This window comes from Sciurus vulgaris (assembly GCF_902686455.1).
Source record: "Sciurus vulgaris genome assembly, chromosome: 15".
Taxonomy (NCBI): Eukaryota; Metazoa; Chordata; class Mammalia; order Rodentia; family Sciuridae; genus Sciurus; species Sciurus vulgaris.
Window position 1 is genome coordinate 12,791,631 of NC_136476.1, and position 265,828 is coordinate 13,057,458.

The window sequence follows — 265,828 nt, forward strand, 5'->3', positions numbered from 1 at the left end:
TCATCCTTAGCTGTCACCACTTGTACTTATTCATTTCTACTAAAATTCAGTTGAGGGTATTTGAAGACCTTGAACCAGCTTCTCTGGGTATCCTTTCTCAAGGCACCCACAGAGAGAAAAACGAGTCACAGACAGAAGAAACTCCTGCAAACGGAGCTGCTCGCTTCCTGAGCTACCCACTTCCTTCTTCAAATATTTCCTTCTCTTCACCAAACTGTTTTTCTTTTTTTCAAGTTAGCATTGAAGTCATCTTGCAAATACAATTCTGGGTCTAGGGCCAGGAATCTAGGCAAATTCCAATGGTCATGTCATTTTTAACATCATCACTGTAGTGATATAAAATTAGGTTCACAAAAGCAGAATCATGTTAGTGCTGCCAAAGGTTCCCTGCAGTAAAGTGATTCAGCAAAAGATCTGAAGCATTATGAGCTAGACCCACACCAAGAGAAAACAAATATCAAAGAGAATGCATGCAAAAAATGTCATGGCTCCTGACTACTCCATATGAAAAACTATGGCATCTATTATAAGGAAATCATTTTTCTTAAACTCTCAAACCTTGAGTCCTCCATAATGAGTTACTAGGTTTCTTCACTTTCATTATAATCTTGGATATAAAACTGAACATCTCATAATTATTAGAATTATATTAGTAAGTATGCATCTTCTTAATGATTATTTTCTTGACTGATCATAGCAGATACAGAAAGCTAAATAAAAATGTGGCTATCATGATTCTCCTGTGTTTATAAATACAAACATAAATTTAACCTATTCTTATCTGACTATAAAAATCTTTATCAGCAATGGTGATACCACAAAAAAAAAAAAAACAGACAAAAGGAATAAAGTATCTTAAAATGTTTATTTTTGTCAGAATAGCTGACAATTTTCTATTAAGTATTTTTTTTTTGGTATATTATTATAATAAGCATCCCCCCATTGAAAAAGATCTATTCAAAATATCTCAATCCTTGAGGTAAAGAACTAAAAAAAAAAAAAAACCTGATTTAAAAAAATCCTTAAATGCCTTTAGCTTGATAAATAGAAATAATCTCTTCTTGTTCTACTCTGGTGAACATAAATGTATTTTATACAGCAAAGTATCCGGTCACTTATTGGCAAACCAAAGGTGAAAACTATTCATTTGCACGTTCTACTCAATCACAGTGCAACACCACGTGTTCATGTGTACTTTTTTTTTTTTTTTTTTTTTTTTTTACAGTTACCAATACTCTTCTGGCAACAACAAGGTTTTGGAATGGCAAAAGGAAAAGAAGTTTTAGATCTCAAAGCTCCAGAAGGGGATTAATCCGAGTCTTCATCATCAAGATAGTCCTCAGCGTTGCTTAATGTTCGAACTGCATCTAAAAGGAATGGGTAGGAAAAGCAAACAGATTACAAATTGCTCAGATTTTCTTTCTTCCTTTCAAAGGTCCTGTCAGCTCAACAAATAGTACTCTTCCCTATGACCCTGGGTTTGTATGTTCCCTGAGATCTTTTCCTACTTGTCAGTCTATTAAGTATCTGCTACTACAGAAGCAGACAAGTATATTTGTCTGCGCGTGCTTAGACACTGCACTGAGTGGTCTGTTTCTAACAGAGCCACATGCACCGTGACTAACTTGGAACAGCCACTCTACTCTGACAGCAGTGCTCCTAACATCCTCTCTCCCAGTGACAGGTGCGCACGTGGCTTCGGGAAGGCCACAGCCCAATCCCTTACCTGAAGGCAAGGTCACTGGGTAGAAAGATAACTCATGAAAGGCGGTGAGGGGGAAGGAAAGAGAACAAAAACAGAGAAGCTTCAGATTCATTTTAGAAAACACTGAAAATAAAGTATCAGAAACAAAAGGCAGAAATGAAACAAAACATTTTAAAATAAAAACAGCTGGACCCTGCCAAATGTTAAATCAACTTAAGCAGAGCTCAGAAGGAAGATAGTTGATCTGTTACAGTCACCTACTCAACCATCTACTCAAATTCTTGTAGCAGCAGATTATCCTACCATTTTGCAGGGAAAAAAATGGAATACAAATACAGGCAGATTGCTGGAACTCAATTAATGGAGAACATGGTGTGTAGCTCACAGTTTCTAACTACTGTATCAACAAAGCATGTTGGAGATACTACTGATTCCAAGTCTGGGGCAGGAAATAAAAGATATGGACCTAGAACCCTTGTCATGTCATACAACAAGGATCCTATCAAAGAAAGCATCATTTGAAAAGCATTCAGGATGGAACCTAAATTAGAGACCTCTGCTAGCCAAAAATGGACTATCAATAAAGCTACTAATTAGAATGGACGAAAAGCACACTGAATATTTCAACATACCACAAAGAGAATCATTTGAGTCCCTTGGGGAAATGACAGAGAACCAGTTTCTTATTTTGAAAAATCTTAAAGTACAAAAACCAAGCATTTATCTTGCCCTTGTAACATGAACTGTTTCTCTGGGTAACAAAACAGCTGATGAGGCAAAAGTATTTTTTATAGAGTATTCCAGCTAGGAACTGAGAGAGGAGGGACTGAAAGAGAATACCACTATTTTGCAGGCATTAATGGAATAACAGACTGTGACACTGCTCATCAGTGGATACTAAGATCCCAGGAAGAAGGCCAGATATTATGTGCCTCCGATGGATAAGTAGGATATTTTATATAACAAGTTCTTTTTACCACTCTTTAAAAAAAGCAGGTGACATATAGACGGATAATTCCTAAATCAAAACAAACCTCTAGTTTTAATACAAGTTGGCAAAACATAAAGGACAGAAGAACATGACAACACCATGGGAAGGCAATCTACTTTGTCCCAACTGGGAAATTCAAGTTAGTTGGCTCAGTTTCTTCAATAAATAAATTGCAAGGTTAGAAAGTAGGGAAAGGACATATTGATATAAAAAATAAGCTGGGCATGGTGGTGTCTACCTGCAATCCCAGCTAGTTGGCTGAGGGAGGAAGTTAGCAAGTTGAAGGCTGGTCTTGGAAACTCAGTAAGAGCCTGTCTCAAAATAGAAAAGGCTGGGATGAGGCTCAGTGATAGTACTTGCCTAGCATGTGCGAGGCCCTGGGTTCAGTCCTCAGCACCACAAAGGATAATTAATTAAGAGACTACTAACCACAAACTGACCTCATGTAGACCCTGACTTAAACCATAACAAATAAATAAATAAGTAAACAGAATAAATACATGTGTGATAAAAATGGCAAATTTGACCAAGGACAAAGTATTTGATACTAAGGAATGATTGTTAACTTTTTAGGTATGCTAACAATGTTGTAGTTTTTTGTAAAGTTATCTTCATCTTTCCAGGTTCATAAAAATGATTATTGAGAAAAAGTAAAAAGAGAAGGAGGTAGTGTTCCAATGGGGACAGACACCGATTTATCTTGCACAAGGGCAAGTGTCTCTGACTTGGTGCCACTGGAACTCTCTAGGTTGACTATGTTCTTCTCCACGCTCCTAAAGAGGAGATCTGGAGAACTGGGAGGAACATGCTTTGTTTTTCCCAGCACACACCCAGAAACTTCAGGTCTTCCTGTGGATTTAGTTTTAAATGTAACTTTTTAAGTAAAGCTAAAAAAGCTCTTTCTCCTACTCCCTATTACAATTCTACATTTTGCCCACTGGAGATATGCTGCATCTTTCAAAGCTTCTGCTCTTTAGTTTAATCTTGTTTTTCCTATTAAAAGGAGAAGGATGACATGCCTTAAAGTAAATTCCAACTGAAAGGAAATTAAGACAGGTATAAGTGGACATATATATTCCTTCTCCTTCCCTCGTTTCATGGACTGCTCTGAGGCAGTTTTCTCTGGACACTTCTCGCAAACCAAGTTCTTAATGATGAGCTGTATCTCTCCACCACCCACCTTGACATGTGACCAGCATGGTAATATATCTCCATGTAGCGTTCCCATCCTCCCTTCCCTCTCTTCCAATTTTCCTCAATCCCGCTGCCCTGGGTTTACACATCCCAAGTCAAACATCAGCACTTAAGACAAGCAAACAGTAAATAAATGGTGGAAGGATGAACACAGTCATATAGATTAATCTCATACACATACATGGAAGTGAAAGATGTTAGGCACAAAAATGTACCTACTCTTTGATTCCATTTCTATCAAGTTCACAAACTGATGAAACTAATCTGTGGGGAAGAAGCAGAGGATACTGAAGGAGGCTTGTAGGTGTGAGAAATGTTCTCTAGCTTGACTTGAGTTCTGGTGAATAGGTATAAGCATGATAAAAAAAATTCATTCAGCTAGGCAATGAGGTTCATATACTTTAGTGTAAATTTTATCTCAATTTTTTAAAACTGGGGGAAAAATTAAAATGCTCAACTCTTAAGTATGGCCCTGACCTTCATATCCATATCTCAAAGTTACCATTCATGGAAATGGCAATGTGAATTATTTTGTCCTTAGAAAAAATAAGATGTGCTATTTAAAGTGGACAATAATATCAGAATATATCATTGTTAGCTTAGAGTTCATGCTGGTAATAAACTATACTGTCAAATGTTCCAACACTCAGGAACCAACTGGGATCATAATATAAATTAAAACTTGTTTTTTAACTGGGTTATTGGAGAAATGGAGTAAGAAAGAAAACTAGAAAAAAGTAATATGAAAACCAAAATATAAAAATTCATTTCTTGGCCCTGTCTGCCAGGTTCCAAGCTTAACTCATTAATGAATCAATATAAATTTAGAAAGACAGACTAAAGACACAGAGGAAGGAATACACACACCCCAGACCTATTCTACAAAGCTGCAGAAAAGTGACAGGCAGGGGGTACATTTGCCACCTGCTTCTGCTGCTTATTCATGGGCTTCTGAGTGTGGTTCTCTGGGGTCTGAGGTTTGGTACTTTTCTTCCTATCACAATCAAGCTCACAGTACATAGGAGACTGATAAGCTTCAGCTCATATGATACCTTATTCTTTAGTGAGGACATTTTGAAGGTACCCACCTAGCAACAGGAAGTCAGTGGCAGAGAAAGGAAGGTAGACCATAACCCTTCTTCCTAGCCGGGCGGCAAAAAGTAGGAGGTCAACCTCAAGCAAAAGCATCTCTTCACAATAAGATATAGCTGGGCAGCATTGGCTCTGCTGGTAACTATTTTCCCATTCCCTTTATTGAACTCATATCCAGAAATGAATCATTATTTTAAAGACAGACTTGCTCTGCCTGTGAGTTTTCTTGGCTAAAATAAGGAATCCCAGACTGATGAATGTGTTACACTCCATCTGAAGGGAAAAAGTAAAATAAAAATCTGGGACAAAGACATACCTGGAAGAAAGGACAAAAGGGACAATAGATTCATAAGGAGGGCTATGATGGGAATTTGGTAATCGGTATGGAGGATAATTCTGGGGAGCTCCCTTAGCAAACCATGAAGAAAAGGGGGACAATTTACTATTTTTAATTGAACAGAAAAGGAAACCAAAGAACAGTTGTTATTTTGTTGCTTCTGCTACAACTGGAATACGGGACAGAATAACATTTGCAGCTTCTCATAAAGCCAGGGATATATGAGGGAGAAAAACAGTTTTCCAAGAGTTCAAAAAATAATGAGAATTTGATTAAATTGATAAAAACAAAAAATTGACTAGTATTCCACAGGTTAAGAACTGTGGAAAGAATAATATCATCAAGCTAGCATGGAAACAAATGTCCTTTGCCTCCACTGTGGAAATTTCTTTTCTCAAGTCTTCTTGCTGATTCTCTACCAACACAGATTAGTTAAGCTTTAGGCTCTAAAGTAATACCAAAAAGGTCTGGAATGATGAGCACCAATGCAAAAGACTTGCAAAAAGTGAGTCTTCCATCATACTAGTTTTGTTCTAGCAAATGGTGAAAGAAGTGTCAACTGCTGGCTTATACTTTAATGGTATGAAAGTGTCAAACATCAGACAATAGAATAAGGCTTGAGATGTAAGAAGAAAGGGGTTTAATAATCCCTTTATCCAAACATTTTTCTACCTTTCTCTTTTTTTCTCTCTAGGTTTGCATGGGCCAAGCGGCTGATGACAAACTGGAGAGGGAAAAGAGGAGGTAGACAGGAGGTCAGGTCAAGACACATCCTCTCAGAACAAAACCAGGGGACACATTCATTAGACTACATACTGAGCAGGTCAAATAAGCAGCCAGTTTGAACAGTGACCACAAATGACTCAAGTGTGTCTTAATACCTTTCTTTCAAAACAATCACGCAAGCTTCCCTTTATTTCCTTCAACTTTATTCTTCCGTATCAGTAGTTATTTTTCTTAAGAATGTATATCTTAGCTCTTGTTTTAGAAAACTACCCACAGTACTATGAATAAATTCCAAAATGTTTAGCAAAGTCTAGAAAAATTTCAACAACACTTTATTGATACCCTCATTTAGGCTAGAAACAAAATATAATCAGTGAGCTGTTGAATTTGAGTAATTTTTAGCCATAACCACTCATGAGAACATATCTGAAATGAGAAAACAGACCATGGTTCTCTGGAAAGGACTGTCACAGAAAGTAAGGTGATAAGAAATTGATTGTAAGGAACAAAAGAAACACACACACACACACATACACAATAGTGAAAGATCCATATCTTCGAATTTCTGTTTCCTCACAGGTATTCTACTTCAGAGGTTCTGATTTAGAGCAAGGATACATACTCAAATTTCAAGATCATCTAAAGAGTTTATCAAGAAAAAAAATCTTTTTCCCAGTCATGAGCTGGTAAATCTTAGTCAAGAAGGCACCAGAGGAGAAAGAAGGATTTAAAACAAATACCTGTTCCCTGCTTCTTTTTCAGGAGAGATGCACAGGCAGCATTAGTAGCCATGTCCAAGGCTAGTTTCTTCTCATTGTTTCTTAAGTCTGTTCTAGCACCTTCCCGGCACAAGAAAAGGAAATTAGGTGTCTTTAAAGATGATACACCACAACGAACCACGTTTGGCAAAACTAACTAGAGAACAGTGCTGGCCCAGAATTAAACTGCGCAAAACAGTGAGTGTGGCATCTTGAACCTGTGATGTGTATGCTCCATCAAAACACAGCCTTTCCCTTCCTTCCAGTCTATGAGATTGCTTGTGGAACTTTCTGTGAGTTTACCCTCCCCTTGGTAAATCCTAAATCATCACCTAGAACCCAGTGGTTACATGTGCCTCCGCAGGACTCTGGGGAGCTTAAATTCAATACCCCTTTCCCTCTTGTTCTGCTCAAAAGGGTCTTTTAAAACAACCATTTGGGTTGAACTTGAAGGGATTAATATTTTTATATCTGTATATATACTCCCATGTAAATTAATAGAACGGCAACACACCAAAAAAAAAAAAAAAAAAAAAAACAGAGGCGATTCATTGTTTCCCAATTCATTGTTACAGTGAGCCCTTTTCTACCCACTTTGTCTCTGTGCTAAAAATTACATCAGAATTCATGAATACATTTACATTGTTAATGACTGAAAAAATACAGAAGTACACTCAACAAATAAGTCCCATTTTATTCCCCATCTTCGACCCTCTCCAGAGGTAACCATTCTTACAAGTGAGGCTGAGTTCTTGTCTTCCTTATGTATATCCAGGCATTCACAGACATATGTGAACATGTATACAAAATTATACTGCATATATTTGCTTGTAATTTCATGTTTTTAACTTAATATATAAATGGTGCTCTTTTCTTAGCAGCATGCATATAACTGACTCTATTTAAGTGTTTATAAATATTCCATTTTGTGTGTGATCCAAAATTTATTTAATTTTTGCTTTAATGATAGGTACCTAAGCTGTTCCTAACTCTGATTATCACAAATATTACAATGAATATCCTTAAGCAACACATTTGTTCACACAACCTAAAGGACAGTTTCCTAGAAGGGGTGCTGAAATGTAAAGATAGGTACATTTTTAATTCTGTCAGCTACTGCCAGGTGACCTTCCAAGAAGTTTCTATCAATTCATACTTTCTAACACAGTGTTTTTACCAATTTGCAAAACAGTCTTCTGAGCAGATCTGCATCTATCCACAGCTCAGGTTGTATGGAAATCCTCACCCCTTCAGGTCAAATTTCCTGAGGGCTAACAGTTCTATGACAAATATATTAAATTATACTTTAGAACTCATACACATGATTTCTATCAGGACAGGAAATATTCAGAAACAGGGATTCTACAGAAGAAATACAATCATTTCCTGAGTTCCCCTGGACGAGCACTAATATAAATACAAGGTGATTCACAGAGTTGATTTTAAATTTTCTAAGAAACACATTTGCAAAAAGTGAAATTATTTTTGGTAACGTATTTTATTTAACCTATTAAACATCTAAAGGATTATCATTTCAACATATAATCCATATAAAAGTAATTGTAATACTGTACTTTTTTTCACTAAATCTTAAAAATGGGATGTGCATTTTATACTTATAGCACATCTCAATTCAGGCAGCTTCATTTCAAGGGCTCAGGTGCACACAGGGCTAGTGTCTTCTGTTGGCACAACCTTCAGAGGAGCACAGTAGTGGTCCTAATGCTGTCTGACTGTCATGGTTTGGATATAAGCTCTTCCAAAAGCTTCTGTGTTAATACAAGGATATTCGGAGGTGAAATGATTGGATTGTGAGACGTGTAACCTAATCAGTCCATTCTAGTTTGAATGGGCTAGAGGTAGCTGTAGGCAGGTGTAGCATGACTGTGGGAGGTAGGTCACTGGAGGTGTGCCCTGGAAGGGTTTATCTTCCCTGCAGCTACTTCGCCTGTCCTCTGCCTCCTGGCCACCATGAATGGAGCAGCATTCCTCCACCAGACCCTTCTGCCATATGTTCTCCCTCGCCTTGGACCCAAAGCAATGGAGTCATGAACTAAACCTCTGAAACTGTGAGCCAAAATAAATTTTTCTTCTCTAAGTTGTTCTTGTCAGGTATTTTGGTCACAGCACCAAAAGCTGACTAACGCTCTTACCCAAATCAAAACCATTTATATATACATAAATGCTCAAGGATCCCCAGTGATGATGGTTATATATGACTTGTGGCTTGGGGGCTCATCTACATTTATAGCCTCTGGACCAAGCTGTGGTACGGGGTATTACATGTGGCCCCTGTAAAAGTTAATTAATATGTATGGGACAGCTCTATGGACGAATGGTCAGCCCATAATTTAACTGTTCCTTCTGAACTGTATAAAAACAAGAGATCAAGGTATCCCTCATTCTTGTACATCTAACACCTGCTCAGCTCAAAGCAAGGCACAGCAGCCATGGCATTCTTCCTTATCAATCAAGACTTTCCTGTGAGAACAGGGGCTTTAGCAACTTTACCTGTGTACATTTCTCAGACAAGATCTCCCCCATATATATGTGAACAGACCTCTTTCTTCTAAGACCCTATAATTCTGCAGATATGCACAGTAAGTTCTTCCCAAAGATAATACCCATAATTTTAAAGCTTTTAATTTATAATAAAAGGTTTCAATTTAGAATTAAAGCAACATAAATAACCCCAATAATTTCATCTCATCATAACAACTCTGTGGTATACACAGAGTAGAGGTTAAAATTACAGTTTTAAAATAAGGAGATAATTATTCTTTCTACTATTTCAAATAGTATAATTTCATGTGACCTATTTTTCTGGGTAAGCAAAGACCAGATAAATTCAGCGCAAATATTACCTTTTGCCAGAAGCAGCTGAACAATGTCTGCATAACCCTTCCAGGCAGCAGCGTGCAAAGCTGTGTCTCCCAACTTGTTCTATGGGGACAGGAAGGGAAAGTGGCATTTTAAAATGAGAAGGTGCAATGAATGCAGACATCAAGTTTCTCTAATTAAATCTACAATGAGAACAAATTATAGAACATACAAAATTCCAAAGAGGAGAGGAAAGGAGACTCCAGTAAAGAGAGATGAGTCATTTTGGGGAGAAGGAATGGGATGGAGAAGTAGAAGTGATGTAGCAGAACACAAGCTGAAACTCAGATGCCCACAGAGGGGGGTCGCAGGAGGGAGCAAGGAATTTACCCACAGGAGGGAGCAAGAATTTGGAATTAGGGATTCCTAGAGTCACTGGGGTAAGAATGGGGCATAGGAGTGAAAACAGAGGTACTGGTTGAGATAAGAAGTAATCAGAACCCAAAGACCCCCTTGCTGCCAGACCAAGTAAAGATGTTAGAATAACCCTATTGAGAAATTAATCAGACAACATTCAAGCTTGTGGACATAGGTGGCAACAAGACCAGGAACCAAGAGCTAAGTGTTAAGTGATAAACCTACAAACTAAATAGTAAGACGCCTCTCTAAGCTATTTTTACCTACCCCACTCCCCTAATGTGTGCAGTTAAATGAATACACCCAGGCAGGAGACTGTAGGATACTCCCCTGGGGAAGCAGTACAGCCCCACATGGAGAGAAGGAGGGAGTATATTTATAGTAGTGCCTGGGTGTTGCTCAGCAGCAAAACAGTTAGGACCTTACCACTTCACCCTACAAAGAAGCCCCCAGCTAGCCAGAGATGGGTCCTACCAATCTCTGTACTAGAGAACAGAACCTCCAAAACTGAGGGCCACTATGTATCTTTTCTTTTTATAAGTTGATGATTGCAGATATCTGTTGAAGGATCAGAAAGCTGACTATTGGAAGTTTCTTAGGTCATCTGGGGACACTACTCTTCAAAGCGACTATGGGAATCACAGTCTCCCTCTGCCTTCCTGTATAACAATATGATCTCTTACTATCACATACACTTCACCACTGTGATGCCAACCTCTCTAAGATCTTCAATAGAGCCATGCTGATGTGAGTGCCAAGCCCTTAAGCCTCCAGAACTGTTAGCCTCATAAGTCTCATTTTTTACAAAGTAGCCTGCCTTGGATATTTCCTTCTAATAATGGAAAACTCACTAATTCTGAAATCAAAATGGCATTCTCAAAAGCAACCCCGGAAACAAGAATATCATGGAGCCACCATCTTCAAAATTCTGAGGGAAACTATTTTCAACCTAGAATTGTGATCAGTCAAATAATCAATCCTAAGCTTCTCTTTCTCAGGAATCTTCTTGAAGATGATCTCCAACGAAGGAAGACACAGGATCCATAAAAGTGACAACAGGGCAGAAAGGGGAAGGCAATTCCCAGGAAGATGGCAAAAAGTAGCAGAGATGGAACTTCTCAGATTGGAACATGAAGGTGAAGAGCTATAAGAAGGATGAGTCCAAGGAGATTAAAAAAAAAAGTTCACAGATTATCTTATACAGACTATCAAGAGAGTATAAAACAGTGTAGCAGTCCTAGTGAAATAAAGAAAAAGCCAAATAATAGTCAATAATTAAGTACAGAAACAAAATGTTATACAGGCAGTGAACATTCCTTAGTGGTAATAATGTAAACATTATACAAAGAAAGAAAGGTTGGATGCTGGAATACTGGAAGATGGGAACTGGGGCAGCTGACAAGCTTAAACCTTTGTTAATCACATAGGAAGAAAAACTACACATGAAGGTGATATACGACCACGCGGCTCCATCAGTCTATTCCTGAGTAACACAAAGGTACACACAGGAAGAAAGAGCTAAAAGCTGAAAGTAATGCACAAAGAGGAGAGAGGTAGGTATTTTGGGCTCTATACAACTTAAATATTAATACAGTAATAACCGTGTTTAAAAACTATGTACTAAGGGCCAGGGCCAGGGGTGTGGTCAGTGGTAAAGGGCTTGCCCAGTATGCTTGCAGCCCTGGCTTCAAATCCCAGAACTGCAAAATGAACAATCAAAAGCAAAATCTATGTGCTTATAGTATTTTGAGTAAAATATTTTATGTGCCCTTAAGTTGCACTGTGCCAAAGAGAATAAAGGCAGGTGTGTTAAACATTTCCTCCTACTGAGCAATCTCACCTGTTGGTTCAGTTCAATATTTGGCTGAGTAAATAGCACTTCCACTATATCTGAAATTCAAATAGAAGAGATATTTCTTTAAGAATGGAAAGTAAAAGTCTAATAAAACCAAGCATAATAATATCTAAAGAGAGGATTCTTTAGCAGAATCTTCAAGAAAATTCTTATGATAAATTTCTCAAGATTTATGTAAAGAAAAAGCTTAAGAGTCTAAAAGAAGTAGAAATATTTTAGGGAAAAACAGTTTTTCAACAATTTTGGTTTTTGCATTTTCATATGATAGCTATTATAGGAATAGTTTCACACTTGCCATGATACTTAGTATTCCTATAACTAACATATAATTAGCTAAAATAAGAGTCACAGATTTTCCTTTGGTTATGCCCTTTAATTTGTCAGGCTCTTTGTTTCCCATTGGAGGGTTTATTTTTTTGGTATTGTATTGTAGACAGAGGTAGACAGTGGTAGATATTCTGACCAGAATGAAATACACCCAGAACTTCAACGTGTCATCTTACTGATTATAACCAAGTATCCATCAAATCATACCCTTAAGCAACACTGTCTCCCTTCTCAATCTACCAGTGTGCATTAAATTTAAAATGCAAAAAGCGAAGCTAGAGGAGACAGTTCCGCTCTTGTCTTCTGTAAGATTAAAAAGTGGGTTTGTTTTTATATTACTGTTATTTTCTGGTGACATTTCTAAGCCTGTGAGAGGAAAAGAAGTTTCCAGTCTTTCAAATGAGAGGTCTGTGAAGTGGGGCTGAACCACTGTTGCACAGGGTTTCCAGGAACAAGGCTTTTGACTAATATTCTAAAAGATTTGCAAAAAGCAGCCAACATTTTTCTTTTTTGTTTTTTTCCATTTTTGTAAATCTGGCTCCCTTAGGTGAAACACAGAGATTTATTTATAATAACAAAATGTATTACCTTTATGGCCACCATGACAAGCCCAGTATAAGGCAGTACTTCCAGCCTTGTCTAAGCCGTTAACACCCACTCGGTTGTCCAAACACTCTCTCAACCAGCTTAAGTTGCCTGAAAGAATTTTACACTTATAAAAACACAAGAAAAGGGTTTTTCTTCTTTGGTGTGCTTTTAAATCAATTCCATCCTTTATAAATTCCCACTTGCAATGGACTAATCAACAAGTCTTCAATTAAGACCTGTCCACTAATGCATTTACTATGGTATTTTGATTCCCAGTTTGTTAATGGAAAGCACTAACATCAATTTTTAATGGTAGGTTGATGGAAAGTTACCTAAATAGCTCTACTTGAAGTATTTCTACTCTGTTAAAAAAAATCATATATGTGTGTATAACTATATATTTTTTTCTTTCCTTTGCAAAATTCTGGACCTTAGAAGAAAAAAGTTAAACCTAGGTGCAAACAGAAACTATTCATACATTAAAAATGCATTTTAGGCTAGGCACAGTGGTACATGCCTGTGATTCCAGCTGCTCTGGAGGCTGAGGCAGAAGAATCTCAAGTTGAAAGCCAGCCTCAGCAATTTAGTGAGGCCCTAGACAACTTAGCAAGACCCTGTCTCAAAATAAAAAATACAAAGGTCTGGGGATGCAACTTGGTGGTTAAGCACCCTGGGTTCAATTCCCTGGTATTCTCCCCACTTTAAAAAAAAAAAATGCGTTTTAGTTCTTGCAAGAGAAGAAACACTAACCTACTCAAAGTTACTGCTCTTATATGCTTAAATATAAGTATTAATTTAAAATGGTCAGTCTAATACCCTAAGTATCTAATTTACCAAGAATTTTTTAAAATATCAGGTTAGTAGTTTTAAACCAATAATTTCCTTTTGCACATTCAGATTTCAAAAATATCTATAGCAAAACAAAATTGAGCTTGCTGAGGCTTTACCAAAATGCCCTATTATCTACAGCAGGGTCTTTCAACATCATCGCTACTGCCTTTTGGGACTAGGGAATTCTTTGTTGTAGTAGCACCTTTAGCAAAATTCTCAACCTCTATGCTCAAGAAAAATGCCCATAGCATCCCTCCAGTCATAACAGTACAATGTCTCCAAATATTGCCAAATGTCCCCGGGGTTTACAGGGAAGAACTACCTAGTTGAGAATCACTGATGTGCAGGAGAAAGCCCAATCCGAGGCCCATCACTGTTTGGCCATGGTTCTTCCCCAGACTAATTCCTGTTGCTCACTTCCTCCCTTTCCAAACCCTCTCACATCAATATTCTCTAAAATGTTCTACCCTAAGAATGTCTCCACATGCCTGCCCTCCAGGTACTCACTCCGGCAACTACATCCTGTTTAATTTAAACACATTTCTATTGCTGTGCTTATCACACTGTATTTTAATGGACAGCCACACATCTCGCTCCTCTGCCTGACTCTGAGCCTCAGAAGCCAGAGGCCCGTCATTCCATGTGCCTATGACATGGAGCATAGAGAAGGTAAAACACTCAAAAGTGTTTGTTGGTTAACATTTTAAAATTAAAGTCACACTTACCCATCTAGGGTGACAGAAGTCAGCCCAGAGAAGGTCTCTGGGGGAGGCAGGGATTTAACTGGGAAGGTATATAAGGGAACAAGCTGGAATGGTAGAAATGTTCTAGATCTTCATTTGGATGTTCATCCATGGTGTATTTTAAAACTCATCAAGCTGTGTAATTAAAATCCATGTATTTTACTGTACTGCACCCTTCAATCAAAAAGAATCACACCTACCTCTTTTTGCAGCTTCATGCAGTGGATTGTCAATGGATTCTGCCTGCTCAGCCACTAGATTGAAAATAAAAAGTGCAAGTCCAATGTTGAGAGTGCCCCAGTGATTCACTGAAGCTGCTTATGCCCCACAGTCCCCTGGCTTTACGAGTGCCTGAGCCTCAGACAATACAGCTTCCCTTACTTTTATGTGGATAAAAAAAAACACCAGAAAATCAAATTGATAGTGCCTGCTTTAAAAGAAGCTGAATTATGTGTTAAATGAAACCAAGCCAAGCAATAAGGCAATAGCATAGCAATTAACTGGAAATATAAATGAAAGCAAACTGATTCCTGACCCAAATACCACTTTACTCAAATATTTCACAAATAAACTTAGTCAAAAAATGCAAAAGAAAGCATCTGATGTTAATTTTTTTTATTCTGTAAAACACCCTACTTTGAAGATACCTGAAAATAATTCTAATTCCCTGTGTGTGTGTGTGTGTGTGTGTGTGTGCAGGTAGGAGAGGGTGGGGAAAATAATTCACTTCCTGTGTTCAGAAAGGACAATCAACAGACCTGCTTGCCTCTAGGAAGGAGTGTTCACTGTGGTCCTAGAATGAGCAGCAGTACCCAAAAGAAGACTGTGACTTAAGGGCAACGTCAGGACCACTTCTGCCATTAATAGGCTGTAACAGGACACTGTTTTGGCTATGGGGATCCCAAGCAGCAGAAAGATATTTTTCACCGTCAGTGTCTATGGTCAAGGTTCGAAATGGAGTGCACAGTAAAGGTATATCTGGCATTTCAAAGGCTTAGAGGAGAATAAAAATTTTTTAAGTGTTTTTTTAGGACAAAGAAGAGTATCACCCTTAGGCCAGGGTATACGGGGCCCCTATTCAGGGCCTCACGACCTCAGAGTTTTGAAGGACCTCCCTGGACATTTTCTAAGTCCCTCTCTAGTACCTACAACTGGTGCCAAATGCCAGTTCTCAGGATTCACATCATGCTAAAGTCTAAAGAGATCTTAGAAGTGATCTGAATCCAATCATTTCATCATTAGATGAAGAAACTTAATCCCAAAGGTAGCAGTTAGGTGTCTGAACTGAGGTACCCTGTTATTGAGAAGTGGAAGGCAAAGGATCAAAACCCAGGATCCTCGTTTACCAATCCTGTGCTCTTTTGACTTTGCTGATTTCCACTGAAGTGTTTCTGTCTGTTTTGTCCCTCTTCCAACTAGAGGCAGCTTCATGACAGCAGCCATGTCTCAGTGTTTGAGGTCCCCATACTGCCATGATGAGCATCTAGTGAACATCACTGCCCCAAACAGGAATTAACAAGTGTGTGTTGGGGGAGTGTTCTTCATAACAAACAAAAGGGCTAGTCCAAGAAACAACTGGGAGATTCAGTTTAACAGCATGAAAAGAATTACATTAAGAGCTGAACAAAGTAAAACCATGAGTTTCCTTGGAAACCTTGTTTTTTTCAAGAATGCTAAAATATGTTCTCTTAAGCCAAAGAGTCAGGCCCAAGCACATCTGGTATTCATGGCCATTTTATTAATAGGAGGCTCAGAGAGTGGAAAATGTCCTACTCTAGCAAAGACTCCACTCAATTCTTAGTTATACTACCCTGAACACACCTGATCTCTTCTGAATTCTCAGCCCAGCTGTAAGCAGAAATGTCCCTAGAACCAGATAATTAAGAAGGAACACAGTATAGCTGAAGTAAAGCCACCTGGGCAACACTTACCATAGTTGCTTGGAATTAGCCCAGTCCTGCCTTTGCAGGTTCCTTTCCACCAGTTGGTATCACTCTGGTGAAAGAAGAGTTAAATTAAGTGGCACTAAATCCTGTCTGCATTTAGTCACTTTTTTGGGGGATGGGGAGGGGGGTAATCAGGTATTGAACCCAGGGGTACTTAACCATTGAGCCTAGCCCCTTTTTTATTTTTTATTTTGAGACAGGGTCTTGTTAAGTTGCTGAGGCTCGCTTTGCACTTGGGATCCTCCTGCCTCAGACTCCCCAGTGGCTGGGATTACAGGTGTATGCCACCATGCCTGGCTACATTTAATCCCATTTGACTCACAGGGTGCACCAGGACCACAAAATGTACATCAGCCCTGACCACGCTGATCAAGTTCCCTCACACCCTAGCTATGGGATTCTATTTCCCTTACTATTAAATTACAAGCATACAAGCATTCTCCCATAACCAATCAAATACACATCATCGCACTCTTTCAACAATCAATCAAATTAGAGACAATATGAAAAACCAGGGGGGGAATTAAATTAAACTAGCTACAGAATTTTTTTGTTCAATTTTGTCTTATCTTTGATATATTTATGTTTTTTCTAAAGATCTCTTTATTTTACTTTCATTTTTGGAGTAACTGTGTGTTGGTGGTTCTGGAAATCAAACCCAAAGCCTCATATATCCTAGGCAAGGACACCACCACTGAGTTACATGCCTAGCCTTTGGGCAACTTTTATTACAGAAAAAAATGCAAACTTATACAAAAGTAGAAAGAAGAATATAATAAACCATTTCCCAACTGCATGAATCATTTCTTCTTGGCCAATACTGCTTCACATATGTCCCTCATTCCCAATCTCCCTCCCCTCTGGGGTTATTTCAAGGCATCATATTATTTCACAGGTAAATATTTCAATATTTAAAATACTTGAAGTTGGTAAGAACTTCTTTGAAAGATAAATAGCATTATCGCAGCTTTAAATTGTTTTCAATAATAGTTCCTTAATATAGCAAATATCTGGATCAATAATCTAATTTCCCAGTTGCTCCATAACTTGGGATCCCAAATAAAAACCATACAATGTAAGTTATTTGCCTCCTACAAATCCCTCCCATTCCTTTTTTTGCCCCTTGCAATATATTTATTGAAGAAATCAGTTTGTTCTGTAGAATCTCAGTTTGTAATTTGCCTGTTGTACACCTGTGTTATCATTAAACACACTCCTCTGTTCCCAGTATTGCCTATATACTAGTAATTAGTTCTAAAGCCTTAATTAGATTGAGCTTGAGTTTTTTTTTTTTTAGCAAGGTTATTTCATAAGTAGTATTGATTTCTTCTATCAGGAAACATAATATGTGGTCATCTCTGTTCCTGTAATGTTAGTTGCTATTGACGATCATACTCTAGATCCATTATTTCATAGGGGTTTCAAAATGGGGACATTTTATCATTCTTTTCATTTCAATAACTAGTGTTATCTCTTTAAAGAGAAACTTTCCCTCATCAGCTCTCAGGTTACCAAAAGACTCATAGAGAAAGAGTAAAATTAATGTTGATTCTTTCCCCATTTTATTCTAGTTGTCAAAATAAAAAGCTAGTTCCCTAGCAATCTCACACTGACCAGAGTATGTTTATTCTGAAGTACCACTAGGAACTCATAAATATAAGCATGGTCAGTGTGTTTCAATCCTTGGGAATTGTTGCCCAAAGTGATGCTCATACTCTCTTGTCTTGGGACAGTGGAAGCTTCTTCAAGTTAGTTCCTGAGTTCTTCTAATATGATCTTAGTAGTCTTTGGGAGCTTCTTGTTTTCTAATATCAAGGTATTCTGTGTTTACCTTAAGCCTTTATTGCCCCTGACTTGATATTAACCATTTCCAAAAGAAGCCTTGTTCCTTTTCATGGAAAATAACATATTATTGGCTTGTGCATATTTTCTAGGCCCTTTCAAGGAACAGAGCAAGGGCTATTTTTTGTTTGATTTTTTATAAAATAGAACATATTTTCAAATCAAATAAGGGCTGTTATTTCTACTTAACCTCACTGATCTTACCTCTGTGTATCCTCCTGCTCTGCTGCAAATCCTGGTGATCAACTTCACTGGCCTGATGACTTACTAGCTCTCGGTCACACACATGTAACAATCTCAGAATTAGCAACACAAACACTGCCCAAATTGATCATGGGTAAAAACAGTTCACTTTTTTAGTTTCCCTTTGGCAGGTCTTTCAGTTCTTTGTATATATTCTACCAGGAATGTTCAAACTGTTAAAGTCACTTGGAATATATCTTCCCTGTATGGTTATGGCAATTACCAGGGTATAATTAAGGTCATTGGATTCATTCTGCTTTTAGTTTTTAGGAATTACTTTTTACTACTTGATTTTATGACTCTTTAAAAGCTTACATCATTCCAAAGTCAAACCTTAAAAACAAAGTGTGGTTTTTTAAAAATCAATTTTCTATGTTCCCTCTATCCTATTTCCTTTCCTCCATACAGAGAAAACTAATTTTTAAACTTTATTTTATGACTCACCCTTTCACCTTTTAAATTGAGGAAAACAGAGGTATATGTATAGTCTCTTTCTTAGATAAATGAGGGCATATTATATGCATTTTATTACCTTATTGTTTTTCAACTATTGTTGAAATAATAATAGCAGTGTGATGTTTTGGATGTGAGGTATCCCCCAAAAGCTCACATATGAGACAATGCAGGAAGGTTCAGAAGAGAAATGACTGGGTTGTAAGAGTCTTAACCCAATCAGTGAATTAATCCCTGATGGGATTAATTGAGGTGGTAGGGTGTGGCTGGAGGAGATTAGAATTGGGGTGTGGCTTTGGGGTATATATTTTGTATCTGAAGAGTAGAGTTTCCCTCTCTCTCTCTCTCTGCTTTCTGATGAAGGGAGCCATTTCCCTCTGCCACATTCTTCCTCCATGATGTTCAGCCTCACCTCGAGCCCTGAAGAATGGAGTCAGCCTTCTATGGACTAGGACCTCTGAAACCATGAGTCCTCAAATAAACCTTTTCTCCTCTATAATTGAGCTGGTCAGATCATTAAGTCACAGCAGTGAAAAGCTGACTAGAACAAGCAGATAGAGATATTTTTCATTCCTTCATATGACTGCATAATATTCCATTTGTAGATATACCAAAGTCTGTTCAACTATTTTCCTAATGATGAACAGAAGGGCTACTTTCAATCTTATGCAACTATAAATCGTACCCAAATCAACATACTTATGCATATGTATTTTTGCTTACATACACAGTTAAATCATTTACAATGTTATGGCTATTTGCAACAGTGTTATGTTATATCTTTAGTACATAAGTAGAATTATAGAATGTTAGCTGGGCTTACCATGTCAGTGATGTAGATAATGTCGCCTTCCTCAAAATACAATTCATCTGGCTAAAAGAAAAACAGAGTTTGACTCCATAACATTTTTTATGAATTAGAATATAATAATTTCTTTAATTATATAATTCTAAATTCTAAAGCATCCTGATACACACTGTGCTTTTGTATACTTAAATCAATACAGAAACAATATTATACAATTTTATAAACTAACACATGAATAAAAAGCTGAATTTTTCCTGATAAATTTCAAAGATTTTATATATCTAACAAATAGGCATTCTTTACAAAGAGAGAGAGCGCTTATATTTTCCCACAACACATCAAAATGGAATATTAACAAAATGGCTTCCTTATAGAAATCCCAAAAGATAATATATTTTTTTCTTAAAAGGTTAAATGACTAGAATTAACACCATGAAAAATACCAACATCTGCTATTTGTTTATTTTGAGAAAAGCATCATCCTATCTCTCAGTTTCAGACAGAATGAACTTTCTATGTGTAAGAATAATTAATACATAACTCGACCATCAATAAGGCTAAAGAGCCAAAAGATAAGAAGCAGTTAGAGAGTCCAGAGGCATAGTAGCTCTTAAGGCTTAGCTAATTACATAGTCCACACGTGCTCTGGCCTGTGCCAACAAAACAACCTACAATATGTCTGAATAGAGCTTGCACTTTAATTAAACATCTTTTTCCCATCGTAGATTAAATCACGACTTTCTGAGTAAATAGGACACTGCTCGTTAAGAGTGAATTTCAGATACGGGGCGATGTTTACATTGGCAGGCTGAGTGAAAAATGTAGGGCACAACATTTCACATAGGATAAGATCACACCTATGCATGGAATATGCATAGAAAAATTTCCAGATTCTCTATCATGGGCATGTATTACTTTGATAATACTGGTGTGGAAAACATCTTTAAAAAGATTTTGCTACTTCTGATTATAGTTAGGATTCCATACAAATAAAAATTATACTAGTGAGACAAATTACTTCATCCATTCATTTTTCCATTTGTTTACCTCCCCTGAGTACCAGACTGAGGCAAGTAAATATGATTGCACTCACAAGATGTTTCATTTAAAAATTGATCCATATTATTATTGTAACTATTTGTCCCTGAATACAAATAAAGGCTATATCAACTACATCATCCTCTAACCAACCAAAACACACACTATGTAGTTGCAAGCTGCATTCAATTATAAAATATAAAAAATGATTAAGTGATACCCTCCCAAAATAGCCAGAGTCTTTTAAAAGGTAACTCCCAAAAGCATTTTCAGTATTGACACTTTGATTTACAGAGACTAGACTTACACATAGTACAAGCTATGCAAAATTAGTTAAGCCTACGAGACCTGATCACATGTGTTTCATTTTATTTGAAATAAATACTTAGGAGAGAAGAAATCAAAAAGTTTTAAGATTTTCTCTAATCTGTCTCTAATTTAATGATTGATGACTAATATTACTGCCAACACTCAATAAAAATGCAAAGTGAACAGGGAAACAAACTATTTTAGTGTTTGCCCCAAGCTGACTCACTCTCAAGAGGCCAAAAGAGGATGCCCTCATGCCACAGCACTCCAGCCAGACATGGTGGCCACCCTAGAAGAGTGTGGCTGCCCCTCACTGGCAATTTTAACACAACTTGACTATTTCTCCTTTGTGAGGCAGGGAGGAAAGGGATGGGAGAATGAAAAAAGTAGAATGATGTAAGAAAAAAAATACGATAAATGTGAACTGTAGCTTTCTTCCTGGGGTCACTCGGCATTCCTTGGAGTTCTGTAAGAGGTCAATACCTGAAGAGATCTTGCCCATCTTAGAACGGTTCTGGGCATTCTCATTCTGTACTTGCCCACTAATGTCTCACATCGAATCCTCCTCTTTCAGTGCTTTCAGAGAAAATAGGAGTTGCCTTTCCCTGCCATTGTAGCCTTTTTTTTTTTTTTTTTATTTTATTGAAAAGATCAAGACTGCCTAAGCTTTCACTTTTATTTTATTTTTGGAACCATGACTTGGACTCAGGGGCACTTAACCATTGGGTCATATCCCCAGCCCATTTTATTTTTTATTTTGAGACAGAGTCTTGCTAAGTTGCTTAGGACCTCGATAAGTTGCTGAGGCTGGCTTTGAACTTGAGATCTGCCTGCCTCAGCCTCACAAGCCACTGGGATTACAGGCATGTGCCATGTAATCCCAAATTACATTACCTGGCCAAATTTCCATTTTTAATGACCTCACTCACCCTTGAAACAAAAAAACATTACAAAAAGGTACCCAATAACTAAAAAATAAAAATAAAAAAGGTGTATGCACATATGTGCATAACACATGTACATACAAAAACCCTGTAATTAGTCTTTCCTATGGAAGGGAGAATGGGAAGTAACTACCTCCTGCATTCAGGGCTTTGTTTTTGGTGATAAAAATGTTCTGGAACTAGATAGAGGTGGTGGTTGAAGAACACTGTGACTGAACTAAACACCATTGAATTGTTCATTTAAGGTGGTTGATTTTATGTTATATGAATTTTACTTCAATTTTTTAAAAAGTAATAAAGTCAAAAACTCAATTGAGACTCTGTGTCTCTCTTAAGTAATTCTTGTCCATCGTGGCTTGATAAAGTGCATCACTTGGAGAATGCTGCTAAGTCCAGTCATTTCGATACTCTCAGTGCTGATTCAGTTTTTAAATTAATGGCTGCTGTCCAATAGTGGCGTCTGCCACAAGCCACCCATTAGGGCAGAATGGTTTCTCAACTGAGGCAACAACAGGCAGTCGATTTCTGTCAGGTAGAGAAAGCTCTTGCTTTTTGTTTCATCCTGAGAAATGACAGTGGAGAGTTTATTTTCTTTTATCAAGAGCTCCAAACTAATACCAGTTCTTGCAAAATATTTTCTTACAAAGAAACTAAGTAGCTTTTCCTGACCTGGCTCAGGAGGTGATCTACCAAAGTCTTCAGACTGCTGAGGGCAGTAGAGACAACAAGGTAATTTTGTGATTTTAAAATCAGATTTTACCTGCAATATTCCATTAGGAAACTATGAGCAAGACAACTGACGTAAACTGTTTGATGAGGTCCTACTTTTAAATTCCTGGCATTGAATTCATGGAACAGAAATAGGAAAAGAGGGACACAATGAAGTCAGCGCATTTCTATTTCCAGCATGTTCTTTGGTTTTTAACCACATTCCTCTTTCCTCTCTCCTTGAAAAACCACAAGGTATCAGAACAAGTAAGCTGCTGGACAAAGTGGGTAACACACTCACATTCCTGTTCCATGTATTCTTAGTAACATATGATTATGCATATATATACTATATGGAAAGTTTAGAAAAACTGTGATATACTTTTGAAATTGTTCAGATCTGACAACCTAAAGCCTCCAAAATTAATTTAAAAAAAAAGTTCTTTGTAAATGTTTTCATTTAATATTTTATAGCATTTATAATGTACCAGACACAGGTCTGGGCATTAACAAGTATTAACTAATTTAATTCTCACCAACAATACTATGACGTGTTGCTCTTCTTGTTGTTACAGATGAGAAGCTCGCCCAAGGGCACAAAGCAGGTACATGGGAGACCCTGACCTTGAACCTTGAATCAAAGCATCAGGTTGTGGGGTCTCTGTTCTTTACCATCCATACTTTCTCCCATACAGAAGCATCATGCAGCCATTACTGGCCATCACGGTGTCATGACCACGTTAAGACCGGTGGCCTCATAATATAAACTGTCATTAGTCACTTCCCACCCGCTAATAACATAGTACAACAAAAGCCATAGCAGCACCTTTTACTTGCAAAGCATACTTGACCTCATTTGTTCCTTGAAACAACCTCCAGGTAGGGCTAGATCAGGGGTGTAATCTCTATTTCACAACCAGACCCAGAGAAGTTAAAAGAATTTGCCACAAATCAGAGTGAGGAGCAGGGGGGCTCTGCATTATGTTTAGAGTTGAATTCTAGAGCTGCTTTGGGGAGGAGCTATAAACCTGCCCAGCAAACCTTTACTAACCCATGCTCCTCCAGCACACAAAGCTGTTCTGCCCCAATCTTGACACTGGTCTATCCAGTGTCGGCAGGTGTCTGGGTGATACTTTACTGGCTTAGGGAGAAGTAAGAACCAAATGGGACCGGGTGCTCCAGGACTACCCCACCTTTATGCAAGATACTTGAGAAGTGGGCTGGCAGAAGATCTGGGAGCCCAGTGGCCTCAGGTTCTACCTGTTCCGTGGGCACGCTGTCACTATCCCTTGGGGTGGAACAATCCCTAAAACCAGAACTCAGGCCTCCCCAGCATATTGCACATGTTGACAGAGGTCCCTAGGTATCCAGATCAGCTCTTTAGTCTTGTGTGGTCACAGTGACTTTAAGGAGGCCAGGTCACAGTTTGGGATGTGCCATGATATATCTGTCCCTGCAGTGAAGACAGCTGCTGGTCATGGGGCAGAAAGACCAAACTGAGTTTCCAGCATTGACCAAGAGAAATTCTCATTCCGAAACAAATGCAAATGAACCTAGTTCTCAGATGGTATTAAAGATTTAACAACAGGAAATGGCATGGACACCTAACCAGTCAGGAAGGCCTGTGGGTGCTGAGGGCTACCTGTTATACCATAGGTGACCCCTTCAATATAGGGATGGAGAGGAGAGGTTGAGGGGAGGACTGTGAGGGCAACAGGGCTTGGGTGGTCATTTGTGACAGACTAGGTCCTTGGTACCAGACATAGTAAAAAACTAATATTTATAGTAACACCTTAAATACAGAAATATTTTAAGAACCTTAATTCATTAGTGTGTATTTTCATCTGTGCATTCAAAACTAGCTAAGTTTTTTTGAAAGCTGTGGAGAAACTCCATTCTGGAGCATAATTGTAGGTAATACAATCAATGTATCACTAAATTAAAAAATGTTAAACATCTATTAATATAACAACCACTACCCCTTTAAATAGTAACAATTACTCCTTAATAAGTAACAGCTTCACATACAATCTCTCTTAATTCTTATTAAACCATATGCAATTATTATTATTCTCACTTTATAGATGCAAACATAGGGACAGAGAGGTTAGGTAATTTGCTTAAGGTCACACAGCTGGTAAGGAGGTAGAGCAAATCCTAAAGCCTAGTGTAGGCTCTAAACTCTTGTGTACTTTGGCTTCCCTGAACATTGTGGCATCAAGTAGGACTGAAATAGCAAGTGTAGAGAGAAGTTCAGAGGTAGAAGAGGCATCCCACTGCTAGCTGCAGGGGTCAAAAAAAGAGTTTATGGAAGAGGAAGTAGCTCCTGTGAGCTCAGAAGAGACAACACCATGGGACCAAAAAGGGTCCAGTCTTAGGATCTCTTCTTTTTCTTTCTTGCTTTTTTTGGTACTGGGATTTGAACCAGGGGTACTTAACCACTGAGCCATATCCCCAACCTTTTTTTTTTTTTTTTTTTTATGTTTTATTTTAATAGACAGGGTCTCACTGAGTTTCTTAGGACCTACAGATCCTCCTACCTCAGCCTCCCGAGCTGCTGGGATTACAGGCATGCGCCACCACACCTGGTAGACTTAGGTTCTACTGTGAGTCGAATCCTGCCTGGATGGTCTCCGAAAGGGAAGGAACAGTGCAAGCGGGGCTGGAAGGGGGCTGGACTACAGAGGACCACATCTTTAGTCAAATAAAGATACGAAGCCAGTGGAGGGATTACAGCCACATTTTAGTGCGGGAAGCCATCCATGAATGGTGTGAGAACCAGGCAAAGTTTGAGCCATTAGACAGGAAAACCTACTCACAGCTGGATATCCAGCTATTTGCCTGAGTCAAGAGGTAACCTGTTCGAGCTCACCGCTGAAGGTTCAAACACAAGCACCAGAGCTGGGAATGACCCACCGGAGTCAAATAGCTTGCTTACTCCCACCCCTATCCTGCTTTTTGCTCTAATAAGCTCCTACCTATCCCTTTTGATCTACACTGCTATAAATAAAGCAAGCAGGGGCTGCTTCTTTGTTAGAGCCGGACCCTTCTGGATGGGTCAACCAATTACATCCCTGCTTTGAAGATAATCTTGCCTTTTGTCTTATTTTCTGATATATAAATTTCAAAGCTTTTATTTCAGAGCCAGCCCAATCCTCCAACGTAAACCCTTCTTCTTGCCCACATGGGATGTGAGGGAGAACTGGCGCAGAACAGGGACCATTTGGGAGCAATTTGGAAATGGGAAGATTACAGGTGGGTGCTTAGCCTGCTCTCATGCAAACAGAGAACACACTCGCAGAGTACTTTATTGAGAGAGAGAAGAGGGAAGGAATCTTGCACATAGGGTGACCATAAACAGAGAATTCAAACTCTAAAAGAAAGAGATCTATCCAGCTGTACTTGATACCCTGCTCAAAAGTGGGCATTCAGTGGAAAGAGCACAACGTTTGCAGTTCTTGCAAGGGGTAACAAACTTGGTTGCTCTGGATCTAGCAGACTGATCAGCAAGCCTGCCTCCACCCGGGTCCTTTGCCAGGAGCAACCTAGCTGAATTAGATGCAGGAGTTTGAAATGCTGGGAGAGAGGATCCTAATCAGGAATTCAGGGAAAATCTCAAACCAAAAAAAGGGAAAATAATTGGAAAGTTTCATAATAAGGCCATTACCTATAAGATAAGCAAGTTGTAAAACTGACTTTTAGTATCTATACAGTATCTATAATTTTGTCACTTAGCCCATTATTAGAGACAAAATCAAATCATACATTTGGTAAAAACTAGAACTTCTTTTCCTGTAATGCCCTCTTCAGCTCACTAATATTGACTTTAAAAATTCTCACATGCCTAATAGGTAACTTTTACTAATTTTCCTGGCCAAATATAAATATTTATTAGGTCACTTCTTACTGTTTAAACACTTGAACAATGCTAGGCCATTGTCTATAATTTAAGGTTAATGATACTCCAGCTTATATCAACTTTTTCCTATAATTTTAAAAAATAAAAAGGGGGAAACAGAACCCTACATAAACCCACTAAATCTCACAAAATTTTTTTTAAGTTTTTTAAGTTGTGATATTAAAAGTCTCATCACTGCTGAGCAACAAACACATGGAGCAACAGAATAAACCAAATTCAATAAAACCATAGGATAGAGGTTATACTTTTATATCTCCAGAAAAACCAGCCTATCATCATGGAGACAACTGAAGGACCTGACACTTCAGACTGAATAAGAGGGAGGTAATAAGACTCCATCCACAGTGTTTAAAGCAATGTTGTCTTTGTTGAGCTGTCAGGTAAGTAAAGTCCATGGAGAGACTCACTGAACCATTTCCCAGATCCACCTTTAATGCAGCCAGCAATGTGGACTGGGGAATCTGTCTCAGTATTTACTATTGGAACTCACATGATGGGAGATTTTACAGATAGACATATTACATTTATTCATGCTACTGGATTTAATTATATTGGCTACAGTGGGAAGTTTAGCTATATGCTGGTCCCATGATAAATATGCTGGCTATTTAAAGATAACTTTTGAGGAAAAGACAGCATAGGGAGGACCTAGAACAGCCAATCATACTGGTCCTTGGAAGTTAAGATTATATGTCTGAACAGTTATTAAAATGGGATTTTCTCATAACACGTCAGTCATTTCCACGGAACATTCACCAATATCTTATTGCTCTAATCATTCTTCGATAGAATTTGGCACCTTTCCTAAATGGATGAAGTGTGCAAATGTCTTGCAGGTGCAACATAAAATCTGTAACACTGGTGGATATGTTTTGGATTGATCTTCAAAAATTGATAGAAGACGGTTACATCCAAATGTCACTTCCTCCAGAAGGTCCAAAGCCAGGAGGGTTGAACATGGCAGCACTGCCACTAATATACAATGGAATATTACTCCACCATGAAGAATGATAAAATTATGGCATTTGCAGGCAAATGGATGAAATTGGAGAATATCATGCTAAGTGAGATAAGCCAATCTCAAAAACTAAAGGACGAATGATCTCGCTGATAAGCGGATGAGGACATATAATGGGGGGGGGAGGGGTTAGCGTTAGGGTTAGGATTAGGTTTAGGGTTAGGGTTAAGGAGGGTGGTAAGAATGGAGGAAGGAAGGACTGTATAGAGGGAAAAGAGGGGTGGGCGGGGTGGGGGAGAAGGGAAAAAAATAACAGAATGAATCAAACAACATTACCCTATGTAAATTTATGATTACACAAATGTTATGCCTTGACTTCATGTACAAATAGAGAAACAACATGTGTCCCATTTGTTTACATTAAAAAAAAATAATAAAAAATAAAAAGAATTTGCAGGCAACCATGTTTAATTTGAATTTTTAATAACAGTAGAAGATCTAAAAAGCTAGGAAAATAGATACCTAGAACTATTTTCAGAGTATAAAAATAAGATTAGATATACAATCCTTCTGATTTTTTTGAAACTCCATGTGATTCAGACTACTTCCTATTATTTGGGTATTATTTTGCACTACTAGTAACCATGTAATGAAGACCAAGTCAGAGACCAGCAAACTGACTGATGATACACTAAAAAGATCAGTAATTTACATTTGGGCTTCTAGCAGTTATTTCTTATTCGATAATTTGGGTCCCATATAGTTTAATGTATTCTTTCAGGCTTCTGTTTCTACATTTGCTATATCAAGGGGCATAGTCAATTCTGTCAAGATGCTATGACCCTTGGAAGTTTTGTTGGTAATATCCTGACTTTCAAGGAAGATGATATTCAAAAAGATCTTTGGTGTTTAATTGTTGCCTCAGATTTTATCCATCTTACAGATGGCCCCATACTTAACTTTATAGGCAGGAATCACAAGGAGGGTTCCTGCTATGGACTTCGAGCCTATATTTCATCCTCTTATGCTTTAATTACTGGAAATGTTTAAGAGTAAGAAAAAAACAATATTATAAAAATCGTGTAATTTGTAAGAAATGAGCTTGTAACTAAGTTCATTTTCTTAATAATTTGGCTCAAACTACTTCCAAAGCCCTGTACAATTAGGTAAGTATTGATGAGAAGACTGATACTAAACGCCATGGAAGTCACTGTCAAAATATCGGTAATGAGCTTTCCACTCTCAAATTTAAACAAACGCTTTCAATGCCATGCTGACTATAAATATGTCTGTGTTACTACAGCCAAATATAATGTTTCCCAATGGAACTGGAAAAAGGTTAAAAATCATCTAATGGGTGTTTGGCATAGCAATAATAATAGCCTGGATCTTATGGAGTTACATCATCACATCCAGGATATTCAGAAAAACAGAATTGATCTCATGGACCCTGCATCTCTAGCTGATCAAATATTTCATGAATTGAATGACTTTAATCCTGAAAATATGTTGAAACAGTCTGCATGGTATATTATTGGAATGGTAAGTTCACTACTAATTCTTTTTTGTATCATGGTAATAAGTTGGCATAACCTCAGATACAGGATCCAGGAATTCGAAGTAGCTGCCCATCATTTGCATTTAAAAAATAGAAAAAGAGGGTATGTGAGAAGTTATCAATGAACATTGTGAGAAGTGGGCAAAGTTTCAGCCATTGGACAGGAAAACCTGGTCTCAGGAACTCACAGTCGGATATCCACTGTTGGAGGATGCCTGATTCAAATGGTAACCTGTTCCGGCTCACCACTCAAGGTTCAAGCACGAGCACCGGAGATGGGAATGACTCACTAGAGCAAAATGTCCTGCTTACCCCTACCCCTATCCTGATTTTTGCTCGAAGAAGCTTCTACCAATCCCTTTTGATCTGTACCATTATGAATAAGGCAAATACAGGCTGCTTCTTTGTTAGAGCCAGACCCTTCTCGATGGCTCAAACGGTCACACCCATCCCTGCTTTAAAGATATTCTTGCTTCTTATTTTCTGATATACAAATTTCATAGCTTTTATTTCACAGCCAGCCCATCCCTCTGACAGGATCCCTTTTCCCTGTCCCTGTGCGATGTGAGTAAGATTTTAGGAACATCAATCTAGCAAGAATGAAGATGGAATGGAGAAGCTGTAGTCTGTGTGCCAGAAGAGACACAGGTCAACATACTAGGTCAAGATGAACCAAAGAGGGAGGAGAGGTCAGTGAGAAGAGACAAAGATGATGTCAAGTAAGGACATGGGGAGGAGAGCAGGCCTTACTCTAGAGCCAAGGGCCACAAGAGAGAATGGTTCACTCATGGAGGGGCCCAAGGTAGCTGATGGCCATCCACCCTCCCCATGCTTATCCTCCTCAGGGTTCATGCAACCTGGGAACCAAGTGATAAGGGACAACCAGAGGCACGAAAAGACAGTCCTCTCTGTGAGCAGGAGTTAAAGAGAGCAACTTCTGGGCCTCATACTTCCATACCCAAAAAACTCTTATGTTGAAATCCTATCCCCCAGTATCTCAGAATATGATTATATTCAGAGATAAGGTCATTAAAGAGATCATTAAGTTAAAATGAGGTCTTTGGGGTCAGTTCCCATCCAACATGACTGGAGTTCTTATAAAAAAAAGGAGATGGAGACATAGTCATACACAGGGGAGGGGCCATGTGAAGACAGAAGGAGAAAATGGCCATCTACAAACCAAGGAGAAAGGCCTCCGAACAAATCAACCATGCTGGCACCTTGATTTTAGACTTCTGGACTTACTCTTGGAATTCTGAGAAAATAAATCTGTTGCTTAAGCTAGTCAGTCGCGATGCTCTGTGATGGCAGACTGAGCAAACTCAAACACTTTCTGTTCCTCACCCTCACCAATACGGAAACCTCTTGGTGAGAATAAAATGCCCACCCAACCCCTTTTTGTTTCAGAAACATTTTGTTTAGGAAGTCTTTTGAATATGCCTACTCCCCATGTCAGCTATAGGAAGTCTTTTGAATATACACACCCCATGTCAGCTACTCTGATTGCTATGACTTACTGGTGCCAACCAGGTGCTGGGCTGTGAATATTACTTCATGTCATGATCCCAAGAGCCCTGCACTGCAGAATGGCAAGTAGTATTCCCATTTTCAAACTGGTGGGGGAGGGGTTAAGTCAATTCACAAAGTGAGTAAACAACAGATTTGGGATTTGCAGGAAAGCTGTGGTCCTATAGCAGTGAATCAATGCCCACAGCCACTTACTTTGTGCAACTTTCTGAGGAGCCTGGTTCCAGGGACAGCCAGGTTGAGGGCAAAGCCAGATGAAGCTGGCAGCAAGCTAGTTGCCCAGAAAGAAGTCAATAGCATGTAAGAAAGAAGAATCATTGAGAGCAGATCTCCCTTTTTGTTTTCCTTCTCCTTTGCCTCCTAACTACCTGAATTCTGTGCTTCATTATTAATCACTGCCATATGAAAAGCTTCCAAAATCCAAGATGCCTTTCCGCTCCTCAGGTACAGGGCTTCTTCTACAACTTCACTATCTCATCACTCCCACACTCAGAACCTTCCAATTGCTTCCCAGACCAAAGTCAACTGAGAACCACAAAGCCCTACACTCCACCCTAGTTCTCATCTGAACACATACATACCACCCTCTCTCTCAGGCATTATTTTCCAGGCCACACATTCTTCTTTGCTGTTTTAGAATCCACCCAAGATGCTACTTGAACTTGCTGTTCCCTCTACTCCCTCCATTCCTTCAGGTCTCTGTTTTTTGGTCACCTTTATAGAAAGGTCATCCCTGGATACCCTAGTGAAAATGAGTCTCTTCCCTCCATGGCCCTCTCTGCCCCTTACCCTCCTTTCTCCATGGCACAGAGCCCCTGACAATTGAATTCATTTGTGTACCTATTGCCTGTCTCTACCTGCCAGGATGTAAGTCCTTTCTGTGGTGGCTGCACTATCTCCAAAGCCTAAATCAGTATCTGGTACATGACAGGGGCTCACTGAGCCATGAATGTATGAGTGAATTTATGCATGAATAACAGAAACTCTAACAATGGAGAATACATACAGCAGCGAAAAAACTGCTCTGGGAGTATAGCACTTCAGACTTGGAGAACCTGCAAATCAACCAAGGGACTTCAGCTTGCACACTGTGGAACAGCAATGGGGAGTGACCATTCATCCATTCCAAAGAGTCACTTATATCTATCACAGAGAAGGTAGACCAGGTAGGCCAAAGGAATGCCTAAATGCAATCACCTTAAGTTTTTTTTTTTTAAATCACTTAACACATATTTAATAAAAAAAGTTTATTTTATTACATTATCCCTTCCATGTAGCCTGATTATCCATTAAGAGAGAGTACATTTCTCTTTTCAAAGTTACTCTCTTTTCAAAGTTACATAACTGTTTCGCAATGTATTAAAACAACAATGACAAAAGGTAAAACAACAAAATATGTTAAAGAGTAAAATGTTAGTTTTAAATGCATGGATGAGAAAACACACTTAAAAAAAACAGCCTATTCTTACATCCTGGACAAAACTGAAAGGTTTGCATTTAATGGTAAAGAACAGTGAAGCTTCATAAATAGCTTAATTCAGTTCAACAAGGTGTTCATATCCTTAATATTTAGGTGTTCATAAGAAGAAATAGCTATGAGGAGTTAATTATTAGCAATGTAAATCACTTATAAAATACCTTGATTCATTTCCAAATTATCCTGAGTGGATTAGAACTGAAACGGTGCTTAAACTCATATTAAAATTTCCATCTAAGAAAGTTAAATTGTGTGGCAAGCATACTACTTGCAAATCAAAACACAAATTTCTATAGAGCTCTTTTAAAGATATACAGAACCATATGCTCCAGCACGCAGATGAACCCTGAGAACTAAACTACATAACCTCCACACAGATTACCAAGGACAAGATCATGGTTTTATTATTCCACCATCTTCTTTAGTTTGACTTCACTATCTATGCTGTAAGATTGGAGCCCAAGAAGATTGCCTTGTAAAATCAAATCCAGACTGCTTCATCTTCAATAGAACTCATCCATAGTTTGTGCCCTACAATTCTTTTGTTTTTGAAAGAAAAGATTTTCATTTTATTCTGAAATAGCTATAATTACTTACAATGGTATTAGTGTGCTCACTTAGGTTTTTATGTCAATTTTAAAGTTGAAAACTGAATACTTACAGTTCTGGGTTCAAAGGTGTACAGAGCTCTGAAGACTTTAACTTGCCCTAAAAAAGAGTAGAAAAGACAACATGTGAGATAAGCTCTTTCACTTCTAAATTTGCTCTAAGTCATAGTATCTATTATGTTCTTCAGAGTTCTCTAATAAAAAGCCCATGAGAGAAAGTTATTTCTAATTAAAATGCCTTTTCCACATAGAAAAGATTTTTTAAATATTTGTTAAATGAATGCAAGAATAAATGCCCATCTCTGGGGGGTGGCTTTTCTTCTTCCTACCAGCTGGAGCTACATGATTCCTGGTACTTAGTTTCTGGCCTACAGAGTCAGTCCTTCCAACCCTAAGATCTAAGTTTAGAAAGAAAAGTGAGCGAGTATCTTAACATAAAGAAACATTTAGTGGGAGCATCTACACTGGCTCAATATTCTTAAATCAACTGGTTAGGATTTTATATTTTCCAGAAGAAAAGAAAAGATCATGGAGAAAATAAAAGAACTGTTGAAGAAACCAGAAATTGCATCAAGTCCCAAAACAGAGAAGGTAAAATAATCAAGCAAAAAGGACTACTTGAGTGTTATCCTTGATCCTGCCAAATGCTGCCTCTCTTTAAATGACCATCTGCAACATTTCCACATCACTCCATATTCAAATCCTTTATTTGCTAGTCGATCTCATCTGAAGGCAAGAGCCCCTATTCATTTGTTATGGCTTGAATATGAGGTGTCCCTCAAAAGCTCCTGTTAATGCAGGAATATTCAAAGATGAAATGATGCCTTTGTGAGAGCTATAACCTAATCACCCATCCCAGTTTAATGGACTGACTGGGTAGAAACTGTAGGCAGGTGGGGTGTGCCTCAAGATGGGTCACTGAGTGTACCCTGGAAGGGTGGATGTTTCCTATGGCCCCTTCCCCACTCCTTCTCTCTCCACTTCCTGACCCCACCATGTGAACAGTTTTCTTCCACTGAGCCCTTCTACCATGATGTTCTGTCTGACCTTGGGCCCAGAGAAATAGTCAGGTATCTCTGAACTGAGACCTTCAAAAATATGTGCTCCAAATAATTTTTTCCTCCTTTTTTTCTTTTTGGGTACTTTGTCGCAACAATTCAAAATCTGACTAAAACATATTTGATTTCATAGCGTCTAGTTGGCACATAGTATAAATTTAACAAATTTGCTAGAAGAATACATGAGTACAAATTTAAACAGTATAGGATCTACAGACAATAAAACAGAAGGGGGGTTTCATGAAGTAAGAACATTTAGAAAATATATAAAAATAGAAGGTCTATTCATTTTGAGCACTGGCTGGAAGACCCTTTAAAAGATGACAGCTAAAACAGGACATCATTCAGGATAATGGCCTCTGAGATGGGATTCAGGAAGCCTATTTCACAAATTATTTACATTTTTATTTCACTTTTTTCATTCCTATTTGAATATGTTTTATAATATAACAGCATAATATAATACATATACAACTTAAAAATACATGTATATTTATTGGGAGTAAATATTCAAAAACCTTTGAATACTAAGCATTATAGCCAGGCATAGTGATAGGCACCTGTAATCCCACTGCACTGAGAGGCTGAGGCAGGAGGAGTGCAATTTCGAGGCCAGCCTCAACAACTTAGTGATGTCCTAAGCAACAAAGCCATACCCTGTCTCAAAACGAAAAGTAAATAAAGATAAAAATAATAAAAAGGAGTGGGGATGTGGCTTGGTGATTAAGCAACCCTGGGTTCAATCCCCAGTATCAAAAAACAAAAAAGAATCTAATCATTATGAAGACAAGAATTTATGTTACTTTATGAATGAGATATGCAAGTACCTACCACAGAGCCTAGAGCGTAAGAGAGACTTAACAATTACATGTGAAATAAATGAAAAATAGATGAATAATGGAACAAAAGGAAACATGCACTTACAAAAGTCTGAAAAACAGTAGTTTAGAACAGCACTGTCCAGTATAACTTCATACAATGATAGAAAAATTCTACATCATTGCTAGTCACCTATATGAAATGTGGCCCATGTGCTTGAGGAACTGACTTTTAATATTATTTAATTTCAATTAAAAATTGCCACACATGGCTAGTGGCTAGTATATTAAAGAATTCAGGTTTAGAACATGAATAAATGGAACATAACTTAAATGCCTATGAAAAGGGAACTATGGGCTGGGGTTGTAGCTCAGTGCTAGAGCGCTTGCCTGTCATGTGTAAGGCACTGCGTTTGCAGCACCAGATATAAATAAATAAAATAAAGGTCCATCAACAACTAAAAAAATATTTTTTAAAAAAAGAGGGAACTATGTAGATCAACTCTGATTCATTCACATGATAAAGTCACTAAAAAAGAATGCTGGCTGGGGTTGTGGCTCAGCGGTAGAGGGCTTGCCTGGCATGTGTGAGGCACTGGGTTCAATTCTCAGCACTGCATATAAATAAATAAAACAAAGGTTCATCAACAACTAAGAAAAAAATTTTTAAATAATAAAAAGTAAAAAAGAATATTGTACATTATTCATAAAAGCTGAGACATGGAGTTAATATAAGTGTCTATCAAAGGATGAAGGGATAAAGAAATTGTGGTATATCTGTACAAGAGAATGCTATTCAGCCTTCAAAAAGAAGGAGATCCTGCAATCTATGGCCAGGAATCAAGAGGAAGGAGGGAACTGGGGTCCCACAATCCCCTGCAGGGCATGCCTCAGTGACCTAAGGACCACCCACAAGGCCTTACCTCCTAAAGGTTCCACTATCTCCCAAAAGCACCACCCTGGGGACTAAGCCTTTAACACACACAGGCCTTGGGAAACATACCAGAATCAAACTGTAGCATATGTGGAATCCAAAAATGTTGAATTCATAGAAACAGAAAGTAAAATGGTAGTTAGCAGAGACTCAGGGGTGGGGGAATTGAGAGATGGTCAAAGAACACGAAACATCAGATAAGAAGAATAAGTTCAAGAGATCTACTGTACATCATGCTGACTGCAATTAACAACAACAGACAGTATACTTGAAATTTTCTAAAGGGAAGGTAAAGGCAGATCCAGTCTAATTGTGAAAAACTATAAAGAACCTGCTGTGTTTGTGAATGAGAATCTAGTTCTGAGCTAGCAAGGCTGTGTCTGTATTTCCTCATGATCTGAAATCTAAGAGGCGCTGAATGAATGAATAAATGATGCATACTCAACTCTAAAGAAGAATTTTCTTCTGTGGAAGAATTAAATCAGGTCAAAAAATGAAAAATAAAATTCTTTGGTGGCTATAGTCATACACTCTCTCTTAGGAGAGAAAGAACAAAAGTTCTCATTGTAAGCATGTATGTTATGCTATGTTCGTGTATAAACATACCACAGTGAATCCTGCTCATTATATAATGATAATGCACTAATTAAAATAATACTAATAGAAGGGAGATTAGCAGAATAGAGCAAATGGATTGGGGGAGGGAGGAGGAAGAAAAAGGAAAAGAACTGGGAAAGGAGATTGAGCAAATTACATTATGTACATGTATGAATATAGCATAAGGAATCCCACTGTTATGTGTAATTATAATGCACCAATAAATAAATTAAGGGTTGGGGTTGTGGCTCAGCGGTAGCGTGCTTGCCTAGCATGCATGAGGTCCTGGGTTTAATCCTCAGTACCATAAAAGTAAAATAAAGTTATTATGTCCACCTACAACTAAAATATATATATATATACACACACACATATATATATATATAATGTTTAAAAAATAAAAGATAAAAAAGAAAACCACTCAGAGTAGATTTTATGTGTTCTTATCACAAATACATGAAAAGTATGTGAGGTAATACATGTGTAAATTAGCTTGTCAAAGCATCATGTTGCACACCATAAATACATACAATTTTTACTTAACAACAACAACAAAAAAAGAATGCTACAGGTAGAGGACAGACATTGATATACAAGAGTCTACAAAATATTCACTGAAAGGCGGGTTTTAGAGAACAACATACCCAGGACCAACCTGTTTATGTTAATCACACACAAACCTTGGACACCGGCATCATTTGTGGAATGTCACATCCCACTGTACATTATTATTTACCTTCATTGCACTGTGCGTGTGTAACTTCTAATCCATGAACGCAGTGACAATACTTGGATTCAGGGCAGGTGGAGAAATCATTCTCTTTCCTCTAAGCATCTTAATATAGAAGAGCATCCCATATCCCTGTAACTTGGGGGTATCTACCAGAAAACACTTTCTGTGATTTGAATTCTAATGCTGTATCTCTCCTGTTCTACTAGGAGGAGGTTCATGGGCAGAAAAAACAAAAAAACCAAAAAAAATACTGAAATTCTTTTTTCTGTTTGTAGTCTGTTTTGTTTCTCCCCACACCCACACCCTGTTTGGAAAAAGGAAACATCACCCGGAAGGGGGAGCTGCCAGGAGAAATACTTTCTGCTGACTTGATTGTCTCTCTGAGAGGAGAGATTAGTTGTCTTGATTACTTCAGACTTTCCAAAGAGAAGTCACACAGGAAGCAGTACACTTGTGACCAAAATCAATAATGATAGGACTTTCTTGTTTCTGTGGGGAGACAGTAATAAGGAGAGGGGTGCTCATTTAGTAAATAGATCCAATGTCAAACTAATGGGCTTAGATAAAATTCAATAAAAACTAAGGAACCTGAAAGAAACACATGATATGTGACTAAGCTACTGATTTTTATGATTGTATATCTTGTAACCATCTTACTTAAAATGTTCACAACTGAAATGAAGTAGGAGATTAATTTGCATGTTGCTTTATTCTAAATATAAATGAATTCCTTGGGCTATTATACAAAGGAACATTCTATTTGTGTAACATTAGACTCTTGTAGATCCCTTTTAATCCATATATTATAAAAGTTCTAGCCCTTAATTTAAATAAAAAAGAAAACTGCTAAGAGTAGTTCTCATTCTCAGAACTGAGTCAACTGGAAATGAAAGAATGCATAGAAACAGCTGGAGGATATGAAAGAAATACATTTTAAAAAGACAAACAGATGACTTCCATGCTTACAGTTTAACACAGATGGATGTTCTCTCATGATGACAATAATTAATAATATTTAATACAATTAATTAATACTTCATTAATCAGTTTAATACTAAAACTGATCACTTTTACATCACATTTGATTAAACTCTGAGCAATATCCTCTAGGTTTACAGGTTCATAGAAAGTATTGAGGGGAAGAAATAACGGTGCTCTATGTTTGCATTTTACCTTCTTTGTAGATATAAAAAATATAAGAGTACGCCTATAATCTCAGTGGCTTGGGAGGCTGAAGCAGGGGGATCACAAGTTCAAAGACAGCACTAGCAAAATAGTAAGGCCCTAAGCAACTTAGCGAGACCCTGTCTCAAAATAAAATAAAAAGGGCTGGGGAGGTGGCTCAGTGGTTAAGTTCCTCTGGGTTTAATCCCAGGTACCAGGAAAAAAAAATAATATATATATACATAAATATAAATAAGAGTACATATCATAATAGATCACAAACAGTAGGCACTGATTAATTCCAAATTTATTTTAAAAAGGCAGATTCACAAACACAAAATAGTTGAGTTCTTATATAAGCAAAGAAGCTAAATTAGATGCCTTCCTATGATTCTCAGCTTCATCTTTTTCTTACTCAAGTCTAGTTACATGTACCAGAGAGAAAGTGAAGATGAGATGACTGGGAATGACCTGAAATTCACCTGAATGAAGAGGCCCAGGCTTCTGTCTGAAGCTTTGAGTGAATCTTGCATGAACCAGCTACATGGGGAACAGGACAGTATAAAGGAGCTGAGCAAGGCTGGTCTCCAGAAGGACTTAAACAAGAGAAGAAAAATTTCCATGTCAGCAACAGCAGCAGGCATCTGCTGGCTTCTCATTTTGCCAGCCTCACCCATCCCTTTTCTCTGCATCCCCACCCAGCCCCCACAGAGAAGGTGGACTCGCCCCCGGTCATCAGCCAAATACTATATTTTCCCTCTAGAGCAAGGTTGGCTTCTGACTCAAATAAATGCATTCCTGTTCAAGGCTGTAGAAGAAGGGAGAAAGTGGAGGGAGGGGATCTAGGATGGGGTCTTTTACAGGCAAGAGAAATTTCTGCTTCTGAGGGATATAGGAGAGCAAGCACCTAGAGGCCCTGAACAATGCTCAGATGACTTGGGGCTCATAAATATGAACGTAGAATTTCTAATCTATTTTATTCTCTGTTGGTGAAGGGGCAGAGAAAAAGCTTTGAGAGACAGCCACCAGGGCAGTGTTAAAAAGGGACTACTCACTGTAGGAGACTGACATGTGATAAAGAGCAAGAGGAATGACCATTTAGATGTCAGAGTGTCATTATCTATATCAGACTAATTCTCTGTTCTTTAAGAATGCCAATAAGCATAGGACATTTTAGAGGGGGCTTCATTTAAATTGGCGATGATAACCACTATGTACCTACTATGTGGCTAAAATAAAAGACACTGGACAAGAAAAAATAAACTGGGTTGCATCCAGATGACAGATTATTATTAGCACTAAAACTAAATGAGTTAAGAAGCCATGAGAGATTGTGTGGACTTCAATACATATTACTAAGTGAAAGGAATCAATCTGTAAAAGCTACCCACTGCATGATTTCAACTATGTACGTCTTGGAAAGGCAAAACTATGAGGACAGTAAAAAGATCAGTGGTTGCCAGGGGTTTGTGGGGAGAAAAGTACACACAGGTGGGACACAGAGGATTTTAGGGCAATGAAACTACTCTGCATGGTATAATAATGCTGGATACATGTCGTGTATTTATCTAAACCCCACAGAATGTCCAACATGAGTGACTCCTAAAGTGAACTATGAACTTTAGGGTAATAACAATCTGTCAATATCGGTCTATTGATTGTTAACCAATGTAACACTCTGGTGAGGGGAACTGACTATCAGGGAGATTACGCATGTTTAGGACAGCAAGATACATGGAAAATCTCTGTGCCTTCCACTCAGTTTTTTTGTGAACTTAAAACTGCCCTAAAAAATTGTCTAAATTTAAAAGTTTGGATTTTGGAGCATCAAGGATTTTGAATTTTCAGATTAGGGATGTTCAACCAAAAAGTCCATATAAATATTTCAAAATCTGAAAAGTTCTGAAATCTGAAACACTTTTGGTTCCAAGCATTTTGGCTCAGTGATACTCAGCTGTTGATTTATACATATTATATATAATCTTAATATATATGTATATATATACATTGTACATACATATATAATCTTAATATATGAATATATATTGTATATATACATATATATAATGTTAATAAAGATAGAGGAAAAACTAGAATTCTCAGACTTTTAGTGGGAATATAAACTAGCACAGCCCCTACAGCAAATTGTTTAGCAATGACATTAATTCATTTTTCACGTCTTTATTTTTTTTATTTTATTTTATTTTTTGGTACCAGGCATTGAACCCAGGAGCACTTAACCACTGAGCCTCATCCCCACTCCTTTTTATTTTTTATTTTGAGACAGTTCCTTAGACCCTCACTAGGGTACTGAGGCTGGCTTTGAACTGAGGATCTTCCTGCCTCAGTCACATGAGCCACTGGGATTAGAGGTATGTACCACTGCATCAGGCTGTTTTTCACAAGTCTCAACCTATCTTTGAGATCTAAGTTGCATTTTGGGGAAAAGAACACAACTAGAAAACCCTCCCCAGCATCTGTTACAGGACTAAAATACTGCGTACAAAAATAACCCCTCCCCACTGTCTCACTATTTTCACAGTGAGTTGCAACATTTTTAAAAACGCAGAGCATGACCCATGATCTGTAGACTGTGAAACTAATTTAGTAGCTTAAAAAAATTTTTTAAATAGGAGCAGAGCATACTATACTTAGTAAAAATAATTATGATTTTTTGAAATGTTGGGAATGGACAAAATAGATACTTATTTTAGAAAGGTATTAAAAATTATGGTGCCATGCTATGAAATGGGAAAATATTAAAAATTAATATTTGGAAAAGCTACATGTTATCTTCAAAGGATAAACTATTCAACATTAGAATAAAACTGAAACTTTATCCAAAAATTTAATTATAATTACTCTTAGTAGAAATTCCAGGGCTGGGGATATAGCTTAGTGGTAGAGCACTAAAAAGCATGAGGTCTTGGTACCTTAAATGAGACAAAAAAATAAAAAAGAAAAGAAAAAGAAAGAAGTTCCAGTAGATCCACCTTGAAAGTTTAATATAATAGGGCAAGAATCAAAATTCCTTGGCTCTATCAAATGCAGCATGATGGGACTTTTGCAAAAGTAACACATACTCTATCTAAATGAAGAGGTGGAAAAGCAGGACATCTTTGCAGCCACTCTGCAGCATAGCTATTGCCTGTGGCAACGCTGCCAGCAAATTAGTAAACCTTCCTTCCTGTGTAACAGAAATGGACTGAGGTCAAAGCATACCTCCTGCTCATCTCCTGATGATGCCACTTCACAGAAGATAATCCCACAAAAAATTCCATGGTTTCCCAAAGATTACTAGCAATCATGCTATTTCAACATTAAATCTGAATCTATACCTATAATTTTTACTCTTTTAATGATTTGAGGCTTAAAATTCACAGCCTTGCAATTATCATTATTACAATGGATGCTCTTCCAATACTCAATACACATTTATGCTTTCAATTGATTGAGAGGACTTCAAAAAATAAAGCACAAAATATAAACAAGAATATATAAAGTCCACCTTTGCAATAAGTTATGTTTAAAATACATGTTTTCAAAATTAATATAAAGATAATAATAAAATCAAAATGGCATGCCTTGTTTGCAATCCTGGAGGTACAACTGTGGTCAGGCATGAGGGTTAGCTCTGCAATCTATAATTCCTGCTTGAGAGAAATCTTGATGTGAGATTAAGATGAACTTCTGCATGTCTGTGTTTATACATGGGGTTATTTAGTAAGATATATTATCTTACTGGAGGTCAAAGTCAAAAACGTTTAGAAACTACTGCTTCAGATTATCTGACCAAAGTAGAGATCTGCTACAGGGCTCTGTGAAGAATAAGTAATCTCCCTCTATTTTGTGAATTTTAGACTCCAGCTGGTATATAAAAAACAATATTCTCCCATCTCCCCCAAAAGCAGATGGGTACAACCAAGTTTAGAGCTCTCAAGAAAGGAGATAATTATTTGATCAAAGGAGAATCATGACAAATATGAATGGATTATATACATATATTTTTCTCAGTTGTCTAAGAGAATGTAGGATGTATTACTCTTAATTTATACCCGATGGTATTACAAAAAAGTGTCAACACCTTAGAATGTTCTCAGGGTAAGTGAAAGTATTAATGTGATTTCGACCAAGCATATTTATTCTATTAAACATGCATGATGAAACAGGATGTTTTCTGCTCAAAAACGAAACAGAAGGAGTTCTATGTGATGGTATCCAAGAGTCAAGGCCGCCCTTTAGATTCCTAGGGTGAAAGGAAACAGCTGTGCTCTGTTGGACCAACACAGGCCTCCCCTGGGCTTTGTGGATTCCAAAGCCAGTAAATGAGGTGGTTAGCTCAGAAAAGGATTCTTGGCTCAGATTTCTGTGTGTGTCATTCCACAAAAGCCCACTGCTCTTGAAAATAAAAAAAAGAGACTATGATCCTTGGAAAGAAAAATCACAATGTGATTTGGAGCACAGTAATGTCCAAATGTTGCAGATGTAATGAATAAGTTTCTTCCCACATATTTATATTCTTGGATAAATTAAAGTAGATTAATTCAATTCTACTAGCATATCTAATAGAAAAAACAATGAACATGACATTATTATCCCTCCTTATTCCAGCACCACCTCTTCTTTGCCACCTCCCTATCCAATCCAAATAAGGAAAAGGGGGGAAAACACTCAAGAATTTGAAACGTGTCTTGATTTCAGCTGCAGGAATGACAGACTCCTTAAAAACAGTAGGCAGTGTGTTTTCTGACAAGAGGGTTCTGTTTATTAACAGTGAGCCTTTCTAATCCACTTTTTTTCATTTGCTTATGCTTTTTAGTGCCTTTCATCAAATTTGGTTGCTTTTACATCTCGAGGGACCATACCTGCTGGTTATTTTTATTTCTTCTTCTCCATATAAAATACAAGTCCCAAAGATTCAAAATTCCAAATGACAAACTCTTTGCCAGTCATGTCTTGACTGACTAAAAATTATAGAAAGGGAGTAATGGCTGCTAAAGACTACTCATCCCAAGATGAAGAGCTTCCAAGTCAGTTTAAAGAGAACTCAAGGAAGATAGAAAAACACAATTACAGTCATGGAAATTTAATAATAATAGTAAGAAGTCTACACTGGTCATTCCATCTTCTGCAAAAAAGTAAGATAACATGACAGCAATACCTGGTTTTATGTGACCCAAGAGAAGAAGAGTTTTACATTTTTAAACAGTAGAGGGGGAGGTGAAACGTAAAATGTTATGACGCATAAAAATGATCTCAAATTCATACTGCAGCGTCCATGAAACAAAGTTTGGCGCACAGCCGTTCATTTGCATATTGTCTGCGGCTGTTCCACATTATACAATGGCAGAGTCATAGTTGCAACAGAGACTGTGTGGTCCAAAAAGTCTAAAATATTTACTATCTGCCTTTTACAAAAATAAAAAAATAAAAAATTGTGAAACCCTATTCGATGGACTGCTTTCCTGTAAGTTACAAGTCAGACAAAGGGAGCACTATGGCACAACATGAGGAACCACAGCACCAAGCGTGCCTCCTGCTGACCCGAGACCAGCTGGGCCCCAGACTCCTCCTGCAGGAACTAAGAGTTGGGAGAAAAAGACTCTCTCTACCCGAGATCAGAGACAGGAAATTCTCTAACACTAAAATCTCACATCAAGAACTAAATGACCCTTCTACACTCAAATTCATGAGACACCAGGCTAAGAACTAACTTGCAGTAATATATTTAATCTTCAAACAATCCTGTGATGTGGATCCTTTATTAATCCTATTTTACAGCTATGGAAATGAGGCTAGAAAGGGTGAAAGGTAATTAGTCCAGGTCCCCACGACCAGGAAGTGGAAGTGAAGAGGCTGAACCTGAGGTGATGGAGTTAGGAGACTTCAAGTGAACCCCACTCAGGCCATGGCTCCCTGGCTCCAGAACCCACGCTCTGAACACTCTGAACATCCAGAGAGTTGCGGTTTTAATGATAACATGCTAGATTAAACACATTACTATATGTATAATATCAAATGCTATTCCAGACACATTGTATATGCCCACAAATGTTAGCTATTATTAATTACTATGCATTTTTTTTTCCTTTTGGGGATTGAACCCAGGGATGCTTTACCACTGAGCTATAACCTAGCCCATTTTTATTTTTTTATTTTGAGATAGGGTCTCCTTAAGTTGCCAAGGTTGGCCTCAAACTTACACCTTCCTGCCTCAGCCTCCTGAGTCATTGGGATTACGACATGTGCCACCACACTCAGCATTACTATGCATTTTTACTTTATTTGGGGCTTACTTCTTATGTCTTCATCCACTTCATCCTTGCAGACAGTATTATTGTAACTCTAATCCTGTATATTAGGGAATTTATCACTTAAAACATCCTGGCAGAGATATCTTAGTGCTTTTTATTAAGTAGACAAAGCATCGTACCTATCATTCTATCTCTTAATGGCCATTACAGAATTAAATATGAGATTAAATTAATCATTTTTAAACCTATGATCATGAATACAGAATTGTTCACAGAAAAAAAAAAACAGAACTATATGAATGTGTAAATGTATACATATGCTGGAACACAAGTTACAGTGGTAAAATTTTTTAAAAAGGTTTATCACATTCTTTAAAAATTAGCTTTTAGGGAATATACTGATGTTCCATTATTATGTAAAAAAAAATGGTTATAATATGTATAAAATCAGCCACATAAAACAAAAATAAGCATATGAGAAAAACTGCCACAAAATATTAACAGTTATGTTTGGGTGGTAGAATTATGAGTTAATTTATTTTCTTCTTTTCTTTCTAGATTGTCTACAATGAATAGGAATTTCATACACAACATAGAAAATGTGTTTCTCTTAATGCCCTAGTAAAGAACAACTCAGAAATTATCTGTATCTTATTTATCAGCAGAGTATTTTTTAATATAAGGTCTCCTTTGTTCTCTTTTTCTCCCTGACTTTGCATGAAAAAAAAAAAAAATGGTGAAAAGATAAGCAACTTCAATGCCAAGAACAAGCACAAACCTGAGAATGCGTGCTACTCCCTAGTGAATTATGGGCTACTGCAGGCTATGGCCGCAAGTGACACGTATTTTAATTTGAAAAGAGAACAGTAAGTACCTATGCAAAGAGGGGCAGGATAGAGCAGACCCACAATAAAGAGCAGTACGGAAGTCACAAGAGGGGGTGGAAGTCAGGAAGTGTGGTCCAGGAACAGCCAGTAGATGAACTTGCCTGAAGCCTGCGATGGAAAATAGTGATTAGGTTGGAGGCGTGAGCATATGACTCAAACTCTTTTTTTTTTTTTTCTTCTAACTTGAACTTTATCTTTTAGGTCTTTTTCAATATTATTTCCAGTGGCTGAGTATTGCATATCAACTCATAAATTAGAGAAGATATATATCATCAATTCTTCTTCTTTCCTAGAAGAGCATTAACTAAAATGACTGCATGCTTAAACCTATATATGTACTCTCAAACTTGTTTGAGACCCACAAGAAATATTAGTTCACATCAGGACCCAGGAAATACACCAAACATACACACACACATACACACACACTCATAAAACTAAAAAAGGCTTTCAAAATTATTTACCCTTACTTTGAGTGATTCATTCTGATATTTTTGTTCCCCTCCCACTTTGTCACCTCTCTACCCCACACCCCTTCTTCCTTTCTGGATGCTAGTGACTAATTAATTATACTGACTAAATGCTCTACAACTGGGTCACCATTCATCATTCGAAAATACACCAGGCCAGAGTATTTACTACATAAATGTGTATAACCAGTGTTTGTAAACTAAATAAAAAATTCTCAGAGATAACATTTCTGGTACTCTTAGCAATAATGAAATGTTCTCAGAATATATTTTAAATGACAGTCTTAGCCCTCTAGAAAGATACATTCTAACAAGGCAATATGATGTTAAAAATGTGCTCAATATTCACAGCAGAACCCCTTTCAAACCTGATATAGAAAAGGATATACAGAGTCTGTAAGAAAAAGGAAAATGAATCACTAGAAATACAGGACTAAGCTGAAGTTAGATGCTCAAAGTTTCCCCAACAGATACACAGAGGCCAAGTCTGTAGCTGAGAATATGTTACTATTTCTAGTTAATACTAGAACTCTGGTATAATAATACAAGAATCTGGACGTGCAAAGTAGTACAAATCACAAGAAGAAAAAGAGCAAAGAATCAACAACGCCTTTGAAAAATGAACTTTTGTCTGTTCAGAAAACAAAAGGATTCAATTTTTCCTATAATGTATAGCCAAAAGACTACAATAGTTTATATCTCAAATGACAACAAAACCAAAAAGAGGAAACCGAGTACTGAGAAACCCCCTTTAAGAAGTGCGCAAGATGTCCAAAATGTTTGCTTCTCCCAACACCATCCTCTCACTGACCCCACAGCCTTAATTCTGAAAACTGTTTCCCTAATCCTATGCCCTCTCAAGAAACAGCAGCACTACTTCAAATGTTTATGTAATGTTCCTAAGGCTACCTTCCTGTCATACAGTGGTGAGCTTGCCCTGGGGGCCTGGGACATGTCAGATATGATGCCTCCATTCCAGGGCCAGACCTGGCTGCAGGCTCAGCCCAGGAGCCAAGCAGCAAATGCCCCAGGTGGTGAGTTCCTCCTGCTCTGGACTGGCTGGTCTGCAAGGAGGGGCTAGATAGAACTCAGGAGCTTCTGGAAAGACCCAAAGAGTCCCGCAAAGGCCAGGGTAAAATCTTAACCCAAAATATCAATGTATTTTCCAAAACCAGCTCAGACTTGGGGAAAAGGAAGAGATGCCCAAGAATGGAGTCTTTTAGGAATTTCCCAGAGAATGACACAGCAAGATAAATGAAGAGCTTGGTTTTGTGGGATTGTGATTAAAACAGGGTAAATTACAGGAACATTATGGTAGGAATCCCCTTTTTCTCAAGGCATGAGATAAGGGGTTGCAATAACCCTGAGGGTCATAAACCAACCTTTAGTGCCTTACTTCTCAGCTACCCCAAGGCCACCCTTAACCCCCAGAACACACTTTGCTCACAGATTTTTTTTTTTTTTTTTTAAACACTCTTTTTCACTAATGGATGCTCAGATCATTTTTTCTTTTTAGGACCATGGGGACATGGGTGGAAGGAAGCAGTGGATGAAAACAATGGAATTTGCCCTTAAATTTCTAGGAATTACCCCAGTTCCCCCCAACCCCCGCCAAGTCTCAGATCCTGCAGTACAATTTGCTGTGTAAGATATGGATTGGATGACAGTGAAAATAACCTCTTTGTCCACAGGACAGAAGAGGAAAAGTCAGCATTTTCTGGGGCAGTGGCTTGCCATCAAAATGCAGTGGTCATCTAAATTGTAGGTTTTCAGAATAAGCATAGGAATTTGCTCTCCTTCTAAACTTACTTTCCTCATGCAGAAGTAAACTACCCTCTTGTCATCTGTACTGACAAACTGCAGTTCTACCTCTGGTTTTAAAGGTAATGAAAAATTAACTCTCAGGATCATTGCAATAATTTTTAACTACAAATAGAATAATTTATTCGAATTCTAAGTCAAAACAATAAAACATACTCCCATTACTATGGAGTCTATGTCTTCAAAATTGACATTGTATCAGAATTCCTAGAAATATGTAAATGTTGTTTTATTGGGGGGCAAAAGAAGTTTTTGGTTTCTCACGTGGAATCAACATAAATGGCAGAGCAATAGGTGGAAAAAGAATAATTCTCTTAAGGAAAGACTTGCCACTCCTTTTTCAAGAAAGTAGCACCAGGCTGGGGTAGTGGTTCAGTGGTAGAGTAGTACCCTGGCGTGCAATCCTCGGCACTACATAAAAATAAAATAAAGATATTGTATCCATCTAAGGCTAAAAACATTTAAAAAAAAAGAAGAAGAAAGAAAGAAAGAAAAGAAAGTAGTACCAAAAACACTCCTTCCTAGAATCAAATGTGAGAATTTCCAGGAAACAGGGTCTGAACTTAAATCCATGACTTAAAACTGTTACTTCCAATAGCAATAGGAAAAAACAAGATGGCAGATCTCAAGAAAGCAGGATTCTGAATGATGTTTTGCATAGAGAATTAATTTCTAAAAGCTAGCAGAAAACATATTTCTAGATCACGGGTCTACAGAGTTGATGTCATTGAGTACCAACTTTATACTTTTCAAACATAAAAGTCCTCACTGACTTATGGCCATTCATGAATGGCCATGTTTTATAATCCTCTCTTTGGAATCTATGCATATAGTACCTAACACATTCCTGCAAGGCCACCTCAAGGTTCTTTTTCCTTAGTCAGCTATAAAAGTAAAAAACGCTGCCTTATATAGTCAGAACATAAATGAAATTGGATCAGACTTAATCATTAAAACACTATGCCCCCCATTCAACCTTCATTCCTCATTTCCTGTCCCTGTTTGATTATCATTGAAATCTGGACTTATGAAAAGCTCTTGGAGTGTTTTATGTCTTCATATGTTTGTATTCACCTGGCACTAAACACTGGCAGTAACTGGGAGGTGGGTAGGGAAAAATGAAAAATGCCCCAGGTGTCTATAAGAGGAAGTACAGGTTGAAATTATTTAGAAATGTGAGAAACTGTTTGAAGTAGACTTCATTCAGATTTAGAATAAATGACGTGAGGCCCAGAATGGTCTAGGGACTTATCAAAGTCATCTAGCAAGGTGATTTGAAAACTAGGATCAGAACTTCATCCCAAAGCTAATGCTTATTTTTCCATTACTATAATCAGCCTCTCCTGCTCCAGTGCATAGCTGGAGCCTATAATATCCACCTTATTAGATAATCATTATGCTTAAAGTCCCATCAATAGAATCATTCATTTAAACAGAAAATTCCTTTTCAGAATCTTGTTTACAGCTTATATTTAATATGTTAGGGGAAGGGAACCATAATAAACGAATGACTAGTTTAAGACTGAAGGTGAATTTTGCCATCGGATAAGAAAGAATACATTTGTTTTTAGGACTCATGGAGTTTAGAGGAAAGGCAACCTAGTTCCAATTGATGTGAGAACATTGGGAGCTTCCTGGGCATGATACTCCATGGGCATGTGGTCCTGATGCCCTGGGGTGCCATCATCAAAGCTCAAACAACAACTGGCCTTGACACTCAGATCTGCCAAATACTGACCTGAAGACGGAAGGCAGCCCCTGCAGAAACAATTCAAGAATAGACAGAGACTCAGACCAACAAGATGACAGCACTTCAGAAAGGCACAGGTACTGTTAGCCAAAGTCCAAACAATCTGGGCTTGTGTCTAACAATAAAATAGAGACAAATGACAAGGATTAAAAGCATATGGAACAACAGGTGTCCAGGTGCCAGTCAACAAGTCGTACCAGAACAGGTGTCAAAGCACCAGAGATGTCAGGCATGGTGCATGAATGTTATCCCAGAAACCTGGGAAGCCAAGACAGGAAGATCACAAGTTCAAGGGTAACCTCAGCAATTTAGCAAGAACTTCAGCAACTTAGCAAGACTCTGCCTCAAAATAAAAAATTAAAAAGGACTGGGGAATGGACCCACCATTTTGACCCACTCCTCAGCCTATACCCAAAGGACTTAAAATGAGCATACTACAGAGATACAGCCACATCAATGTTCATAGCTGCTCAATTCACAAAAGCCAGACTGTGGAACCAACCTAGATGTCCTTCAATTGATAAATGGATAAAGAAACTGTGGTATATATATACAATGGAATATTACTCAGCTATAAAGAATAATAAAATTATGGCATTTGCAGGCAAATGGATGAAATTGGAGAATATCATGCTAAGTGAGATAAGCCAATCTCAAAAAACCAAAGGACGAATGATCTCGGTGATAAGCGGATCATGACACATAATGGGGGGTGGGAGGGAAGCAAGAATGGAGGAAGGAGGGACTGTACAGAGGGAAAAGAGGGGTGGGAGGGGTGGGGGGAGGAAAAAATAATAGAATGAATCAAACACCATTACCCTATGTAAATGTATGATTACGCAAAGGGTATGCTGTTACTCCATGTACAAACAGAAACAATATGTATCCCATTTGTTTAAAATAAAAACAAATTAAAATTTAAAAAAAAAAAGGATTGGGGGTGTGTGGGTCAGTGGTAAAGCACCCCTGGTTCAATCTCTAGTACCAAAAAACAAAACAAAACATCAGAGACCCCATTCCAAACAAGAACCAGAAAATGGGCAAAAGTCAGTTGTGAAGACCAGAGCTCCTAAGAAGCCAGTATCAAGGCCTAGGGACCCTACAGGTCCCCAGAGGAAATCTAGAGCTGCAAAACTTAAGAACACAATTGATTCTCAAAGTGGGAAGACATTAGGCAAAAGCCAGAAGCCCTATCAAATGGGAGGTTCCCAAAAAGAGGAAGTGAGTTGTCACCATAAGCAGCAACGCCTACTTCACATTCCAGCTTAAGTAGGTCCAGGTTCCGGAGAGTGCTGTCTTGGGTAATGTAGATTTAGAACCAAATTGCAGAGGAACAGAACAGGATTTATTCTCCATTGGAAAATAAGGCTGAAAACCATTTTAAGTTTGACACACACAATTCAGTGTACTAACTTTGAATTTCTGTTGCAAAATTTCAAAGCCAGTATTCTTGCCTGAAATATCTGAGAACACCTTCAATTCAGGTCTCCCAGGGCTACTGCCAGACAAAGCTATAATGACTCATCAGAACAACAGGCCCAAAAAAACAAAGAGCACATGCTAACCAGGAGAGCCCATAACCTCAGCCAGGAACATGCCAGAGATAGTCATAAGAGTCTGGTTTTCAAGTAAAGAAAACTGAAGCTCTAAAATCTTCCAAATATGGAGTCAGAGATACCTCTTAGGTGTGCTAACAGGTCTAAGCCAGCCACCTCACTCCACAGTCAGAAAGCTGGAACTTGGTAGCATTTTGCTCCAATAATGGGTTTAGTCAGGATAATTCCAGGAGTCACACAGCCATTCCAGAATAACCTCCAGGTTGAAGAAATTTCTTGTCTCAAAGGATTAAGATGATTTAAGTCCTGCATGGTAATAAGGGAATCTTGAAATGGAATCCATGAGTTTTCCAGAAGCCGGCAAATTCCTAGTATATAAGGTTATCAGAAAGACCTTTTCTATGGTGCCTTCAGCTCTTATAAGGGGCCTGCTAGTCCCTCTAGCATCAACATAAATGGTATTGGTTGCAGGATCTTCTTTACTCTGAATCTGAATTGCCCACCAGTTCCCTTGAAATCAGAAACATGAAGCAGAAAAAGATCCACATTAAGCGCATTCTTGGCTCCCAAGAATATACAACCAAAGTTGCTTATCAAATTCTAAGGGATGCTAAAGTTTTAAAATTCCATGTCAATCAAAATACACAAATATAAAACTCTTCAACTCCTGCCCCAAGAGTAAGATGAAGAATTTGCCTTGTGACTTTCAAAAGTTCCTATAGATGTTCAAACATAAAGTGGGACAAGACTAGCAAGAATAAAAAGGTGGCCACAGCGGTCGCACCAATAATTTGTTTAATGATTTGAGGCTGTTAACTCTCTTCAAACGAGGGCTGCAAATTAAACATCCACAGCTATTACCACGACAAACGGATATGCAGATGCATCCGCAAAGAGGACTGGCATGTACACACTTAAATTACTGCTTTCTGTGTGGAGCAAGATCATTACTCACGGTTTCCAGCGTTGGACTGAAATCACCATCAATATGGCAGCGATCAGCCATGGTCACTCTCCAAAGAAACTCCAAATACGGGGGCAGAATGACAGTGGCTAGGAGAACATTCAGCTGGATCTGACCCAAGTTGAATATTCCTAATCCTAAAATCCAAAATATTTCAAAATCTGAAATTTTTGAGCATCATCACACAAGTGGAATATTACACAAATGACCTCATGTGATGAGTCCTTGTCAAAATGCAAATGCATTAAAAATAGCCTAGCATGTATGAGGCACGGGGTTTGACCCTCAGTACCACATAAAAAATAAATAAAGGCATGCTGTCCATCTACAACTACAAGTTTTTTTTAAAGTATAAAAATTATCTTGAGGCAATGGGAATAAGGTATATATGAAACATAAGTGAATTTCTTATTTACACTTGTATCCCATCCCCAAGGTATCTCTTTATGTGTATGTAGATATTCCAATACCCTCTCCAAAATCCAGAAATCAAAGCACTTCCGGTACCAAGCATTTCAAATAAGGAATTGTCAACCTATAATATTTATGGATATGAGAAGAGTTTTATGGTTATAATGCCAACTTTTTGTTGAGCTATAATTAACATAACATGTATGTTTTGGTTGAAATCTAAGTATGCATTTGATATTTAAATACTCCATGTAAACACTGCCCCTAAACAAAATAAAGAATATTTTCATCTCCTTCTCTAAAAAAAGAAAAACAAAAAGGTTATAACCCACAAACTGTTATGTTTGATTAATGGCTTTCTCTTTAGTTCAGAAAAATAAATTCTCCAGTTTGCAGTTGTGTGTGTGCACGGAGTTTCCATGGTTTCTCAGAAAGAAGCTCAGCACTTATGCAGTCGAATGTGGATAAGAGAATATATTATTTCACTTCTACTTAAGTCAAGTGACTCTTCCCCCTCTGCTGCCCAGAAACTTACCCAGCATTCAAGACCTGCTTCAATGACCCCTCCCCAAACTTCCTGCCCTATGCTTCCCAGCCCTCTGGTCACAGTTGGATATCTCCAATCAAATGTGCTATAATTTTTCTGCTTAAAGCATGCTCATATAATATATGTCAAACTTTATATTTTTACATATATATATACTTTTACCTATGGATATTTTTAAGGTAAGCAATACTATTGTATTATGTGTGAAATCTGGGTTATGCCTATGGAAATGAGTATATATTAAAATTCTATGGATTTTTATGTGATTTATGAACTCAGATCCCCAAATACATAAGTACATTTGTGTAAAATGTTATGGTTTACACATAATAGAGGTTTCTCTGCAGTGTATTGTTAGGTATAGGGCTATGCAGAAAAACAGTTAGGGTTAGTTTAGGAATTGAATGTTTTTATCCATATATAGGAATAGAAATATGAACATATGTGTAAAACTATACATGTAAATGTTTAAGTGGATATAAATTTGCATATAGTTATTTTTCTTTTGAGATGGATGTTTACATCCATCTGTTTTAGTTATAGTTTATGATTCTGTAACTGACTATATATAAAATGTATGAGCAGTAATTTGGTTGCTATTAGGGTATATTCATATGTATGTGAATGTATATAAACATATATAGGAATGAATATGTGAAAATATATATGGATACTCAAACTAAAAAAAAAAATTAAAAATAAATAAAGCATGCTTATTTCTGTTAGGAAGGTAAACTGATATGATCAATTTGGAAATTTCTATGAGAATGCCAGTGCACACACCCTCTGACACAACAAATGCCTCTGAGGATTTTATCCTGCAGGTTTGCAGGCAAAACAAGGCTGTTGTAACACTGTAATAACAAGAGATCGGAAACAATCTAAATGCACTTTAATAGTGGTCTGGTTAAATAAGTACAATGGGATACCTTGTAGAACCAGGAAGTCCTACTGGTATTAAAATTTTTTCCAAATTCTTCTGTTTGATACAAAATCTTGACTTAATAGTTCACTTAACATTAGCCCACTAAAAGTTGTCTCTCTAGTCTTTTTTTTTGTTGTTGTTGTTGTTTAATATCTTCCCTTGTATAGTAACTGAGTGAGGGTAACTGTGGTGACAGTTCTTATTGAGCATCAGGTATACGGGGTATATCGGTGAATTTCACCACACTGGTCACATGGAAGTCAAGTCCTGAGGATGATCGAAACATAGAGGAATGGAATCACCACTATCTCTAGAAAAAGGAGTGCAGAGCAGAGGAACATAGCCTCAGGTCTTTGCTACTTTGTAGTAAAGCTACAAGAGCCCAGTCACAACAGTTTCTCCCCCGGCTTCTTCAAACCAATTTTTATTATGTATCAAAACTTGTTTATGTATCTGTCATTCATAAACAGTTTAGTAGCTGTGCAGTTCTAATGAAATGCAAGATTGGTCTACTCTCAAAAAGTGTACAGTCTAATCATCTTATACTGATCCCATTAAAGAACAGCTATGCAAAGCAACCACCAAAAATACAATTGCATATGGTAATAAAAGTGGTTCTCCAACCAGAGGGGGTCCAACCCACAGGTGTCTCTACCCAAAATGCATAGACTCAAGCAAAGTTTACGTTCTATTCCTGGGTAAAACCAATCACAAGTAGCTTTTAGACTGTATATGGTTTTCTTGACCTTACTAAGTATTGCTTCATTCAAAAAACTGGGAAAGTAGGACTCATCTCAGAGCAAAGTCAGTATAACTAAGGAAGAGAGACCATATGAAGTGCTTGGTGCAGTGCCTGAAACAGGGCCAAATAAATGGCAACTATTACTACTTTTGTCATCATCATCCAGGAATTTTGTCGATGCTTTTCTCACACTTTATTCTGCCATCAGGTATAAGTGGAGCATCTCATTTACAAAAGGACAATTCATGTGTATATTTCAAAGTCAACCCTATGCTCTCCCCTTTTATTAATTTACTCATCCAGGGGAAGGACACTACAAAAAAGTTGAGATTATTTTAGATGACGACATTCTCCTCTCAAAACTGCTATTTAAGTAATATATTGTAACATCTTTGATGTTTTTAATATGAAAAACAAAAGAACCCAGAATATTGACATTTGTTTCTTCTAAGTTTCATGAGTTTATTTCTACAAGACCCATGAAATATTTATGTTGCTTTACTTTCACAAACAAAATCAATAAGCCATTTGAAAGAAATGACCAGGATCAGACATCAGATTTCCAACTATAATGGATTGTTATAAAACCCGCCTAGAATAAGATGATTTGAAAGTCAAATGCCATTCAATATCTTTCACCTATCCATATATCAAGTTGGAGAATAAAGTCTTTCATATATGCTTTGTGGGAACAAAAGTCTTGTCTTCTTCACTCTGATAGCCCCCTAACTGAAGTTCAAGGCTCCTAGGGATAGCTGAAAACACCATAAATGCTCTGTGTGTAAAACTGAGTGGTTGTACTGGTTTGGAAGAAGGAAAGGAGGGTTCCATAAAGAATGGGCTGAAGACCATGACACTGCAACCCACCTCAGCAGACAGTTACATGGTAGCACATCTAAATCAGAGGGGAGAGTTTCAAAGACAAACCTGGAGTAACCAAAAGTGATTCTACCGGAAAAAAATAAATAAATAAAAAAGAAAGAAAGAAAGAAAGAAAAGAAAAAAGAGCAAGCAAGGCACCAGCAAGCTGTGAAAGAACTGCTATTTCAAGAAGAATATAGGCAATACATATTGAACAGACTCAGAACATATACCTACAACAAAACATTCAAAACTGAAGCTGAAACAGCATTCTGCAGATAATTGTTTTCATTTTCTTTCTTTCTTTTTTTTTTTTTTTTTTTTTTTTGTGGTACTGGGGATCAAACTCAGGGCCTTGTGCTTGCAAGGCAAGCACTCTACCAGCTGAGCTATCTCCCCAGCCCTCATTTTCTTTTTTTTAAATGAAATGGATTTGAAGAAGAAAAAGCAAAACTTAAGAGACTCTTCAACCAAATATAAACCATGATTATAACTAGATGATAGGGATGATTTTTATGTTTTAATTAACATATTTACTTATTGTTTATACCTTATTTGCCATTTTCTATGATAGAAAATACATTACTCTTACTTCTAATTACACAATTTTTTAACAAAATGAGTGAGATCAGTCATTCAATTGTAAATATGGGACAATCTGGCATAATATATATAGATATATATATGTCCCTCAATTGACTCAGCACCCTCATGGATGAGACCTTACCTTATTGTTCCTTGGAGCCCCAGTGTCTGATACAAGGCCTAAAATATAAGCTATATTTACTAAGAAACATTTAGCAAAAAAAAAATCTGGATATAGTCAAAACTACAAACAAGCTGACCTTTATATATCCTCAGGATAGTGCATAAGTGGCTGGACTCTTCTATCCACATCTACTGAGGACTTGCCTGGGCAGCCTCCTTCTGTGAATAGTCCCTTGCTTGGCACAGGCTGATATCTTGAAAAATACACTAACCCACATTATAGCTTAATGTATCCTGCTATTCAAATCTTCCAGGGAGTTCTTTGTCCCCTCCTCTAGGTCCTCTTTTATATGTTTATAGGGTTGAGCCAGCATCTTGCTCTAAAGGAACTTTAAGAAACACCACTGTGATGGTCCCTCTTATATTGCTCATAAAAATGACCAGTCAACTCCAACACTTTAAGAGAACCCATGGGGAAACTTTGTTTCAGATCTTGGTGCCATTAAAATAACTACTTCTCAGAGCAAGTAACACATTTTAATTTTATGAGCACTAGGGATCTTGTAATTGGTCTTTTAGCCCTCTGCTTGAAGAAGAGAACCAAATTTACAGCCTTCCTTCAGTAACTTTGTAGGTCCTTAAGACACATTTGTCTATAAGCTAACTTTTCATTTCCTCTTATTATTCTTCAATCCCTCTACATGACCTACATGACACCTCCCTCCCTCCCTTCCTCCCCCCCCCCCCTCTCTCTCCTTTCTCAGATACTTTATATTTTTAGAAGTCTTTCTGGGATGAACAATGGTACATAAAAAAAAAAAAAAGTTAAATATACCATCACCGATTCCAAGCTTGTTTCGAACACATTGACCCATGTAACTTACCTACAAGGTCAAGAAAGTAAATGCAGCACCATTCACCTTGCTCTATCAACCAAGGTGTGACTGTTATGTGCACTGTGACAAGAGAGTCTGAATGAAAACCAGAAACCCCTTCCTTCCACTAGCTCTAAAATCCACATGACCATTAATGATTGGTGCACTATTACAACTGTAAGCCAAATACTAAGGAGGCTGAGGCAAGAGAATCACAAGTTCAAGGATAGCCTCAACAACTCAGGGAGACCCTGTCTCAAAACAAAAACAAAGAAAAGAATGAACAAAAAAACTAAACTAAAAAAGGACATAGCTCAGTGGTAAAGTACCCCTGATTTCAGTCCCCAGTACCTTCACCCAAATTAACTAAACCAACAAATCAATTTCTATGTTAACCTTATTTATGTTTGGATCTCATTTATAAATTAGTGCAAAGTCGAAGTACTTCCAACACAAGTCATGTTTAACCATGTGTCTTCAAATTTATTGAGGAAAAGAAAAAAGTAATGATATCAGATAACAACAACAACCAAAAACAAAAACAAAAACAAAAACAAAAAACAAAAAACAAGTGGTTTCTGGAGTATATCCCCAATGGGTAGCACACTAAATGACACCCATGAATACACAAGTATGCATTTACACAACACAAGCACATTTTCAATCCAAGGTCCTCTAGAGGCAGCACAGAATCCAATATGTAGCAAGGGACGAACTGATTCTCAGGACAGTCTTTAAAATAAAGTACTTTATTCAGTTATCAAAGAACAACTCTGCTTTGTTGGATGCTTGAGGTCCTGATTTACATCTGAGTTTAGAAAGCTGCCACCTCATACATACGCACTTCAAATGCAAATTTTGCATCAGATTCCATATCTAATACAGTGCAGAGCCCAATTCTAGCCACACCTCCTCTTTGCTCAGGGCAAAGTCAATCTCAGCAACATCTTCACATCTAACCTGACAAAATCTAAGTAGTCAGTGAATGACTATTCCAATATGTGAGGATGTGCATTATTTTCAAATACAGCGACTTGATACTGCCACTATATGAACACAAAGAAAGAAAACTGGAAAATGATTAAAGTTGTAGTGCTTGACCAAAGTTCAAAAAAATGGAGAAAATATTAATCGCTGAAACTATCACTTGCAACAAAAGACACTTTCGAAATTTACATAAGTGGGTTAATTTTCAGCCTTTTCAATACCGAAGTTACACAAGATTAGAAAGAAAGAAAGAAAAAAAAAAAAAAAAAAAAAAAAAAAAACCCTGAGAATTCGTCGGAGTCGTTTCCCGTGAACGAAAGCGCCTAGGAGCTTATTACCTTAAATCATTAAGCACAGATCCCTTTAAATGCGCTTGTTTCTCCATAACACAGAAAACATTCCAAGGACAGAGTCAAAAACGAACAAGGGCTATGGGTCAAGAAAACTGCTTTGAGGAACTTCGCACTCACTCCTCTGCAAAGTCATTGGGGGAGCAGAGGCAAAGGACAAGCATTGCACGGTAAAGTGACATTTCCGAAAAGTAGCAGCCCAAATTACTCTATAGCAGCCTTGGTTCTTTCCTTCCAAAGTACGAGTATAGTTTTTTAAACTCTCTTCCCAAGACCCCGAGGTCAATTTCAAATACTTCTGAGAAAAGTCCCGAAGGAGGCTCGCACACTCAACCCCACCCTGCAAACAGCGCACTTCCCGTTCGTTCTGGCCGGTCAAGAACTCTAACTTGACAGTAACACACACTGAGAAAGAGGAAGTGGCTAAAGAGCATTTCAAGACATACTTATTTTTCAGACAGATCGATGGCTTTCTCTTCCCGGAAAACTTCAATGGGATGTTGCCATCACACACTCTGGGAAGTTGGGGCAAATGATAAATAAGGTTGCAAAACCGAGGACAACGCCTTTAAAATATATACTTATTTTAAAATCCTCGAAATCTTCTTGCTTTCAAGTGACTCCTCCCCTGTAGTGAATTCAACAAAGCTAGGAGCTTCCCTTCTGGTGGGTCCGATCTCGAAAGCGAGGTTCGGGGCCGGGTATGTACGTGGTCAGCCCTGCCAAGTGGCAGAGGAAGCGCAGGGCACTGTGGCAGCCAAGCACCAGGCGAGCGCCTCTCTTACCTGGTTTGACTGGTTTGGGAGGCGGCTTCGACATCTCGCTGCCTTGAGCGGCTAATCCTAAAGACCGCGCACGAAGAGCCAACCGATTGCCTGGTCAGCCGCACTCTGGACGCCCCAAAGTTTCTATCTGGTGTGCAGTCCTGCGCCTCCGAGGATCTGCGTCCACCCTTTGCTGCAAGAAGAGCGGACGCAGCCAGAGCAGCTCAGGAGAGTAGCTCAGTAGAGTGCCCGCCCCTCGGCCTCCGAAGCCTCCCGAGCGCGCGCCGAGCCGACGAGGAAGTGGCCACCGCCTCCCTGAGCGCTAATTGGCTCTTAGGCTGGCAGCTTCACCGCAGCAGGGGAGCGGGCGGCGCGCACAGCGGCGGAACTACCCAGAGCCATGCGAGGGCGTCGCAAGCACGAGCCAGGGTTGGCCTGGCTGCGCGCCCCCGGCGGGAAAAAGCCGGAGCCGAGCAGGGGCACGCGCGCGCTCGCCGGAGCCCCGCCCCGCCCCGCCCCGCCCCGCCCCAACGGAGGCAGGAGCGGGGCTTGGCGTTCAGCCGGGTAGGAAAGGAGCTTCGCGGTGGCGGTCCGCACCTGGTGCTTTGTAGCCCCTTTACGAGCTTGGTGAAAGTGTCTGTAGGCCTCTCGTTAGCGAGCGGCGGGTATCCGCGGGTTAATGACAGGCGCGCGCTTGGCCGTCTCTTCCACTTTGCTGGTGAGGACTGGAACTGGCGCCAGGTGAGTACGTTCCTGCGCTGGCCACGCCGCCCTGCGCCCTCTCGCTGGGCTGGGGGGAGTTTCCAGAGTGTTCCTGCGCTGCAGCCCAGAACCTGGCTGCGTCCTGTCGAGCCTCTTGCCCCTTAACTGGGCAGGATATGTACTCAAGATGCTGTAAGGCCTTTATGCCCCCTAGGAACCCTGAAAACGAGAGTGCTGCCTCCTAGAAACCGCGCATTTGTATGGAGAAGTCACCCAGGGACAGGATCAGGTCTTGACCCCCACGGGACCAGACAGTCATTCCTCTGCAATTGGAGTTGACAAACTTCAGCGTGTCTGCCGCCTATTTTTGTGTGGTTAGGATTTTTTGTTGTTGTTGTTTTTAATGGCTGAGAAAAAAATCGAAGACTACTACTATTTTGTGGCACGTGAAAATTATATGAAATTCACATTTCAGTGTTCATAAAGTTTTAGTAGAACATGGCCACGCTCATTTGCTAAGGTGTAGGCTGTGGTCGCTTTTTCATTATAAACACAGGGTTGATCAGCTGCCCGCAAAACCAAAAACATTTACTACCTGGCACTTAAAAAGAAAAGGTAAATCTGACCTAGCATATTGATTGAGTCTCATTGTCAACTAGGACTGGAGCATTCAAGGAAGGCAATGTGCATAAATTTAAAATAGTAAAATCAGTTTTATAAACCTATTGTATATTCGGGGAAAGAAAAATTGACTAGAAAATACGTTTAGCTAAAAACCTACATAAAATGAAGTTTCAAAATTCCTACTAGGAGTTGGTTAAAAAATATCTAAAACAGTTATTCTAACTGGGAAAGGGCATGGGTTACATTTTCAGAAGACAACCTTGGAAGAGTGTTTAAGGGAGCAAAGTTTAAGCAAGTAGGAAAAGACTGCCCTACTTCATGGAAGAATAGTCAAAATAAAGGAATGAGAAGTTCTAAAAACATTTCACTCTGGTTTAAATATCAGACTGTCCTTTAGATGCATTTGAAAAACACCTTTTTGTTTGCAGTCGTCATCTTAGGCCGGTTTCGTGTTACGGAATTAACCCTCTTCCTTACAGTATGTTGATTGCTCACATCCCCAGTGGAACCTTTCTGTAGTTTAGCATCCACAGTGCACCATGTTAGTGGGATGGACACAATGGTTCACACCTGTAATCTCAGCAACTCAATAGACTGAGACAGGAGAATCGAAATTTCTAGGCCAGCTTCAGCAATTTAATGAGTCCCTGTCTCAGAATAAAAAGTAGGGATGCCGCTCATCGATAAAGCACCCCCAGGTTCAATTTCCAGTACCAAAAAAATAAAATTCACCATATTTAGTAGTGAAATTGATTAAACATAAAAACATGCCAATTTTGAAAAAAAGCACGCAACATTTTACTTGGGGTAAAAAAATATAAAAAAATAAAAATGATACATTTGGATATTGCTCTTGCCATTTTAGTCTGTTCTCATGAAAATGCTCTCTGGTGTTAAAAAAGCTTTGCATACATTGGGGAAATGAACTACATGAGTATTCCACAAGACTGGAGATGGTAGATATTTCCTAGTGGTAGTATTCCCTGAATTGATGAAGCTGGAAAGTTCAAAAGGTTTCTCCAAAAGACATCATATGATCTGCAGTTCACAGTTGATCAAACTTGTGTTTGGTTTATTGAACTCTGCCACTGCAAATATTTGGAGCCTGGCAGCTCTTGATTGCAAACTTTTAAGTTTGATTTTTAAACAGCTTTTAAAGAGGGCAACAGACAGTAAAATAAACAGATGGTGATATGCAGGCAGATGATGGCCTGTCTGAACTTGGAGTTCAGTTGAAGCTGCCCTGTACCTCCAACCTGTTCTTGAAATAGACGGTATCACGGATTTCTGGACCCAGCCTTCACTATATCCCGGTAACTCAGAGCAGCCACCTGCCTTGTTTCTGCATTTTGAGTTTCCAACCCTTCCCACGTTGCTTCCTGCTTATTGCCAATGGGATACACCTGATATTTTAACCAAACACGTCCTTGAACAGGCCCAGTCTGCTAACTAAGGTAGAGCTGGAAGTCCCTGTTTTGATTAAAAACTAGCATTGACTGTAGGAGTTACCTTCCCTTCCTTCCTGAGAGATTTTATAGGTAAGTTCTTGACTTCCCTCACTCCTGACTGAATTGATAGTTTCCACACACCTAACCCCCTCAAGCATATTTCCAGTGCCATAAACCACACTTGCTTGTTATTTGCATGCCAGGTAATTGATGCAGTATCGTCATGTGTGTGCACAGATGTGGCAGTTATTATGGGGGACCAGAAGTCCTTTCCATTCAGTCTGCTCAGCAAATGTATGCTCCATCAATTATACATCAGAGCCTGACAGTTAAGCTAGCACACAAGCAAAATTCTTTCCATGTTCTTGTTAATAAAGTGCTTTGTAGCAGCTGGGGGTGATGGAAATAATGTTAACTGATTTAGTTTCATTTCTGACTTTTTTCCTTATTAGTTATAAGACCTTGGGTATGTCATTCCAGTTTGGGCCAGTTTCCACTTATTAGAAATGAAGGGAGGTAGGCAAAGTGATCTCTTTAAGATTGTACCTCAAGCTTGAGAATGTATGTTCTGACAAACTATCCAAAAATAAGGTGAAGACAAGGAAAGACAAAATGTTGTGATTTTTCTTTTTTACCAAGTAAGGACAACATAAGATAAAGGGCATTTACCACCCTTGTACTGACATCATAAGATAAAGGGCATTTACCACCAAAAAAAAAAAGTAAGCAAGAAACCATTTCAGCCAGCCACAAGTGGTACATACCTGTAATACCAGATATGCAGAAGTCAGAGACAGGAGGATTGCAAGTTCAAGGCCAGCCTCAGCAATTTAGCAAGACCCTGTCTCAAAATTAAAAAAAAAAAAAAAGGAAGGACTCAGTAGTTAAGTGCCCCAGGTTCAATCCCCAGTACCAAAAACAAAAGAGAAAAACAGGAACCATCTTAAGATAAAGAGCAACTTCTCCCTTCCCAAAAAATAAAAAATAACTGATAACTTTCCACTGACATATCAAAAGTAAGAATAGGGTATGCTAGGCACAGTGGTACATGCCTATAATCCCATTAACTCAGGAGGCTGAAACTGGATTGCAAGTTGCAGGCCAACCTGAGCAACTTAGACCCAGCTTCTAAAAATAAAAAAGCGCTGGGGAGGGGTTACCTCAGTGGTAGACCACCCTTTAGTTCAATTCCTAGTACTGAGGGGGGAAAAAATAGGGTAAAATAAAATTCAAAAGCAGAAACATTACAACATAAAAATATATTTTACAATAGCATTATATGTGATTTCCCCTTGATTCACATTGGCAATTTGGATGGAGGTGCATGTTCAACAGTGTGATTCCAGGTGAAACTCAAATTCTTCTCTCCCGTAGGCTGTAGTGAAAGTGGAACCTAACCTTAAGCAATTACACTCATTTAGAATATTTAGAATAGTTTGGATAAACTGAAGAAGCCAAGGAACCACTGCCCTCTCCCCACCAGGTTCTTCTTCACATCCCCACCCCAAGGGAGTCTAGACAAAGGTTAGAGGTAGGAGGGATCGGATCTGCTGGCAGCCTCCATCTACGCAGCCACTCATGCCTGGCTGCATAGCTTAGGTAACTGACCATCCTAAAGGAGCATACAGGAAGAGCAGCCCCAGTCAGGAATGACCTCTGGGAACCACAATTTTAAGGGTCCCTCCAGCCTTACTTCATCTTTTCACTTAAAGATGAAAATGATGTAATATGCAAGAATCCCTTTAATGAATTTTGGGGGACTGGAGAGGAAATGTCCTAGACCAGGGGTCAAGAAAACAGCCTGACCCTCTGCCTGAATGTTGCCAGTTTCACATAAGAGAAGGTAAGCTTTGAAATCCAGTTAAGGGACATGTTATTCCAGCAGAAAGGATTTGCTACTCTCAGTAGCAGACTTGAATTGCCCCATATACACAAAACGTATGCAATTAAGATTATATGTTGAATGTCATAAAAAGTTTGTGAAGATTTGTTTTTCCTCTTGTGATATAACTCCATATGTAATAACCCAGACTTGGCCTCTTGGCCTGCATAGCGTCAAATGTTTATCTGGCCCTTTTCAAAGAATTTGCCTAGCCAAGCCCTGGATCTAGGCTTTGGATGAAGAAATAGTGCCAGTAAAGCATATAAACTCATACTTGCCTCTAGCCAGCAGTGCCTTTCTTCCTTTTTTACAATGGGAGACAGAGAGGCTAGCCCAAGAAGGATCCTTTCCTCAGGGACATGGGTCATCCAGGTAACTGAATCCGCAGGTGAGAGGTGACCTGGCTAAGGAGAAGCTGAAAGTCTGCAGACTTCTCTGTGATCTGGCAACACTTCCATGATCTTGGAAACAGAGGGGTTCACATGTGTGTGCATGGCCATGGGGGTCCCGCAGTGCACTGGACACTAGTTGACAGACTCTGAGCAGGCAATAGCTGTTAGCATTTGGTAGTGACCTGCTAGCAGGAAAGCATTGCCACACCTTGTGGGTAATATGGGACTGGAGTAACAAACCATCACTATCATCCTCCCCTCTCAGCTGGTGCTAATTCAGGAGTCTCAACAAAATTCAGGAATATCAACAAAATGATATTCATTTCTTTTTTTAATTTTAGGAAATATTAGGAAGACGTGATTTTTCAAAACTAATTATGAGAACATTTGTCATTGGAATTGGTGGGTGAGTAACTTTGCTGCAAACAGCTGGTCACGATAGCCAGATGACCTAATGAAGTTTTCACATGGTTGTGATGGTGGAAGGAGAAGCAGTGGGAAATCCGGAGTCCTGGAGAAGAACAGGCCACAGCAGAGTGCTGCTACATCAATGCCAGCAAGAGATGGGAGCATTTCTCATAGAAAGAGAAGGGTCAGTCAACAGCGTTTACACAGTTTACTGTTTACTTTCTGGAGCTGTTACCAAAGGCAAGACTGGATTAGACACTACTGTGGTTCTGTCTTTATCTAGATTTATCCTACACTTGCTCCTCTGTTTGGATTTTGCTGCTACAAGTAGCTCCTTGTGACTTACATGTTGCTTTTTAGCCTGTCACTAGGGGAAAAAATGTAATGGGATAACATTGATTGGTTTAGACCAGCGGAACCCTGTTCTAGAGTTGAGAGTGGGGTCCATGCTACCAAACCAGACCTCAAAAGATGGCATGGATACTGGGGAAGCAAGTACACATGTCTACTAGAGGACCTACTCTGATTTTCTTTTTGCGTGTGTACACGATTTCCTTTCCATGTTCCAGCACGGTATCCTCTGCCCAGAAATGTGCCTATACCTGTGTGCCACATACACTAGTTACTACTGTTCCTTACTCTTAAGTAAAAAGCCTCCTTCCCATTGTCTCTTTCATGAGCACCATGACTTCATTTAGTGCTGCTGCTTGTGTGAAGCCTATGCCAGACTCAGCACTGGGACTTATGTCCCTGCCTTCCATCCTTCCTCCAAACCCACTACGTTATAGCTTTCCTGGGTACCTAACCACTTGCTGCCCTACGAAGTTGCTGTTCAATTAAAACTGCAAGAAATCATAGAAGTGCTAAAATCTAGGGACATCCATGAACCTCCTGAAAATGTTATGCATGCGTGGAAATGTTCATTTTTTGGAAAAAGGGTTTATTTTATGTATAGATGTACATATTTTGGTGTGGGAGATTGATCCCAAGGCTTGAAGCATAGCAAGCATACCCTCTACCACCAAGCTACATTCCCAGCCCATGGAAAAAGGGCTTATAACCTTCATCAGAGTCTCAGAGTTCCACAAAGATCCAGGTGTAGACTTTGTGTCTCATCTCCACTACTGACTAGTTACCTTGGGCAAATTTTCTTAGTATACATCTTTTCAATCCTTGGTTTCTGAAACTGGAATATGGGACCATTCATATCTACCTGTTGCATAATGAACTCTTTACTTGTTTGAGTGATTCTAGACACCCTTTTTAACTCTTCCCCAGCAACAGTCATGTTCTAATTACATTAAGTCCTCTTTTTACCTGGCATGTAAAAAATAAGCCAGGAGTTTTACATTTATTTGGGTATCATAAAGAAGGGAGTGCCACCAAATATTCACCTATTTTCTGTCCTCAAATCCTAGGGTGGAACATGTTCTGAGAACACTTTACCCCTTGAATGGTGGGGGGGCATGTGCATGTGAGCGAGATAGAGAGCCTGCTGAAGGAAAAGTGTTGAGTCCTAAGGTGTAACCTGACCAGGAGCCAAGTATGAATCCTAGGCTTGGGCTCACAGTGCTGGGAATTGAACCCAGGGCCTTGCAAGTGCTTTACCACTGAGCTCCTAGGTTCAGACTTTTTAATACCTTTTCTCCCTATCCTGTCTGCGACCTTCACCTCCTAGCCAGTCCACCTCTTCCAAACCTTGCACAAGAACAGATTATTTCTCACTGGCTCCAACTAAGTCATTGAGAAGGGATCTAATGACTGTTGGTTCAACTGCATGATCTTAACAAAAGGGATCTAAGTCTAGAAAGTGACACATACTCCAACCAGATTTCTTAGCCTTAATAAAGACACCCCTGTTTATTATGTTTATTATCTGTTTTAAACCAAAATTCGTTATATAAAATATGAACTTTCAGTATGTTTTACAGGTATTTTGTTAAAAAGGAAAAAGGTTGTAACAGTATTCTCTCAAGACATAATACCACCCCCCACACACACACTTTTCCTTATTTTCAATGAATTCCTACTCACCTATGCATTGTAAGGTTAAATGGAAAATCTTGTAAATCCATTTCTTCTACTTTGTACATATAAGGTAATCAGGTAATAACTGAATTATATACAACAAACAATTTTGATGAATAATAGTTCAGTTTCACTGTTTTAAAGATTATCAACATTGCAATATTGATCTCCTCTGGGATTAAGCACAGATTCTTTCAAATAGAAATACAGTCAGAGGCTTTGTGCTGTGGACATTTGGTGGCATGGTAAAATCCTGACCTCTTTTCAGAGCAGTGGTTTTAAATACACAAAATAAAAGGGAAAATGCAAAGGAAATTAGTTACATAGTTATAAAAACATTTCTAAATAAATTCGTGCCTTTGTGAAGTATACACTTCTTTGTTAACATAATTAATAACAATATCCATTGGTGAGTTTTAAAACTGCCATAAATTTAGAAATAATAATGAGCACCAATGATGATTGAAGATTACCCCAGCTACAGCACAGGATGACAATCTGTGCAATTTCTACTGGTGATAAAATCTCAGGTACTGTTAATAATACTCTGGCTTATTACTTATAATTATGGGTAATGCAAATTTTCTGTTAAAATTTAGTGAAAATAAAGGAATAATTTCTTTCCCATTCAGGTTCACAAAGACTTGAATTCTATCATAGATCCTCTGGAGGTACATAAGCCCCAGATTAAAAACCTCTGAAAAAGTGACTTGAGTAGAGAAGTGCCTCCTCTGTGCCATGCAGGGAAACAAGACACACAAAAGTCAGGTGCCAGTTCTTTTTGATGTCACAGTCCAGCCAGAAGGGCAAATAACTGACCCTATGTGATAAATGACTGTGGACCTCCCCATTATGTACTTGCACTAAAATGTGCCACTCATTTTTTCTGTGTTGCATATGAACCCCAGGAATGTTTTGCCATAAGCAAAAATGTATTTTGCTTCAACCCAACGTAATTTTCCAGTCATAGTACCTGGTTCACTTACTTGGTAGGTAGTTGCCTTTCTCATCCATCCTTCCAAACTTATTTCTTACCATTCAACCAAAAAAGCAGTACCTATGAAAGAAATCATTTTTGGATCAGTAAATATTTTTATGAAAAGTTCATATTAAAATGTTCGTGTTTTTAATGCATTCTTTCTTGATATTTTTTTTTCATTTGGTTCAGTGTGACAAATGGTGGGAAGACAACACTGGCAAAGAACTTGCAGAAACACCTCCCAAACTGCAGCATAATATCTCAGGATGACTTCTTTAAGGTATCTGTAAAACTGATAAAATTTATTTCGTACAAAAATGTTTAATGACACAGTTAATGGAATTACATCCAAACAACCTGTACTGAGCAGTGTGCCTTTGTACATAGGGCCGACTCAGTGCAGTAGTACATCTTATCCACTAGAGGGCACCATCTTTTGGTGCTGATCTTTGATCATCCAAAGCATTTATTAAAGGCGGTCTCTTCTGTATTCTGTAATTGTATCATTTCTTCCCTAAACACTGTGTTGATGGGTACTTTATTATTTTTCCAGCCAGAGTCTGAGATAGAGACAGATAAAAATGGATTTTTGCAGTATGATGGTAAGTAAATTAGCTTGTAAACCATGTGCTTATATTTATCTTCTTTTTCAAACCTTAAAACATGTTTAAATATATTGCTCTACAGTGAATCTGCATTTGTAGGTTTCTGATTTATGTCCAACTATTTAGTAAATCTTTTCCCCAGATTTATATTTAAAACTTAAAACGTTGAGATAATAGATTTTCCTTCTGAAGCTAGGGCAAGGCAGACTCACCGTCTCTCTACTTAACCCTGTCCTGCTTATACAAAACTAACTGTACTTGGCACCCCCAACTTCACCCCACCAGAATATCTCTCTTGGAGCAAACCCTAAGCTTTCATTTTTTTAGTTTTTCCTTCCTGGTGGCCTGAATACCAGGCAGCTTATTTTTTTCTTTTCACTACTCAAGAAGGCTTGGGAATATCTTTCATATGCACTAACCTCATTTCCCTTACCCAAGGCTAACCCTATTTTGTAACCAAATTATTAAAGTCCACCAGAAAATTTTATTTTCCCATAGAGAATATTATAATAGACTATGTTACATTTAATGGTCTTAAGAAATTTTATAATTAACAGGATTTTCATCAAGTACACATGCACACTGGCAAAGAATGAGCTCTCTTAAAAGGTCATAAAGTATGGTATTTTAACTTTGATAATCTTGGAGGGAAAATGTTACATTAGAGTTCATATAGACACATAATAGTTTCAAGAAAGACAAAATCCTTGACTTACTCTCTATTCTTGTGTCAAGTTGCAACCAGGATATTTTTTTCTTCTCTCATACAAAGCTAACTGAGAAAGATGATTACAAAGTAAGACTGAAACCATGAAAAACTGGGGTCAACAATTTTACAAGGAATTATCATTCCTCCATTTTAGTGAGTTCCTCCATTTTAGTAAGAAAAAAAAAAAAAAAAAAAACTAGTATCCCAGTAGAAAAATGGTGTAAGCATGTGAATAAATTGTTCATAGAAGCAGTAGGTTGTTTGATTAGTAAATGTATAGTAAAAAGTCAACTCCAAACTTATAAGAGAATTGCAAGATACTTTTATTCCCACTTACCAAGTAAACAAAGATCTTTAAAGCAGAGATAATTATCCGTTAATGGTATGGGCTCAGTAAGTTAAAAACATACTCATGTACTGTAGATGAAAGTATAAATTGATATAAGCTTTCTGGAAAAAAAATATTGAGCATGTGTCTCAAAAACCTTAAAATTCCTTGACCTCAAGTGTCCCACATCCAGGAGCCTATCTTAAGGAAAAACTTGAACTTTGCAGGTAATGTGCAAATTTAAGCCAAGTCAAAGTGATGTAGACACTTTTGTAAGCACTAAAAGAATGGTTTAAAGGTGTATAACTATTAAATTCACAGAGGAAATAATTTTTATAATATAGTTGATAAAAGAAATAAAAAGCATGAATTAAAAAAAGAATGAAGGAACAAATAGAAAATAACAGTAAGGTGATAGAGTTCAGCCCCCAAAATATCAGTAGCTACATTAGGTTAAATGAACTAAAGTACTCCAAAGATTGTCAGACTCGTTTTTTTGTTTGTTTGTTTGTTTGTTTTTGAGGGCAGGGGTGGCACTAGGGATTGAACCCAATGGTCCTAAACCACTGAGAGCAACATTCCCAGCCCTTTTAAATTGCTGAGGCTGGCTTTAACCCTCCTGCCTCAGCCTTTCAGGTTGCTGGGAGTATAAGTGTACACTACCATGCCCAGCTTGAATTTTTTCTTAAGCCAACTATAACTTCTTTAAAAGAGAGAGACATAAATATGAGAACATAGAAAAGTAGACAATAAAGGGGTAAGAAAAGATAATGTCTGTTGAAAGAAAACTGGCATAACTATACTAACTATAGTCAGAGCAGACAAAGTAAGCTTTAAGGCACAGTGTTCCTAGAGATAAAGAAGCATAAATGAGTCAATTCAACAGGAAAATAAAACAACCTAAAATTTGAAAGTACCAATAATATGACATTAAAACATACAAAGTAAAGACTGACAGAACTAAGAGGAGAAATAAACAAATCCATGATTATCATGGGAAATTTTAGTGCACAACTTCATTCATGTTTGATAGCATTAACAAAATACTATAGACAGGATGGCCTAAACAACAAATATGTATTGTCTCATGGTTCCAAAGACTGGAAGGGTGGACAGGGCTGGGGCCCTTGGAGGGCTGTGGGAAGAATCTGCATCAGGCTTCTTCTTAGCTTCTGCTTAGCATTCCCCAGCCTCTGTTGCCTCACCCCATCTCTGCCTTCATCTTCACAGGACATTGTCCCTGTGAGTGACTACGTGAAAATTCCCCATTTTCTAAAGACATCAGTCTTATTAGAGTAGGGGCCTGCCCTACTTCAGTGCTCCCTCACCTGACCTAATTAACATCTGCAGAAAACGTATTTCCAAATAGGATCACATTCCAAGTAGGGGGGCTAGGACATCAACATAAAAATTTGGGGCAGAGTTCAACCATAACACTTAGTATCTAATGGAATTAGACAAAAGTTGCTAGTGCTATAACAGAACTGAGCAAAGCAATTAACAAATGAGCAAATTGACATATATAGAGCACACACCCAACATCAATAGAACACAGGATTTGTGCAAGAGCACATGGAACATTAGCCCTAATATACTGTATGCAAGAGCATGGAGCAATTTCTAATCAATTTCAACAGGTCGAAGGAATACAGAGATACTCTAATACAGTGATTGATCAATAGTAAAAGGCTAAGGTGAAAATTCTCAAATTTTTAAAAATTAAGCAGTATTTTTTAATTTTTAAAACATTTTCTTATGGAAAATTTTAAACATATATAGAAGTGGGGAGAAAAGTATAATGAACTCTTATGAGTTCACCAGTCAGCTTTAAAAGTGATGAATCCTTGGCCAATTACATTTTCATCTACACACACACACCCATTTTCTCCTGTATTATTTTAAAACAAATCCCAAATATCATCACATTTTATCTGAAGCAGTACACGTACATGTCCCAGGGGTCACAAGGTAAATCACAATGAAACTGAAAATATTTTAACTGAATAATAACAAAAATATATCAAGGGCTGGGGCTGGAGCTCAGTGGTAGAGGGCTTGCCTAGCATGTGTGAGGCACTGGGTTCGATCCTCAGCACCACATAAAAATAAGTGAGTAAAGTAAAGGTCTATCAACAGCTAAAAAAATTTAAAAATTAAAAAAAAATATATACATATATATCAAAACTAGTAGGGCTTCTGGTTCTAGCCATGGTTAGCCCTGTTTCTCATTGGTCCTCCCTCTTAGAGCTAGAAACCCTGGACATAGTACAGCCAACAAGCAAAGGGAGACTGAAAGGTGAAAAGAAGACAGTGAACTGGGTAGGGTTTTAGGACTTAAGGAATGATGTGACTGTGAGTTCTTGGGGTCTCTTTCTGCCTCCCACATTCCCAGGATGAGGAACTGGAGAAATGTGCACCAGCCATCAGTAGGCACAGGGAGAAAAGCACCAAGAAACCTGTTCTACATAATCACAGGACCAGGAAAGAGTGGCCTAGCAGAATAGAAACCCTACTCCAGCCAAAAAAAAACATGTTTCTCTCACAGTGTCAGCAGAATCAAGTAGGAGCTAAACTTCTGGACCCACCCAGTACCAGCAGGACAGGGTGAGTTGGCGCCCACATCACCATAGAGGTGGGGTCAGCGGAGCTACCTAAGGAACCTGGCAGTAGAGGTGGACTGAGCCAGTGTGGGTTGGCACTCTGCCTTCCTCACCCAGGTAGCTCAGCCACTATCAGCAGGACCCAGTGTAAAGCCGAGCTTTTGTCCTTACCTGGAAGCCACAGAGCTGAACCAATTCTCTGCCCTCCCCCTTCCCAGGTCTTATCAGGACCCAGCAGCAGGCTGAGCATCCACCCCCCTTGGCCCTGCACATATTCCTCAGTGGGGCAACTGCCAGCAAAATAAAAGAAGATTAAGTAGAATCCATAGCCTCTCAACACCTAAAACTTTCAGGACACAACTGAAAATCACTGTCATATCAAGAACCAAGAAAATCTCAACTTGAATGAGGAAAAAAAACCAGTAAACATCAGGAGCATGATGACACGGATGTCAATGTGATAAGGGTTTAAAAGCAGCATTATAAATAGTTTTCAACAAACAATTGCACTTGCTTGAAACAAGTGAAAAATTAGAAAATCTCAGGAAAGAAATAAGGAGGTGTTAAAAAAAAAAAAGCAAATAAAAACTTTGGAACTAAAATAATATATTGACCAAAAATTTCAAATTCACTGGTTGATCTCAACACCAGAATGAGTAATGTAAAGAAAAGAATCAATAAACTTGAAGACAGAAGGATAGAAGTTACAATGAACAATAGGAAACAGAATGAGAAGAACAGAAATGTGGAGCGATAGCAGAAGATCTAACATATAATTGGAGTTTGAGGAAAAGTAGAGGAAGAGTGTGGTACTAAGAAAGAAATCAATTCCAGCAGCTCAGGAGGCTGAGGCAGGAGGATTGCAAGTCCAAAGTCAGTCTCAGCAACTTAGTGAGATCCTGTCTCAGAATTAAAAAAGGGATAGGGATGTGGCTCAGTGTAAGCACCCCTGGAATCAATCCCTGGTTCAAGGGGGAAAAAAAGAACTCTAAGAAGTAAGAGTAGAAAACTTCTCAAATTAGATATGAGACAAATCTACAGATTGAAGAGTTAAGAGTGATCTCCAAATAGGTGAAACAAAACTTATCAAGAAAAGCATAGGTCTGGGGTTGTGGCTTAGTAGTAGAGCACTTGATAGCATGTGTGAGGCACTGGGCTTGATTCTCAGCCCTTCATATAAATAAATAAAAATAAAGGTCCATCAACAACTAAAAATATATTAAAAAAAAAAAAAAAAAAGAAAGAAAAAAATAAAGGCCAGGTACAGTGACACAAGCCTGTAATCCCAGTGGCTTTGGGAGGCTGAGGCAGGAGGATTGCAGCCTCAGCAACTTAGCAAAACCCTTGGTAACTGAGTAAGACCCTGTCTATATAAAATAACAAAAAAGCATTCAGGATGTGGTTCAGTGGTTAAGCACCTCTGGGTTCAATCCCTAGTACCAAAAAAAAAAAAAAAAAAGAAAGAAAGAAAGAAAAAAAAAAAGAAACCAAAATACCAAAGGCAAAAATGATATTATAACTGAGAACACCCTTATGAAATAAACTGAAAAATTTTGATGAAGCTGACAGTTTTTATAGAGAAGTGTCACTTACTAAAAGTAACACCATTAAAGAGAAAAATCTCAATAGTCCTATGTCTATTTACTAAATTAATCAGTACTTTTAGAACTTTACACACACATAGACACACACACACACACACAAACTTATAAGCCCAGCCCAGTTAGTGTAATTCACTCAGTACTAAGGCTGAGAATTTGTATTTCTGATAAGTTTCCAGGGCTGATCTTAGTAATCACAATTGGATAACTGTTACAGGCTACTTTTCTAGAATCCCAGTTACAAGTTCAAAAAGTATGCATATTTTAGATTTTACAATAGTGTGTCCATGTCCATTATAATTTTTTTATCTATAAGAGCTTTATGCTTTATTGAAAAATTTTTATTAGCTCTTTGCCAAATACATTATATTTTCCACAGTGTGCCAAATACATTACAGATATTTTCCACTGTCATTTTTCTTTCATACTTCCAAAATTTTTAAATTTTTGTATAATCAAAAAAAAGTAAAAACCCCGTGCCAAGGTGCACAGCCATAATCCCAACAGCTCAGGAGTCTGAGGCAGGAGGATCACAGCCAGCCTCAGCAACTTAGTGAGACCCTGCCTCAAAATAAAGAATAACAAGGGCTGGAGATGTGGCTCAGTGGTTAAGCATACCAGGTTCAATCCCTGGTACAAAAAAAAAAAAAAAAAAGTAAAAGTAATAAAGCAAAGTTAGCCATAAGTTTATGTTAGTCAGAGCTGGAAGTAGAGATGTCAAGTTCATTGAACTTACTTTCTACTTTTACGTGTTTGGAATTTTCCACAGCAATAGTGTTTCAGGTGCACCAGTTTATCAATATTAGAGTTTCATTTGGTTATCTAAAGTATTTATCATTGGGTGTCTTGAAGGAGAAATAAAATGGTATTATTTTATACATTCACAAAGCCCCAGATAATACTCATCACAAAATGCCACATCACAAAGTTTTGTTTCATTGATTTCACATTTTTTTTTGTTTATCTGAAGTGCTTGAAGCACTTAACATGGAACAAATGATGTCAGCTATTTCCTGCTGGATGGAAAGTCCAGGACATTCTGTGGGATCAACAGATGGCAGAAGTGCTGAAGAAATTCCCATTTTAATCATCGAAGGTTTCCTTCTGTTTAATTATAAGTAAGCATCTCTACTTTAGTATTGACTCAGAGTGAATGGGGAAGATGACTTGTGAACTAAATAATTATGCTGTTATCTTAGGCCCCTTGACACTCTATGGAATAGAAGCTACTTTCTGACCATTCCCTATGAAGAATGCAAGAGGAGAAGGAGGTAAGTTAAAGACAAGATTTGGGGGAAGTGAAGAAAACAACATTTTTGAGCAATGCTCACTTTTCAAACAAGGGAGGCCTTAATTGTTACACAAAGTGGCCATCTGTGTGGAATAGTGTGCAGTACTTCTGTAAGGAAAGGGCCTTATGTCAACCTCTCTGGCTCGTTTCTCCTAAATCTTCAAATGAAGAAATCTCACATTGATTATGATTTTAGACTTGTGGGCCCATATTCTGCAACAACTACAAAGAACACCAGTTAGTTTAGAGCTTAATCCAACATGTCAGTATCTCTATTATTTACACTGGTAACTCATCTTTTAATTCTTTTGTAAAGCACTAGAGGGGAAAAAAGATAATGTTGAATGATCATCAGTGAATTACAAAGTTAATGTTTGTTTTGGAGAAATAAATATACTGTATCATCTTTCCTAACTGCCATTGAGCCTAAAATAAGTAGTCTCAAATCCTGTTAGACTTAATCTGTGAGCAGTTTTCCCATTAATCTTACCATTGCTATTTTACTTTATCAATTATGTTTCTATCAACATAAAGTTTCCTGATGTTTTGATAGTACAAGGGTCTATGAGCCTCCAGACCCCCCAGGGTACTTTGATGGCCACGTGTGGCCCATGTACCTAAAGCACAGACGAGAAATGGAGGACATCACATGGGAGGTTGGTAAGTGCCTTTTCTCCCTCCATTTAAGACTTTCTAGGTGTCATTTGCCTTAAAGTATAAGAATGAATTTGGGCATGGTGGCACATTTCTGTAATCCCAGGGACTCAAGAAGCTAAATCAGGAGGATCACAAGTTCAAAACCAGTCTTAGCTGCTTAGGTCCTAAGAAACTTAGTGAGACCCTGTCTCAAAATAAATTTAAAAAGGCTGGGGATGTTACTCAGTGTTTTAAGAATTCCTGGGTTCAATCCTGAATACCACCACACACACACACACACACACACACACACACACACAGAGTATAGAAAAGAAAGGACTGAGATCTGAGATGCATTTTTTTCATGTAGAAGATAATGAAGGGAGGAGCTGGGGTTGTGACTCAGTGATAGAGCGCTTACCTCGCATGTGTGAGATGCTGGGTTCAATTCTCAGCACCACATATAAATAATAAAATAAAGATCCATCAACCTCTTAAAAAAAAAAAAAAAAAAAAGAAGATGATCATGAAGGGACACCTTAACCCTCTGGGTTCCCCTCTTCCACACTGGTTCTGCTGGTTTGTTTCTCTTTGTGCCTCTTTTCAAAAGCTGGTAAACTTCTAGATGGACATTCCTCAGCCATCATTGACTGAATGCCTTGCATGTGCATGGCACTGGTCAGAGATAGCAGGTGAATAAGGCAGACCTGGTCCCTGTTCTCAGGCAGCTGACCTTCTGTCAGGGAGCAGCATTAAAGACTTTAGCAAGCTGCACAGCATGTCCTTTCCCCAGAGTAAGTGCTGCAATACCAAGCTCCAGGTGTCCATCCAAGACCCAGCACTCAGGGAAGAGTGCTTCAACGGAGTCCTCAAGAAAGCCATGTTCAAAACAAACTCATGAGTTTAACTGGACAAAAGGAGATAGGTTAGGATGGATAATCACCCCTGACAGTGGGTAGGGCACATGAAAAGGCCAGGGGGCAGGAAAGAATGAGCTGCACCTGAAAAAGAGCTGGTGTGTTTGTGGTAGAGAAAACCAAGGGAAAGAGTGGATGTGGTGAATCAGGCAGGGTCAGCCAATAAACCAGTTAAGGACTTCGGTCATTTTCCTAGAAGTGGGAAGCTGCTTCTTTCGGGATGTGATGGATACAAATTCTTTTGAGTAAAACCCTTCAGCTCTGTGGAGAATGGATTTAGAGGGTACAATATAGGACATAGGCACTAAATAGAGCTGGGTGACAAAGTAGATATGGAGCATGCAGGAAATTGAGGTATCAAAGATTTAGATGGAAAGCTGTATGATGTGGCATACACCTGTAATCCCAGCAACTCAGCAGGCTGAGGCAGGAGAATTGTAAGTTCAAAGCCAGCCTCAGTAACTTAGCAAGACCCTGTCTCAAAATAAAAAAATAAAAAGGACTAGTGATGTGGCTCAGTAATTAAGCAGCCCTGGGTTCAATCCCCAGTACCAAAAGAAAAAAAAAAAAAAAAGATTTTAAAGGGAGAGAAAGGCAGTAAGAGGACATCCCTGCCCATGGCCCATGCTGGAAGTGGTATAGCCAGAATCTCAGCAATGGACCCATTGGGAATGGACTCTGCTTTCTGCACAGCTCTGACAGAACTAGGGCCAACAGGCTTCTCACAATATGGACTCCTTTCAGGAACTATCAGGTATTGTTTCAGAAAACAAATAGAGCTAGTGTGGAAGAGATGGCATAAGGCGTTTGGATAAGGCAGGGGAATCAACTGACAGACTTTTCAGAATAAAGAAGACTCATCCATTAGTAAACCTGTTACTATTTGAACTGCCCTCTCTTCCCCTTCTCAGTTTACTTAGATGGAACAAAACCAGAAGAGGACCTTTTTTCACAAGTATATGAAGATATAACGAAACAACTTGAAAAACAAAAGTGTAAGTACAGGTCTATCAAAGTGGATGATGGAGGAGGGACAGCCAGAAAAATAGTTCCCAAGAATGGCATATAAAAATGCTAATGAGGATTGATTGTATTCATCCATAATCTTTGCTTGGAGGATAACTCAGAATCAGAAATCCAGTTTGGGTTTGGAGATATGGTTATTTTGTGCATTAGGTTATTTTTTTAAGGGTTAAAATATCTGCCCTTTGTTACATCTTCTAATGATATTGTTATTACTTACTTTAAAGTTTTAGTAAACCACTGTTCCAATAAGACTGAAATTATTCTTTGGGTCAAGTGAAATTAAAATGAAGATTATTTTAATATATCTAGAGCTCCCCTTTTTCTTTATTCCCTTAACTGTTTTCCTTAAAATATCTGTTTTACAAATGCCTCAAAAATAAACACAAGATTTTAAAAATCATTAAGTGTATTCTTCATGGTTTTCATATTAGCTCATTTGTAAGAGATGGAAATCCACCCTAAATCTGGCTTAAGTAAGAAAGTACAGAAGCAGCACTGACTTCAGACTTATCTGGATTAAGGAGCTCAAATGGTTGTCCTGAGGGCTCTGCTGCAATTCTTTGAGTTTATTTTGAAGTCAGGCCCTCTCCACTGTCAGATACATGATCTGTTGTCAGCATCCTTCTCCTAGGTCTAACAACCTAATGTGGAAACATAGCTTCTCTTTTTTTTCAAGATTGCCCCTGAGTGGATAAATTTTGGAACTGAGTATTGAGTACAGAAAGGTTTGTATCTTATTCTCACTACTTTTGTATATGTTCAAAATTTCTTATTTTTAGCCATTTTTGGTATTGTTTTATTTTTGTTTTTGTTTTTTGTCATGCTAGGATCAAACTCAGGGCCCCACAACTTAAACCCCAGCTCTACCACTGAGCTGTATTCCAATTCTTAAATTTTTTTTTTTTTTTAAGCAATTTTCCAGCTTTGGCTCAGCTGAAAAAGCCCAGGAAATATTTGATTGGTCCTGCTTGACTCACATGACTTGCTAAACCAATCACCATGGAGAGGGAGGTGGTGGCCTCTGGTCATGACTAGATCATATACCCATCTTAAAATTGAAGACCTAACCTAAGACCTCCTGTTTTAAAAAATTCCCAAAGGAAAGCAGGGCAGAAAGTAGAAAACAGATTTTAAAAACATGCCAAGAGGACAAAACTCTAGGTCTAGTTGCTGTTGTATTTGAACTACATGAATTTAAAGGATTCCTGTGGCTAACAGGCAAAAATGCAGTCATCAGCTGACCCAGAGAAGACAGTATGAATCAGTCCAGCAGAGAGGAATATTAGTTGGATTTTGGAGAGAAACAGCCACTTTAGTCCAAATGTTGTTGTCTCTTAATAAGAATTAGATTTCTTATGTCTTCAGTAAATTCCTTTCTGACCAGGGGACCGAGTCCAGTTGGGCGGCCCATTGGTTCTGAACACACCTCATTTCAAGATTAACACTTCCTATAGGCAGGGACCCCTTTGAAGAAGTTTTAGGGCCATTTTAGAATTTCTTATTGCAAGTAGAATTAATAATCTTGCCAGATATGCCTGTCTACCTCTGCTCTCTGTTACTAGGATGGACGGGAGGCCTCCCATTATGGAGCTCATGATGCAGACGGGTGGATGTAGAGAGAGTGGGGATGAAGGGAGGGTCCAGTCCTCATAAGTGTTGGCACCCAAGCTAGAGCCACTTGTATGGGAACTGTTAGCTACTTTCCTGACCCCACAGAGAGGCTTCCAGGGGTGACTGAGATGGTAAATACCTGTTTCTCTCTCTTCTCAGCAGTAGCCAGACTTCTTTCAGTGACTAAGTCACATGTGGAGTTTGGCTTCATGATGTGTTTACAGGTAAACGTGAAAGGAGCCCCAGTCACGGAGCTCGGGAAATTACATCCTGTTTCATTCCATATCCTGCCTTTGCCAAGTTGGCAAAGTTCTGAGAGGTTGCTGCAGGTCCACAGAAAGTACATTTCCGTGCGTGCAACTCCCTGCCTCTTTTTTTTTTTTTTTTTTTTTTTTTTTTGCCTGTAAGTAGGAAAGAAGTATTCCTCTCTGCCCCTGTAGCTATCTGGTTTATGTTCCAGATAGTAGATAAAAGTTGAAGGTGGGGAGGGGGGAAGAAAGAAAGAAACACTACAAGAGACATACATTGGAAGCAGATCAGTTTTTCCTGCCTCCAAAATTTATAGTTTTTCTGTTGCTTAAACAAGTTACCTTGTTATTTGCAGTGACCCATCACCTTTCCTAGCTCTCCTCCTGGCAGAGCTGGCCAGAAGGCATCCTCAGACATAGCCTGTTTTGCCCCTGACTCTAAGACTAGCCAGCAGGATGACCTCTCCAATGTCTCAAGTGAAAACTCTTCAGGTTTTCTCTCATAACATCTCAAAAACCTGTTCAGCTAATTTTTCATTCTGAGTGTATAAACCACAACTGTATTGAAGTAATAATAGTGAAAGAGAAAAAGGACTGAATTTATTAAGGGAATAATAAATAACACAGGAGAGGAAAACTGTGAAGTTGTACATTTGATTCAGTATTCAAAGTTACAAGTAAAATTTAATCATTACCTATATAGCAAAGCAGCCTAGTCACCAGAAATATTCAGGTTCCCTTTAAAAACGTGTATTTCATCTCATTATAAAATGATATAATAAAAACTTTAATATAAAAGCAAAAGGGAGGAAAAAATAACCTGTGTTCCCACAAATAATTTGTGTTAACCGTTTAATCCAGTGTTTTGGCTCTTCCCATTAGTCACTGTTTTACAAGATTTTGTGAGGATGGTGGTTAATCAACCATGCTTATTTCTGTGTTTCAGTTAGTGTTTAATATGTATGTAGCTTTATAGATTATTATATAGTGAAACTAAGTGTAAATTCCAATTGAGATTCAAGGTTGAGCTTTGCACTAAAGTGAAATCTGAAACTTGACATTGATATTTTGGTGTAGAAGGAAAATGTCATGTCTAGTACCAAATCAAAAAATAAGAAATTATGAAATTAAGATTTGATTTTCAAATATTTGTGTTTTTTCTATTGACATTTTTCTAATTGAATATAAATTATAATTTGTAGTTATCAAATTAATAGTACAATTACCTAGCATAATAGTCCAAATTCACATAGATTATTTAACCATTTGCCAATTGTTGGACACTTAATGTCATTGCAGGTGTTTCAGAGTGATAAATAACTGGCTGTAAAAATATCTGTATGTATTACTGGGTTGTTTTTTTGTTTGTTTTGATTTAGCTTTGGTTTCGTACAGGGGATTAAATCCAGGGGTGTTTGCTTAACCACTGAGCCACATTACCAACCCTTATGTTATATTTTGAGACAAGAGTCTCGCTAAGTTATCTAGGGCCTTGTTAAGTTGCTGAGACTGGCTTTGAACTTGTTATCCTCCTGCTTCAACCTCCCGAGTTGCTGGGATTACAGGTGTGCACCACGGCTCCCAGCAGAGTTTTCTTCTTTTTGAATGGTATCCCTGAGGTAAATTCTCAGAAGTGGCACTTGTTTCGTCAAAGGATATAATCATTTTTTTATATTAAAGGTGAATCATGACACTAAAACTGTGCGTTCTCCAACATAAACTGGGTAGTAAGAGTAGAGTAGGTTTGTCATTAAATTTCTAAGCCAAATCCAAGTGTTGAGATAGTCTTCCTTTATTTCAGGTGGTAATGATCCCTTCTTGCCCACATCAAGGATAACCCCAGAACAGGAATTACACAGTAGCCAGACACCCTCTATGATATTCTTCTAGTCCTCAAATTATTTCCTTCCCTGAAGTCAAGGATTTTCTATACCTACTGCAAAAGATATAGGGAGTCTGATTTTTATAGACAGGCTTACCATTTAATGGAATAATTTAAAAAATGGTGCTTTGACTCAACCTAGTTCTTTAAGGAGAAAGCATTTTTGGCTACAGAGTCCTTCTGTAGCTTTGGCTACAGAGTCCATCTTGGTTTTACTATTGTTAGTGTGAAGATTTAGTAAAATGAGAATTGGAATGCTCTGTTAATTTATTTTTCTACTTATTCTCAAGGTTTGCAAGTAACAGCATGAAGATGGAATGCGTGAATCATTCCTGAGTGATTTGGAAACAAAAAATACATTTTAACAACCATAACCAAGATTCAGTATGAACTGTGGTACACTAACGGCTATTTTTTGTGTGTTTTTAAATTTTTTAATGACATAGTTTTCTAAACATGGGGAACAGCAAACATCTATGCTCGTGGACTGGAATCTACTCTGATGACTTGCTTTCACAGCAGGAGGAGCACAGATAGAGCACAGCTCACAAACAGTAAGTCAGGCCCTCTCTGATAATGATTGTCAAACTTCTCTGACCAGAATCTAGAATAAAAATAAGGAGTACACCACAGTTCAATATATATGTAATCCATCATGTGTGTGTCTATTATGTATATGTGTAGTTGTGTGTGTGCTCACACACATCAGGTACTATGAAATATGAGCCTTACAAATTATGCACTGTGATTTTTTTCTATTTTTAATTTTTGTTAATATTGATTTTAACCCCTGGTTTGGAAAATGCTACTCTATACCATCCCATAGCAATGCTCACCACCTTCAAATAATACCATTACTAGGAGTAGCAGTCAAATTGACTACTTCAACAATTTACCATAGTACTGGAGTTTTTGTGTTTTATTGTAGTGAGGTTTTTTTGTTGTTTTTTTTTTTTTTTTTTTTTTTAACCCCATGAGTCCAATGCCATTATGTGACTTTCCACCATGTGTGAGACTTTGATACGAATGGTATTAAACACATGGTACTAATATAGTGGTATTCAACTTTGATTCAAATAAAGGAATTTGCCTTTGACTTTGTAGGACCATTGGTCCAAAAATCACAAAAGTCAGCAGTTATTTCAAATGTATGTAATTCAGGGCCTTTTCTTTGAAAAACACAGAATTGTGTGATGTCTTAATACCTCTTTCAATGCTGGAATTTAAATGATGTACTGATCAGTCTTTTGTTTATCAATAACAACCGCATTGCCCACAGTTGTATCAATCCTTATAAAATATATTGTTACACTGACTCGTTTGATCAACTCTCATTTATTTCAAACTAGGTTGCACTCCTAAAGACAGAAGGGCTCTTTCGAATTTCCCACACACTACAACAAATGCAGAACAAAATTTGTGCTCAAGTTACAGTTCATCCACTTAGTAGCTATATAAGTTTGTTAAGCTATTCAGTCTTGATTTTTTTTTTTTTTTTTTAAGATGAGAATATCAGCAGTACTTTGTATGGTTGTAAGGTAAGCTAAGGATTAAGTTTGAAATCCTTAATATGACACCAAGGCTTTCTCTGAGCTAACTTCTGATTATCTCTCTACCCTTATTTCCCAGAACTGGGCCATATCATCACCTGTTACTGCCCATTGGGAGGCTGGTAAGAGGATGTCAGGATACGTTCAGACCAGGAGTGGTGCATTCATTGCCTTGGAATGTTGTCACAGGACAAAATCAAGGGTTTTCTTTTTTTTTTTTTTTTTTTTAATAAGAAAAGAGGAAATAGGAAAGCTACCCAAGTGTCTGCCACAACTTTTTTCTGCATACCCTCCCTGGCCATGAATTTATAACTTTGGTTGTTGTGATTTTTATTTTATTTATTTATTTATTTTTGCGGTGCTGGGGATTGAACCTAGGGCCTTGTGCTTGCAAGGCATGCACTCTACCAACTGAGCTATATCCCCAGCCCTCTATTATTAAGATAATAGTTTTGTTGTTGTTTTTAGGATAAAAGCATATATGTGATTATTCCAACTTCATTTCTAAGAATTTCTGAAATGACCTCTTCTCCCCTCTACCCTACAGGGCCTGACCCTGCTGACGGAGAATCATTACATTTTACTTTTCTCCCTATTTGAGCTTGTGAAAATAATAGGCCAGAGAAGGTCTGTCTTGCAGGGAAGGATATTTAAAAATAGAAGCACTTTGGAAAGACATAGATACCTTCTTATTGCTGTTAGTGAGAAATAAATCAGGAATATGAAATAGAATTCTTGTGCTTCATTTCTGTATTTGCTGTTTCACATACAGCTACTCCTTATCAAAGAAGTTAATGGTGACATTGAATGTAGAAAAATACAGCCAAAATTTGACAAGGAACAAATCTGCTGAAGACTTCCCTATCTGTTCATAAAGAACTTCAATCCCTTTAGGATGAATTTACTGTGGGGAGGTTTTATTGTGCTTAGTATTAAACATAGGAAGAGATTAAAAGACACATAGATTATTATGATTAAAGTTGAGATTCAAGTGCACAGTCTGCCCACCAGTTTGCCATTTAAGGATAAGCTTGTGATACTACATGGAACTATAAAATTGGAGCAATATCAGCTGTTCCAGTGCCGTTTCTCGGTATGGAGACTGAAACTAGAGTGCTGACCTGTCCAACACTGTGCAGCTAGCTAGAGTAGGCTCAGGGCCAGGCCACAACTCCAACACCACACAGCCATGGACTGCTACGATACGTCATCTCCCATTCCTTCCCTTTTAAGAGAACAAATGAAGGAGCCCCAAAAGGCAAGAGATGAGTCAGGGAAAAATGAAATTTTCTGTTCTGGCTTTTTGGAGCTTAGGGACGCAAGCCAACTCATGAGGTTAACTGTGAGGAAGGAACACTGGGGAGCTGCTGCGAGCTCCAGGACACAGGCTGTGCTGACCTTAGTTTTGTGACTCTAGCTGTTCTATCAAGGCTCCATCACTGGTGGAGAGTTAGGAAAAAGTAAGGCTACAGAAAGAGGATTGGCATTACTCTTCCACATCTGTGTACACACACGAATAAAGGGGAATTGCAATAGCAGCTTTGGGGCCCTGATCAGGGTAGTATGACCAGCAAATAAGAGAACATAAAAAACAAAATATCTTGGGCTTAGGAGCAAAGTCTGAGGTTGGGGCCACAGGCCCCACATGTGGTCACAAAGGTTTCAAGAAGCCCCTGAAACAGCCCAAGAAGCAGACCTAGGAGATGGGTGAGGAAAGTAAGACTTCCAATCTGAAACAGAAGCAGAATGAACTCAAGGAGCTAAAAGCAAAGGTCACAGGGAAGAGCCCACTGACCACAGGTGAAATTAAGAAATCTGGCAAAAAACAAGCATTAGTGCCTGAGATGGGGAACATTGATTTCCATTTTAGCACCAGGATCCCTGCTATAACATCTTTTGCCCCCTAGAGCAAGAACGAAGTGTGTGTTGGAGTCTGTTGTAATGGAAGAATAAGCTTTTGTTAAAAGAAAGAAAAGATAGCAAGGCCAGTCATCGCAGTGCACACCTGTAATCCCAGTGACTCAGGAAGTTGAGGCATCCTGCCACAAATTCAAGGCCAGCCTCAGCACCCTACAGGGGCTCTAAGCAACTTAGACCCTGTCTCACAAATTAAAAGAGCTGGGGATTTGGCTCAGTGGCAAAGTGCCCCTCGGTTCAATCCCCAGTACCACCCCCAAAAGTCTTACCAAAGTAAACATATCTTATGTGTTCATGCCCAGAAGCATGTCATCAGTACAGGGGTATAGACAAAATATGCTGCATTTCCAAATGCTAGAGAAAATAGTTACCTTCTTAAGGATTAAAAATATAGATGCTGGGCACAGTGATGCACACCTCTAATCCCAGGTGAGATAGGAGAATGGCAAGTTCAAAGCCAGCCTCGGCAACTTAATGAGTCCCTAAGCAACTAAGCAGGAACCTATCTCAAAGCAAATAATTTTTTTTAAAAGGGGGCTGGGGATGTGGCTCTGGTTAAGAACACTTGAGTTCAATCCCCAGACGCAAAAAGAAAGAGATTAAAAATAGAGACTAAAACTTTTATGAAGAAAAAATCCCTGTTCATTCTTCTCCAAGCTTGTACAGCAAGTTCCTGGAACTTCATGCTTATAGCAGTGGTTCCCAAAGCTTAGTGTGTATCAAAATTACTTAGAAGGCTTGTTAAAACATAGATTGCACAAGGTATGGTGGCACATGGCTATAATCCAGCTGACAGATCTGGCTCCGTGAGAATGTTATAGGCCAGACTGTAAGGGAAATGACTAAACAGACTCCATTTTGCTCTGAGACTCCATGTTATGTAGGAAATAAGCTTCTTCCATGGGAACACCCCTCCTCTGTGCCCATCATCAGTTACTTGGTGTGACATGTTTAATAATATACGATGGCAACCCCTATGTAGTAAGAATTGCTCTCTTTTGATTCCTATTGCTCCTAAACAGTGTACCATGTGAATGGTGATTGTGTGGATGTTAGTAACCATTAGTTTGTACCTAGGTAAGGGTCATTGTGACCTACTTCTCTCTCTGTTGATGATCTCATAATGTTAGTTTGGAATTTCAAATCATAGCAACAGACACTTATGATTAATGTGATTTTTGGTATAAGAAACCCTGCAACCCTATGGTCAGGGCTGTTCTCCCAATAGCCATTTTTGGGGGCATTGTGTGAGACAGTCAGCCGACCGGTTTAATAAAGACTCTCAAATTTGGACTTCTCAGTGGCGATCAGTCTGTTAAGTTGCGTACCTTAACACTCAGGAGGCTGAGATAGGAGGATCACAAGTTCAGAGTCAGCCCTGGCAATTTAACATGGCCCTCAGCACTTTCACGAAATCCTGACTCGAAAATAAAAAGGGTTGGGGATGTGACTCAGTGGTTAAGCATACCTGGGTTCAATTCATAGCAACCCCCCCAAAAAAACATATTTTGGGAATCCCAAACCCCAGGGTTCCTGATTCAGTAGGTTTGGGATAATGTGTTAGAATTGGCATTTCTAGCACATTTCAGGTGATGTTGGTATTGATGGCTTAGGCACCACCTTTGAGAATTCCTGCTTTCTAGTGGACAAATGGCATCTTGCAGATCTAGAAGAGTTCACACTGGACTGTTATGTGGACACTAAAAGCCAAAAATTAGTTGTTATAGCCCCTAAAGTTAGGGCAAAATCATCTTTTATGTTAGTTGTTGATTTTATTGACTTTTAATTCCAAATCTTCCCTCATTCATGAAAATGTCTTTTTATTGTTGTTGTTTTTGTTTTTTGTGGTGTTGGGGATTGAACCCAGGGCCTTGTGCTTGCAAGGGAAGCACTCTACCAACTGAGCTAGCCCCAGCCCTCATTCATGAAAATGAATCTGGGCCCTGAAAATACTTTTCCTTTGCCAAGTGGCATGTTAAGCTTTGATGGTAGAGGGCACGGAAGACAGGCTTTTTGGTTCTTGCCAGTCACTTGTAGCAAGCATAACTTCTCCAGGTTTTAACTCCTAGGGTGTGTGGTAAGTCACAGCCCCCCACCCGCCAGACTAGCAACTGTAGTGGAGTGCCTCCTGAGAGACACCTCCCCTGAGCACTTTTCCATGGCACCCTAAGAGGGTAGATTTTCCCAAAATTCCAGATAATGGATTGCATACATTTTGCCAGCATGGCACCAGAGCTGCTTACCCACCATTTGGCAGGCCATGGCAGTGCCCTCTCCAATGAAGCCTGGCTCTCCTTATTGCAGAGCAAGGCAGGCAAAGGGGAAGATCCTGGGTGATCATTCTTCTTAGCCTTGGAGGATGAGGCAGTTTCTTTTATGCCTTCTATAGTTTTCTTTACTTCTTACTAGCCATGGCTTTGTTTATTTTTTTATTTATATAACAACTAATTGTTAAATCATTTATGTGTTTATATTTTATCCATTATACATATACTTACATAAGTATATTAAAAATGTTAGACATTTATTTATTTTATTATCTGCTCATTACTGAATTTATATAAATACAATTACTTATTTGAGTTTTTTAAATTGTATTTACTTTATACAAAGAATTCATATAATTCTAGGCAGGTGCAAGAGTGTACACATGTTAATCTCAGCACCTTGGATCACAAGGAGGATCACAAGCAGGAGGATCACAAGTTCAAGGCCAACCTGGGATACTTGGCCAGACATGTTTCAAGATAAAAATCAAAGAAGGGCTGGGGATGTAGGTCAGTGGTAGAGAGTCCTGGGTTCCATCCCCAGCATTGCAAATAGCAATAAGACTACAGTCCTGTGATTTCAGTTTACCATACCTTTTTGTACATGTGGGTTTCCTAAGGACATCTTGGATTCAGTTTCACGGAACTGTCTCTTAGCCAGAAAAAGAGTGTTGGCTTTTTGAGTCTAGCACTTCAGGCTAATTCTTAAACATGACTCACCTTTTTAAACACGATCTACCATCTGTTAGTCTGAAGGTTATACAGAAGAACTTCCTTAAAACCTCAAAGTGACCACGAAGACAACAGAAACATAATTTCCAACAGTGCTGCTGCTGTAATGTAAAAGAACATTAACATGGCTCAAAGTCCAGTGCTGGGATGATTTTATGGGAATGTGGACTTATACCTAGGGGCCTGCAAGTTTATAATGATAACCAGCCTTTATTAAACACCTACCTTATGATAGGGACTATATCTAAAGCTGCTAAGAAGTTTTTCTAAAATGTGGAAATAGGCAAAAGGGGGTTCTGTGTGTCCTTTTGGGGTTATATGAACACATTTCAGCCTTCTCACCCATGTTATCTAATACTCTAGGAGTCTGTACCTTTGTTTGACTTGGTATTTTCTCTAGATTAGAATATTGTAAATCTTACAAGGGTAGACGTTAACTTGTAGAAACTAACTGTAGACACCTCAGCACTACTGACATTTGAGGGTAGATTATTGTTGTGGGTGGCTGTCCTGTACATTCAAGAATATTTAGTACCATCCCTGTTCTCTAATCAATAGATGCCATTAGCACCCCCTCCAGTTGTGACAACTAAAAATGTCTTCAGACACTGCCAAATATCCATTGAAGACAAAAATCACCCTCATTTTAGAACTGCTGATGGCAATGCTAATTAAATTTACTTTGTAGAGATAAAAATTTTTCTATTAGAAAAAATAAGAGCCAATTTTATTACTCTATCTAGACATTAACCAGTTTTGTATCAAATTAATCTTATTCACTTTTTTCTTTGCAGCCACCACAAATACTTTACTATCTCCAGTTCTCTCTGAACCAGCCTGGCCATCTTGCCAGTTCCCTCATGAAATGTCAAAAGAATCTCTGATACATGCTTACTCTATATTTGTATGGGTTGTATTTTTAATGTTTTGAAAAGTAATTTTGACAAAACTCTACATTACCCTATTGAATCCTCATAACAACCGTATAATTATGAGACTTTGAGTGGTTAAGTGTCAGTGTCACATTGTTTACATATATTGGAACAGGTTTGGAACTCAAGTCCTCATAGTTCAAGTAGTAGCCACCATGCCATACTGTATTATGAGGCTAGTCCCAAACTCTGTGACCCACTTTATATACTATGAAGGACCTTCATAGTTCAAAATCCAAGAACCAACCATAGAAGCCCTCGAACTTTGGAATTTTCTATGCTCAGTTTATTCTAATATCACAGGTGCCATTTGGTGGGAAAATTGACATCTATATTGGCTAGTGTCCAGCATATCATTATCTTTCTTTTAGAAAATCACAAACAGCATGCAGAAGTCATGTTGTATCTTGCAGTTAGAAACCTAGATTCCATTCTGATTAAGGCATATTTGTGTAAGTTTTAAGAGTGATTAGAAAACTTGAGGCATTAGTAATAGAGAAGATATATTCAGGCTGAAAATCATTTTTCTCACTCAAATATATGTATATATATTTGAACACAATGTGCTTTGCTTCTTTCATGCCAACTTTCCTAACACATTCCTGAAAATTAGGTCAACCTTAACTATGACTTCACTTGACAACAAAGGAAAGTGAGGCAGCAAGATGTTACTTAAGGCCACTAGTCATCGTTTGAGCCAGACTTATTCGGTTTATTTCAGTATGAATTGTGGACAAAGGGGAATGAAGGGAAGGGAGGGGCATGGGAAAAGGAAAGACAGTGGAATGAACTGACATAGCTTTCCTATGTACGTATATGAATACACCACAGTGAATCTCACCACCGTGTACACCCACAACAAATTAATTTTAAGAAGCAATAATGGGGGCTGGGAAGATAGCTCAGTCGGTAGAATGCTTGCCTTAAGCACAAGGCCCTGGGTTCGATTCCCAGCACCACAAAAAAAAAAAAAAAAAAAAAGAAGCAATAATGGGTAAATGGCAGAAAGATCAATAGGGAAAGGGAATGGGAAGTGGGGAGAATGAAGGGGAAGGAGAGGTAACAAGGTCTGAATTAGACAAGATGTATTCCATACTTGTGTAATTGTGTCAGAATGGATTCTACTATCATGTATAACTTTAAAAAGAAGTTTTTAAATAAATAAATGGTGAGCATGATCCCTCAATCCAATATACTTTCTATTTTCTTTTTTCCTTTCTAATAGACTTGCAAGGAGGCACCAAAATAAATAAGTAAAAGGAAAGAAAATATACATTTAGGCTATAACAAATCTGGACCTGAACTTGAAGTGTCCTCTATCTTTTGGGGAGTCCTGTGTTGTTAGAAGAGGAAGAGTAAATCACCGAATGTGGTGGCACACTCCTACAACCCCAGCAACTCAGGAGGCTGAGGCAGGAGGATCACTATTTTGAGCCCAGCCTGGAGAACTTAGCAAGACCCTATATCAAAAAATAAAAAGGACTAGTAAAGCACGCCCCAGGTCCAATGCCCAGCTCCAAAAAAACAACATAAGTCAAGGATGGAGCCTGTGAAGGTGCAGAAGAAGCAGCAGTAATGATTGGTCATGATGAAAAGTGAAGCAGACAAGTAGGAAGTGCATGGTACTGTAAGAAACCCCAAGTTCTCATTCCACCCAGGATACTTAACCACAGGCATGTCATTTAATCTCCCCATGCCTAAAGAAGCTAAGCTTCTCAAAGAATTGGACTTATTCATTTCTACTTTATGGCATTTGATTAAAAGAGTTGATATACAGCATCCAGTCAAATGCGTGGCACCTGGTGGGTGTTCACTATTATTAGCTCCATCTTTCAATCCCAACCGTCTTGACTCCATCCTACAAAACTAAAACTGTTCTTAAGATCAAATAATGTGTTATGAAATCATCTGAGAAACTCTTAAAGGGCTCTGCAAATATTAAAGACATTGAAAGGTTATTAGACAGATCTAAGCCTGTCACCATAGTTAAAGGTGAGTCACCTATAACCCTTAGGGGTTTTTTAAATTATTATTTTTCCCTTCAAAGCTTCCCTGGATACTCATTTTAATTATTTTTACCTTATAAAAATGAGTGGATGTGGTAAACAGTATATTTTCTCTTTGACCTAGAACACTATAAAAGGATGGTCCTCAGCTGTTGCATTGGTGGATCATCCAACCTGTGAAAACCATCTGCAAGAACACCTTAATCCCAGCCATAAAATTGTATCAAGAAGCTCTTGGTTTCTTTTGTGGATTGTTCACTCTAGAGAAAATCGTCCAGCTTATCCTGAGAACACTCAAACTGTCCTGTGCAAAAAGCCATATAACAAAATAGTAGGCCACCTATTAGAAGCCAGCACCAGCTTGCCAGCCAAGAGCCTGAATCATTTTGGAGGTCCCAGTCAAGCCCTCTATGACTGGAGCACAGGTCACACCTTGGTTTCCCTTGGTTTTACATTCGTGAGAGACCTTGAGACAGAATCATCAGCTTAGTCACTCCCCAAATCCTGGTTCCCAGAAACTGCAAGATGCTTCCTATTTATTTATTTACTTATTTGCAATGCAGATTGAACCACTCTACACTGAATAGCATCCCCCAGCCCTTTATTTTATTTTATTTTGTTTAGTCTTGGCTAACTTGCTGAGGCTGACCTCAAATTTGCAACACTCCTGCCTCAGCCTCCTCAGTTGTTAGGATGATAGGTGTTCACCACCATGCTCAGCAAGATGACTGTGCTTTAATTGCCAAGGTTTGTGTAATTTGTTATACGGCATTGGGTAACTAATACATAGACCACTCCAAATTGTTGCTTCTCTGCCACTCCCATAGAAATTCCAAATGACATATCTACTGTATCAGAATCACTTGGGAGGGGTCATGGCCATCTGTATTGTTTAAAATTTCTACAGATGATTATGATATACAGTCCCCTTAAAAGCCTGTTTTATTTTGGAATGTAATTTACCATGTAATTATACTGTACTGACTTCAAATTAATTAAATATCCTTCCCTTCCAGGACTCATTAGGAGAGTTAGGACCAGCTCTTAGGGCAATGGAAGCTCAAGTAGTTTTTTCCAACAATTGAGAAATTCAAGAGATATTTTTCTCTCCTATCTCAAGAGACATAAGCAGGAAAGATTAATTTCACTACTTTGCTCTTGGAGTTCCATCTCGATTTCACCATTCTGGGTTAAGATCAGAGATGACTTACATGAAATAAGAAACAATTTGGAACTGCTCGCACCACAGTCTACTGCCAAACCACCCCCATTCCAACTAGGACATATTATTTCATGCACTCTTCAATGAATATTTTTTTCCAGTGTATATGAAAGTTTCCTTTTACCCAGAGAAAGCAAGGGTAATAAATGAGATGCTGGTCCTCACTATTAGGTAGTTCAAAGATACTGAATCTCCAAAGCCGAAACTTGGTAACAAGAGCAAAGGAAGGGGGCTGAGGATGTAGCTCAGTGTTAGAACACTTGCCTAGCATGAGCAAGGCCCTAAGTTCAATCCCCCACCCCACAAAAAGAGAGACAGAGACAGAAGAAAGAGTTAAACACCACGATGCATGTTTATAGTCCACCAACTCAGAAGCCTGAGGCAGGAGGATCTTGTTTGAGTTCAGCCTGGGCAACTCAGAGAGTCCCTACCTCAAAATAAAAAGGACTTGGGTGTAGCTCAGCGGTAGTGTCCCTGGGAGCAATCACCAAAAAAAAAAAAAAAAAAAAAAAAAAAAAAATCAAGTACCAAAAAAATGAAAAGTGTATGTGAATGGCTGAGCATCTTTTTCTCCATCTACCTCATACCTTCATAATTATCTTCATTTCCTCTCTCTTCACACCACGCATGGAAACTGCTCCCAAATCCCATTTACTTTGCCTCAGAAATCTCATATGCAGACTTTCACCCCTGTCCTTGCAACCTTTGTTCAGAAACCCCTGTTAATACCCCTAGTCATCTACCACAGCCTCTTCTTACCATGTGACTTCAGTGATGATCCTCTCTCCAGTTCAGTTTGCACATAGCTGACAGAGTTATCTTTACTAACTATAAATGCCTCATGTCACTCCCTTGATCAACACCATGCCGTTGCCCTTATGTATCTTCTACGCACACTGGGAAGAGCATGCCATTTCTGTACGGATGCTAAAAATGCACATCCTCGATCTCACCATGAGAAAACATCAGATAAACCCAAATTAGAGACATCCTATTAAACATAGTCAGTACTCTTCCAAAGGGTCAACTCACAAAAAAAAAAAAAAAAAAATTCAGATTGGGAAATTATCTCTGACTGGAGATGACTAAAGAGACATGACAGCTAAATGCAGTTCCAGATCCTGAGTTAGATTCCAAGGCAGCAGAAAGTCATTAGTGAGACAAATGGTGAAATGTAACAAAGTCTGTAGTTTAGCCCATGCTATTGTGTCAGTTTTGTAGTTTCAATCATTGTACTATGATTATACTAAAGATGGTGGCATTAAAGGATGGTAGGTAAAGAGTAGGGAAAACTGTGTGTTGCTCTTCCAATTTTCCTGAAGTCTGGAATTATTTTGAAAGGTGGCTGGAAAAAGGAAAAAGGAAAGTACATGCCATTGAGTGGAATTCTAATCAACTGTATAAACTTAGTGGAAAGAGAGGGCAGGAAGCAAGATGAGAGAGAAGTCAGAATTGTGCTTGCCAGGTACCATGGGGTGAGGTGTGAATTTATGAGACCTCCCATCAGCTCCCCGATACATATATATATCCTATGAGTATTCCTTGGTGCTAAATGATGTTTGACACTTTTGATATATAGTGCCTAAACACAAGCCAGTTACTTTTTTTAAAATTTATTTTTATTGTAAACAAATGGGGTACATCTTATTTCTTTGTTTGTACATGAAGTAGAGGCATACCATTTGTGTAATCATACATTTACATAGGGTAATGGTGTTTGATTCATTCTGTTATTTTTTTCCTCCCCCCCACCTCTCCCACCCCTCTTTTCCCTCTACAGAGTCCCTCCTTCCTCCATTCTTGCCGCCCTCCCACCCCCCTGGGGTCGCAAATTAGCCAGTTACTTTTATCTGGTACTCAGCTGGGGAAACTGATTTATCTGTTTCAGCACCAGAGAAAAAATTGTGCCGATTCATTGATGTAGCAGAGAAGGCTCCCAGTTTCCATCTGCCCCTTCTTCTTCAGCAATAAAAATCCTGGTTTTCAAATTGGAACATTATTACTCTGTTAATAGAAATTTCAGTGGTTATTTATTAGGGAAAAAAACTATAATGTAGCAATGAAAACCAGAGCTTGGGTGTCCATCACACAGAGCAGAATCAAATCCAGCTGTGCGATCTAAGGCATGTTATCTATCCTGAGGCTGAGTCACTGTCTGCAAAACAGAAATAATGATAAACTTACTTTCTAAAGTTGCTGCGGAGCTTAAATTTTTAACTCATGCAAATGCTTTACACTTAATGTGGTAATCTGGCATAGTATTCACAGTGATCCAATGCTAGGTATTATTATTTAAAGCTCTTGATAAAAAGTTTAAAATCTGTACCAGTGGAAAATCAGTGATAAGATGTTCAAGGACAACTGTTGGCTTATTTTAGTTTCTTAGCTCTTGCTCTAATTGCATGTTACATTTAATCCAGTAATCAGCAGAAATTTTGAGCTGGTGCTCAGCTTTCTTTTTTCATTTTAGACTTTGCTTCTTTGCTCATTCCCACATTCTAGATATTCTATGAATCAAATCATTCAATCTCTCCAGTTTCCTAAAGTGAGGAAAAATCCATCCTAATCTAGTATCCAGAGAAAGGAAGCTGGAAAGGAAAGATGAATCTCTTTGCCTGAGGGCTAATGTTAGTAATATTCCCATGTCTTCACTTATGTTTTTTTTAATTATTAAAAATCATAAATTTACATAGGGCAATGTTGTTTGATTCATTGTTATTTTTTCCCTTCCCCCCCACCCCTCCCACCCCTTTTCCCTCTATACCATCCTTCCTTCCTCCATTCTTACCACCCTCCTTATCCCTAACCCTAAACCTAACCCTAACCCTAACGCTAACCCCTCCCACCCCCCATTATATGTCATCATCCGCTTATCAGCAAGATCATTCGTCCTTTAGTTTTTTGAGATTGGCTTATCTCACTTAGCATGATATTCTCCAATTTCATCCATTTGCCTGCAAATGCCATAATTTTATCATTCTTCATGCCAGAGTAATATCCCATTGTATATATATATGCCACAATTTCTTTATCCATTCATCAACTGAAGGACATCTAGGTTGGTTCCACACTCTGGCTATGGTGAATTGAGCAGCTATGAACATTGATGTGGCTGTATCTCTGTAGTATGCTGATTTTAAGTCCTGTGAGTATAGGCCAAGGAGTGGGATAGCTGGGTCAAATGGTGGTTCCATTCCAAGCTTTCTGAGGAATCTCCATACTGCTTTCCAGAGTGGCTGCACTAATTTGCAACACCACCAGCAATGTATGAGTGTACCTTTTTCCCCACATCCTCGCCAACACCTATTGTTGCTTGTATTCTTGATAATCGCCATTCTAATTGGGGTGAGATGAAATCTTAGGGTAGTTTTGATTTGCATTTCTCTTATTACTAGAGATGTTGAACATTTTTTCATGTATCTGTTGATTGCTTGTACATCTTCTTCTGTGAAGTGTCCATTTCCTTAGCCCATTAGTTGATTGGATTATTTGTATTCTTGGTGTAGAGTTTTTTGAGTTCTATATAGATTCTGGAAATTAGCGCTCTATCTGAAGTATGAGTGGCAAAGATATTCTCCCACTCTGTAGGCTCTCTCTTCATATTACTGATAGTTTCCTTTGCTGAGAGAAAGCTTTTTATTTTGAATCTATCCCAGTTGTTGATTCTTGCTTTTATTTCTTGTGCTATGGGAGTCCTGTTAAGGAAGTCTGATCCTAAGCCAACAAGTTGAAGGTTTGGACCTACTTTTTCTTCTATAAGATGCAGGGTCTCTGGTCTGATTCCGAGGACCTTGATACATTTTGAGTTGAGTTTTGTGCAGGGTGAGAGATAGGGGTTTAATTTCATTCTGTTGTATATGGTTTTCCAGTTTTCCCAGCACCATTTGTTGAAGAGGCTATCTTTTCTCCATTGCATATTTTTGGAACCTTTGTCTAGTATGAGAAAATTGTATTTATTTGGGTTTGTGTCTATGTCCTCTATTCTGTACAATTGATCTACCTGTCTATTTTGGTACCAATAACATGCCGTTTTTGTTACTATTGCTTTGTAATAGAGTTGAAGATCTGGTATTGCGATACCCCCTGCTTCGCTCTTTCTACTGAGGATTGCTTTAGCTATTTTGGGTTTCTTATTCTTCCAGATGAATTTCATAATTGCTTGCTCTATTTCTGTAAGGTACATCATTGGGATTTTAATTGGAATTGCATTGAATCTGTATAGCACTTTTGGTAGTATGGCCATTTTGACAATATTAATTCTGCCTACCCAAGAACATGGGAGATCTTTCCATCGTCTAAGGTTTTCATTAATTTCTTTCTTTAGTGTTCTCTAGTTCTCATTGTAGAGGTCTTTCACCTCTTTTGTGAGATTGATTCCCAAGTATTTTATTTTTTTCGATGTTATTGTGAATGGGGTAGTTTTCCTAATTTCTCTTTCTGAAGATTCATCACTTATGTGTAAAAATGCACTGGATTTATGAGCATTGATCTTGTATCCTGCTACTTTACTGAATTCACTTATGAGTTCTAAGAGTTTTCTGGTGGAATTTCCTGGTTCCTCTAAATATATAATCATGTCATCAGCGAACAGGGATAGTTTAAGTTCTTCTTTTCCAATTCATATCCCTTTAATTTCTTTGGTTTGTCTAATTGCTGTGGCTAGAGTCTAAAGAACGATGTTGAATAGAAGTGGTGAAAGAGGGCATCCCTGCCTTGTTCCAGTTTTTAGGGGGAATGCTTTCAGTTTTTCACCATTTAGAATGATATTGGCCATGGGCTTAGTAGATGGCCTTTACAATGTTCAGGAATGTTCCCACTACCCCAATTGTTTCTAGTGTTTTGAGCATGAAGGGATGCTGCATTGTATCGAATGCTTTTTCTGCATCTATTGAAATAATCATGTGATTCTTAACTTTTAGTCTGTTGATATGGTGAATGACATTTATTGATTTCCGGATGTTGAACCAACCTTGCATCCCTGGGATAAAACCCACTTGATCATGGTGCACTATCTTTTTAATATATTTTTGTATGCGATTTGCTAAAATTTTGTTGAGAATTTTTGCGTTAATGTTCATTAAGGATATTGGTCTGAAATTTTCTTTCCTCGAAGTATGTCTGTCTGGTTTAGGTATCAGGGTGATATTGGCTTCATAGAATGAGTTTGGGAGGGTTCCCTCCTCTTCTATTTTATGGAATACTTTGAGAAGTATTGGAATGAGCTCTTCTTTAAAGGTTTTGTAGAACTCGGCTGAGAACCCATCTGGTCCCAGACTTTTCTTTGTTGGTAGGCTTTTGATGACCTCTTCTATTTCATTGCTTGAAATTGATTTATTTAAGTTGTGTATGTCCTCCTTGTTCAGTTTAGGTAATTCATATGTCTCTAGAAACTTGTTGATGTCTTCGAGGTTTTCTGTTTTGTTGGAGTATAGATTTTCAAAATAGCTTCTAATTATGTTTTGTATTTCACTCGTGTCTGTTGTGATATTTCCTTGTTCATTCCGAATTTTAGTAATTTGAGTTTTCTCCCTCTTTCTCTTTGTTAGTGTGGCTCAGGGTTTATCAATTTTGTTTATTTTTTCAAAGAACCAACTGTTTATTTTGTTAATTTTTCCAATTGTTTCTTTTGTTTCAGTTTCGTTGATTTTGGCTCTGATTTTAACTATTTCCTGTCTTCTACTACTTTTGGTGTTGGTCTGCTCTTCTTTTTCTAGGACTTTGAGCTATAGTGTTAAGTCGTTTATTTGTTGATTTTTACTTCTTTTTTTGAATGTACCCCATGAAATAAATCTTCCTCTAAGTACTGCTTTCATAGTGTCCCAGAGATTTTGATATGATGTGTCTTTGTTCTCATTTACTTCTAAGAATTTTTTAATTTCCCTCCTGATGTCTTCTGTTATCCATTCATCATATAATAGTGTATTATTTAATCTCCAGGTATTGGAGCAGTTTCTGTTTTTTATTCTGTCATTTATTTCTAATTTCAATCCATTATGATCTGATAAGAGTACAAGGTAGTATCTCTATCTTCTTGTATTTGCTAACAGTAGCTTTGTGGCATAAAACATGGTCTATTTTAGAGAAGGATCCATGTGCTGCTGAGAAGAAAGTGTATTAGTTCTTTGTTGGATGGTATATTCTCTATAAGTCGGTTAAGTCTAAATTGTTGATTGTGTTATTGAGGTCTATGGTTTCCTTATTCAATTTTTGTTTGGACGATCTATCCAGCGGTGAGAGAGGTGTGTTGAAATCGCCTAGTATTATTGTGTTGTGGTCTATTTGATTTCTGGAATTGAGAATGATTTGTTTGACGTACATGGATGAGCCAATGTTCGGGGCATAGATATTTATGATTGTTATGTCTTGCTGATTTATGCTTCCCTTAAGCAGTATGTATTGTCCTTCCTTATCCCTTCTGACTAGTTTTGGCTTGAAGTCCACATTATCTGAAATGAGGATGGATACTCCAGCTTTTTTGCAGTGTCCGTGTGCATGGTATGTTTTTTTCCCATCCTTTCACCTTTAGTCTATGGGTATCTCTTTCTATGAGATGAGTCTCTTGCAGGCAACATATTGTTGGATTTTTCTTTTTACTCCAATCTGCCAGTCTATGTCTTTTGATTGATGAGTTCAGGCCATTAACATTCAGTGTTATGATTGTGATATGATTTGTATTCCCAGTCATTTGACTCATTTTTGTTTTTTGACATGATTTGGTTTCTCCTTTATTTGGCTATTCCTTTAGGCTCGTTCCTCCCATTGCTGATTTGCATCATTGTTTTTCATCTCTTCCTCATGGAATATTTTGCTGAGAATGTTCTGTAATGCCGGCTTTCTTTTAGTAAAATCCTTTAGCTTTTGTTTATCATGGAAGGATCTTATTTCATCGTCAAATCTGAAAGTAAGTTTTGCTGGGTATAAGATTCTTGGTTGGCATCCATTTTCTTTCAGGGCTTGGTAAATGTTGTTCCAGGCCCTTCTAGCTTTTAGGGTCTGGATTGAAAAATCTGCTGATATTCTTATTCGTTTCCCCCTGAATGAAATTTGTTTCTTTTCTCTCGCGGCCTTTAAAATTCTGTCTTTATTTTGTATGTTAGGTATTTTCATAATAATGTGCCTTGGTGTGGGTCTGTTGTAATTTTGTGTATTTGGAGTCCTATAAGCCTCTTGTACTTGGTTTTCCATTTCATTCTTCAGATTTGGGAAATTTTCTGATATTATTTCATTGAATAGATTGTTCATTCCTTTGGTTTGTTTCTCTAAGCCTTCCTCAATCCCAATAATTCTTAAATTTGGCCTCTTCATGATATCCCATAATTCTTGTAGATTCTGTTCATGATTTCTTATAGTCTTTTCTGTTTGGTCAACTTTGTTTTAAGGATTAAATATTTTGTCTTCAACATCTGAGGTTCTGTCTTCCAGGTGTTCTATCCTATTGGTTATGCTTTCTATGGAGTTTTTAACTTGGTTTATTGTTTCCTTCATTTCAAGGATTTCTGTTTGTTTCTTTTTTTCAGTATCTCTAACTCTTTATTGAAATGATCTCTTGCTTCCCGTATTTCCTCTTTTAACTGTTGATTGGTGCGATCATTTAATGCCTGCATTTGCTCTTTCATCTCCTCCTTCAATGCCTGCATTTGCTCTTTCATCTCCTCATTTGCTTCCCTGATTGTTTTAATTATGTACATTCTGAACTCCCTTTCTGACATTTCTTCTGCTGTGCTGTCATTGGGTTTTATTGATATAGTATCTAGGTTTGTTTGGGACATTTTCTTCCCTTGTTTTCTCATATTGGTCAGAGGTCACTGGGACTCTGAGATATTGCAGATTTCCTCTACTGGCTTATAGTGTCCCTGTAGATTTCCAGTGTATCACCTCTCAGCCTTCAGTAGCCTGAAGTCTTGGAGTAACTTGAAAATGCAGTGCTTCCAAAGAAAGCTGCCCCTAGCCCACTACTGGTTCCAGGGAGAGAGACCTGGAGAGGTCTCTGGCTGCCCTGCCCTGGTCCCAGAGGCTGCTTGCGGGTTAGAGGTCTCCGCTGGCTTGGGGACTTGTGGCTGGCTCTGTGTAGAAAGGCTCACTGGGCGGTCTGCTATGAGAAGCTAGCCTAGAAAGGCGCTTCCCGCTGGAGGGAGCCGGGCTGCTTGGGGAAGTCCCTGGCTGCCCTGTCCCAGTCTCTGAAGCAACCTGTGGGCAGTCCGGATCTCGCCATGTGCTGGCTCAGGGACTTGGAACTGGTTCTGTGCAGAAAGGCTCTCACTGGGGGGCCTGCTCCGAGAAGCTGGAGAATGTGGCCTTGTGGGAGGAGCCCACTGCCGGAGTGCTCAGGGCTGCCTGGGGCAGACTCTAGCTGCCCTGCCTTACTCTAATAAGCCACCTGAATCTGGGCCTGCCACCCGGCAGAGACTGCTTCACTGGGTGGGGGAGACTCACCCCGAGGCTCTATTTTAGTCCGAGTCTCTCAATGCCTCCCCTTCTTGAATCCTGGGTTCTGGAGCGACTGGAGATGCAGTCACCGTGTAGTCCACCATCCTGGATCGCCCTGTGGAAAAAGCCTGCAGCTAGAGGGGGGCAGGGCCGCCTGGAGAGGTCTATGGCTGCCCTGCCCTCTGTTCTTTTTAATCTTGTCTTATTTTCTCTCTTCTGCTTATAAGGTTCTAATCACTAAGATCAGATAGCTGTACTTTTATTTTTTAACAACTGGAAATTAAAAATAAAAAATTTTAAAAGCTGCCTTAAAATAAAAACAGAACTTGAACAATGTTAAAATACATATTTCCAACCTGTGAGTGAAAAATATTATTTTAATATATAATTAATTGTATAATATATTAATTATTTAATATATAATTAATTGTTAATATGTAATTAACCATTTTAATATATAATTATTGCCAAATTGTGCTGGATTACATAGATTAAGCAGGAATTAAAGTATCAGCAAGTAAATTCCTAATTGGAACAATTGTAAAACATCATATTTCAATTGTTAAAAAAGCATCAAGTCACAAATCATGGCTGTTGAACTTCCTCATGCATATTTGAGCATTTGATAATTACATTTGGAATCACAGATGGTGGTAGAATTGGGACACCATAACTTTCAGTATTTAAAATCCCTGGAGTCTTCATCCAGTGTGTTAGAGACATGATAGATATCAAACAGGATAAGAGGACAGACTTGGGGGACAGGAAGCGCTGGGAGGAGAAACCACTATCTTCATAAATTTCCATGGTAATACTTTTGTAATTCGAGCTACAACATTTGGTATGCCTTTTCATTCTTCCCTTCATTCATCTCTTACATTTAAGTGTATCTTTCCTTTAAAAATATTATCTGGATTTCAACCTCAATCTTTCCCTTTATTATCACCATCTAGCACAAACCATTATCCTGCCATTTCAGGATTATTCAAACTATCTTCTCATCTGGGCTTCCTGATAACACTTTATCCCCTGGCTTTTATCTGATTCATTGTTTTATAATACTATATTCATCGAAGCACTGTAATGGTTCAGAGTCTAAAGTGAATCTCCATTGCTTAATGACTCATCTATACTCTTCTGTCTGAATTTTAAAGTTCCTAATAATTTTATACCACCTGAATTACTGAAATATGTTTTCTCCTATTTCTTCATATGAATCATCATCAGACTGAACTTGGCCTTCCTTTTCACCTTGCTCATGTTGTTATTCCCCCAGTATGCCAAAGATTGTCTGTTTACCTGTCCAGAATCAGTTCTACCTTTAGGTAATTGCCATAGTTTGTTTGTTTCCCGTACCAGGGATTCAATTTAGGGGTACTGTCCAATTGACCTACATCCCAGCCCTTTGCTAAAATTTTATTTTGAGACAGGGTATTTCTAAATTGCCTTGGCTGGCCTTGAACTCGTGACCTTCAGCCTGGTATTATGGGCGTGGACCCCGGGACCAGACAATTGCTATGGTTTGAATGTACCCTTCAAAACTCATGCTTAATTGCCAATATGAAGGTGGCATTAAGAGGCAGGACTTTGAGGCTGAGGCAGTAGGATCATGAGTTTGAGACCAGCTTGGGCAACATAGTAAGACCCTGTCTCAAAACAAAACTGAAAACAAAACAAGGCAGGGGTGGGAAGTGGTAAAAGCTTTAAGAAGTGATTAGGCTATGAGGGCTGTGTCCTCAAAAATGGATTAATGTCCTTATTGCAGGAGGGAACTAGTAACCAAAAGGAGTAGGATTCTGCTAAAAAGGGGTATGCAGTCCCCTTCTCTTCTTGTCTATGCTCATTTGCCCTTCACTACTTTCTGGCTCAGCATGAGAGCCCTGTTGAATGCTGGTGCCCTGCTATTGGGCTTCCATGCCTCCAGAGCCAGGAGCCAAATAAACTCAGTTCATAGACATCCATGTGGTTTACTCCATAGCCAGATCTAGGGTGGCCTGTGACCTAAACCTGGCCAGTCAGAGAATCACAAATCCTTGTTTATAGTCGTTGGTTCACATGACCCAAATTGCTCCAATCAGAACCCAGTCCAAAACGTCTGTTGGAACTTTTATAAAATAATACTGCCACCAAGCTGGATGTGGTGGTGCATGCCTATAATCCCAGCAATTTGGGAAGCTGAGGCAGGAGGGTTGCAAGTTCCAGGTCACTCTGAGCAATTTAGTGAGAGCCTCAGCTATTAGTGAAAAATTCTGTCTCAAAGTAATAAAAAATTAAAAGGTCTGGGAATGTAGCTCAGTGGTAAAGCACCCCTAGGTCCAATCCCCAGTACACCCCTCCCCCAAAACAATTCTTGGTAAATTCAAGAAATAGGAAGTGACAGATCCCTGATGATATCACTTGAGCCTCTGGATATACCTATGTCAGATCTTTCTGATAATAAGAAAAAATAAGTTCTTTTCCTTTTGTCTCAAACAATTAGAACGGATTTACAAAGTGTACTTTCACCTCTACTCCTACAAAGTTAAATTCATTCTCTGAGATCTAGCCCTCATGCCACTTTCAAACTGTTCTTCCCTTCCTTTAACTCCAGGAGACTTTACTTAATTGATACTGTTTTAACCTGACATCATCTCAATTGTATAAGATTGTCTAGTTTTGCTTTCCCAGCCTACCAAGTTTCTTGGAAGCTTGGATTGTTTATTGAGTTTCTCTTGAATTTTTCCTCCTTAGGATGCAGATCGACTAAAAATTCTTCAGTTAATTTTCTTTGGAAAATCAGTGATAAGAATCTCAAAAATAGCCAGGTGATGTGCAGCACACCTGTAATGCCAGGAGGCTAAGGTAAGAGGATCACAAGATCATGGCCAGTCTGGGAAACTGAGCAAGACCCCGTCTCAAAATAAGATAAAAAGAACTGGGGATGTATCTCTGTGGTAGAGCACTCCTGGGTTCAGTCCCCAGTACCCCCAAATCAATCTCAAAAATAAGTGAAAACTGTGCAAAGCAAATTGTTGCTAATCAGGACTCCACTATTTAGCGAATTCTTTGTCCATCTTCCTGATTTCCACCCTTCTCCTCCCCAGCACTGGGAATTGAAACCAAGGGTACTCTACCACTGAGGTACATCCTCAGCCCTTTTTATTTATTTATTTATTTTTTATTTTTAGACAGAGTTTTGCTAAGTTACTAAGGCTGGACTCAAATATGTGATCCTCCTGCTTCAGCCTCAAGAGTTTCTGGGATTTTAGGTGTGTACCACTACACCCAGCGTGCCTGCGTGCACACACACACACACACACACACACACACACACACACTCTGGAAATTGAACCCAGGGCCCGCAGCATGCTGGGCAAACATTCTAACACTGAGCTACTTCCCCAGCCCTCGTATTCCTGATTTTGAAGCAAGTATGTCAGAAAAGAAGGAAGGAATGATTTGATGAACCGTGGTATAAGGTATTCTTTGCATCACTTCCTGAAGATATCTGTTGGTGCCTTTGGAGGGGACCAATGACAACTCCCTGTTTTAAAGTGTAGGTTTTATTCTCATTCAGATATGGTAAGGTTAAGTGATCAGGAGATGAGTACCATGGTTTGTGACTCACAGTTGCCAAGAGAAGGGGCATGCCACACCATGCAGAACCACAAAAGGAAGCACGAGGGCCAGCCAGGAGGCAGAGGGAGTGGGAAGCATGGCATGAGTCCTTATCATGGTGTCCAGCAGAAAGCCAGAGAAGGCAAATTTAGGACTAGTTAGCTTTAATAATTTCATTTGTCTCTGAGGTATGAGGACATTTCTAAGTTTGTCTGTTTTCTGGCCTTGGGCTGATTAGCACAAGGGTATACTGACTTGGATTGTGAGTTCCATAAAGCAGGTGATTGGGGAACTTGGGTTCTGAATTGGTTAGCTTGCATATGAAAGGCACAGATTACTAAATCTAGGAGTTACTAAATCTAGGAACTAGCTAGCCCTGGGAGGGCAGTCTAGCCCTCGTCAGTGGGATCCCAGAACAAGGAATAAGAACCTACAGTTAATATACTCTCTTCTTTCCTTCCTGAACTCAGAACCAATTGAACAGTAAGACAGGAAGAGGAAGATGGTAGCCAAACTGTCCTCTCAATAAAGAATACATTGGAAGATATTTATATCTATATCTACATATTTCTATTTCTATATATTTTTGGCACTGGGGATTGAACCCAGGGGTGCTTTAACACTAAGTCACATCCCCAGTCCTCTTTATATTTTATTTTGAGATCAGGTCTTGCTAAACTGCTTAGGACCTCACTAGGTTGCTCAGGTTGGCCTCAAACATGTGATCCTCCTGCTTCAGCCTCCCAAGTGTCAGGGGTTACAGGCAAGTGCCACAAGAGCTGGTTCTATATTATACATTTGTTGTTTTATTTTGTTTTTGCCATGCTGGGTTAAACATGGGGCCTCCTGCTTATTAGGCAAGTGCTTTACCACTGAGCTTCACCTCCCAGACTCTCTGGCATATGGGAAATATCTTGTTTATGGCCCTTGGATGTGTACTTTTCTATTTCCATGGACTTTTATAGCTTTGGGGAAAGGGGCAATAGGCCCAAACTCTGAAGAACTATCATCTCAAAGATATATTAATAAAGAAGGATCTGGAAGTGGTCCCTGAGGCTTAGAAGAGCCTCAGAGTTATGTGGGGAAAAGGGAGAAAGTCATTTGCAGCATACATGTTTACTGTTTATCAGAGTCAGCAAATCTTATCTCAACAGCTACATCCAGTCAGTAATCTGTTTTTTTTTTTAATAAAGTTTTATTGAAACACAGTCACATCTATTTCTTCATCTGTTCCCCATGGTTGCTTGCATGCTGTAACAGCAGAGTTGAGTATCTGTGAGAGATTTCATAGCTTGTAAATCTGAAAATATTTATTATCAGTTCTCCAAATAAGTTTGCCAACCTTAGCTCTATATATCATTATCACATGTTTCTAAATTGTCAATACTGTGCCAGACACCATGCAAAGAACAGGGTTAGTTCATGCCCTAAACAAGTTCATGTTCTACTGGGGAGCAAGATATTTTAACAAAGCAGTGTAAGAAGCTCAGTAAAAGAAAGAGAGCTCTGAGTTTGTAGAGCAGCAAGGAGTGACTTTTCAAGGGGCAAGGAGTGAGGGGATAGGAGCTGAGTCACGGGATATGACTAGAAAGATGGCCTGTGATCCACTTGGGAAGGATGTTAAATGTTGTGTCAAGGAACTTACACTTTATCTAATAGGCAGTGGGATACCATTGAGGGATTTGAATCAAAAGAGTAACGGAATCATTTCATGATGGAGAAATAAATTATTTATTGAACAAAGAATCATCTGAAATCATTCACATGTCCTGTGGCACTGAAGGGAAGTGTGGAGACTGGTAGATAAATTAAGAAGGGTTGTAATAGGCCTGGTTTTGGTCTAGGTCAAGCACTATCACAAATAATTTTTAAGTTAGCCTATTGATCAGCAAGTAAAGTACACACTAGGATTGGCAGAGAGAACAGAGTACACTAAAGTAAGCTGAAGCCAAACGTTAATTATATACACACACACACACACACATTTATTTAGTAATGCTTGTGGTATGAGTATATATGTGAATATATATTAAATCAGAGGGAAGTCATTTCTTTCTTTTCTTTTGGTACTGAGAATTGAACTGAGGGACACTTTGCCACTGAGCTATATCCCCAGCTCTTTTTTAACTTTTATTTTGAGACAGTTTCTCACCAAGTTTCTTAGGGGCTCACTGAGTTGGTGAGGCTGACCTCAAACTTGTGATTCTCCTGCCTCAGTCACCTTAGTCATTGAGACTACAGGTGTACACCATCATACCAAGCAAGAGAATTCATTTCTTAAAGAGGATTTCCTTCCTTCCTTCCTTCCTTCCTCCCTCCCTCCCTCCCTCCCTCCCTTCCTTCCTTCCTTCCTTCCTTCCTCTGTTTAAACATGAAGATAAAGCTGAGGCTGAGACAGAAAGATGGCAGTTTCAAAGCCAGCCTCAGAAACTTAGTGAGGCCCTATGCAACTTAGTGAGACCCTGTCTCAAAATTAAAGGGGGAGGGATGTAGGTCAGTGGTAAAGTGCCCTTGGGTTTAATCCCTAGTACCAAAAAGAAAAGAAATAAAGGGATATCTCACTGTATTAAAAAAACTGAAGATAAATTTATTACAAGTGCCCTTCCTAGTGGCAAACTCCCCACCCAATACTACCCTATTGTTCACTTTTGGGATTCTGCCCCTCTTACTGGGGATTGACCCCAGGGATGATTTACCACTAAGTTATATCCCCAGTCCTGTTTTTATTTTGCTTTTATAGGTCCTTGCCCTAAAAATACTATGTTTTACCCATCTTTAACCTTAGAGGTAATTTTAAAAATAAAAATAATCTGTAAATGCTGGGTGAAGTGGCTCATACCTGTAATCCCAGGGGCTTGGGAGGCTGAGGCAAGAGGATCTTGAGTTCAAAGCCAGCCTCAGCAATGGCAAGGCACTAAGCAACTCAGTGAGACCCTGTCTCTAAATAAAATACAAAATAGGGCTAGGGGTGTGGCTCAGTGGTTGCTTACCCCTGAGTTCAATCCCAAGTTCCCCCATCAAAAAAAAAATCTTTAAATTAAGTGTAAGGAAGTTCAATCAAACAAAATATTCCCTATGATTACTGCTCTGATCCTCTTTTGGGAAGTAATAAATATATAATTCTTCCTAAAATGTTTTATTTGGGTGCATTTGCTTGGCTATTTCTTAGAGCGTGCGTGGGCATGAGTACTGGGTATCTTAGCCTATATTTCCAGGTAGGGAAGTGTGGAATGTCCCCCAACAGACACAAAAATAAAAATATTTAGAGCTTATCAGATATGAAAACATCTTTATAGTGACTCTTTTAGTACCCCTGAAAAGAAATACCTAGCAGTAGGTAACCCATGATTTATTTTGTAAACTTACTTCATGGTGGGGGCATGTGCTGGAGCACAGCTGCTAGGGACAAGATATGCTAGGGACAAGATATGTCCCCAGTAACCTACATCTTCCAGCAAGGCCCCACCTCTTATAGTTTCTACCACCTCCATTCAATTATAACCCACCAGTGGATTAATACAAACCCATCAATGGATTCACTCATTGATAAGATCAGAGTTCTCATGATCAATCACTTCCCATAAGTTCCACCTCCAAACATTGGGGATCAGACTTTCAACACATGGGCCTTTGGAGGGCATTTCATATCCAAATCATAATGATAGCTATGTAACTTCAATAGAGTCATGTAAATTCTCTAAATTACGGTGTTCTCATCTGTTCAAAAAAAAGAAAGATTATCCATACATGGTGTCACATGCATGTAATCCCAGAGGCTCAGGAGGCTGAGGCAGGAGGATTGTAAGTTCAAAGCCAGTCTCAGCAATTTAGCAAGGACCTAAGCAACTTAGTGATACTCTGTCTCAAAATAAAAGATATAAGGGGCTTAGGATGTGACTCAGTGGTTAAATGCCCCTGTTCAATCCCTGGTACAAAAAAAATTATTGTGAATATTAAGTTATATGCAATAACATATTACAATGCTCAGTGCTATAAACTTATAAATTCATTTATTCTTTCACAAAATGGTTCTAGAAAATCTTCACATGCCAGATGCTGCACTAGATGCAAGAGATATGTACATGAACAAAGAAGGCAGGCTTCCCACCCTCAAAGAACATACAGTTGAAGCAGATGTAGATGCTAGATGTAGTCTGTTAGAAGGTAATCCAATATAATATATGCTTACAAACTTTAAATGAGGTATCTAACTGGGGAATGTGAGGCTGATAAAAACATACTTAGGACTAATAGAAGAGTTGACTTACAAACATTTACTGATTATGAAACATCTTTGAGAACAGTAAGGCAGTACTTACCAACAGTAGTATGTTGGTATGACTAGGAAAACTAAGGGGTATTTTTGTTAACCACTTAATCTGAAGTGCACAAACAAGTTGAGGCTTCATGTTCACACATGAGTTTCTTTCTTTTTAATTCATCATGCTCATCACTTGTACTTGCTGGAAACATCAGCTTTGGAAATGGTTGCAGGAAACCATGCTGCATACCAAGGTCATTCAGGAAATAATAGACAAATTGAGAGCAGAAAAGAAGCAACTAAATATGGAAAACTGCAGATATAAATATTGTTAAAAGGATATTTTATGAAGAAAAAGACTGCTGAAATCAAACGATATTATCTGTGGAATTATCTTTGAGTCATAGACTATTAGGGCCAAAGAGCCCCATTGTTTATTTTCATAGATGAAGACAGTGAATCCAAGTTAAATGACTTGCTCAAGGTCATATACCTTGGCGTGCCATAGTCAACATCTTAAGTCAAATCTGTTTTTCTTGCTTCTATACTTCATTTTCCCTTGTATACTGGACACATTCAACCAATACAGAAGACAGTGTTAATTTGTGACACACTAATAGTCACTCTGGCAGTTACTGTGGATTAACTCACTGAATACACTTCCTTCAACTTTCTAGCTTGCTTTCCTCTATCTAAGAAGTTAAGAAAGCTAAAAACCCCATCTCTAAACTTCCTTTTGAGTTTGTAACTGGGAAGAATTGAGTACAAGGAGGTGGCAGCAATATAGAAGGAAACTATCTCTCATGCAGAAGCATTTGGTTCTTCCATGATAATTATAGGGGAGGTTTTGTTGTCTGATTCTTAATCCTGTAATTAATGCTTAGTGGGCAATGGGTGCATTGGTGGCTATGAAAAACAGTTTCCTTAGCAACCACAGGTATTATTGTTTCTGAATAGCATTTGATATTGGTTCCTGGGTCTTCCAGAAATTCATCAGTCTTACTTTACTAATATTCATCATTTTCTGTTGTCTGCAACTAAAAATCATGACCCAGGTTGAACAACTTCTAAAAGAATCTTAGTAATAAAGACCTTTTAGCAAATTCACTATTAAGAAGAAAATTGAAATTAAGAAACTTGACCATGTGTTAAGTACTTATTTAAATATTAGTTGTGGGAGGCACAAAAAGACTTTGATTCTCACCCTCGAGGCAGTTAAATAAGATATTCACTATATGCCCAAAGGACAGAATGTCTAAGAGCACAATTGCTGGGTTGTATGGTAAGTTTTGTTTTTGTTTTCATTTTTGTTTTTTTTGGTTGTTGTATTTTGTTCATTCATTTGTTCTGGGGATTGAACCCATGAGTGCTTTACCACTAAGCTACACCGTTAGTCCTTATTTTTAAATTTTGGTACAGGGTCTTGCTAGGTTGAGGGTCTCACTAGGTTTTCCAGACTGGCCTTGAACTTGTGATCCCCCTGCCTCAGCCTTCTGAGTTGCTGGGATTACAGTTGTGCACCACCACACCTGGTCTATCATTCAGTTTTCTGAATACTACCACCATAGTATTTGCAGGACAGCTCTGGGGAAGGACCTGGACCAACCTCGTTTTCTCCTGAAATAAGAAAGGACTGGATGGAATAACCTGGGCATTGTTCCTGTCCTCTAGAAATAGGATACCCTTCAGCATTTTAGCATAATGTGTCATGCAGCCCCTAGGTGGTTTGCTTTCCAGGGTCCTTCAGCTGTGATGTAGGTGACATATGCACAAATAAGACTCCATCCTACCTGGCCAGGTTTCTTGAGCCTTGGGAGACCAGAGCACAATGAATCCTAGGCTTCTGTTGTCCCTTGCTGCCAATCTGTAAATAATAAATCAGCCTCATTAACTTATTGTACATTTAAGTGTTCTATCTCACCAGACTTAAACTGGTAACCAATACACAGAATTCCTGCTTTTTATTCTTTTTCAGCACATCTTCATCACTTCACATTCCCACCATTAGCTATTTAATATATAAATGTATGACCTTTAACTGTTTAACCATTCTTCAGAAAAAGTAAAGAAAGCATAATGGTGCTTTGGTGTTATTTCTGGAGATTAATTGACCTCCTCCTGCTGAAAACATTCCAAAGCTTTCAGCCCAAGTGTTTCTACGATTTGGGAAGGTGTCCACAGGGGAAAGCCACTGCAAAGAAATTAAATGAAGAAGTCCCAAGAAAAGTGTTTTAAAAAAACAAGGCTAAAATGTATTCTGAAAGAATACATGTTTCTGAAAGAAGGAAAGTAAACTTCCATTTATTGAGCCAACTCATAAGGCATTTCTCTCTATGGCATTCATTTATCCCAGTGACCTTGCAACGAAGGTAATAATGTTGTGTCCATTTTAGAAATAATACATTTGAGGCTTCAAGTAACTTTTCAAACAGGTCATTGAGTTAGGAAGTGGCAAAATGAAAATGAGAAGGCTATACTTCCATTAGCTTCTAGTTGCGTTCAGCTCAGTGTAAGAACAGTATGAGAAACACAGAAAGTCAACACAGGAAGAAATTAAACTTTGACTTTGCTATTTATGTGTCCCTGGGCAGTAAAATTAATTTATCTGAGTCTGTTTTTTTCACTTTTAAAGGAAGATAGTAACACTTCCTTCACAGAACTGAGGTGATGAACAAATGTGAAGAAATAGGAAAAACATTTTGAAAAATGTAAAATGATAAACTAATGTGAGATAGCATAATATTTTGAAAGTTCAGTCTAGTCATAACCAAATAACTATTAAATAGAAGCATGAGACATGGGTGGATGGGTATAGTGCTAATAACTTCCTATAGGACCCATAACATCACTTAATATTTGTTTCCCCATCTGTAAAATCAAAATTGTGTTTAAAATTGAGCACCTTAATAACACAGACTCTAAGAGTCTGCAAGTTATGACACAGTCAAACAAACATATATATATGAAATTAATTTGAAAATGTTTATATTTCCCAGTATGTTGAAAAACATGTAAATGATTATCCATGGTACTGTGGGTTATATCAGTTAGGTCAGTCTGAGCTATGTCAATACATGTCACAAATTTTGACATGTATAATTCATGTTTGTATACAAAAACAATATTAGTATTGCTCATCATTATAAAAACTTATATATAACTTCCAAACACTAGTCTCTAAGAAAAATAGGCATTAGACAAAATCTGGAAAACCAGGCGAGGAACTCGTAGATCATGTCTGGAGAGGGAACATAGGGGTAATCCTTTGCAGGTTTCCTTTTGAACTGTGAATTACTTATTACTGTGTCACTCTTAAGAAACAGATTGAAATTTTAACTTTTCATTTGTTTGTTTATTCATTCATTCATACTGGGGATTTAACCCAGTGGCACTTTAACACTGAGCTACATCCCCAGTCATTATTTTTTAGATGAGACAGGGAGGGTCTCAGCTGCTGAGAGTTTCCCTAAATTGCTGAGGCCTTGAACTTGCCGTCCTCTTGCCTCAGTCTTCCCAGTCACTAGAATTAGGTATGTAGCACCCTGCACAGTATTTATTTTTTTATTTTGAGACAGGGTCTTGTTATGTTGCCCAGGCTGGCCGAGAATTTGTAATCCTCCTGTCACTGCCTCCTAAATTGCTAGGATTACAGGTATCCACTACTGGGCCTGGAAATAAGACTGAAGTTATAGAAAAGTCTTACATAAAACTTAAGTTTATCGATTTTTAAAAAGAGTGGGGTTTTTTTTTTTTGTCATTGCCTTTAAGTCCAACATTAATCATGAAAATATGAAGCCACTTCATTTTCAATATGATTATATCTTTTTAACAGACTTTATGGTCCCTGGGCATATTTAACTCTTGAATAAAACAATCTTTTTTATTATTATTATTTTGTAGGAGTTACTTTCTAGGTGGTGGGTTAAATTTAATGGAATGAGTTATTTCCTGAGAATAACATTAAATTCATTTTAGCACTTGAGCCACGAAAGAAATGAAGCAAAAAACCCAAACAAAAACAAAAACTCAGGCAGAGAAAATAAAGAGGTTAGGTCAGGTCTACGATTGTTAGGGTCCACTTTTAGGTGCTGGTGGGTGTGATGGTCTTCCCAAGCACAGGTTTGGATGCAATTACGTTTCAGTTTTTCCTTATCTGCTGCCATCACAAGGTAGGATGAGAGGATGAGATTAGGAAATTTGTGTTATGTTTTATTTGTTTTTTGAGACATGGTCTCGCTCTTTTTCCCAGATTGGCCTCCAACTTGGGCTCTTCCCGTAACTGAAATTACAGGTGCGGCCTGGTCGCAGGACACACAGGTCATTCAACATGGGAAAGATGATTATGCTTCTCCCTCCTTATGTAACTAATAGAAATTCATTTAGGAAGTGCATTAAAACTTAGATGAATGCAAAAACCTTTCTTTTAGACTTCCTGAAATCAGAAATTCCAAATGAATTCAAAATCAACTTGTTCTTTGTCACCTTACCTCTCTTGCTAATAATGCCTTAGACTTAGTTAACTGGCTTATTCCAGAATCCAGCGCTGGCGGGGTCTTAATTGAACCCCACCCACGCGACTGCTCACAGGTGCCAGCTGTTCAAGTCCCACCCCAGCAAGGAGCTCCTCCTTCGCTCCTCCTTCGCTTCTCCACCTGGCTTATATAGTCCCGCCCTCTAGAAACGTCGTCCTGACGTCAGCGCGTCGTCGCCGAAGCCTGGCAGCAAATGAACGCAGGCGGCCACAGTCCACCGTCGTACCCTCGCATGCGCATGCGCGCATGTTCCAGGAGTCCTGAAGACCTGGCGGAGCCCAGCGCGGATGGAGGCCTGAGGGCGGCGGGGGCGGAGCGCGCCGCGGGCTGGGGGCATGTCCGCGGCGGGCGCCGTCTAGAGGAAGGCCGAGCAGCCGCCACCACGCTTTCAGTCGCAGTGAGACGCAAGCGAGCCAGGCCGAGGGCCGTGGCGGCGATGCAGCGACGGCGGCGCCCTCCACCGCCCTCCTCTCAGCTGCCGGAGGGCTGCGGGGGAGGCGGCGGCGGCCGCGGTGGGAGCGAGGAGGTGGAAGTGCAGTTCTCCGCTGGGCGTTTGGGCTCGACCGCGGCGGTTTCGTCGGCGGCGGCAGCCGCGCGCAGCTCGGAGGAGGAGGAGGAGAGGCTCGAGCGCGAGCACTTCTGGAAGATCATTAATGCCTTCCGCTACTACGGGTAAGGAGCCCGTGGCGGACCCCCGCCCAGCCCGTCGGATCCCTCGACCCGGCCGCCGGAGCTGAGCCCAGCGCCGGAGTCCTCTCGCACCATCCCAGCCCCTCCCAGCCCTGCACACCCGCGTGTCGTGCCTCGCCGACCGCTGCTCAGCCTCGTGTCTCCTGACCTCAGGATCAGATTAGCTCTTCTGCCTTCCGTCCCCCATTAAAGGTTTGGCTTTGGGGGTGACCGAAGATGTGCTGTGACAACAGTTTCAGGTAGAAGAGGTTAGTGGTAAAATTGCCCAGTGCAGAGCACGATTGGTATTTGTTATCGGCATCTTCCAAACTGAACGTACAGAGAGCCCAAGTTCACCTACACGTGGGATACAAAATACCGTAGACTTGTTTTCCCAAACTGTAGCCAGTTCTTGTAAGAACAGATTTCCACCTCACCCCCACCCTCTTGTCGCTGTGAACCTAAATGCACTTCTGTGGTGAGCGATCGAATGCTCAGTGACTCTTGACTAGTGGCAGAGGTGTTCCTGATATTCCACAATTTGCTAATTTAGTAAGGGAGATGAGAAAGGGTTCAGGAAGAGCCAGGATTATATTCTTTTATTCTGCAAATTTGTATCAGCTTCTCTTCGTGGGCTAGGCTTGGTGGTAGATCCTGTATGTTCCTCATTCATAATACAACTTCCTAACTTTAACCTTTCTTCTAGATAGATGTTAAAATAGCTTAATCACAAAATTATAATTCCAAGATCTGAGAGGGACTTGGACCAACTGGATTTTCAGGTAAAGATAACACATTTATTCATGTAAGTGATGTGACACTCCACCGGTAGCTGTGTTCTAAGGCTTCAATTGGAGCCAGATAAATGTGACCTCTTACCAAGTAAACTCAGTTTAGATGAGGTCCTGCTGTCCATTATGCAAACTTTTTAAAAAATATACATCCCATTTGTATTACAGTTCAACTAGTGACCTCCTCAAGGGCAGGGACTGAGACTTATTTATTTTTATAAATGTCACCAGTGCTTGGCAAATAATGTTGAAGCTGTATTTTTAACTAATAAAACATAGCAAAGAAATATATTTATCATTCCCAAATAGTCTTGTCAGTTTTTGTCTATTGGTTACACTTGTTTGTTACTATTCTTAATTTAGAAGCTTGCTTTTATTAAAAGTTATTTAAGATCTAATTACATTTATGACAGAATTTTGGGAAATTGTGGGTGTGCTGGGGATTGAACCCAGGGCCTTGAGTATGCTAAGCACATGCTCTACCACTGAGGTACAGCCATCCCTTTTGACAAAAAGTTCAGAGGTCTTGATAAAATAATACACTGGGGCTGGGGTTGTAGCTGAGTGGTGGAGCACTTTCCTAGCATGTGTGAGGAACTGGGTTCGATTCTCAGCACCACATATAAATAAATAAAATAAATGTCAACTAACAACTAAAAAATTGTTTTAAACAATACTGTTCAAACCCAGGGTTTGGGCCACATTATTTGGGAAACCCAAAATAAAATTTGGGCATTTCTCCAGATTGAGTAGCAACCAAGAGAGGAAAGCAGAACACCAGAGAATTGGATTTGATCCAAGATTATGTCCAGAAGAACTGTACAGTGAGAGGAAGCAGCTGACATTAGGTAGCTGAGTGGTGGGTGCAGAAAAGTCTGGTATATTTTACTATTGAAATATCAGTGGAAGCTGGGCGATGTAGCTCAAGCTTTTACTTTCAGTGACTGGGAAGGCTGAGGCAAGAGTTTGAGGCCTGCCTGAGCAACTTAATAAGATCCTGTTTCAAAATAAGTAAAACTTCTAAGAAAAGGGCTAGGGGTAATAGCTCAGTGGCATAGAGTGCCTTTGGGTTCAACCAATTTATTTAAATAAAAATAAAGAATATTGAGAAATGTCTTGGAATGTAGAAGACTTGATTGGTTAAATGTTGTGTAATTATACCCTGTTTTACTATATTAAGACCAATTTAGGCCTGATATTTATTATTAGATATTGAATGAGCTTTTGGGGTGAAGGACTTTCACTTGGAACTCGTTAAACGTGGCAATATATAGAAAATGGTTCTGCATGCATGCACTAGTAATTGTGACACTGTTCCCTGAACTCACCTTTCTTCTTTACCAGATTAATGTGGGATTGAGGACTATTTCATTAAAAAAGAAAGAAAAAGAAAAAACCTTTATTTGCATGCACTCTCTGGATGAAACACTTAAAGTACTTGGACTGAAAATTAGTATGATATCAAAAGTATGCTTTTTAAAATATCATTTGGAGGTGAGGCATATGCAAAGCATTGAATAGCAAAAAATACTTAGAATTCCAATATTTTATGATATCGTAGACTTGCACCATCCAATACTGCAGTCACTAATCACATCTGGCTAAATTTAAGCTTAAATTTTATTAATTAAAATTTAGTAAAATTGAAAATGTAAATGCCCAGTCTTACTGGCCATATTTCAAGTACTTAGTAGCCACAAATGGCTAGTGTTGGCTGTATTGGACTGTGTAGCCGAAATCTTGAGATCATTGAATTAAATTCTGATTGACAGTCCTGTTCTAGACCCATAGCAACTTCACATTTTGAAGTGTTTGATTTTACTGCTAAATTTGTTTTAGTGAATGTGTAGGAGATTTAGAATAAAGGTAACAGGGCAAGAATTATCTTTTGATTCATGGATATGGCCTTCTGATACTGGGATTCCTTCTGATGCTTGGTTTAGAACCAAGGAGTCTAATATTTGTAAACATTCCTTTAAAGCAGGGTAAAGCTTCTTCAAAAGGCCAGGCAGAGGCTGGGGTTGTGGCTCAGTGGTAGAGTACTTGCCTTGCATGTGTGAGGCATTGGGTTCGATCCTCAGCACCACATAAAAAATAAATAAATAAATAAAACAAAGGTATTGTGTCCATCTACAACTTAAAAAAAAAAAAAAGGCAGGCTCTTTGGATTCTGCGCTTGCATAGAAGAAGCATTATGTAAACACATGGGTTTGGCTTTGTTTCAGTAAGAGGCAACTAAGTTGCCAGTGGGCTATAACATAAATATTTCCAGTATAATGAGGTTAGCTTCAATTATAATAGCATAGTAAGGATACTATGTTCTTATATTCCCATAAGATGCCACCAAGATCCTTGCATATGCTAAACATACGCTCTGTCACTGAACTGTGCTTCAGTCCAGACAACACCTATTTTAGGAGTCCCCCTGAGTGTATTTTTGGGCAGCTTTGCACACCACTAGTGTGTTAGTCAACTTTTTACACCACTAGTGTGTTAGTTAGGTTTTTTTTCACTGTGACCAAAATATCCCACAAGAACAACTTAAAGCAGGAAAAGTTTATTTTGGCTCAGGTTTCAAAGGTTTAGCCCATGGTTGGTGGATTCCATCACTCTGGGCCCCAGGTGATATTGAAGCATCCTGGAGGAAGGGCAGAGAGGTAAAAACCTGCTCGTGGTGGCTAGGAAGCAGGGAGAAAGGAGGAGGAATCAGGGCTACAAAATGTAATCCCCAAAGGCATGCCCTCAGATACCTACCTCCTCCAGCTACAACCCACTTGCCTGTAGTTACTACCTACTTGATCCTTTTAAATTATTAGTCCATCGAATGGATTAATCCACTGATAAGGCTACATGTGACATAATCTAATCATTCCACCTGCATTAACACACAAGCTTTTGGGGAACATCTCATATCCAGACTGTAACAAGTAACCAGAGGTTAAGGAGTATATCCTGCATCTCATCCTGCCCTGTATTTACTTCACTTCTGTGTCAGCAATTGACGGAATAACTCACCTTATCTGCAAGCACAGTAATAAGTCTCCAGGGAGAACAAAAAGCGGCACCTTGGGAGTGTAACTGAATATTTATTGATTACTTTTTACATATGCCGAAATATAGAGATTCAGTACTGACAAAGATAAGACTTGTATTTTAGAAGAATTTATTGAATTAGAGGTAGGGAGGGAGGATCAAAGAGGAGTTATGTTGGGGCAGTGTGCAGTTAGGGACAGTATTCTTAGGTGGCAGGATTCTCAGTAATCTTTGGGAGACAGTGGGGCCTGTAATAAAGCATTAGAAGTACAATAATTTGCAGATATCTTTGTGAAGTAGAATCAGAAAGTTTGAGCTTGTTGATGGTGGGACTAAGATTTGGAGATTATGACTTTGATGAGTGTATTTGTGGTATATATTCAACAATATTTCCTGTATAGAAAGGAATTTGAGTGTTTGTAGGCTGGGCTAAAATCATTTTGGTATGAGTTGTTTTTGTTTTTTAGATACTAGGGATTGAATCTGGGGCCTCATGCATGCTAGGAGAGCACTCTACCACTGAGCTATATCCTCAGCCCTGGTTGTATTTTTAGAGTGGTGAGAGGGAGGTTTAGGGCACCCTGTTGGCATCCAATATATGAAAGGATGTTCTGAAGACAATTAACCTGGTTGACATTGAGTTTATTGGAGTGGGAGGAATCTATCACCTATTTTTAAATTTATTTTTCCACTTTTTTAAATTGGTGCATTGTAGTTCTACATAATGATGGGATTTGTTTTTTTTACATATTCACACATGCACACAATATAATAATATAATTTGGTTAGTATTACTCCCCAACACTTCCTGTTTCCCTTCCTCCCAGGCAGTGAATTTTAAACTGTTGCAGCTCTGCTGTTTGCCTAACTTATTAAAACCAAATACATAGGAATGTAAATTGATACACTCTTTCTGAAAATCATTTTATATAGAATCTTAAAAATACTTATCCCTTCGGACCTGTTAATTTTACTTTTATTAATTTATGCTAATTTTTCTAAAATATTGTCTTCATCCATTTTCTGTTGCTATAACTGAATTACTCAGGCCGAGTAATTTATATGGAAAAGAGTATATAGTTCACAGTGTATATAGTTCACAGTGTTGAAGACTGGGAAGTTCAAGATGGGGTGTGGCCTTATCTGGTGAGGTTCTTCTTTCTTATGGGAGTCCACAGAGCCCAAGGCAGTGTTGAGCATCACTTGGTGAGAGGAATTGAGCTACTTGTCTCAAGTCTCTTCTCCTTTTCTTATAAAGCCACAATTTCAGTGGTTTAGGGCTCCATCCTTATGCCCTTAATTACTTCCCATGTTTCCACCTCCAAATACCATAGTTGGATTAAGTTTTCACCCTCTTTCGACCTCACAGTGGGGATTACATTTTAGCATGAGTTTTGGTGAGACAGTCAGACCTGTCATCATAAATACAAAATATCTAAATACCCAATAGCTGGGAAATAGCTTAGTAAATCTTGGTTACTAACAGCCATTTAGAGTAATGGTATTTTTGAGAACTTTTTTCTAATCTGGGAAAATTCTTCTGATAAGGATGAAGAATTACATGTTCTTCTCAAACTTTGATGTGCATAGGAATCACATGTGGAATTTGGCAGATTGCAACTCAGTAAGTCTTAGGTAGGGCCTGAGAGTCTGCATTCCTAACCATTTCTAGGTGATCTATTCTTTATACCAAATTGTGAGTAGAAAGGTGGTAAATGAAATAAGCCAGTCACAGAGAGACATCCCTCTTCTACAACAACCTTATAGGAATAGAGAATAGAATGGTTACCACAGACAGACTTGTGGGTTGGAGAAAATGGAGGAGAATTTGGTCAGAGAAGTGTTTCAGTGAGACAGGAGTTATTAAGTAGGTGAGGTGACAGATATGTTAATAAACTTGATTTAATCATTGTACTTTGTGCACTTACAACATCACTTTTTAATCCCATAAATATATCCAATTAGAATTCAATATTCAGTTTTTTAAAAAGGAGCTAGATGATTTTGTCTTAAACAACAACAAAAAAATATATGCCAGGTTTCCTCTACAAGGAGTTATTTATTAACCTCCTTTCCCTGAGTAGTTTGCTTTTCTTCATTTTTCAGATTTTCACAGGGAATGTTGGCTATATAAATTAGATCTATTTTTTTTTTTTTAGTATTTACAAGGTGTTTTGCATGCATTAGTTTTATTTTCAATGAAACTATTTGGAGTGAATGGAGCAGTACCCATCTCATGGGGTTTTTGTGAAGATTTTTTTCAGACTAATTCAAGTTAAATACTTGGTCCAGTGCCTCGCATTTATTAAAGCTCAACAGATGGTACTTTTTGTGATCATTATCATTGTTGTTATTTATTATCTTGTTTTATGAGACAGCACAGAGGAAGGAAATAACTTGCCCAGGGTCATCTAGCAAATGGGTGACATAACCTGGATTTCAATACAGATCTTCTAACTTCAAAGCTCACTATAATACTGTGTCCAGGGGAAAAAAGCAAATAGCAGTGTAGCTGCTATACACACCACACATAAGTTTCTAAAACCAGGGCCAGATTTTGTCAAGATCTTATTCTGAACTTCTTTATTACTCTTTAGTAATTAGAGAGTAATTGGGCATGTAAAGGTAAAAATGCAAGAATTGTTTGGATGAACAGAGAAAAAGATTAATGAAAAAAGTATTTTTCATTTTTACTTAGTATTGAGTAAATGACAACAAACATTTAAAAAGAGATATTTGTACATTAAAATATAAATTACAATGTGGTGAATACTTATGAACCTGCCACTTAGTTTTCTTTTTTAACACTGTCTTATCGCTTTTTCTCTCAAAGAGAATGTTCCTGAATTTAAATTTTTTGATTTCCTTACTGTTTTTTTTTTTTTTTTTCATATCAGTCCCTAAAGCAATATATTGTTTGGTTTTATATAAACAGTCAGGTTTTTACATTTTGCCCATCTGGGTTGATATAGGGTGACATTTCATTATGAAAGTGTATTTAATTTTTTAAAATGATTTTCTGTAAATAAGTAGTCCCCTAAGTGACTTATTTGGAAACTTTTGGAATACAAATTATGAATACTGTCATGAAACCCTGCAAATTTCAATTTTACATTTGCTTAATACTTTTGTAGTAAGACTTCATATATTTTTTTAAAATCAACTTGATCAACTTTTTTTCCCTTTATTCTTTTCTTTTTTGGTACCAGGGATTGAATCCAGGGGCCCTTAACCACTGAGCCCACTCCCCAGCCCTTTTTCATATTTTACTAGAGACAGGGTCTTGCCAAGTTGTTTAGGGCCTCACTGAGTTGCTGAGGCTGGGTTTGCACTCACTGTCCTCTTGCCTCAGCCTCCCGCGTCACTGGGATTACAGGCATGTGCCATCATGCCCGGCTTGATAAAATTTTTGTTAGTTTCCAAATAACGTTTCATGTATATTGTAAGGTATTTTGTGTTTTTTTTGTGTATGCGTGCTGAGTTGGGGATTGAACTCAAGGCCTTGTGCATGATAGGCAAGTGCTGTATCACTGAGCTAAGTCCCCAGCCCATTCTAAATTTTTTGCACAGCAGTATTTTGTTACTTAATGATGAAAAAATCTAAGGCATTAATCTGATTTTGCTAAAATATTAACTTTAAAAATAAGAGTCATAAAAATAATTGAACATTAATGCTGTTTGTTTCCTTTTCCCCCCTTCTCATTGGTGCTGATATCTACTTTTATTAGATATAAAGCATTTGTCGATTGCGAGACATAAAGCATTTTACTAGATATAAAGCATTTTGTTTGATTGCTCTGAGTAGGATTGTAATAAAAATGTACAAAATTTTCTAAGTTGATATTCCTTAAGAAGCCACAGGATTGTAAATGATAGAACATTACACAACATAATAAGGGAATAATTGTATAGAAAGACATTCTTAAAATAAGGTTTGGCCTCTGATGAGAATTCTTTCACCAATTTAAAAAACACCTTTTATGTTTTAGCACCAGTATGCATGAGCGAGTGAACCGAACAGAAAGACAATTTCGATCACTTCCAGATAATCAACAGAAACTACTTCCTCAGTTTATTCTTCACTTGGACAAGATTCGGAAATGCATTGATCATAATCAAGAAATACTACTGACCATTGTGAATGATTGCATACATATGTTTGAAAATAAAGAATATGGAGAAGATGTATGTGAAAGTTTGTTCTACTTGCTTTTATTTTAGGGGTTAACTTCTATATTTTGAGGTCTTTATTGTTCTAGATTTCAGTTTTATAATCGTGTATGTGTCATTTGCTCAATTTAGGGAATGGATGTTGAGTCATTGATTTGGTTAAATCTGTATGCCAGAGGCGGATTTGTTCATCAATTTTTTTAATACTAAGATAATTATTGGCATTTTGATATACTTTTGACATAGTGTTTTAAATATTCTGGCATATAAGGTTGGGTACTTTAATTTTTATAACTGGCTTTACTAGCTAAGTAAAATTAAATTTCCCTTACTAAACTTTATTTTTTTTTTCAGTGTCTTGTAACTATTGATATTCTTTTACTTTAGAAATAATTTTCACTTAAATCTCAAGGGGCTGCCAGTAATAGAAACTGAAGTCCTCTTTTTGTATCCACAGGATAGATGCAGTTGGGCCACTCCAGTGTGAGTCTCTCCATGCTGCCCCATCAAATGACCTGAAGGGACTTTCTTCCCTCTTTTAGAAGATAGGATGTTAGATTCTTCATAGTAGTCAGATCTGGTCCTCTCCTGAGTAAAGACTGCTTAATTATATTATGGCTTTATGATTAATGAACCTTAATCTATTGAGGGTAGAAGTGAGACCACCAAACTCTTTTTCATTTAGGATTTCAAGCTACACTTGAACCCCCAGTAAGGTGAGAGGCTAGTGATTTATCCACTAAACCACCAGGTAGCTCCTTAATAGTATGCCCATTTACCCCTATTCAAAATTAATTCTCAGTAGCTAATTAATTTCTGTTTTTTAAACAGGAGAATGGAAAGATTATGCCAGCATCTACATTTGACATGGATAAATTAAAATCTACATTAAAACAGTTTGTGAGAGACTGGAGTGAAACTGGGAAAGCAGAAAGAGATGCCTGCTACCAGCCAATCATTAAAGAAATTTTAAAAAATTTTCCAAAAGAGAAATGGTAAATAGTACCTTGTTTATGATCAATTTCCTTAAGATGTGTAAACACTTAGTTTCTCTATAAGACATTTCATGGTCTTGATTCATTTTTATAGTTACCCTGTGCCTTCATGTTTTACATGTGAGCATTATATATTTTTTCCTGGATAATTTGTATGAGGTTACATATGACATTTTGAATTATTTTTAAGAGTTAAATAAATTAGAATGAAAGTTCATTATCAGTGATGTTCATCTTTTTATAGTTTGCTTTATGGCAAGTAAAAAGCTGCAAACTTCTAATTCTTCTCATTATGACATAGTAATAAAGCAGCTGAAGGATCCGTATCTTAGAAAAGTTCTTAACGTTAGTGTGCTATGGAACTGTTAGACTGTCTAAAGCCCATGGTTTACTTTTCAGATGATATTTGTAAATAAATAAAATGCACAGGATTACAAATGAACCAGTTATTTTTGAAAGAAAGTTATCAGAATTCTTAAAAAACAATTTTGTGATATAATGTGCTTTTTACAATGTATTACATTAAATACAACCTAGCAGCAAGTGTAATTACTGTATTATGAAAATGCTGAATGATATGCACATTATCTTGAGAACCTCAGCAACTGATGTGAAGTGAATAAATGATTTCTCTTGGTGATAAAGTCACAGATGCTGCTAAAACTACAATCGTTTGTTGCCTGCATTCATAATTGAAAATATCAAAGATTAATTATGTTAAGATATAGTTCCCCTTTATAGATTGAGTAAATTGTGTTTACAAACCCTTGGATTCATTCTCAGTTTTGGCATTCCTGACTTAGAGGCTCTACAGTTAGACCACAACTGGATGGAATTAATGGGGAGACTAGTTGAGAGATTTAAGGATCTTTTTAGAGAGACTCCTTTGCCTGATCTCCTTCTTTTCTCCTTGACTGACAAGTTTTTAAGTTTGAGTGTATCCTTCCAGAGATGCATATATGCGTGTGTCTTTATTCTCTTTTTAACTTTTCATTTTGAAATAACTTAAAATAGCTAAGTTGCATGAATTGTGCTGAGAATTTTCATATACTCTTTCCTGAAATTTATCCATATATAGTGTTTTACCAGACTGCTTTATGATTTCCACTTCTTCCCTCCCTCCACTGCCTTATGTGTCTAAAACTACACATACATCGACATTAAGCCATTTGAGAGACTAGTTTATATACATCTTGCTTTTTTATTGCCTAATACTTGACTTTTTTCCTAAGAACAAGCATGTTTTCTTAGTTATCAAATTAAGGAAATTTAACCATAAATACTATTATGGAATTTAACTGTTAATTCACATTTCATAGGTTACCCTGGTAATGTCCTTTATAACATTTATTTTTCCATCTGGTCTAGAATCTAGTGTATGATATTGTATTGCATTAAATTTTCAATGTATTAGTCTTTAATCTGAACAGTTCCTGGCCTTTTTTGACCTGTTTTTGGTGGGGTGCCAGGGATTTGACTCAGGGGCACTTAACCACTGAGCCACATCTGCAACCCTATTTTGTATTTTATTTAGAGACAGGGTCTCACTGAGTTGCTCAGTGCCTCACTTTTGATGGGGCTGGCTCTGAGCTTGTGATCCTCCTGCCTCAGCCTCCTGAGCAGCTGGGATTACAGGTGTGCATCACTGCACCCAACTCTTAACATTGACATTTTTGAAGAATATAAGAAGTTACTTTTAATTGCTTCCTTTTGTGAAACACAAAAGATAGCATACTATATATTTTGTACTTTGTATGACATTCAGAGATATAGTGTCTTTCAGTCTATCATTGACATGTTTAATCCCCCCTCCCCTGTTGACATTTTAATTTTGATCACCCTCTTAAGGTGTTACTCAGTTATTAGTTCTCTTCTTTCAGCTAATAAGCAGTTTCTGGCAAGGCACTTTAGACCGTGCAGTTAATTTTCTGTGCCCCCTCAAGTTTTCTCCCTGCATAGAATTATCCTCCATTGTTAATTCTTGCATGGACTAACCTGTGCTATGATTTTCTAACTGTACTGTAAGAAAGAGTCCTTTCTTCTCCCATGCCTTTCTGTTTAACTATTTTTTACCACAAGGACTCCTGGTTCCTGTTTTATTCAATGGATTATAATCCATTACTTTTGATTTTTTATTTGTTGTCAAATTGCCTTAGATTTGTCCGAGTTGGTTCCTTTCTTTTGTCTTATGCTGTTTTTTTTTTTTTTTTTTTTTTTTTTTGTTGTTGTTGTTTTGTTTTGTTTTTGTTTTTCCTGGTAAAATAAGATTTCAGGCTCATCTTATCTTCATTTATGTAATGGGCTATTCCTCCATGGCCCTGGTTCCTTTTAATATGAAATGGTACGTAGAAACCAAAATCTCACACAAAATCTGTTCATTGTTCTTGAGATTTCATTTGCTTCTAGACATTTCAGAAGACAGATCACATACTTAAACACACACATCCTTGCATGCACATGAAATCATGCTGGTAACCAATACCATTCCCAAATTCAGTGGGGTTCCCCCTTGTCTCCCTCTCTTCTGTATTTGTTTGCCTTTTTCCACAGTAAGAATCCTAGCTTCTAATCTTAGTACATTCAGTCATTTGCTGAAGTATACACAGTGTTTTCACAATTGCTATAATCATACCTCTTATGAAAAAGAAATCTACTAAAAGGAATTTAAGATTTTTTAGCAGTTATTTTCCTCCTGGACTAAGGGTAGATAGTAAAAATATTCTTTTGCAAATTAGCCCTCCCTTCAGTCTTCAGCCCCTCTAGTCAGTTACGTTGTTCATTTGAAATGGAGTACCTAAAGATTCACTTTAAAAAAAAAAATTGTCCACTTTTGGCATACGTAAAAGCATGTTGTGTAATTTATTTTGTACTTTTTTCACTAAACAGTATATCCTAGAAATAGCTACATTCTGTTGATGTATGGAGATTTTCCTTAGTCTTATCTTTACAGCTGCAGAGTACACTTTTATTTAGACATATTATACTTTATTCAAATATTCTATTACATTTGGCTTTTTAGGTAGTTGGTAGTATCTTGTGAATATTAATAATGCTTCAATTAATAATCTTATGCATATGTATTTTCATATTGTTGGAGGGTTTTTTTTTTGGGAGTCTGGAGATTGAACCCAAGGGTATTTAATCCTTGAGTTGCTTCCCCAGCCCCTTTTATTTTGAGACAGGGTCTCACTAAGTTGCTTAGAGACTTAGGCCCTCACTAAGTTGCTGAGGTTGACTTTGAACTTGCAATGCTCCTATATCAGCCTCTTGAGTCAGTGAGATTACAGGCTGGTGCCACCGTACCCTGCCAAAGATGTATTTTTAGTTTAAATTCTTACAAGTGAGATTGTTGAACACAAGGTAAATGCAGATGTAGCTTGGATAGTGTTCTGGTTATCTAAAGCTAAGTAACAAAATACCACAAGCTTAAAATAGCACACATGTATTTCACAGTTTTGTGGGAATCAGGAGACTGATGTGGCTTAATTGGGTCTGCAGTGTATGATCTTACAAGACTTTAATCCAGGTCTGCTGGGGCTATGAGTTCACTTTGAGGCTTGACTGGGGAAACATCTTCTAGAGTCATCATTCGTTTTGTTTATTGTGGTTGTAGGATTGAGGGTCCTAACTTCTGACTGGCTGTCAACTAGAAGCCTGCCTTAGCTCCCAGAGACAACCTGCGGACCCTTGTCTTGTGTCAGTAGCCATTTACTTAATCAAGTCATCAAGGAGAGTCTCGGACCTAGGAATTCTAAAATGTAATCTATGCAGTGTAGCAGTCCAGGCCGTGATACATCACCTTTGCCATATTCTGTAGTAGGAGCAAGTGACAGATCCCACACATTCTCATAGCGAAGGGAAATGCATAGTGGACAACAGGAGGTAGGTAGTACTAGGAGAGCACTTTGGAGTGTCTACCACAATTAGTACTAAATTTTCCTATAAGAGCGGTATTGTTTTGCCATCCTACTAGCAGTGTATAAAAATGTCTATTTACTTAGAGCCCTGAGAAACATTGTACTTACCATCCTCCTGCCTCAGCCTCCTGAATAAAAAATAGATAGTTTAAAGTACATTTTCAGGTCTGGCATGTAGCTCAGTAGTAGGGTGGTACCTGGGTTGAGGCACCATTAAAAATCAAAGAAGGAAAACATTTAAGTACATTTGGGACATTCACAAGATTGTGCATCAGCCTTTATGTAGTTCCAAAGTATTTTCATCAACCCCAAATAAAACCCATATATATTAAGCAGCTACTTCCTATTTTCCCCACTATATACCCAACACTGGCTTTTCAACTGTGTCTCTGAGGTGCCTTCTATATGATTTTGTTTGTGTATATCCTGCTTGTGGTTTGCTGTTCTTGGTGTTTGGGTAGATCAATTCAAAAATCTTTGCTATTGTCTCTTCATGCTATTCCTCTATCTTTCTTTTAAAAAAAATTGTGTTCTCTTTTAGAACTCCAATTACATACATATAAAACTATTATCCCTTCTCACTATGCCAACCCCCAGCTCTTTATAATATTTTCTTGAAAGCTTTCTCTCATAACATCTTGCTTCTTTGTATGTCTCATGATTTTTTTGACCAAATGCCAGACACTGTATGTAAAAGAACAGTGGAAGAAGTAAATAATATTAACTAGAAAAAAAGGTATTTTCCTTCATCCACCAAGCTACTAGTGTGTTGGGGCTTAGTGAATATTTTCAACTTTCTGATACACTTGTATGTATTAGATGCTTCAAACAATCATTTAAGAACATGTTCATAAACCTTTCTTCTAAAAATATAGTAATGCAAGAATATTGTCCTTTTTTAGAAAATGAAACAATTCTGAGGTTTCAGTTGTTTCTCACTTTTTATTTTATACACATTGACTTTGGCACCTTCCTGAAGTAGAGCAATAGGCAAACTTTTGCAACATGAAGGAATACTTGAACTCTCAAGGCATAAAAATGTAGTTAGTTCTTCACCAGTAAACAAACTGTGTCTACAGGATATCATCAGCATATGAGCACTGTCATCCGTAGGGGTAGGTGTATGGCATTTTGTTGTTTAGTCAGCTTTTAACATGTAATGACTTCTGATTTACCTTGTTTGAATTCTGTCTTGTCTGTGTACCTTATAGATTGTTCTCAGTTGATTAAATACCATGAAAATCACCCACTGTATATCTGCTCATAGCCAGTAATTTTTTGACATGCTGTGCTATAGTTACTTTCAGAACAGTAAAATGGTAAGTCATCCATTGTGTACTTGTGTACTTGTGGTTCATATATCACTCAAAGCTGTCATTTTTATTCATTGTTTATAGTTATGACAATACTAATTTCTTTATATTTTTTTCAAATTTATTAGTGGTGTGAGACCTAGAAACAGCTCAATAAGCAAGCACAGTTGGAAGCAAAGTTGAATTTATAATTATTGTAACTACATTACTAGACTTTTAAAAGAACTTTTTTGGACTGGGGTTATGGCTTAGTGGTAGAGTGCTTGCCTAGCACACATGAAGCCCTGGGTTTGATCCTCAGCACCACATAAACATAAAATAAGTGTATTGTGTCCACCTACAACTTAAAAAAAAAATTAAAAATTAAAAAAACTTGTTTCTGTATGTTCAAATATCTAATGTACAAGATTCAGAAGTAGTATAGTTAATAGTTCACTTCCTTTTAAAGATTTTGTGTCCTGCTGATAGAATTTAGAAAAAAGATTTTTAGAGATAATGTTTTCTAGAAAGTAATTTTATTCATAGGCTTCAAAGCTGGGCAAATTTTGAATACTTGAGCCACTAGAAATACTTAATAATGTATAATACTCATTTGACAAGCTTTTATTTACATCTTTAGTGTTCAGAGGTTTATACATTTTGTACTTAAAAGTTTTATTAGTAAAGGCATAGAATTGCTTGAAGTTCCTAATTCTTTATATAATATCTCTTATACTTTTTATGCTCTTTTTCTGTCTGGATTGAAGATTTGTCACGGATGAGATTGTAGGATCCTGTACTTTTTTTTTTTTTTTTTTTTTTTGCGTGTATTACTTCCTTGTTGAATACATGATTTGCAAATATTATCTCCCATTCTGTAGATTCTTTTTACTTTCTTGATAGTCTCCTTTCATGCACACAAGTTCTTAATTTTGATGAAGTCCAATTTACCTAATTTTTCTTTTGTTGTGTCTGCTTTTCATGTCATATCTATGAAATCATTGCCAAATCCACTGTTATGTAGATCCCCCCATGTTTTCTTCTAAGATTTTCATGATTTTAATTTTCAAATTTAGGTCTTTGATCCATTTTGAGTTAATATTTTATGTGGTGTAACGTTAGGGCCCAACTTCATTCTTTTGTATCCAGTTTTCCGAGTACCCTTTGTTAAAGACTGTCCTGCCTCATAGAGTGGTCTTGGTTCCCTTGTCAGAAGTCACAGGACCACTGTTTTTGAGAATTTATTTCTAGACTCTGTATTCTATTCCATTGCTCTATTTCCCTTATGCCAATACCGTACCATAGTAAGTTCTGTAACTTTGTTAAATTCAAAGTTGAGAATTGTGAGTCCTTCAGTTTTACTCAAGTTTATTTTAACTGTTTGTAATTCCATGTGAATTTCAGTCTAGGCTTTTCATTTCTGCAGGAAAGGCCATTGGGATATTAAGAAGGGTTGTGTTGAGTATGTAGATGGCTTTGGGGTAGTATGTACATTTTAAATGATGTCCAGATCTTCCTATCTGTGCATTTATCTGTATTTTCTTTCATCAACGTTTTGTAATTTTTAGTGAAAAAGTCTTTCACCTTGGTTAGATTTATTCGTAAGTATTTAATTCTTTTAGATGCTACTATAAATACAATTGCTTTCTTAATTTCCTTTTCAGAATTTTCATTGCTGAGATATAGAAACATAAATGATTATTCATCTTATACCCAACAACCTTGCTTAATTAATTAATTTTTTGGTGCCAGGGATTGAACCCAAAAGGGTGCTTAACCACTGAGCCGTATCGCTAGCCCTTTTTTTTTATTTTGAGACAGGGTCTTGCCAAATTGTTTAGAACCTCGCTAAGTTGCTGAGGTTGACTTCGAAACTGAGATCCTCCTGTTTCAAGCTTTCTGAGCTGGTGGGATTATAGCTTCGTTGTAGATTCCTAAGGATTTCTGTATGTAAAATCATACCTTGTTAAAAGTGATAGTTTTATATTTTCCTTCTCAACTTGGATGGCTTTTATTTCCTTATTTTTTTCCTGTTCTCGGGAAAGCTTTCAGTCTTTCACTTTGAATATGATGTTAGTTGTAGGGTTTTTGTAGATGTTAGTTGTAGGGTTTTCGTAAATATCTTTTATCATGTCGAATAGTTTTATCCCCTTTCTAGTTTCTGAAGGGTTTTTATCATGAAAGGATGATGGATATTGTCAAATGCCTTTTTTTTTATTCTATTGAGACAACCGTGTACCCATTTATTTTATTAAAGTAATATATTACATTAATTGACTTTCTTATGTTAAACCCCACCCTTCCATTCCTGAGATAAGTCCCACTTAGTTATGGTAAATAATTCTTTTACTGCGTTGTATTTAATTTGCTAATATTTTGTTTAGGGATTTTACATTTATATTTGAAAGAGATATTGACCTGTGATTTTCTTTTTTTGTTCAAGATTTTGAGTTCTGTTTATTATTTTTTCTTTTTCTTTTATTTTTTATTTGTTCTAATTAGTTATACTGACAGTGGAATACATTTTGACACATCTTATATAAATGGAGTATAACTTCCCATTTTTCTCGTACATGATGTAGAATTACACCAGTTGTGTAATCGTGTACACACACAGGGTAAAAAATGTCTGATTCATTCTATCATCCTTCCTCCCCCCATCCCCTCTTCCCTTTCCCTCTGTCTAATCCAAAGAACCTCTATTCTTCCCTTATCCCCAACCCCCAACTTCATTGGGAATTAGCATCCATATATCAGAGAAAACATTCAGATTCAGCCTTTAGTTCTTTGGGATTGGCTTATTTTTCTTAGCATGATGTTCTCCAACTCCATCCATTCACCAGCAAATGCCACAGTTTCATCTTTCTTTAAGGCTGAGTTATATTCTACATTTTTAAAATCCATTCTTCTGTCGAAGGGAACCTTTTATTATTGTTGGGATGTCTATCTGATTTTGGTGGCCCCATAGGCTTAAGTTAGAACATGTTTCTCCTCTTCAGTTTGAGATTGAGAAGAGTTGGTGTTGATTCCTCTGTAGATTTGGACAGAATTCACTTGTGCCCTCTGGTCCAGGACTTCTGTTTGTTAGAAGTGATCTTTGCCTTTTTATCCATGGAATATTCTGTTGACAACAATCTGTTTTCAGTTCTCCATAAGAAGTCTTGCTTAGTAAGATAGTTTTGAAAAATCATAATGTAAGTTGGAATAACTAAAAGTAACAGAGTTTTTAAATGCTAGTCTTATGTAATAAATTCTAATGCAGGCTATTTAAAATTATTCGTGTGTGTGTGTTTTTGTGTACGTGGTGATGGGAATTAAACCTAGGACCTTATGCAGGCTAGGCAAGTGCTCTACCTCTGTGTTACACCACAGTTTATCAATGGTGGTAGTTAAGTATTCTACAGTTGTTGGAATTGTGATCAATTCTCTCATATTAACTTATTTTTTATAGTTTTAAGTTCAGTATTTTAAATTTTATGAACTTTTATGAGAATTATTGCTCAAAAGGATGTTATCTTCCTAAAGTTTGTAATTCATGTTTTCTTTGAAGACATACATTCAGAACTGTGCTCAGTTAAGTAATAGAACTTAGTTATTTAGCAGCTATATAAACATAAATCCCTGAAAATCAGAATATCTTTTTGAAAGTAGGTTGTAAGTAAGGTTCTTTATAATAGATATGCACCAGAGTTTGAATTTTGAAGGCTAAAGGTAAAATGCTTATGTCAACATCATTTCTTTAGCACTTAAAACATGATTTTCTTTTTTCTTATTGACCATTGAATTGTGTGTATTATCATAGTATCCAATCAGCCCAATGATGTCAGCATGCCTAAAATAATTTGTCATTGCTAAAGATAGTGAACTAGTACATGGTACAATTTTATTATTATTTTTGTGCTATTAGTATTGATAGAAAACAGTTAACTCTAGTTGGTTCTAATGTGTTATTTTAAAAGAAAAGAGTAAAATATATTTTGAATAGGTAAAACATTTCAGAGAGTACAAAATTTGAAAGGTTTCAAGGGATATATAGTCTCCTTCCCAGAACTATTCCCCAACTACTCAGTGCCCATTTCTGAAAGTAATTATTATTATAAAAGTGGAGATAGAATATATAAACTTTAAATGAAATTCATTAGAGAAAAAAAAATTTGACCATTCTTGGACCCAATGGAAAAATTATCTATTTCTTCCTGTATTATTTATTTTACTTGTTTAATTTAGATTGATTTCCTTATAGTTGATAAGATGAGCTATCAAAAACTTCTGAGAAGAAAGCTAATGAAGCACAGTCAAAGCTATGTGCACTAATTAAAGTCATAGCTTTGTGATAAAAAGTCTATCTTGAGACTTTAAAAATGGATATTAATTGTAGCTATTCAGAATCCAGGGTGGTTAGATAAATCCTAATATACTTTGAGTCTCAGATAAATTTCCAGGATCCTCTTTGTGCCACAGATAACAAGTAGGAATTTGATGTCTTTGTATTCAGGCAGAATTTGACTCAAATTTATGTCAACTAGCTTTTGACTATGTTCTTTTTGAAATTTCAGTAAACGCCTTTTAAAACTGAACTCTGTAAAAGCATACCAACTAAAATATGCATAGAACTAAGTATATTTGTGACCATTAAAGTAATTTTTCTCATGAAACATCTATAGTAGTTTGTCTACTTCTCCATGTCTAAAACTTTGAATATGCTTGAGTTTATAATCACAGACTACTTTGAAGATGCAGACCGACTGACTTCTGTGTGGGATCTATTCCTTAATAAGCAGATGCTATCTCAGTTGTGCTGACTGCCAAATGGGTTGATAATTAATAGGCCTCTTGTTTTTTTTAATTTTTTTTTTTTTTATGGTATTGGGGTTGAATCCAGGGGTGCTTTATCACTGAGGTACACCTCCATCCTTTTTAATTTTTTTTTTTTTTTTTTTTTTTTTTTTTGAGACAGTCTTGCTAAGTTGCTGAGGCTTACCTCAAACTTGGCAATCCTCCTGCCTCAGCCTCTTGAGTTGCTGGGATTATAGGCACACATCTACTGTACCAGACTCTGGTTTGTTTTTGTTTGGGACTTTACTATAAAAAAATCTGCTTAATGAAATTAGCAAATTCATTGTTATGTAGCAAATTAAAAATATGAGCTTGGGGTTTAAACCATTTTCTCAAATGTGAACATATGTACAATATAACTCATCATTTAATAGAGTAGTATGTGTTAAAGTTTTTAATTTTTACAAGTGTCTAATCATTTAAATGTAAGGATTTAGTGCTACAAAGTGTATAATTGCTAAGAAAAGACAGATTCTTAAGTTTTGGGCCTATCTGAAAGGAGAAATCACATCATAAACCATATTTTCTTATGAATTCTGAAAGCTGCTGGGTTGTATTTCTTATATCTTAAGTTCATTGGTTCTTTCTATTTTAGAAGAATTTGGAGTGATATTTTGTTTGGGAGAAAATCTGTATGTCTTGGCGTTTACCTGTACTTCAAGAAGATACTGAAGTACTGTTGACTAGATGAATTTTTTTTTTTTTTTCCTTTTACATAGTTGAGCATTAGGAAAAAATATTCTAGCTTTAAGTTAAAGAAGTATTTTTTCCCATTTAGATTAAAATAAATAATGTAAATTTTAATTCAAGAAAGGAGTCTGTTAGCTTAAGGAACCCATTATAAAAAAGAAAATAGAAAAAGTATATAGATTGTCAAATATATGCAGTAGTAGTTTAGAGTCTGAAAATAGATTTCTCCTTCCTCCAGAAAGCATATTTATAATGAAGATAGATGTTTTTTTCAAAGAAATATTCTTACATATAAAAATTTCAAGTATTCATAAGTCAAGAATAACAACCCAGTTGAAACCATTCAAAATTAATCACCCAGTAGAAAAAAGTGATACCAATAGACAGTTCATAGGAAAGAAATACAAGACGCTCAATCTTAGAAGAAAATGCAAATATAAATACTAAATTAAGATAGTATTTTTCACTTACTACATTGCAAAGATTCAAAAGTTAGAAAACTATTAGTGAAGATGTGGGGAAACATGTTGCTAGTGAAAAAGTGGAAATTTTATGAAGGGCACTTGAGCAGTACTTCTCAAAGTGCAAATGCTTATCTTTTGATTCTGGCAGCTCACTTTCAGGGAAGCTATTCTACAAATATGCTTCTGTATGTGGAAATTATTAATGCCAAAGTTACTAGGTTTAACATAATAGCAAAATATTAGAAATAATCTAAATATCTTTAATTTGAATTTTGATAAATTTTAATCACTATGAAGTGAATTAAGAAAGATCTGTGTACTGCTAGGAAATGAGTTTCAAGATGGATTCCATCTTGCCAGACAGTAAATATTTTAGACTTTGCAGGCAGTGTGGTCTCTGTGGGGATTACTAACTGGTGTATGAATGAAGTGCTGACAACATAAAGTGATTTCAAGGTTTGTCTGGGATATTTGGGAACCATAGTTGAGGTGATCATTTACACTAATAAATCTAATAATTTAAAATGAGTTTCTGTGGGTTTGTATGAGTTCTACAGAGTAATATGAGAAAGTATTTTCTCTCAGCAAAAGTGAGGTGCTAAGCAACTCAGTGAGACCCTGTCTCTAAATAAAATAGGGCTGGGGATGTAGCCCAGTGGTCAAGTGCCCCTATTCCCCTCTATTAAATCCCCAGAACCACCATCCAACCATCCCCCCTCCCCCAAAAAAAGAGAAAATATTTTCTGAGGTCAGTGAGAACTTATCTGGCTCAAATGAATTTTTTGGGATTGAGAGTGGAACAAAGGTAAATTGGGACTGTATTTTTGAAGGCAGTAGTACTACTCGTTTTTAATGATGAATAATAAAAATTTCAACACCTAGCTGTATTAATTCTTGACATTTTACCGTGTCTACTTCATACTTATTTTTATTTTTTTAAAGAAACATCGCAGGTAAAGTTGAAACTGTCCTGCGGATCATTCAGAGCATTCCTTCTCTTTTGAGATAACCACTAACATGCATTTGCTTTGTTATTTGAGCCTAGAATTTCTGTGCTAACTTAATGTTTATCTACCCCTGAAAAACACGTCCTAGGGGCTGGACTGGGAGTGTACTTCAGTGGTAGAGCTCTCACCAAACATGCCTGAGGCCCTGTGTTCCCCAGCATTGCCAAAAGGAAAAGAAAAGAATACCTTGTAGGTTTCAGTACGGTGTTGCATACCTGTAGACCCAGCTATTTGGGAGGCTGAGGTGGCAGATCATTTGAGTCCAAGATTTTGAAGGCTGGGCAACATAGATCCTATCAAAACAAAAAACCAACAAAAGAGCATTTCTATATGTTTTCATGGTTTATTTAATATTTTGTAGTGCCATTTCACAATTGATTTTTGCTTAGTGTGTGTATATTGTTGTTTTTGTTGTTGTTTTGGTATTGTCTGATCTTGAGCCCAGGGTCTCAATTATACACAGGCTCTATCACTGACCAGCCCCTGCTCAGTGTAATGTTTTTATGATATATCTGATCAGCACTGTTTTCAGTAGAAACAGTACAGTCCGCAAATGGAAGGCACATTTGTAATTATTATTTTTCTAGTAGCCACATAAAAAGGTAAAATAAAAAATTAATAATATGCTTTAATAACCCAGTATATCCAAAGTGTTATTTCACCATGTAATCAATATAAAAGATTGCTAATGAGATACATTTTTCATTTCTTTTCTCTATCAAATCTTTGAGATTTTTTTTTTTAATTTTTAATTTTATTAAGGTTCTGGGGATTGAACTCTGGGGTACTTTACCACTGAGCTATACCCCAAGCCCTTTCTATTTTTTTTATCTTGAGACAAGGTAGTGAAGTTGCTGAGACTGACCTCAAGCTTACCATCCTTCTGCCTCAGCCCCTGGAGATTACAGGCATGCACTGCTGTGCCTGATAGAATCATTTTATTTTAAATTTACAATGTATCAGCTTGTCCATCAGCATTTCAATAGCACATGTGATTAGTGGCTTTTATTGTACTGAACAAAGGGTAGCTGTGATTCACAGAACCACTTTTGGTGCTTGAAACTTGTATGTATTCCTACCACCAGGGGTCAGCCAAGTGTCACCATTTTGATAAAACAAAACAAAAAAAATATTTTGTTGAACTTTTCTAATTTACCAAACAGCAAAGAGCATTCTGTATATAATGAAGTAAATCTCTAACAAGAACAACATTTCGTGGGATCTGGTAGCTCATGCCTGTAATTTCAGCTTTTTGAGAGGCTGAGACAGGAGGATAGCAGGTTCAAGGCCAGTCTGCACAATTTAGCAAGATACTATCTCAAAAGAAAAAATTTAAAAAGCTGGGGGTGAAACTTTCTGGTAAAGCACCCCTGAGTTCAATCCCCAGTACCTCTGCCCACCCCCCCAAAAAAAATTGTTAGAAAAATAGTTGGAGCCAAAATGTAGCAAATGTAGTCCATGGCGTCTTCAGACATAGTTGTCTGCATTCTCCCTTTGCACATGTACCTTTTCTTACCAATTATTTTCTTGAATAATTGCTGAAACTTAACCCCTTATATATTTGTGGTTTCAAGATCTGTAGTAATATACTGCTTCACCAAATTTGTATCTTATCAACTTGATGGACTTGCTTCTTTTTGCTAATAATCTCACACAGGCTAAATTTAAGTAGTGAGCCATATACTATAATACTCCTATTCCTTGTTCTGTTGTTTTTGGTACAGAGAATTGAACCCAGGGTGTTTGACCATTAAGCTACATCCCCAGTTCTTTTAATTTTATATTTTGAGACAGAGTCTTGTTAAATTGCTGAGACTGGCCTTGAATTTGAGATACTCCTGCCTCAACCTCCTGAGTTGCTGTGATTACAGGTGTGCATCTCCACACCAGGCTCTCTTCCTGGTTTTCTTAAATTTTCATGTTGGTTTAAAGTCATCTCATCATTAAGGTCTATACTTAAATTTGTATTTCTCTTATTCTGCACAGAAGTATCTTCATTGAACTGCCCTGACACGTTACTTAAGGATTCATAACCATTTAAGTGCTTTAGTTTCATTATAATTAGTAGGACTTTCCAATATGGTGTTAATATGCATATGTAAAGAACCACTAGGAAAAAAATCATCTTGCTATGAACAGGTTTCAGGGGAAATTCTCTCCATCTTCACCTATTCTTTGCTTGGTTCTTGACCTTATAGATGGTGTGTTCTAATGTGACTTAATGTGTCTTCTTGTGTATGCCCATTGAAGTCCTATTGTCATAAATAAAATATGTAGATCTGCAGTAGACTCTGCTAATTCTCAAGGTAGAACCTTGATATATTCTGTGTTCAGTGGCTTGATGATAGTATTTTAGCAGTATACGGAGTCATGTTAATATATTATCTGCCACAAAGTAGTGGTAAAGAGTTGTTTGGTTCTGTTTAGGAAAAACTTGAAAATATCAGTCACAAAGTTTTCATAAATTGTCAAAACACTTCTTGGTACCATTATTAGTACAAATTTCCCTTAAAGTTAATTTCTAATTTTGGCTTGGTGGTATTTTTCCTTATCAGCTATGTAGAAATTGGCTACTAGTTATTTTTGAAAAATAAAGACAGCGAATTTATTTCCAAATCCTTTTACTTCCTGATGCCCTATTGTATTACCTTGATTTATTTATTATTTTTTTTAAACTCAGAACTGTACTAAGGGGTTACAATAGAAATGCAAGTTTTGATTGAGTAGTAGGAACTGAAAAAAAGAGGTAATTCTGGAGAACAGGGTTGTTGGTGTATCTGGTAGAGAGAAAAAAAATGAGATTGAGGCCCAGGTAGGCTGTTTTTGTGGCAGATTCTTATATAAGGAGGAACAGTGAATCTTAGAGCTAGGAGTTTTCAAATCTGGAATTAAAAATATGTATATTCTTATTAGGTGACTGATATAGGTAGGCCTGAACAAAGTGAGAAGGTAGATGCATTCTCTTCATTAAAATTAAAGTGCAAATGAACATACATATATACACAGTGTATAATCTAGAATGAGAAGAAAGTGTTCCATTTTATTTTATCATAGTGGATACTGTTATATGACTATTTGGTGTCCATTTGCCCAGATAAGTACTAAATACATCTTATTAGTCATAATAGGCCTATTTGTCAGAGCCGTTTTTAACAAACTTCCTTTCATGGTTTTTATATCTAATTCAGTGAAACAAGCAGACTTTGTTAAGGTTTTCATACTGACACATGTCCATGTGTAGTTACGTAAGACTGAATGACCTTGGGCAAATTCCCAGGGCATTGTATCTATAGAATGAATTTTCAAAAGTCCTAAAGAGCTGTTTATTCATTTAAAAAAAATTTAAATTAAGTAAAAAATGTTTTTTTAGTTGTAGATGGATACAATACCTTTATTTTTATGTGGTTCTGAGGCTTGAACCCAGTGCCTCACATGTGCTAAGCAAGCACTGTACCACTGAGCTACAATTCCCAGCCCATTTATTCATTTTAAAGTAGGGTATGCAAAAATTATCATATGGACTACTAGTAAAATGTTTTGCTATGTGAGCATGCCAGACTTCAAGATCATGTGGTTTAAAAATGGAATTAAGTAGGAGTAGGTTTGGGAATTGAATTTGATTTGTGACCCACATTTAGGTATAGAGTCATGAAATTCCTGTTTAAAAGAAAAAAATTATTCTGAACTTTTTTTTCTTTTTTTGAGATTCCTTTTTGATGTGATGCCAGCTAATTATATACATTTTTCTTTGGTTTCCTATTGAAATACATTTTAGTGTCTCAGGATTGTATTGATTTGCCAGAATTCCTGAGAAAAGACCTAGTTTTTGCTAAGGATTTTTAGCAGTTCAAAAGTGTGTTGCTATCAAGTAGAGAAAAGTTGGGCTGTGAACCTGTGTTTTGGTGTAATACACTTGCTGCTATATATGCTCAATTATAAGGCAGTTTCCCATTTCCCCCAAGAAAGTATCCCCCCATTCTTTTTCCATCTGAAATATATATGGTATTAGAGGTGTAATATATCTGACACATTAAGATATAAATATATTTAATCTATTTGATTATACATTGTGTTATGTATAGAAATCAGCATAAAGTTATGTTTTGTTTTACTGTCTCATGATGGAATAATTTTTTTAAAACTTGTCATAGGTAATTGGAATAATAGATTATAAGATCCTAAGATAATTTTCAGGTAACAGCTTTTAGAAATGTGAGTACCTTCATATATCTTCAGTTATAAAGTGACTCCTTTATTTCTGAAAGATAAATTTTAGGGAATTAAAACTCTTATCTGATATCTGAACACCTATGATAAGTCCTTAAGCTTTTTATTTTTTAAATGATATTTAGAAGTATTTCTCAATTTCAAGAAATCAGATTATTTTTTATTTTGCAATTTTAAGAAACAAGCTTATTCTTATTGAACAATTAAGTTTTTAGTTGTTAATGTGGATTTTGTCTTTCTTTTTAACTTTTTTTTTTCCTTTGAGGGGTTGGACATAATTGCCTTATTTCATTTCAGGGATTCTTCTAAAGTAAATATTCTGGTACCTGGTGCTGGACTAGGAAGACTGGCCTGGGAAATAGCTATGCTAGGTTATGCTTGTCAAGGAAATGAATGGAGTTTTTTTATGCTCTTTTCTTCCAACTTTGTTCTAAACAGGTATTTATTTTTTGCTGGAAATAATAATTTCTTACAGTTAGATTGACTCACTTTTTTTTTTATAACAATTCTGAATTTGAAAATAAGTACATAGTGTTTATGATGTAATCAATATTTGTGTTAAATTCAAAATGCTTATACAGATTACCACTTTAATCAATTGCCTAGTTAACAGAATGTTGACACAGGATGAGTAAGTTACTTTTTAGAAAGTGGGTCTTCCATGAAACCGAAATGATTTCTGTACAGAATCTTTGAAATCCTAAGACAAAGTATAATTCAGGAAGGAATATTTTCTCATCATTTCTTAAACTTCTTCAACCCTTTTGTTTCCTTTAGTGGAGTAAGAGTTTAGTAAAGCAATTGTGATTACATGTTCCTTAAATGAGTTCATATAAATTGACCAAGTACACTCACATAACTGAGTTGGAAAAATCTCTGAGAACTTATCTTGCCTCTAGCAGAAGGTAGTAGGAAAGAGCTGTTATTTCTAAAATCAGAAGATGTATGTTGGAGGAAAACAAATAGCTGCCTCATTTAAATAATATTGTCTCTGATGGCAGTTTGAGTTTTTAGGGGGTTGGTGATAAAGGGAAAATTTTGAAGATGGCTGTATAAAATCATTAAAATCGATAGCAAACTATTTTAGTTGAAGCCAGTACTGTTTCTTATAGACTAGTTGGACTGATTTTACTTGGTTTTAAAGTTTAAAAATACATTTTTATAAGTTTGAATGAGTAGCACATTTATATCTCTGAATTTAATTATTTTCTGTCTGTTAATCCATAATTGGTTGCTCATCTACATATACCTATATATTATCCTATAATTGAGTGAAGGGAAGTATTGGTCTATGTGCAAATTTACAATCAAACATAATTTAATGTTTAGAGTAGATTTATTTTTGGTAAAATGTTAACACTAAATTCTATGCTCCTATTTTACAGGTGTTCTGAAATTAATAAATATAAACTTTATCCCTGGATCCATCAATTTAGCAATAACCGGAGATCAGCTGATCAGATACGACCCATCTTTTTCCCAGATGTTGACCCCCACAGTCTTCCTCCTGGTTCTAACTTTTCTATGACAGCAGGAGATTTTCAGGAGATTTATTCAGAATGCAGTAAGTTCAAAGCAAGAATTCTAAAAGTCTTATCCTTTATTTAAACTTAATGAGCCGGTGTTTTGGTCATTCATTTTGATGGTAGAATACAAAGTGTACTTCAGTGATAATTTAGACTATTTTCAAGGTCATGCAGAAGGCAATGATAGGAAATATAAAGAAACATCTGTAACTGAGAAATTCAGAATTTATTGGGTCTATTTTTGTAAGGCAACATGTGAACAGTTCAAATGTGTAATTAATGTAGTGAAGATGAAATAAGCTAGTGCGAGAAGGAAGCTTTTTGTAGAAAGGCTGCACTTTGAAGGATAGGGAGAAATAGCATTTCAGGCAGGCAGAGGTACAAAGATAGGAATGAGTGAGATAATCAGGGATAGAAGCACAGCCAGACTGGCAGGAAAAGATTTAGTGAGACATATGACTGGAAAAGTAGGTTGTTCCAGACCCTGGAAGACATTTATAATCAGATCATAAAGTCATACTTCAGCCTGGCAAACTGTTGAAGACATTTGAACTAGGCATTAGAGAAAGGATGGTAGTAATGGGAAAAGAGAAGGGAGGAATTGAGAGTAAAAGGAAGAAGAAAAGCAGAATGCCAAGGAGTTGGTAAAATCCTTCTTTCACCAAATGTTTGTTGAGCACTTATGTTTATAGGTATTCAAAAGTGAACAGTCAGCAAAACAAAATCACTGTCCACAGGGGACTCGTACACTAGAAGGGAGAGAAAAAGAAGAACAAATAAATATTGCGAGGAAGAAAAATAGGGTAGGGGTGCAGGGTGACATGTGAGGAGCTGCTATTTTATGTGTAGTTGTCAAGGAAGGCCTGTCTTAAGAGCAGAAACTAAAAATGTCAAGGGATACCTCAAATGAGTGAAGAAGAGAGGCATTCAGATTTGGGGGAAAATGTTGCAGAAGGAGCAGCAGGGGAAGAGGGTCATGGGTAGAGAGAGTCTTGTTCTATTCCTTGAGGAGCTGGGCACACTAAGTGGTGGGCATTGTGCGGATTAGAGGGCAGAGGGTTGGTAAGGTAGATTGGGTAAGCCATAGCAAGGACTTTGAGTTGTACTGTGAGAAAGACAGGAAGCTATTAGTGGGAAGGCTTAGAGCAGGGGACAACATAGGAATTTTTAATCAATTTAATCATTTTTCACAATGCAGAAATTTTTATTTATTTCTCCCTGAACTCTGAGATTGGGACAATCTGTTCAGACAATAGGAAGGGAGAACTGGAAGATGTGAGCTGTTGGATAAAAGTTTGGCAGCAAGGTCTCAAAAGAGGCTAAAATAATGGAAAGCCTCATGTAAGCAAATAAGTCACTTTCTTTTTTTGATTAAACACCGAAGTTTATTATCACACAGTTCTAGAAACCAAGAAGTTCAAGTTCAAGGTGCTGGCTGATTTGATTCTTTGGTGAGAGCTTTTTTCCTGGCTTGTAGATAGCTATCTTCTCCCTGTGTCCTTACATTGTCAGAGAGAGGGAGTTGGGGGAGGGAGACTGTGTGCACAAGTGAGCTGATATCCCTTCTTATAAGGGCACCGGTTCAGTCATAAGAACCTTATTTTCATGACTTCATCCAAATTTAGTTATCCCCCAAAGTCCCCATCTCTAAATACCATCATGTTGAACATTTGAATATAAATTTTGGAGGGACACAATATAATAGAATTCTTCCTCCTGGCTTCCCAGAATTCATGTCCTTCTTGCTTGGGACATACATTCATTTCATCCCAACAACTCCCAAAGTCTTGACATGTGCCAGCATCAATACTAAAGATTATCTAAATCAGACATGGGCGAGACTTAAGAGACTCACCTGAAGCAGAATTCTCTCTAGCTGTGAACCTGTGCAACGAGTTCTGTGCTTCCAAAATGTGGGGAATAGGCCTAGATATAGGATAGGCATTTCTGTTTAAAAGAGACATGCATAGGTGCCTTTGGGACAAAGAATAGATATTACCATTCCAAAATGGAAAAATAAGAAAGAATGATAAATTCTAGAAAGTCACTTTCTCTAGAGCAAAATTTAAGATCACAGATCGTGCAGGCGATCCTTGCTGGGTTTGGGTATGTTCATTGGTACAAATTCCACACCTTCATTCTGGTCCCTATCCTTGTGCTAGGCCACAGCCTTCAAAAGGTAAACGGTATTCTCTGCTGGGTGTCTACTTGCCCTTGGCCCCTCCTTTCTTTGGTGATTTGGTAGTGGTTAGGTTATTTTGATGTCATTCATTTCTTAAATGGGCAACAGTTTCCCTGAAGCCTGCCAGAATTGGTGATTAGCATAAGTTTTTATATCAGATTTTAAAATTCAGATGACTGTTAATATTGTCTTAATGTATCGTAAATGAAGGCCGGAGGTTGGGGTATAATTCAGTGGTAGAATACTTGCCTAGAATGTGCAAGGCCCTCAGAAGAAGGAGGGGGAGGGTATACAGATGATAAAACTTACAAAAAACATACAAATATCATTTGGTAATGATTCTAGTGATGTGTGTTATTATGAGTAAGTTCCAAATTGTTTACTTTTTCAGATAATTGATAAAACCTTTATGAACTATAGAGTATCTCCCATAAATTATTATTTGGTATCTTGATTATAGTGTTGATCAAAAGAGTCTAGCTTTTGTCTAGGTGGTAGTGCACACCTGTAATCCCAGTTACTCAGGAGGATGAGGCGGCAGGATCACAAGTTCAAGACTAGCCTCAGCAATTTAGTGAGACCCTGTCTCAAAATACAGTCAGCTAGGGCTAGGGATGTAGCTCATTGGTAGAGCACCTCCCTAATATGCACAAGTCTCTGGGTTCCATCCCCAGTATTGCAATAAAAGGAGAGGAGTTTAGCTTCTGTAGCACTATAGTTAAATATTTTAGCTGACCAGTTTGAAGAATTAATTAGAGGAAAAAAGCAAGATAACAGATGCAGTGATTTGATTTTTCTTGATTAGATACCTGGGACTGTATTGCCACCTGTTTCTTCATAGACACAGCTCACAATGTGATTGATTATATTGATACTATATGGAAAATACTCAAACCAGGTGGAATTTGGATAAATCTTGGTAAGTGCATTAGTATTTATTAAAATTTTACCTGTAACTGAGTACTTATAATTCTTTTATGCTTGGTGACTTCATAATACTAAATGTCCGAGTGTACACATTTTAAAACCTCTGCAGTTTCCTTTAGACACATTCTAGTGGTGATGCCTCCAAAAGCAGTGGAAGCCCAAACATTATATGTTCATATTTAGGTCAGTCTCACTACAGTCATAATTGCATTGAGGATACTGTTTTAATTTGATGGTTAGGTATTCATTCCCTAACTCCTCCTGCGTGGAGACAGTTCTGATAGGAAGAGTGTTCTTTATTTTTCTTTCTTAATAAAGCATTTGGGAGAAAGATTTTACTTCTGTCATGGAGTCGTCGTCCTCAGTATACCTATGTACTAGGAAAAAAGTAGATATAATAACTTTTCTGATCACCTTGAATGTAAAAAGGAATAGCAACTGGGCATGGTGGTGCACACCTGTAATCCCAGCTACTTGCAAGGCTGAGGCAGAAGGATAGCAAGTCGAGGTCAGCTTCAGCAAGTTACAGAGATACTGTCTCAAAGTAAAAAATAAAAAGGACTGGGGGTGTGACTGAGTGATAGACTGACCCTGTGTTCAGTCTCCAGTATCATGATAGGTAGATAGATAGATGAATGATATATATAAGAAATAGAAATATAACTTCATTTATGCAAAAAATACCTGTACTACTGCTCAATACTAGAAATCAAAGGATGAGTATGACATAATCCCTTCCATCCAGAAGCTAAGGGAAATTGTCAGTTTCTCCTTTTTAAAATAAAGGAAGTACATGGCCTATACCCAAAGGACTTAAAATCAGCATACTACAGTGACACAGCCACATCAATGTTTGTAGCAGCTCAATTCACAGTAGCTTGATGGTGGAACCAACCTAGAGGCTCTTCAATAGATGAATGGATAAAGAAATTGTGGTGTATATACACAACAGAATATTACTCAGCCATAAAGAAGAATAAAATTATGGTATTTGCTGGTAAATGGATGGAGTTGGAGAATGTCCTGTTAAGTGAGATAAGCCAGTCCCAAAAAACCAAAAGCCAAATGATTTCTCTGATAAGTGAATGATGATACATACTGGGGGTGGTGGATGGATAAGGGAAGAATGGAAGAAGAACGGATTGCGTAGAGATAAATGAGGGGTGGGGAGGGGCTGGGGGAAGGAAAGATAGTGGAATAAGATAAGCATCATTACCCTATGTACCTGTGTGATTACACAAACAGTGTGACTCTACTTTGTATACAACCAGAGAAATGAAAACTTATATCCCATTTGTTTATAATGAATCAAAAATTTTTGAAAAAATAAAATTTAAAAAAATAAAAAATAAAGGAAATAAAATTATACTATCAAGGAACATATACATGTTCTTGTATACTTTTTTTAGTGAGATATGTAATCTATGTTCAGAAAGATTTCAATTTAGAGTATAAAGGCTTTCAAGATGAGGTATTATACTTCATAAAACATGTACATGGTTTTGACTCCATGGTCTTCAAGACTGGGCTAGTTTTTATTGTCTATTTTCTTTTTAATGGTTTTATTCTACCAAAGATTTTGCCATTAGGACTCAAGACTAGAAGTAGTAGTAAGTCTAAATAGAAGTCAGACTTCTTTAGAATTACTTAGAAACAGATGAGAGCAACATAAACTGCAGTCATCACTATTTAATACTTAGAGAAACTAAGTCTTCAAACTAAGTTAAGTGAGCAGCAGAAAGGTTCTGTAGCTAATATATGGCAGAGACAGGTTTATAGTCTGACATTTATTGTCAGTTTGTAGCTGAGCATTAACATGACCATGTTATTTATGTGATCATAGTTTTGATCCCAATTCTGAGTTATGGTAGGATTTTACATATTTCTAGAGCACTTAATTTTCATGGAAACAACTTTGTTTTTCAAAACTTGTTTTGTTGCTTATTAATATTATTGTTATGTAATAATATTTATAACCTTTCAGAACTAATAAAATTGGCCCCTGGTAAGCATATCATTGCCTAAGAGTAGATGCCTACAATGTGGTGTGTGTTTGTTATGGGCAATGGACGTCATTGTTGGTTAATAGGAAGTCAGAGCTTTTTAGTCTCCTAACTTTAGAATTTCAAAACAATTTTCAATTTTTCAATTTTCAATTTTTAATTTTTCAAAACAATTTTCAAAACGATTGAAATAATCAAAAAACAATCCTTAAAATAGTTTTTTAAAAAATTAATACTTTATACACAAAATTCTTTACATGTATAAGTTAAAGAATATAAAAATATTAATTTCAAAATGAGTTTAGGTATTGGTGTGTTCCAGATGTCTAATTAATATTTTTCACTTTATGTGATTCTTTACTCTGTGGTCCTCGGACCCAATTTCTTGATTTTCCCTACTCATTCAATATCTAATCTGTATCCCTGATGCCACTCTTGTGCTCCAAGCCTGTATTGTCCTACTTGGGTATACTATAGATACTTCAAAATCTGTGTTTCAAGTAAACGATGTCCATACCTTTCCTATTCTGTCATCCACTTGAGTTCCCCCAACAAACTAGGGAGTACCTCTTTCATTAGTTAATTCAGTACTGTCATAATTAAGATGCCACAGATTGGGCAGTCAAATAATAGAAGTATATTTCATAGATCTGGAAATTTGGAATTCCAAAAATAAAGTGCCAGCCAGGTCAGTGTGTGGTGAGGGTTCTCCCTTTGATTTACAAATGACTTATGCGCTTACATATTTGGCATGGGCATGGAGAGGGCAAGAGTGCCTAAGAGAACTCTCTGGTGTCTCACAGGGACACTAATGCTGTTGGATCACACCACTCCTATGACTTCATTTAACCTTAGTCATTTCTTTAGAAGCTGTACCTCCAAATGCAGCCACACTAGGGGCTGGGGCTTCCACATATGAACTGGTGGGGTGGTAGGGGCAAACATTCAGTCCACAACACTCCTCTTCTGCCTCACCACCTGCATCCAGTCAATCTAAAAGTTTTTTCTCTTAAACCCCTTTATCTTAGTTTCTCAATTGTGGCACTACTGACATTGGGGCTGGATTATTCTTCAATGGAGGTAGCAAAGGGTCTGTCCTGTACATTACAAAATGGGTAACAGTATCCCTGGCCTCTACTTTCTAGATTCCAGTACCACCTTCTGGTTACGACAACCAAAAGTGTCTTTAAACATTGGAAAATATCCCCAGGAAGGCAAAAAATATTCCCAGTTAAAAAAACTTTGCTCCAGTTTCATTGTTGCTTGCCTGGGTTGCCTCAGTAGTTTCCTGCGTGTCCCTGTCTTCAAGTGTCTGCAGCCCTCTGTGCCCCTTTGATTGCTCCGTAGTTTCACCAGAGTGATTTTCCAACATGTAAATCTGTGCCTTTTGGACTCTGTACATAAAATTCTAGCTTTCTTGATAACCTGTACTGTTCTTTTCTTCTCTTGAACAGGGGAATGCACCCAGGGCCTCATGCATGCTAGGCAAGTTCTTCACCACTGGAGCTACATCCCCAGCCCAATAATTTAAATTCTTAAAGATTATGTATAATACCTTTTGTGATCTTTCTTCTGTCTTATGCCTCTGCCTCCTTCCCTTTGCCTTCCCATCATCTCTAGACTTGATGAGAACAGGGACCTAATGTTTCCTAGTCTCTTGGGACAGAGCCTGGGAAGTAGCAGCTATTTAGTGACTGCTACGTTTGTGAATGAATATATTATTCCAAATTTGAAAGAGGGAACAAATAATGTTCAGGTGTCACAGGGAAAGTGGCTCCCAAGAGACATGATAAAGCAATGTCTCTATTGGTAAATTTATAACATTCTCATGGTTTTGACTTCAGCTATGCGGATCTGGGGCTTAATTTTCTGTGTAAACTGAGAGTGTATCCATCCCCTGGGAATGATTTTAGTCTTATGTATATTAGAATGTCATTACATTCATATGTGAGGAGAAGTGTAACTGCTAGCTACCCTCCAACCCTGACTAACTACATTGGAAGTATAATGAGGAAAACACTGCCCGAATTGCATCAAATCAGGGTTGGGAGGATTATCAACTTATAAAATGCAAGCTGGGCATGGTGGGCACCTGGAGGCTGAAGCAGAAGGACTGCGAGTTTGAGAGCAGCCTGGGAAACTTAGTGAGTCCCTGTTTCAAAGAAAAACAAAACAATCCTTGACTGGGATGACAGCTCAGTGGTAGTGCATTTGTCTTGCATACATGAGGCCATGGGTTCCAGCCCCAGCACCACACATTCACACAAAACCCAATTTATAAAATGCTTTTATAAAGGGGAATTTGAGGCAGTCTTTAAGTTAGGGTAAGCTAGTGATCCATTGAAGGGAGCTGTTTTGTCTGTGCTATAAGTTTGATCTTAAGTATATTGTTTTGTATGACCCTATCAGCCATGAATGTTTTTATAGTTTTTTATTGTTTGTTTGTTTTTGTTTGTTTGTTTTTTGTTTTTTGGTTTTTGCTATCAGGGATTGAACCCAGGGGCATTTAACCACTGAGCAACATCCCCAGCCCTTTTAAAAAATATTTTATTTAGAGACAAGGTCTCACTGAGTTGTTTAGAGCCTTGATAAGTTACTGAGGCTTCTTTGAACTTGTGAGCCTCTTACCTCAGCCTCCTAAGCCACTGGGATTACAGGTGTGTGCCACTGCACCCAGCTGTTTTTTTACATTCTTAATGAGTTGTGGGGGAGAGAAATGCATATAAGTGATAGAGACGGTATATAGCCCAGAAAGCCTAAATTATTTGTCATCCAGCCTATTATGTAATGACACTCACTAGTAGATACATTTGTTAAGTTAATTTTACTTGTGGAAATCTGTCAGAGGAAAATAATCAGTTATAGGCAAAGACTATAAATTAATGGTCAGACACACTCAGCAAAAACTTGGACTGAAACTGCATTTAAAAAAATTTTTTTTCTTAGTTGTAGATGGACATAGTATCTTTAATTTATTTCTTTTTATGCGGTATTAAGGATCAAATCCAGTGCCTCACATATGCTAGGCAAGTGCTCCGCCACTGAGCTTAACCCCAGCCAGAACCTGCATTTTTAAGAGCAGAAGAGTAAAACTATTTTCTAGAAATAATAAACAGAATAGAGAAATCTTCCTAATGAAGTGTAAGATGCAAAACTATGTATGTGATATCTTACATTATACATCTAGAAAAGTGCAAGGACTTTTTCAAGTGTTTATCAGTGAGTGCTTTAGAAATCAGTTTGACTGTTTTTATATTTTTTCATGTTACTTCAGCTTTCTATCATGAGCTTATAATTATGACCAAGTAAAAACATATCTTTGTTCCTTCTGTTATAGCTACTAAAGAGAATATCAGGAGACATAAGAATTGAAAAAAAAAATAACAACTCTTGTAGAAGTGTGTCCATACTTTATTTATCTTTATATATTCAGTGCCAGATATTTGATAGGTGTGTGATAAACTTCATTTAAAGAATGGGCAACTAGGTAATGAAATGAAAAACTTAAGGAAATGCTAATTCATGTTACTTATATGGCCTGGCATTTTCCCCTAATCAAATCAGCAAATATTTTGTTTATTAAAAATTGGTTTTAAGCTGGGCACGGTGGTGCACAGCTAGCCTCAACAATGGTGAGGTACTAAGCAACTCAGTGAGACTGTCTCTACGTGAAATACAAAATAGGGCTGAGGATGTGGTAAAGTGCCCCTGAGTTCAATCCCTAGTACCAAAAAAAAAAAAAAAAAACATTGGTTTTAAGTCAGATTTTTTTTCCCCAGAGGTATGATTGACATAATAATAAAATTCTCCCTATTGAATACATAGTTTGATTCATTTTGGGAACTTAATAACCATATAACCACTGTCATTATTAAGATAGCAAACATTTCATTTCCATTACCCCCAAAAGTTCCCCTATAACACAATAATACCACAAATATCACAAATAATACCAACCCATTTTCCAGAGTAACTGTACCACTGTATTCCCACTGCTTATTAAGGTTTTAGACAAGTACTCATCATTGTAGTTGTGAAATTTTCTAGGGGGAGCATCCCTAATCAAAAAATCTGAAATGCTTCAAAATCTAAAACTTCTGAAGCACCTACATGATACCACAAATGGAAAATTTCACCTTGACTTGGTATAACCATCACAGTCGAAATGCAGTCGCACTAAAAACATAAAGTTATACCTTCAGTGGTTGTAAGGTATAGCTTAGTGGTAAAGCATTTGGCTAGCATGTGTGAAGCCCTAGATTTAATCCTCAACATGTGTGTTCAGATTGGGTCCCCTCCCTAAGCTATCTCATTATGTATATTCAATATTCCAAAATCCAAAACACTTTTAGCCCCAAGGTAAGGAACGTCAACCTGCAACTCTTCTGGAAAGCATTTTAGCAGTTTAGATTAACTCAGTAAAGTGTTTATTCTCTGATTTTCAAGAAATCTTTGTAAGGGAAAGGCTGAAATGTGTGGAGATAAAATATATATCACAACTGTTGTCTTTGGCAAAATTACAGATGCTTATGCTGTACATTTAACAGTGTGCATGTCAATAAATTCAAAAGAAACTTAGGACATGTTCCTTGACATTTAGATTGTGACCTAGTTAGAAAACAGTACTAATTACAGTGAGCAGTACAACACTGCATTAAGTGAATTGTAAGATATGCTGTATTGAGGAAGAGCAGTAGGGCTGAAGACTAGAATGAACTGCAGGAACATTTTGAAGCATGGCAAAAGCTTGAATTGGAAAGATGGAGCTTTCTAGATGGAAAGCAAAATAAATAGAGGTAAAATATGGCTTGGGTATGTAAGAATCATTGTAGTATATAAATGTACACATAATAAAATCATGTTATCAGAGGCTTCTAATGGAACAGGAACAGCATAAGCTTTAAAAGCTGGTGCATTCCTGTAATCCCAATGGTTTAGGAGGCTAAGATCGGAATATGGCAAGTTGAAAGCTAACCTCAGCAGTTTAGCTAGGCCCTAAGCAACTTGGTGAGACACAGCCTCAAAAAAGAATGGGGGTGGGGGGCTGGAGATGTAGTTCAGTGGAAAAGTGCCCCTGGGTTAAATCTCCAGTACCAAAATCAAAAATGAATAAAAATAAAAGCTGGAAAGGCTTTGCTGTGAGGCTCTACCTTCTTTTAAAAAAGGCTTTGGGATAGTTTAGGGCACAACAGATGATGGGTAGATGTTTAACTATGATTAATTTTACTAGTACTAATGACAGAAATTTAGGCCTGATGGAAATTGTTAGGAAACTCTTTTTATCTTTTGGAAAGAGTACTAACATTGTTAAATAGTATTCATGATAACTTTTTCTATTGGTTTATGTAGGAATAAAAAAAATGTGGGGGGACTTAACCCTAAATATGATCCACAGTAGGCAAGCCCATTGGAAGCAGAAACTTTGTCCTTTTTTTCCTTTTATCTCCCATGATAAAAGGAACCCCTGCTTACACGGTGAAAAGCAGGGGTAGAGAACTGGATGCAGGATTTACAATTAGTCTAATGAAAGTTAAAAAAAAATGGTCCAGATTAATCTCAGGTACAGTAGTGTTGAGTGATAGTTTCCTTGGATGAAGCTGATGAATTGGGCAAAATGTGAGAGATTGAAAGATTGGAAAATCCTGATTTGAATCACATGGAAATTCTGTGACTAACTGGAATTAGAATAGTAAAGTGGAGAAAGTTTAAAAATAGCTGTGATAGCTCTTTTTTACTTAGTGCCTTATTCATGACAGGTGTATTGCCTGTTATATCACATAAAGTCATATGAAGCAGAGTTGGTAACTTGCCTGTAGAGACACAGTTAGTAGATGTTAGAGCTGGGGCATGAACAATGCACTTAAGAAGCCAACTATCTAGTGTCACTTCCTCCTTCCGGGAAGCCTTCCCTAATAACTTCTCTCCACCTCCACACTCTCACCCAGGTTAGCTTGAATCCTTCACTGCTTTTGTATGATAACTAGTTTGAAACTGCAGTTTTGTATTTATTTATAGGATTACAATTATAGTGCCTTTGGAATTTAGACTTGGCATTAACTGATTCAGCTACTCCTTTTGTAACTAACTAGTTTCAGGCAAAGGCCCATGATGCAAATAATCCCACTGCCAGGCATATATACACAGAGGGACTCAATCACCATGAGTTTAGGCTTAGCCCTTAGGTACTAGTTACTGGGCCAGAGTTTCAGAGGTTTACATAGTTGTCCTTGGCAAATAAAATGGGTCTTCTCCTTTTCATGTTTGTCTCATATACTACTCAATTTATTGAGATTGATATTCAGTGTAACATAGCTACTAGTCAAGCTTATATTCAAGTTATTCATTCATAGTATCTTTAACACACAGGTCCTCTGCTGTACCATTTTGAAAATTTGGCAAATGAACTTTCCATAGAATTGAGCTACGAGGATATAAAAAATGTTGTTCTGCAATATGGATTCCAGGTAGAGGTAAGGATGGGATGAAATATTGCCAAATTTTAATTTCCAAAACCCTTAAACAGGAATGTAGATAGGCAGTTGCTAGCTTTACTTCTTAATCTTCCTGTTTTCTTATCTAGAAAGTAAAGATAATATAGCTTTCAAGATTATAAGGATTTGGGGTAATGGTATATAAAGGAAAATCTATATTCCTTACAAAATAGGTTTTCATTAAGTGGTAGCTGAGTTAAAATGTTGGACTTGGTAAACTCTTACCAATAGATACCAAGTAGACCATGCTCTGGAGAAGTAGAAGGAGAAGTGTGGGAAGGCAAGTGTAAAAAGAATATAGTTCTTTTATTCTTGGGACTGCTTGACCTGTTTTTATCATGTGTATTTTATGATACTTTGGCTATTGTTTTTTAGTTGTTACTTAGAAGTATTCCATTCATTTAAAATATAACCAACAGATTTGTTAAAAATAAAGAAAAGCAATGTATTATAGTAGTGTAGGGTTCAAACTCTGGAGTTACACTGTTGCATTTGAATTATAGTTCCAACATTCATAGTTTGACCTTGAGCCACTTATATGACCCTTCTATGTAAAGTGGAATTAGTGATAGTACTAATCTTATGGGGGTAGCTGTATGTAATAAATTGATAGGCTTAATAATGCCTACTACTTGTGAGTGCTCAGAATTTGTTAGTGGGATTGTTATGAGCATCATCATCATCATCATCATCATTTTTGCATTGCAGGTGGAAAAAGAATCTGTATTGTCAACATATACTGTGAATGATCTCTCTATGATGAAATACTACTATGAATGTGTCTTGTTTGTGGTCCGTAAGCCACAATAATGGTCTTAAGTGATACCACCCAGAAAAGTTTAATAAGAACAAATGCTGAAATAAACAACTCAAAATCAACTATCGGTGATGACAGGACACAACCTCAAATCAGTGGTGCCTTCTTATTCCTAACAAAATTTAGAAATAGTGTCTATTTTCTTAATAATGTCTATTGCTTTTTTCAGAAATATACTATGCCATGCAGATTTGTATTACACAAGTAAAAATGGAGGAAATAATCTTCACATATACTTTTTCATTGAAGCCCAGAATTCTTTCAGTAGTAAAAACCTGATCTCCAGTGTCTTCATGAAGCTGTCGCAAGTCTGCCATATTAATGATAGTATTGAAGTCCATGATTATCTCCTTTTTATTGTTTTATGTGCATTGCATATGCTATTTTTAGAAGTCTAAGGATCCTGTTATATTCAACATCTGGAATTGCAATTTTGTTCACTTTCTTCATGAGCGATCTATACATAAAATACGTATCTATCTATTCTTTTTTCACTCAAATTAGTTGAGTTTATTTTTTCTAGTTCAACTGAATTTATAGAAGAATCAGACATTTCATTTTTATGAAATGCTAAATTTAATTCTATCACTGGTCAGTAAAGTGTAACAAATTAAGTCTTCATTCACACTAAATGAAACACTTTATGAAAGCATACTCATCATGGATCACTTTGAAATGTATGGGATCTCAACATTCTAAATAAGGCACAAAAGCCTTTTTTAAAAGTAGTGCTAGGATACTGGAAAATAAAAATCTGCCCATTTGAAATGTATGATTTCAAACTAGAAGTGAATAAGGTTTGTCAGTGTGATGTTTACAATAATGTGTTTTCTTTAGATTATCAGGATTATGAAAGCAAGCACTTTTTTAGTTAATCATATACTAGTAAAAACTGTCATAATGGTATTAATATGGAAAATCTTGAGTATGAAATTCAGGGATAAAAATTACTACCCATGGTCTGTCTCTGAGCAGCTGGCATTCATGTAATTTCATATTAACACCAGTTTTATTCCCTGATAGAGCTTAAACATTATATATGCTGCTGTAAATTACTACCTCTAGCAGATCATTATTGGAGGGAGTTTTTCTTTTTTCTCTTTTAATGTTTGTTATTCTGTTTCCAGTAGCTTGGAAATCAAAGATGAATAATGTTTTAACCTTTTCTTGGAGAAAAGAACTATTATTGAATATTTTCACAGATGATTATGATTGCTTTAAGTTATCTCTTTGGCATTTTGGATTAGGGAGACTTAATGTGCTGGTAGCATAAATGTCATGGTTTTGATAAGAAAACTTAATTGTAAATCTTTAGACCTTTCTTATCTGTAGTTTGTGGGAATCATTACTGAATATTTAACATCTTTCTGGTTGGGGGGTGGGTTCTGGAAACAGGGAGCCTTTTTACCTTTACTCCCATTGTGCAGGATAGGGTTTCATGCAGCTAATTTGACTTATCAACTTAGGGAAATCTGAAACCTGAGGTTTTTGAAAACAAAATAAAACTATGTTGTTTTTGTTTCCCTCAATATTTGGCAGACATTTATTTGGTAAGAATTCTCATTACCTATATGAATGAACTTGAAATTAATTGTAAAGGGGGAAAAACACCCCAGAATTATTTTTTTAAGGGAAAAAAACTTAGAAGAGCATAAGTATTTAAAAACATCCATTGAACAGCAAGAAATGCATGCTGTTCTTGAAAATTTTTTTAAAATGCCTTTTATTTACTGACTAGTATTTTTTACAACTTGTATCAAAACAAAATCTTTTTCTCACAAAGGCAAAAACAGGTTGACACTGGTGGATTGGTTTTATTACCTAAATTTTTTTTTTACTATCAGGTTTTATTCTTTAATAATGTTGCCTATATTTCTAAATTATAGAATATATTTTAGTTATCTCTGAAGTTAGTTATTTCATTTATTTTAATTTTTCCCTCATCATGAATATTATTTTTAAATGTTTATATAAATTTGCATCACTTTTTTTCTTGTAGCTTTTGCAGTTAATATATATTCTAAACTTGAAAATGTATCAATCAATAATAGAAGTATCACTGGAGGATTTATTTAATTTTGTATTTCTTAAATTTAGTCCAAGCTTCTAAAGTATGTAAGCCTTAACATTCTTTTTTCCTTAATTTAGCTTGAAACACAAATGAATTGCTTTCAACGTGGTCTGTGTGCTTGCTTTTTTTTTTTTTTTTCCCTCCTATATTCTAAAGCGGTGCAGATTTAGGGTGTGTTAAATGAGCAAGGTGGGATATATCAAATATAAATCAGTATAAAATTATGAAGTTTGGGAACTACAAAGTGTACTGTATTTATGTAATTCTTCTAAAAGTTGCCACAAGGCTGAATTGGAAGCTTCATGTCTGCATGAAATTTCCTATATTTTTAATGTGTATGATGGACTTAATTTTTCTTGAATATTAAAGTCTGCCAATTGCTACGAAACAATATTTGCTTGGTTGTTTCCATCTAAGTTAGTGATAACCATAAATATGGGAATTTTAATTCATCGTGCACACATACTTTTGAATCCTTGCATTAGTCTTCTGAATGCTTCTACAAGTCAGTAATATGTTTACTTGCCCTTTGAGTATGCTAGGCTTTGTACTAATTGTTTTCACTTAGTTTTATTCAAGTTCACTGTAATGAAGTTAGACTCCACCAAGGAAAAAGATGAATATTCATCTTTTGTTCAACTAAATTACAGAAAAAGAACTATAAAGGCAAACAATAGGAAGGATTCCAGGACCAGCCATTATTAAGAAGGGCACTTAGATCCTTGGAGTTTATTTTTCTGAACTCACTGAGGCCTCTGGCAGACCATCCTCAGGTGGTTCTCTTGAGACCTCCTTGGTGAGAGAGAAGACTTGAAAACACTTTACTCTGGCTTGGCACTTTCGCTTCTAGTCCTTCCTCCTCTCCCTGTCCCTAGCTTGTGTACAAAACAGCAGGAGCCTTTTTAGAGCCCCCTAAGCAGTGAGAAGAGGCCCTCTATGATTATGTCCTGACTTCCATGCACCATTCTAGAGGAAGTATGGAAAGTGCCTTTTTTGGGTTTTCACACTATTTCAGCAAGTGATTAAACCTTGACTCTTAACTTTTCTTTTGACTTCCTGTTTTAATTCATTGTTGCAACACATGCCAGCTCTGCTTTCCATGGCTGTCCTGAGACCCTCACAATTTGTTTCCCCCATTGCAACCACTGTCCAAATGCTATTCAATGGAACAAAGGTGCCTACAGGAACACAGGCCAAGAAATGTAATGTGTACATCAGATGCTATAGAATAGCTGCGAAGAGACAAAGGTGGGAGTGCCTGGTAACAGAGGCAACTGTCCATGGAGACAGTGAGCATTGGTGATGGGGAGGAAATTTGATTGTCATCACATCATTTTTCTCCATTGACTCTGTCCCCAGGAGGTTCAATGCCTGAGCACTCCTACTTCCCTCCTTTCTACCTCCAGCATCCAATAAGTGTCCAGCACCAGGAACCCTTGATTTCTGTCCATGCACACATGGGTGGTCTGCCTTACAGTTTTCCAGCTTGGCCAGCCTGGCCCCCAAAGCCTCATCATTACCAGCTGAGTGGGCTGTGGCAGGAGCCAGGCGTTTGGTTTTGAGTGGCCACCAAATTAAGTTCTGTCTTCAGATAACCGAGTGTTCTGTGTCAAACAGCAAAATGCTCATTGCTGAAAGCATTGATTTCAGCTTGGGAACTCTCTGCTTCAGCAGCCACAGCCACACTATTATTCATTTGGGGCCACCAAGCCTTGCTACTCTATCGTAAACATCCCATCATCTTCCTCCTTGGAAGAGAATGAACAACAATCAAGGTACAGTGATGCACTGCATAACAAATGTTTCATTCTACGAAGGACTACATAGAGAAAGATGGTGGTCTATAAGATCATGTCACCTAGTGACATTGTAGCTGTCTTTGTGTACGTATTAAGGCAGTATGATGTTATTAGCATTACAAAACACCTAACGATGCATTTCTCATAACATCCCTGTCGTTAATTGATGGATGACTTTACTATTTCACACTTTAAACTCTAGCTGCTCAGCATCATTAACAGGAAGGAAGCAGGAACTCTTTCCCGGCCTCATGTATCAGTGAATATAAGAGTGTTCACTACTGAAATCCTAGGTAATCATTCTTGAACTGTTGTGCAGGGCTTGTCCTTCCTAATCCAGAAAGCCACGTCCCGCATTCTGTTATCAATGAAATTGTTGAGTCTGACACTTGATTTTACCCTATTTACAAGCTAACTTTTTTGTTGTTACTGGGGATTGAACCCAGGGACATTTAACCACTGAGCACATCCCCAGCCCCTTTTTTGTTTTTCATTTTGAGATGGTCTCACTAAGTTGCTGAGACTGACTTTGAACTTGTGATCCTCCTGCCTCGGTCTCTGGAGTTCCTGGGATTACAGGCATGTGCCACGGTACCTGGCTACAAACTAACTTAGTAGCTTGTTTCACAGATGCTAGAGTCCCTGTGTACCCAACCCTACCTTCCCTGGAGACAGCATTTTAAAATAATTATATTAATTGAACTCAAAATTGACACTGGCACAGTACTATTACTAAACTATTTGGAGTTTACCAGTATTTGCATGTACTGTCCCCACATTCTTGTAGTTTTTGCATTTTGGGGAGTGGTTCTGGGGACTGAACCCAGGGCCTTGCACATGCTAGGCATATGCTCTACCACTGAGCTACATCCACAGCACTTCCATTAAAATTTTACTTTGATACAGGGTCTCACTAAATTGCCATGGTGACCTCAAACTCGTGATCCTCCTGCTTCGACCTCCTGAGTAGCTGGGGATTATGGGCATGCGTCACCTCACCCAGCTTCATTCTTTTAACCTGTTTTCTTCAAAAAGTGGGTTTTTTTTTTTTTTGAGTGGTTTAGGCTCAACAGAATTTACCTGTATATTTCCCATTTTTTTTTTTTTTTTTTTTTTTTGGAGGAACAGGTGTTTAATGATATACTGCTCTTCACCAAGGTGACTACAGAGACTTTTTAACTATAATTCAGGAATATACAACCATGCATCACAGATCTGAAATAAACCAGTTTTTTACCACAAACTACCTTGTAAACACTGCAGCCTTTCTTTTCTCCAAATCAACCCTAATATCACAAGAAAACAATGGGGGAACTAGAAACCTAGATTTATGGTCAAACTAGAAACCAAAGGAAAAATAATAATTCAGTGGTTTGGTAAAAGTAGAGAATTCAGTGCCCTTCACTGTGCTGCTTTGCTCTTTGTACTCTTGCTCTTTTTGTCTGTCTTCAGCCCATCCATGTTACTTAATAGGTTTGAATAAGCCATCTGACACTTACTTTTTTGGAGCTCACCACTGTACTGCTCTTCTTCCCATCTGTTGCTCTCAGCAGACACTTGTCTAGGGCTCAAAGCCCTCCAGAGAACCCTTCTTTGGTGTGGGTTTGGTTCAACCATCATACATCTTCAAGGTGATGTACATGCTGCCTACAACCGATACTTCTGGAAGAGACTGGTCAGCTCCGTCAGGAACTGCTCGCTGTCCAGCAGCACCTTTGCAGTGCTGTGGAACCCTCTCCATCAGTACATATTTTCCATTTTATATATTTAATTTGAAGGCATAGGATGGCCTGTATTGCCTTTCTACAATACTGTTCTACATTTATCCAGTAAAGATTCAGCCCAACTTCTAAACAGCTCGAGAAATGACAATGTCTCCACAAGAGAAAGCAATTCAGCAGGCCCTGGTGTTAAAACATTTTACTAGAGTAATCCTATATTCAGTGGCATTAAAAGGTAGTTTTCAAATAAGTTACACAAAATTTCCTCACAAATATCTGCTTTACTCAAATGCAACCAATTCACTGCCAACAGGGCAGGGACTTTTTGTTAATGTTTATGGTTTTACTTCATTAAAGTGCTACCAAGCAGCAAAAGTTGCATGACTTCTCTGGTAGAGATGTCAATGATGAAATCACAAAAGGTCCAATTAAATGATAAATAATGAATGAAGAAACAAATGGCCTAATTACAGATGGACAGAAACTGGTCATGTTTGTAATTAATGGAAACTAATGTAAATATATTCAAAATAAAGTTGGAGATTATAATTGGTATTTAAAATCAAATTTGATGACTTTGTTGATGAAATGTAAGCTTGTTTTAAAACTGGAAGTAAACCAGGCATGGTGGAGCATCCCTGTAGTCCCAGTTGACTTGGGAAGCAAGAGGATCACAAGTTTGAGGCCAACCTGGACAAAACTTGGTAAGACTTTATCTCAAAAAAATTTACAAAGGGGTGGGGATGTAACCCAGTGGTCGAATGACCCTGGGTTCTATCCCCAGAACCAAAAAAAGGAGTGGGGGTGGAGGGGAGAAGGAAGGAGAAAGGAAGAAATTCAAAATGAAACTATCAGATGATTGAAAACTAGACATTTATTAATCTATTTCCCACAGACAAGGAGATAACTGACAGTCTCTCATGCTGACGTTATGTATTTTAAGTCTTAAATGTAATATGTATAAAACTTAGATGCTTCTTTCTAATTTAAAAATCTAAATCATTCAAAAATAAGGTTTACAATATTTAAAAGTATAGACTTACAGGTTACAAAATGATGTGTATATACGATCATGACACACCAGTATTATATACTTGGAAAAACTACAAACAGGATATATTATAAATTTATACAGTAATTTACAAAACACAAGCAAACTAAAGGAATTTTTTTTCTCAGAATCCTTATAACCTGTAGCACTTAAAATTTGTTAGCCATTCTACAAAGATGCAATTATATACAACTATGATAAAAGCATTAAAAGACCAATTGTCTACCATGGTAGAGTCCAGCTTTATTTAACTATGGCTGAAACTTCTCATATTGTTTTCTTGATAAAGATGTGCTGCCTGGCTACTGACTGGACTGTTTGGATTTGATTCATCCAGAGACCAAATCGATACTAAGACAGGAGACACATCGTATGTTGGACTCCATCAGTTCTGGGAGATGTCTGAACACATCAGCATACACAGTTGGATAAAACATTCTAGATAAAAACCAAATAGTGGTTTATTTGGATAGTCTTCAGAAAATTCTATTATTTTAAAAAGCATCTTCAAAGTCTGCCTCTTCCAGTCCAAATATAACTGCATTATATTGCATAATGTCATCTTCAGATGTCCAGAGGGGGTCCTCTGCAGTGCTCTCAGAACGCCTAGCAAAGATGAGGAAGTGGGAGCCCAAGCTAAGACCAATACTGTCTGTCCGTCCTGCTGGGTCCACAGCTATCCCTCTCAGGGCAATGAGAGGAAACAGCCCTGAAGTTTTGTGGAGGAGCTGTCATCCGGGCAAAGGTGAAGGCCTTCGCCCCTTGAATTCCTACATGAGCCTATTCTAGGTTGGGGCTAATGTTTTCCCACACTGACAAACGGTCATAAAGCAAGTGTGGAGATTCCTCAGAAAGCTTGGAATGGAACCACCATTTGACCCAGCTATTCCACTCCTTGGCCTATACCCAAAGGACTTAAAATCAGCACACTACAGAGATACAGCCACATCAATGTTCATAGCTGCTCAATTCACAATAGCCAGACTGTGAAACCAACCTAGATGTCCTTCAATTGATGAATGGATAAAGAAACTGTGGTATATATATACAATGGAATATTACTCCGCCATGAAGAATGATAAAATTATGGCATTTGCAGACAAATGGATGAAATTGGAGAAAATCATGCTAAGTGAGATAAGCCAAAAAACTAAAGGATGAATGATCTCGCTGATAAGCGGATGAGGACATATAATGGGAGGTAGGAGGGGTTAGCGTTAGGGTTAGGGTTAGGGTTAGGTTTAGGATTAGGGATAAGAAGGGTGGTAAGAATGGAGGAAGGAAGGACTATAGAGAGAGAAAAGAGAAGTGGGAGGGGTGGGGGGGAAGGGAAAAAAATAACAGAATGAATCAAACAACATTACCCTATGTAAATTTATGATTACACAAATGGTATGCTTTGACTCCATGTACAGAGAAACAACATGTGTCCCATTTGTTTACAATAAAAAATAAATTATAAATAGCTAAAAAAAAAAAAGTGGGTTTCTTATTAACAGTATATACCTGAGTCTTGCTTTTTTATCCAACTGGCTGTCTTTCAATTATATATTTAAACTACTTACATTTTCATGTAATTATTGATATGGTTAAATTCAAACCCACCATTTGCTCCTTTTCTGCTTGTCCCATTTTTTCTGGTACCTTTTGAATTCAGTGTTTTCCTGATTTCATCGCCACTATAGCTTATTAGTTAGAGCAGTTAGAGATCTTTATACAAAACAACAAAATACAAGTATCGCTGATTTAGGAAGGATTTACACGTTTAACTTCTTAGTCTGCCCTCAAATAGTATTATACCCCTTCATGTACAGTAACAGAAACCTCACAGTATAATTCCTCCTCCATCTTTCATTTTACTTACGTGCACAGAGTAAAACCCAGAACACACTGGTAATATTTTTGCTTCAGAATAAATTCTTTGAAAGTAATAAAAGTGACAAAAATGTCTCATGTTTATCATTCTTAATATTTTCTGGTATGGTGTTTTAAAAATCTGTCCACAAATTCTGTTAATCTCCCCTTCCCTTGAGTGTGGGCTGTAGCACTTGACTTCTAGTAAATAGAATATGGTGGAAAAGATGTGATTTTTACATAAAGGACACTGTGGCCTCCACTTTCTCTAAGACCACCTGTCTGGGAGAAGCCCACATGGAGAACTTAGGCCTCTTCCAACGATCACATGAACTACATGAAATCGGAGGTGGATCCTTGGCCCACGTTGAGTTTTCACATGACAGTCACACCAACACCTTGACTGTAACTACAGGGGCATCCCTGCGCCACTAAGCCAATGGTGAATTCCTAGCCCATAGACTGAGAAAATGTTTTAAGTCACTATCAAGTTTGAGCATAATTTGTTACAAAACACTCATTTCCTTATGGGCATCCAAGTTTCTATCTGGCATCATACTTCCGTCTGCAGAACCTCCTTTGTATCACAGGTCTTCTAGCAATGAATTCTCTCAGCTTTTGCTTGTCTGAAGTGTCTAGGGGTATGTGGTTTTGTTTGTTTTCGATACTCTGGGGTTCTTTGAGCTTGCTGGATCTGTGATTTGGTGTTCTGTCATTTCTCAAAAGTTTTTTATCCATTTAACTCTTCAAATATTCTTTCCCATTCTCTCTTCTGGGACTTTTTAATATGTATTTCAGACTGTTTGTTATTGTCCCATAATCTTTACTGTTCTAGCCCGGCTCTGTCTTAGGCAGGCTGTGTGCCTTACTTGCAGAACTGGATTTTTCTCATCAGTCCTATTCTTCTTCCCCATGTATCTGTGGTTGGTCTTCAGCAGGAATTTCCTACTACACCAGCAGTACTATTAAATTATTTTCTACCTTTCTACACAAAATGAAGGTATTTGCTTCTGCTTTTTCCCAGAAATAAAGGATCCATTGCCTTTGTCCTAGAAAGGGACAGTTTCCACCCCTCACTCTGAGTTTTGCTTCTATTCCAAAAGCAGTGTCTGTCCTGGGAAAATGATTGTTGATCCTCCATCAGAGGCTTAAATCTTTTGCTTACAGCAGAGAATGGTCCAGGGAAACAGGTGGGGTTTTGTGCCTACCTCCATCTCAGCAACAGCTATTCTATATATTCATGCCTTCCAGGGTGGGGGTGGTTCTTCCTAGTCTTCAACAAAGACCACTGTGCCCCCAAGTCTCTCCCTTGAGGACCCAATGGAAGGTCATGAAAAATGCTTATGAGTGAGTATAAACATAACTTGTGATTGGGACTTCCAGTTACTGTAAACTGAGATGCTAACCCCCAATCTACAGGAATATAAAATTTTTGCAGATCCTTCTTCACAGCTTATAAGGCAGTACACCTCTCATGCTCTGCCAAACATGAAATAGCTCATATGTCCCATTCTCTTTGGAGGTTTGTCCCTCTTCAGAGTTACTTAAGTACCCTGCAATGTCAGTTCTGATAGATGTAAGAAAAATATGTATGGATTACAAAGAAGTAGCGTAAAAGAACAGGGCAGGGCTGGGGAGATAGCTCAGTTGGTAAAGTGCTTGCCTTACAAGCACAGGGCCCTGGGTTCAATCCCCAGCACCACACACACACACAAAAAAAAAAAAAAAAAAAAAAAAAAATAGGGCAAATACAAAATTATTTGTTAAAAGACAGCTTTGTAAAGAGACATAGTCACTGATATATATGGGGACATCTCTGGAGAGGCTGGAAACACCCAAAGAATAGTCCAACAGAAAAAGAATTTATCTACTAGGTACAGCTTGCTCACAAGGAGATAACTCCCCAGGCTTCAAAATTGTGCTCTCTGACCCAGAGGCTGCTGATGAGACCAGATCTCATGCCCTTTCATGTGGCAATTTATCTGAGAATGAAGGTGTCAGTGAGAAAGGGTTCAAGATTTTACCCTACTTTCAAGTTAGGAAATTAGCCTGCCATAGTTTCATTAATGAAGACAGAAGACTCCTATGTCAAAGACAAAGGACTGTTTACTGCATACAGTAATAGCAGTAGCCAGAATATTACTAATTCTATACCAGTTCCTCAGCCCTAAATCTCACAGAACACCTCAAGAGTACCAGGTGATGCCTGCACATGCATTTGGGTTATATTACAGAAGGGAACCCCAAGCTTTGGGCATCTTAATAATTTATAATGAGCTTTGGAAAGCTTAATCTTATAATGAGCAAGCAGTTTGCATGTCTGACTTTCCCCAGTGGAAGACATTATTATACTGGACAATAAACAAACCTGCCCTGTGCTTCTGAAGAGTGTATTATCTCTCTCTTCCAATTCTGTATTGTACAAAACAACCCTAAAAACCTAATGTTGAATAAAGTCAGCCAGTGCCTCTGCTTGCAAGGTATGAAGAAATGCAAGAAACTCATGAAAAATTGTCTTCCCAAAGTAGAAGCCAGAAACAGAGTATTAACTTCTAATGAAAAAACTTGTAACCCACAAGACACCAGTGATACCAAGATAATTTGAGGTAGCCCAAACGTGTTCCATATGCCTTTCATCCTTGTTCCCCAATATCCCCCCACATAGGCAACTACTGATGATAGTATCCTCCTAGAAACATACTGCAATGCTTGTTTCCATACCCAGACTGGAAATTTCTAGGGCACTGCATGTGATATAGAGAAAAGCCTTGCCTCATGCATGTTACAGTTTAGATAAGAGTCTTTCAAAGGCCCATGCTCTGGCTTAGTCCCCAGCATGTGGTATTATTGGAAGGGGGTGAAACCTTTGGGAGGTGTAACCTAGTAGGAGAAAGTGTTCATTGGGGATTTGCCCTAAAATGGAATAGGGGACCCCCGCCCCTTCCCCTCTCTCCCTCTTTGATTCCCAGTCACCATGAGATGAATATTACCTCATCTGCCACACACTCCTGCCGTGATGTACTGTGCCATCACAGGCTCAAAGCAATAGGTAAGCAACTTACCTCCTGTGAGTTGTTTATCTCAATTATTTTGTCACAGTGATGAAAAGCTGACCAAAACCTCAGAAGCGGGGGCTAGTTAGGCAGAGACTCAATAATGCTCAGGTCCCACCTGACAAAAGCAAGATCCAAAAGGATCAAACTGTTTGTATGTACCTTAATAGCATCCTAGAATAAAGCCCAGGAATATTTTTAGGAATATAAAAATATTTAGCATGAAACAAACAAAAATTCATATCTGGTATTTAGTAAAAAATTACCAGATGTGTTCAAAAATACAAACCATAAAGAGGAGAAAAATCAGACCACTGAAACCCATCTACAACTGACAATGATTTTAAAAGATTAGTAGAGAACATTATAACAGTCTACCTCTATTCCATACGTTCAAAAACATTATCTGGAGAAATGAAAGACAAGAGACCCAAACTGAAATTCTAGAGATGAAAAGTACATTGTGTGGGATGAAAAATACAGTGTATGATATCAAGAGCAGATTAGACATGAGAGAAGAAAAGATGAGTGAATTTTTTAAAATGCTATTCATTTTGGTTTTATTTGTTCTTTATACAAGACATAGAGTGTATTTTGATACAGACATACATGGAGTATAACTTACTCTAATTAGGATCCCAGTTTGTGGTTTTACATGATCTGGAGTTTCACTGGTTGTGTATTCATATATGAACATAGGAAAGTTATGTCCAATTCATTCTGTTGTCTTTCCTATTCCCAATCCCCTTCCCTTCCCTTCGTTCCCCTTTGTCTAATCCAATGAATTTCTATTCTTCCCCAACCTTTATTGTGTTCAACATCTCTAGCGATTACAGAAATGCAAATTAAAACTACCCTGAGATTCCATTTCACTCCAGTCAGAATGGCAATTATCAAGAATACAAGTAACAATAAATGCCGGGCAAGGATGTGGGGAAAAATGTATGAATACACTCTTACACTGCTGGTGGGAATGCGAAGTGTGCAACCACTCTGGAAAGCAGTATGAAGATTCCTCAGGAAACTTGGAATGGAACCACCATTTGACCCAGTTATCCCACTCCTCGGTTTATACCCAAAGTACTTAAAATCAGCATACTATGGTGACATAGCCACATCAGTGTTTAATAGCAGCTCAATTCACAAAGCTTAGATGTGGAACCAACCTAGGTGCCCTTTGACAGATGAATGGATAAAGAAAATGTGGTATAAATACACAATGAAATATTACCCATAAAGAAGAATGAAATTATGGCATTTGCCAGTAAATGGATGGAACTGGAGACAAACATGCTAAGTGAAATAAGCCAATCCCCCCAAAAACCAAAGGCCAAACATTCTCTCTGATATGTGGGTGCTGACACACAATAAGGTGGGTAGGGAAGAATAGGTGGTCACTGAATTAGACAAAGGAAAATGAAGGGAAGGGAGTGGGGTTGGAAATAGAAAAGGCAGTAGAATGAATTGGACATAACTTTCCTGTGTTCATATGTGAATACACCATCAATGAAACTATATATCATGTCTTCCAATTGATGAATGGATAAAGAAACTGTGGTATATATATACAATGGAATATTACTCAGCCATAAAGAATGATAAAATTATGGCATTTGCAGGCAAATGGATGAAATTGGAGAATATCATGCTAAGTGAGATAAGCCAATCTCAAAAAACCAAAGGACGAATGATCTCGCTGATAAGCAGATGATGACATATAATGGGGGGAGGGGTTAGCGTTAGGGTTAGGTTTAGGGTTAGGGTTAAGGAAGGGGGCAAGAATGGAGGAAGGAAGGACTGTATAGAGGGAAAAGAGGGATGGGAGGGGTGGGGGGGAAGGGAAAAAAAATAACAGAATGAATCAAACAACATTACCCTGTGTAAATCTTTGATCATACAAATGGTATGCCTTGGCTCCATGTACAACATGGAGAAACAACATGAATTCCATTTGTTTACAATAAAAAAGAAAAAGAAAAAAAAGAAAAACTCTATATCATGTATAATCACAGAATGGGATTCTAATTAGAGTAAGTTTTACTCCATATATGAATAATATACAAAATACATTCTAATGTCACGTATATCTAAAAAGAACAAATTTTAAAAAGTTAAAAAAAAATAATATAGGTGCTAGGGATGTAGGCGAGTGGCAGAGCACCTGCCTAGCATGCATAAGGCCCAGGACTCCATCCCCGGCAATTCCAAAAAAAAAGTTCATGCAGATTGGAGGGGTAAGAAAGTAAGTGTGCTTTATTCGTCATGGAATGGTACAATGTTAACTTTAAGCAGACTGTGAAAAGTTAAAAATATATATCATAATCTTTAGAGCAACCACTGTAGATTAATTCATTGAAAAAACTGCATATTAACTCCTTGAATAAGCAGATCTGGTGCTATTTACAACTTAGGGTAAACTAACTTAAAATTCTACTTTCAGGGTCTTTTTAGAGCCCAGAGCAGCAACGATAACTTAGAAAATGTCACTGGGTGGGTGGGTGGGGGTGGGGGGGGAGGAAGTACTATCTAAAAAATTTATTAAAAAGTGCCTAGGAATAAACCTAAAAAAATGTGTAAGCTTTTTTTGGTGAGAATTATAAAACCCTGCTAAAGACACTTAGAAATCTAATGTTCCTGAATAGGGAGTGGGCATGGTATCATAAAGAAAATACTCCCCAAATTTTTCTAAAATTTCAGTGCAATTATAATCGAAATTCTAAAAGGGAGTATTAATTCTAAAAGGAAATATAATTACAGAAAGTAAATGTGTTGTTACCAAGATGGCAGGGGTTGGTGGGGGAAGGAGGAAGAGATTACAAAAAGGCAAGAGGAAGCTTTTCAGAGTGATATGTATATTATATTGATTATTTATGGTTTTACATATGCATATGTCAAGTGGTATACTTTAAATATATGCAGTTCACTGTATGTAAGACAGTAAAAAGCTGTTTTTTTTTTTTAAAGTCAATGAAACCAAAAAAAAAAGGGTTTTTAGAAACATATACAGATGTATATCTGTATTATAAATTACAAAGAAAAAGTAAAAAAATGATAACTCAAAATTAAAAATAGAATTACTTGGAGTGAGAGAAAGGGTGCCAATGTGAGAGATGTACTACAAGCAGCTTGTCATGTTCTGGTATTGGTATAACTCTATTTCAGAAACTGAGTCCTGGGTGTTAGCACAAAAAGACCAAGCAGGATGCAAGCTTCACGCGTCAACTCAGCTCTTTAGTCAGGGGTATGAAACAGTGTCCCTGGACCCCGCTCCTGGTGGAAAATGAGTCACTAAACAAAGAGAGACTGGGTTTATAAAGGTTATTTCGTTAGACGGTCAGGAATGCTGGCCCCTTCAGTCAAGGTTTGTGGACAATGCCAAAAAGGATCTTGCTTTAGAGGAGAAACACCTCCTACAAACTGTTTCTTTTGAAGATGATAAAACATTTCCTCTTTGCCTAAAATCAGCATCTGGAAAATATTCATCTTGGGAGATGAAAACTGTCAATGCATGGCCTTCACTTTTAATCCCTTTTCTTTTTCTCAGGCCTCATTATTTTGGGAATTTCTTATTCTCCATATCCATTACTAGGTATCTTACTATCATTCTTTAAATTACATGCATATTTTATACAACCTTTTGCATAATATAATAAATTTCACGATTTCAAAAAAGAGGGCCAGGGGATAGGAACACAAAAGAATAGATAATTAACTATATTCTGTTGTTCCTGGGGCTGAGTTCCTTTCAAAACTTTTAAACAAACTGCAGCTAGGATTAAGCTCTTTCATTTGATCTGGGCCATTAGTTTGAAAATGGTACACTCTTCATCGGTTAGAAACAAATGTGTTATCAACATCAAGTAAGGGCCAAGAAAAACAGAAAAGCTATCGCTTACTATCCTATTTCTGCTACTAAGGAATCAATTACTCTAACCACTCACAACCCCCTGGAGTGGTAGGCACAAAGAGCAATTAATATTTAGTCCGTATGTACCACCTGGCAAAGAATTATCTTTGCGCACATTTTTCTCCCCCCCGCAAGATTACATCCGCTGGGAACAGTGGCCCATGCCGGTAATCCCTGCTACACTGGCAGACTGAGGCAGAAGGATCTCAAGTTCGAGGTCAGTATAGCAATTTAAGAAAAACCCTAAAGAAAAATGGTTGAGGATGAAGCTCACTGATAGAGAAACCTTGGGTTCAATTCCACTTAAGGGGATTATAAATTTCTTCCTTCAAAGCACTGATAATAACTTTATGTTTCTTCCATTTTTTTGTTTACTTGTACTGTCTTTATCAAACTATAGAAATTAAAGTACTAAGGCAAACATATTGAGGTTGTTTCCATGTCACCTCACCCGACAATACACCATTTTGCTGCTAATGGTTTTGCAATCCCAGTCTGACCACAGGCTTCCAACAAAATAAGAAGTCTTAGGTTTCAGCTGGAAGAGAGGAGCCGAGCTATGCTCCTGGCTTGGTTCTTGCCAATTACTCAGCTCTTATGGATGAATTGCACATCTTGTCTGCAACTTCAAGTTTTTAATCAAGAGATCTTTGAGGAATGGTTTCGACTTCACTTTCCACAGCAGGCATTTTAAAGCACTGTTGTTGATTCTTTGCATGTTGGTTTTTAATATTTCCCTGGACCCGGACGCCGTGTAAAGCCTCTGTTTAACACTAGAATATTAGGCATCTACATAACCTGTGTCCTAATCTCGAGACACCGTCCGCGGTCACTGACACGAGGAAGGGAATATTACTAACACATACATTTTGAAGGTCTTAAATTTCCTGAAAAGGGTGCAGAATGTAAGGCGCAGCCCGGAATCTCACAACTGCTACCGGACTCCTGAGTAAAGGTCACGCCCCCTGCGGGAGACTGTACTGGGTCTTTAATCCGCCCGCCACCGCCTTCCCGCCTCCCTCCGGGACGCGCACTTCCGGCCGCGAGGGCGTTCGGGAGCGCGCGCAGCGAGCCTCCACCAACCAGAGACCGCGTCTAGCCGGCGCGAGTGCGCGCGCGCACATTCGTGCGCAGGTTCGAATCTCCGCCGCTTCGCGGTTGCTGCCCAACGTCTGGGCCGCACCTCCGCGGCGGCTAAGGCCGAGTAAGAGGGCGACGCTTCCCTCGATCCGGGCCGCCCCGCCCCCTTCCCCTCGCCACCTTCCAGACGCTGCCTTGCTCGATTCGGCCTCGCCCCGCCTCGCCCTCCCTCGCGCTCCACCCCACGGCTATCTGCGCTCGGTCCCCGCGCCCCGCCGTCTCCGCCCGAGCCCTTAGGCCCATGGCCAAGCGGCGTGCGGCCGAGCCGCTGACGTTCCACGTGCCTTGGAAGCGGCTCCTGCTCTGCGACTTCACCGAGGAGCCGCCGCCGCCGCCGCCGCTCTGGATCCCGCCGTCGGGGGCCTCGCATCCCGGGCTACCGCGAAAGCGCAAAATCGACGCAGGGGCCATGTCAGAGCCTTCGGCTTCGCCCAGCAAGCGCCGCGACAGCGGGGACAGCAGCGCCCCGAGCGGCGGGGAGCATGAGGGCCGCGGCCTGGAAACGGGCGAGCCCCCGTTGTCGCAGCTGCCCGGAGTATCCCGGGGGCCGGGGGAGGAGCCCCGGGATGCCCAGCCCCCGAGGGGCGGTGGCGACGACGGGGCGGGGCGCCCAGGGCCCCCGCGGGAAGACTGGGGGGCCGCATCGCGCCAGGTAGGGGCTGGGGGCTGGTGGGCAGAGGGCGGAGGGCTCGCCTTTTGCGCCTAGGAAGGAACGGATTACCCACCCTCGACTTGTGTCTGTTAAGACACCCCCCAAAAGGCGAAAAGCCGGGTCCCGGCTGTGGGAATGGACGCTGACCCCTCCCCCGGGCAGCACGCGGCGCCCAAAGCCTGCCCTTGGCAGTATTTGGAGCGAGTTTGAGGGAAAGCACAGGTAGACCAGGTGGAGGTGGAGGTGGAGGTGGAGGTGGCCCTGTAGCATCAGCTAGGGCGCTGTGTAGCGCGGGCCTTGCAGACTGTAGGACCTGGTACAGATGTTGACTCTGAGAGGTGCAGCTCAACGACGAACGTCGGGGAAAGGGATAGCGTGGCCCTCCTAGGTTTAACCTCCTAGGTTTAGTCCAGAAGTCGGGACAGAGTAAGGAGAGAGTTATCAGTCTTGGTAGCCATCAGTTAATTGGGCCTGATACAACCCTTTCGGCAGAGAGGAAGCCCTTTTGCATCTTGGGAAAGCCCTTTTTTTAACTCTTCACTGTTAAATCCCATCATATGAAGACGGATTGTTGGCATTTGTGCACTAAAGCACTTATGAGAATCACGGGGCTCCTCTTTTTTCATCCCTATGTATCTTAAGAATCCTTAAAAGATCTGATTTGTCCAGATATCCCAGCCTCTAGTTGTTTGTGATCCTACTAAATACTAGAAATCTGATTAGTCCAAATCAAGATGTGCTGCTCTAAGTGCAACACACGAGATTTTAAAGATTGAGTAAGAAAAAAGGTAAACTATATGTTGATTACTCAAGCTGTATTAATTTGAACATAGCTTATTAAATAAAATATATTAATTTCATCAATTTTACTTTTTCAGTATAACTACTAGAAAATGTTTATTTTATTGCTTATATTATGTATTGACAGCTTTGGTCTAGATTTAGGAATTCAAGCTACTTTTTCCCAGTTCTGGGTTGACCTTCTAGGGAAGTTGTCCCGGGTGGAAAAACCAAATGTAGGGGCTCAGAATTCACCAAACTTTTCCACCGCTGTAGTATAGTATCCACTCAACATATTGTCTTAAGTATTTTGTGACAGAGCTGATTAACTACCTTGCAGGGGGAAAAAAAGACAGTTCCTTTGTTCCTGAAAAAAAAAAATTGAGAATTTTATAGTTAGGAAAAAAAGATTTTTCCTGCGAGAGAAATTATCTTCTAGATTTAATCACTATAATCACCATTTCTGGATGAAATTAGAAATTGTAAGTACTTCTACTTCCAGTTTTTTTGAATTTAGAATAAACATCAGCCTTACTTGGGATTTTTTTCTTCAATAACAATGATAGTCATCCACACCTGTTGATTATGGAGATAGGTCCTTTGTAGTTAGAAACTATCCTATTCAGACTGTTTTTGGGACTTCATCCATAGGTAGGTTTGTCTTTCCTATCACAATGTGGTATGTATCATATGCCATAGAACTGATAAGAGGGAAATAAGAAAATAACAGGCAAAGAAAGAGTGTGGTAAACTTAATCAAAGACACTTGGCTTAGAGTCTGCGAGAAACAACTATACCTTAAAAAGTGACTAAATCTGGCAGTGCTGTATTTCCATTAGTTGCTGCAAGCATGTGGCAGGGAAGAAGTTTGACTCTTGAAGTTTCTTTACTGAGACTGGTCTCCTGTTCCTTTTTCTTTGGGGAAAACCTGGAACACTCAAAATTCCTTCTTTTTGTTAAGTCTCTTCCTCTGAATCAAAGAGATAGATATGCTTTCTTCTGCCCCCTTCTTGACTTTGCTTGCCAAGACACAGACTTGCTGTTTTAAGATTATTATAGCTAAATTACAAATGGAAAACAGGATATAACAAAACTGTGGCAATGGAAAAATCTTGTTTAGTTCAATGTAATATTTGTATGATTTTTGTTGTGTTGAGAATAGAGCTTAAATACCTGTCCTCACCCCTGAGATTTTATTTAGGAAATACTACTTCAAACCTTCTTTCTAAATCAAAGATGCAATCTATGCAGAATATGGTACTTCTTTGAGGGTAGGAGGGTACTGAGGATTGAACCCAGGGACACTTTGCCTCCAAACTATATCCTCAGAGCTTTTAAATTTTGAGACAGGGTCTCACTGATTTGCTTAGGCCTAATTAAGTTTCTGGGGCTGGCCTCAAACCTATCCTCCTGCCTTGGCTTCACAAGTTGCTGGCATTACAAGCATGGGCCACTGTGTGCAGCAAGATCCTTCTTTTCTGTCCTGAAATCTCAGTATATTTCCTACGTTGGTTTCAGATTTTTTTTTTTTTTTTTTTTTAACTGGAGAACTTAAAAAGTGAGATATTAAGTATACACATTTTTTTTCATGTTAGTGTCATTTTATGCATGTTCATTCCTCTACCCATGTTCTCTTTTAGCTGCTTTTAACAGTAAGCAGATGTTTCACTAAGGAGAAGGTAATTGATGTTTCATATTCATTTTGGAATGTAAAACCTTGCAATATTGAGCAATTACTGGGTTAACCCTAAATTCCCACAATAGTCCTACTCCATGTTACCAGTGAGATCAAGAACAGAGTTATGCAAACCTACGTCTGCTGGGTGGCAAAGTTTGTGCTTTTATCCATTAGGTTATACTGATATCAATAGCCCACCCCATCTTTTTTAATCTTTGCTTATAAGTAGATAATTTTAACAATGAACTTTCCTAAAGAAAACTAGGACTTTGTTTTAACCTTGTTTATTTATTAAAGGGAAATTTTTCTTTTATAAATTATTGACATTATATTTTTATCCCAATATTAAGACATCTCCAAAAGACTTGATTTTTTAAGTCTTAAATTTTAAGACACAGAATGAACTTCCTACTGAGACTTTATTATAGACTTGTGCTCTCCAGTACAATAACCCGTAAATACCTGTGGCCAACGAGCTTTGAAGTGTGACTGGTCTGAATAATGTTAGAAATATAAAATGCCAGGATTTGAAAACCTAGAAAGGATATATTAATTTTTAAAATATTGACTATGTTAATGTTTAGGATGTATTAGGTCAAATAAGATGTTAAGGTAGCTAGTCATGGTAGTGTGTGCCTGTAATCCCAGCAACTTGGGAAGTTGAGTCAGGAGGATGGCAAGTTTGAGGCCAGCCTCAGCAACTTAGTTCTTTCTTGTCTCAAAAAATAAAAAGGACTGGGGATGTAGCTCAGTAGTAAAGCACCCTTGAGTTTAAGTCCTAGTACCAAAAAAATTATAAGAAGATATTTACATTATTTCACCTGGTTCTTTTTTGACTGTGGTTACTAGAAAATTTTAAATTATATATGTAGTTCCCATGATATTTATATTAGACAGTGCTGCTATAGCAAATATAAAGTAAGAGCATAACATAGTAGAATATATTTGGATATTGATCTGGGAATGGTGTTAATTTTCAGAATCATGACCTTGTAAGCCTGCATGTAATTCCAGGACGACTTTTTTACACAGAGTATTTGGGAGATGCTTAAAATTCTGTGCCAGTTTTTAACTTCATTACTTGAAATAATTTTTTTTAGTCATTTTAGAGTAAGCTGCTAAATTTTTAAGGGACCAGCACTCATTTGAATTGATAAAACACCAGTCAAGTAAAAGACCAAAAATAAGTTATGAGGGTATGTGTATGTATGTAAATTCTTATTTTTCTCATTAAAAATAAAATTGAAAATGATATTCAGACATTTTCCTTTTTTTTTTTTTTTTTAGTACCAGGGTTAGGGTTAGGGTTATTTTATTTAGCGACAGGTTCTCACTAGGTTGCTGAGGCTGGCTTTGAACTTGCTATCCTTCTGCCTCAGCCTCTTTGCCACTGGGATTACAGGGGTGAGACACTGAACCTAACCAGACGTTTTCTTTGATGAAAAATTAGAAAATTCTGGAAAGATGTTCATGAATAAAGTTCTTTTAAATGTACACTATTAGCAAATATTTTTCAAGATTCCATAAATATTAAAATGTGCAGATTTAATTGAGTATGTGAAGTATTTTGATTAGACAAAATTAAAACTATATATTTAAAATGCTAAGTAAGACTGCAAAGTCTATTGAGTTTGCTTTTTTAAAACAAGGAAATTTGTTTCCTGGTGAGGTAAACCTTTTGAGTTACTGGTATATTTTTGTTTCTTTTTCTTAAAGCACAATGAAGAATTTTGGCAGTACAATACTTTCCAGTACTGGAGAAATCCTTTACCACCTATTGATCTGTCAGACATCGAAGATGTGAGTGAAAACAACCAGACAGAAGCAACACTGGAAGGCAAGAATGAAGTGGTTGAGATTGACATGGAGTCCTGACATAAGGAGCTGAAGAAATGGGATTCCCTGAATTTGAAGAGACATCTTTAAGTGAATTCATGTATTTTTTAGGAAAAAGTTGTTTTCCATACTTGATGTGGTATCATTTCCAAACCTGAAAAATGAGGAAAGGTTGTATTGAAGATAAATGCCTGTAGTTACTACTGAACCTACCAATAGGGATTTGGCAACAACATAGCAGTTGTAGATGAAATATTTATGTATGTATTTTAAAAGAAAAGTTTTTGTTTGGGTTCTGACTTTTAAGAAACTGATCTTATGAGAAGGAATTCTAGAAGTTTTAGGAATGCATGGGAAATACTCAAATCTTTCTCCCATCTACACCAAAAAGTTTGTGGCACGTGAATATCATTTTATAATAACTTATTAATAAAATAAAATTTCTAATACATCTTACTGAGTCGTCTTAGTTGAACAAATAACTGACTTGAACATCTATGCAAACTTAAAATGTGGGGGATTCTTTCTGAAAGTTAGTATTGTTTTTAAAAGGCTTTGTAAAAATAAGTAGTGAGAATTTCAATTTGGGTAGCATATTTAAATGACTTCCAATATTTGATGTTTGTTAAACTGTACTATGGGTAATCAAAAATGGATAAAGAAAAGTGAGAAAAAGTCAGTGCCTGCCCACTCCCTCCCTTTCCAATATAAAAGGAAAGAAATTTATCATGACCAGTTTCTTAGTTTTGAATTGATTTGAGGGCATGTTTTTTATTGCTTATTAATTTACACCTATAGTTCTCAACGCTGACAGCACTTTAAAAATCTTTGCCTGAGACCCATTTTAGAGATGCTCAAGTATTCTGAGGTGGGCCATAGATATTACTATTTTTTTAAACACCAGTCCTCCTTTCCTCCATTTCTTTAATGTGCAGACAGGGTTGAGAACCACTAGATCAATGGTAGTTTTCCTGTTTAAAGGAAATAACTAATTTGAATTGAAGCAATGCCTGTTAATTAGCTTTGTTTTATTTTGCTCCATTGATGACTTTGTCACAAATAAGTTATTGTGCTGCTGTTACTTTTCATTGTTTAAAAAAAAAATTTGTGTTGGAGTTACATATCAATGACTGAGTTAATTAACATTTGTACTGCATCCAGAATGTTGACTTTGTAATTTAGTAACTTGGCCCTACTTGTGTTATGGCAAGATTGCAATAAATCACCAAGTTGATCTTAAAGCAGGAAATAGAACCATTTTCATTCACCATCCATTGGGCCCCCAGCTGATGGGACAAGGCAGACTGCAAGTCAGCACTCCTTGACCCTCTCCAGGGGTTAGAGCACACCTTTTAAAGCATGTCAGTATGTTAATTATAAGTGGCTGTTGCTGTGATTCAAAACCATAAACAAATATCATGAGATCTAAAATAATAAGTGGAAGGGGAACCAGGTCAAAACGACCCTAGGTGAGTACGATTTAAAGAATGATTACTAACGTCTAGACAAACATTAGCATTCTATGTGGTAGGGTGCATTGCACAAGTACTGTGTAAAAGAATAGAAGGAACAATCTTGCCATTTTGTGTTGCCAATATGCTATGCTAAGCAATTGTTGGTAGGTACAGAGGTGGGGTGTTCCTATGGAGAAGCATTTCTTACATGACATGGAGTCTCAGGGTAAAATGTGATCTGTTTAGTCATTGCCCATGTAGCCTGGCCCTTAACACTTGTATATTTTTTTGTTGGTGATGACATTAAATCCAAAATTCGGAAAAGGCAGTAAATACTATGAGAGGGAAATTTTTGACATTTTGTGTGTAGTGCAAGATTTTAATATGTGTTGACAATAAGGAGAACAGAAGACAGACTGCAGAGCATTGTGGTCAGATACAGTTCAAAGACTATACTGCCACTTTCTACCAATGTAACATTAAACAGGTTACTTTCCATCTCTTAAACTGCAGATTTCTAACCTGTAAAATGAGAAATAATAAATACTACCAACCTCAGACTGTCAAGCAATGTTCTAAGTACTTTATATGCATAATCTGTTTGATTCTTAAACTTATCCTAAAGTAGGTTGAAAAGATCATTAGAATAAACATGCTTCTATAGTTTTTTCATTCCACTTAACTGTTATTCAAAGTTTGGTAAGAAGTGAAATTGTGAAAAAAATAAATGGTAAGCACATTTTAATATTTATGGAACCTTGAAAATATTTGCTAATAGTGTACAGTTAAAAGAACTTCATCCATGAACATCTTTCCAGAATTTTCTAGTTTTTCACCTGAAGAAAACATCTGGCTAGGTGCAGTGGCTCACTCCTGTAATCCCAGTGGCAAAGAGGCTGAGGCAGAAGGATAGCAAGTTCAAAGCCTTCCTCTTTTGAGAAGTGTTTGTTTCATTCATTTGCTCATTTATTACTTGGATTCCTTTTTTGGTGTAAAGTTTTTTGAGTTCCTTATAATACTCTGTCAGAAGAGTAGCTGGGAACAATTTTCTCCCATTTCGTAGGGTTTCTCTTCACATTAGTAATTGTTTCCTTTGCTCTGCAGAAGCTGTTGATACCTTCTCATTTATTAACGCTTAGCTAATCATTTCCTGGGTTTTAGGAGTCCTATTGAGAAAGTCATTGCCTGTACCTCTATGTTGGGATGTTAACCCAGTTCATCAGATATTATTGGTTTGTAGTTTTTTTATATCTTCATATCTGGTTTTGATATGAGTGTGATACTGGCTTCATAGAATGAATCTGAAACTATTACATCCCTTTCTATTTTAGGTAATAATTTGAGGAGCATTGGCTGCCGGAATGGGAGGCATAGGTGCAGTGGAGAAACAACACAGAGAGACACCAAGTGTTCTGAGGCGGAATCTGTCTTTATTTTTCTGCCAGCCTTTTTATAGATATTTTTCTTTAGTAATGATTATATCATTTTATGGTTAGTTTAAAATAAGAAAAATCTTCAAAAGTACAATCTGTGCTTCTTCTCAAAGTACACATTTTCTCAGTATGACAGCCCAGACCAAAACAACCTTATTTTCCAGCTAGGTTAAAACAACCTTGTCTCCCAGTTAAATTAAAACAACTGTGTCTCCCAGCTAAACTCAGGGCACCATGATCTGCCAGCCTTTAACCTTCAGAACAAACACGTCACTAGATTTTCTGAGAAACCACCCCCACCGTGAACTCCAGTGTTTTAACAGTGAAAAGGTTTTACTATTATTAAAGGGTACAGAAATCAACTTACAGTTAATATTTATTCTATTTCATATAATGGCGGACTACAATCTTATTCTGATTCTCAAAGAATTAGACTAAACAGGAAAATCACAATTATATTTATGACTAACCTAAATGTTTTTATTAAGTATCTCTAGAATCAGCTATTAAAACTAGGAAAGCAAGAAAGGCTAAACACCACATCCAAGCTCAGAGGAATGTCTCTATCCATCTATTATTATACTAAAGCAATCACAGTCTCCTTTTAACTGGAGCACAGCTACAATTGTTCATTTTCATATATTTATGTATTACTGCTAAATTTTCATTGTGCACTATTTTGTGTCCCAATACAGTAAAATCTCAATGTTTTTCCAATAAGTTTCTAATGATATTGATTATTAATATTAAAAAGCAACTACACATGGAGACATGCCATGCCCATGGCCCCCCAAGAGGGAGGACAATCAACAGAACCGTGTCAAATGTCAGACCTACTCCAGCAGAACCGTGTCAAATGTCGGACAGGCAGGAAATAGATGCGGCAATTGACATTCTTCTTTAAAGGTTTGATAGAATTCAACTGAATCTATCTGGGTTTTTCTTTGTTGGAATTTTTTTAAATACATTTATCTCATTGCTGATTATTAGTCTATTTAGGTTTCCTATGTCCTCTTGATTCAATTTTGGTAGGTTGTGTCTCAAAATGTATTCATTTGTTCTAGATTTTCAAACTTAATTGGAGTACAAGCAAACCTTTAAAAGAGTCCCTAGGTTTCTTTGGATTTTTATGATGTCTATCTGTGGTGATTTGTCCTCTTTTAATCTCTAACTTTATTAATTTGGGCCTTCTCCCTTTTTCTTTTGGATAGTTTGGCTAAGGGCTTATCAATGTTGTTTATCTTTTCAAAGATTCTTTATATTTTTTAATCCCCAGTTGCATTGATTTAGCTATGATCTAATTATATCTTTTCTTCTCCTTGTTTGGGAAGGTTTGTTCATCTTTTTCAAGGGCTTTGAGATGCATAATTAGATTGATTATTTGGGATCTTTCTAGTATTCTTATGTGGGCCCTCATAATTGCAAATGTTCCTCTTTTTTTTTTTTTTTTTTTTGCAGTGCTGGAGATTGAACCAGGGCCTTCTGTTTGCGAGGCAAGCACTCTACCAACTGAGCTATCTCCCCAGCCCAGATGTTCCTCTTAGAACTGCCTTTATGGTGTCCCACAGGTTTTGGTATGTTGAATCACTATGCTTCTTTGATTCTTAGAATTTTAAAATTTCTCCCCAATTTTTATTACCCATTCATCATTTAAAAGTGTAATGTTTAATCTCTATATGTTTATATAATTTTTGTAGGGTTTTGGTGTTGATTTCTAATTTTATTCCATTGTGATCTAATAAGACACAAGAAATTACATAAATTTTTTTGTATTTGCTTTGAGTTGCTTTGGGGCCTAAAATTTGGTCTGTCTTGGAGAAGATTCCATAAACTACTGAGAAGAAAGTGCATTTGGCTGTGGTTGAATGAAATATTCTATAGGTGTCTGTTAAGTACATTTAATTTGTAATTCCTTTTTTATGTCCAAAGAATCTTTACTGAGTTTATGTTTGGATGACTTTTCTATTTGTGAGAGAGACATTGAAATCATTCTGTATTATTGTACTGGGGTCTATGTGAGTTTTTAATTCAAGTACTATCTCTTTCATCTGCTTAGGTGCATCAACATTTGGGACATGACTATTTACTATCATTGTATCTTCTTTTTGGATTATTTCCTTTACCAGTATGAAGTAAGCTTTGTCTCTTCTGATTAATTTTGGCTTGAATTCTGCTTTGTTGGATAGGAGAGTATCTACTTCTCATTTTCAGACTCCACTTGCCTGGTGTATCAATTTCCAGTTTTTTACTTTCAGCCTGTGACTCTCTTTGCCTGTAAGCTGAGTCTCTTCAAACAACATGTAGTTGGATCTTATTTTTTAATCCATTCTTCTAGTCTATGTTCTTCAATTGGAGAGTTGAAACCATTTACATTAAAAGTTATTGTAGAGAGATGATTAATACCTGCCATTTTGATTTATTTCTAATTTTTAATTTAATCCTGTTCCTATTCTTCAAATGAGTTTTGTTTATTTGTGAGCTCTGGGGTTTTGTTTTGATTTCCTCTGTGTGAACTATTTAAGTATATTCTGTAGTGCCAGATTATTAGTAGTAAGAAATTCTTTCAGTTTCTGCTTATCTTGGAATGTTTTTTTTGTTTGTTTGTTTTTGTTTTGTTTTGTTTTGTTTTGTAGCAGGAATAGAATCCAGGGGAACATAACCACTGAGTCATATCCCCATCCCTTTTCTATATTTTATTTAGGGACAGGGTCTCATTGAGTTACTCGCTAAGTTGCTGAGGCTGGCTTTGAACTCACAACTCTCCCGCTTCAGCCTCCAGAGCTGCTGGGATTACAGGCATGTGCCAGAGGGTTTTGATTTTGATTTTTAAGGATAGTTTTGCTGGATATAGCAATCTCAATTGACATTTTCTTTCAGGATTTGGAACATATCATTCCAAGTCCTGGATTTTAGAGTAGAGTTTGTGCTGAGAAATCAGACATAATTCTGGTTGACTTGCCTCTAAATGTGACCTGATGAATTTCTATAGTCCTTTAAGATTCAATCCTTGTTCTTTATATTAGCCATTTTAATTATGTGTTGTGGAGAGGCTATTTTTTATCTTGTCTACTTGGAGTTCTGAATACCTCCTATATCTTGATGTTCATCTCATTCTCAAGGTTTGGAAATTTTTCTGTTGTTATTTCCCTGAACAGGTGATCCATTCCATCTCACAACTCTCTTCAATTCCAATGATTCTTAAATTTGGTCTCTTAATGTTGTTCCATAGCTCTTTCATATTCTGATCATGGTTATTTGTTTTCTTTACTATAATACTGTCTGAATGCTCAATCCTGGCCAATTTGTCTTTCAGCTGAGGTTCTGTCTGCAGCACCGTATACTCCATTAGCAAGACTTTCAACTGAATATTTTATTTGATTTATTGTGTCTTCTATTTCCAGGATTTCTGTTTGGTTCTTTTCTATATTCATATCCTGTACTGTCTTCCTTAATTCATTCAGTTTTTTTGTATTTCTTGGATTTATTGATCATTTTTACAATTATTCTTTTGAATTTTTTATCTGATATTTCACCCACTTTAATATCTTTGGAATCAATTGTTGATGAATTATGAACTTTAGAAAGCATCTTGTTTTTTCACATTCTTGTATACCCGCATAGGATTTTATGTATCTATTCAGAAGGATTTCTCTTTGACTCTGTGTGTGGACCTTTTCAGTGCACTGTTTTCTCTTGTCAAAGTATTGTAGGGAGCTCTATATTGTGACCCTAGGGTTGGTATCTCCAACTTTTGTGTTAATACTGTTTTTTCTGTAGGGGTGGATGGATGTCTTTGTGTGGGATCTGAGGTCCTACCCTAGGTGTTTCTACTTTTGGCCTGGTCATTAGTTAGGTTTTTGTCTCTTCAATTCTTTGTATTAAAATATAACAGAAGTTTTGAGTGTTTCTAATTTTTGTGTTGAGCCATGTGCTCTTTTGGCTGAGTTTAGTTCAGCAGCAATGTCTGTACCCTGTGAATTTGTAGTATCCTTGTAGATTTCCATCACCTCATAGGAAAGGGGGAAACAAATAATAGCACCTTAATCAAGCAATATATAGTATTAAAATAAACACTCAATGCCCCATATGACATCTATATCACTAGTTGCCACAAAAACACGTATGGAGTGATCAGCAATAGCATACAGCAAAAACAGTAAATAGCTATGAACTAGATCTGGTCTTACAGTAAATAGCAGGGGTCAACTGTGTCATTCACAGCAGTAATAATTTCACAAACATGAATGGTGGGAACTGGAGTTAAACAAACTACATTGTTCTAAAAGATGATAAAAATAGTTCATTAAGAGACTATGATAAGAAGGTAAAAGAAACAAGAAGGTTCAAAATGGGAACAGAATGCAGAAGAGATGTAGCAATGATAGTCATAAAGAAGGAGAAAAAAAGGAAAAACAAAGTAAAGGGAGAGAGAGAACAAGAGAATTTGACTGTTAAGAAGAAAGAAGAAATAGAAACAAAACCAAAATAAACAAACTTAAAACCCTTACCCTCAAAAGACAACATAAGGGAACATAACTACAATTTTTTAAAAATGCTAAAAATGAGGGAACAAGAAAAGCAGGTCCACTCTCACCACTCCCTTTCAACATAGACCTTTAAACTCTAACCAAAGCAATGAGGCAAGAGAAGGAAATTAAAGGGAAACAAAGAGCAAAAAGAGAACAGAGAAGTTATGTTTGCTGATGACATTAGAAGACCCAAAATAACTTTACCAGAAGACTTCTAGAACTGAATTTAAAAAACTAACAAAGTAGCAGGATACAGGATCAACACATATAAGCCAATCACTTTTATTCACTCCAATAATGAATCTGTTGAAAAGGAAATGAGGAACACTCCCATTCATAATAACCTCAAAAGAGTTAGGAATAAATATAATCAAGGATGTGAAAGACCTTTACAGTGAAAGCTACAGAACACTGACATGTGTTTTTGTTTTACAAAGATATCCATTCCTCACCACTAAGGGGAAGAACAGGAAACTGCTATCAGAGCAGCTGCAGGTGCGAGTCCTGTGGAGATGTCAGAGATGGAAGGTGCCCAAAAGCTGCCCCCTTTGACTAACCTGACCATTTCTTACTTTTTATTTGGGTACACTTTGCTTTATAAAACTGTGTTAATAGAACTCGAAGATAAGAGCAATTCCACATTGGTGCATCTTGCTTTTGTGTAAATTGCATCCTTAAGATTGACATCTCTGCATCTAAAATCTTGTGTAGTCCTTCTCCTCTACCTTTACAAATAGTAATGAGATTATTGGAGTGCAGAGACTGCATGGTAGATGGTGAGGCACCCAACCACTGCTGCAGAAAAGCTCGCCCCTGCCCACTGGCCCATCTCTTCCTTCCATGTACACACTATCATGAAGATGATGCCATAGAACAATCTGAGGTGTCCTATGCCTTTTCAGGGGTGATTTATCCAACAGTTGCCACCCACACTATCTATATACCTCAGGGAGCTATTCCTTCTGGCTAAGGTCACCAGTTAAAAGTAAGTCATGTCTATACTGGCTCAAGGGGAGAGTGTCCCTCCACACTGAATCAAGGGGAGTGAGTCTGTCTGCACTAGGCCAAAGCAAGTGAATGCTCTACACTGACTCATGGTGAGTGACCATCTACCCTGGCTTAAGGCTAGTGAATCCCCATCTATTCTAGCTAAAAGTGAGTGAGTCTCTATTTACACCGAAGAAGTACGCACAGTGGTCCAGGCCTTGGAGTGGAGGGCTGGTGGGCTCCTGCTCTCACCCTGAAGCCCTTCCTTTTTACAATCGGCTTATTTTTTAATCTTTGGAACAATAATTTTATTATGTAAATTGTGTAAAACAAATGTATTAAGAAACATCTCAGAAGAATGGGGAAAAGAATAGAGGAGCATGGCAGGGGGCAGTGTCCCAGGGAGAACAGTCTCTGATGTCTTTTGAAGATGGGAACAGAGGATACTCCTGATATCCCAGTGGATCCAGAAGTGCTCCTAACTGGAACCCATGCAGAGAAACCTGAGGTAGTTCACACATCTTGCTCCACAGCTATTCAGGGTCCACATGACTACACCAAGATGCCAGGATGCACCTAGCACAGCGTCCTCTGGCTGCCCACTGGTTTTTGTCTGTCTCAGCTCTCCACTTCATTGGAGTCACATGTTTATGAATCTAGCATGCTTCTGCCCTCTTTCATTGGAGCCAATTATTGCTGGCACATGGCATGCAATAGCCCAGTTGTCAACACAGCTATCCTCCTAGTCACCGCTTCCAGCTCTTTTTGTTGCCATGAAGTTGCCCTGTGGATATATCGTGGGAGGATTGCTACTGTCTGCTGTTCTGGCCCCACCTAATGAGAACGATCCAGGGTTTGGGCATATGGGACACAGTGTCAGGCTGGGAGGCTATGCTGGGAGCAGGGATCCTTACAGGCAGGAAGCAGAGATGAATTTTAGGGAGGCTGGCCCTTCAGATACTCTTCTGCCATGACTATTTAGCCTCCTCACACAGTTGATGCTCACAGGGCAAGAGGAAGGTATGAAGGGCAGGCTTACTGGCACTCCTCCTTGGGAAGACAGGAAAATTGGACAGATCCATGGGACATGGGTGAGGCATAACCCTCCAGGGCAAAGGCTTCCCCTGGAACACATAGCCTGTCCCCTGGCTTATCTGGTGCTGGAGTATCAGGTACATGGCCACATTGAACTTTCTCTGGGCCAGATGCACCCAGGTCTTGTATAGATCAAAACCCATATCAAACAGCATGATTACTGCAGGGTCTGTGTGTTTGTGGAATGCCTCACCACAATGATAGAGTAAATACTGCTTAGCCTGCCTCAGCCATGGGTGCTGAAAGATTTGCTTGACTGTGACCACTTCCTGGGATTCATGGTCAGTATTTTGTCTATAAGCCTTCATGTCTTGACAGGAACATAGCATTTTGGATAAGCCTGTGTGCCTTCACAGGAACATAGTGAAGGATGTGGTAACTTGCAAGCATGGTCTGCCTCAGCGGCTCCTTAGCAGTGTTCCCCATAAATGGGCAGTTCACTGTCAATGTAAAATACAGAATGACACTCAGGTTCCAGATGTCCACTGGGGGACCCTCATATGCTTGCGTCAGGACAATTTTGGTGTCAAGGCATGAGAGAGTACACCAGAACCTGTTCAGCTTTTGCCAGCTGTGAATCTGGTGCTGAGACCAAAGTCCAGGGGTTTGATGTTGCACTGGCATTCACCATGATGTTCTGTGGCTTCAGGTCTCAGTGCATGATGCCCTTGTTATGTCAGTATCCCACAGCACACATTATTAAACAACAAGTAAAAAACAAGACCAAAATAACAACAAAAACCAAAACAAAGACGAAAAAACAGTATCCAGAGACCACAACAACCAACCACCAAATGTGCTATCTGTGAATCTGACAGGTCACCACCAAGAAATTCCTGTACTTGTGGACAAAAATTCAGCAGCAGACAACCTTTAATATACTTGCTGTTTGAATTTTCCTTATAATGGCTACTTGTGAGATGAGAGCAAGAAATCACCTAGTCATGCCTGGGCATGAACCTCGTGGTCAGCTTCCTATGGTCAGCTTCCCGTGGTCAACTTCCTTATGGGCCTCCAGAACTTTTTGCATTTTAAGAATAGGAGTAGGAGAGGACTCCAGACATCCAGACATTTTTTTTTTTTTTTTTTTTTTGCTTCAGTGGGTTATGGAGACTGATATTTGCTTTTTAGAAATTAAAATTTGTCCAGTAATTCAATGAACTTGTCATTTCAAATCCTAAAATCTCTAATAACTTTGGACTTTGGAAGACCTTATCATATCTACCGTTAAGGCATTCAATTCCTTTTACTTCCAAATAATTGGAATCAAAAGTATGGTAGCATCTCATTCAAATTATGATAGAACAAAATGCTCTGCTCCTTAAGACACTGTAAAGCACAGTCTTCACATTTATGGGGTTGAGAGGGAGGAAAGGTTCATCATTATTTTCCCATATGGTCCTCATTAGATTTCTCATTAGAAGCACTGGAATGCAAAAGACAGTGGGTTGATAGATTCAAAGCAATAAAGAACAAAACATGGAAACCAAGAATCCTAAAACCAGCAATACTGTCCTTCCCAAAGGGGGAAGAAACGGAGGCATTTCCAGATGACTGTACTGCCATTTCCAGATGACTGTGCTGCCGTAACAATATACATTAGATTGGGAAATTTATTAGCAAAACATAACTTCTCCCAGTTTTGTAGACTGACAAGTTCAAGGTCAAAGCACTTTATTGCTGTATCCTCACATGATGGAAGAGGCAGGAGAGTAGAACTCATTCCCTCAAGCACCCCACTCTCCCTCTTCACCCTCCCCTGCCCCAAGGTACTTGCCCCAAGGTGATTGAACCCAGTGCCTTGCCCAATTTAGGCAAATGTTCTACCACTGAAGTACATCCGCAGCCTTTTTAAGACAAGTTCTTGTGAAGTTGTTCAGCCTGGACTTGACCCCATGATCCTTGTGCCTCAGTGTCCTAAGTAGACAGGATTACAGCCTGTTATGGTTTGGATATGAGGTGCCCCCCCAAAGCTCCTATGTTAATACAGGATATTCATTAAAATGATTGGATTGTGAGAGCTGTACTCTGATCCAACCCTACTGGATTCTACAGACTAACTGGGTGGCAACTATAGGCAGGTAGGGCACAATTGGAAGAGGTCTTTAGGGTCATGACCTGGAAGTGCACTTCTTCCCTTCAACACCTTGCCCTCTCTGCTTCTTTGCTGCCATAAGGGGAGCAGCTTTCCTAAGCTGGGCCCTGTCCCATGATGTGCTGCCTCACCATGGGCCAAGAGCAATGGAGTTGGCCACCTATGCAATGAGACCTTTCAAATCATGATCCCTGGAAAAACTTGTTACCCTCTAAGTTGTTCTTGCAGGGGAGTGGTTGTTTATAGCAACAAAAAAGCTAACAGAAACAGAAATTTGTACTAAAAACTTGATTACATTTTGCCCATGTCCCACGACTCTGTGTGAGGCTGAATTTAAAAGCAATGAACTACTTACTCCGGTGGAGGGAAGTTTTAAGATGGCACAGCATTCAGTCCCTGGCATGCATATTGCTGACAGCATTTAGCCTGATTTACTGTGAGAAGGTGGGGGAGGGCAGAATTTAGAGCTAAACACATTTTTAAAACTTGCAGTTGGGTCAGAAAGGCACATGTAAAACTGAGGATAAGGGAGATGAACTTGTTGAAGAGATTATAGCCACTAAAGAGATGCTAAGTGGTTTGCACAAACAGTGAGTAAGAAGCATTGAGAACATCTCAGGAATTTGCAAGAACATACCCACTAAGGGTTCCAGATACAGAAAAGAATATTTCTTTTAAAAGAGATCATGAGACACTTTGCTGACCCAGGTGATGTCTCAAAAGTCGTTTCACTTTGTTGAGGTACATAGGCCCTCAAATGCCACTTGAGCCTTTATTCCACATACAAGACATACACATGTAACAAGGGAATTGGGGGTGGAAATGAACAGGGGCAGCATTCTCTGTGTAACTGAAGTCACACTGCTATAGGTTCATATCGGACTAGTTTCTGTTTTTCATATTAAATGGAATGACCATGGGAATCACAAAGAAATACCTGTAGCACATACCCAAAGTGAAAGGGATGGGAATTCAAATATCTCACTACAAAAAATCAACTAGATAAGAGAAAAGATAATCACGTAAGGATGCAAGGCACAGTGAATCAAGAGCTTGCCCTGCTCTCCCTATAAGAAAGCAAGTCCTACTGAACCGTAGCCCCCTGATTCCTCACTCTCCTTATAAGGTCACTCTGAACTAACAGCACACCCTACTCCCATATGAGCCCATTTAAGGTAAATTTCTCAGATAATACTATTTCTTTAAAAAAGGGCTTATCCTTAGGTATATGGTTAGAACCGAAACATATGATTTAGGAAATACAAATTTAACCTGCAACACTCTCTATTCCTGTTTTTTCATTTTTTTTAATCCACAGGAGTTGAATTTTGTTATAGGATATTTCTACATTAATTCATCCAATCACATGACTTCAATAAAGTGCATTATTTAGGGACTTCCATGTCTGTATTAATGATGGATGTTGGCCTGTCAATTTGGGGTTTCTTTCATTGTTTTATTTTGGTACCATCTTTTCCAGGTTAATGATCTGTTATTATTAACTTCATAAAATAAACGGAATTGTTCCCTGTTCTACTTCCTAGAAATAACTGCATAGAGGTCATATTATTTCTTCTTTAGATGTGTGGTAGAATTCTCCATGATATTTTCTATACCTGAAGACCCTGTTGGAGATTTTCAAATTAGAAATTTAATTTCCATAATGGTCATTCCACCACCCAATATTATTCTTCTTGTGGTAGTTCATACTTTTCTACAAATTCAGCTATTTCATCTCAATTTTTGTGTGTTTTCAATTGTTTGGTTGTACTAATGCATATTTTTTTATTCTCATGAAACACCTGAGAGTAGATACTACATAAAGAAAGAGGCTTATTTATCTTACAGTGGTAGATGCTGGAAGTCCTAGATCCAGCAGTCCCATTTGCTTGCTCTCCAGTGAGGGCCAAATGGCAGGTGACATCACAATGGAGAGAGCATTTCCAACACACATAGGAAAGATTACAGGAGATGACAGGAAGGCAGAGAGAGTGGAGAAGCAAGGCTCATTCTTTTGTATTAACTAACTCTTAAGGAATTAGCTGGGTTCCCACAAAAATATCCTAATCCCTTCCAAATATGATCCCATTGGCCCAATATCCTTTTACTTGGTTCACTTCTGAAATATTCCACACTATCTTCCAATATCACCACATTGAGGACCACACTTCCAACACCTGAACCTTTGGGTGTCATACTGTGCCCAAAGCATACCCACAAAACAGTATTTCCTCATTACACTTTGATGTCTTCAGGGTCTATAGTAATTAATATTCCATTTAACACTTGATACTGAAAATTTGTCTATTATTTCCTTCACTATGTTATTATAATTTTGTGAATTTTATTAATTATTTTAAACAACCAGCTCTTTGTCTCATTGATTTCTTTCATTGTTTTCATTTTCAATTTAATTAAGCTCTGCTTTTATCTTTATTAAATCCTTTCTTCTGCTTGTTTTTCATTTATTTTTCTCTCTAATCACCCCCACACACACTGCCCATGATTTCTCATGCAGTAGCAATGATTATTGATTTGAGCCTATTCCTCAAGTCTAATATGTTTTCAATGCTATAAATTTACCTCTATGTATGGATTTAGCTCTATTCTACAAATTTTTGAAGGTTTTATTTTCACTTAGTTCAGTATCTATTTTATTTTCCTTTGAACTTTCTTGACCCATAGATTATTTAGCAGTGTGCGTATTTTACAAATTTTTGGAGATTTTCTTTTATCTTACTGTCTTCTAGAACACATGGAGTATAATTTCAGTCGTTTTAAACTTGATAACTTTTCTTTCTATCATGAGAGATGGTTTATAGTTATTTATATGGTTTGAGCACATTATAAGAATCAGTATTCTATTACTGGGTTAAAGTATCTTTTATATCCTTTTTCTAGAAGGTGTTGAGTACTCATATCTTTGCTGATTTTTTGTCTAGTGTACTATCAATTGTTAACAAACTTGTTCATTCTCAAAATTTAACATTTTAATTCCTCTCTTCTTCCCTCTCATCTAATCCACCAAAAATAAACAAATAAATACATAAATTAAACACAACAATGACAAAATCATCCATAACCAATAGAAGATTAAAATAGGAGCAGAGTCAATAATGTGATATTAGCCTCATGTCCTACAATGTTTTGGTGCATCTCTTTTGATTGCCAGACACTTTGAAGAACTTATATGGATTCCCTCAGAGTTACTGTTTTGCCTTTTTCTTTGAAAGATTTACTAGGCTAGATTCTGCCTTCTTAATAGAACTTCCAGCATTCACTTACTCCTCAGACTAGCTTTAGATAAGAGAACTTCTTTTATAAACATATACATACTATATGCTCCCTGCCCTGCTATTATGTTATAGTGTCTAAGTAGGTATTATCCTTAAAATGAATCAGAGATCTAGGCATAAGACCAGAATCGATACAGCAGACTTTTCAAATTTATTACCTCTGAGTAACTTGCCACTAGAGGGTGCTAGAAATTGCCCTAAGTAACTTAAACACTGACACTTTTTGGTGACAGGATAGGAAAAAACTTTGCTGAGTTATGTAGAAGACTGTTTTAAATAGTATGATGACTCAGTGATCATTTGTCATTTTAGTCTTTGGTTTGGAAAGTATTCCTATTCTTAAAAATACATTTAAAAGCATATGTTCATTAAACTGTCAAAATTGTCATTCAGAAAATCTAAATTTCACATCTGTATATACCCACTCTACCTTGTGCTTCAACGTAGACCTATATGTTTATTAGTTAAATACATGTGGTGTTTATGCCATAATCAAAAAATGATTCCAGAGGGAGATCCAAGATGGTGGACTAGAGGGAGGCTGCATTCCTTGTCGCTCCATAACTCGGGTTTCAAGCAGAGGATATCTGTTTTTGGTGAGTCAGTTTTGGCTGCTTATCGATCCCCTGCTGTTTACCCCATTTGTCTACTGCGATCACCTGCAGTCTACCAGCATATTGACACCTTTTTGGGTGCAGATTGTTCACTGTCAGGCGCCTATCATCCACCATTTGCCTGCCTCTTGCCTGTCTATCGCCTGCCTCTCACCTATCAGGCATCCACCACCCTAGGTTCACCTCCTGATGGTGGGACAGCTGCCAGCAGACTGACCGCAGACCACCAGTGGAGTGCCAGCTGCCTGCTTTTGCCTGGAAGTTCACTGTCATAGTACCTGCAGGTTTGGTTACACGTGGCTGCCACCATTTTGAGACAACAGCCAGGCCCTGTAGGACCCCTGGTCGGACTTACTGACCCCCGTCTCCAGTTTCCCTCAGCCAGACTGATCACTCCCTGCCTCCAGGGCCCTCACATAGACTGACTGCTCCCCGCCAGCAGGACCCCCAGACTGACTGATTGCACCCTGCCTCGAGGATCCCACAACCACACCAAACACACCCCACCTCCATGAGCCCCGTATGACCAACAGCACCCCGCATTCAGCAGACCATGCCCACACCCCAAGCTGAGGCTTCCCATTTGCCAACACATTTAGAAGCCAGAGTGGCCATCTTGGATAATCCTGGAAGCTGTAGCTCCGATCTTTCAGTGGGGCAAATCTCATCCTGAAGACGCCTGCTGAAGGCTTGAAGCTCATTGTCAGGTACCTCTCATGCATCAGGCTGCTAAAGACTGGGAGGTTTGAATATTATATGTCTGTTATAGTGTAGATTTTCTTTTTTATCCTTATTGAAAAATTCTAAGTTTTTATTTCTTTACGTTCCTTGCTCTCTTTTCCTTTTGTTTACTGTTCCCTCAGAGTCTCTTTCTCCCTTTTCACATGCTAACAACCAACTTCTTTTGATTACACTCTCACTCTTTCTATTATCTAGAACTTCTATATATTTTTTCTTATCCCATTAACAGCTACATCCTACACCCCTCCGCATCCTATTTCTCCTCCATTAGAAACTGCAGATCTTATTGCAAATCTGTTATACTGAAGATAATAATTGAACTCATTCTGTTTATTATGACAATATTGTTAATGGCTTCATAGGGGCTATTTGGTCTAGGATTGCATACTTTCTGAACTGGGCACTGCTAATATTGATCTCCCCCTTAATGAAAAGGTTTTGGAAACCTATAGGATCACTATAAGCCTATAGGGGGGGAAACAGCAATACCCCAGATCTTCACTGCTAGAGGGGAATATACATGAACAACATGAAAAAATAAGGGAAGAAAATGATCCAAACAAATCTAGATTCCATATTAATAGAATCCAGTGACAGTATGGTAGAAGAATCGTCAGAAAATGACTTCAGATTATACATGATTAAGATGATTCACGAAGCAAAGGATGAGATAAGAGAGCAAATGCAGGCAATGAATGATAATACCAATAAGATGAAAGAGCAAAGTCAGGAAGCAAAAGATCATTTCAACAAAGAGATAGAGATTCTCAAAAAATCAAACAGAAATCCTTGAAATGAAGGAAACAATAAACCAAATAAAAAACTCAATGGAAAGCATCACCAAAAGACTAGACCACTTGGAAGACAGAACCTTAGACAATGAAGACAAAATATTTAATCTCGAAAATAAAGTTGCCCAAGCAGAGAAGATGGTAAGAAATCATGAACAGAATCTCCAAGAACTATGGGACATCATGAGAAGACCAAATTTAAGAATTATTGGGATTGAGGAAGGCACAGAGATACAAACCAAAGGAATGAACAACCTATTCAATGAAATAATATCAGAAATATTCCCAAACCTGAAGAATGAAACAGAAAATTAAATACAAGAGGCTTACAAAACACCAAATGCACAAAATCACAACAGATCCACACCAAGGCACATTATATTGAAAATGCCTAACATTCAAAATAAAGATAGGATTTTGAAGGCCGCAAGAGAAAAGCATCAGATTACATATAGGGGGAGACCAATACAAATAGCAGCTGACTTCTCAACCCAGACTCTAAAAGCTAGAAGGACCTGGAACAACATATTTCAAGCTCTGAAAGAACATGGTTGCCAACCAAGAATCCTATGCCCAGCAAAACTAACCTTCAGATTTGAAGATGAAATAAAATCCTTCCATGATAAACAAAAGTTAAAAGAATTTTCAAATAGAAATCCTGCACTATAGAATGTTCTCAACAAAATATTCCATGAGGAGGAAATGAAAAATAACAATGTAGGTCAGCAAAGGGAGGAACTACCTTAGAGATAAACCACTCAAAGGAGAAACCAAGCCAACTTAAAAACCAAAAATAAGCCAAATGACTGGGACTACAAATCATATCTCAATAATAATAACCCTGAATGTTAATGGCCTAAACTCATCAATCAAAAGACAAAGATGGCAGAATGGATTAAAAAGAAAGACCCAACAGTATGTTGCCTGCAAGAGACTCATCTCATAGAAAAAGACATCCACAGACTAAAGGTGAAAGGATGGGAAAAAACCTACCACGCACATGGACTCAGTAAAAAAGCGGGGGTTTCCATCCTTATATCAGATAAAGTGGACTTCAAGCCAAAGTTAGTCAGAAGGGATAAAGAAGGACATTTCATACTGCTAAAGGGAACCATAAATCAGGAAGACATAATGATTGTAAATATTTATGCCCAAACAATGGTGCATCCCTGTACATCAAACAAATCCTTCTCAATTTAAAGAATCACATAGACCACAACACAGTAATTCTGGGCGACTTTAACACACTGTTGTCACCACTAGATAGATCTTCCAAACAAATCTAACCAAAGAAACCAGAGAATTCAATACACAATCAATAACATAGACTTAACAGACATATATAGAATATTCCATCCATCAGTGAGCGGATTCACTTTCTTCTCAGCAGCACATGGAACCTTCTTGAAAATAGACCATGTGTTATGCCACAAAGCAGGCCTTAGGAAATGCAAAAAAATAGAGATACTGCCTTGTGTTCTATCAGATCATAATGGACTGACAGTAGAAATCAATGACAAAATAAAAAAGGGAAATTAACTCTTGGAGACTAAATAATATGCTATTGAATGACACATGGATAACAGAAAACATCAGGGAGATAAAAAATTCTTAGAGGTCAATGAGAACGATGATACAACATATCAAAATCTCTGGGACACTATGAAAGAAGTGCTAAGAGGAAAATTCGTTGCATGGAGCACATTCCAGAAAAGAATGAAAAGTCAACAACTAAATGACCTACCATTACAGCTCAAAGCCCTAGAAAAAGAAGAACAGAATAACAGCAAAAGTAGTAGAAGACAGGAAATAATTAAAATCAGAGCTGAAATCAATGAAATTGAAACAAAAGAAACAATTCAAAAAATTGACAAAACAAAAACTTGGTTCTTTGAAAAAGGAAACAAAATAGACAAACCTTAGCCACACTAACAAAGAGAAGGAGACAGAAGACTCAAATTACTAAAATACATTATGCAAAAGGAAATATCACAACAGACATCACTGAGATACAGAACATAATGAGAAGCTACTTTGAAAATCTGTATTCCAACAAAATAGAAACTACCGAAGACACTGACAAATTTCTAGAGACATATGCTCCTCCCAAACTGAACCAGGAGGACATACACAATTTAAACAGATCAATATCAAGCAATGAAATAGAAGAAGACATTAAAAATCTACCATCCAAGAAAAGCCCAGGACCAGATGGATTCTCAGCCGAATTCTATAAGCCCTTCAAAGAAGAACTCATTCCAATACTTCTCAAAGTATTCCAGGAAATAGAAAAGGAGGGAACCCTACTAAACTCATTCTATGAAATGATATCATCTTCATACCCAAACCAGGCAAAGACACTTCAAGGAAAGCAAATTTTAGACCAATATCCTTGATGAATATAGATGCAAAGATCCTTGGCAAAATACTGGCAAACCATATCCAAAAACATATTAAGAAAATTGTGCACCATGATCAAGTGGGCTTCATCCCTGGAATGCAAGGATGGTTTAACATTCGTAAATCAATAAACATAATCCATTCTGTCAATAGACTTAAGGTAAGAATCATATGGTTATTTCAATTGACACAGAAAAAGCATTCGACAAACTACAACACCCCTTCATGCTCAAAACACACACAAAAAAATGGGCATAGTGGAAACATACCTGAACATTGTAAAGACTATTTTTGCTAAGCCCTCGGCCAACATCATTCTTTTTTTTTTTTTTTTTTTTGCAGCAAAGAATTCTTTCTTTGAAAAGATAAATAAAATTGACATATCTTTAGTCAATCCCCAGCCAAACATATCAAAAGTGTAAGACGTCACAAATCATCGAGTTCAGAAATGAAAAAGGAGCTTCAGAAAGAACTGGAGAACAAAAGATTTTCTTTTTTAAAAATTTTTATTTTAATTAATTTTTATTGTAAACAAATGGGATACATGTTGTTTCTGTTTGTACATGGAGTAACAGCATACCATTTGCGTAGTCATACATTTACATAGGGTAATGATGTTTGATTCATTCTGTTATATTTTTCCTTCACCCCCGCCCCTCCCACCACTCTTTTCTCTCTATACAGTCCCTCCTTCCTCCAATCTTACCCCCTCCCCCCATTATGTGTCATCATCTGCTTATCAGTGAGATCATTCACCTTTTGGATTTTTGAGATTGTCTTACCTCACTTCGCATGATATTCTCCAATTTCATTCATTTGCCTGCAAATGCCATAATTTTCTTATTCTTTATAGCTGAGTAATATTCCATTGTATACATATATACCACAGTTTCTTTATCCATTCATCAATTGAAGGACATCTAGGTTGGTTCCACAGTCTGGCTATTGTGAATTGAGCAGCTATGAACATTGATGTGGCTGTATCTCTGTAGTATGCTGATTTTAAGTCCTTTGGGTATAGGCCAAGGAGTGGAATAGCTGGGTCAAATGGTGGTTCCATTCCAAGCTCTCTGAAGAATCTCCATACTGCTTTCCAGAGTGGCTGCACTAATTTGCGACCCCACCAGCAATGTATGAGTGTACCTTTTTCCCCACATCCTCTCCAACACCTATTGTTGCTTGTATTCTTGATAATCGCCATTCTAATTGGGGTGAGATGGAATCTTAGTGTAGTTTTGATTTGCATTTCTCTTATTACTGAAGATGTTGAACATTTTTTCATATGTTTGTTGATTGCTTGTAGATCTTCTGTGAAGTGTCTGTTCATATCCTTAGCCCATTTGTTGATTGGGTTATTTGTATTCTTGGGGTAGAATTTTTTGAGTTCTTTATATATTCTGGAAATTAGTGCTCTATCTGAAGTATGAGTGGCAAAGATATTCTCCCACTCTGTAGGCTCTCTCTTCGAATTGCTGATAGTTTCCTTTGCTGAGAGAAAGCTATTTAGCTTGAATCTATCCCAGTCATTGATTCTTGCTTTTATTTCTTGTGCTATGGGAGTCCTGTTAAGGAAGTCTGATCCTAAGCCAAGAAGTTGAAGATTTGGACCTACTTTTTCTTCTATAAGTTGCAGGGTCTCTGGTCTGATTTCAAGGTCCTTGATCCACTGTGAGTTGAGTTTTGTGCAGGGTGAGAGATGGGGGTTTAGTTTCATTCTGTTGCATGTGGATTTCCAGTTTTCCCAGCACCATTTGTTGAACAGGCTATCTTTTCTCCATTGCATATTTTTGGCCCCTTTGTCTAGTATGAGAAAATTGTATTTATTTGGGTTTGTGTCCGTGTCCTCTATTCTGTACCATTGATCTTCCTGTCTATTTTGGTGCCAATACCATGCCGTACTTTTTTACTATTGTTTTGTAGTATAGTTGAAGTTCTGGTATTGCGATACCCCCTGTTTCATTCTTCCTGCTAAGGATTGCTTTAGCTATTCTGGGTTTCTTATTCTTCCAGATGAATTTCATGAGTGCTTGCTCTATTTCTGTGAGGTACGTCATTGGGATTTTAATTGGAATTGCATTGAATCTGTATAGCACTTTTGGTAGTATGGCCATTTTGACAATATTAATTCTGCCTATCGAAGAACATGGGAGATCTTTCCATCTTCTAAGGTCTTCCTCAATTTCTTTCTTCAATGTTTTGTAGTTTTCATTATAGAGCTCTTTTACCTTTTTGGTTAGATTGATGCCCAAGTATTTTATTTTATTTTATTTTTTTGAGGCTATTGCAAATGGAGTTGTTTTCCTCATTTCCCTTTCAGCTGTTTCGTCGCTTGTGTATAAAAATGCTTTAGATTTATGCGTGTTGATTTTATAGCCTGCTATTTTGCTGAATTCATTGATGAGGTCTAGAAGTTTTCTGGAGGAGGTTTTGGATCCTCTAAATATAGAATCATGTCATCAGCAAATAGTGACAGCTTAAGTTCCTCTTTTCCTATTCGTATCCCTTTAATTTCTTTAGTCTGCCTAATTGCTCTAGCTAGAGATTCGAGGACAATGTTGAATAGAAGTGGTGAAAGAGGATATTCCTGTCTTGTTCCCATTTTTAAAGGGAATGGTTTCAGTTTTCTCCATTAAGAATGATGTTGGCCATGGACTTAGCATAAATAGACTTTACAATGTTCAGGTATGTTCATACTATCCCTATTTTTTCTAGTGTTTTGAGCATGAAGGGGTGTTGTATTTTGTCGAACGCTTTTTCTGCATCAATTGAAATAACCATATGATTCTTATCCTTAAGTCTATTGACATGATGGATTATGTTTATTGATTTCCGGATGTTAAACCATCCTTGCATTTCAGGGATGAACCCCACTTGATCGTGGTGCACGATTTTCTTAATATGTTTTTGAATACAGTTTGCCAATATTTTGTTAAGGATCTTTGCATCTGTATTCATCAAGGATATTGGTCTAAAATTTTCTTTCCTTGATGTGTCTTTTCCTGGTTTGGGTATGACGGTGATATTAGCTTCATAGAATGAGTTCGGTAGGGTACCCTATTTTTCTATTTCCTGGAATACTTTGAGAAGTATTGGAATGAGTTCTTCTTTGAAGGCCTTGTAGAACTTGGCTGAAAATCTGTCTGGTCCTGGGCTTTTCTTGGATGGTAGGCTTTTGATGTCTTCTTCTATTTCATTGCTTGATATTGATCTGTTTAAATTGTGTATGTCCTCCTGGTTCAGTCTGGGAGGAGCATATGTCTCTAGAAATTTGTCAGTGTCTTTGGTAGTTTCTATTTTGTTGGGAATACAGATTTTCAAAGTAGCTTCTCATTATGTACTGTATCTCAGTGGTGTCTGACGTGATATTTCCTTTTTCATCACGAATTTTAGTAATTTGCGTCTTCTCTCTACTTCTCTTTGTTAGTGTGGCTAAGGTTTGTCTATTTTGTCTCCTTTTTCAAAGAACCAACATTTTGTTTTGTCAACTTTTTGAATTGTTTCTTTTGTTTCAATTTCATTGATTTCAGCTCTGATTTTAATTATTTCCTGTCTTCTACTTTTGCTGTTATTTTGTTCTTCCTTTTCTAGGGGTTTGAGCTGTAATGGTAGGTCATTTAGTTGTTGACTTTTCATTCTTTTTTGGAATGTGCTCCATGCAATGAATTTTCCTCTTAGTACTGCTTTCATAGTGTCCCAGAGATTTTGATATGTTGTATCATCTATCTCAACAACATCATTCTTAATGGAGCAAAATTGAAAGCATTCCCTTTAAAAATGGGAACAAGACAGGGATGCCCTCTTTCCCCACTTCTAGTCAACATTGTCCTTGAAATGCTAGCCAGAGCAATTAGACAGACTAAAGAAATTAAAGGGATACAAATAGGAAAAGAGGAACTTAAGCACTCACTATTTGCTGATTACATGATTCTCTATTTAGAAGTTCCAAAAAAACTCCTCCAGAAAACTTCTAGACCTCATAATTCAATTCAGCAAAATAGCAATTTATAAAATCAACACACACAAATCTAAAGCATTTTTATGCATAAGCAATGAAACATCTGAAATGGAAATGAGGAAAAGAACTCCATTTGCAGTAGCCTCAAAAAAAAAAAAAACTTGGGAATCAATCTAATCAAAGAGGTAAAAGATCTGTACAATGAAAACTATAAAACACTGAAGAAAGAAATTGAGGACGACCTCAGAAGATGGAAAGATCTTCCATGTTCTTGAATAGGGAGAATTAATATTATCAAAATGGCCATACTTCCAAAGGCGCTATACAGATTTTACGCAATTCCAATTAAAATCCCTGTGACATTTGTCATAGAAACAGAAACCATGAAATTCATCTGGAAGAACAAAAGACCCAGAATATTGAAAGAAATCCAGGGCAGGAATAGTGATGCAGGAGGTATCACTGTACCAGACCTTAAACTCTACTTTAGGTCAATAGTAACAAAAACAGCATGGTACTGGCACCAAAATAGACAGGTAGATAAATGGTGCAGGATAGAAGACACAGAGACATACCCACATAAGTACAGTAACCTCATACTACACAATGGAGAAAAGAAAGCCTCTTCAACAAATGGTGCTGGCAAAACTGGAAATTCATATGCAGTAAAATGAAATTAAACCCCTACTCTCACCCTGTACAAAACTCAACTCAAAATGGATCAAGGATCTAGGAATTATAGAAGAAAACATAGGCCCAAATCTCCATCACGTTGACTTAGGACCAAACTTCCTTAACAAGACTCCCATAGCACAAGAAATAAAAGCAAGAATCAATAAATGGGATACATTCAAACTAAAAAGTTTTTTCTCAGCACAGGAAACAACAATGTAAAAAGAGAGCCTACAGAGTGGGAAAAAATCTTTTCCACACACACTTCAGACAGAACACTCATCTCCAACGTTTATAAAGAACTTAAAAAACTTTACACCCAAAATACAAAGAACCCAATCAATAAATAGGCTAAGGAAATGGGCAAACACTTCACAGAAGAAGATATGCAGGTGATCAACAAATACATGAAAAAGTGCTCACCATCCCTAGTAATTAGAGAAATGCAAATTAAAAACACCCTAAGATTTCATCTAACTCCAATTAGAATGGCTATTATCAAGAACACAAGCAATAATAAGTGTTGGCATGGATGTGGGGAAAAGGGTACACTCATACATTGCTGGTGGAGTTGCAAATTGGTACAGCCACTCTGGAAAGCAGTATGGAGATTCCTCAGAAAGCTTGGAATGGACCCACCATTTGACCCAGCTATCCCACTCCTCGGTTTATACCCAAAGGACTTAAAATCAGCATACTACAGAGATACAGCCACATCAATGTTCATAGCAGCTCAATTCACAATAGCCAGACTGTGGAACCAACCTAGATGTCCTTCAATTGACGAATGGACAGAGAAACTGTGGTATATATACACAGTGGAATATTACTCAGCCATAAAGAAGAATAAAATTATGGCATTTGCTGGTAAATGGATGAAGTTGGAAAATATCATGTTAAGTGAAATAGGCCAAGCCCCAAAACCAAAGGCCGAATGTTTTCTCTGATAAGTGCATGACAATATATAACAATGAGGGGTGTCGGGGGCAGGGGGAAGAGAAGAATGAAGAAAGTTTGGATGGTGTAGAGGAAAAAGGGGTGGGGGGTGGGGATGGAAAAACAGTAGAATGAAACAGACAGTATTACCCTATATATATGAATGGTGTGAGTATACATTGTGTACAACCACAGAAATGAAGAGTACCCATTTGTGTACAATGAATCAAAATGTGTCTGTAAAATAAAAAAATATTTAATTAAAAAAAAAGAAAAAGAAAAAGAAATCCACCCCTGGCTAGGCGTCTGATAATCCCAGCTACTTGGGAGGCTGAGGCAGGAGGATTGTAAGTTCAAAGCCAGCCTCAGCAACTTAGCAAGGCTCTAAGTAACTTAGTAGAACTGCTCTAAAACTAAAAATACAAGGGCTGGGGACGTGGATCAGTGGTTAAGCACCCCTGGCAGGGGAATGATTCCATATGAAGATATTGATATTGTCTCCCAAGTACACATAAAATTTTTATGTTTTATTGTTGTATTAGGTCATGTTAGCTAGAAGCAGAGGCAGGGATTTGGGTACATGTAATTTATTGCAGGAGTGCTGCAGGAGAATGAGAGTGAGGGAAGTAGAATAGGCAGGGGAAAGCCTAAGCGAGCACGTGGTCTGAGCTGGATCTAGATTCAGCCTACCCATGCAAGTTTGGGGCAAGAGCAGGGCTTTTGTGTCCACATTAGTCAATGGCTATGGGCTGCTTGAATGGAGGTGAGGTAGGGAACTGCAGCATCTAACCTCCCAGGGGAAGTGGCTCCTGTCTACGTGAGGCCTTTCTCCAGAGAAGGGAGCAGCCATAGCCATTGGCCCTTCTGGCTGCTGGGATGTAGGTGCACCGACCTGTAGAGAGGATCAGGCAAGGTACTTCCAGCATCCCCTACAGATGGTCATTGACTACTGCAGTTAAGACCTATTTGTTAGGCAAATAATATGTTTGTTAGGATGAATACAGAGAATGATTTATGACTATGCTTTTTAGTCTTCCTTAATTCTTTGTTTTTCCTGTGTTTTTCTTTTAATAAGCTCCTCTGGTAATCAAATCCGTGGATAATTATCTTAGGCCTCACAGTAAGACATGATTTCTCCTTCTCAGCTGAATCAGAGTTGTTTGGTTTTCAAGTCACTTGGGACCAGGGGTAAGAAACAGCCTAAGAATCATACAGGCCATCCATGTGGAGGCAGTTAGGAGTTGGCCCCAGCAACCTACATACATGTAACTACAAGCTGGTTTCATATATGTAGTCTCAGTTTCCTTTGAAACTTAAAACAAATTAGAAGAAAGATTATTGTACAATTTGTCTTTAATTATTCAAGCTAATGCAGTATGTATACATGGAATCTATGGGGAGTTAGTTCCTTAACTGTTTTCATTTTCATCTTCTTCCATGTTAAGTCTTTTTTTCAGAAACTGTCACCATCCATAAAAAAAATGTACTCATTTGTGTTCCTGATTCTGCTTTATAATTGTTTTTGACCATTAAAATGGTTAAGCAAGTGAGTCAGTTGTTCTGGTTAATTTAAAAACCAAAATTGAATTAAATCTAGAATAATGGCACTTTTATTATATATCTCTTATCTAAAGAGGATATAAGCGTTATGCCTAAAACAAATGGACTACCTCAGTCCCTTTCAGAAAACTTATCGCCTGTAATTTCCTGTGCTTTTATTGTGTCTCTACTTTTGGCACCAGTGTATTTAACCAAACATCTTTCGGGTTCATAGTTTTTAATTTTTCTTGCTGTCTTTTTTTTTTTTTTTTGGTACTAAGGATTGAACTCAGAGGCACTTAACCACTGAGTCACGTCCCCAGCCCTTTTTAATATTTATTTAGAGACAGGGGCTTGCTGAGTTGCTTAGGCCCTCACTAAGTTGCTGAGGTTGGCTTTGAGCTCACAATCCTCCTGCCTCAGCCTCCTGAACTGTTGAGGTTGCAGGTATGCTCCTCCACACCTGGCTCATAGTTTTTCTTGATGTTAGAAGAATTTATCTTTAATCACTTTTTTACTTATTTATCTTACAATGTTTATATATTTATGTATCGATATATTTTATGTTGTCTATGTTTATCTAGAAACATACATTTATTTATATTCACATGTATGCATTTATGTAAACAGTGTATTGGTTGCCTTATTTCCATGAGATATGATGACTCACTCTAGACTGACAGTGTGTGCGTACATACAATACATATATTTGTATGTGTGTATATATATGTGTGTTTGAATAAATTACTGTACTATATGTGTACACACACACATTTGTGTTTACTTGTATTTAGAGATCATATAAATAGGTATGTTTGTACATGTGTACTTAATATTTATCAAATAAGGCTCTTCCTTTTTAAGAGGCTGCAAAGGCCTTAGTTTATCAGTGATGAGCAAAAAGACATCTCCAAATCTTGCAAGGATTGAGTATTCTTTTTTAAACTTAGAAATTTTGTTTTTATGATTTTACAAATCCTGACAATTAACTTTAAAAATTATATTAAATTGTGTAAATTATTCATTTTTATTTTAAAATTATTGAAATCAGGTTGGAAATAGCTTTTTTCATAGATACAGATTTTTAACATTTGAAATCTAGGGTGTAATTGAAGGATTTTTATTTTTTGGTAGTGGTATAGGGATCAATCTAATCATACAGGCTAGGCAAATGCTCTATCACTGAGCTATATCTCCAGCCCTAGGTTGTAAGTGGGATATCTGTTTTATAAGGTATTTAGGAACCGCTGCCTCGCCTCTGTTTTATAAATATGTAAAACCAAGTGCATTTTATTTTTAATGTGTTTTGAAGTTGACATATTTCAAAAAGAGATTAAGTGAAATTTTGAAGACAGCAAAAAAAAAAAAGAGAGAGAGAGAATTGGAAGATAGGGATGGAGGGAAAGGAAAGGAAAGGGAAAGAGGGAGAGAAAGAAGGAAGGAAGGAAGAAACCCTGATCAAAGGGAGGTGAAATAGGTCTTACAGATATCTGGGATGAGGTTGACATTGTAACTGAGTCTTAAATTTAACTCTAGGTTACTAAGAGTTTTAGCTAAAGAGAAAATTATTTGTGTAATATAATATAAAGCTGCTCCCCTGCCCTTTACGCTGCAGTCATTTCCCCACCTCCCAACTTCCTGTCAGTCTGTGAACATCCTAGCTAGCTATTGGTTCATCAGTCAGCTTGTAAGTATCCTTCTCCCATTACTGGTCCCATTAGCCTGCAGAATTTGACTGCTTAAGGATAACTCCCTGCCATTCTCTTTCTCTTTTCTCCTCACTTTCTTTCTTTCTCTCTCCTCCTCGCTTTTCACACTTTTCTTGCGCGCTCTCTCTTTTCCTCTCATTTTCTCTCTTACCCTGCAGGGAGACCCTCTGTATGCTTAATAAACCCTCTTATGTGACTCTCCATGTCCGGAGTGGTTTCTGGGTTCTTACAACTTGGCCTGTATAATTTGTTGGGGTGGGGTACGTAATTTTATCTACAATGGCTTTCAAGCATTTTTGACTATTACCCATAGCAAGAATTAGGTTTTTATATCACAATTCAATATGTGTACATTCATACATTTATAAACACAAATACACACAATTTTTCAAAGCTAATATGAAAGTAGTGTTTCTTATTGGCCAGTTCCTATTCTAGATGCCTATGATAACTTACTTATTTCTCAGACCATATGGTGTAGAAACTATTATGATCCCAAATGACAAAGTCTAGATGTAGATATGTTAAATATTTTGCCCAAGGTCACACAATTAGTAAATAAGATACCTAGGATTTAAACCCATGCAATCTGACACCACGACCATCCTCCCTCCCTCCCTCCTTCCCTCCTTCCCTCCTTCCTTCCTTCCTTCCTTCCTTCCTTCCTTCCTTCCTTCCTTCCTTCCTTCCTTCCTTCCTTCCTTCCTTCCTTCCTTCCTTCCTTCCTTCCTTCCTCCTTTCCTTTCCATAGTATTGGGGATTGGGTTCAGGACCTCATGGGTGCTAGGCAAAGCTCTACCACTGAGCTACACTGCCACACCTCTGTTTTTCATCATTACCTGTACTGGCCCCCTTTCTTCTCTCTCATGTGCTGAGATATGTTCACACATTCACACACACACACATACACAGATGTGTATAGAAAGAGGAAACAGAAGTTTCATGAAAACTTTTAGTATATTCAGTTCTATTTCGGCTTTTGAAAATGCTTGTTGGACTCACTAAATTGACATTATCATCTGCTAATGGACCTCAGTCAGTAGTTAAAAAAAATGGGATATATAGACATTTTTTAAAAATTTATTTTTATTGTAAACAAATGGGATACATGTTGTTTCTGTTTGTACATGGAGTAACAGCATACTATTTTCATATTCATATATTTACATAGAGTAATGATGTTTGATTCATTCCGTTATTTTTTTCCTCCCCCCCACCCCTCCCGCCTCTCTTTTCACTCTATACAGTCCCTCCTTCCTCCATTCTTGCCCCCCTCCAACCCCCCATTACGTGTCATCATCCACTTATCAGTGAGATTATTCGTCCTTTGGCTTTTTGAGATTGGCTTATCTCACTTAGCATGATATTCTTCAATTTCATCCATTTGCCTGCAAATGCCATAATTTTATTATTCTTTATAGCTGAGTAATATTCCATTGTGTATATATATATATATATATATATATATATATATATATATATCACAGTTTCTTTATCCATTCATCAATTGAAGGGCATCTAGGTTGCTTCCATAGCCTGGCTATTGTGAATTGAGCAGCTATGAACATTGATGTGGCTGTATCTCTGTAGTATGCTGATTTTAAGTCCTTTGGGTATAGGCCAAGGAGTGGGATAGTGGGTCAAATGGTAGGTCCATTCCAAGTTTTCTAAGGAATCTCCACACTGCTTTCCAGAGTGGCTGCATTAATTTGCAGTCCCACCAGCAATGCATGAGTGTACCTTTTTCCCACATCCTCTCCAACACCTATTGTTGCTTGTATTCTTTTTTTCTTTTTTTTTTTTTTATTGTAAACAAATGGGATACATGTTGTTTCTCTGTTTGTACATGGCGTAAAGGCATACCATTTGTGTAATCATAAATTTACATAGAGCAATGTTGTTTGATTCATTCTGTTATTTTTTTCCCTTCCCCCCACCCCTCCCACCCCTCTTTACCCTCTATACAGTAGTTCCTTCCTCCATACTTGCCCCCCTCCCTAACCCTAACTCTAACCCTTCCCTCCCCCCCATTATGTGTCAACCTCCACTTATTAGCGATATCATTCGTCCTTTGGCTTTTTGAGATTGGCTTATCTCACTTAGCATGATATTCTCCAATTTCATCCATTTGCCTGCAAATGTCATAATTTTATCATTCTTTATGGCTGAGTAATATTCCATAGTATATATATACCACAGTTTCTTTATCCACTCATCAATTGAAGGGCATCTAGGTTGGTTCCACAGTCTGGCTATTGTGAATTGAGCAGCTATGAACATTGATGTGGCTGTATTTCTGTAGTATGCAGATTTTAAGTCCTTTGGGTATAGGCCAAGGAGTGGGATAGCTGGGTCAAATGGTGGTTCCATTCCAAGTTTTCTAAGGAATCTCCACACTGCTTGTATTCTTAATAATTGCCAATCTAATTGGGGAGAGATGGAATCTTAGTGTAGTTTTGATTTGCATTTCTCTTATTACTAAAGATGGTGAACATTTTTTCATATGTTTGTTGATTGCTTGTAGATCTTCTGTGAAGTGTCTGTTCATATCCTTAGCCCATTTGTTGATTGGGTTATTTGTATTCTTGGTGTAGAGTTTTTTGAGTTCTTTATATATTCTGGAAATTAGTGCTCTATCTGAAGTATGAGTGGCAAAGATATTCTCCCACTCTGTAGGCTCTCTCTTCGAATTGCTGATAGTTTCCTTTGCTGAGAGAAAGCTATTTAGCTTGAATCTATCCCAGTCATTGATTCTTGCTTTTATTTCTTGTGCTATGGGAGTCCTGTTAAGGAAGTCTGATCCTAAGCCAAGAAGTTGAAGATTTGGACCTACTTTTTCTTCTATAAGATGCAGGGTCTCTGGTCTGATTTCAAGGTCCTTGATCCACTGTGAGTTGAGTTTTGTGCAGGGTGAGAGATGGGGGTTTAGTTTCATTCTGTTGCATGTGGATTTCCAGTTTTCCCAGCACCATTTGTAGAAGAGGCTATCTTTTCCCCATTGCATATTTTTGGCCCCTTTGTCTAGTATGAGAAAATTGTATTTATTTGGGTTTGTGTTCGTGTCTTCTATTCTGTACCATTGATCTTCCTGTCTATTTTGGTGCCAAACCATGCCGTTTTTGTTACTATTGCTTTGTAGTATAGTTGAAGTTCTGGTATTGCGATACCCCCTGTTTCATTCTTCCTGCTAAGGATTGCTTTAGCTATTCTGGGTTTCTTATTCTTCCAGATGAATTTCATGAGTGCTTGCTCTATTTCTGTAAGGTACATCATTGTGATTTTAATTGGAATTGCATTGAATCTGTATAGCACTTTTGGTAGTATGGCCATTTTAACAATATTAATTCTGCCTACCCAAGAACATGGGAGATCTTTCCATCTTCTAAGATCTTCCTTAATTTCTTTCTTCAATGTTTTGTAGTTTTCATTGTAGAGATCTTTTACCTCTTTGGTTAGATTGATTCCCAAGTATTTTATTTTATTTTATTTTTTAGGCTATTGCAAATGGAGTTTTTTCCTCATTTCCCTTTCAGCTGTTTCGTCACTTGCATATAAAAATGCTTTAGATTTATGCGTGTTGATTTTATAGCCTGCTATTTTGCTGAATTCATTGATGAGGTCTAGAAGTTTTCTGGAGGAGGTTTTGGATCCTCTAAATATAGAATCATGTCATCAGCAAATAGTGACAGCTTAAGTTCCTCTTTTCCTATTCATATCCCTTTAATTTCTTTAGTCTGCCTAATTGCTCTGGCTAGAGATTCGAGGACAATGTTGAATAGAAGTAGTGAAAGAGGACATCCCTGTCTTGTTCCCGTTTTTAAAGGGAATGGTTTCAGATTTTCTCCATTGAGAATGATGTTGGCTTAGCATAAATAGACTTTACAATGTTCAGGTATGTACCTACTATCCCTATTTTTTCTAGAGTTTTGAGCATGAAGGGGCATTGCATTTTGTCAAACGCTTTTTCTGCATCAATTGAAATAACCATATGATTCTTATCCTTAAGTCTATTGACATGATGGATTATGTTTATTGATTTACGAATGTTAAACCATCCTTGCATTCCAGGGATGAAGCCCACTTGATCATGGTGCACAATTTTCTTAATATGTTTTTGGATATGGTTTTTCCAATATTTTGTTAAGGATCTTTGAATCTATATTCATCAAGGATATTGGTCTAAAATTTGCTTTCCTTGATGTGTCTTTTCCTGGTTTGGGTATGACGGTGATATTAGCTTCATAGAATGAGTTGGGTAGTGTTCCCTCCTTTTCTATTTCCTGGAATACTTTGAGAAGTATTGGAATGAGTTCTTCTTTGAAGGGCTTGTAGAATTTGGCTGAGAATCCATCTGGTCCTGGGCTTTTCTTGGATGGTAGATTTTTAATGTCTTCTTCTATTTCATTGCTTGATATTGATCTGTTTAAATTGTGTATGTCCTCCTGGTTCAGTTTGGGAGGAGCATATGTCTCTAGAAATTTGTCAATGTCTTCAGTAGTTTCTATTTTGTTGGAATACAAATTTTCAAAGTAGCTTCTCATTATGTTCTGTATCTCAGTGGTGTCTGTTGTGATATTTGCTTTTGCATAATGTATTTTAGTAATTTGAGTCTTCTGTCTCCTTCTCTTTGTTAGTGTGGCTAAGAGTTTGTCTATTTTGTTTATTTTTTCAAAGAACCAAGTTTTTGTTTTGTCAATTTTTTGAATTGTTTCTTTTGTTTCAATTTCATTGATTTCAGCTCTGATTTTAATTATTTCCTGTCTTCTACTACTTTTGCTGTTATTCTGTTCTTCTTTTTCTAGGGCTTTGAGCTGTAATGGTAGGTCATTTAGTTGTTGACTTTTCATTCTTTTCTGGAATGTGCTCCATGCAACGAATTTTCCTCTTAGCACTTCTTTCATAGTGTCCCAGAGATTTTGATATGTTGTATCATCGTTCTCATTGACCTCTAAGAATTTTTTAATCTCCCTGATGTTTTCTGTTATCCATGTGTCATTCAATAGCATATTATTTAGTCTCCAAGAGTTAATTTCCCTTTTTTATTTTGTCATTGATTTCTACTGTCAGTCCATTATGATCTGATAGAACACAAGGCAGTATCTCTATTTTTTTGCATTTTCTAAGGCCTGCTTTGTGGCATAACACATGGTCTATTTTCAAGAAGGTTCCATGTGCTGCTGAGAAGAAAGTGAATCCGCTCACTGATGGATGGAATATTCTATATATGTCTGTTAAGTCTATGTTATTGATTGTGTTATTGAATTCTCTGGTTTCTTTGGTTAGATTTTGTTTAGAAGATCTATCTAGTGGTGACAACAGTGTGTTAAAGTCGCCCAGAATTACTGTGTTGTGGTCTATGTGATTCTTTAAATTGAGAAGGATTTGTTTGATGTACAGGGATGCACCATTGTTTGGGGCATAAATATTTACAATCATTATGTCTTCCTGATTTATGGTTCCCTTTAGCAGTATGAAATGTCCTTCTTTATCCCTTCTGACTAACTTTGGCTTGAAGTCCACTTTATCTGATATAAGGATGGAAACCCCCACTTTTTTACTGAGTCCATGTGTGTGGTAGGTTTTTTTCTATCCTTTCACCTTTAGTCTGTGGATGTCTTTTTCTATGAGATGAGTCTCTTGCAGGCAACATACTGTTGGGTCTTTCTTTTTAATCCATTCTGCCATCTTTGTCTTTTGATTGATGAGTTTAGGCCATTAACATTCAGGGTTATTATTATTGAGATATGATTTGTAGTCCCAGTCATTTGGCTTATTTTTGGTTTTTAAGTTGGCTTGGTTTCTCCTTTGAGTGGTTTTTCTCTAAGGTAGTTCCTCCCTTTGCTGACCTACATTGTTATTTTTCATTTCCTCCTCATGGAATATTTTGTTGAGAACATTCTATAGTGCAGGCTTTCTATTTGTAAATTCTTTTAACTTTTGTTTATCATGGAAGGATTTTATTTCATCTTCAAATCTGAAGGTTAGTTTTGCTGGGCATAGGATTCTTGGTTGGCAACCATGTTCTTTCAGAGCTTGAAATATGTTGTTCCAGGCCCTTCTAGCTTTTAGAGTCTGGGTTGAGAAGTCAGCTGCTATTTGTATTGGTCTCCCCCTATATGTAATCTGATGCTTTTCTCTTGCGGCCTTCAAAATCCTATCTTTATTTTGAATGTTAGGCATTTTCAATATAATGTGCCTTGGTGTGGATCTGTTGTGATTCTGTGCTTTTGGTGTTCTGTAAGCCTCTTGTATTTGATTTTCCATTTCATTCTTCAGGTTTGGGAATATTTCTGATATTATTTCATTGAATAGGTTGTTCATTCCTTTGGTTTGTATCTCTGTGCCTTCCTCAATCCCAATAATTCTTAAATTTGGTCTTCTCATGATGTCCCATAGTTCTTGGAGATTCTGTTCATGATTTCTTACCATCTTCTCTGCTTGGGCAACTTTATTTTCAAGATTAAATATTTTGTCTTCATTGTCTGAGGTTCTGTCTTCCAAGTGGACTAGTTTGTTGGTGATGCTTTCCATTGAGTTTTTTATTTGGTTTATTATCTCCTTCATTTCAAAATTTCCATTTGGCTTTTTTTTTTTTTTTTTTTTGAGAATTTCAATGTCTTTGTTGAAATGATCTTTTGCTTCCTGCAGGTGCTCTTTCTGCTTATTGGTATTATCATTCATTGCCTGCATTTGCTCTCTTATCTCATCCTTTCCTTCGGGAATCATCTTAATCACGTATAATCTGAAGTCCTTTTCTGACATTTCTTGTAACATACTGTCATTGGATTCTATTACTATAGAATCTAGATTTGTTTGGATCATTTTCTTCCCTTGTTTTTCATGTTGTTCATGTATCTTCCCCTCCAGCAGTGCAGATCTTGGGTATTGCAGATTTCCCCCTATAGGCTTATAGTGGCCCTATAGGTTTTCAGAACCCTTTCTTTAAGGGGAGATCAATATTAGCAGTGCCCAAATCAGACACTATGCAATCCTAGACCAAATAGCCCCTATGGGGACAATAACAAAATTGTCATAATAAACAAAATGAGTTCAAATATTATCTTTGGTAAAACAAACAGATATGCAATAAGGTCTGCAGTTTCTAATGGAGGACAAAGAGGATGAAGAGCGATGTAGAATGTGGCTGTTAATGGGATAAGAAGAGAATATACAGAAGTTCTAGAAAATAGAAAGGGTGAGAGTGTAATCAAAAGAAATCGGACGTTAGCATGCAAAAAAGGCAGAAAGAGACTCTGAGGGAACAGGTAAACAAAAGGAAAAGAAAGCAAGAAAAGTAAAGAAATAAAAACTTAAATTCTTTTTAAAAAGGAGAAAAAAGAAAATCTACTGTATAACAGTCATATACTAATGAAACCTCCCAGTGTTCAGTAGCCTGATGCATGAGAGGTACCTGCCAATGAGCTTCAAGCCTCCAGCAGGCATCTCAGAATGGAATTTGCCCCACCCAAACATCCGAGCTATGGCTTCCAGTATTATCCAAGATGGCTGCTCCGGCTTCGAAATGTGTTGGCAAATGGGGAGCTGCAGCTCAGGGGTGGACATGGGTCAGCTGGAGGTCCTGGAGATGGGATGCAGTTAGTCCAGCAGGGGTCCTGGAGGTTGGTGTGTTTGGTGTGGTTGTGGGATCCTGGAGGCCGGGTGCAATCAGTCAGTCTGGGGTCCCGGTGATAGGGCGAAGTCAGTTGGTCTGGGAGTCCTGGCAGCAGGGAGCAGTCAGTCCATGTGAGGGCCCCAGAGACAGGGAGTGATTGTTCGGACTGAGGGATCCTGAAGACGGGGCTCAGTCAGTCCGGCCAGGGGTTCTACGGGACCTGGCTGTTGTCTCAAAAAGGCGGCAGGCTCGTGTAATCAAACCTGCAGGTGCTGTAACAGTGAACTTGCAGGCAGCAGCAGGCAGCTGGTGCTCCACTGGCGGTTGGCGATCAGTTTACTGACTGTTGTCTGACGATCGGGAGGTGAACCTCGAGCGTTGGGTGTTGGATAGGAGTAAGGCAGGCGATGGACAGGCGAGAGGCAGGCAAATGGTGGATGATAGATGCCTGACAGCAATCTGCTCTCAAAAAAGGTGTCTATATGCTGGCAGACTGCAGGTCATCACAGCAGACAAATGGGTAAACACCAGGGAATCTATAAGCAGCAAAAACTGCCTCACTGAGAAACAGATATCCTCTGCTTGAAACCGGCATTACGGAGCGACAAGGAACGCAGCCTCCTTCTAGTCTGCCATCTTGGATCTCCTCTAGACTTTTTTTTTATATAGACTTTTAATAAGCATGGAAGTTATGAAATAGCTGCTGTGTCATGGCATTAAGTAATATCATGAGGATAGTATCTTTGACCAAAATACACCATTTTCTTTTTTATGTACTTTCTTTAAATGATACACAAAATATTAAACTTTACTAAAATCTTTCTGAGTAGAGCTTCACTGCAATTGTCCTAGTGAGGTGTTTTATTTGATCTACCTTAAAAGAGGGTAAATTTAAGTGATCACATTTAAGTGTTCTTTTTGATTATGAGGTCTAATCAGATGCTTCACATGAGTCTTCAGATGTATAATATTATGGTGAGTTTCACATGGAATTCTGTGTGTTTGTTTCTTTGTACAGACTATGCTGCAGTAATGCTGAAATGAAGCTACTTCTCTAAAAATCCTTTTCAGTTGTGGTTTTACTGGGCATTTATATGTACTAATCTAGTATCACTTCCCATGTACGTGAGGCAGACACGAAGCTATCCAACAAGGATGCTGATTGTAATGGCATAGCAAGTGAAAGGTAGAGTTCCCAGAATATATTTCTTGTTTGATTCCGTTTCTGGCATTTCCACTGTGGAGTTAATGAGGTTCTGTAGGGCAAACAGGTTGATAATCAGCTGGAAGTTAGGGCCCTTCACCTGTGGGGAAGATGGACATCTTTCCCCAAGTAAAATTACATGTGAGGATTGGATGTGGCCAAGCATTGTAATTAGTTCTTACACTTGTGGTAGATTGCAAAGAAGTGACTATATATATATATGTCACTATGTTAAGATATTTTCCTGTTCTAAAATGGTGGTAGCTAGGTTTCTTGAGTTTACTTTCACCAGGGAATACAGTCAGGATAGATTAAATACAAAAATTAGAAGGGATTTTTTTTTTTTTTTTCATGCTAGTCCATCTTTCCTTCCTAAAAGGGAAAGAACCACCTTTGGCTCTGCACTGTGGATCTGAATTGCTAGATTCTTTTACTAAAGACCAGCTTCAGCCTTAGGTCAAAATTATCAACTGAAAGGAGGGGATTAGATAGCACTCCATACAGCTCGTTCTCTAATCTTTGCTTGTTTGTTTGCTGGCTTATTTTTTTTTTTTTTCATGTCTTCAACGTTGAGTTTTTATGATGCACCAGCTTTAAAGTTACTTGTTAATAATACAATGTGACTAAAGTCAGACAGAGTCCATGATTTTGTGAAATTCTTAGCCTAGTGGAAGTTAGAAGATGAAGATAATCACTGAATAAATATAAAATTACATTCCTGATTATTTCTATGATAGAGGAGTGCATGGGGTTATGAGAGCCTAACACAGGACAAATTATCCTAGTTGGGAAGTCAGGAAAAGATGGATAGATGAACTCCATGAGTTCTCAGTACCATAGCACTCTGGACACTGGGAATCTGGGAGGACAGGGGGTTTTGGTGGTACCCTGTACCTATTCTATAGAGCACAGAAGCTCTATAGCTGCTTAGAGGACTTTGCTTTTTCTTCAGATGATTTAATGGCTTCCTTTGTTGGAAGGTGTGTTATACTTCATTAGAGTATTTTCCAGCTTTTTTTCTTTGCTTCTGGACAGATACACCTTTTTTCACTTTCATTCTTTAGGTTGATTTGTTAGGTTCTGAAACTTCTCATTTCCCATTTTGTTCATGTCTGCCTTTCTGAAGTCTCGGTTTACAATTATATATCTATATCTATATCTATATTTACAATGAGAAAAACATAAACCTTTGTCAATTTCCCCCCCAAATGTGTTCAGTATGTTAACAAATATGTATAGGTATATATGTCCATGAACCAATCAGCACATCAAGAACAACCACCACAAAGATTCTTACTGAAACATGAAAGTATTGTCTTGTCTGCACTAAGGTGGTCAAAACAATCATTGAGAATTGATGGTCACTGCCTATGTCCTATTTTCCTTTCCATTTCTTCTTTGGTAGTGGAAAGGGGTAGGGGGCAGTAGATTGTTATGGGATCCTTAACTTCTTCCTCTTTTTGTGTTGCTCACTGAGTTGCCAGTTGGAGTAGCCTAAAGCTGAAACTGGTTGAAATACCTCTCAGCTTTCCTTCTCACCAATATCTGGTAGGATAGAATGGGAAGTACTGTTGATTGGAATTTTGCCTACACAGATAAGATCAATGTACTTCCAAGGTGGGACTGCTGCAAGTTCTATGAAAGGAGTTCTGGCATTTGGGGCTTAGGTCTAATCAGTCCTTAGGGGCTTTGTTGGGTGGTGTCTTCTCTGTTGAAATGGAATCAACATACCTTTAGGGCTGGAAGATGCAGATCTTTGCTGGGGAGGCTGAATCTCAGGAGCCTCCCAAGAATTCTACTCTTGCACAGCAGGGGAGCCAATCCTCCACTCACTTTTCTGCCCACAGACACAGTCTTCCCAAGCTCAGTACTTGAGTGTATTCACATTTACCTGTTCAGATTCCAGACCCTATTCAGCTGGTTACATGAGCTGCCAGCCTCAAAGGGAAAATGAGTTGTACTGGCCTCCGTGTTTCTGACTTGAACCCCCTTGGGTACAGGCTTCGTTGTCTTGGTTTCACTCACTTTCTGCTAGGTACACAGTAGGCCACACATTAGGTGCTTGCTGGGGCAGTATAACAGTGTTTGCTGTGATCTCCTGTGACCTTCTCAAGATGGCTCCCACCTCAGTTCTCTGCCAGTTCAAAACTCCACAGCACTTTTCAAACACCAGTTCACTGTGTAGCTTCTGGATTAGTCAAATCCAGGCTGCTTTTTTCATCTACAGGTTTTTCCACATCAAATCTGCTTGTTGTGTTTCTCTCTGTGTTTGTCCTTTCTCTTTGTGGCTAACCAGTGCTGCTGCCACAACATGCTTGGCTTCAATGTACTCTTTATCATTCTTTGTTCTGAGTCTCTTAGATACTCCAATTGTCCAGTATTAAAATTTGCATGAAATCCCTCTTTCACCCACCTTGCTGAGAAGCAATGCTCTTGTTTCTTGAATCCTGAGCACAGAGCAATTGAGAACGCAGCCTTCCTCTAATCTGCCATCTTGAATCTCCTCAATTTTTAATATTCTGAGGATACTTCAGTCTTCTCCAAAATGTTCCTTCCTTCTTTCTTTCTCTGCTGAGTTATTTGAGTGCTTTGTAAATTTTGAATATTAGCTCTATCAGATGTATAGCCCTTTTCTTCTGTAAGCTGTTGTTAGATCAGATGCCATAGCCAAAAAGGAGTCAGACCACAAGCGGCTGAACAAAGTTTTATTGGGATCAGTGGCCCGCCAGAGTGAAGGGGAAAGAAAGTCGTGCATTGGAGCTGATGGGCCGGTGTTTTTGTAGTCCGGGATAGGTGGGGGAAGGCTTGAGGGTTTAGTGTCCCCCTGGGGTTGGCTGGGGACTCCGTTGATTGACAGGCAGTTGTGAGAGGCCACCAGTGTTTATCTGTCAGCGTTTGATTGGTTGTTCTTTGGCATGCGTGGACTGCCTGATGCCCTGCCCCATCCAGCCACAGACCACCCTAACAGCTATCACTTCACTTTGTCAACTGTTTCTTTTGTTTTATCTAAAATGTTTGACTTTGTTAATATTTGGTTCTGTTGCATTTTCATTTGAGGTCAGATCCAAAATAATCATTGCTCAGACCCATGCTAGAAAGAATTTCCATTATGTTTTCTTCTAGTAGTTTGATAGTTTCAGATCTTAAATTTTAAGTAATTAATCAATTTTTTGAATTGATGTTTGTATATGATGAAAAATAAGCGTCTGAAATTGTATACTTCTACACAGAGATGTCCAGTTTTCCCATTACCATTCACTGAAAAGATTGGGCTAGGCATATAGTTCAGTGATAAAGCATGTGCCTAGCATGTACAAGGCCTTGGGTTTCCTCCCCAGCACTACACACACACACACACACACACACACACACACACACACACAAGTGCTCAATGAATATTGATAGATTTTTTTAAAGACTCAATTGGCTATATATATGTATGAATTGTTTCTGGGTTCTCTATTATCTTCTATTGGTCTGTGTAAAAGTTTTTATTCTAGTACCATACCATTTTGTTTACTATAGCTTCATGGTATATTCATATAGTGTGATTCCTCCAACTTTGTTCTATTTTTCTCAAGATTACTTTGGCTATTTGCAATTTTCTATGGTTCCATTCAAATTTTAGATTTTTTTAAAATTTAGTAAAAGAATGTCATGGATATTTTGATAGAGATTGCCTTGAATCTGTAGATCACTTTTGGTAGTATGGACACTAATAATTCTTCCAACCCTTAAACATGAAATTCTTTTCTTTCTTTCATTTTTTCTTGTGTGTGTCCTTTTTAATTTCTTTCATCAGCGTTGTGCAGAGATTTTCATTGTAGAGATTTTCACTTCCTGGTTAAATTTATTCCTAGAAATTTTAATATTTTTCCTTCTTTGATGCTCTTGCAAAGGGAATTATTTTTTCTTTTTCAGATGTTTCACTATGAGTGTTAAGAAATAATACTGATTTTGTGTCCTGTAAGTTTACTGAATTCATTATTAGTTTTAACAGTTTTTTGATGGAGTCTTTAGGGTTTTATATATTTAAAATCAAATCATCTGCAAACAAGGACAATTTAACTTCCTCCTTTCCAGCTGGATGCCTTTTATTTCTTTCACTTAATTGCTCTGGCTTGGACTTCCAGTTCTATGTTGAATAGAAGCAGTGGAAATGTGTATGATATTTTGTTCTGGAATGTAGAAGAAAATCTTTCAACTTTTCTCCATTCAGTTTGTTAGCTGTGGGTTTGTAACATATGACCTTTATTGTGTTAAGATACGTTTATTTTAGATCCAATTTGTTGAGTTTTTATCATGAAGTGATGTTGAGTTTTGTCAAATGCCTTTTCTGCAATTATTGGAATAATGATATGGTTTTTGTCTCTCATTTTATTAATGCAGTGTATCATATTTATTGATTTGTATATGTTGAACCATCCTTGCATCCCTGACATGAATCCCATTTGATCATATGAATGATCATTTTAATGTTGCTATGGTTTAGACATAAAGTGTCCCCCAAAGCTCATGTGTGAGACAATGCAAAAAAGTTTAGGGGTGAAAGGATTGGATTTGAGGACCTTTACCTAATCATCGATTCATTAATCTACTGATATGGATTAACTGGGTGGTAACTATAAGCAGATAGGATGCGACTAGAGGAGATAGGTCACTGGAGGCATGCGTTTGGGGTGCCTGGTGAGTGGAACTCTCTGTTTTTCCTGAGTCACTTTTCCACTCCATGCCCTTCCGCCATGATGGTCTGCCTCACTTTGGCCTAAAGCTATGAAGTTGGCCTTCTATTGACTAAGACCTCTTATGAGGCAAATAAACTTTTCCTCCTTTTATTGTTCTTCTCAGGTTTTTTTTTTTTTAATCACAGTGATAAAAAAATTGATTAAAACAGATATTGGTGCCAACAACTGGGATTGTTCCTGTGACTAACCTGACCATGTTGTTCAGAATCCTTTGGAACTGGTTTACAAGGAGAGGAGTCTTGAAAAGTTTAGTTATACAAGCTGGAAAAGTTTGACAATATCGTAAGCAGACCTTAATTGAAGATTCTGGTGAAAGTTCAGAAGACCAGAATGCTGATAGAATTGTGGACAGTCAAGATTGGCTTCTGAGGTTTCAGAGGAGGAAGACTCTATTGGAAATAAAATCCTCCCCTAAAGAAAATGCCAAGGACCTGATGGCTTCACTGCTGAATCCTACCAAATGTTTAAAAAAGAACTAATACCAGTTTTTCACAAACTATTGCAAAAAATGGAAAAGGAGGGAATTCTTCTAATCTCATTCTATGAATCCAGCATTTTCCTGACACCAAACCAAACAAAGAAACAACAATGATACCAAAACTATATAATTTTATTTCTAAATCAATCTCATTGCTTGTTACTGGCCTTTTTGGATTTCTTGTTTTTTCATAACTCAATCCTGGAAGTTTGTATATATTCAGCAACTTATCAATGTCTTCTAAAATTTTGGTGTTCAAAATAGTCTTTTATGATCCTGTGCATTTTTGTGATTTTGGTTTTAATGTTGCTTTTTTTCTCCTCTAATTTTATATGTTTGTGTCTTCTTTCTGTTTTTTTCTTATCTAGATAACAGTTTGTCAATTTGGTTTATCTTTTCGAAAAACCAACCCTTCTTTCATTGACCTTTGGTAATTTTTTTTGTGTGTATTTTGTTTATTTTTGCTCTTACCTTTATTGTTTCTTTCCTTCTACTAATTTTGGATCTAATTGTTTTTGTTTTCCTAGTTTCTTGAGATGAAATGTTGAATTGTTTGCTTGAGATCTTTCTTCTTTTTTAAGACTTTTATTGCTACAAGCCTGCCTTTGTGAACTACTTTTGCTGTGTCCCATAGATTTTGGTATGTTTTCATTTTCATGTTTCAAGGCATTTCAAACTTTATTTATTGACCCATTGGTTCTTCAAGGGCATATTGTTTAATTTTCATGTATCGGACTAGGGATATAGCTCAGTTCCCACTACTAGGGAATGCTTGCCTAGTATGAGCAAGTCCTGGATTTAATTCCCAGTACAGAAAAAAAATTATGTATTTGTGAAGTTGCTCCTGTTACTGATTTCTTCTTTTATACCATCATGATCTGAAAGGATGCTTAATTTGATTTCAGTCTTTTTAAACTTAAGTCTTGGTTTACAGCCTGACATTTGATCTATATTGAAGAATGTCCCATGTGCAATTGAGAACATGTACGCTGTAGCCTTTGGATGGCATGTTCCATAAGGTATGTGAAATTAAACATACATAAAAGTTCTTATAAGATTTCCAGTTTCCAACCTGGCGGGTATGAAACTTGGAAATTATCATTCTATCCTGAAACAAGTGAGAAACAACAAACAATCAACCTTCTTAGATCTGTCAAATAAGTAAGGTTATAGAGCAACGTGCTGCCCTCAAAACTGGAGATGACACAGGAGAATTCAGCAAATTGCAGTTTGCCAGAGGGAAACCCTCATGTAGGAATGCCACCATGGGAAAGAATACTGGGATTGGAAAACCTAAACTTCTTTGACAAAGTGCTGGAGGCTCAGTGTGGTAAAGGTTGAGAATTAAAAACTCTAGATAGATGAATGGAAGATGTGAAAAGTAGCTAGACAACTTTTTTAAAAGCATTTTCAAGCATTTAGTAAATAAACCCATAGTTTTCCAGAGGAAATATTAGCTTTCAATATATTAAACATTTGATATTTTATATGTGTACATATATATATGTATTTTCTAAAATAAACATTATACATATGTTAATATTTTATAACATGTATAAATATAACATACATGTAGGGTGATTTTTTTTTTTTGTACTGGGGATTGAACCCACGAATACTTAAACAAAAGCCACATCCCTGTTCCTTTTTTGTATTTTATTTAGAGACAGAGTCTCACTGAGTTGCTTAGGGCCTCATGCCCAACCACATGAAGGGATTTATGTATATGTAGATATAGGTCCATGGTGCTATAGATCCATCTATATCTATCTAACATACACACACAAAGGTTCAAAAAATATTTTTTAAGATGTTATTAATTTACAAAGTAGGCTTTAAAAAAAAATGTAGTTGGGAACAATGGCGTATGCCTGTAATCCCAGCAATTCAGGAGGCTAAGGAAGGAGGATGGCAAGTTTGAGGCTGGCCTCTGCAACTTAGTTTGACTCTGTCTCATAAAAATAAATTAGAAAAAAGGGGATAGCACCCCCTGGGTTTAATCCCTAGTCCTGCCCCCCAATCCTAAAACAAGTAACAAAATTCATATACTTTATTTAACTTTCACCATTGTCCTACTAACATCCTTTTTTCTGGTCCAAGATCCAACCCAGGGTCACATGTTACATTTAGTTGTAGTGTCATCTTAGTCTCCTTTAACCAAAAATGTTCCTTAGCATTTTTTACCTTCCATGACCTTGAAAGTTTTTTATTGTTATATTATAATTATACACAATAGTGGGATTCATTATGCCATATTCACACATAATATAACATGAGATCATTCTCATTCCCTAGTAACTTTCCTTTCCTTCTCACTCCCCAGTCCAATTGTGTACTGATCTCCCTTCTATTACTGTTATTTCAATTTAGTGCATTATAATCATATGTATTTATGTTTCATTGTGATATATTTATACATAGACATAGCATAATTTGGTAGATTTCATTTCCCACCTTGCAACGTTTTTGAAGAGTACTAGACAAGTGTTTCATAGGCAGTACCTCAGTTCTAGTTGGTCTATTTCTCATAATTATGTATTCTAGTTTGTCTATTTCTCATAATTATGTATACTCCATAGAATTGAAATTGGGTCTTCAATGGCTCATACCAATATGCATAAAATGTCTGCCTTTCTCATTATTGGTAGTCATAACTTTGATTTACTTGGTTAGGGTGATGTCTAATAAGTTTCTCAGTTATAAAATTACTATTACCCCAAATACATTTTTGTTCTTTTTGTGGTGGGGATCTAATGTAGGGCTTTCTGATGCATGCTAAGTATTCACTCTACCAATAAGTTATATGTTCAGCTCCTATTTTTCTCCTTTACTACTAATAATTATCTTCTAGAAACACATCATGAGACTAAGTAAATCACTATTTATTACCATAGTTTGCCCACAAATTTTAGGATCTAAAGCATGCCCAAAATATTGCCTAAAATACTATTGCTCTAGAATATGTCAAATTATAATTAATTTCTATCTTGCCTTCTACATTTATTTTTTCAAATTCTACTGTAAAGAAAAAGTTTCCTTTCACCCCATTTATTCAATTATTATCTATATCCATAAAGACATAAATATTATGGGCATCTGTTTTATTCTATGAGCAATCCACTACTGTTATTATTGTATTACACAAATTATCACACATTCAGCCATTGGAAGGCAATGTGAGTTGGCTTTTATGCCCCTTCTTTTCTAAATGTGTTTTACTATTTATTGTTATTTACCCTGTATTTTGTCATTTATTAACGTTGGTGTGCACTTCAGGGTTCCCTTGGTTCATGAGTAGAAACCACTGCCAGCTGTGTGACACTACAGTCTGAGTCTACCCTAATAGTCTGAGTCTTGGCATCCTCAGAAACAGAGAACACTCAGTCACCACAAAGGAGTAGGGTGGGGACACAGTGCCAGGATGGCTATGGGAAACTCAGAGTGGTTACTACATACATATGATCTCAAGTCCCTCTCTTCTCTTTACAGTACCTCAGTGTCTGTTTTCACCAATTTTTTTGATAAATAAAAGTTGAATAGCTATTAGCGTTCTCTGGCAATACCTAAAGTTCAGACGAACACTCTGATCAAAGTCACTTTTAAAGAATTCTAGTTAATTGGATTCTCTTTAGTCCATAGAATACTTTTCTAAACATTTATATAAATTGTTGTGCCCTTTGAATAAGATGGCCCCCAAGATTCCTGGTCCCTGATCTAGCATCCAATTACTTGTTCAAACATTCATTTAGGTACTACTGTGATAAACTTTGCAGATGGAAAGTCTCAAGCCAGTTGACCTAAAGATAGGGATACTGCCCAGGGGAACTTGAACTAATCACATGAGCCCTCAAAGATGAGTGGAGAATCAAACATAGAGGAAGTCAGAGAGATAGAGAATGAGGGAGGGATTCCATGTGAGAGTAACTCCCCTGAGGGCTTCATAGAGGGTCGACTATGTGACAAAAACCTGAGCGCACCTTCTGAGACTCTGAGAAATGAGTTCTGGCAGCCAACTGAAAGAAAAACTACAGCTTCTAGGATGTGGACTTGGCCAGCAACCTGAATGAATTTGGAAATGGATTCTTCCTAGAGTCTCCAGAAAGGAACACAGTCTGATAGATAGCTGGATTTCAACTTCATGATGCTGAGTAGGAGTGTGAATCATGCTGGACTTCTGACCTACAGAGCCAGGAGCTAGTAAATTGGCATGTTTCTTAAGCTGCTAAATTTATGGTATTTGTTGTGTAGCAACAAAAAATGAATAGATCTTATCATTTTTAGTCTTTCCCTACCTTCTCACACAAGACATTCCAGCACAACATCCAGCATAGATACTTCTCTTATAGTCTCTTCACCTAGGTCCTGGAATTATCTCTTCCAAAGCCCTGATTCTTTTTCTGGACAATGGTATTTAGAAATAAAGATCTGGTCAGGCATAGTGGTGCACAACAGCAATTCAGGAGGCTGAGGCAGGAGGATCATAGGTTGGAGGCCAGCCTAGGCAACTTACCCTGTTTCAAAGTAAAAAATAGAAAGGACTGGGGATGTAGCTCAGTGGTAAAGTGCCCCTGGGTTCAGTCTCCAATGCCACCAAAAAACCTCCTAAAAACAAAAACAAAAAACAAGCAAAACTGATGAATGTCAAGACTATAGGTACTCTCAACTGACAAAACTGTAAAATGTATTTCACACAGTCTTATTAAAAAAACATGATTTTAGGTGGGTAATGGATAGGAATAAAAATTTTCAAAAGAAAAAATAAATATGAACATGAAAAATGTATTTTGACCCTGAAATTTAAATAAGATACTATATTCATTTATTGAATTGGCAAGTTTCAGGTGGTACTTGTTTTTTTCATTCAGTAAAGGTTTGATGGAAAGCGGTTTGGCAACATGTTTTAACTGACTTATAATCTTTGAAATTGTAATTTTGAGTAAAAAAAAAAATCTATCTTAAAGACATAATCAGAAAAACCTGTGGGAAAGTAGTAAAATGCATAACACCTGTGGCTTTGGAGTCCCAGATATTACAACTTTATTCTTACAGGACTAAGAACTTAGATCAAATGTACGAATTTCTATTCAGATATAAAGTGCTAAGGCACATTCTAAAAGAAATAACCGGAACAATCCCATAGCTATTAAAGGAACTGAATTCATAGCATAAAATCTTCCAAGAATAAAACTCTAGCATCATATAATTTCACTGAAGAATTCTATCAAACACTTAAAGAAGAAATAATTTTATTCAGGAAATGAAATAGGAAGAAACACTTTCCGATTAATTTTATTAGTCTAGAATCCTCTGTCACCAAAATTAGATAAATATTATTACAAGAAAAAAGCCACATATGGTGGGCAGGACTGTAATCCCCGCTACTCAGAAGGTCGAAGCAGGAGGATCAAAAGTCTGAGGCTAGCCTGAGCAATTTAGTGAGATCCTGTCAAAATAAAAAATAAAAATGTCTGGGTTCAATCTATAGATAAGACCGTTCATGAATATGAACACAAAAATACTCTAGACATCTGTTGGCAAATATACAAAATGTAGTATATGATATTTTAATTTACAATATAAAAAGATTATCTATATTCTTCTCTCACTTACTAGAATAAATTGAATAAACATAATTCTTTTGTTAGTCCATCTCTTGTTTACCTATTTCATTTTTGGTTTTCAATGGAAGATAGAGTGATGTTGCAGTCATCATTACTCCTGAACATTTTATTTGACTATTTTTTTATGGTTTAATGAATCCTTGGAACACTCGGAATTTTTAAAATAGTATTGCTCTTCATTGAATAGCTTAATATTTGTAATCAACTCTTTAAAATATGTTGGCTTGCCCTTTAGATGAAAGGTGGTAGTTATCAGAATTACAGAGGTCATTGTTACATTATTCTGCAATGCTTATTAAAATTTAAAGACAATATGTTTACTTTTATTAAGCTGCAGGTGTGAAAGTGTGGGAGTGTTCAACATCATCTGATAGCATTCCAACCCTAAGATTTACAAGCATCATTTGTTATTACTGTACTCCATTGTTAGACCAGCAACGGTAAAGTCTATCAAAGTTGTGTACCTAGTATGTAACTCTTTATGCATAACTAAATTATTAATTAATTTTAAAAATAATTTGTACTGCTTTTTTGAATATATATATATACACACACATACACACACACACACACACACACACACACACACGTTTTGGAATTTAAATCACAAAAAGAAAAAAATTAAACACCATTTCCCAGAGATAACCACGGTTAATACTCAGATTTTTGTTTTGTATCTATAATGACATACATATATACATACACATATTTGACTCCATCATTGTTTCTTTATTTAGTGAAGGAATGTATGATCATGGTAAACATATATTTGATTTTTTTCCAAATATATATTATTTTCAGGAATACTTTTGTATTTTTTAACATACTTGTGTGAACTTTCTGTGAGCTTGAAATCCACAAATAGTTTAGTATAGAATGGCTGAATTTATTAAAAAGAAGCATACTTAAAAATTTAAGCAATACAGTAAATACAAACAGATAATTAACATGAAACCACTATAGCTTTTTAACAGTGTTTAACAACACTAGATGAACAGCCCATCTCACACCTCTTGGTGGGTAGGGAGATGTATGGATGGAAATATATAGATGGACAGAGGAGAGGAAAGATTGAAATATAATAGTTTTATGAAATATCATTTTACAACTTTTTATTGCAACTTATAATAAAAAGTATTACACACAATTTTACTTGGATTTAGTTGAAGAAAATAAATTGAAGTAAAATAGAAGAAATTGGGGCTGGGGTTGTGACTCAGTGGTAGAGCGCTTGCCTAGCATGTGTGAGGCACTGGGTTTGATTCTCAGCACCACATATAAATAAATGAATAAAATAAAGATCATCAACAATCAAAAAAAAAAAACCAAAAAAATTAGAAGAAATTGCTAACCCTCAGGTAAATATTTCTTTAATTAAAAGACTACTTTTTAGTGTTCTTTTAGACTGAAAGCATAATTGAGGTTCAGGTACATATACCCCTTAACCACTCCCCCCCACCCCGCACCCGTACATGCACAGCCTCCTCCATTATCGACATCTCTCATCAGAGACAGATGATTCTTCATCAGTAGAGATTTTGCTTAATGAAGGATTAGTTGTAAGTCAAAACAAGAATCATGAAGAATCCTACATGACCTAGCTGTTTCAATTTTAAATAATGTCCATTCATTTCCTTTAATACAAGATAAGGAAATTAACATACTTTTTTCTATTTCCCTTCTCTCTCTCTTTCTTTTCTTTTCTTTCTTTTTTTTTTTTTTTGTACCAGGGATTGAACCCAGAGGTTCTTAACCACTGAGCCACATCCCCAGCCCTTTTTTGTATTTTATTTAGAGTCAGGGTCTTACTGAGTTGCTTAGGGCCTGGCTAAATTGCTGAGGCTGACTTTGAACTCAACAATCCTCTTGCCTCAGCCTCTCCAGTCACTGGGATTACAGGCGTGTGCCACTGTGCCCGGCTTCCCTTTATCTTTTTTGTTACTTGTATTATTTTACTTTGTCAACTTTAAAATGTTTACATTCCCTCTATAATTATAATTCTCACACTTATATAGTCTTAATGGATTAAATGCTTGTTAGCATATTTTTGCTATTTCTCATCTATTCTAGAGCATTTAAAAAAAAATAATTTCCTGGTTGACTGAGTTCATTGTCAATGTAGTTTTGTTAAAATTTACTTTTACATACCTTGCTTTGTGTATTTGGGAGGACCTATACCCTAATTTTATACTCATGTTAATCTTAGTATAAAATTCTTCAGTTTCACTGTCTTTCCCTCAGAACATTGTAAACATTGCACTGTGGTGTCATTTATTGCTGCCATTGTTCTTTACCACGAGTTTCTCCATTTTTTTTTTTTTTTTTTCTTTTGGTACTGGGGATTGAACTCAGGGGCACTCGACCACTGAGCCACATCCCCAGCCGTATTTTGTATTTTATTTAGAGACAGAGTCTCGCTGAGTTGCTTAGGGCCTCACTAAGTTGCTGAGGCTGGCTTTGAACTTGCACCCTCCTGCCTCAGCCTTCCGAGCTGCTGGGATTACAGGTGTGTGCCACTGTGTTCAGCTTCTCCATTTATTTTGGATGTTTTAAATTCATTATTGGTTAAATTTTTTTTTTCAAGAATAGCTCCCAATTACCACATGCCTTCAGTTCTTGCATGGCGAAAATAGTGGTCCAATTACCTTACATTTGAACAAAGCTTTACTGGGTGTGAAATTCTTAGGTCACACTCTTTCCATCTTAGAACCCTTTAGACATTATTCTTAGTAAAATGCAAGGAAAAAGAAACCGTTTAAAAGCATGCTGTTTAAATATCACATCAAATTATAAATTATTAAACCTTTTTTTTCATAAAATCATGAGCAATACAAAAAGGTACGTCATTACCATTCGTATTCAACACTATTTTGGCATTGCTACGTATATGATAAGAAGATGAAAAAAAAAATTGTTTAGTATTTAATGAATTTCTAATAAAATTAAAAGCAGTACCAAGATGTTCATTGTCACTATTTTATTTCAAAAATTTCCTGGAAGAGCCGGCATGGTGGTGCATGCCTGTAATCCCAGTGATTTAGAAGTTGAGGAAGGAGGATTGCAAGTTCAAGCACAGCCTCAGTAATTTATAGAGACCCTTACAATTTAGCAAGACCATCTCTCTCTCTCTCTCCCTCTCCCTCTCCCTCTCCCTCTCCCTCTCCCTCCCTCTCCCTCTCCCTCTCCCTCTCCCTCTCCCTCTCCCTCTTCCTCTCTCTCTCTCTCTCTCTCTCTCTCTCTCTCTCTCTCTCTCTCACTGGGATTGAACCCAGAGGCACTTAATTACTGGGCCACATCCCCAGACTCTTTTATTTGGGGCCTCACTGAATTGTTGAGGTGGGCCTTGAACTTGTGATCCTCCTGCCTCAGTCTCCTGAACTGCTGAGGTAACAGATGTGTGCCAGCACAACTGGTGTAAGACCCTGTCTGAATATTTTAAAAGTACTGGGAATGTAGCCCATGAGTTCAAACCCCAATCAAAAAAAAAAAAAAAAAAAAATTCCTGAAAGAGGACTGCTCTTAAATATTAATCTCAGTTAGTTAGTTAACATCATCATGTTCATCTTGTGTAGTTGGGAAGTAGTCATCATGTAACCAAGACAAATGTCACATGTTAAATGGGGCAGAGCAAAGTGAAGGAGCACGGGGTTCCTTGACATGGTGCACAGTTGTATTCGCCTTGGAGTCCAACTATTACGTGTCTTCCTGTTTTCTTTCTTTCTTTCTTTTTGTTTTTGAGAGGTGGGTGGGTCTCAGGCTGACCTTGAACTTAAGAGTTCAGGGATCTCTCGCCTCACTGCCTCTGCTTCCTGAATAGTTGGAATGATAGGTGTGAACCACTGCACCTGGCCACACTTCTTTTTATATGGGTCATAAATTCTTTCCTTACTTAAGCTACTATTAAATTTTCCATTACTTATAGTAAATCCAATCCCATTAGACACAGACCTTTTCTATTCTGTCCACCTGTATTTCCAGAACCTGGAAGACTACCAACACAGACTACAGTTGATAAGCACATGCTAAGTAAATAAATATTTGTTTTAGGAACTGGGGATTGAACCCAGGGGTGCTCTACCACTGAACTACATCCCCAGACCTTTTTATTTTTTATTTTGAGACAGTCTCATTAAGTTGCCCAGGCTGACCTTGAACTTGTCATCCTCCTACCTTAGTCTGCTGAGTTGCTGATATTACAGTTGTTCACCACCATGCCTGGGCAAATTAATTTCTTTTTAATGAACCTAAGACGGGACTAGTTAGACCTTGCTCTCCACATTAAAGTTGTATACAATTTTATTTTATTATTTTTGTAGTGCTAGGAATTGAACCAAGGACCCAATGCATGCTAGGTAAGCGCTCTACCACTGAATTACATCCCTAGCCCCATAAATGAACTTTTAAATTCATCTTGCCTGGGTGCAATCAGACTTTTCACTGTCAGACTCAAGTTTTTCATCAACTCAAATGTGGAAACATACACATATTTTAAACATTTTTATTTGTTTAATTTTTTTATAACGTTATCTCCTCCATTTTTACCTCCTGGAAAAATTTTTGTTTCCAAGCAAGGGCTTGGATCTGTCTTCTAAATCACTTATCTTTATTTTATTTATTATTATTATTATTATTATTATTATTTTTAGTAGTAGTAGTAGTAGTAGTAGTAGTAATAGCAGTACTGGGGATTTAACCCAGGGTTGCTGAACCACTAAGCCACATCCCTAGCCCTTTATTTTTTATTTAGAAATGGGGTCTCACTAAGTTGCTTAGGACCTGGTTAAGTTGCTGAGGCTGGCTTTGAATTTTGCAATCCTCCTGCCTCAGCCTCCTAAGCTGCTGGGATTATAGGCATGCACCATTGTGCCCGTCTAAATCACTTATCTTTTCCTTCATGATTTCCATTTGTTTGTCTACATTGTGAGATATTTCTTCCAAATAATCTGTCAAATTCTAAATATTTAGTTCTCAATAACTGCCAGGTTTAAAAAAATTTATCTGTTGAATTTGTTTCTAAATTTGATTTCTATCAAAATTTGTAGTTAAAAAATAGAATACTTTTACAAGACTGATAATAATGTTGCCTTTCCAATTTTGCTCCTCTCAGAGCAACTACTTTCAACTGATTATTTAGTTCTATGGTTACACTTCTATAAACAACATTTTTACTGTTATTTCTTGGTTAACTCTAGTTTGTATGTTTTGATGCATCACCATGGAAGCTAAGGATTTAGATTTCTTTGCCACCCCTACCACACATATCTATGTATTCGCAATTCATTCTTTCTTGTTCTCTCTCTCTGTCAGCACTGGGGATTAAGTCTAGGAGTGCTTTATCTCTGAGCTACATCCCCAAGTCCTTTCTGTTTGTTTTAATTTTTGAGACAGCATCTTGCTAAGTTGCTGAGTCTGGCCTTGAATTTGCAATTCTCCTGCTTTAGTCTCCCAAGTACCTGAGGTTACAGGTGTGCACCACCACACCCAACAAACTAATGAGTCAATTATCTATATACAGTAGTCCCCCTAAACCTGTGGTAGTATGTTCCAAGACTCCCATAGATGACTGAAGCCACAGATAGTACCAAACGCTACATGTAATGTTTTTTCCTATATAATACACACATTACTGTCTTTTCTGTACTTATCACACACGGTTGTCAGAAAACTTTGCTGTTTGAGATATGACAATGAAATGAGCATGAATTATTTTTCTTTCCTATTTCATGAAGAGAAGATTGATTTTTTTTATCATAGATCTTAGCTACCTTCACATATGATTTTTTTTCTTACTTGGTTGAGCACTTGCACCCTTTCACTTAAAAGAAGCACTCTATGGCTTCTCGCTGGCATATTCAAATTGCCAGTATCACTACTTTTGTGTTTTAGGGTCATTACTAAATAAAACAGTGTTACTTGAACACAGCGGTGTGATGCCACAGCACTATATATGACTATTGAGAAGATTACTAAGTGATTAATGGGTATTCAGGACAAAGGGAAGATTCAATTCTCAGATGAAATGACAGAGGATAGTGTCAAATTTCATGATGTTGTTCAAAATAGCGTGCAATTTAAAACCTATTAATTTTTTTCTGGAATTTTCAATTAATAGTTTTGGACTGCAGTTGACTAGGGATAACTGAAACTGGGAAAAGTGAAGCCTCAGAAAAGGGAGAACTACTGTAGAAGTCTTTAAAACTTGCTTCATTCAATATGCAGAATTTTCAGTATTGTGACTCTCAGTGCTACTCACAAGTGAGTTACACAGTGGACAGTGATTACTTTTCCTTAGTTGCAGAGAAAAGAAAAATAGAACACCCTGTTATCATTCTCTTCCTGAAATTCATCATTGCTCTTCACCATGGGCAGTTTCAGTGTATTCACCAAACTCCCTCTGAATTGATACATGATTTTCAGTGGGTTCCAGAAATGTTGTTATGTACTCCTGAGAAGGGCTGCTTCCCACACCCTGCAGGCCTGCTCGGTGCTGTCAGGTTGCTCACAGGCCTGCCTCACTCCTCTCATTTAGGGCTTTCTTCTCAGTTTCCTCTTCAGTTTTCCTCATCTCAGATCCTCTGCTTGTTGGACACCATTCTTGGTTTATTCTTTTGTTTTTGTGCAGCCCTACCTCCAGGAGCTTGTTAAGAAAGGGAGCCTGGGAGGCCAATGTGGGACCCTGAACATACGAAAATGTTTTTATTTAATCTTGAATTTTGTAGTCCAGCTGGAATTATTATTATTCTAGATTGGAAGCAATTTTGCTTCAAAAATTTGATGCCATTGGACTGTTTGTATTCTAGTTTCCATTGCTGTGACCGAGATATCCCACGCCCTTCTGAGTGTTCAGTTTTCACGAACACTTTTCTCTTGCAAGCTTGTAGGGATGTTTATTGCCACTCTTCAAGAATCTCACAAAAGTTTGAATTTCTTTTCATCCCTTGTGATGTTATTCAATATGCTCATTTAGAAAAGGAAAATATATAATAAAAAACAAAAATGAAAACAAAAAGCAAATATGCTCATTCAAACTGGAGTTAAGCTCTTGTATTCTGGAAAATTTTCTTGAATCAGTTTTGTGATAGTATTTTTTTTTTTTTTTTTTTTTTGGTACTGGGAATTGAACTCAGGGGCACTTAATCACTGAGTCACATCTGTAGCCCTTGTGATAATTGATTCTCATCTTTCTCTTCTCTCCATCTTAATACTCTTGAACTGGTCTACTAATTTTCTTAGATTTTGATCCTATTTATCACTTCATTGTCTTTCTATCCTACTTTCTAGAAGATTTTTTTTCAACTTTATCTTCTAATTATTCTATTGCATTGAAAAACTTTTCTGCTATCTTTAAAAAAGATTTAAAAAAGATTTTTTGTTTTTTGTTTTTTGTTTGGTACTGGAATTGAACTCAGGAGTGCTCTAACATTGAGCTAAACTCCCAGTCCTTTTTATTTTTTATTTTGGGACAGGGTCTGCTGAGTTGCTGAGGCTGACTTTGAACTTAACAAACTTCCTGCCTCAGTTTCCCAAGTCACTGGGATTACATGTGTGCATCACTGTGACTAGTTTATTTTTAATTTTTAATAATTTTGTCTGTTTTCAGGATATTTGCTTTTAAATGTGTGTGTGTGTGTGTGTGTGTTTATTTATTTATTTATTTTTTTTCAATGCTGGAGCTCAAACTCAGGGCCTCACATGTGCTGAGCAAGTGTTCTATAACTGAGCTGTCTGCACATCCTAGAATATTTCTTTTTAAAATAACAATCTACTGGGTTTGGTAGTGCACACCTGTAATCCCAGTGAACTGGGAGGTTGAGGCACAAGGATTGAAAATTCAAGGCCAGCCTTAGCAAATTGGTGGGACCCTCAGCAACTTAGCAAGACCCTGTCTCAAAATAAAAAATAAAAAGATGGGGCTGTAGTTCAGTGGAAAAATGCTCCTGGGTTTAATCCCCAGTGTCAAAAATAAATAACAAAATGATAAAATATCAACTCAGTTCTTGTTCAGGAACGTAATGTGTTCTTTATTCTCTAAGGATAGAAATTATATTTTTAAATTTTACATATCATTTCATGATATTCTGAAATACATAAATATAGTGAAGTGATTAATACAGTCAAGCAAATTAACAGAGCCATCATCTAACATAGTTAACTTTGTTAACAGTAGGTTAGAGGATCTATAATCTACTCTTCCAACAAATTTCCAGTAAATAATACAATATCATGAACTGTAGTTCTCATGCTGTACATTAAATCTCTAGACTTCTTATTTATCCTACCTGCCTGTAACTTTTTACTCATTGATCTACATCTCCTCACTTTCCTTCTACCTCATCTCCTCATCCCTGATAACTCCCTTCAACTATTTCCATGTAATCTACATATTTTGGATTCCACTAAGTGAGATCATACAGTATTTCTTTCTGTGTCTGAATTATTTCAGTTAGCATAATATTCTTCAGGTTTATTCATACTGTGGCAAATGTCAGGATCTTCTTTTTTAAGGCTATATAATTGTTTGATATATCTATATCTATATTTATATATCTATCCCAGTTTCTTTATCCATTCATACATTGATGGGCATTTAGACGGTTTCCGTATCTTATAAATAATGCTGCAACCAACATAAAAGCACATATTGCTTCTATGAAGTGGTTGATTTCATTTCCTTTGAGTATATACCCAGAAGAAGAATTGCTGTCTTCAATTTTTAACTTTTGGAGAACCGCTAGAGTGATTTTATTTATTTCATTTTGTTTTATTGGTACTAGGGATTGAAACCAAGGGCACTTAACCATGAGCCACATCTCCAACCCTTTTTATTTTATTTTATTTTTTTAGAGACAGGGTCTCACTAGGTTGCTGGTAAGAGAATAATGGGACCACTGCTGGAAATATAGAAGTGAGAATGGAAAGGTGATTTGGTGAGGACGAGGACAGGGACCTTAGAATTGTTGAACTAGACTTGGTCATTGCAAATGTCCAGCAGATAGTCAGGAATCTGGCTGGAAAGGTCTCAGAGCTAAAGACTGAACTATTGAAGTCAGGTGCCTAGAGGGGGTGGTCAAAGCAATGGTAGTTATTAAGGATACTAAGGGAAAGAACAGAAAGAAGACTCTGACCACCTAGTGAGGACCACCGCCTAGTTAAAGCTATGGAAAGGGCAAGAGGTGGAAAAAGGGCAGTCACAGGGGAAGAAGAAAGTGCAGCATCTCTAAAATTGGGAGATAGGATTTCCACTTGGGCACATGCTGTGGAGGACAAGAGAAATCAAAGAAGATGGGTCTTAGCAAAAGTCGAACCAAGCTATTCATATATTTTAAGAATGTTTAGAAAAAAAAAAAAAAAACTCAGAGGCTTCTAGAGAGGGTGGGTGGTCAGGAAACAGAATCTTCACCCTTAGATACATTCCAACTACCAGAAGGGTAGTCAAGGTAACCCCGTTAAGTCATTATCTGAGGGTATGTTCTTGTGACAACTTTGTACTTGCATATATGTGTACATCTTATTATTTTTGTTGTTAATTCATTGGCATACTATGTAGATATAGGCATGATTCTAGGATTCATAAAACTCTAGGGGAAAGTTAAACTTGAGATAAAATATATATACATATATATATATATATATATTTTTTTTTTTTTTTTGCAACGTTTAAGAAATTTATTTACTACATTTTTTTTGACCTACGCACAGTTTTGCTCTGGATCTGGTTTTGTTGTTTTGATAGCTGGTCACTAAGTGTCAGAGACTTTTTTAAAGCTTATCTTTCCTGCTTATCAAATGTTACTCTGAATATGGCTCCTTTGCTATGAATGGTAAGAAACAACCAGTCCTGAGAAAAAGACCATCATGTGACTGGGAATTATGGTTGGAATGGGCCAAATGTTGGCCAGTCAACCCAGTGATGCCTGTTCGAAAGAATGCTTAAAGAGCAGTCTTTGTAGCAGGACATGATCCTTGGGTGTTACATTCTATCATAATCGCCTTAGACTTAATTTACTTTAAGTAAATATTTGACAATGTTCTATTCAATGACTTCTCAAGATTCAATATGTTGAAACCCATCTTTTTAAAAAATCTGAAAATGTGACCATATTGTGTATTTTTTTTTTTTCCTTTTAATCCAGAGAGATGGTTATAGTCATCTATTCCAGACCTTTGCAGCATGTATGTATGAGGTCACGTAGGTATGTGTGTGTGTGTATTAATGACATCATGACAAATGAATTGGAACACACACTCCGGAGGATCAGAGACCAGGTAGGCTAGCCTAGTGGTTCAGAAATGAAGTGATAAAGGCTTATACCAAATGAGAAAAAAACGCAAGAAGTTATGGACAAGACACTGTTACGACAACGACAGCTTCCTGGCATCCTTCTGTCCAAGCTGCATTACTTCGAGCCTGAGAAACTTGGGTCTGAATTCAGTTTGGTTGAATGAGAATAATGATAGTGCCTACCTTAGTGTAGTGTTGCTGTGAGGATTCATAAGAAGATGAGGGTCAAACAAGTGCTCCGTGTGTCAAAGTGTGACCAGGCCCCTCACTCATTTGTTGAGCAGGACCTTATCTGCCTTCCCTCCCATGGACGGAATATGGGGACTGTGTAGGTAGGTGGAAGTTTATAAAGCTGGAAGCTTCCTCAGAAGGGAGGGAGCAGAGAGGACAGATACACAACTGCACAACCATCTGCAGTTTCCCTGCTGCTGCAGGGGTAGGGTTAGGGTTAGGGTTAGCAGCATTTGTTCTTCCAGCTGGAAACCCTCCCCTGATTCACTGTGCCAGCCCCAGGCCTTCACTCCCTCTCTGGGTTTTCTGTCCTTCCTGCCTCACTTGAACATGGATGGGGTTCCTTCTGCCTCTCCATATGCCTGGTAGGCAGAGCTCATTTCTTTGGGACTTCTCTGCTCTCCAGTACCAACTTTCCTGAGGAAGCAAGGATGATATCATCTCAGGTAGGGTTGTTGGCATTAGGATTACTGTAGCTATTTTTAAAAAAGCATGAAGAGAGAGATTTGATTTGACCATGTAAAAGTAATATGGGGTTCAGGCAGTTATGTTTTCTTCTCATTTATATCTACGTACCTTGTATGGCTGTTACCAGACCCAAGTCTGACGACTTGCAGCAGATACAACAGGCCAATTATTTCAGAGACAAGGTGTTGAGGCAAGGAAGACAACTTTATTGAGAAGATGGACAACTCTTGTCCAAAGTCTGTCTGCTGGGAAGCTGCTTTAGGAATGGTTGGTGGGTGTTTCCAGACTGGAGGGTGACTACCCACAGCAGGGCCAGAAAATGCACATCTGATCCTAATGACTTAATTTTGAGGTGTTTTTCAGTTCTGCAAATCTCAAGAACAGAGATCATTATTTCCCTGGCTATTCTTGTCACTGATTAGTTTGTCACTGCAGTTCCCCACACATTACATGTTGGGCAGCAGAGTGGGTAACTGTCCTGGGGCCCTCTTGCTGATTGACAAAAAAACTAATGAAAGACAACATCCTTAGCACTCAGATTCACAACCATTCTTAACCAGTTCTGATTCTGTTGAATTCATGCTGTGATTGTCTACTTGTGTATGTTGACTCTGCTATAATGGGAGTCAACTTATAAAGTTTGTAATAAAAAAAAAACCAGGAGTACCAACATTGTCATTCAAAATAGTTAATTCTGAACTTTGTCATATAAGGGGATTATATAATCTTTCCCTGACAGTTTTAGTCCATCTCTAGAGTCTACATTCCAAGTTTACCCCAGGCCCCAGGAGACTACATATTTTTAATCCTTCTCTGTAGATCTATTTATGTATTTATTTATTTTATCTGAGATAGTGTAGACTTTCCTAGACAAGACAAAGCAGAAAAGCCATAAGGGACTGACAATTTTGACATCCATCAAAATTTAGAACTTCTGTCTAACAGAGGCTATCCTTAAAGTTAACATAATGCCAATTTTTCCTTAAAATATATTCTAGAGTACACAGTCACAACATTTAAAACAAAGAACTAATATTCATAATGTATAACTATTCAAATCATTAAGGGAAAGGATAAATAAACTATAGTACATGTCTTATGAAATATGTTATCATAGTTTTGTTTTTAATATAAGATAGTTTTATGTGAAATAAGGAAAAATTATCAAGACATAATGTCAAATAGAAAGGGGAAAAAAAGAAAAAAAAGAACACTCTAGTACGATGTAATTTAATGATGTCAATAAATCCTTCCAAAATTAGATGGGCAAAGAAGAAGTCCTGATAAGCATATCAAACTGAGGGGCAGGGGTTGTAACTCAGTGGTAGAGTGCTTGTCTGGCATACACAAGGCACTGGATTCAATACCCAGAACCACAAAAAGAAAAAAAAATTTCTCAAATTGATAGGGAAATGACCCCTGGGAAGGGAAGTGAGCAGGAGGTGGGAAGGAATTTCAAGGGGGCATCTATTCATTTATTTATTATATATTTTTTGCCATTTTATTTATTTTTATTCTTTTTAGTTATACATGACAGACTGTATTTGAACATATCATACATACATGGAGTATCACTTCCCATTCTTGTGGCTGTACATGATGTGGAGTTACACTGGTCATGTATTCATATGTGAACATAGGAAAGTATGTCCAATTCATTCTACTGTCTTTCCCATTCCTATCCCCCATTCCTTCTCCCCCATTCCCCCATGTCCGATTCAGTGAACCTCCACTCCCCCCGACCCATCCCCTGCCTATTATGAGTCAGCACTCGCATATCAGAGAGAATATTTGACCTTTGCTTTTTTGGGAATTGCCTTATTTCACTTAGCATGATAGTCTCCAGTTCCATCTGTATACTGGCAAATACCATAATTTTATTCTTCTTTGTGGCTGAGTAATATTCCATTGTGTATATATACCACATTTATTTATCCATTCAGGGGACTTTTATTTTATCTTTTTAGTATGAAAGTTTTCAAAATGAGATTAAGCAACCAAATGAAATATGGGAAACTTGATCAAATCTATTTCTTTCTTTCTTTCTTTTTGAGATGGGTTCTCACCATGTTGCCCAGGATGGTCTTGAACACCTGGGCTCAAGGGATCCTCCTTTCTCAGCCTCCTGAATTAGCTGGGCCTATAGGCACATGCCACCACACCTGGCTAGGATCTTTTTGTTTTATTTCAAAGCTAGACAAGTTATTTTGGGGATGACTGGGAAGTTTGAACATGAATTATATATTAGATAATATTATTGTGATTATGTAGAATCAGGAAGTCTGCAATTTTAAAATGGGAATGGAAGGAAGGAAGGAAGAAGGAAGAAAAGAGGAGCTTGAAAGAGGAGAGAGAATGGGAATGGGAGGGAAGGAAAGAAGAGAAAGCAAAAACAAATATCAAGGAAAAAATGAGAAAACAAAATGCTGATCAGTGGTGAATCTAGGTGAAAGGTGTGTGGGTTCTCAATCTACTATTTTACCAACTTTTCCTTCGGTCTGATTTAGTCTTGGTCTAGACTACAGCGCCCCACACTGTGAGATTGCCACAGGCAACTTGGGCTTGTTGTTGGAACCTGTAGGAATATTCTCAATTTTTCATCATGACAAGTCCATCAATGATTTTTCCAAATACTACGTGCTTCCCATCCAGCCATTCACACTTAAAGCAGGTGATAAAGACCTGACAGCCATTTGTACAGGGACCACTCTTTGCCGTGGAAAGAAGGCCTGGAGCTAAAAATCTAGGTTTAAAATTTTCACCTGTGAATGGTGCCTGGTAAATACTGGTGACTCTGGTATCATTTCCATTAACAAAATCTCCACCCTGAATCATGAAATCCTTTAGGAAGTTGCTCCCTTTGAATCCTATTGGCACCCCATCTTTTTTATAATCAAAAAGAAAGAGACTTGGAATAATGACAAGTAATCATAGTTTTTTCCAGTTGAGGACACCCTGGAGCCAAAGGGACTCTCCTAAATTCTCCAGTGCAAGATTGTCTAAAGTCCTTGGCTGTCTAAGGTACAATGTGTGCAAACAGCTCACTCTTCATGGCTGCGAAGGCCAACATCAAAGAACACCCCAGGGTTGACGGGTTTGAATTTACCACTGCCATGGGTGATGGCTGTCCTTCTGTGCCTCTGACCTATTCAATTAAGGACCTCATAAACCCTAACAGCGGTTTCCCCCGAAAGATATGTAGTTATTTTACAAAGCAATTCCAGGATATTTAAATAATTTTTGTTCTGCTTAAAATCTAGGTTAAGAATTGAGCACAGTGGTGCACACATGTAATCTCAGGCTGAGGCAGGAGGATTACAAGCTTGAGAGCAGCCTCAACAAATTTGCAAGACCCTGTCTCGAAATAATAAGAAGGGCAAGGGATATAGCTTAGTGGTACAGCATCCCTGAGATCAACCCACAGTATCAAAAGAAGCAAATAAAGAGTATAGACTAAGAACTCTAGTTTTGGAAGATATTATTTTTTGAGCTATTTTCATAAATTTGTGGGCATCAACTTTTTGGATAACAATAATAATGGCAAATGATTATTCATTGTGTATGATGTAGCAGGTACTATTATAAACAAAAAGGGTAATTTCAAGCTTCTACATGCTTGTGTGCATGTGTTTCTAGTTAATTGTAATCCAGTAAAGGAACCGAGGCAGTGACAGTTCATCCCGTAGGGTACCCACTGGTTTAGGCACTGCATAAAATATTTGAAGCTCTTTCAGACCACTTGTTATATTTCAGAGACAAAAGCAATATCTGAATGAAAAGAGAGGAAGTAAAGGAATTTACTTAGACTAGGTTTTCAGCACTGAAGTAGATAAAATTTGCAGCACTGAAATAGTTAAATTTTGCATTCCTTGATGGGAAGGGGAGGTCCTGAGGGAGGAGGATGTCTCTGAATTCCTAGAACTAACTTGTCATTTTGGGAAAATATCTCAGGAAGGATGATAAGAACTCTGAGTCATCCATCTCCTCCTAAATCAGCAATGTAAAGGCTATCAGGAAAGTGAGTTTATAGCATAATAAACACAACTGAAAACTTTATACAGCACTGTATTTGAGACCCAGTTTTGACTCTCATTGCACATTTGGCAGGAAATACAAAATCTACTTTGCTCTGTAGGTAGAGTAGAGTTCCATGGGATGGCCTAAGAGAAGCTGTGTGCTTGTAATGAATGTCCTCTCAGGCCCCTCTTTACAACATTCTGCACAGATGGTCATCTCAACACATCTCTGCCATATCTCCTATCTGAGCGAGTATATTATTTCCTTTCTTCTAGTAGTATTTATGAAGAACTAATAATGTAGTTTTGGTTTGATTGGTACCAGGGATTGAACCCAGAGGCACTTAGCCACTGAGCCACATCCAGTCCTTTTTTATATTTTATTTAGAGATACAGTCTGGCTAAGTTGCTGAGGCTGGCTTTGAACTTGCAATCCGGTCTCAGCCTCCTGAGCTGATGGGATTAAAGGCATGCAAACCAGGTAAAGAAAAAAATAGCCAGGCACAGCAGTGCATGCCTGATATCCCAGATGCTCAGGGGGCTGAGCAGGAGGATAGTTAGTTCAAAGCCAGTCTCAGCAACTTAGTGAAGTCCTAAACAACTTAGTGAGACCCTGCCTCTAAATAAAAAAAATAATAGAAATGTGGCTAGGAATGTGGCTCAGTGGTTAAGCACCCTTGAGTTCAATCCCCAGTACCAAAAATAATAATAACAATAAATAAAATAATAATAATAATGATAATAATAATCTTTTGATGACTTTATAGGCCTTATAAAGGCAACTTATATGTAACTTTATAGGCAACTTATATGTGCCTATTAATTAACTCTCTCACATTTTTCTTTTTTTTCATACCCCTGGTCTCCAGAGGAGTAAGATCCAACGGTTCAAAAGGATACTCAAGTTTTGGAAATGAGCATAGTTGGGAAGACAAACAAGGTTTCAGGAACACAGAGAACCTGCTGATGTTACTTATAAACCTTTGGAATTTTAAGAAAAAGGGTCAAAGTGATAATCTGTCTTTTAATGTGGAACATAGAAATGAAAAGCAAGAATAAGACCTTTTAGAATAATAGATTAGAAAAAAATGACCACTAATGAAATTTGCAGAAGTCCTCAATACATTTTTATTTAGAATAACTTGACTCCATAGTTGAAGTCAGCCAGCTAAATGCAGCTGAGTGGGACAGGGAGTTTACAACATGCATTCCCAGAGTTGATAAGGCTCCTCAGCTGGTCTTGTTTTGCTGGAGAGCACACAGAGATGACAACAGGAGCGTTAATCATTTTCTCACCAGGTAACCTTAGTCACAAGTTCCTGCTAACAGCAAAATCACCCCTCTGGTTTAAATGCAGTTAAAAACTTTTTACTTAGTTCACATTTGAATTCCTCCCTTTTAGGTGAAGCAAATTTGTTGGGTAATTTTTTCTTCTGCACCAGTTCTTTGTCACTCCCACAAACTGAGGTTTATCTGATCATAGGGGCGGGTGGAAACTTCAGAATAAAATTCAGTGTCTGGGGACTGAAGTTTACAACGGCTGTGATGATGAAGATGGTGAGTGAGTGAACATTTTCTTTGCTCTTATGTATATTTTCTCTTATGCAAGATTTTGTACATCTCTAAATGAGCAAGGCATAATTTTGTAACTATAGTTAAATCTAAGTCCATTTAGGTAGATGATTGTGTTTAAGTGTTCAGAGGTCAAAATGCACAGTGAAGCATGCACGACAAAATTACTTCTGTTTCTTGAAAAAAAATTGTTGTTTTTATTAATGAAACAGCTTTCTTAATTGAACACTTATTGAAAATGTTCTTCTGCATTGATGTAATAATGTTGGACTACTCAGTAATTACACTGGAGACAATTTTATTTGAATAAAAAGATGAATAATTTCGATTATTGGAAATAGCTAAGTTGGAAACTGTGATATACCTGTAGACAGATTTTGAATGTCAAATAATTCTGGGTCTAATAGAAAATTTTTTATAGTTATGTGTTTCTATTTAGCAAGATGATTTTTTCTTGTTTCCTGAAATTTATTTGAAATAATCATGGCAATTTTATCAGTGAAACCTATCTTGATATTTCAATTATTTTCTTTCATGAAGACAAACATGATATTTGGGTACAGTAGGAACATTTTCATTAGAAAAGTACTGACTCTTTTCTTGTCCATCTCAATTGTGGTGATGCTTTATTTCAAGACAAATAGAGATTTCTCTCCTTTGAAGCCTAGAACAGTCCAGGCACACAAAAGTCTGTGGAAACGTTATTGATTATCTTTATTTTGCTCTGCATTTATATTAATGAATTTAGGAAGACATTTCCTAATTACTTGTATCAATTTTTTTTTTTTTATAGTGCGTTTGAACCCAGGGGCACTCTACCATTGAATTACATCCCCATTCCTTTTTATTTTTTTATTTTGAGACAGGGTTTTGTTAAGTTTCCCAGGGTCTTGGTAGTTGCTGACACTGGCCTCAAGCTTGCGATCCTCAGCCTCCCAGTCTCTGGGATTATAGGTGTGCACTACCACACTCAGCTTGCATAATGTCTTATTAGGTACTCAGTAAGTCAGTGAAAAATTAAAAAAGGAAGTAGAAGGTAGAGTCTTTATCTGAAAGGAGATTAACTCACATCTTTTTCACTATGAATAAAACACTTCCATTTTGGAGAACTTAAGACCTCTTTTCTTGTAAGTATTTAAAAAAAATATAGGCTTGATACACATCTGTTTACAACACTATTGCTTATTATTTTAAAAAACTGGAAGAAAAATGTTAGTGAACATGGTAATGTTGGTCATGTTGTTAATGGAATGTTATGTAATTTATAAAGAATGGAGTAAATCAGTATTTGTTAACATAAAACCAATCCAAGTTATATTGCTAAGAAAAGCAAACTTCAAAAAATTTTAAGTATAACATATCCCATTTTATATAAAAACAAATAAATGTCTACATTTACAATGTTTGTAGGAATCATTATTAAATCATGTAAGTGGCCATTTTGGGGGTTCGATGAGAAACTTTTGACTTTGTAGGCAACAGAATGTCATTGGCAGGGATTTCATTTATTTCTGATGAAACCCCAGTGTATACAACAGTGCCTGGCTCATAACAGGCACGCAATCTATAGTGTTATGAGTAAGTAAATGGATTTCTGAATTTATTCATTTACTAATATTTATTAATATTTAAATATTTTTAAACAACTGTGGTTAACTTGTCAGAAGATGAAGTCCACAAAAATCCCTTATTTTTAATTTAATTTTATTTTTTGCAGTACTGGGGATTGAACTCAGGGTTTTGAGCTTGCAAGGCAAGCACTCTACCAACTAAGCTATGTCCCCAGGCCTTCTTCCTTATTTTTTAATAAAGGATTTCAAGCCTCTAATTCCTCCTCTCTTCTTGTTGCCTCTTCTTTTCCACATTGAGATGACATGCTTCCTCCCTTTTATACCTCATCTTAATTCAATGGGAAACAAAAATCTTATGGTGCCTGTGCTTACTTAATATTTTCTAGTGGGTGGGGTGCAGCTCAGTGGTGGATGGAGCACTTGCCCAGCATATGCAAAGCCCTGGGTTTGGTCCCCAGCACTGACCAAAAAAAAAAAAAAAAAAAAAATTCTGCTTTGGCTTCTTACTTTGGGTTTGAGGTCAATCCACGGGAAACCGTGAATCTAAAATCCCAGATTGCTGCTTCTCTTTTTAAGTGAATGCCATCTTTCAAAATTTTTTGACAAACCCTGTAGAATATAGATCCTATCCTATAACTTTTGTGTCCCCAATTCCTAGCATAGGACCTCCTACATAGGAGCATGATTTTGTAGCTGGGGATTCTTTCCACAAACGTTTGCACAATTCTTTTTTGGGGGGAGGGGGGTGGTGCCAGGGATTGAACTCAGGGGCACTCAACCACTGAGCTGTATCCCCAGTTCAATTTTGTATTTTATTTAAAGACAGAGTCTCACAGAGTTGCTTAGTACCTTGCCATTGCTAAGGCTGGCTTTGAATTCATGATACTCCTGTCTCAGCCTCCCCTGAGCTGCTAGGATTACAGGTGTGCACCACTGCACCTGGCTTGCACAATCCTTGATATGGTATACTGCTTACTGTAATCCTCCTTCCAGACCAAGCATTTTCTACAATAGGCACTCAACACATGTTTATTGAAGGAGTGCTTAGCTGTGGCAAATAAACTCTTTGTATCCAGGTGATTAGATTTGGTTCCAAGGAAGATAGCAGGCTTTTGGTTTCAGATTCTTTTGGTGACCAATGACAGAACACACAAATAAAACTGGCTGTTAGTTGTTTTTTTGTTTTTTTGTTTTTTGTTTTTTTTGCTGTGACCAAAATACTTGACAAGAGCCACTTAGAGGAGGAAAAATTTATTTTGGCTCATGGTTTCAGAAGTTCAGTCCATGGTCAACTGACTCTATTACTTTAGGCCCAATGTGAGGTAAATTATCCTGGCAGAAGGGCATAGCAGAAGAGTGTTGACCTGGTCATGGCAGCCAGGAAGAGAGAGAAATAGGAAGGGATCACAGGCAAGATGCACCCTTCCAGGCTACACCTTATCCAGCTATGCCCCACCTGCCTACAGTTACCACCCAGTTACTCCATTCAAACTAGGATGGACTAATTAGGTTAGAGTACTTGCAGATATTTCACTTCCTGCATTAACACAGGAGCATTTGGGGGACACTGAAACCATAGAAGTAGAAGCAGAAGAATCTTTGTAAGCCAGTAGAATGAACTGGACATAACTTTCCTATGTTCATATATGAATATAGGACCAGTGTAACTCCACATCATGTACAGCCACAAGAATGGGAAGTTATACTCCATGTATGTATAATATATCAAAATACACTCTACTGTCATGTATATCTAAAAATAACAAAAAAGAATGTATCACAATATTTCAATAGAATAAACTAAACAATAATTATTATAAAATAAAAAGAAGAGTCTGTTGGTTCACACAGTAGTGGAAGTAGTAGTACTTGACTTGAGAATTAGCTAGATCCTATGGCTCAAAATAATCTCTTTGTCTATCTGTATTCTGTTCTCGGACAAACTTTCTCCTCCAGGTTGTAAAATAGCTACCAGAATCTCTAGGAACTATATTCTTTCACTTTCTGATCCAGCAGGAAAAATGTGAGTGTTCCAACAACCCTAAAAGACGAAATGATGACACTTCCTCAGAGTGAGTGAGCTCTTCTCAACACTAATTGTGACTGGGAGAGTCAATGTACAGGCTTTATGAGCCTTAAGGGCCAGGGGTAAAGCAGACCAAGGTCAGGGGAGAGGTGGATCCCCCCCAAAAAATCAGGGATTTTATCATAAGTCACCATATCAGTAACAGATGGCTGGTAGTTAAACAACCAATGTTGATCACCAAGGAAGACGATTATTCATTCCTTCTTTTCTACTCTCCCTAAGACAAATATATTACACAAAGAACCAAATAAACTCTAGCTCTACAGAGAGGTGCCATCACTATTAATTGTTAAAAAAGAAGCAGAAGGAAGATGTAAGGAGCAGACTGACTTGGAAGCCAGAGTCCTGGTTTCAATCAATAGTTCTCCCAATGAGCAGGGGATAATTCTGATTGCCAGGCCACTCTTTATAACAACTGCAGAAGAATCATAGTGTTGGAACCTGAATACCAGCACCCTTAAGCTCCCAGGTAAATTGTGTTAGAGCCAAGCTGGAGAACCACTGTTCAAAGAGATTTCAGGGAGGATTAATAATAGTTTTAAAGACACCTGGAACTATGCCTTAGATAAAGTAGATTTTCAATAAATACTTTATCTATTGATTTGATTTAAAGGAGGAAAAGAACAGGGCTAGGCAAAGGAGGGATAATTATTGCTGACCTACTGTGTGTTTGGCATCATATTCAACTCTCACTACATAAAATATCTCACTTCATCCTCATAATCAGGATTTAAGAAACCCTCCATTTACAGTGAAGAAATGGAGATTCAAAAAAACCTAAGTAACCTACCAAAAAGCCAACCAATGAGTAAAACAGATCTGTTAGGCTCAGAATTATATACTCTGCTACCACACCAAAATTGTAAATGTCAGACATAAATTCAAAGGCAAACTCAGATTTTGACTGTAACAACTAAATTCCTCTGGCTGAAGAAGAGTATAGGTTGGCATAGTGGTATAAGCCTGGAACCCCAGCTGCTCAGTAGACTGAGGCAGGAGGATCACAAGTTCAAGTTCACCCTGGGCTACTTAGTGAGATCCTTTCTCAAAATAAAAAAACAAACCTGGGTGTGGTGGTGCACATCTGTAATCCCAACAATTTGGGAGGCTGAGGCAGGAGGGTCTGCAAGATCAAAGCCAGCCTCAGCAATTTAGTGAGGCCCTAAGTAACTCAGCAAAACCCTATTTCTAAATAAAATGTATGAAAGGGCTGGAGACATGGCTCAGTGGTTAAGCATCACTAGGTTCAATCCTCTGTACCAAAAACAAAAACAAAAACAAACAAACAAAACAAAATCAAAAAACCAAATAAATAAAAAGTCTGTGGCATAGCTCAATGGTAGATCACTCCTGGGTTCTATAGCTACTATGATGGGGAATGGAAGGATAGAATATGAACCAGGCCTTAAGGCAGTCCTGAAATATTGACAGAAGTAGCATCATCCAGAGCAGGGGTAGGAAACTAGGCTTGGGTCAAATCTAGCCTACTGTCCCTTTTTTTAAAAAATATAATTTTATTGAACATAGTCATATTTATTTACCCGATGTCTATGGCTGCTTTGCTCTCTGGTGGGTGGCAGAGCTGAGAAGTTATAAATATTAAAATTTTATTATCTAGCACTTCATAGGAAAAGTTTGCCAACTTTTGACAGAGAGTTTACATTTTTTATGCAATCCGTTGTTCTGAGGAAGGATGAGTTTACTTTACCAATAGTCTTGTGGTTCTGTGTGTAGGATTCTCCCAAGTACTGACATATTCAATCAGTAAACATTTACTGAGTGTCTACAATGTGCTAAACACTCTGAGCTCATAATCTATTGAGAAGATAGAAGAATAATTGGAAGGCAGTGAAATAAACTCTATAGTGAAAAATAGAATTTTAAAATATGGTGACTTCTCTCTCTGCCTCTAAATTATGGAGGACAGATTTGGGTCTGGTTTTGTGTATCAGTGTTGGCTTAGCCCCTGGCAGATACCCAGTAGGCAGTAGGGGGATCAGGAAGTATTTATCTAATGAAGTAAGGAATTGGTTAATGTGGTAGAGGTTAGCATAGGTGTCCAGGGGAATAAACATAACCTGGGCTATCATGCAACGAGGCCAGGTTATAAGACTGAAGAAGGTGAAAGAGAGGAGAAAGGGCTGGAAGTGGGTAGGCAAGCAAAAAGGATTGGGTTGTAGGAGTTCAGTGAACCCACCTGGGGCAAGCTGTACCCTGAGGCATGGAGGAAAAGGGGACTGATCCCCAGCAGTACTGACATGATTTGATGTGAGATCCAACACAGAAAATCTATTCTACTCCTCAGTCCACAGTCTCCAGAGCTTCCTATTGCCTACAGGATAAAGTCAAGACTCCTTGGAGAAGGCTTCACATCCCCTATCACTTGTTTTCCTGCTGATTCAATTATCCTTCCTTAACCAGCTCCTAGGTCTGGTTTTATACTTCTTGATTGTGTTTTATTCAACCCAAACCTTTGAAAAAGATGTGTATGATGTGGTCATAGTGGCACACACCTGTAATTCCAGCTACTGGGCAGGAGGATCACAAGTCTGCAAATGAACACGACCCTGTTTCAAACTAAAAATAATTATTGTATTAAAAATAAAAAAGGGCTGGGGATGTAACTCTATCAGTGCTCCTGGGTTCAATCCCCAGTACCAAACCAAAAACCAAGAACCAAACCAACCCAACCCATAACAAGATGTGTTCTTTCCTTGGAATGCCCAATCCTCTCTCTAGTATACTTTGCTCAGTATATAAGATCCAATGCAATCGTGACCTTTCTGACAGACTTTTCCCATCTGCACCAACCCTTACTGATGTCTCTCTTTAGATTCCCTCAGCTGTAACCATCATCTGCCTCTTGCTTTTAGATCCTGAATAAGTTCTGCCGCAGACTACTTGAACGGTTCCATGGTTAATGCTTTGTACCCACCATTATACCGTAGGTTCCGAGAGTCATGAATCATAAGGTTCCCTCCTGTCCTTAGTAATTCATCATACTTAATGTTTGACAAACACTTAAGTACTTCTTGAATAAATAAATGAATGGGTCAAGTGAATAAAAAGTTAAGAAATAGAAAATGCTGCTAAAAAAGGCAGTCATAGAATAGGAAATAATTAGAGAAGACGCTAATCGGACAGGAAAAATAGTATTTTGTGGTTGGAGGTTCTCAAAAAGTTTAGGTATTGAGGAAAAATATTCAAATTTATTTAAAAAAATTTAGAGAAACTTCAAAGAAACTTAAACTTTAAATAAATTTTAAGAAACTTTAAACTTTATAGAAACTCAGATGTTAAGAAGTAAGCTAATTTACCTCTCAGTTTAGGGAACTTTATCATCATTGATCTGTATAAATCCTACTGTTTTCATATATGTACAGGTCTGTTCATTTGTTGTATTTTCCTTTATCCTTGTTTCCTATTATTATTCCTCTTTACTCCCTCAGCAACCATTCTAGTGTGGTTAACATGTATCTCGTGTGTGTGTGTGTGTGTGTGTGTGTGTGTGTGTTTTAAAACCTGTGTGTTAGTCAGCTTTCTGCCACTATAACAAAATACTTGAGATAATATATGTATAAAGAGACAAGGTTTATTTTGGCTCATAGATTTTGTAGTTCCAGTCCATGATTGATAGGCCCTCTTGTATATCCTGGTGGAACATGTGGCAGGGCAAAAGAGCTCACCATGTTTCTAGGAAGCAAAAGAAGGGAAGAGAAGGAAACTAGGGGTCCAAAATCTCTTCAAGGCATGCTCCAGTGACCTAAGAACCTCCCATTAAGCCCCATCTCCTAAAGGTTATAGCACCTCCCAATAGTACCATGTGGTCTGGGAAATAAGTCTCCAATACATGGATCTTTGAGGGGTATTCAACATCTCAACTATAGTACTTGTATTTTAGGTTTTTTTTGCATATATTTGAAGATTTATAAACTTGGTAATGTGTTATGAACCTTAACCTTACTTTTTTCACTAAGCACTGAGGTTTTTAAGTTCTGTCTATATTGCTGTGGTTCTCATTACTTCAAATTGTTAACAAAATATAAATGCTCCAAGGGAAAAATCACCCATTTTACCTGTTTACAATTCCCATGAAGAATACTAATATTATCTTCAACTTATTCCACCACAAAATATGTTGTTCTTCATACTGTTCTTTCATGGGCCTAGTGTGAGAATTTATTTGGGAAATGTCTTGGAGCACAGGGTATACATCTATCTAACTTGACTAAGGAGTGTTGTATTTCTCTGCCAAATGGTAGCTCCATATTATCAGCACCATCCTTCCCTGCCAGCTCCATTCAATGTACAAAGTGCCTGTAAACTACAGTCCTCTTAACACTGCTACCCTGCTTTCTAATCTTTTCTGGTCTAATAGAATTAAAATTGATATTTCATTGCTTTAACTGATGTTATTGCGCTTTCTAGTGAGTTTCAAAATTGTCTGGCATTTCTTTCAGTTTCTTCTGTAAATTGCCTGTAAATATTTTTTTGTTAGTTTACAATTAAATACTTATATTTTTCAAATTGGGAAAATTACTTTATAGCATGTACCCCTTACTTTACTGTTACTAAAAATTAGTTTTGAGGGACTGGGGATGTGAATCAGTGGTAGAGTAATAACATGCATGAATCCCTGAGTTGGATCCCCAGCAACATTAAAAAAAAAAAAGAATTAGTTTTGAACTGGATGTGATGGTACATCTGAGAGTCTGAGACAGGTGGATTGCAAGTTCAAGGACAATTTGGGCAATTTAGAGAGATCCTGTTTCAAATTAAAAAATAAAAATGAAATGGGGGTGTGGCTCATTGGTAAAATGCCTCTGGATTCAATCCCCAGTAATACAGAAGTAAATAAGTAAATATAAATAAAAATGCCATTGGAAATGTAACTCAGTGGTACAGAACTTCTGGGTTCAATCCCCAGCACCAAACACACACACAATTAGTTTTGATTTTTTTTTTCTTTTTTTTTGGTACTTGGGATTGAACCCAGGGGCACTTAGGTACTTACCAATGAGCTATGTTGCCAGTCCCCTTTTCTTAATTTTTTTTTTTTTTTTTTTTAATTTGAGACAGGATCTCACTAAGTTAGTTAGGGCCTCACTAAGTTACTGAGGCTAATTAAGCCTTGAACTTTCGATCCTCCTGCCTCAGCTTCCCGAGTCACTGGGATTACAGGCATGTACCTCTGAGCCCAGTCTAGTTTTGATTTTGAGAAGATGGCAATGAACACATTGCTTTTTGGTCCTTCCAAATCTCCACGAGTAAACTAGAAGGCAAAACAAACAAACAAACAAACAAAAACCTGCTAATAATATTTGTAACAAACTAAATACATACCCAGTTTCTGGTTTGGCATGTAAGGATATTGAAAGTCATTATTCCGAACATCACCAAAACTACAACCAAAAAGCTGAACCAACTGGAAGTCAACTCTTCTTTGAAAAAATATCCATAGAAAATTCCAAAACTGAAAAGCAAAGAGAAAAAGCATCAAGAAGATGGAACAGTATATAAAAAAATAAGGTGGAACTGTATGTCCAGAACCTGTGGGATGGTTACAAAATGTGTAAATATGTGTAATAGAAACACGAAAAGAAGAGGGGAAGGAATACAAAATACCTTCGAAGTAGTAATGGCTAGAAATTTCTTAGAATTAATAAGTCACACATCCAGGAAGCTCAGAGAGCACCCAACAGGGTAAATACCAAACTAAGTGTCGTTAACTCTAGGAAACCCTCAATCCAACTACGTAGGGAGAAAGCTGACAATCACAACTATGTATGTCACTATCATCTCCGTGGGAGGTAGCAGAAGGAAGCCACGGTGTGTCAGGTTGACTGAGAACAGGAGAAACTCGAAGTGGCCAACAGGTGACCAGTTCCTCCAGAAGACCATGGGATCCCTCCTTTTGCAAGGTGAGCATGGGGCAGAGCAGCCTATTAGGATGGAGTGTAGCAGACTTGAGACCTGAAACCACCTGTAGGCCTGACCATGGGAGCTCATCTGAGCAGTGGCCAGGGCTCCCTGGAGCCAGTGCAGCCCCAAATCTTCATGCTGGAGGATCCCGAGAGGTCCCAGCCCCAGCCCCAGCCCCAGCCCAGCCCAGCTGGTGAGGGCCTCTGGATGAGGTGCATATCCTCATAACCTACACCTGCAGGTACTGACACCACTGTGCCCCAGGATATTTGGCAGCTTCCTGCAGAGCCACCTCCTGCCATTCTTAATGGCTTTGGTCTAAGTGGAGCCCCTATCTTCTCCTATTACATCCCTGTGATACTGCCCCACCCCCAACCCTGTGCCCCAGAGGAAACACAGAATTCGAATTGTAGTGATTGTAGTGGACTGGCAGGGACACTTCCCCATCCTTGCTCTTTGGTGCTGTCCTGCCCCCAATCCTGAATTTGTTTGCCCCCCAGCCTGCACCAAAACCCCGATCACTCTCATTCCTTTTCCAACTATCTGCGTCCTGGGGAAGCCCTCCTTGTCACTGGCTTCTGGAACCAGGCTGGGGTCCTAGTAAGAGCCCAGTATTGCTGACCCTTTGACCTCAGGTCTCCCTTATTACTGAAAATGGGGCCCTTGCCTGTGCTCCAGGTCATGGCAATATGTGCTTTGACTTTGGAGAAGATGTTGCCACTGTGATCTTCCTCAAGCTCTTTCTAAAGGGTTTGCTTCCCCATTCTGGATCCCAACCAGTAATATTAGACTGTGATCCTGGTAACACTGGGCCTCCGGGTCTAGTCAATTGAGAGGAAAGATGTCTAATTGCAGGTCTGGCAGATGAGATGCATTGTACAGCTCCAAAATAGACCAAAGAACTGTCTTCTTCTCCCAGAGGTGACTTCTTCTTTAGAGATTGAACCCAGGGGTGCTTAATCACTGAGCCACATCCCTTGCCTTTTAAATATTTTATTTAGAGATTGGGTCTTACTGAGTTGCTTAGGGTCTTGCTAAATTGATGAGGCTGGCTTTGAACTTGCAATCCTCCTGCCTCAATTTACTGAGCCTCTGGGATTACAGGCATGTGCCGCCATGCCTGGCTCCTGGAAGTTTCTTATGGCTCCTCTCCATACCTGATTTTGTTCCCACATGGCTAAAAAATGACATGCTGTGTATTTCTTTTCTATCTAGAAATAACTTTAAAAACATTAAACGAAGGCAAACCAGCTGCTATGGTAAATGCCTATAGTCCCAGGTACTTTGGAGGTTGACGTGGGAGAATCACTTGAACCCAGAAGTTTAAACCAGCCTGGGTAACATAGCAAGATTTTGTCTCAACAAAACGAGCAAAGAAACAACCCCTCACTTCCAAAATCCAAACCAAAAGCACTACAAAGGCAGGTCAATTTAAATAGTAACCTACCCCGAAATGCTGCAATGTCACCCAGGCTAAGGTGAGGCTGTCTCTGGGACCTCAAATGCCCCTCCCCAATTTATCTGCCCTCTGTTCCTGGTGATGGACAATCAGATGACCACAGGCAAGACAGTCCAAGATTAGAAGACTGTAGTTGGAGCCCTCTGTGGGCCCCCCATCTGCAGCTCAGGCTGCCTGCTGCTATTTCTTGCACTTTCTCAGCTGGCCAAGGAGGTAACAGGAGCCAGTAGAGAGCCTTGGCAGGGGTGGGTAGATCTTTCAAGAAGTGAAGCAGCACCCTGCAAGGTGGACAGGACTAGGAAGGGAGGAAAGAAGGCCAGGAAAAGATGGATAAAGGATATACTTCTGATCTTGGTTAGATCATAGAAGGTCCACAGATGGGGACACAAGACCCAGGCAGCCCACCAAATCACCTGGGCCAAAACCAGAACCTCCCTGTGCTTCATCTAAAGACCAAGTAAGAGTTACTAGATACACTAAGGCCTACATGAGTTTCATGTAAGTGGACAGATGTTAGCTACCAAAGGACTGGAGAGGTAGCTAGGTCAGTGGTAGAGTGCTTGCCCAGCATGCATGAGGTCCTGGTTTCAATCCTCAGAACTGCAAAATAAGAATAAGTAAACAAAAAATATAGTGCTTTGCAAAATATAACACTGTTAAGGAAAAAAAAGGACGGGAAGAGAGCTTTATTATTGCAAAATAAGAATAAGTAAATAAAAAATATAGTGCTTTGCAAAATGTAACAGTGTTAAGGAATAAAAAGGACAGGGGAGAGAACCAACAGATATTCACTGACAAAATTGCTGGGAGTGAAATCAAAGTTGAGCAAGAGTGGGGATATAGAAAAAGAGGAAAGATGAAGTCTAGATAAAAGCGAGGGGAGAAAAAAAAAAAAAGTGAGGAAAGACAGTGGACCCTGGGAGTCTAGAAAGAAATTGTCATGCTCCTGCAAACTTTGTGGAAACCATGAGAGAGGGAGCTCTCTGCAGACAAAGAGACTATCCTGAACTTCCCTAACTTTAAATTTTAGAAAATCAATTCTACATGAAATGAGTAACAGAAAAGTATTGCGATCAAATCCCAAACAAAATTATTATAAGAAAAAAGAGACTAAGGATAAAAATAACAATCTTTATAAATAATGAAAGCACACCAGAAAATTTTAAGAAAGATCCAAATGATAACAATTGCAAAACAAACTAATAGGCAAGGAGGAAATGACAGAAGACACGAGACAAAAATTGTAGAGATCAGAAATGAGACAACAGAACCTAAAAAATAACCAGAATGGAAAAAAAAAAAATTTCATGAAGACTGAGCATTTAAAGGACAATTAAAGAAGACAGTTTAAAGTTTAAAGAAATTTAAAGAATAAGATACAACAGTGTAAATGAACACAGAAAATAACACCTTACTAGAAATAGGCTAATAGGAGAAAAAAAAATAGGAAAAGGAGAAATAAAAGGGAAAAAGTGTTTGAGAAGAAACACAACTACCGAAGATAGGCCAAGATGAGTTAACACATGGGTTACAGGAGCACAGGAGAAGAAAACCCAAATAGGAGACCAGAATAAATACTGAATTAACAATTCAAGAAGTTTTCTTGACATAACATTGATGTGACTCTTTTGAAAGAGCAGGCTGAGTTTCTGAAGATACTGATCTAGAATAACTAAGACCAAGACATATTATGGCAAAATTGCTGAACTTTAAAGAAAAACATTCCAGGCACAATGGCGCATGCCTGCAATCCCAGCAACTTGGGAGACTGAGACAGGAGGATCTGAAGTTGGATGCCAGACCCAGCAATTTAGTGAGGTCCTAAGCAACTTAGTCACAATCTGTCTCAAAATAAAAAATAAATGGGGTTAGGGACTCAGTTCAGTGGTAAAGTGACCCTAGATTCAATCCCCAGTATTAGGAAGAAAAGAAAGAAAGAAAGAAAGAAAGAAAAAAGAGAAAGGAAGAAAGGAAGAAAGAAAGGAAAAAAGAAAGAAAGGAAGGAAGGAAGGAAGGAAGGAAGGAAGGAAGGAAGGAAAGAAGGAAGGAAGGAAGGAAGGAAGGAAGGAAGGAAGGAAGGAAGGAAGGAAGGAAGGAAGGAAGGAAGGAAGGAAGGAAGAAAGAGAAAAACATTGTTCATCTAGGAAAAAAATAGCATTCATATATTAGAGAAAGAAAATCATGCTATGTTATTGTTTGGATGTGAAGTGTCCCCCAAAAATCTCACATGTGAGACAATGCAAGAAGGTTCAGAGGAGAAATGACTGGGTTGCCAGAGCTTTAACACAATCAGTGAATTGATCCACTGATAGGGATTCACTGAGTGGTGACTGAAGTGGCAGGGTGTGGCTGGAGGAGGTGGGAATTGGGATCATGGCTTTGCGGTATATATTTGTATCTTGCAAGTGGACACTTCTTCCTCTGCTAACTAATCATTATGTGAGCAGCTTCCCTCTGCCACACTCTTCCACCATGATGGTCAGCCTCACCCTGAACCCTGAGGAATGGGGCCAGCCTGCTATGGACTAAGATCTCTGAAACTGTGAGCCCCTAAATAAACCTTTCCTCCTTTACAGTTGTTCTGATCTGGTCCTTTAAGTCACATGAGCAAAATAAATTGACTAAAACATGCTATCACTAAACTTTTGTGTAGCAATGATCTATGCAGAAAAAAATAATGAAGTAACACGTTTCAGTTCCTCAATGGAAGAAAGCGTAAGCTGTGGATTTTATACCCAATAAAACTGACCTTCAAGTATGAAGGGCACCAAAAATATAAAGGTTCAGATAACACAGTCCCTATGAATTTTTCATGAGTCTACTAAAGAGCAACTTAACCAGAATAATGTTAGAGACATCCTCAGTAAGTACGGGTAATGGGCATTAAATACAGTATATGGTTAACTATAGAACTAACACTAAAAAACATTAAAGAGGGAAAGCATATAATACATAAAGGTTATGTGATCCAATTATGGAATTATGGTTTTTTTAAAAGGGAGAAAATGCAGCAAGCATTTGCAATAATTATTTCAAACAATTTTTAGAAATAATAATTATTAGTAATAGTATACTTTTTTTATTGTGTGTTTACAGGGGCTAAAACAACTGAATAAATAACGGATGTTTACTTTTATTATCTCTGTCCTTGAGAACGAAGATTCTTGATGTGGTTGAAAAGAATACAGATTTAATATAAAAATCAAATCAAATTTTTAATTCTGAATTTGAACTAGAAATTTAAATATCTCACTAGGGATTTTATCTCTATATTGAAAAAATCTAGAAATAATGACCAAAGAAGCCCAGACTATAGTATTTTCAAGACTATCCCCAATAAGATAAACTGAGACTTCTTGAAGAAATAGCTGATTCTAGTTTTAGGAAATGTATAAGAAACCCCTAAGACTTTTTTCATATATTAGATAACCAAGGAACCATCAATGACCTCTAGGAATATCTCGAAGGACTCAAGAGACAATATGAAAAGCCTCCCACTGACCAAAGATGGGACAAATTGCATTTCAATAATGACAAGAATTGCAACACATTCTAAATTACTTATCATCGCTGTAAAATATTACTCCAAATCTTTGCTTAAAGCCAGTCACATAACATCACAGGGTTTCTGAGGGTCTGGAATCCAGGAACCAAGTAACTGGTGGTTCTGTTTCAAATTCTCTAATGATATTGCAGTTAGGCTGCTAGCTGTGTGTGCATTTATCTGAATCAGAGTCTGGAGGATCTACTTCCATACTCTTCTATGTGGCTCTTGGGAGAAGCCTCAGTGGATACCTCATGGGCCTCTTCAATAAGCTACAGACAACGTGGCTCCCCCAGAGTGCATGTAGAGCATGAGCACTAAAGATGGAAGATGAATTTTATAAGCTAATCTCAGAAGTGGCATGCCATCGTTTCTGCTGTAGTTTTTTGGTCACACAGACCAAATCTTGTATGATATAGGAGCATACCATACAAGGGATTTAGTATTATAAGGATTGATCATTGGGGCCATCTTGGAGGCTGGCTCCCCACAGTACGGAACCCATCTAAAAAAAAACTAGTTGTCATAGTACAACCTCTATAGAAATCAGTGTGGAAGTTCCTCAAAAAGCTAGGCATGGGACCACCATATGACCAAGCTATACCACTCCTCAGTATTTATCCTGTACAATTCAAAGCATCTTACCACACTGATACATGCATACCCATGTTTATAGCAGCACAATTCACAATAGCCAAACTATGGACCAACCTAGGTGTCCATCAATGGATGGATGGATAAAGAAAATGTGGTACATATACACAGTGGAATTTTATTTAGACATAAAGAAAAATGAAATAATGACACTTGCAGGAAAATGCATGGAACTAAAGACCATCATGTTAAGGAAAAAAGTCAAACTCAGCAGGTTAAGGGTCATATGTTTTCTTTCATATGTGGAAGTTAGAGAGAAAGAAGGAAAAGAAAGATGGGGTAGATTTCCTGAAAACCAAAGGAAATCAGTAGAGGAAAGGGCCCAAAGGGTGGGAGGCGGAAAAGGAGGGAGAAAGAGCTGGGGAGTAATATTCACCAAATCATATTGTTACATTGTGTAATGGGTGCATATATGAATATGTAACAACAGATACCATCACTATATACAACTATAAGCCACCAATAAAAAAAGTGGAAAAAAAAATAGTTGTCAGTATGATATGGTGGTGCAGGCCTGTAATCCAGCTACTCAGGAAGCTGAGACAGGAAGATTGCAGGTTTGAGGTTAGCTTGGGCAACTTAGCAAGACCTTATCTCAAAATAAAAAATGCAAATGACTGGGCATGTAACTAAGTGATGTAGCACTCTGGGTTCAATTCTCAGTACCACACCAAAAATAAATAAATAAATAATAAAAAAAGAACATACCACCATCTAGATCTTGCCAAAGGGACTACCTGAATCTGATCAAGGCTCAGGATTCAGTTGTTAATTTGCCGGGGGGAGAAAAGGAGAGAGAGCATGTTGACATACCCCGAGTATGCAATAGTGAAAATCCAGGCTAGGGGAAATCCCTATAGGCTGAAAAAAAGTATAAGAAAAGAAAAAGATGGAGAGAATACACAAGAGATGCAAAAGACCATTTAAAAAAATATTAGACAAGACTATATAGAAGTCAGGGATGTGCATGGTAAAATCATAAAGCAATGCGAAGGGAAAAAGCTAGGATAGTGGGAGGCAAAGATTGCTGTCAAAATAGAGATAGTGATTACTTTTGGAGGGAGGGACAGGATTGTGGTTGAGATGGCATATAGTGAAGCTTTTGGAAGACTGGCAAAGTTTTATTTCTTGGCCTGGAAGTGTTCTCCTGGTAATACTTTACAAAGGCAATTTATTTCATGTGTTTTTTCTGTCTCTGTTTTAGTTCTTATAATAAAAAAAACAAAACCCAACATTTCTAAAGGTAATACACTATGTGGTAAATATTCGAAGAGTATGTGTATGTTTAAAATGTCCGCTCACTTTAAAAGCATAAATGGTAGAATTAGAATTCTATGCACATCTTCTGATTGTTGCTTACTCCACTAACTATTTTATAGCTTCTTCTGTATCAATAGGGCCAGCCGGATAAAAATTACCCAGTTAATTAATCCTAAATTACAACCAATACTCTCAAACCTACAAATAGTGGTTCCAGTGAGCAGTACTTGTTCGAAGAATACACTCTATAAAATCAGTAGATTTCCCAATGAGCAGACTCTGTTCATATTGATTTTGAAGGTACACATTCCTTACAAAGTTTAAAATTTATCTCTCTTTTTTTTTTTTTTCCCACCCAAGTTTTCAGTTTAGACCTGCTCACTTTCTGATTGAGACAAGGTTATCCGGAGGAAGGGTGGACTGCGTTGCCAGCAAGGTGCTCTTTCAGCATTTCTTTCCATGAGCTCTCAGAGATATTTTATGGCAAACATGAAAACAACACGCTGGTGACTAACCTTTGTGCTTCTTTGTTGATAACAGCCTGTTTGTGGTGATAACTAGGATTAAAGAGGCTTCTACAGCCTTTAAGCTATAAAGGGCTAATAAATGTTTTCTGGGTACAAAATTATATAATGTTAGGGAAAAAAACCCAACTTGGTTAACTGTTCTCTCTCCTCTCACTTTTTCTGTCCCTTAAGTAGTATTTATTGAGCACCTTAAGAAAAATTATAGACATAGAACAGATAGTCTAGGAAGATTTAATTTTTATACATATAATACAGCTTGTGATCAGTATTATACATGTCTATGGTTTTCAGTCCCAGTGTATGCAAAACATATATGTACATGTACACTAAGTGACATGGCAGAGATAATTACAGAATAGGTAAGATGCAGAGCAGGAATTATGTGAAAGGACATGAAACCCAAATAGTTGGAAAATAGTGTGATTCTTGTTATCAGGTGAGACTGTGCCATAGAAAGTTCTGGAGCTGAGTCTTTCCTTTTCTTTTGAAATAATTATAGACTCACAGTAAGTGAATAGCAAAAATAGTACAAAGAGGTTCTGTGTACCCTTCGCCCAGCTTTCACTGATGGTAACATCTTACATGGCTATAATGCAATATCAAAAATAGCAAATTGACATTTGGACAATCTACAGACTTTTTCCAGAAGTCACCAGTTTTACATGCTCTCAGAGTCAGGTTTTGATGTATGTGAGTTCAATAGATGAAGAAGAAGAATGAGGAAAAACTGGATATGGACAAGACCTCACAGAGAGTTACTTTGATGAATTTTCCTCTTTTTTTGTCCTCCTGTTAGTCCACATAATCCTATGTAAATTTACCACACTGCTTTGTTCACCCGGGATTAACTTGTTACCTCTTGTCATAAATATTATTCAAACATTTATTCTTGTTCTCTTATTCCAATGATCTCAACCTGGGAAATCTTCCTCCTAGAAATAGTTTTGTTTTTTTTTTCCTGTGAGCTAATTAAAAATTTTTTTTTTCTTATTGTCAATGGACCTTTACTTTATTTGTAAATATGTGGTGCTTAGAATTGAATCCAGTGTCTCACACATGCTAGGCAAGTGCTTTACCATCTGAGCCACAACCCCAGACCCACTAATTTGTAAATAAGTTGTTTGGACTCTAGAACAGATTTTCCCATGAAAAGAGTGGTACGTTGGTTATGGTTTCCCTGGTTGACCTTCAGACTGATGGAACTTGTAATTTCTATGCAAAGCAGTATTTATACTTTCTGTACATGGTGGTAATGGTGGGTTTGGCAAAGAAAAAGTGGGGCTTTTGGAAGTTAGGAGAAGGACTTTGGCTAGGAGACTCTGTACTGTCAGACTTCTATCTGAATAGATAATATTCTTTATTCTTTATTTTTATTTATTTATTTAAAAATTTTTTGCAGGGATTGAACCCAAGGGTGCGTGACCATTGAGTCACACCTCCAGCCTTTTATTTTTTATTTTGAGACAAAGTCTCACTAAGTTGCTTGGGTCCTTGCTAAGTTGCTGAGGCCTCAGCCTCCTGAGCTGCTGGGATTGAAGGCGTATGCCACCATGCCTGAGAATAAATGATGTTCTTAATAGATACCATTCCACTGCTACTAACTGCCAACTGCAGTCAGTAAGCAATGTGAAAAGAAAACCCTTTTATCCACACTCTTAGTTCCATACAATAAATTTTTCCTAATTTAAGTATTTACCCACTTCACTATCTATAAAAAGAGATGACAAAGGAAGTGTAGAGGAGCTGATGAGAACGCAACAAATACCAAAAAGAGAGGTTTGTAAAGGATTTGCCATAATGACCATGGTTGTTTTAAGAGGTGAAATTGCCAGTGATTCATTTCTCTCTCTCTCTTTCTCCCTCTCATTCTCCCTTTCCTGTCTACTCTTCTGAATTCCTCCAATTCTCTATAAGTAGAGTGTATGGCTTTTATAATCAGAAAAATAAGGGTGCTTCTGGAAGAAGGAGGGGCATGCAACTTTTTGAAGCAGTTCCTGGTGCTGTTTAAGGAGTGGAGGTGCATCATGGAGTAATGTGCCCCTCTGAGGTGGAGGTGGTGGTTTCCAGGTTCAGCAGCGTGTGTGAGGGTTTTGGAGTCGTGCTGCACACGACTCCAAACTTAACACAGAAGTCATATCTATGCAGAGTGGGGCCTGATGCCCCCCTTCTCTGGATTTTCCCAATGGGATGTGAAGCTATCTTTGACAGGGTCTTTGTAGAGTCAAGAAAAGAACCCAATTCATGTTGGACCACACTCCTTTGAACTTTGGGCTGGCTTCACCAGACAGGAAGAAGTTATACTGAAAACCTTATACTCCTGTTAAGAAATAATGTCAAACATTCATTTCCTCTACTTCGAAATCTGGCATCAACAAGTGCTCAACCTCAATAGGAGGAGAAAGAAGGGCAAGTACCCAGTTACCTCTGAGATATTTTTTCTTGAAAAATGTGTATTTTCCTGGGTGTCGTGGTCTTGAGTTTGTCCTATAATCATGGTGACATATTCTTTTGTTTCTACCCCCAGCATTAAAAAGCAGTGGGTGACCTCTCTGGATCTCATCCATGCTGTCCTGGTTGGGACTTTAAGGCTACAGATATTTATAAATCCTTACACCACCTCATTACAATATTGTGTACAGCTCATATAAGAGTGTGTGTCTTCTAACCTCTGCTTATCTTAAGAATGAGTCACATTATTTGCAATAATAATCTCCTTTGACTCCTTGGGAGATTGAGGCAGAAGGATCACGAGTTAGAGGCCAGCCTCAGCAACTGAAGACTGTCTCAAAATAAAAAAAAATAAAATAAAAGAACTGGGTATGTTAGTCAGTGATAGAGCACCACTGGGTCCAATCCCCAGTACTGACAAAAATAAATTTAGAAAACCCCAAAACAAAACAAAAAATCCCTCTTTTTGTTGTTTTTGATTTCTACTCTACTATTACAGTTTTTTAAAATATTTGAGAGAAATGTGATAGTAATACATGTGCAATGTGTTCATTTCTCCCTGTACATATAATCACGCTGGACTGAGCATCCTAAAGCCATAAAAAACTAAAATACTTCAGCCTGCTTATTCTTCACACTTTTTTTTCAAAAGCAAAATTACTGAGTACCATAAAATCTGAATGCTTAGCAAGTTGTACTTATTTCTTGATGACTTTTAGAATGAGGGAAGAACCAGTTATGCTGGCCCATATCTATAATCCTAGAGGCTCAGGAGGCTGAGGCAGGAGGATCACAAGTTCGAAGCTAGCCACAGCAACTTAGTGAGGCCCTAAGCAACTCAGTGAGACTCTGTCTCAAAATAAAAAATAAGATAAAGGGTTGGGGATGTGGCTCAATGGTTATGCACCCCTGCGTTAAAAAAACAAAATGAGGGAGGGTAATTTTGAGCAATTATGATACTTTAATAGAGAGTAAATATTGCCTGGGATGTAGCTCTGAGGTTGCACATGTGCTTAGAGTGCAGGAAGCCCTGGGTTCAATTCCTTGTGCCAAAAATACCCAAAAGGAAGCAAAACAAGACAGACAACAACAAAACACCACAAAGAGAGAGAGAGAGAGAGAGAGAGAGAGAGAGAGAGAGAGAGAGACACAGAGAGACAGAGAGAGAGAGAGAGAAAAGAAAAAGATAAGGTTTGTACTTCAATTTAAATGTTGTTGAATCAACATTTTTTCATGCTGTATCATGTAAATGCTAAGTGAGGGACAAAACAGTTTCTGTCTTCATGGGACATATATTCTAGGCAAAACATGACAAAAATTGATGAAAGTTAGATTTTATTTTTTATTTATTCATTTATGTATTTATGTATTTATGCTGGTGATTGACCCTAGGTCTTTGTGCACCTTAGGCACACACTCTACCACTGAGCTATACCCCCAAGTTTAATGAAAGCCTTTGTTTTTTTTTTTTTTTTTTTTTTTTTTGGTACCAGGGATTGAACCCAGAGGTGCTCTACCCCTGAGCTGCATCCCCACCCCTTTTAATTTTGTTTTGAGACAGGGTCTTGCTACGTTTCTAAGGGTCTCTCTAGGTTGCTAAAGCTGGCCTCCAACCTGCAATTTGCCTGCCTCAGCCTCCTGAAATCCGGGGATTACAGTCATGTCATCATTACATTGTGTCCAGTCCCTCCCACCATGAAAGCTTTTAAATGAATATCCTTTATGTCATTGTACTGAGGGAAGTTTGTAGTATTCAGAGACACTAAAGCAATTGGGAAGAACTTCTTAGCTGAATGGAATTAGCTTTTAGGAGGGTTGTATGTGACTTGTAAGGTAGAGTGACCCTATAAACATGGGCATTTTGAGATTAAAAGATGCTATTAAGCTGGGCGTGGTGGCACACACCTGTAATCCCAGCAGCTCAGAAGGCTGAGGGAGGAAAATTGCAAATTCAAAGCCAGCTTCACAATGGAGGAGGCCCAAAGCAACTCAGGGAGACCAGGTCTCTAAATGAAAAATAAAAAGGACTGGGGATGTGGCTTAGTGGTGGCTTAGTGGTTAAACACCCCTGGGTTCAATCCCTGGTACAAAAAAAAAAAAAAAAAGTGCTATTAATAGTTATGCTTCTGTAAGAGGCATAAACTGAGAGTCTTTTAGATAAACAGGGAGTTTTGACTCTATCCACAAGATCGAATTTATTGATGGTTGCAGCAGCACAGGCCTATAATCCTGCTACTCCGGAGGCAGAGGATTGCAAGTTTGAGGCCAGTGTGGGTGACGACGTGAGATCATGCTGCGAAATAAAAAGGGCTAGGAATTTAGTTTGGAACTCAGAGGTACAATGCCATCGGGTTCCATCCCCAGTTACCCCGGTCTCCCATCCAAGCTACAGCATGTTGTACTCCTTTCTCTATTTATCTTGATCTGTAATAGTAACACAAACACAATTCCTTGGCAAAGAAATAATTGGCATTATTATTGTGTGTTCAGTTAAATGACTATTGCCAAAACAAATAATCCTAACCTCCTAGCTAAGAAGCAGCAAGTGCTTCAATGTTGTACATGAGTCATAAAACATAATCACATTGGTACTAAACCTTTGCCTCAAAGGATCTGGAAAATTAGTGAATTGTATGTTTTATACATCAGGCAGAATATTGAGAAAATGTATAGTATGGGAATTTCAGCCATTTCTGTGACTCATTCTAAGATATGTGTGATTTTCACTTTTAATTAATTTTAATTTTAATTAATTTATTTATTTTTAGTACTGGGGATTGAACCCAGAGGTGCTTAATCACTGAACCACATCCCCAGCCCTTTTTATTTCTTTTTATTTTGAGACAGGTTCTTACTGATTTGCTTAGGACTTCCTTAAGTTGTTAATGCTGGCCTCAAAGTTGAAGCCTCAGCCTCCTGAGTCACTGGGATTACAGGTGTGTGCCACTGCACCTGGCTTCACTTTTAATTAATTTTTAAAATTAAAAACTAGGATCACATTACAGAATACTTGGAAGAAATGAAAAGAAGGAAACATTTCTTCTTCATTTTTTATACCAATGGTTGACGTAGTTGTATTCAGACAATATTCATTTTCAAGCATCCTTGTTAGTGAAAAATGTTGCATAATTGTCATTGTTAGCATTTCCTAAGGGGTACATATATTTTATTTGGAGATAGGGTCTTGACTGGTTGCTCGAGTTGACCTTGAACTTGAGATCCTTCTGACTCAGCCTCCAGAGTAGCTGTAATTTCAGGCGTGGGCCACCATGCCTAGTAGGATAGTCATGTATACTCTTTTCAGATGAAGCTTTGAGGCACTTACAGCCCCAAATATGAAAGTAATTCCAAATGCTTAAGACATCTGATATGCTGGGTAACAAGCTGCCTTTAGTTCCCAAGCTGTATGTAAAACACCTAAGACATTTGTTGAACAGAGCTTTGGGGCCAGGTGCAGTGGCGCATGCCTGTAATCCTGGTGGTTCAGGAGGCTAAGGCAGGAGAATTGCAAATTCCAAGCCAGCCTCAGCAACTTGGTGAGGACCTAAACAACTCAGCAAGACCCTGTCTCTAGATAAAATATGAAAATAGGGCTGGGGATGTACCTCAGTGGTTAAGGACCATTGGGTTCAATTCCTGGTACCAAAGGGGAGAAAAATAAGTGCTAGGAGACACAAGTCCTCCTGCTCCCTGTACCACAGGCCAGATAACTAGAGGAGAGACAGGTGTCAAAGCTAGGAAGACTTCATTCAAAAAGCTGGCTCAACAAGAAGATGGAGGACTCTGTCACAAAGTTCACCTTGCTGGGAATCTGGTTTAGGAGTGGTTAATTTAGGTGATTGATGGGTGTTCCCAGACTGGTGGGTGCCTTTTCAGGGTGAGTGGGCCAGATGATGCACATCTGATCCTAATCACAGAGTCATGAGATGCTTTTCAGTTCTGTGAATCTCAAGAACAAAGATCATTATTTCCTTGGGCTATTCTTGCCACTGACTAGTTTGCCAGTGTGCAGTTATTACACAATAAACAGGCTAGAGGGTGTAGCTGCCCTGAGGCACTTTTGCTGATTATCAAGCTCTTGGTAATGAAAGAAAACAGACTTCACCTGATTATTGTGGAAAACAAGGGTCAGGTGAGGTTAACTAGAAAGTGAGGCATAAGATGCAGCCTCTGTGTCCAGGTTCAACTGCAGATTCCCAGGCCCCAACAACTCATTCCCATCCAGATCTCTTGAATCAGGATTTCTAGGGTGGGACCCTGGAGTCTGTGTGTTTCACAGACCTCTCAATAGGTTGAAAGGATTGTCTATGTCCAAATTCAGTGGTGCACACCTATAATCCCAGAGGCTCAGAAGGCTGAGGCAGGAGAATCCCAAATTCCATGCCAGCCTCAGCAACTTATTGAGACCCTGTCTCAAAATTAAAAAGAAGAATGACTCAGTTGGTAGAGCATCGCTGGGTTCAATGCCTAGTATTAAAAAAAAAAAAGAAAAGGAAAAGTTGTTAAGGACTTCTGATCACAAATATACCTATGCCCACAGCTAGCTATGAAATTTAAATTTTAGAAGATTAATTAACAGTCCAGAATGGACTGATTCAGGTATACAAATATTTTCTGAATATTTTTTCAGTCATTTTGCTGAGCACCAGAAAAACAAAGGTGAATAACACATTGTCCAATCTGCAAGAAGCTCAAGTTTGCAGGAGGATGAACAATCAAAACCGAAACGGTACCTGGTGCACCATTGGTAGCACTCATTAATAGAAACAGGGTTTTATTTTCTTCTCTCTTGCTACCCTCAACACTTTTCTTCCTCTTTCCATTCTTCTCTCCAGTTTTCTTTTTTTTTTATGTCCTCTCTTTTTACCCTTTTTAAATGTTCCAGTCTTCTAGTCCATCCTGCAAACATCCTAAGTGTTTGATTCCTGATCTAAAATCATCTTAAGATATTGCTTCAGGAATACTAAAATTGGGTGAGTCTCTTACAAAGTGCTAGGCAAGCTGATGGATGCCACTGTCTTTAGCTTCTTTAAAGGAGTTGACACTCTAGGTTGTGTAAGGATCAAAAACTCCTATCCCAGGAAAACCTCACTTTGCAATAGGACTTTACAATAGCCATCCCATGCAAAAGCAGAGTCTCTACTCCACTTCTGTAAGTCTGAGTTCAATTTGTGGCCAACAAAATATATGGCAGAATTGCCATGGTTAAGTGTCTGAGTTGAGCCTCAACTCAGACATGGTCCTGAGAACAAGGTCCTGGAAAGAAGTCCACTGGGGAAGATCAGCAACCCCCCAGAACTGCCCAGCGATCCCTCAGAATTATGGGAAATTGAAAAAAAGAAAAACATGTTATTTTAAGTCACTAAATTTTGTGGTTATTTGTTGTGAGACAGTTTATCTTCCCAGTACATTCTCCTGGAAGGTCAGCCACAGTTGCTCATAGGAAAGTACTCTGGTAGCTTAAGGAATTAGGCTTTTCCATTTCTGGTATGAAAACTGAGAGGTAGGAAATAAATGAGTTAACCAGAAGCTTTCACACCTGCTCACTTATCTAGCATTGTCTTATTTCTGTTTTTAATTTTTTAAGAAAAGATTTGAAATGTATATATAATGTCACAAGAAGTGCTAAAATCATATATATAGTCTGTTGGACTAAAATGGGAATCTTAAAATATTTTAAGTTTCAGTCAAGTTCAGTGCACTTGCCTATAATTCTAGTTACTTAGGAGGCTGAGGCAGGAGGATCGAAAGTTCGAGGCTACCTTCAATAATTTATTGAGACCCTATCTCAAAAAATTAAAAGGGCTAGGAATGTAGCTCAGGAGTAGAGCATACCTGAGTTCAATCCCCAATACTGTAAAGGCAAACAAACGAACAAATAAAATAAATTTCATACATTTTAATTCTTTTTCATTCTATATTGAACCCAGGGCCTTGGGCATACTACACTCATGCTCTACCACTAGCAACACTCCCAGGCCCCTAAAGTGTATATATTTTCAACTTAAGTATTTTCAATACTCCTCCTGGAATACTCTTTACATTATCAACGTGTATCATGGATAAGTTAATCCTTATGAGGAACCCACCGTGTGCTACACACTTTTCTAAAGGCCTTGTTGTTCCCCCCTGATGTTTGTGGTACTGGGGGTTGAACCCAGGGGTGCTCTACCATGAGATACACCCCAGCCTTTTAAATTTTCTTTTGAGACAGGGTCTTGCTAAGTCTCTAAGGCTGACCTCAAACTTGTGATTGGATCTCAACCTCCTGAGTAGCTGTGATTATAAGTATGTGCCACAAAGCTGGCCAATGCCTTATTTTTAGCACATTATTAGCTATTATTTTATAAGATAACTGAGTTTCAGAAAAGTCAAATATTTGGTTAAAGTCACAAATTGAATAAATGGCAGAACTGGAATTCCAAAGACATTTTGTCTATATCAAAGTTCCTATTCAAAAATTTTGACTTCCATTTACTAGTGAGTTTTATTTTGCTTTTATTTAATTCTTTAAAACTTCACTTCAGGAAGTATTTATAAACCTTGAGCAAACCAACTTTCAGTACAGCAACATCAGCACAGCAAAAAATGTGTACATTTTCAGTGTTGATGAATCTTTAGATTACATCCTCCTCAAATGAAATTGTATGTGATTTACTTGATGGTGAAGCTACCCAAGTATTTCTGTAATATCCCTGAAGGTATAATAATTGGAACTTTTTGGGATAAGGTCATGACGTGTAGATAATATGTTTGGAATTACTGTAATACAACCTTCAACTTTATTTAACCATCTTAAATGCTAGGAAAATGGATACTATTTTGCTGACAAGAACAAAAGGCCATCATAAAGGACTTTGTGACAGAGGAAGATCGCATCTGTCTACCCACCCAAATAATAACCTATGATACAAATTTGCATAGTAGGATATGTATTTCAAAATTATATAGCATAATAAATTAACTTAAAGCCTATTATTAAGGAAGTAATAAGTAAATTATTAAATGGGGAAATACTAACATATATTTTTTTTGTGTGTGTGTGTATGACCATATATATAAGTGTGTGTGTATATATACATATATGTATATATATATAAAACCATCTTACTATGTAAAATTCCTCAAGAGATGAAACTAGAAGATGATAGTCACAGAACATCAAGATTTTTTTAGCATCTTGGGTTCCAAATGTGTAGTCTTCTTGGTGGGTCTGCAAATTTCTGAGAGCTTCCAGTCTCTAGGGCTGTTAGAAAACTAGCAGAGGAGATGAATGAAGGATACAAATCAAGGGATCCTTGCTTACCTTAGAAGAGCCTGTGCACATGTTAAATGTTTACAGATTATTCTTTGAAGGAGATGATGAGTTAGGGAGAGAAAAAGAGAATCAGTTTCAATAGAAAAACAACAATAAAATACCAACACATATTCCAATTTTCATTTTCTTTCTTTTTTTTTCTTTTTTTTTTTTTTGGTACTTGGGTTCTTAACCACTGAGTCACATCCTAGCCTTTTTTGGAGACAGGTTCTCACTATGTTGCTTAGGGCCTCGTTAAGTTGCTGAGGCTGGCTTTGAACTTGCAATCTTCTTGCCTTAGCCTCCCCAGCCACTGGGATTACAGGTGTGTGCTACTGTGCCTGGTCAAATTCCAGTTTTCTAATAAACAAAGAAATGCTCATTAAAATCCTGTTGAGAAATGGGGGAACAACATAGGGGAGAAAAAAATGGAGGAGCACAGTTAATAACTCTGTCTGCATATGGACTCACTGAACAAAAATTCAGACTGGACTTAATAGGCAGGTGTTCCTAATTTTAAGACACGTGTATGACAGCCTAGTCCTGTTAATTACAACACTTGTCATAATGCCAGCCTCACTTTGCCCATGTACTTTGGTGTCACCTCTCCCAACATACTGGGATTCATTCAAAATCATTGACCACAGCCTTAGTCATGACTGCCTTCCTGGGCAGCTGGACTCCCAGCAACTCAGGTGGCTGAGGCCGAACGATGGAAAGTTTGAGCTCAGCCTTGGTAATATAGTGA

At 37.8% G+C, this 265,828-nt stretch overlaps 4 protein-coding genes, 1 long non-coding RNA gene and 2 pseudogenes across 11 annotated transcripts; 3 read left to right on the top strand and 4 right to left on the bottom strand.

The window, feature by feature from the left end:
* Window positions 1-1,089: 1,089 nt before the first annotated feature.
* OSTF1 (osteoclast stimulating factor 1) lies at window positions 1,090-59,092 on the bottom strand. The gene is made up of 10 exons (XM_079112112.1): window positions 58,920-59,092; window positions 32,776-32,822; window positions 19,692-19,742; window positions 16,316-16,379; window positions 14,585-14,638; window positions 12,811-12,918; window positions 11,881-11,930; window positions 9,668-9,746; window positions 6,786-6,884; window positions 1,090-1,367 (listed from the first exon to the last, which is right to left on the bottom strand). The coding sequence occupies exons 1-10, from the start codon at window positions 58,951-58,953 to the stop codon at window positions 1,309-1,311; spliced, it is 645 nt and encodes a 214-aa protein (XP_078968238.1). The 5' UTR covers window positions 58,954-59,092; the 3' UTR covers window positions 1,090-1,308.
* NMRK1 (nicotinamide riboside kinase 1) lies at window positions 59,092-82,130 on the top strand. Of its 4 annotated transcripts, XM_079112110.1 has the most exons (10): window positions 59,092-59,639; window positions 64,288-64,352; window positions 67,551-67,641; window positions 67,915-67,963; window positions 74,175-74,322; window positions 74,404-74,475; window positions 75,049-75,155; window positions 76,960-77,043; window positions 77,751-77,799; window positions 81,106-82,130. In XM_079112110.1, the coding sequence occupies exons 2-9, from the start codon at window positions 64,324-64,326 to the stop codon at window positions 77,759-77,761; spliced, it is 591 nt and encodes a 196-aa protein (XP_078968236.1). In that variant the 5' UTR covers window positions 59,092-59,639; window positions 64,288-64,323; the 3' UTR covers window positions 77,762-77,799; window positions 81,106-82,130. The 4 variants fall into 4 exon arrangements, with proteins under 4 accessions (XP_078968236.1, XP_078968234.1, XP_078968235.1 ...); XM_079112108.1 differs by lacking the exon at window positions 77,751-77,799 and having other exon boundaries at window positions 79,310-82,130; XM_079112109.1 differs by lacking the exon at window positions 77,751-77,799 and having other exon boundaries at window positions 59,332-59,639.
* On the bottom strand, window positions 67,422-169,309 carry LOC306644828. The gene is made up of 3 exons (XR_013759480.1): window positions 169,176-169,309; window positions 109,517-109,590; window positions 67,422-67,439 (listed from the first exon to the last, which is right to left on the bottom strand). It is a non-coding gene; the product is annotated as an uncharacterized lncRNA (long non-coding RNA).
* On the top strand, window positions 112,449-152,357 carry CARNMT1 (carnosine N-methyltransferase 1). Of its 2 annotated transcripts, none has more exons than XM_079112098.1 (8): window positions 112,449-112,930; window positions 120,741-120,936; window positions 121,753-121,916; window positions 138,647-138,787; window positions 139,735-139,913; window positions 142,863-142,976; window positions 151,354-151,457; window positions 152,187-152,357. In XM_079112098.1, exons 1-8 carry the CDS (start codon window positions 112,452-112,454, stop codon window positions 152,286-152,288), a joined length of 1,479 nt encoding a protein of 492 aa, XP_078968224.1. In that variant the 5' UTR covers window positions 112,449-112,451; the 3' UTR covers window positions 152,289-152,357. The 2 variants fall into 2 exon arrangements, with proteins under 2 accessions (XP_078968224.1, XP_078968225.1); XM_079112099.1 differs by lacking the exon at window positions 112,449-112,930 and adding an exon at window positions 113,634-113,709.
* LOC306644861 (signal recognition particle 14 kDa protein-like) lies at window positions 154,080-159,672 on the bottom strand (annotated as a pseudogene). The gene is made up of 2 exons: window positions 159,587-159,672; window positions 154,080-157,888 (listed from the first exon to the last, which is right to left on the bottom strand). The product of its transcript is annotated as a signal recognition particle 14 kDa protein-like (transcript).
* Window positions 166,858-174,297, top strand: LOC306644825 (uncharacterized protein C9orf40). The gene is made up of 2 exons (XM_079112113.1): window positions 166,858-169,543; window positions 173,718-174,297. Exons 1-2 carry the CDS (start codon window positions 169,133-169,135, stop codon window positions 173,874-173,876), a joined length of 570 nt encoding a protein of 189 aa, XP_078968239.1. The 5' UTR covers window positions 166,858-169,132; the 3' UTR covers window positions 173,877-174,297.
* Window positions 174,298-235,243: 60,946 nt separating this feature from the next.
* On the bottom strand, window positions 235,244-235,839 carry LOC306644940 (peptidyl-prolyl cis-trans isomerase H-like; annotated as a pseudogene). Its single transcript has 2 exons — window positions 235,696-235,839; window positions 235,244-235,607 (listed from the first exon to the last, which is right to left on the bottom strand). The product of its transcript is annotated as a peptidyl-prolyl cis-trans isomerase H-like (transcript).
* Between the last annotated feature and the right edge of the window lie 29,989 nt (window positions 235,840-265,828).

Excerpts from the sequence above, each read along its gene's own strand:
- LOC306644825 (XM_079112113.1), top strand. The coding sequence starts at position 169,133 with ATGGCCAAGCGGCGTGCGGCCGAGCCGCTGACGTTCCACGTGCCTTGG. Across the intron at positions 169,544-173,717 it reads GGGGGGCCGCATCGCGCCAG|CACAATGAAGAATTTTGGCA; the intron begins GTAGGGGCTGGG and ends TTTTTCTTAAAG.
- NMRK1 (XM_079112111.1), top strand. The coding sequence starts at position 64,414 with ATGGTTGTGATGGTGGAAGGAGAAGCAGTGGGAAATCCGGAGTCCTGG. Across the intron at positions 64,539-67,550 it reads TTTCTCATAGAAAGAGAAGG|TGTGACAAATGGTGGGAAGA; the intron begins GTCAGTCAACAG and ends CATTTGGTTCAG. Across the intron at positions 74,476-75,048 it reads GAATGCAAGAGGAGAAGGAG|TACAAGGGTCTATGAGCCTC; the intron begins GTAAGTTAAAGA and ends ATGTTTTGATAG.
- OSTF1 (XM_079112112.1), bottom strand. The coding sequence starts at position 58,953 with ATGTCGAAGCCGCCTCCCAAACCAGTCAAACCAG. Across the intron at positions 32,823-58,919 it reads TCCCAAACCAGTCAAACCAG|GGCAAGTTAAAGTCTTCAGA; the intron begins GTAAGAGAGGCG and ends ACTCTTTTTTAG. Across the intron at positions 1,368-6,785 it reads GAAAAAGAAGCAGGGAACAG|ATGCAGTTCGAACATTAAGC; the intron begins GTATTTGTTTTA and ends CATTCCTTTTAG.
- CARNMT1 (XM_079112098.1), top strand. The coding sequence starts at position 112,452 with ATGAACGCAGGCGGCCACAGTCCACCGTCGTACCCTCGCATGCGCATG. Across the intron at positions 121,917-138,646 it reads AATTTTCCAAAAGAGAAATG|GGATTCTTCTAAAGTAAATA; the intron begins GTAAATAGTACC and ends ATTTCATTTCAG. Across the intron at positions 138,788-139,734 it reads TCCAACTTTGTTCTAAACAG|GTGTTCTGAAATTAATAAAT; the intron begins GTATTTATTTTT and ends CCTATTTTACAG.